The 259961-nt window shown below is 43.1% G+C and overlaps 17 protein-coding genes, 1 long non-coding RNA gene, 5 other non-coding genes and 1 pseudogene across 39 annotated transcripts; 6 read left to right on the top strand and 18 right to left on the bottom strand.

Annotated features, from left to right (window-relative positions):
- Positions 1-28065: 28065 nt before the first annotated feature.
- LOC138214643 (cyclin-dependent kinase 5 activator 1) lies at positions 28066-35438 on the top strand. Of its 2 annotated transcripts, none has more exons than XM_069176406.1 (2): positions 28066-28450; positions 29247-35438. In XM_069176406.1, exon 2 carries the CDS (start codon positions 29400-29402, stop codon positions 30399-30401), a length of 1002 nt encoding a protein of 333 aa, XP_069032507.1. In that variant the 5' UTR covers positions 28066-28450; positions 29247-29399; the 3' UTR covers positions 30402-35438. The 2 variants fall into 2 exon arrangements, with proteins under 2 accessions (XP_069032507.1, XP_069032506.1); XM_069176405.1 differs by having other exon boundaries at positions 28066-28657.
- Positions 35439-44535: 9097 nt separating this feature from the next.
- myo1g (myosin IG) lies at positions 44536-95397 on the bottom strand. The gene is made up of 22 exons (XM_069176766.1): positions 95082-95397; positions 92436-92644; positions 91289-91382; positions 90916-91081; positions 89268-89321; positions 89009-89104; positions 88697-88813; positions 88343-88549; positions 87965-88110; positions 87734-87848; positions 86361-86531; positions 85125-85195; positions 79718-79792; positions 79405-79537; positions 77527-77693; positions 76501-76708; positions 75678-75901; positions 74169-74313; positions 70837-70941; positions 70039-70152; positions 63385-63542; positions 44536-45362 (listed from the first exon to the last, which is right to left on the bottom strand). Exons 1-22 carry the CDS (start codon positions 95174-95176, stop codon positions 45200-45202), a joined length of 3033 nt encoding a protein of 1010 aa, XP_069032867.1. The 5' UTR covers positions 95177-95397; the 3' UTR covers positions 44536-45199.
- Positions 95398-97341: 1944 nt separating this feature from the next.
- rbm43 (RNA binding motif protein 43) lies at positions 97342-101309 on the bottom strand. Its single transcript, XM_069176218.1, has 4 exons — positions 101269-101309; positions 100693-100789; positions 99788-99868; positions 97342-99696 (listed from the first exon to the last, which is right to left on the bottom strand). The coding sequence occupies exon 4, from the start codon at positions 99694-99696 to the stop codon at positions 98470-98472; it is 1227 nt and encodes a 408-aa protein (XP_069032319.1). The 5' UTR covers positions 99788-99868; positions 100693-100789; positions 101269-101309; the 3' UTR covers positions 97342-98469.
- Positions 101310-102087: 778 nt separating this feature from the next.
- Positions 102088-141555, bottom strand: LOC138214843 (uncharacterized). 9 transcript variants are annotated; one of them, XR_011179656.1, is made up of 8 exons: positions 141446-141555; positions 106554-106706; positions 106176-106288; positions 105620-105720; positions 104686-104761; positions 103725-104083; positions 102395-103148; positions 102088-102295 (listed from the first exon to the last, which is right to left on the bottom strand). It is a non-coding gene; the product is annotated as an uncharacterized lncRNA (long non-coding RNA). The 9 variants fall into 9 exon arrangements; XR_011179655.1 differs by lacking the exon at positions 141446-141555 and adding an exon at positions 107239-107509; XR_011179658.1 differs by lacking the exons at positions 106176-106288; positions 141446-141555 and adding an exon at positions 107239-107508.
- LOC138215128 (small nucleolar RNA SNORA9) lies at positions 102910-103045 on the bottom strand. Its single transcript, XR_011179699.1, has one exon. It is a non-coding gene; the product is annotated as a small nucleolar RNA SNORA9 (small nucleolar RNA).
- Positions 103822-103958, bottom strand: LOC138215129 (small nucleolar RNA SNORA9). Its single transcript, XR_011179700.1, has one exon. It is a non-coding gene; the product is annotated as a small nucleolar RNA SNORA9 (small nucleolar RNA).
- Positions 104522-104658, bottom strand: LOC138215131 (small nucleolar RNA SNORA9). Its single transcript, XR_011179701.1, has one exon. It is a non-coding gene; the product is annotated as a small nucleolar RNA SNORA9 (small nucleolar RNA).
- Positions 105457-105592, bottom strand: LOC138215127 (small nucleolar RNA SNORA9). The gene has a single exon (XR_011179698.1). It is a non-coding gene; the product is annotated as a small nucleolar RNA SNORA9 (small nucleolar RNA).
- LOC138215126 (small nucleolar RNA SNORA9) lies at positions 106159-106294 on the bottom strand. Its single transcript, XR_011179697.1, has one exon. It is a non-coding gene; the product is annotated as a small nucleolar RNA SNORA9 (small nucleolar RNA).
- Positions 141556-144440: 2885 nt separating the features above from the next.
- LOC138214841 (serine/threonine-protein kinase Sgk1) lies at positions 144441-156946 on the top strand. Of its 2 annotated transcripts, none has more exons than XM_069176670.1 (13): positions 144441-144617; positions 151639-151714; positions 152477-152555; positions 152648-152688; positions 152788-152845; positions 152957-153040; positions 153159-153290; positions 153417-153529; positions 153667-153790; positions 153900-153995; positions 154098-154253; positions 154364-154453; positions 154844-156946. In XM_069176670.1, the coding sequence occupies exons 1-13, from the start codon at positions 144590-144592 to the stop codon at positions 155006-155008; spliced, it is 1242 nt and encodes a 413-aa protein (XP_069032771.1). In that variant the 5' UTR covers positions 144441-144589; the 3' UTR covers positions 155009-156946. The 2 variants fall into 2 exon arrangements, with proteins under 2 accessions (XP_069032771.1, XP_069032770.1); XM_069176669.1 differs by lacking the exon at positions 144441-144617 and adding an exon at positions 150866-151100.
- Positions 156947-157627: 681 nt separating this feature from the next.
- On the top strand, positions 157628-172704 carry eya3 (EYA transcriptional coactivator and phosphatase 3). Of its 3 annotated transcripts, none has more exons than XM_069176666.1 (19): positions 157628-157806; positions 160883-160987; positions 162053-162102; positions 162276-162370; positions 162470-162550; positions 162653-162704; positions 163214-163323; positions 163572-163709; positions 163907-163992; positions 164560-164737; positions 165191-165360; positions 165688-165771; positions 165898-165987; positions 166991-167049; positions 167171-167331; positions 167681-167795; positions 168231-168352; positions 168455-168555; positions 168846-172704. In XM_069176666.1, exons 2-19 carry the CDS (start codon positions 160931-160933, stop codon positions 168924-168926), a joined length of 1830 nt encoding a protein of 609 aa, XP_069032767.1. In that variant the 5' UTR covers positions 157628-157806; positions 160883-160930; the 3' UTR covers positions 168927-172704. The 3 variants fall into 3 exon arrangements, with proteins under 3 accessions (XP_069032767.1, XP_069032768.1, XP_069032769.1); XM_069176667.1 differs by having other exon boundaries at positions 160880-160987; XM_069176668.1 differs by lacking the exon at positions 163572-163709 and having other exon boundaries at positions 157629-157806.
- A 62-nt stretch (positions 172705-172766) lies between these two features.
- On the bottom strand, positions 172767-175806 carry LOC138214842 (XK-related protein 8-like). Its single transcript, XM_069176671.1, has 3 exons — positions 175414-175806; positions 174636-174826; positions 172767-173980 (listed from the first exon to the last, which is right to left on the bottom strand). Exons 1-3 carry the CDS (start codon positions 175719-175721, stop codon positions 173292-173294), a joined length of 1188 nt encoding a protein of 395 aa, XP_069032772.1. The 5' UTR covers positions 175722-175806; the 3' UTR covers positions 172767-173291.
- Positions 175807-177475: 1669 nt separating this feature from the next.
- On the bottom strand, positions 177476-179472 carry xkr8.3 (XK related 8, tandem duplicate 3). The gene is made up of 3 exons (XM_069176190.1): positions 178883-179472; positions 178310-178497; positions 177476-178213 (listed from the first exon to the last, which is right to left on the bottom strand). The coding sequence occupies exons 1-3, from the start codon at positions 179206-179208 to the stop codon at positions 177516-177518; spliced, it is 1212 nt and encodes a 403-aa protein (XP_069032291.1). The 5' UTR covers positions 179209-179472; the 3' UTR covers positions 177476-177515.
- A 680-nt stretch (positions 179473-180152) lies between these two features.
- On the top strand, positions 180153-185030 carry srsf4 (serine and arginine rich splicing factor 4). 2 transcript variants are annotated; one of them, XM_069175786.1, is made up of 6 exons: positions 180153-180316; positions 181534-181676; positions 183270-183373; positions 183510-183724; positions 183842-183919; positions 184101-185030. In XM_069175786.1, exons 1-6 carry the CDS (start codon positions 180210-180212, stop codon positions 184624-184626), a joined length of 1173 nt encoding a protein of 390 aa, XP_069031887.1. In that variant the 5' UTR covers positions 180153-180209; the 3' UTR covers positions 184627-185030. The 2 variants fall into 2 exon arrangements, with proteins under 2 accessions (XP_069031887.1, XP_069031889.1); XM_069175788.1 differs by lacking the exons at positions 180153-180316; positions 181534-181676 and adding an exon at positions 181724-182805.
- A 464-nt stretch (positions 185031-185494) lies between these two features.
- msto1 (misato mitochondrial distribution and morphology regulator 1) lies at positions 185495-191788 on the bottom strand. Its single transcript, XM_069175785.1, has 14 exons — positions 191632-191788; positions 190667-190796; positions 190450-190519; positions 190140-190215; positions 189538-189595; positions 189278-189428; positions 188240-188354; positions 187962-188096; positions 187732-187884; positions 187470-187601; positions 187183-187367; positions 186442-186546; positions 186255-186349; positions 185495-186109 (listed from the first exon to the last, which is right to left on the bottom strand). Exons 1-14 carry the CDS (start codon positions 191713-191715, stop codon positions 185865-185867), a joined length of 1734 nt encoding a protein of 577 aa, XP_069031886.1. The 5' UTR covers positions 191716-191788; the 3' UTR covers positions 185495-185864.
- Positions 191789-192812: 1024 nt separating this feature from the next.
- apoea (apolipoprotein Ea) lies at positions 192813-195944 on the bottom strand. The gene is made up of 5 exons (XM_069176835.1): positions 195924-195944; positions 195584-195647; positions 194924-195074; positions 193978-194265; positions 192813-193205 (listed from the first exon to the last, which is right to left on the bottom strand). Exons 2-5 carry the CDS (start codon positions 195624-195626, stop codon positions 192899-192901), a joined length of 789 nt encoding a protein of 262 aa, XP_069032936.1. The 5' UTR covers positions 195627-195647; positions 195924-195944; the 3' UTR covers positions 192813-192898.
- A 1982-nt stretch (positions 195945-197926) lies between these two features.
- Positions 197927-199507, bottom strand: LOC138214799 (apolipoprotein A-IV-like). The gene is made up of 4 exons (XM_069176612.1): positions 199418-199507; positions 199273-199320; positions 199005-199158; positions 197927-198709 (listed from the first exon to the last, which is right to left on the bottom strand). Exons 2-4 carry the CDS (start codon positions 199310-199312, stop codon positions 198130-198132), a joined length of 774 nt encoding a protein of 257 aa, XP_069032713.1. The 5' UTR covers positions 199313-199320; positions 199418-199507; the 3' UTR covers positions 197927-198129.
- Positions 199508-202105: 2598 nt separating this feature from the next.
- LOC138214800 (apolipoprotein A-I-like) lies at positions 202106-203380 on the top strand. The gene is made up of 4 exons (XM_069176613.1): positions 202106-202198; positions 202286-202333; positions 202429-202579; positions 202685-203380. Exons 2-4 carry the CDS (start codon positions 202300-202302, stop codon positions 203262-203264), a joined length of 765 nt encoding a protein of 254 aa, XP_069032714.1. The 5' UTR covers positions 202106-202198; positions 202286-202299; the 3' UTR covers positions 203265-203380.
- A 1318-nt stretch (positions 203381-204698) lies between these two features.
- Positions 204699-208746, bottom strand: tomm40l (translocase of outer mitochondrial membrane 40 homolog, like). Its single transcript, XM_069176611.1, has 10 exons — positions 208709-208746; positions 207716-207945; positions 207536-207603; positions 207287-207379; positions 207098-207199; positions 206850-206955; positions 206461-206583; positions 206296-206372; positions 205923-206025; positions 204699-205455 (listed from the first exon to the last, which is right to left on the bottom strand). Exons 2-10 carry the CDS (start codon positions 207942-207944, stop codon positions 205316-205318), a joined length of 1041 nt encoding a protein of 346 aa, XP_069032712.1. The 5' UTR covers position 207945; positions 208709-208746; the 3' UTR covers positions 204699-205315.
- A 3545-nt stretch (positions 208747-212291) lies between these two features.
- LOC138214529 (probable ATP-dependent RNA helicase ddx6) lies at positions 212292-221341 on the bottom strand. Its single transcript, XM_069176229.1, has 13 exons — positions 221168-221341; positions 218692-219874; positions 218497-218601; positions 217944-218073; positions 217599-217745; positions 217025-217119; positions 216757-216879; positions 216210-216338; positions 215810-215926; positions 215504-215567; positions 215300-215401; positions 214426-214646; positions 212292-214332 (listed from the first exon to the last, which is right to left on the bottom strand). Exons 2-12 carry the CDS (start codon positions 218932-218934, stop codon positions 214432-214434), a joined length of 1470 nt encoding a protein of 489 aa, XP_069032330.1. The 5' UTR covers positions 218935-219874; positions 221168-221341; the 3' UTR covers positions 212292-214332; positions 214426-214431.
- A 637-nt stretch (positions 221342-221978) lies between these two features.
- On the bottom strand, positions 221979-223266 carry LOC138214879 (trypsin-2-like; annotated as a pseudogene).
- A 973-nt stretch (positions 223267-224239) lies between these two features.
- Positions 224240-233924, bottom strand: lipea (lipase, hormone-sensitive a). 2 transcript variants are annotated; one of them, XM_069177043.1, is made up of 11 exons: positions 233800-233924; positions 231398-231647; positions 230420-230704; positions 230136-230226; positions 229878-230023; positions 229600-229785; positions 228936-229088; positions 228528-228672; positions 227443-227676; positions 226134-226510; positions 224240-225259 (listed from the first exon to the last, which is right to left on the bottom strand). In XM_069177043.1, exons 2-11 carry the CDS (start codon positions 231635-231637, stop codon positions 224999-225001), a joined length of 2118 nt encoding a protein of 705 aa, XP_069033144.1. In that variant the 5' UTR covers positions 231638-231647; positions 233800-233924; the 3' UTR covers positions 224240-224998. The 2 variants fall into 2 exon arrangements, with proteins under 2 accessions (XP_069033144.1, XP_069033146.1); XM_069177045.1 differs by having other exon boundaries at positions 227449-227676.
- An 8008-nt stretch (positions 233925-241932) lies between these two features.
- Positions 241933-256823, top strand: LOC138215079 (sodium/hydrogen exchanger 3-like). The gene is made up of 16 exons (XM_069177042.1): positions 241933-242394; positions 249450-249752; positions 250731-250891; positions 251578-251656; positions 251859-252036; positions 252113-252333; positions 252477-252679; positions 253108-253197; positions 253287-253357; positions 253439-253568; positions 253682-253827; positions 254213-254339; positions 254531-254704; positions 255493-255547; positions 255641-255730; positions 255816-256823. The coding sequence occupies exons 1-16, from the start codon at positions 242109-242111 to the stop codon at positions 256118-256120; spliced, it is 2619 nt and encodes an 872-aa protein (XP_069033143.1). The 5' UTR covers positions 241933-242108; the 3' UTR covers positions 256121-256823.
- olah (oleoyl-ACP hydrolase) lies at positions 256659-259533 on the bottom strand. 3 transcript variants are annotated; one of them, XM_069177048.1, is made up of 7 exons: positions 259398-259533; positions 259127-259257; positions 258807-258954; positions 258616-258715; positions 257850-258019; positions 257684-257766; positions 256659-257306 (listed from the first exon to the last, which is right to left on the bottom strand). In XM_069177048.1, the coding sequence occupies exons 2-7, from the start codon at positions 259254-259256 to the stop codon at positions 257164-257166; spliced, it is 774 nt and encodes a 257-aa protein (XP_069033149.1). In that variant the 5' UTR covers position 259257; positions 259398-259533; the 3' UTR covers positions 256659-257163. The 3 variants fall into 3 exon arrangements, with proteins under 3 accessions (XP_069033149.1, XP_069033148.1, XP_069033147.1); XM_069177047.1 differs by having other exon boundaries at positions 259127-259532; XM_069177046.1 differs by lacking the exon at positions 259398-259533 and having other exon boundaries at positions 258816-258954.
- Between the last annotated feature and the right edge of the window lie 428 nt (positions 259534-259961).

Raw genomic sequence — 259961 nt, 5'->3', positions numbered from 1 at the left:
CAGAGAAACACAACCCACAAAATCGTACGTCAAATTCTAGTCTCTCAAGATACCAAATATGTCTACCTGAATTTCAGGTGATATGAATGAACTTATACGCCACGATCTTTATGATCTGATGAAATCGTGCAGCCGTGAGTATTTCCCTCAGAAAAAAAACACAAGGAAGTGTCACGCTGAATGTTTTGGGACAGATGTTGCACCCCTAATAAACAACATATAGCTTAAATGATGAACTGGAGAAGATAATATAACAATATTTAAAAGCTATTTAAAGGTAAATAAAAGGGGGGGAAACTGGATTTTAAGGAAAGGACCTTTTTTTTAAGTATCACATGTCAATCTCAACCCTTAAATTAATAGATAAGAAGCTGATCAAACTCCAATCTGCTGATTACACGGTCAGCAGCCACAAACACACCTTGGAGTGAGATTGTTTTGCCGAGTAGCGTAAAGTGTGTCACATTCTAAGTCCAGGTCATAAGATCGTTGTCTGTTTCCTCTCAGTTCTCTCTTAAAACAAACATAAACAGCAACTCATGCAGGTCTATAAAATATTGATGCTTGGAGATGCAGTGTTTTCACCGAACAGCGTCCTCATGTCTGCCTGTTGTTATTGTTGGACGACAGAAAACATTAGCGAATCCCCTCTCACGCCTCCTGACAGAGTTTATAACGCCAGACGACCCCGTTTGGATATTTTTTTATTTGCAATCTTTCTATGCAGGCAGATCTGCGCAAACAGCGTTATCCACATTCTTCATCTGATGCTGGTGTCAACGTCTTAGTGAGGTAGTAACAAGTGCCAGGAAAGCCTGCTTAAGCATGAAATATTTTGGCGAAGCGCTGGTGTCACCGCCCGTTTGTTGAAGGAGCCTAACTCGGTCCTAATTCCTGACCTGTCCCTCAGAGACGCCCGGCAACAGCAGCCCGGATCAAAGCTGGACCCGGAGGTCACAGAGTTCAGGTCCCCAGTGGGCTGATTAAAGCCCTCAAAGACGCTGCCGAAACGACGTAAAACCCGCGCGATATAAGTTTATAGTTTAGATATTTTCTGCTGTTGCCGAGGCAATTAGAGAAGCTAACGGCACGCAGCGTGTCCGCCGACAACGAGGTCACCCAGTCAGCTCAAATACGAGGAAAGAGCCCAAACGCTCCGCTGTCACGCTAATCCCAAAGCCAAGAGCCTGCAGCAGCCCTGCGCCGCCTGACAGATACGCGCCTCCAAACCCTCTTAACAGCTCCATTACCTCGCCGCCACAGGCCACGGGCGTCGACAGACAGCTCCTCGCCGGGATAATCCCGCGGTGGGTTCGGGGGGTAAATGAGTGGACGGGTGCGTCGGGGGAGGGACACGGTGAAAGAAGTCGGAGGCACCTAGTGATGCCCAGAGGGAGCGGGGATGACTGACGACCACGAGCTTCTGACATGTTTCAGTCTTGTACGTGACTTATTTTAATAACGCAATAATATCTTCCATTTATACGTCACACCGAAGAACAGATTTGCATTAATGAAAAAGGAATGAAAACAGCCAAACTTTATATTCAGAAAGAGGAGTTTTCTCCCTCTAAGGAAGCGGTTTCTCAATCACGCATGAATGGAAGTAAACGGTACAATGACAACAACTGTACTACAACTAAATGTGTGCAAGAGGTCGCTGTCAGACAGATAAGGCTGGTGATGTTCTGCAGTTTTGTTCTTGTGAACATACCAAGAGATAAACTTTTTGTATATCCGAAGCCTGTTCGTCTGTCAAATATTATCAAAAACAAATGGATAAGCCTCGAACCTGCCCTGGATGACTTTATCAGCATCCAGCAGCCTCGAACACGGTACGTATTCCCCCACCGCTGAAAATAGTGCAGTTAGAGTAACACTCTCTGAAAACTACAGTGAACAACTGTTATGAGAACCTATAAAAAAAAAAATAATAACAACATATTTGTGACCCATTTAAAAAAACAAAATCAAGCTCAGTAGGAACCAATGGACTTTAGGTTGAGTACGACTGACAGACGTAGGACTGTAGAGACAGTAACGACTTTATCGCTGAATTCAGAGGAGTTAGTGTCTTCAACTTGACTCCTGAGATTTACTCAAGTCTTCACTCTCTAAAGACATGATTAAAAAGGAAAACACTCTAAAAGTCTGACCAGGTAACATCTGATCAATGAAAAAAAAAAGTCATTCAAGAAGATATAAAAAACCTATAAACACATTTCCCGACACTGTTCGACCTGCATGTTGTAATTTTCTGTCCTGCCCTCAAAGACTTTCAAAAACTACAAGGCTGGGTATCAAACATAAACATGGCTTGGTTAGCAACTGAAATGCATCAGTAACAATAAATACCTGCTGAGACTCGTAATCTTGCTTACTTATTCTGTAATAAGATGTTTGCTTATTTTAGACTTTTGTTTTCAGGTTCTCAAGTTCAAGGCTGATTGTGTTTTGCCAAAACTTCATGTTTTAGTTTTTTTTGTAAAAAAAAATCAAATAAAAAGCCAGTTCATGAAACAAAAGAAGTTTTCTTATTCCTGAAAGTGAGTTATCGCTATCAGGTCGTTTACTGAAACATTTTATACATAAAAACTAAAAAAAAGAATGACGAAAAATAGAGGAAGTAAAGGCACAAAGGTGGTTTGAAAAGCCAACTTTTCCATCAAACACCGGGACTTTGTTTGATGGGAAATACGAACAAGAGTTTCAGCCAAAAGTTGAGATCCGCGATCAAGACGGTACTAAAGTCGACCGTTTATAAACCTCTACCTCCCACTTCTCAGCTGGGAAATGTTGACAGAACAGGAGGAAGAGGGAAAAAAAAAAAGGGAGGAGGAGGAGGAGGAGGAGAGAGATGGCATTGAACAACAGGAACCTTGACTGAAATACCCGGTGAAGCCGGCCCTGCAAACTGGAACTCGGTCACATCAACAGGCTGGGAGGACGCGAATGTTGGAAAACAACTCTCGGCTCGACTCCGCGCAGCTCGCGCGGTCCGACCGGCGTTGCGTGAAACACCGCCGAGGATCTCGAACCGGGATCGCTCGCGCGAGTCTTTCAAGTGTCACTTCAAGCATTGCGAACATCGTATCCTTCGAGCTCCGGGGCTCCGGCGGGAACATTTTCCACGTACGCAGCTGCGCGCGATGAGCGATCTTGTTTCCCACATTCTCAGACTCCTCTTCGCTTCACAGGTGGCGTCTGAACATAACACGGAGGCGCACGAGTCGTCCTGTTCGCCCGACCGCGGTTTAATGTTTGACGCGCAGACGAAGAATGAAATGACTAAGAAGTCGCGGAGACTTGCGTGATGTCGGGGCCGCCGGAGTTCCCCTCGGGGAACATTACATGTACAGTAAGCATGCTTGCAGGCACCTGCTAAGGATTTTGGAAAAAAAAAAAAAAATAATAATAATAATAATTGCTCGCATTCATGTTTGGTTTTGCTCCGCGGTGACCCTTCAGTTCACACACCAGCATTCCTGAGGTGCCGGGGGGGGGGGGGCGTGGGGGTAAGGGTGGGGGTAAAGGGATGATCATTTCTTTCCAGCTTCGCTAATGCAACAAGCCGCAGCCTTTGTCCTGCACACATTCCTCTGACACATGGAGCAGATTTGGCTAACGACGGCCTGACAGCTGATCTTTAGCTGATGATGCTTCGGAGCCAGAGGCGAAGCGCTGACGCACTGTCAACATCTGCGGCCCACGAGCAGCCCCGGTTTTAGTGATGACAAGAGATTAAATCGACCGAATCATCGTGTAAAAAAAAACAAAAACGACTTTGATCAGCTCCTTTGTGATATAAGAGACAAACGACCTGCCAGGCGGTGCAGTTTACATCACGGCAGAAAGGCCCCCAGTTTGAACCTGACACAGCTGGCTGCAGCTTGCCTGCGCCGAGTTTGTCAGCAGGTTTACCTCAAACAAGTCCAAAGACTTGAAAGTGCACATGTCAAGTTTTAAAGTTCATGTGACAGCTGACAGTGAAGACAGACGGGTAATATCAAGAGAGAGAGAGAGAGAGAGAGAGAGAGAGAGAGAGAGAGGAGGAGGCTGACAACTGGAATCACATTAGGATTCATGCAGGTACAATATGTGTTGTAGCTGACGGACCCTCAGGCCATTATCCACCTTCTTCATACCCCTTTCGACAGACTGGTCACCTGTCAAGGATGCATCCTGGGACGTACTCGAGCCCCCACCCCCCATGACCCAGTACATAAGCAGGTAGAGATTCCTGATATTACGACAGGCTGTTGTTTTAGGCAACTTAAAATCATTGTGGAACGAATATTTCTTCATTGACGTACCTGGCTGGGAGCGATGCGAGTACGCTCAGTCCATTAAAACGTTTCACTGTGACGTCCCCTTAGATTCAATCTACTTCTGGTTTCAGCATTTTTCCCAGCCAGTATAAAACCTAGTAGCAGCGGCAAACCATTTCTGTCCAGCAGCTAAGCTGAATGACCATAAAAAAAGAAAAAAAAAAACGACGCTCAGAGTTCTCCGGTACTCCAGACAAGACGGCTTGTTTGTAAGCTTTAATGTTTCCAGGCTAGCGGGTCTGTTTACAATGAGTCTTTCAGATTTAATCAGCCCTATAAATGGAGTAATGTGTTTCGCTGCAGCAGAGGAAATCAATCTATGACAAGTGAAAACAGGTTCATGCCTTCTCACAGCGTTTTTACTACGGAAATGACGCCGGGATAAAAATCAGATCAACCAGCCAAGAATTACGGCCGTCACGTATGATGAGCTCAAAGTGTGGAAAATTATTCAGAGAGAGCGAAGAGAGAGCGTCCATCAGCTGGCTGGTGGCTACACCTACTGAGTAAAGTGACCTAGTAGCAAAACGTTGTTTCACTGTCAAATGGCTTCAGGAGTATGAGAAAAGTGAAGTCACATCAAATGTAGAAAACCTCGATTTGATGTAACACACAAGGGAAAGTTCTGGGAAAGTTCCCTTTGCGCTCCGACGGAACGAAAGCACCATGAGGCGAACTGAGCAGGGCGAAGCGATGTCTTTCATCAGCACCCGTTACATGAGTTTTTGTGACAACATGGTTCATGCAAATCTGTGATTTCGCCTGGAGCAGAGAGCGCACAATCAAATTTGGTGGAAATCTCAATGCTTAAAAAACAAAAATCTACGGCAATGAATCAACGATCTGGACGAGGTGTTTTGAGGACCACTCGTGGTAAAACGTCAGACAGGAGAAGGCGCGTCAGGATTTTCTTGGCTCCCTGCACCTTCGCCCTCTGTTCTCCAAAATGAAGGGTTGGATCTTGTTGACGTTTTGGAGAAGATCCGGCACGAATCGCAGTTGCTGTTTGACATGCTTTACAGAAGGGGACTTCCAGGGAGCTATCCAAGCGGGCACGAGTAATCAGACCAATGTATCGCTGCACGGAGGGACGGTGACCGCATTCAAAACAGGGTTTTCTTTGTTGCATGGAAAGTCTGTGGAACTACATCTGCAGACACTTGTATCTGTGAAATAATGACAACCACGCAAAGATAAAGCCGTGACGGTGACGTCGTGCCAACGGGGTCCAACGCCGGTCGAACACGCACTCATGCAAGCGACCTCTATGGTACGATGGTGAAGGAACTATGGTGATATGGAAGGAGTTGATATTTGACTCTGTAGGGGAACCTGAATTACATATCTGCTGTTGTTGAGATAGACTGGTATCATCACGGCAACGATGTCCTGAATCTTATAATAGCAAAGAATACAATCAGATTTTTTTTAAACAGTTACAATCATTTTTTTTACCAAATTGAAGCGGTTTGATTTGGGAACAATCCCCCTCGTCTACCTCGGAGGTTTCGGATTTTTCTGCCGACGCGTTCGGAGGAGATCACGCGACATTTTTGAGCGGTCGGATCAGTGTTTGTTTAGGGTTGGAATATCTGTGTGTAGCTGCAGGAGGTCTCTGCTCGGCGTCGGGGCGAGACCATGAGAGGCCCCACCTGGAAGTACTTCTGCGGGGTCAAAGGTCAATGCTATTGAACGCGAGTGACAACGTCTATGCGCAAACAAAAAAACACAGAGTGTAATGAGAGAAATGCTCACAGGAAGAAAGGAGAAGGTCTTCTCGCGTTACATTATTCCTTCTGACTTTTTTAGCGTTTCTAGAATATGTTTCTGCTTTGTTCAGATGTGGTTTCAAGGTCTAATATCTAATTGGTTAAAAAAAAAAAGAGGACATATTTGACATAAAAATGACCATTTTAATTATTTAAGTAATTTATTAAGTAGTAAGATAATTCACTCGTATCATCTTAAATATTCATATTTGCTGGTTATTCTTTGGGTTTTGGACTGCTGACTTGACAAAATAAGACATTTGAAGATATGACTCGGGACTCGAGGAAATTAGACTGAACGAATAATCAGTTAATCAAAAGATGAACTGGCTGATTGATTTATGATGAAAATAAGTGTTAGTTGCAGCCCCTAATTTAATCCAACAAATACTCAGGCTCGTCGGTCAATTTCATGTGATACAGTTGAGTGAAGTGGGATCTCACTGGACGGTCGGTATCACCTCCGATATAAAGCTTAAAAACTCTCCACACTAGTCAGGTATTACACCGTAAATCAAGCAGAAAAATATTTTTTTTTCCAAGTAACATGAGAATAACCTCGCTATTTAAAGATGGTAACCCAGAAAAGAAAGAGTTCAATGTATCAACTAGAGACCAAACACCTTTGTAGCTTTGACCTCCGTGTGGCCGAATTGTTTCATACAATCATAGGAAGCGTTAAAAATCATTAATATCAGGCGAGGCATCTCTCCTGACATTGTTTATCATGAGTGTAGGAGCACAAACCTGACAGCTACAGGAAGAACTCCACCAGCAGAGAAGAATAGGTGTCACTTTGTTTAGCCGCTGTGCGTGGAGGACATGTTGGGGAGTGGAGGATGCCACTAGAAAGTCCCCGATGAACACATGAGGATGCCAACTAAACAATATGATGCCTGATGAAGCGCAGGAAAGCCCCATCCGACCAGAAACAACAATATCAAGATTTCTTTGACAACAGCAACAACAGAGCTCGCCGCCGCAGACCGGGTTCTTCTTTCTCTCGGCCCGTCGGGGGTGATAAGACGTTTTCCGAGAAGCCGCGCTCTCTTGTTATTCTCTGCAAACAAAGAGAACCCAGGCAGATGAAACACCGGCTTAAAAGAGGTCGTGATGCTCTTTCAGCTCGTTTAGAGAAACTCAAGGCGAGCATCGGCAGCACTTTGACCCGCAAAGAACAAGAGTCCAGATTCGACCGAGGTCACCGAACCATCTCGCCCATCTATTTAGTCTATTCAGCCATCGCTCCTCATAACATCCACGGGTGGTGGTGGTGGTGGTGGTGGTGGTGATGTGGGAGGGTGTGTGTGTGGGGTGGGGGTGGGGGGGTCACAGTGTTCGTGTCCCTGCTTATCGAAGCATGCCAGACATTCCCTCCGCTGTGTGTGAATATATGCGTGGATGTGTTTGTGTTTGCGTGTGCATGCTCTGACCTGAGCACAGACGTGAACATAACATGTGAATTCACCTCCTCAAAATTCCAAACACTTGTAGCGACCACGAGCCAAAACAAGGGGACGGTTTCCTGTTTTGTTCTCGGGCCCTTTTGAAAGGAGAGACTCCCACCTTTCCACCACCCACCGTCCACCTACAACCACCCACACCCACACACACACACACACACACACACACACACACTGCCCCCTTCACTCCTCAGTTTCCTAAGACCAGGATGGAAAGTCTGGAGAGGAAAGCTGAAAAGCTCTCAAAGTCACCGTCTAAGTAGTTTTCCATTTTAGCCGGTTTCTCTTGCGGAGCGAATTAATTCACAGCTTTTGTGTCTTATCTTAATCACAAAAGGTTACGTAACCATCCGTGCGCTACCTGCTCCGCAAACACGCAGCTTGGCTTCCTGTTGTTCGCTCAAGATCGAGATGGTACCGACCAGCACGAGCGCGTTTATGAGGCTTTTCCCCCGTTTCATCATGTTCAGGATATTGTTCAGGATGTGCACAGAAATATGGTTGTGCATACACAATAGATCAGATTAGATTTTATTAATCCCACGGTGGGGAAATTTAGTCATGAAAAGTGCGACTATCCCATAACCTGAGTTTGCATGCCGTTTCTGCCGGCGTCTGTGAGGTTTACAAACACAAATGGGCCGATTTAAATTGGCCAATGTGACATTCCTGTAACAATTCTCCTTAAATTAATTTAACTCTTTCATCGCTGCAAAGTAAAATTCCCTCTCTTCGTCGCTGCAAAAACTTCTTTCAGTGTCTTCCAGCTAACATGTTATGAGATGAGGACTTTTTCTGCTCCGGAAACGATGTTTACGTTGCCAAAACTCAAACAGGATACTTCAAAACCCAAATGATAACCAGGAAACTCATGTCCATGTAAACACACTCGATGACTCAGCTGGTTTTTAGAAGATGCACCACATTGTGAGGTGATGGTCCTGTCATTATATTTTTTTTTAAACAACCACACAGAGAATTTGAATTTGAACATCGTTCAGCCAAGACACAGATGATTCTTTTTTTTAAATTTTGTTCATTTCCATTAATCCTAACTGTTAAAGAAATTGGACTTGTTTAAGAGTCTTCACAACTTTTCTAATGTTAATAACAAAAGTTGGTTAGACGATGACGATGTGGTTTTTCATTTTTTATTATTCTGACAGCACAAAAAGAGCTGATTCAGAGGCGGGAAACTTTCCCATATCCCAGCTGCCTGAGCGCATGACTCGTCTGTGAAATTTCTCCTTAGATAATGATAATTAGCTCGCAAGCGAGAGATAAATCTGCACTGCAGCTGCTGTTAAGTCGGATTTGTTAACCTCCGTTGTCAACCAAAGACTCATCGTTTCAAGAAATACACAATATTTCTTGAAGAAATATTGAAGAGGGAAGAGGAGAGGGAGGCGGTGGTGGGCTCTTTTATTGCAACAGTTGATTGTTCTCAGTCAAAACAACGCACGCTCAGGCCACTGTGGACTGGCATCGCAATAACAAACAATCTTTATTTGCTGCATTGAGGTTTATACAATCTCAATTTTCAGGCGGTGGAGAAAAAAAAAAAAAAAAAAAGCGAGCCAGCGCGCGGCCGCAGCCAGAGTGGATGCAAGTATCTGCCTGCACGCCGGGGGATCGCAATAACAGGAACCGCACGGTGCCTCCTGCAGCGCTGCAGATAAGAGCCGTGCTGGATGGGGGGGGGGGACCTGCGTGAGCCGCCTCGTGGAAAAAAAAAAACTTCCAGTAATGAATAACGCTGATAATATTTAGCGTATTCGCGATAATATACCGCCCGGGATCCGAAAGGGACAAAAGGCCGAACGGCGAGGGCGTCGCCCGACCCCGGTGACGCGCCCTCCCGCCTCTCATTCTTCGACGGGCAACGTCGCCGCGGATGGACGACGCGTCGACGAGACGCGTTTGTCTCGCCAATTGACGGCGGGAGAAAGAAATAAGCGACGGGGACCTCGGGAATGCGGCTCCCTTTAAACCCTTTCCCCGCCAACTCACGACAGCAGGTCGTCACGGACGCGAAGGTGCAATAATTGCGTACGCGACGCAAATTTTGGCCGCATTTTCCCGGCCGCCGTTTTGGACGAGAATCCAGGACGACTTCCAATTAACGTCAAACGTCTCGGCTGTTGATCCCTCCCAATAAAAATATTGTGAAAATACTAACCGGTATTTAAAAAAACAAAACACGCTTATCAGCTTTTATCGTCAGCGAACGGAGGAGCCTCGAGGAAAACACCTTCCACCGGGTTATGTAACTCTAATGGGGGGGAATTTTTTTTTTTTTAAACGGTAAAATGGAGGTCTGGATGAATTTGCTCCGTGTCTTGTTTACTGTATAATGTAACTCTGGGCGTGCTCGTGCTGACGAACTGCAGCCGTGAACGGAGACAACTCGCTCTGTGATTACCAGAAGCAAAATGAATCTGTTGCTTGGAAAGGGGGTATACAGTACTTTGTCACAAACAAACCTGCGGTTTGCACAGGAGTTGCGTTTCAAGGCCTCGTGATCGTCATCAATTTCAGATTAATCGTTTTAAATATAGATATAGCAAGAGCCTCCTCATGGTGGAGGAGCGGAGAAACAACATCAAAGACAAAGAAGACAGACACTAAACGCTAATTAAAACATCATTTTGGCTGAATGTGAGATTTGTGGCTAAAACAGGTAAAACTGGAGGAGACGTGGACTTAAAAAAAAAACCTGTCGCCAATAAATCACATTTATACGCTGCTTAGTGGTTTTGCCAAATACGTGTTAAAAGAAGCATAATTGCTCCCTGGATTATGTTCAGCGGCGTCTTTATGTTCCTGAAATGAACAAAATGGTCCCGTAAAGCCGTGAGGTGTTTCTGAATAAACTCATCGAGAAAACTCCGGTGCAGTCATCACGCTATGGAGTGATCAGCCCAGTGTCACGACAAAGTGCGTAACACACCCGTCAGACCAGTAGAAGGTAGTCAGCAGGAGGAGGTCACGTGACACGGAGGAGGCCATGATCTTTGTCTGGCGTATTTAATGATTCAAATATCACAAATCTGATAAATCACATGTTGTTGTTGTTTTTTAAAAAAAAAAAATTAAATCAGTTAATCCTGTCGTGTGCACCGGGGCGTCGGGACAGTGAGCGTTATATCTTGAAATTAAAAATTTTTAAAAAAGTATCCCTGCTTCCGTTGCAGCACGGTTACCCGAATCAGCGAATCACGGACCTGTGACAGAACAACGCAAATGTGTGACGGCTCTAATTTGAACTGTCCTCCGAGGGATTCCTGAGAAGCATCCAGCTAATCCTCAACGAAGCCACACCATTAAATTGAGAAATCCGCCTCTGTGAACTATGGATGCCCCGAGGACGTTGGCAATGGAGGCCGAGTCACATTCTCACCACTCCCGACAACTCCGGAGAAACTCCTCTTTACAAATGAAAACAAGGAGCATTTCCAGCAGCCTGCTGCTCGCTCACTCCCTCACTCCCTCGGCTTGGCTCACGTTCGCTTGTTATTCAGGTTGAACAGGAACAATCACCCGAAACCCCTTCGTCGTGGACTCCTTGGCAAAAAGTCCACGCCAGGGTTATTATGGCAGCCTTGAAAGGCTTGTTGTGTTTGACATTTTGCTTCGTGCCGACTTTGATCTGAGTGCTACTGTATTTCTAATTTGGATTCCAGTCACGACCAGAAAATGTTGCTATGGGCGAAAAGGGTTTCACAACAAAACACGCCCAGAAAGTGCTGCAGCTCAGTCACTGCAGTTTCAGTACAAGTTCAATCCCAGTCCTCGGTGTTAAAATTGAATGGAGCGCAGGTCAGAGGTGGCAAGTTCAGGTGAGATTCAACAGGTATTTCATCAGTTCAAGTCAAACTCTGAGCGAGAATGACTCTTCAGGGTGCACCCAACACTAACGATTTGGTAATTTTCCACATCTAACTGCAAAACAACATCATTTTCAAGCAAGCAACAGCAGGAACCTTAACCCCAGCTCCATTATGTTTATCAGTACACTCTGCAGGAGAAACATTCACGAGCAACTCTGTAAGAGTAAAAAGTCACTTTAACTCGTTTGGGGAAAAAAAGCTAGAAATGAGGGAGACAAGTTCAAAGACACGACGCAACCCTGACATGTTATATATATTATTATATACATGCTATATATCCTTGAGTGTTGTTTTGTGTCATTGTTTTTTTTTTTATTTTATTATTTTATTTAGTTTTGAATATGAATATTTGCAGTGATTACTAATCATTGGTTATCTGCCCAAGCCTTACAGTAGAACAGTAAATTTCATGATACAGAGTGCGATCGCTGTCTTGAGATTGATTTAAAACATTTCTCTCAAACAGATCTCTAAATCAGATGTATTTCTTATCATTTATCGTTCATCGGCAAAGACCATCATGTAAAACATGCTGGAGGTCATTTTGCTGCATAAATAGTCAATAAGTCATGCCGTGACTTTTTGTATTTTGATTTTTTTTATTCAAAATTACTGAGTGGTATACATAAATAGACTTAAAACAGTAAATATATGTGAGCAAAACTGATTAAATTCCCCTGTGTGTTTGGACCCGAGGCAAAATATGGAGCATCTTTGACCTTTGGCAGAGTTTAGACTTACCGTTCATGTAAAATCCAATTTAAACAAAGCGGAGCCGTTTTCATCAGGCTCATCACATGACGAGCTGATATCATTTCATACTACAGGCAGTGTTCAGTTGTTTATTAGTCAGAGGGCTGTGAAATTTAAAACCTGATAACAGGTGTAGGAATGTCAAAGGTTCCTCCCTGAGATCAAACATTCACGGGAATGTCCAAAATGCAGATCCGGCATGTTCCAGTTCTCTGTTGTTGTTTTTTAATTCAATTCAATTCAACTTTATTTATATAGCGCCAAATCAAAACATAGGTTATTTCATGGCACTTAACACATTAAAGTCCTTACAGCAAGACATTACAATATTATACAGAGAAACCGAACAATTCAACAATTCCCACGTAAGCTAGGAGGGAAAAAAAAAAAAACTCCTCTTTAAGGGAGAAATCTGCTTTAAGTCTTCATTACTTTATCAATCTAACACATCTGAACACATTCAATTATCACTACCTTCATTTAAAGCTGCTTCAATCAGTACTTTGTACGGTCTCTCAGCTCTGCAGTGCGTTTTAATGCCTTTAATCTCACTGTTTTGATTCACTGTCACTGCTCTTACAGAGGCGGTTCATCGGCAGCAGGCAGCTGAATTGTTGGAAATGATGATGGCGACCAAAAACATAAAAAAGGAGTAAATACTTGTCATACATTTGTTGGATTGACAGGAACAGGACAGGAATGATGAACTGCTGATGAACAAAAATCATTCATGCAAGATTTATATATATATTTTTTTAAATCACAGTTTATACATCTGTTGTGTTTTAGATTAAAAAAAAAATTATCCAACAAAACATATTAACCTCTTGAGTACGAGGCTATTTTTCCACCTAAAAAAAACAACAGCTGGCAAAAATCTGAGGCCAAAATGAACAACGTGAGGCTGTAAGGATGTCATTTTTTGTGTGTTAAAGGGTATTTAAAAGCAAACCACCTGTTTTTGGGGAGAAAATATGGTGGTATCTTGAAATCAAGAGCCACTTCCAGCTCTCTGAAGACAACTGAGGACTAATGCATGAGTTCGTACTGTTCTGCATATGACTCTTAATCTGCATTGATCTCTACACACATCTGCACTCCTAATAAATGCCTTCGGGGGCTCTGATTGTCTCCTCCAAACATTTTCCTTGCACACACACACGGTACACGGACAGATGCACATCGCTCTATTAATAACATCGCGTGCCACCGGTTTTCTGCTTCCCAACTCTCATGCCATGACATCACAGGCTTTAACATATTCGTAGTGTTACCGAGCGCCCGGCGTTAAGTCGGACTGACACGCTGTGACATTAAGCAGCATTCCTCACATGCTGCCCTGTTGGGGAAAGCAGTTAGAAAGATCATAACATATCTGAGTGAAGTTTGATGAGCGTGCAGAGCTGAGGGGAAGAGGCTTACAGAGGATTTCGCTGATCGCGTTAGAGCCAATAAACGGTGTCGCTCAGTTCAGCTCAGAATGGATCACATTAGACGAAGAAATCACTGCAACGTCGAAAAACATTCAGAAATTTCATCTGCTTCAACATGTCAAATGTTAAGGTAAACAGACGGGAACTGTGTGTTATGATCTGTGTGTTTTTCTGACATAATCCTGTCTAATGTTAAAGGAGTTTTGAAACTAAAGGCAGGTAAAGTAATGATACTTTTTCTCACTACGATGGAGGTGTGCCAGAAGTTTCCCCGTCAGGACCACTGGGTGTGAAATGGTCGTAAAATGGTCACACATTTTGATTTACGAGTCTAAAAACGTTGGAAAAATGTATAAAGACTCATGTGACTCATCAGTAGAGATGTGTCAAATAGTGATAAAAAAAAGAAAAAAAAAAAAAAAGAAATTTAATAGTTTCTGCAATTATCATATCATCTTATTTCCCTTTTCTTTACTGGCCTGGTGATGCATTACTCCTGCCAGAAGGTGTGGTAGTGCAACTATAAACTGTATGTCAACAACAAAAGAAGGAGAAGAGCCGTCAGTAAAACATGGAAGGTGTTGTGAGAAAAAATGCTACAGTGGAAACAGGAGAAAGAAGTTCATATGACATGTTTTGTAAAAATGAATACGCAGAATGAATATCTAAACACATGAGGCGTAGTCACACCAGGAAGGTATGCAACTTTCATCTATAAAAAAAACTAAATGTTCAGTACCAATGATTACAGCTATATCAGTGACTATAATATTTATAGTTAGGCAGACTTTTATAATATAAAGTATGTTTAGAATAAGAGTAAAATGACTGCACCGTAATCATGTATTCAGACAAACCTAAGACAAGAACTTTACAGTCGTAGTTAACAGGATTGGGATGTCAAAGATATTTCAGCACCATCTAAGATAAGAGATCATTTCCGATGATTGTCTACCTCCATAACTTCATTTGAAACGAGCAAAGGATTCGATAACCGACACATCACGATGACAGTAAACCGAAAAGCTACAAAGGTACTCGAGTGTTTTGGTACCGCATTGCACTGTTGTTTGTGAGTGTTTGGGACTGGTCGTGTAGGGGTTTGTCAGATACCAACCTGATCTCAAGAATACCCGCGCTACGCCCCGGGGCTGAGGCGAACGCATCCGGTACGCCATCCGATACGCCTCATCCAAACGGCGTGAAGACTCGTCAGCGTGAAAAGATGTGGGGTGAATCACGAGGGAAAAGTGTGCAGTCACGAATACCCTCATCGCCGCTTTAACGTTAGCTGACAGCAGCGTTGTGACATTAAGTGGGGGATTCAGCGATGAGTGAGGGACTAAAACATTGAAATGAGCTTTTAAAAAGAGAGTTGTTTTGTTTTTGCTCCTTCTAAACTGGTCCAGTCGCAGCTGAGAATAAATGAGAGTCCTGAACAAATGCACCAAAAGCTGGTGTCAGCCGTCACGTTTCCCGGCAGCAGACGGAGGTGTGGTGTGCAGCCTGCAGGCATACGGGTCGACCTCAGCCAGAGGCGAGGCAGTATCACCCTCCTGACGCATGATGTCATGGATCGCCAGCTCTGTCGCCCATACCGAACGGCTACTCATCCTTAACCCATCAGGGTATGAGGGTTTGTAACATCCCTCCTCTGCTTTCAAAGCCGGCGTCAAGTGGCGCCACATTTGCGGGTGAAGTTCACGTTGAAAAATGTCAAAAACAGAAACTAAATAAGATGAAAAACCACAAATTCTGGAGCACAAAAATATAAAAGAGGATAAAACAGACAAAAAACAAACAAACCAACAAATCCTTTTAACTTGCTAAACATCTCTTTAAATGGGTCTGTTGTCAGCTTGATTTCCTCTTCCTTGTGAACTCTTGGAAAGACACAGCAGTGCAGGAAGCAGAATTGAATGCATCCCTCTGGGGTTAGTATGTACCCAGGAGAGCCTGCTTGCTTTCCCCCTTTTTCTATTTGACAAAGTAGGATGAAAGTTTGGCCAGGACTGCCGTGCTGGAAGCTGACAAATGAACATTGTGCTGGCAGCAGGAATGTGGTTATGAAACAAACCAAACCTATTGCAGCTCTCCCCCAAAATTAAACCCAGTAAACTGTGAGCGGCTCTTATAGGATTCAGAGAAGTGAGCCCCGATTATCCGATTAAGGCTGTTTGGGTCTCGGCATTATGGAAGGAAACAGTCACACATATTTTATAGTTTATCGGACAGCCAAGTGTCGTTCAAACGTTTCTGTAGAGGCACCGATACCTTGACATCAATAATGATCTCTGAACAATACATTTATCGACAACAATTTTATGAAAATCCATTTTGAGAAAAACAAAATGATTGGATTGATGGTTCATGGTTAGATTTCATGCAGTTTAGAGGAGGAGAGCGTCACCCTGCTTCTATTTTCTAGCAATAATTTACATATGTCCTCCAAAATGCCTCACAGGCAAGCTTACTGCTTGATGCTGCAACCTCACCAGTGTCCCATAAACGCCTCACCTGCAGGCTACCAGAAGAGGCTACAGTTTACAGCCTAGACACATAAAATGCTAGATGCTACGACCGACCGGCGTTCCCTGAACGACACATATGAGACCGTGGATGTATCCCAAACGAAGTACTTCCCTTGGTACACTCACATATAGTACTCTTATATGTTAGTACTCTTACTTGTGTGATACTGGAATTCTGACAGAGTAGAGTTGTCTCAAATCACAGACTGCCATTCTGGACTTATTGGAAATAACCGGAGCATCTGAATGCATCACCTGACAACAAATCTGCCAGCTTTACTCATTTTACCCAGAAATAAACGTATTCTCGTCCCCTTTGTTTAATACACACAGTAAACTCACTGATGCCTTCTATCCAACATGCACTGAAAACAGAGTGTTAGTGCGTAAGTCTGCCAATTGGAACACAGCTTATCTGTTGATGCAACAATTTGCAGATGTCTCTTAAACGCCTCACCGGCAGATTACTGGTAGATGCTACAATTTACATATGTTTGCTAAATGCCTTACAGAAAAGAAATAAAAAAAAACCAAGTAGAGCTCTGACTCACATTCATGAAGCCTGAAATTATCATGCAAATATGCACCGTACTTTGACTTGACCACAGCTGGAGGTTTTGAAATTTCACCCATCACGAGGCGACTACAACCTGATGCCAGCATGATCTAAAAGTGAGAATCCTGCCAAGTCTCTCTCCGCTCCGCGATCGTCCCAGCTCTACCTGTTAATGTGCCCGATCAAGCATGAGTGCAGTGTTTTCCAGCGGCCATGGCAACGAGGGGAGCCTGATTGAGCTGCATGAGCAGGAAGTGCTGCAAGGACAACAGGATGTGCCCTGGCTCCGCCGCCGAGGGTCGAAGAATTCAAGGAAGTTATTGTACTTTGTGGAATGGGCTCAGGAATGCAAGATGTCTGCCTTTCTTTTTCTTTTTCTTTTGTTTTTTTTTTGGAGGTCTGAGCCGTATCACATGCTGGAGGCGACAGACTTTGAAGATAGCGTGACCCTGCGTGATGCATGCGTGGCACGCTGCTGGCACACGGATGTTTGCGGTCACCCACCTCCGCATTCTCCTGACGCAGCCGCCCGGAGGATCCACAGACGGGGCAACGAACCCCTCCCTCGGCAGTCACGCGGCCCGACGTGCGTCGGCGAGGTGGATTGGAAACCTGTCACCTGGAAAAAAAAAAAAAAAAAAAAAAAAACAGATGACATATTCACCTTTTAACCTCAGTGGAAGGCAGCTACCAGCAAAAACACTGATAAATTGAGCGAGGTATCAACATGTGATGGATGCGGAGCTCCAGATAAAATAAACACAAAACGTGAAAGCAGGAACACTGGAAGCCCGATGTTCCCCCTACGTTTGCCTTTCAGTAGCTTGAGCTGAACATTCTTTCCACACTGCAAAAACAATGTCCCATATACAGTTTGTTCACCGGCTGCTTGCTCAAAAAGAAATTTTTTTTTGATTTGGACCCGTGTACTGAGCTGAATATAAAACAGTGCATCTAAAACATAATTGTTTTATGTCTGCATCAAGTGAAAACATTTAAACAAGCATGATTTTACACTTTACTACTTTTCTTGTAATCCATCATTAATTACTTATTTGGCATCTTTAAAAAAAAACAAAAAAAAAACGTGGGATATTACAGTAAGAATAAGTCATTTATAAAGCAAAAATGTCCAAAATATCTTCACAGTCGCCTCTCAAACTTGGAAGATTTTCTCTCTCAAGCCCTATTAAGGTTGCTTTATGTTTGTCTTTCAGGTGCATTAATATCAATGATCCTCTCTTCTGATTGGCTGACTTTGGTTTTCTTTGGTCTCATATTTTGCTAGCATATAAGGTAAAACAGCCGTGCTGAGTGTGGACATAGTACGTGAAGGGGAGTTTGTGACATTACAATCACACGTGATTGGACACTTTCACAGTACAGCACCTACTGGTGTTTTATAATCAAAAAAAATAAATGGATATGTGAATTTGTACACAATGGGACCTTTAAAATCCAACTAAGTACGTTAAATGAGGAAAACATACAATAAAACATTTTCCATTAGTGCCTGAGCCTAATAATCATTTATGGATGTGCACATGACTATCAATGACACTTCAAGCTTCATTAGTAACTTAACCCGCTCACTGGACACGCCAGCGGATCTGAGAAACCTTTAACAAAGCCCAGTTCTTAATCCCGAATCCTCTCCGGCCGGTGGCATCTTTCACATCCCTCCTGCAGACAGATTATGTATCCAGAAGCCCCGAAACCCTTAACTAGCCTTTTTGATCCCGTCTTAGCCACGCCGGCTCTAATTGTCCATCCCTCCCCGTCAGCTCTGCCCGTGTTCTGGATGTTTCCGTTGTGACAGCCCTTTTCCCCGACGCGTGGATGGAGCTGTTGTCCCAAAGGTCAGAGGGCAGCGGGGTCGTGGGTTAACACCACAGGCTGCTCTGCAACAACAAACAAGTTGTCTCAAAATCCCCAAAAGGGGGCTGAAAGGCTTCACTTTCAGGTCCTATAAATCCCGTCGCACCCACAGCTAATGTCTCAACTTTTAGTCGCCAGCGTGAATGTCTCCTCTGAATCTGCCCGGTGATGAGTTTGTGTCGGCGTGCATGTCATCCTTGAGGAGACAAATCTTCTTCCCGTGTTGCCATCAGCTCTGCTGCATCTATTCAGTCAGTACACCGTAAAAAAAAAAAAAACAAGCAATGGAGTGAAACACGTCGAGCTAATGGGCGATGAGGGCGAGAGGGCTGATCCGCTTGTCGGACCAAATTGTTTGCTCGGCGATGAAAGCTATGTTGTGCCTGTGGGTGTCAGGGTGTCTGTTTGTGTGCCTGACGGTGTAGCGGAGCTGCACATCGGCCCCCCCACCCCCCTGACGGTGTGATCTTCAATGGAGGGGTTAACAGGTTTGACCCCACAGGCATGACGGTCAACGACAGACAGACAGGTAGACAGACACACAAACATACAGGACGCCAGGACAGAGGATGTATAGAAACTCTAACCACCACGCCCCAATTAACAGTTTACCGGGACGCGCCGAACATGTTTTTCATTGGAAGGACACAACTTACACTGAAATCATCAAATGGCCATTTTCAGAATTGATTATTCCATCAATTGAACGAAAATGTTTCGCTCAGTTTCCCAGAGTTCAAAGAGAAATCTTTACATTGTCTGTTTTATCTGACCAACAGTCCAATAACCAAAAATATTCAGTTTAAAACCATTAAAATAATGGGGAAGTGATAAATCCTCACCTTTTTGGGGCATCTTTACTTGAAAGTAACAGCTGCAGCGAGCAGCCTGTTAGCTTAGCTTAGCACAAAGACGGGAAACAGCTGGCCTGTATAGGCAAAAATCTCAAGTTTACCAAATCAATACTGTATATCTCTAATCCCCAAAATAAAAGTGTAAAAAACTAAACATTGTACCTTTAGAGGGGGGTTACGTTATGTGCTTGACTGTTTTTTGGCCGTGATAAACCAGCACCTTCTGCTACTCAATCAATCGACTAATTGTTTCAGCTTTACGAGCTGCCACCTAATAAAAGAGGAGATTTATGATGAGCAGCCTCACACAACAGATGGAGCAATAACAATGCGGTCAAAAGTGGTTTAGTTCCACTGCATCAGCATACCAGTCGAGCTGCTACAATTATTTAAATGATCAATTGATCTGCTGATCACCGTCTCCATTAAGTGATAAATAATTTGGTCTATAAACCAACTGTCCAAACCCCAAATGTTTTGTATAATATCATTGAAAACCAACATATAGTCCCATTAAAGAACTTGAAACCACTGAATTTTGAGCATTGTCTTAAAAACAAACTTAAATTTGTATTATTTTCTCTTGTTAATCAATCCACGAATAGTTTTAGCTCTAGTAAGAAGCGCTGTCTTATAAAACTTTTGATTCGTTGTGAAAATATATACCAATCCACGTGACACGGAGGGAAAATAATGAAGCAAAAAAAACAACAACACATCGTTCTAATAAGACTTTTTTTTCAATATGGATAAATGTTCATCATTATGAAAATAAACTATTTGTCTTGTAGCTGTGAACGCTCCTCACATCACTCCACGGCCTCTGAGGATCCCTGGACCCTAAGTTTTGTTCCACTGCATGAGCATGCCAGTCAATCATCTTCCAGGATTTTGTGGATCCCAGCTGTAACGTGAACAACCAGCTCGCCCAGTGTTGTTTAAAGTTGTGCAGCAGGTAACAACAAGTCATATGCGAGAGTCAATTACTGAGCCTCACTGCTGTTGCCAAGCTTAGTGATACAGTAAAAAAATAATAATTTTGTAGACTGCCGAAACAGGTTGGGTCCAGACTGAAGAACATAGAGGCAGAAGCAGCTTTCAAGACAACACAACATCACGTGTATCTGCTGCCCTCTACTGGAAAGTACTGTCAATGACATCTAAAATACAACGCAATCAAAACAAAGTATTCCTGACACACTTTTTTTTTTTTTTTTTTTTTTAAACAATTACATAACACACATAAATAGAGCTGCAAGCAACGTGTCGAATTAACTGTCTCTTGGTCATTCAAGTCATTTTTCAAATCAAAAAATGCCCAACATTATCACCTCACCATGAATTAAGTCGTAAATTCATTACAAATCCAGCTCTTCACGTGATTTTAGTCGTTTTAATTCGACTTCCTTTGAGTAATTTTTGAAGTTTAACCGTGTTTACAGTCCGACATGCTCACGGTAACGCCACAGGCCACGCCCACTTACGTCAAGGTAAACAGAAGGTCCGCCCTTTTGAAATTTACTTCTTTAAAATTTGACGGTCTACATCCATAAAGTTGCATTGTTGCCTCCTTCTGGTTTTAACCCCCCATTACAAGCTTGTAGTTGGTGGTTCAGTTGCTTTAAAAAAAACAAAAACATAATTATCAATTTTATACCACACTCAAGATCAGATTTAATCCTGATTTACTGTTTTCTCTGAACACTTGTTTCTCAAGTTTCCTCAAATTTCATTCTAATGGCCCAACATTTGTCAAACAGTTAGGCCAAACAACGTTTTGGACAGGCGCCATATTATTTGATCCCAAATTCAGCAGGCCTTGCCTCACCTGTCATAAAACTGTACAACTTCAACAGGTGCAATTTAATTTATATCATATCTGGCCTCTGGGTGGCGCTGCAGCTACATGATAGCCTACATCTTAAAATGAATACACAATTAAAGCTATCTCAAACAAGAAAAAAAAATCGATTAAAAATACACGCAGTGGACTTTATTCCATTTCATTGGGAAATATTGTACTTGTAATGACATTACACTGATTGTTATGGTGGTAAGTTAATTCAGCTCTCATCAAAATCAGCTATTATAAACATTTTTAACAAAGGCAATAAGAAAACTGTGAAAACAGTGAAAATTAAATATAAGCATAAATATTCCTCACAACTAGACAGTTGTTAAACCAACGTGTCCACTAGAGAGCAGTATCACCACATAACTACACACCATTATTGAGCTGTATTACAGCAGCAGACTGCAAACCCTCTCATTCATTCACACAGAGACATGTGTGTGCTTTGAACCTGTAATCTAGGTTTTGTAACCGTGCATGTGTTGTGTGTGGACACTCAAAAGCAAAGGTATTAAATGCAGGAGAATGACAAACTTTACAGTGCTGTGTTATTTCCAGAACATACAGAATCATAGTTGGTCAAATTGAGGCTAATTTCAACTCTGTTATATACTGTTAGGTAATTTAATTACTATGCAACTTATTGTATATGTTTTAACAATGTAAAACCCCTTCCAACCTGCAGGTGCCTTTATCAGGACCAGGCCGTCTCTCTTCGGCATTTTTAGAAAGTTGGTAAATTCAGAAAAGAGGCCGCCTGGTGTTATGGTGATTTAAAAAGGTTGTAGATGTAGGTTGTGCTTCATTTCTGTTGCATCAACAGATTGAGTGACATCTGTCTTTACTGACTCACAGAAGGCGGGAGTAAAAAAATCAATGTTCTTCATTTAGGCCTCGCAATGGTGGAGCTGTTACTGACTGAAATTGGAGATGTTTTCTGTTAGAAAAATTACTCAGAGGCTGGATTCAAAATCAAACATATCGGACATTTATTCTTGCAAGAAGGAGCAAATACATGTACACTCAAAGAAAAGTGTCCAGCATTGCTCGAAGTCCTTCCTCCATAGTTCAACTTATATACAGTGTGACAAACAGTTGACAGTCACCCCCACTTCCTCTGTATATCTGATTTTGTAGATAGTACTGAGTGAGGCTGTAGGTCACAAGATAAAGGTACAGAGATGTTGTAACTGAGACTAAAGAACCATGTTGTGCAACAGATAAATGAGTACATCTTGTCTGAGACAGTAGGAACATGTTGTGCAATAGATAGACAAACATTTGACAAGTATGATGAGTTCATTATTTTTCCATCATTTTCCCAGGTGGTTACTCTGAAATACATTCAGGTGTTAAACAAGAAATAACAAAAAAAAAAAAAAAAAATCACAAACACTCGGTTTCACCGTTTCGCTCCATCCTGTCGAACCAGGTATCTGACATTTAATAAAAGGGCTGAAACTGGCCTGAAAACGTCACGTAATCCACCGTGTGTTGTCTTGTCCCCCATGGTTCATCTGCTGCTCCATGCAGGTCTTTAAGAGGGAGATTACAGAGTCTGGATGAGTCAGACCGACAGATGTGTCATCAGGTGAACCAGTCTGACTCCAGCAGCAACCACAGCTGAGCTTGTTGTCCGTGTCCCCGTCTGTCTGTCTGTCTGCTGCCCTCATTCTGCAGCCCCGCTTATTGTCTCTTCCTACTCTCGTTCTCCTCTCTTCCTCACCATTTTTCTCCTCGCTCTGTCTGTGTCCTTTTCTGCCCTCGTTTCTCTCGTTTCTGATGTCTTGCATCCCCTTTTCCCCAGGTTTTGGGCGCTGTTTGTTTTGATGTGGCTGGGATCCTTCCCAACCAGAAGTGCTCCCGCAGTCGCTGCCCATAAACCGACTGAACCCAAATTGCCTGAAACTCTGAATGAAAAGATGCCAGTTGAGGCTGCAGCACACTGGGGGGATATTACATTTTAACAATTCAAATCACACAGGCTTCGTTACAACAGCTGTAAACTCGGAAATATGTCTTAGGCAAACAGTGAGACAGAATTACACCCAGAAACACTGAGGACGCCCTGCTGCTGCTGCTGGAAACTCATTCAAGGTTTCATTTTAGTGCTTTCATGCTGTTCTTTTTAAATAAATAAAATAAGATCAGTGGGTGGGTGACAGAGAGGAAGGATGGATCCACTGTGTGTTTGGATGAGGATGAAAGTGTCTGTGATGAGAGCAGAATAATAATTTTAAAAAAAAACTACAGCTGCTGGGCCTCATTTGCAACAACAACAAAAAGCAGGAAACAATTTGTTATATTGACGGCACCAGGCATCTTCTTCTGCTGCTGCAAAATGTGGGACATGATGATACAAATCACAATTACGTAATAGATCTGGGTCAGCCGACAGAAAACGAAAGAAATTCATCCCCTCTTCAGGAAAAGAAGCTCAAAACAAGGAAACTTCATGACCACTTTAAACATGTTTAGGCTCTTTTTGAAAGCTGACAAGAATAGCATGAATATCAGCTGCCTCAGTTTGACAAATGTTTAGATGTTAGTTTCATTCATCCACATTTAATCTCAGGATTTAGAAAATAAAATTTTAAAATGAGGATTAGGATGACACCACAGGTCTGTGCTCATGTTTCCTGCCTCCTGTCTGTTGTCGTAAAGTGATGTAGAGCATGTGTGTGTGTGTGTGTGTGTGTGTGTGTGTAGGGTTGGACAACAACAGCTCTTTTCATAGCCGTCAGTGTATCCGGGTCAGCTGTGCAGGAGAAGCTGAGAATCCTGCAGCTGTTGGAGGGAAGAACAGCAGAGAGAATAAAGACGGAGTGCGAATAAGACTGTGTGTGTGTGTGTGTGTGTGTGTGTGTGTGTGTGTGTGTGTGTGTGTGTGTGTGTGTGTGTGTGTGTGTGTGTGTGTGTGTGTGTGTGTGTGTGTGTGTGTTGAATGGAGGAGATCTCCCCTATACAGCTCGAGCAGCCAATCAGCCAGCTCACTGACTCAAATGCTGGAAAACAACGATGGGTTTATGCTAGAAGAGAACTTTCTCTCCTGGTTTTGTCTGTGTGTTGTCGACTCAGACTAAAACCTGTCCTTCTGTTTTTTATTTAGACATGTAAAACTTTTCAGAACAACCATCATGTTGCAACCAAGCGGCAACCAACAGTGACGTCATCCGTTGGTTTGTGAACGGCCGCTATGAAGCCTCGCTCTCGGATTTTGCTGTCGCCATAAATTTGGAGCCATAAGTGACGATATTTGGATTTGAAATTTTATAGTTTTTCATTATTAATGAGATTTCCAGCACAGCCATTTTATCGTGAATTAAAATCTCTAACAATATGCCAGAATTGCTGCTGATCAAATTCATATTTATTAATGTGCACATTGACTTAGCTCATCACTGATCACAGTAGATGTGTCTGTTCAGTGACGGGCTCAGTGGGTCCGAAAACAAGGACATAATATTTTTGTACACCAGATATGTATCATTCAGTGTTTCATGTTTGCAGTAAATAGATGCAGCGAGTGTACAGTTTTCTTCTATTACGGTGTCAGTCCTCTGGAGGATGACTCAGTAATAAATGCAGAGAAAGGCTGTGGGTGTGACATTTCGTTGGAGAAGCTGCCAAACAAGCTTTTAGACACGTTCTGCAGGGTTGGAAAGTGATTCATGATCAATCAGTTGAGTAGTTTTAACCAAAACTCTCCTGATAACTCCTCAGAGGTCCTTTGTCATCTTCATCACTGCTGCTCCATGTTTGGAAAAGGGTGACTGATTAATCTCTTTTCCTGTTGATGGGGCACCAAAACAAAAGATTTCTGCAGAGAGGAAATAGGAGGGATCGGCTTCTCTGATGATGTCTTTGAGTCTGTCTTCCCCCTCCTGACTCTCTCGGGGGGGTTTCTGTCCTTCACAACTCCTCAGCTGGGGGGAGTTTCAGACCAGAGAGAATAAACTCTTGAGGCGTTTCTGAATGAGACATGAAAGCATCAAAGTGATCTGATTTTTGTTGCATCACTTTCTCTTCTGAAAAGCTTCCTCTGAGATCCTTTTGTCATATGTTTGTGCAGAATTGCAGGTTGACAGAGCTCTTCACACCTTAAAAATAGATGATGCTGTGGTCTGCTGCTAAATTTACTGGATAGTGCTAAGAAAAGACTAAAAGATTAGAAGGGTCCAGATAAAGGGGTTAAGTTTGTAGGCTTGAGTTAACAACGGTGGTTTTTTTTTTTTAAGGACTGGAGGAGGTTTTGAGTTCTGTCCTCTGCTCGAAGTATTATACTGGGGCTTCATTTTGCTGAATTTGTGACAATAACATCCAAAAGCTTTAAAATTCCCCCCTAAAAACATCTTTTATTTTTCTATCCTCACTCGACTCCTCCTGCTAAATCTTCTGCCTGCTCATTTCCATCCTCTGCCAAATCCCGTTTTATCTCATCTTTCCATTATCACTTGTTTAAAACTCTGTTTTCCTGCAGTCCCTCATCTCCAGGGAATCCCTGAGCAGCAAGTTAATTTTGTCTTGTTTCCCCAGAAAAGTCCTGAGCTGTGCATTGATGTCAAAGTGCCAGGGAAGGCCTGGGAGTCTTTGGTGTGCGGGATCAAAAACTGAAGCATTTAGATAATCAAGCAATGATTGGGAAGCCTTTTTTTTTTTTTTTTTAAGTGTATAAATAAATCCTCTGCAGATGCTTTATGGATTTCTTATTAAAAGAAACCTACAGGTTGGACGGGATTTAAATTTCTCAAGCTGATGTTTATCTTTCTGTTTAGTGAAAGAAAATGTACTAATGTATAAATTAATGCCAATAGATACTCATTATGGCTGCCGTTATATATATGCCAATAAGTCATTAAAGTAAGTAACAACCTGGCAACCAAAGAGTGAGAAAAAGAAAAGCATGGCTTTGTGGCCTAATATCTAATTAAGGACGGGATTATTTTCAGATGGACCACCAGAAAACTAATAAGAATGAGTGACTTCAGCTGATAATACCATAAGAATCTTTGGAAAAAAATGTATGGACTTTGTATTTCATGAGAGAATTTGAATGGGAGTCGATGGAGCTGGAGGCTTTTTGGAGCCAAATCCCCAACTGGCCCTAAGTGGTATTGCAGTTTAAGTCACTTCCACATTGGCTCTATCCACTTTTACAAACAGTCTATGATACAGATCCAAAGCTGTGATAGAAGAATTGATCCGCTCATTTGATATTTATTATATTCATACACCCAAACAATGTATCTGATCCTCTTATGCTCGACAGCTCAGGCGGCTACGTGACCCACAATACAGGATGGACTCATGGAGACAGTTACATAATCACACCTGACCTGCCACCACGTGAGGGAGGCTTACTCTCTCTAACCCACCGTGAACCCTCCGAGGTGTAGCTCACTCACTTTCATTTCATCATCATCATCATCACCATCATCATTTAATTTCCAATTTCATTCCGCTTTTCTCTGCGGGGTTATTCAGGTGAGGGACAGTCAGCGCATTGCAGCGTGAAGATCATCGCGACAGAGAGGAATCACTCACACAGCAGCAGAAACATGTTGTTAAAATGAAGCTTCAATTTGACCCCCCCGTGCTTGACGCTTATGTTTTCAGGCTTCTGGGGGACTATAGTACATTATTTATATGTCATTATACTTTTATTGGACAGAATTCACTTTGCACCATTTGCAGTTTAAGTAGCTGAGAGTGTTTATCAGACCATCACATCTGTTATGAGCTGAAGTGAAGAGCTGGTTTGAAGATTTGTGAAAATTGTACTCATTAAACTATTGATACTTCTGCTGCTACTTCTCACCTCCACTGCTACCCACACTAATATCAGACAATGTCACTGCGCTGTGTCGATGGTCCCTTCCAGTTTTATTGTTATTCATGTTAATACAACAATGGCCTTATTTTGAGTTAAGTCTTCGTTCTGGAACCTGAGAAAACAATCTAATTGATTAAGCACCCACTTAATCAATTAGATTTTAAATTCCTAATTCTAACAACTGTAAACTCCATCTGTGCTGATGAAAACTATGTGATACAACTGAAACCTCCGGAACAGCAAGTAAAATGAGCTTTACTTTTTAGTATGTAAAGTTCATTTTTAATAAAGTCAAAAATTAAAAATTATTCAAAATTGTATTGAAAAAAAGTTGTGCTAAGGTTTTTATGTTCTTATTTTAGTTTAATATTAATGATTAGTTAGTTAGGCCATCTAATGTCTTTTTTTTTAGATTATATTAAGATATCATTTACCTGTTAAACATAATTTACTTTATTAGATCATTAAAAAACATGTTTGTATTGCATTTGATATATTTTATCTAATGTTTGTTAATGTTTATCATTTATTTTAATTGGATTTTATTTTATTTTACACTCAGGTTTATTCGACATAATTTTGGGAGGGCCTTTTTTTATTACGTTATTTTGCACTATACAGCCTACTGCTGCTGGACCCATTAACCTTTGTCGTTGTTAACTGTAGTAGCGAGATGTAGCCTCCTGTTTTGCTTGCAGTTTACCGTACTGTTTGTGTGTTTGTTTGTCTGTGCGTGTGTGTGTGTGTGTGTGTGTGTGTGTGTGTGTGTGTGTGTGCGTGCGTGTGTGTGTGTGTGTGTGTGTGTGTGTGTGTGTGCGTGCCAGCAGCAGAGCCCTGTTAGGAGGAGTCAGTGGCGGGGGGGAGGCGGTGTGAAGAGCCGCTCCGCGCGCTCACTGGCTGCTCGTCCAGTGCGTCTTGTGTGTGTGTGTGTGTGTGTGTGTGTGTGTGTGTGTGTGTGTGTGTGTGTGTGTGTGAGAGAGAGAGAGAGAGAGAGAGAGAGAGAGAGAGAGAGACCGTTCACAGGTCGCACTGCCGGGACCGAATAACGGTTATTGGACAAGTGAAGCTCTCGGTGTGCGGACTCCCAGCTGCACCAGGGTGCAGTAGTACCGGGACTGGGAGAAGTCAAGAGGAGACTTTACGCACGGAGGAGATGGAATACATTGAAAGGACTCGGACTCTGTGAAAGTTTGCTTCTGGTTTTCTGTCATGGAGCCGCAAATGACGAGACAATTAATCCCAGTGAGGTCACCCATCACTCTCGCATGGGTCTGAGGTGCAGCGGAGGATGTCACCTGCATCTTTAAAGAGTAGGTCAAAGCTCCTGCAACAGTGACTTTCTGCCCCTAATTCTGCAGACAGACCTCCGTCCTTCTTGCCGTCACCGCCAGTTACCGGCTGTAGCTGCAGAATTGGTGCATTTGTTGCGCTCCTGTAGCCTCATATATCTTTGCACCATCGCGGACTGCGGCAAAAAAAAAAAAACACAATAGCGGCCAACCGTCTCGTAAACACAGGTGAGCTGCTTTGAGGAGGACAGTCCTAGTATACATTTGTTCTGTGATGCGACAGTTTTTATATCTCTGAACTAAAGCGGAGATTTTAAACAGAGCATAATATCTGTTGGTAAATAGCCTGAGGATTGTTCCGTGGCCCCGGTTCAATCTCGGATCATGAATTTGCTAATTAAAAGCAAAAATCCTTGATAGTTTAAAATGCATGAATCTGGAATGAGATTAAATTCGGCTGTTTGTTTTTTTTCCATTTTAAAGGTCTGAACAAATGGTGTTAATCCACCTTGTCTGACTATTTCATGCACTTATTCTGCATCAGCTTGTCGCAGTTTATGATTGAAGCTTTGTAATGTTAACATAATGTTTGAAATATTCAAAGCCCAAATTTAGTACTTTGTTATTGCTGCAATAACAGCAATGGTTTGGTTTGGGAAAGTTGGGTGATTTTTCACTGCACTGGTTGAACCTGAGAAGGTTAAAGTCAACTACAAGGTGCAATTCACAGTTTGTTTTTGTTCGTGGGATTAGATGCCAGTGTGTACATTTATTCTGATTTCCATGAGTTACATTTTTCTCTGTTTATATCGCTCAGATCACCTTGACATGCCTGCACCGCTCGTCTCTGCATGATGTTTCCCTGTTGAGAATTCACATCTTCTGGATATTCAGACATAAAAGAGAAGAAACGCCCTCCTTCCTCTTCAACACTAATAAGGCAGTATAATCTCTGGAGCTCTGACTCACCATGGGCACTGTACTCTCCCTGTCGCCCGGCTCTCGCAAATCAAGCTACTATGACAACCGTCCAGGCTCGCTCAGCCACTACCCGAGCCTCAGCAGCCGCTCTCTCAACACCCAGAAAGACCGCGGGCTGAAGAGGGGCCAGTCCATCTTCCTCCCGGCGCTCACGTGGAAGCGGCTGGTGGCTTCGACGAAGAAGAAGGGCAACTCCAAGAAAGCCTCCGGCGGCCCGGTGGCTCTCGGGGATCCTCTAAACAACAACAATATCAACATCTACCAGAAGGACCCTGTGCTGCACCTCAACCGCGAGAATGTGAAGAAGTCCCTGTCGTGTGCCAACCTGTCCAGCTACGAGGGCCCAGCCGGACTGGGTCTGGGGCTCGGCTACGGAATGGGGATGGGGATGGGGATGGGTCAGGGGTACGGATATGGCTACAACAAACCCCAGCAGCTTTCCTCTGTGAAGAAAGTCCCTCAGGGGACGGTGACCTCGTCTCCGAAGCGCGTCATCGTCCAGGCCTCCACCAGCGAGCTCCTCCGCTGCTTGGGGGAGTTCCTGTGCTGTCGCTGCTACCGCCTGAAGCATCTGTCCCCGGCCGACCCGGTGCTCTGGCTGCGGGCCGTCGATCGCTCGCTGCTGCTGCAGGGCTGGCAGGACCAGGCCTTCGTCACGCCGGCCAACGTCGTCTTCGTCTACATGCTGTGCCGAGACGTAGTGGAGGGTGACGTGGTGGCGTCGGAGCACGAGCTGCAGGCCATCCTGCTCACCTGCCTCTACCTGTCCTACTCCTACATGGGCAACGAGATCTCGTACCCGCTCAAGCCCTTCCTGGTGGAGGCGGGTAAGGAGGCCTTCTGGGACCGCTGCCTCGCCATCATCGACGCCACCAGCGCCAAGATGCTGCGGATCAATGCGGACCCGCACTATTTCACACAAGTATTCGCTGAACTGAAGAGCGAAGGCGGCTGTGGCCCTCAGGACTATAGTCGGGTGCTGGATCGGTGAGAGGAGGTTCGAGCGCCCGTCCTCGCTGACCGCATGCCTTTTTGTACGCCCATGCACACATAAACTTGCACATAGACACACGTTGTCTCAGACAGATTCTTGTACCCCTTTGTCTGCTATGAAGCGACGAAGGCCTATCTCGACTCTCGACAGACTAATTTCAACCCCACCCCCCAGTCTGTGTTTGCTGCCGTCCTCCCTTCCATCCACAGATAGAGTTCCTCTGGTATTTGACTAAAACAGGCTTATAGTTGTTTTTTCACTGTAGTACCCACCTGGGTTTACGTTGGGGAACCATTTGGTCCACCTGTCCCATATCTGACCCCCTGTGTCTGGAGCACCCAGCATCCCAGCAGCCTCATCCACCTCTGTGAATGTGATCAATCAGTGTGCACCGGGCAGGAGTGAAGCAAGACTCAGACAATACTATCCACACAGGCCAAGTTATATTTCTTTGGACAGCCCAAGGAGATGTCCTGATGTCCACCGCTGACTGAGCCTCGTGTGTCAGCTGGGAAAAGTATGACTCAGACTGATGGGAACAGCTGAGAGGTCCGCGACAGGTCCTGCTGGTCCTGCTGTGTCGTCAGAAAAGCAAAACAATGTTTTGTGGAGCCTTTTGAGGGCCGTCTCGCTTGAGGGGACAGTTGCTGTTTTTTTTTTTTTATCTTCACTCACTCAAATCTGACAGTAGCTTCCTCCGTGTCTGATTTAATCTGAGGGGAGTTTCGTGGTGGAAGCAGAACTTGGATTTAAGACGGGCTGGTTCTCTGTGAGCATATGCATGGCCGTGTGTGTGTGTGTGTGTGTGTGTGTGTGTGTGTGTGTGTGTGTGTGTGTGTGTGTGTGTGTGTGTGTGTGTGCGTAAGCATTGTAGGCATTGTGCAGTGGACGGCAGCCAGGGTCATCAGCTGTTTACCCTGTCCTTTGTTCCCTGAGTCTTGTTGACAGGGCACCCACAGCCGTGGTATTAATGAGATTAGCAGATTACTGCAGCCCCTCCCCTCACTCAACCTCTGCCCCCTTCTTGTCCGGTCGGCAGCCCTGCAGAGCTTCAGTGGCTAATCCAGGCCGGGCTGGACCGAGCAGGACTTTAAACGCACACGTGCACAAACACACACACACACACACACACACACACACACACACACACACACACACACACACACACACACACACACACAGTCCTCAGTGCGTGAATAAAATGCTGTGTGTGATGCACGTGTGCGGCTCAGGGTCTGAGGTGGAGGCATCCAAGCTCACCGAAGGCTGTCCAGGCAGGAGCGACAGATTGTTGTGGTTAAAAGGGAGTTTGTTGTTGCCGCTTCTGAATTCGTCCCACTTTCTCACGAGTCACCTGCGCATCCTCATCTGCCATCGAGAAGCTTTCAGGGACGGGGAGTTGATTTCTCTCATGTCCCTCCCTCAACCCATCTCGCTTTCTGAATTATTCCCTTGAATGAACCGTTGGCATTTCTGCCTCAGTGGCTTGAATCTCTATTCCCGGGTGTTTTAATGTGTGTTTGTGCATGCTCTGGCATCACAGATGAGCCAAAGGTTTATCGTTTTACAGATTTTCAGGGAAATTATATGATTTGTTTGTTGTAGCTCATCAATTTCCTAATTTTATCAAGTTGATTTTAGGTCCCTGTGAATCTAAAAGTTTAGATTCCTGCTGCAAGAGGTCACTCCATTTTACAGGAACTGACATCATCTTGTAATGCATACAGTTTAAAGCTTAGAAATTGAGCACAAATTAGCTGCTAATTATACTTTCAGTGGTTAAAAACTTTAAAAAAAAAAAACAACTGTCGTGTCTCGTGGTTGGAAGAGGGAAGCTAACGGCGATCTCTTGTACACAGCCTGTATCGAACTATCCGCCCAACAAAGACTTAATCTTATTGTCGCCAGGCATCTGGAGGCCTCCTCCGCGTGCCAATTGCTTTGCAGTGATGCCACACTATCTGCTCGCCCACAAGGTCGTATGACAAACAAGTATCCTGTCATATGTGACCTTTACACGCATGCGCACACACATACTCTCCTTGGGTAATCCAGTCTTAATCCTCCCGCCCAATCAAATAGAGACAGGGAGCGCAGGATGAAAACGTGGAGGAATGCCGAAAAACGGTTCAGAATCCGATGGGATTTGGTGCGACACTCCCTGAACCGTTTGGCCCCTTCGAGATCAGCCTTCAAGTCCAGCTCTAACAAACTGGAGGCTTCAGAGGCCGAGGGCTCAACCCTGCTGCTTGTTCCAGCTCACCCAGTCTTCCTGCCTCCCCGCCCACCTGAGGGACTCGCATGAGCTTGACACCAGTCGGCCCGGGAGGACCGACAGCGGTGATTCACACTCTCAGAGTCGAGAAGTGAAACATCGCTGTCTCATTTCTCTGGGGCTTTGACTGGCAGCCATTTTGGGCTTGTTGTTGCAGTCACTGGAGCTTTCTCTTTGGCCGGGCTCAGCCTTTGACAAGGACACTTGTGTCTTGACTTTACCCCCCCTCCCTTCTCCCCTCCAACCCCATTTCCACACACACACACACACACACTCAGCTGTTGTTCCCTGCCTGTTTCATTAGATTTGACACCGCACACCCGCCAGCCATTGTCAGGACGAGGAAGGGCAGAATGGGACGGTTTGTTGGCATCGGGTCAGTTGTGTTTGTGAGTGAATGTGGGTCAGAGTTAAGCGCAACATCTGCTTCCACCAATCGCCTCATGCAGACCTGGACGATAATTAGATCAGAAGATACAGTAAAGCCTGGTCAAGTGTTGATGTTAACGAATCAGTGACAAATGAGGAATAACCTGACGCGGCGGTTCCTTGCTCACATTTGGCTCCTTCCTCACGGTCACCAACAGACACAGAGGAACCTCCTTTGTTTAAGTCGAACTGAGCATTGACGCAATTTGTCCAATGTGACGCAATTTGACCGAAAAGGCCTCTGTCCCCTCTCTCAGCACATCTGTCCAATCAGTCGCCGAGCTCCATCGTGTAGCTGTTCCTCCAATCGTTTCACGGAGCCGAGCGGCTTCCAAGCCAATTAACTCGCATCTTAGCTGGAGCACTAATTTTCTTCATCCAATCAAAGCCCCCGGCATGATCCCCGAGCTCTGGTACCTGACCGACGGCAGACAGACACACGATGCCCTAGACATCTCTTCGGATAATTCACAAGGCTTGTTTTGAGGAATGTGACCGGTTCCAGGTATTTAAACAGGATTAAACACTCGGTGCAATCTGGACCTCACTCTGTGGAAGGGACCTTTATCTGGGAGTCACCTGGAACAATAGTTCAGCCTTTGACTGGCTCTGATTTGGAGACTTTTGGGTTTGAGTAAACAATGTGATAAAAGACGTTAAGGAGAACTTTGGTGTTAGTTAGTATTTTTCTTACTGTCAACAACCACCATACATGAGGCTGTATCTTCACACTTAAGGACTTCCCTAGTTTGTCTGCATGTTCATCTGCAAACCCATTTGTTCATACTCAAGACTCTAAATCTCATAAAATGGGTCACGAATTTATAATTCTATTTAAAAAAAAGAAGAAAAAAAAGAGGCTTTCCTAAAAAAGCTGGGCACTGTAGTTTTTAGTTACTCATACAGGAGCAGATTTTGAATATGTTGGGGACTATTTTCAGCTGCGGATGAATACAGCAGCGAGGTGTACTGTATGTGGGATTGACTTAGAAAAACTGCAGTGCCCACATTGATAATAGTTTTTGGAGAAACAGAGATCTCTATGGTGCAAAGGAATAAGCTTTATCAGGTTTTTGGTGTTTCCGGGGGAATTGTTGACAGTAAGAAATTTAAAAAAAAAACTGCGTATCAACACTTATCCTTTGAGTCGCCACAGCTCTGTGAGTTGTGTTATTTCAGTATGCTGCTGTAGGTTCGTGTGACATTTCAATGGCACCCCGTAGATTGATGATGTAAATACGTGGTCGTGTAACAAAAAGACTTGTTAGTAATGAAAAAAAATGAACAAAAAGAAATAGTCTTGCTGTGTAGTAGCATGCATGCCAACCAGGTAGTTTAGACTTTTTTTTTTTTTTTTTTTTACCTCTGCTTTTTTTCTTTTTTTTTTTTTTATATGTGACGTTTGAAATGTTGATTTCTTTGGTAACTTAAAACTGGATCTCACCGGAGTGTTCCTTTAACGGAAACGTGATGTCAGCAGTATTAAAGTCTGTTGCGACTGCAGGAATTAGCTGTCATCATTATGGTGGTCGGTTCATGTTTAGAAACAATAGAGACAAAAAAATGTAAAAAAAAAAAAATCTCATCTTTTCAAGCTTGTTCCTGAAATAGCAAAGCATGTGAATTCATACGAGAAATGCCAGAATTAAAACTTTAACGCCTGTTATTTTAAATTCTCACGACTTTCTCAGACTTCATTCGTCACTTGGTCAGTTTTGAAACCGGAGCTCAGCCTGTTTTGTAGCTAAACCACTGCAACAAGGATGTCACTGCCTCCTCAGAGTCACAGCACACGTACAACATGATCGAGTTAGAGGCTATCAATAGCTTTTCTCATCAGTGCACCAGCTGGTGACACAAAGGCGGACATTGTACATGTAGCGGTGGACGCCGGCAGCTCCGGCTCGGCCTGCGTCCTCACCGACTGTAGCTCCAAACTCTGATGCAAAACAGCACTTCAGATTTCACAACTCCGTCAGCGCTGGACAGATGTTAGCACAGAGATGAATACACAACCGTCTGGCGTCCATCTCCTTCTCCTCTGCCGCCCCTGAGTTTCCATGGTTACGCTCCTCAGCCATCGTTGTGACTGTCACACCAAAATGAAGCAGGGCATCACCTCGAGTGACTTTCGTAAAGCCACTCCAGTGCGGGCGTCTCTCTAAAAAGTAAGAAATACTGTTGATGGGGAAAACTTGAAGAAAAACAAATGTGACTGTTTCATTTTTTTTTTTCATGTTGTTTTTGTTTGTTTATTTCCTTTTTCATAATGACGATGACGTTGTTTACTATATTGATTATTTAATAAAGTATTGAGCTGAAATCCAAAACCTGCCGTTTTCTGTTTTTCACGCGTGCACCTGCGAGGCTCACACACTTAACCAAACTGCCTTTGTCCTCCACACAGCCCACGTGATTCGCTCTCTCTGCCTGCAATCCAGCTAACTTCAGACCGGCAGTAAATTCACGTGGGACATAAAATAGCTTAATACGCAGCCACACAATAGCCCCCGTGCTGCAGATGGCCTTTTGGCTTCCTGTTGGAGGGGGGGGGGGGGGCTGCGCTCTTTATGAGCATGTCTCTGCACTCAATCACCATCCTCCCCGCTCTGACCACAGGTGGAAAAACGCTGCTCTGTGAGAGAGCCTCTACATGTGCTGTAAACATCCAATGAAACATGAAAGCGCAAAATTGGTGTTGCAGAGTACAGAGAAAGCTTCGTGGTGCCGGTTTGAAATGAGAAACGAAGAGAGTTAAAGCAGGTGTGGTGTGCAGATTTAGAAGCGAAGGTCAGCAGAGCGTCGGCCGCAGGCTGCCTTCTTCTGTCGCTGCGTGTTATCATTGATCTGCAGCGCTCACATTCAGACGACACCTCTCTCTCATTTTCACACACTTTCTTTGACACAGCTGTTGCATGAAAATCCAGATTCCAACACTATGAAATGAAAACTGAAACACTTTTTTGTTGCTTTTATATATATATATATATCTATATATATAGATATATATATATTAATATATGTTAATATATATTAATATATATATATTAAGACTCCCCGTCAACCCTCAACCCTCGAGCACACTTCCATCATCTTCCCAGGTCACACGTGTATACAAATCGAACCGATACCGTGTCAATAGAAAACTTTACAAAGGAGTACTACTACCTGAGGCGGACACTAAACAAAGGATTTTTTTTTTAGGGCTTCGATCTAATTGGTTTTGGATGCTTTCATTTAACCTAATATCTGGTGAACATCCAATTTCATCGTGAGAACAAAGCGATCCTTTAACGGGGGCCACGTTTGAAAAAGCGGCTGCCAGTCAAGTAATTTAACCTCGTGAGAAGTGCACTGCTTGATTTTGGTGCAGCCAGCTTTCACACCGGACGTGTGCCGCACCTGACCAGAGGCCTCATTTATAAAACAGTGTTGTTCGATCCATATTAAGCGTTCTCACACACAAAAGACAAACATGACAACCACACCGGCACGCAGCGCTCCTTTTCTAAATCACCCGTGAAAACGTGTGTACGAAGACGAGCCTCGTATCCCACCATCTACACCATCAAACATAAATGGATAACGCAAAGCGCTTCATGACTGCTCGTGCATATTAAATGAGACACGCTGCTCAGCGGTTCTTTGGTCAACCAGCAACAAGCGGACAGGAAGACCAGGAAAAGGAATTTTTATGACACAGGAATGGAAGTGCTTTCGGGTGGAGGATAGAAAACACATGTTGTCAGCCTGTGTTTTGTTCGGGGCACTCTTTCTTGGCCTGAAACCAAGCCAGCAGTTTGCTGTTAAAGAGATAGACCATTTATTTTTCCTTTTCTATTATGACAAATGAGCTTTAACTTCTGAGGTGCTGCTGGTAGAGTTTGTGTCCGTTTGTATGCGGTCAGGTAGTTGTTTTATGCTGAGCTAAGCTAACCGTCTGCTGACTTAAAGTTATTGTGCAGATACGAGCATCATGTTGACGTTGAAAAAGGAGAAAAATGTCTTTCAGCAGAAGATAAAAACTGTAATACATCAACAGTCTTTTTTTTTCTTTTTTTTATCGCAATAGACCTAAAATGTTTCCCTTTTTTCCACACATAGCTTTTATCATGTGACAGATGTCGCCCATAAAACTACGACTGAAATGTGACTTTTCAGCTAAAGAGGCTTACTTGGCGAGGAGGCGATGCAACTGTCTGGTCTCCCTGTCTGACGGTATTGGAAAATGATTATTTAAATGCCATTTATAATCTGTTCACGATGCAAAGGGCAGCGGAGGGGAGAAAAAAAAACATATGGTGCTGGTTGGAGCCGGGGTCAGCGGCTGAGGCCGGGGAGACCTCAGGGGGCAGAGAGGTGAGGGAGGGGGGACAGGGGACAGGGGGGGGAGGGGGACAGGGGGACATGGAGGGGGGTTGTAGCGCTCCGATAAGAAAAAAAAAAGGAAAGAGGACAGATGAGATGAGAAGGAGCTGCATCGCTGCAGATGGCCGCCTCCGCCCGCCTCCGCCCGACTGAGTCCCGTCCAGCTTTCTCCGGTCCTCCTAGGACACAAATCACCGGCTCCCTGCCTCCCAGTGTCACACTGCTGCAGAGCTCCTGTGTTCCCAGCGGCTTTCTGAAAGCCTCGGCCGCTGTTCACTGGCTTTTATCGGCCCTCTGGGATCCGCCGTGCACCAAAAAAACAAAAAAAAAACCCTGCTGTCGTGATTCCTATGCACGGCATCCAGAGACATTACCACTTTCAAGCCGCGCTTGAAATTGAGCTACACTTTTCCAGCACCACATATGACCGCGTGACATCAAAATACATTTGAAAATCGTATTTAGTCATTTTTAATTGGAAATTTGAACAGTTATTGACGAAAACAAGTTAAATCACGCTGCATCTGTTCCGACGTAAGCTCACTTCATTAGCACGGTCAGCTAATTATCTTACGGTAATAAAATATTACTTCAAAGGCAGAGAAGCATACCGTTAAGCGATCATATTGGTTTGTGGTTTAAATGTTAAGTAAAAGAAAAAAGTAAAAGAAACCCACATCCCCAACCAGCACTTCCACTGAGTAGTAGCAGCTGTATGAGGTTGAAGCTGGCATTAGCAGGTCTGTGGGAATGAGAGCACGCCGGTCTGTGAGTATAATCAAGTTTTTAGTGAACAATTTTCCTGCTAGTTGAGAAATGCAGCAGGCATTTGGGTCTCTTTTGTTTTATTGGTGTTAAAACACAAAAGTAAGCCATCGTTAGCCTGCTTCATCCGCGATGTTCCTGCTATAAGTCAAAATGTCTGCCATAAAAAAAAATGTCCGTTGCATTTAGACTTCCGGTTCGACACCGCAACGTAAGAACAGAACCTCTTTATTTTAAGGTCGTCTGAATCGGTAACCAGGGAGCTTCCTTTTTTTTTTTTTTACCAGGGACACGTTCGCTTCAGCCTCAGTCATTCAGCGCAATATCACGAAATAGGTAGCCATCAAATGAAAATTCTATTTTACATTTTACAAGTTTGTTCTTTGAAAACAAATCAGCTCAAAACATTAAAAAGTCAGTCTAGTTCACAAATATATCATTAGCTTAGTTACCAGTTGTCATTTCAGCTGACAAATTCAACAGTGGCTGGAAAACCGGCTTTTAAAATCAAGAAAACATTGCTTCAGAAATGTTGGTCATCTTTCACCATGAGTTTTCCATGTGAAAACAGAGTGAGCCTACTACTTACATATGTACAAATAATTATAATAAATGATGAATATAATAGATAATAGATCAATATAAATCAAACTACTTATTCTTTTTGTCTTTGATTCTGTCATATTTTGTCTGCAGGAATTTTAGTAAATCTTTATTTTAATTTCTGACCCTTATTTTATCAGGATGTCCCATTGAGGTCAAAATCTCTTTTACAAGGGACACACGGCCCAGATACAAATTCACCAAAAAATGTTGTGCTGCTGCTTCAATAGAATGAACAGATCATCCACTGCTGCGAGATCACCACACCCTATAAAATATGCATTATTTTGGCTTAACATTGGTTGTTTGGTCGCTCTGGTCTATCAAATATTTCCTGATTAGTAAGCATTCAGGCTGTTGGCATGTCGGTTCAGAGCGAGCCAAAGTAAAAACCAATCTCCCCCCTCATGTTACTGTAATCTCCGGCATGTGACCTCCCCTCCAGCTGATGACGGAGGGATGCTGGAGAACCTGCAGCGCTCACCAAACCGATGGCCGGTCTGCACTGAGAGGATTTAGGGGGGAAAACACAGCAGCTCTGGGACACATATTATATTCCCACTGGTAAATCCTCTCCAACTCATTACCAAATCCTCACTGCAGGGCTGCTAATCTCTGAAGAGAGACGGACTAGGTGCCAGTCTTTTTCTAATGGAATTGCATGGCGCTTTAAGTGATTGCATCAACAATTGACTGTCCTGATTGATTAGATCAGACGTAGAAGAATCCTGTTTGCACACGACTGCAGTAAGAAACCACAAAAACTTCATCACGATCCAAAAAACAAAGATCAGATGAAAACATATTAGGGCTGATCCACACTCTAACTACACAGCTGATTGCAGTATTGTGTTTATGACTGGAAGTGAGCTTTTGATTCGCAGCGAGGAGGGACGTGACTGGAGCTGTCAGAGAAGAAAATGATTGGAAAAATTAGGTGAAAGAAAAAGCCTGGCAGCAGTAGCAGCAGCAGCAGCTGCGAATGTGACGGGGAAACAATTGGGGAAATAATTGTTGCGCTTGTGCAGATGAAAAAGCTGCCATCAAACTGAACCTATCACGGCCCGTCAAAAAAAAGAAAAAATCAAAACACACGAATAAATCTGAAGTGTGTGAAAAAGATTCTGCTTTGGTGAAGCAAAAAAAATATCCACGTTTGACCTGATGATTAGCAGTTTATGTTTTGAAAATGCATGCATCAAACACACTTAATAATCAGTGACGGGGAGGCTTTGAGGGCTGCACTCACACTTTCAATTAATAAATCTGGGCTTTTACATCAGTGATTAAAGGATTACACAAACAAATGCAGCATATATGCTATAATCTCTTTTTCTGATTGAACACGAGGGGCCAACATACAGTGTCAGTGACTGATTCGTCTGATTGGTGGAGCTGTAACTGGGAGAAGAGCTGTGGTTTCAGCAGCAGATTAACAGAGAGTCTGGAGGCCTTCATTTTGGCTCGGAGTCACGGAGCTTCCACAGAAACAGATATCAGTCCGAGAGCTGAGATGCTGTTCGTGGCATTTCGGTAAAAACAAAATCTCGGCCAGTTGCGCGAGCACGAGTTCTCTGCAGCTGCAGCGAGCAGACTGATTTTCTTATTATCTGAGACGCTGATTCAACTGTGGCAGAAAGATGTGACCAAATTAAATGAAATTCAAATTAGATTCACAATTAACTTTGTTTTGCCAATAAACGCAATTTTCTGTCAAAATGGGTCGAGAGAGTAAAGAGCTGAGGTGTGCAGAGGACGGTTATTTCTGCTGCATGTTTACTTGCACTTTACTCCGACTAATGAGATCTCAAAATAACTAAAACCCACCAAACGGGCTGAAAATGAAAGTTCTTCTGCACAGCTGCTGACTCGGGTCACCTGATTAACAGAACCTGGAGGCACAAACACTCACTGCTATCCTTGTCACGATCAGGTTTTCGGAGCATCCATTTATATCCCTGTTTCTTGGATAAGCTCTTATCCTGGCTTTGAGGAGTCCAGAAATGCAAACTGGATTAGTCTGATACACAACAGGATACTAACATGTCAACACTTAAATCTGCTCCAATCGTGAAGGTGACGGACGCTGTGAGCCATAAAATGACACACGGAGCTGCGTTGGTGGAGGCGTTTTCCTTCAGTGAGACAAAAACATGAAGTCAAGTTCAGTTCTCTTAATTTGACTTTAAGATGCCGAAACATTTTAACATTTCATAACATACCGTGACAGGATTTTATGTCTCTGTGAGGTTATTATCAGAGCCAATATTTTGTCTTTTGTTGTGGAGAACATGACGTAAACAGCAGAAATTCAACATTACAGGTTTGTATTGGACACTTCACAGGAATAAGGCTGTCACGATCAAAAGATTTTAGTAGATGATCACCAGACAGAAACTAAACTGTTGATGCTTAGTCGGTAACAAAGACAATAATCTCAATTATTTTAAAATCTGGAGCTGTATAACCAGGTTTCATGTGAGCAGTGTATCCTAAATATTGTCAAAACACCAGCATTTGTTATTTTATTTCTTATTTTTTTTTATATACACTGTAGAAATGTATGAATTAAACACTCTTTCAGCATTTGTTTGATGAAGAATTGTAATTTGTAAATTGTAATTATACACAACAGGTAGATTCAAGGTTACTTTAAAAAGCAGTAATGCACGCTCAGCCTCAAAACCACAAAATATATCCGAACATTTCAGTCAGATGTTCGTCGTTTCGATCTGACGACACAAAATGACGTGTAGGGTTAAGGTGTTTTAAACTTCCTTTGGCTCGTTCACACCTTGTCATTAAGGTCACATCGCAGTCATGTGAGAGTTGTTAGAGTTACCAGAATAAAGGTGTGAATTGGCGTCAAACTGCCTCAACGGGGATGTCGAGACGCCTTTACTGTCCCACGGCCACTTCAAAGGAGAAAAACCGAGAGACGCTGTGTTTGCATCACTTTTAAGCTGTTTTGAAGTCAGTTAGCTCATATTAAGGAAGCGTGTGGTGTAATCTCACCTTTAACAACTGTAGTTTATTTTTTGCCCCATGATACCGGCGGTGTGCAACGGTTGTCTGATGTTTTCTTAGACCCTTTTTGGGAAATAAACGATGTGCAAACGGCCTGTCGCACCTTAAACACGACCAAAACTGCCGACGAGGGAAAGGAAGACGACCTGCGTCTTCTTGCTGCATTCGAATGGAAGTCGTGAGCTTGTGATTACAACGTGGGGAGTCGTGCCCGTCGTACGCTTGGCGTTGAGGTGGTTAAGTCGTAAAAAACAGCGTTACTAGGAAACGGCGACATGGATGGCACCCGGCAGCGACAGAGGCCAGCAAATTACCAGGCTAACGGGAGGATATCATAATGTGGGAAATGCAAAGGCACGGAGAGGGAAAGGATGAGGCCGTCGGGAAGAGCAACAATTTCCTCGGACGCAGGCTATTATCTAAGTCACGAAGGCAAACTCTACATGACTAAAAAGACAATGTATTGGCCGAACATCCAGCGGAAAACCAACCTCCGTGGCCATTTCTGTAGACGTCAACAAACACGTCACAACTTGCGAAATCAAAGCCGATGCGGACATTTGCGCCGGCGCGTAATCACCGACGACGTCACTAACTAACAGCATTGTTTTTGCAGCTGTCGCTTTAAGCGTTGCGGTGCATTACGGTTCAGGAGTGATAAATCGACTCTCGCAGGTGTAAACACAGCCGTGCGGATTTCTTTACAGTCTCAGAGTTAAACTATTGAGCTGAAGATTGTGCTGAGTTTAGTGTAAATTATACAGCTGCAATACAGTACGTTCTGTTTCCACATTATGCAAATCCTACTCATCAAAAATATATACACAAGTCACACACACACACACACACACACACACACACACACACACACACACACACACACACACACAGGGTATTACGGAGCAGTGAGATTTGGGGGAATCACAGCGTGCAGTGTGTCGGAGGGCAGAAATCACAGCGAGGGCACGCTGTCGCTGAGTCGCGCAAACACTCGCTGCGGAGCGAGAGATGGGACGAAAACTGGCGGCGAGCGACAAAGTTAAGCTCAGACCGAGCTGTGAACTGAGATACGAAGAGTTTCGGCAGAAATATGTCGCTGACTCTCGGCAGGTCAGCAACCGTATTTAACGCTTCCCAAAACAAATGACACCGGATGTTTCGTTGCGTATAAAATGAACCTTTTGCGATAAAAAAAAAAAAAAACCTCTTAATTTAAGCCCGAAAGGGGATTTCCCACAATTTCCAGCGTTATGTATGTGAAAAAAAAAGTTGTATGAAGGCTTTTGTGTCTCCGGCGGGAGCTGAGCAAAATGTGATAAACCGCCGTCAGTCTGATGAAAGCTTTAAAAGTGAAAAATATCTGAGGGTTATTGAGCGCTTGTGCAGCGCGCTGCTCTGCTCTGCTGCAGGCAACGTTCACTGCTGCAAGCGAAACGCACCAGAATCTGCAGCTGAACTGCCGGAGATCACGTTGCATTGTGAGCAATGAAGCAGAGCACAGAAAGAGGAATGAGGAAGAGAAAAAAAAAAACCAACATATGTACTGTATATCTCTGAGTTTGAGAGTGTTACAGAAGTGAACTGCATCCCTCTGATGAACAGTGGCTTCTGTGGCAAATGACATTCATGGGTTACTGCTAAATGCAGTTTATAGCTGAAATGCTAAACTGTATGGCCTATAGATAAAACGCTAAACTCCTGTAAAGGTAGCAATGAATCTTTAAGACAGCGCAGACACACTCAAAAACAAATGTTCTAAAATGTAGTGTATCATTTTTTTGGATTGGTTTTGAGTTTCTCTTTGAAACTACCTCGAGCGTGGAGAGTGAAGAGTTAGCTTGACCAATAGAGCCACGACGGACACGTGAATGGAAAATACAACCGCTTGAAATTAATCAGAAATATCCTTCACAGTTTGCCAATATTTGCCAACTTAAAGTGCAATAAGTACTCTGGTTTTTCACCCGTCAGCGAGCGAGGTGGCGAACGCTAGCTCAGGTCCCAATGAGACAATAAATTCAGTTTATTCAGGGACATATTTGTTCCATCGACTCCTGAAAAAAGTTGATGTAAAAGTAGTTTTATTTACTTCCGTCGTGGTGGCGGCTGACATCTCACAAATGTGGACAAACAATATCAAATGGGCCAAACTGGATGGCACAAAAACGAAGCAAAAATGATTTGAACTTCAGTTCTCGTACGTCCCCGTCATATGACATCTGCAGTGTTTGTTTGTTTGTTTGTTTGTCAGCCCAGCTGATCCGATACAGAGGACACCAAAGGACGAGAGAGGAAGCAGCTCCTGCGTCACACAGTTTTCTCTGAGCAGCTTCTTCGATCGCTGCTGTTCAGAGGAGAGTTTGGACGGATTGTCTTTAAACTCATCACTTCCTTGCAGGGTGAAGAAGTTTCCTTACAAACACCAACATTTAAACCGATGTTGTAAATTGAGTGTATCTGCTCAGGAAATCTTCTCAGTCACTGTAAAACACTGAAAACTGACCTCTTTCTTTCATATTTTCATGTCTTTGCTCTTCCTTCAAAACACATCTGAGTTTGAATCAGTGCATCATATCGTGTTTCTGTAGTCTTCAGCCTCGGTGCAGCCGGCTGTCTGTTCATGTGGCGAAGCATCAGGGAGAAATTAACACACACAGAACTCGCTTAAGTAAACCTTGAATAATTTATTTTCCTCCGCTGTCTTGTTTTTCATTCCCCTTGTTATTACTTCTGACGTGGAATAATTGTCGTATTTTGTAGCCGGCAGCGAGAGATAATACAAAAATAGATCAGGGATGTTTTGTCTTGTTTGCATTTAACTATTGAAATGTACAATTTACCATAAAAAGTGCATTTATTCATTGTTTTGTTTAATCTTTAGTTTGGTCTTTTAAAAAAAACATCCTCAAATATCTAATAATTTTATAAAACAGTAAAAAAACCCTGAAAAAGCACAAACAGTATCATATATATAAGTATTGCTGCTGCGTATTGCGACTCTACAGCAACATAAAACCTCAAAATTTCAGAAACTTGCCTCCGAAATTATTCAGAAGTCTCGTCTTTGTTTGGTGAACTTTGAATTCCTGCAGCTCAGCATTCAGGAAGCAGATTCTGCCAGCAACTCTGCTCGGGGTTAATACTTTAAAACCTTTGTGAAAAATACTTAAAATCCATGAAAGAAAGCTGTTGCTTTTCAAAACAAAGTCCCACGTTTCAACCGCGGAGTCCTCGTCGTCACGTAAACCTGACCGATAAGTTTACCGATTCAGATCTCGATGTCCGCTCCAGTGAGCTGTAACTGGTGACGGTTTGGGTGGATGCGCCGTTAGTTAGCAGGGATCAGCAGGATGAAACCATCTCGAGACTTCTTGAAGTCAGCGCTGGCCTGGCCGGCTCTGGTCTCCACGGTGACGCTCCTGGGTTTGCCTCGCATGTGAACCTGCAGAGCTGAGCAACAAACCTTCACAGGAAACAGGCCTTTTCTCACACTGAAAGACAAAAGCACAAACATGTATGCATTACTATACATGTGAGGTTCTTTATTGACCATAATTATTTCCATACATTTCCAAACATTATGATATCAGCTGAAGAAAAACACGCCACTCGTACCATAACCGTCACCTGACTGATATCATCCTAATACAACACGCACACAAAGAAAACTTTGACCATGTTTCCGGGACTGGGATCCCAAGATACAAGTTGGTGATCAGGTGCCATTGTGGCATTAAAACAGTTCCAATAACTACCATAACGTGAAAAAAAGTCCAACCTCGAATCAACCTCGGAGCAGCAGGATCGCCAAGTGTGTGAGGGGAGCTGTTGTTCAGCTAATTACCAACTGGTTATTTTCAGCAGAGTCAATTCAGGGGAAAAAAAAAAAAAAGTGCTTCGAGTTTGGTATTTTGTCCGTCGCCAATCTTACAATTTTGGAGCCAGAAGTGAGCATATTTGGACGATTCGGGGAGGAGAGAGCGGTGGATCTGGCTCGATCTGATTAGGTACCTGAAGAATACTAAACCTGCCCATATAGTGGAAAGCTGACTGCACCACAGGCCTGTCAATCAAGCAGACATGCCCCCAAACATACTGTTTATTTTTAAATGGACCACCAGAAAACTCATGAGAAGAAGGGACTTTCGCAAATGACACCATAATAACTTAAATGTGTTGACTTGGTATTTCAAGAGAGAAGTTGAATGGGAGTCTTTTTGGAGCCAACCTCAAGTGGCTTTAAGTGGTATTGCAGTTTAAGACACCTCAGCTTTGGCCTTTGCAGCTACAGTATGTCCACTTTTATATATAGTCTATGATGTAAACCATTTTGGTCCCAATTTTTTAAACTCAGTAATATCTACACAAACATTTGCATGTTTGATCAGACGTACCTGTCCGTGAGACAGCTGATTTTGACAGTATACTTGTCTCAGAGATGGACAGCTGTGTTGTGAATTTGTCAAACCCAAATCTACAAAAAAAACAAAAAAAACAAAACATCTCTAACGCTGAAACAGCTCCTCAGTTATAAAAGATAACCTGCAAAATGAGTCTGACTTGCAACTTCTTGGAAAGATATGGTCTCCTCACAAACATCTCCAGAGCAGGTTCAACGCTCAAAAAGAAACGAGCTTGTTATTGAACAGCTCAGTTGATGATGTGGTCTGATCACAGCTCCATCTAGCCGCTCTGCTGACAGCTGGGTCGTGGAAGTGTGGTTCTGCACCGTCAGCTGAAGATGATCCGGTGTGAAGTCGCAGCTTCCTCTCGGGCCCCCCGGGATCCTGCAGCCTCAGCCCGGCCGCATCGACCCCACTGCTCCGCCAAACACAAGCTGGCCTGGCAGCGTGCACACAAAGAGCCTAACACTGTTTCCACCTACGTCACACAGACCCGGGGGACTCTTGAGTTCAAGGCTGATTGTCCTGCTTGTGAGGACATTTCTCATATGAAGGTATTCACATTTCCTTGTTGTTGTTCTATCAGTCGACCTGCATCCTTTGAACTCAAGGTAAAGGCTCTGAAAAAGCAAACGCAGAACCGTATTTGCTGAATGGCTATTTGCGGACGCCTTTGAATGTCGGTAATGTGACGGATAAGCAGGTCCGCCTCGTGCTTATAAGCCAACTTGGCAACTGTGTGCCTACTTTGGCGAGGGTGGAGGATCGTTTCAAAGTGTCGGTGTCCTATTCTCCCCAGACTGACTTTTTATTCTTCAAAAACGTGGCTGGAAGTCATGGCAGGTAAAACCCCACTTTTCTAAGCGGATTACATAATTTTAGTTTAGTTATGCAATAGTTCTGGTTTATCAGGTGAGTGCATCATGGATAAAAAAAGAACACTTAAAATCTGAGATTTATGTATTAAATACAGTGTACAATAAAAGTGCCCACTAATTTATTATGTTTTAATATTGCCACTCACGTGTCTGGTGTGTGTTGTTGCATGTGTTAATGGGACATTTGCATTGAATTTTTCTGAGTGGGTGAAGTGGATTATATGCATAATGAATGTCTTCTATATTTAGTATCACTGTGGTATTTAAAGAAGATGCGTACAATGCAGAAGTTTGTTTGCTACAATATCTGTCTTTTAATCCGTTTTTTTTTTTTTAAGTGTGGACTTCCTGTAATAATACTGTTAATATGAGGTGAAAATATCTCCTGCCTGTGCAATTGTGTAACAGCTTTTCTGAAAGTGACCTTTGCGGTTACTGTGTCATCTTTCTCCTCTGCTTGCGGTGTTTGAATAAAGGCTTATCTGTTCGACAAATAAAGACGAAGCTTTAAATCTCTTCGGGAAGCACGATTCTGGATAAAAAGAGGATCACGAGTTACTTGCTAAGAATTGAGATCACGATTCTCTTTCACGATTTCTTTTCATTATAATATGTTTCTTGCTTTCAGATACCTGACACGGAAGGAAAAATTGGGTGCCTGAACCAGAAGCAGCGGACGGAAATTACGATGCCAAAACTTTTGTGTAGACGAAGCTCATTTCATGGACGAAGCCTGGATAAGAAATGAAAAAGTTCCTTTAGCTCCACCGTAGGTCTCCTGTAACAATTCTCCTACTTGTATTTGCTGAAACATGTAAAACAGAAAGTAAGACTCTTAATTAAGTCAGCTCTCTCCAACACTTTCATCCTGTAACTCTGGATAAAATCCATTCAAAATGCTGTCAAGTTGGCAGAAAATACTTTTAAATGCAGTATTTTCTTTTCACTTGACTTTCTCTGATTCCAGTCTTTGATTTAAGCTAAGCTTAACACGAACTGACAACACACTCCTTATTTTACAGCCCTCACCGACCTAAAACTGAGACCCGAACTAAGCTAAACTCAGAAGGTACGACCGGATTTTTTTAACCCGCACCAAACCTAAGACCCGAGGCTACAATCTGATTTACTGACCATTAGCGTACAAGGCTAATGCAACAAATTGGCTACCGTCTAACTTTTTTCTTGGGTATTGTGTTTCTACGTGCAGAAAAAGAGCCCAATTCCTCATGAAGCACCTTTGAAAATAATAAAAGTAACAAAACATCCAACGGTCGAACTGAAACCCAAGATTTTCTCAGGAAGCATCGGGTTTAGGTCGGATAGCAGAGCTGCCAATCAGTGCTACTAACAGACTACTTTCTTGTTGATTGAGCAGTCTGAGAATCGGAGTTTTTTTTGTGGGGAACTGGTACATCTCAATCTCTAAACTGCCACAATGTTTGTTCTGCTCGTGCTAAAAAAAAAAACCCATCGAACTCTGTCACTGCGTGTTTCCAAAATTGCGCCGCCGATCATCGTGAGTCGCTCCAACAGGTGTGGCCCGGAGAGTCTTTCTCCCCTCGGCCAACTCTGCTGAACCCCGTAAACCAGCTGTCCTGCCGCACACGGAAACCCACTGACCTCCGGATTGTTTTTGATTTGAGCGGGATGCTGATCTCATCGCACCGGCTACCACGAGCGAAATCCGACACTGGCTGAGCGCGTTGAGAAAAGCCTCTGGCGTTGCCTGAGGACGAGGAGGATGATGGGCTTGCGGAGGCCTGCGGTGCAGCGACGTGAAGCTTTCTGCTGCTGCACCAGGAAAGCTGAAGGGTGAGGAGGATGAAGGGCGACGATATGTTCGGCGACTGCAGGAATTAATGTCAGAATTCAGACGATTTATTCCCAACAATTATAACGTTTTGGCTGGGATGGGTTGGACTGTCCTCACCAGAAAAACAACAGCATCTGTCGCTTTTACAGAATACATCAAGACTTAAATTCACGTTTTCCCGGCCGAGCTGCATCTCGTGATGATGCAATGAGTGTCCTCTGTCATAAACAAAGACTGAGGGAACATCACGCTGTTACTGTGCTGCCAAACCTCTCAGGAAGGAGGGCGGGGTTGGCTGTTTGACTGTTGTTCGCATCCCGTCTCCAATCATCACTGGTTTCTTTGAAACCACATCCCGGCCCTAACCTTGAACAGCAGTTTAAGTTTCCTAAACCTACATTAACCCTAGCTTAACGTTAAAAATACGGATCTTTGTTCATTTGGGTTTGCTGTTTGACTCTTTGCCGAAGAAGAGAACATTTCATTTTCAAAGCAGTCAATGTCTCAATGTCTCCTACCATTTTGTAGTCAACCTATTCCAAACTCAGGCTACAAGATTTAAGCTTTTCCTGTCCCGACAAACTCGTAAGACAAAACCCCCCTGAATCTAGCTCTTGTCCACCATTTATCAGCCAGAGACGCATCCTCACCAAGCGGCCAGCCAACAGTTACGTCACCAATTGGTCAGTGAATTGCTGTTCTGAAGCCTCAAGTTCGGTATTTTAGCCGTCGCCATTTTGTTATTATGGAGCCAGAAGTGACCATATTTGGACAAGCTGGGTACGAGTGAGCGAGGATCCGACTTGATCTGATTGGAAACCCAAGAACTGTATGCCCCACCCACCTATAGTGGAAACCTGACTGCATCGAAGACCTGTCAATCAAACAGGTACACCCCCCAAACGTGCAGCTTTTTGAGGCCTAATATCTAATTTATGACGAGATTATTTTCAGATGTATCGCCAGAAAACTAATAAGAAGGAGTGACTTTAGCAAATGACACCAAATTGACTCGGGGAAAATATTTATTGACTTTGTATTTCATGAGAGAAGTTGAATGGGAGTCTGTGGAGCTGGAACCTTTTTGGATCTAACCCCTGGTGGTCCTAGGTGGTATTGCACTTTAAGGCATTTTTCAGACCTGGAAGCTACATTCACTTTTATATACAGTCGATGCTTCTCACCCACCCTGCTGCTCCTGAGTCCCCAACATACCTGAGAGCATCAGTGAGCGGCCGCCAATGAGAGCGAGAGATTAGCGGGAAACTGAAGGTAGCAGGAAATACACAACATCACAGCTTTGATTTGATTTGATTGACTAGAGTTTTCTAGTGTGAGCACCACGATACTAACAAGACATAAGATACAGGAGAGATTAGTGCGGAGTTGGAGTTGTGCAGGGGCACATTGCTGCATCACTCTTTTCTTTTCAAAAGTCCAACAATAAAGTCAGTGACACACACTTATAATTGACTTACATCTGACTTGTCTACTTTTTTTCTGATTTCGGTGCGTGTGCTCTGTGTGTTTCTTTAAGCGCAGCAGGATTGAGTGTACAAACACTGTCCGCGGTCGTCTGTCTGCCAACCAGCCCTCGCGCTGCAGCCGAATAATTCATGGCCGGGGCTGCAGACAGAACTGGGGCGCAGCGGCAGCTCCTGGAGGAGCCTTTGGACCTTTTTCCTCCCACCCTCACCGCCGCCCCCCCTCTTCATCCTTTTTTCTGCCTCCAAAGACTCCTCCTCATCCTCCCCTTCAGTCTTTTTCTCGCATCTCTCCCTGCCACCCCCTCGATGAGGCTGGATGCTGATAATCCGATGTGAATGCACGCCTCTAGTGTCTCCATTATGAAGAATCATGGGCCATTTTGAGCTGTATGTGTGGTGAGGCGTAGCCAGTGAGCCAGACGCTACACCGTGTTACTGATGCAGTTGGTGCCGTTGTGGGAGAATCAGATCAACACCCGGCCTGTGCTGAGACCCTCGCAGGGAATAATGTGCCATCACAGATAAAAGATGTTTCTGCTGCCAAAATAGCTTCTTCCTGCGTTTGTCTTCAGCAGCATTTTGTCCTGATGGAGGAAACAGCTCAGAGTTTACCTCAGTAAAATGAATATTTTATAACATCGGCAGAAGAAACACACAAGCTGCCGCTCAACATGAACAGATATATGTCCACATGATGTGCTGACACAGGGCACCTTTACGGATTAAATAAATCATGACTCTTGCAATTCAAATGTAACCTGCAGAGACTAATGATGATTTGCTCTGATTTAAACATGCATGAATCAGTAAGGTGACAGAAACTGTTGAGCTTATGGTACGTTCATGAGCAACTGGGGATTTATAAGGTTCAGAGTGGGAAAACACACCTGTTGAACAGGAAATATCTCACTATAGGAAAGTGGGACGTTTTTTTGAGAGCTGCGAGAGAAGCAGGTTTGATTTCACTTGACCTGGTGGTGAAAGGAAGAAATCTACTTCTGGTAGAATAGCACTACCGGTTTGGATAGGTTGGTGATATGTAGACACCCCAAATTCGATCTGCTCCCTTTGTCCTAAAGATCTAGTTTGATTTTCCTACAGTCTGAACAAAGACTTTGTCGCACTAATCCGACACCTTCAGTCCTTTGAACTGAAAAAAATGGAGCACAAATGTATCAGGTAAAAAAAAAAAAATCCTTTTATCTTCTACGATCTCCTCCACGGTGCAGTGCAACAACAAAAAAAGAAAACGTCAGGAAGATGCACTCAAACCACAGAGTCACACAACAACACCCAAAATACAAGACTTTCTTAAAAAAACAGTACAACCACAAAATAAAGGAGGAAACGTGTGAGTGAAGTTCCTTATTAATCCTCAGAAGTGAGCGGTTTGTTTCTCAGGGCTGTCAGATTAGTTAACAAGCAGAGAAGTGCTGACATCTGCTCCTAATGATCCCACTAAAGCTGAGACAAGTTCAGACTCAAAACACACAAAATCCCTCATGCAACTCTCACTCTCACTCTCACACACACACACACACACACACACACACACACACACACACAGAAACCAGCAACAGCACCTAAACTCACGCAGCAGCACCTCCCATCAGACGCCGTTAATAAAAATCAAAAGCAGAAATCTGACACGAGGCTCAGAGTTTTGCTCCGTGCAGAAAGGTCAGAAAGGTTTCTTCATCCCTGTGATTCTTCTGCCTCCTTCCCGTCATCTGCCCTCCTTCTCTCCTCTCTCCATCAGTGTCACCGGGCTCGGGTATAATTGGGTCTCCGGAGGCGATCAAACTGCTCAGGTGTCCAAAGACCGACAGAGCAGAAAGAAATCGGAGGCCGGTCAGGATCTGTCAGACCACAGAACGCAGCCAGAGTGACGGACGGGTGTCGAAACAGAGGAATCACTCAGGTTCAGTGTGCTGGATCACAACAGCCCTGTTAACCTGAATGCAAGTAACACTCTGACTGAGTGATAAAGTTACGCTATTGGTCAGCTGCAACTTGCTGTATTTCTATCAAATTAAAAGCCTGGTTTCAAATTAAAAGCTAACTATTGTTCCATACACGGTCCAGCTGTACACAAGGTCTCATCTAGGATCCAGATGGACGTTCACACACAAAGCAAAGCCATGATTTCAGCCGGTTATGTTTTTGCAACCAGACTTCAGATGTAAGTTAGTTTGTCTGTTTTGTTTGTGTTCAGTCTCCATAGAGACTTCACTTTTTTATATAATATTATTTCCTTCAACCCTCCTTTTCCTCTCTGTTTGTTTATGATATAGATCCATGAGTACAGTTTTTGTTGGAAAGTTTTCAATTCACGCAGAAGCATAATTTCATTAGTTCTTGTGAATTAGCAATCGGACTGCGTCCGACTCTAAAATTAACTCTGTTTTAAGTGGATTAAAGGAACAGTTTGACGTTTTGGAGAATACGCCTTCAGGGAGCATCAGATGTGAAGATCAATGCCACTCTCATACTGTCTCTGTTTGGTGGATATAAAGATCTTAGCTTAGCTTAGCACAAAGACTGGAAACGGAGAGAAACAGCTAGCCTGGCTCTGTCCAACAGTAACAGAAATCTGGTACTTTTTAAAAGAGAAAACTGCTTTGTGTTTAATTTAACTTGTAACGGGGTTTTTGTTGTTGTTATTAATTCAGATGTGCTTTGTTTATTTGTGTTTTTATTAGTCCCAAAATATAGTAAACTAAAAGAAAATTGAATTTCCCTGCCAACACCACCAACGCTCACCAGTGAATATTCTATACTTTGGGTATTTAAACTGTATATTTTAAAAAAAAAGTGTAAAAGCATCGAGTTTTGGATTTGCAGGTGGACTGTTTCTCGGCTGGGAGCAGTGACTGAGTTTCTGGTGGGCGATTTACAACTATTGTCATATTAATCCAGTTTTTGTACAGATTATAAAATATGTAACGTGTTAATCAGTGAGCTTCAAAGGTGCTGCTGGCAGGTATTGTGAGTGTTGAACAGAATTAAGATAGCTGTCTTCCTGTTTCCAGTCTGTGTACTGAGCAACTCTAACCTGCTGCTGACTGTAGCTTCATATTGAAAGGGCAGGTATGACAGCCCCCCCCCCCCCCTCGCCTCCCCCCATCCTCTTCACCTAACTTGACACCGCGTCGTCACACACAAGCCTGCAGTTTTCCCCATGCAATCTTAATTAGCACTTCCCCAGCTGCCTGGCAACCATCGCTGGGGCAACAGCAGCATCTGCAGCCCACACAGCGGGGGGGCACCGTGGGCCGAGGCCACTCGAATCCTCCGGTGGAGAGGTGGCCGGGCGACCCATCCCGCAGGGTTCGCTTTGGCGTCACGGCGTTGATTGCCGCCAAACTGATCCATTACAATTACCATCAACGTCATCAGTAACAGTGGGCCTATCTGAACCAGCTGCAGCCGGCGTCCTGAGTCTCATCAGGGGGCATTCTGGGAAAAAAAAATGAGTCATCCTCTAACAGTGAATTCATACCGGGTGATTTTTATAACTGGAGAAAATATTATTTAAGATGCAAAGCCAACGAGCTGCAGTCTTCAATATGCACATGGCTTCGACCGTCAAGTGTGAATAGCTTCAAGAATTTCCTTGACCACCGACATGTTTCTGAGAGAGTCGGTGAGGCAGCGTCTCATCAAATCGATTTTCAGACAGGAAAGACGGTCGGACGTGATCAGAGGTCGTTGAACAGACGGCTGAGTTACAAAAAAAAAAAAAAAACAGCACCAAAACTACTTCCTCATTGATGAATTGCTCCGAGTAGTCGAGGCTGCTGCGAAGAATAAAAACGTTGCTGAGGAATCCATTTGTTGCACCGTGAGGTTGATTTGGAGGCAGCACTTGCGGCGTTTTAAATCCACAAAGAGACCTTTTGATGCCGTTTCAAGGTCAGTCGCCGACTCGCCGAGATGCTCCGGCAGAAAGTCCCCGAGATCTAATAAACCGGACGGGAGCCGCAGTCATGACGTCTTTATAAACCCGCTCCTCGGCGGTCTTTGATGTAACCGTGTGGGAATGAGCTCATCGTGATGCGTTCACTGTCTCTGAGTCTTTCGCTGCACACTCGTTGTTTGAAATTCATCTCATCGTCCTGGTAAATCTCCTTCCCTGTTGAAATTCTACCATCGTATCACGTCTCCCGCATCGTTCACGTCTGCTTCGAAATTACTTCTTTTTCAAGGGCAACCACTAAATTAATACGAACAGCAGACATGGACACATCCAAACTATTTACATACACACTATCAAGGTTGTTATTTTTGCCCACATATGAAAGTTTGTTTTACAAAAAACTGACAAATTCAATTGTGTGTATACAGAAAACCTTGATGACCAATTAGATCCATGAAATGTTAAAGACCTTATTGCGCCATATTACCTTAATAAAGTGCTTTGATCTCAAGAGAGGGTTCCCGTCTTAAGTGCCCTAAGATGTCTCAGGTTGTGATTCGGCACCACATAAATACAAAAATTGTGATTGTAAAGTGCATCGGGACCTTGTTGCAGGGTGACTTTACATTTAAAAATGAAATTGATCTGAATTATGACCGTATTTTGAGCACATAATCAGGCTGTGACCAGAAATATAAGCCTTTTGTAAGCTTCACTATAAAAGTCTCCAACATACAGTTTGTGACAACATAACTTGTAATAACAGCCGACACACACACACACACATCTTAAGTAATACATAAACTTTTAGCTGCCTACTGTAGAATTATTACTTTATTTAAGTCTTCATCTGGATGATATTTATTTCTCTAAGAGAGGCATAATGATTTCAGTTATTTCCTGATTTCAATCTTGTTTTTCACTTTAACAGACCTACAGGTCCTTCTGTAATTTAAGGCCAGTTCAAAGAAAGACTTTGCATTTTCAATGTGTTTTTATGAAAGAAGCTGCCTTTACTGTTACTTTATTAGTGCTCAGTGTGACAACAGAAGAAAAACAAAAGGATTCGGTAAACCTGAGTTGTGAAAGCAATTTTTTTTTGTGCAGTGAGTTGTGATTTTTAAAACTGCTGTTGGCATCTTTGCAATTACGTTCAGAAAGAGACATTTAAGTATTTTCTAACAGTCGTGTTGATGATGAAATTACAGCTGAGTGATTAAGATGATATCTAATACATTACTGTCTGTCTGTCTGTCTGTCTGTCTGTCTGTCTGTCTGTGGTGAAATTCACATGGTTTACGGCGCTTGTAATCTGCCAAAGGCTGAAGAGGTCACCCGGAAGGATGACTTTTATTAGGAGGAAGGAGGAGAAATATTTTATTACTAACATCCCGTTACATTAATCCTGTCTGAAAGGGTCTTTTGTGAGACACGTCTTCTTAAAATGAACATGAAAATGGATGAATGGAGCCTCGCAGGAGCCTCGCGGAGCCAACGAGTCATTTTATAGTCGTTACATCCAATCTCCGACACCAGTGGGTCCAAATAAACATTAGCGGCTCAGTGTATCACGCACCACCGCCTGCTCTCAGTGATTTATCGTTCCCCACTTCACCAATAATCCTCCTGTATCATTATTAAAAGGTTTTAAACGTGTTCCTTAAAAGTCCTTTTGTCTGTCAGGTTCTGACTTTGTGAACTCAGCTTGTATGAAAAAAAAAAAATCAACTAAATTTGTTGTTGAGCATCACATGAGCAGAGCAACGCCACCAAACTAAATTATGTGTAGTTATAATATTACCGATTTAAAACCTCCGACCTCGAATCCAACTGCCCAAAATAGATTGTACAATTTGTTTGATGGGTCGTGTGGCCTTCAGAGTCTGGCACCGAGTTACTTTAGTCATGAAGGACCCTTCGAGTTTTGTCCTGAAAGGAGCGCTGTGTTCACAGTGAGAGACGGTTTTCCTTTAACGCTGAGGTTGACAGTTTTTCTGGATGAAGTCAAAACACAGAACGTCATAAATCCAGCCCTCCTCCTCCTCCTCCTCCTCCTCCTCTCCCTCCTCCACTCTCTGGACTGAACCTCCATCCCCAGATGAGCACGGACACACGCACATGCAACACTACCGGCAGTATGTAGGAGTTGAATAATCTTGATTTATTTGCATTTTTACTTTTATTCCATCAAACGTATTTATCATGTATGTACAGGGAGCAGCCGTGTACATGCAAGCTGTGTTGCAACATCCAGAAGTTACGGATACGTGTGTGACGGTTATTTATGTTAAAGGTTAAGGGTCGTGTAAATCATGTTGAGATTCTCGAGAAACAAAACAGAAAGGTAACGGGAGACGGTCCTAAAAGCCGGAAGAGTTGGCCTTTCATCACCGCTAGTGGAGGACTCTGCGTCTCTAACATGACCTGCGATTGGCCTAAAAGTCTCCATCACGGGTTCCATTTTTCTAAAGCCTGAGCTTACAGAGCCAAGAGGAGGTCTGGTGTTCCTGTAGGCCGCGCCAGAAAAAAACACCCCAAAAAAACCCATCCATTCATCCGTTATCTATACTTGCTTTATCCTGAACAAGGTCACGAACAAACAAAAAAATGATCTTCTAAATGACCTTCTGATCCCCAAATTTTCTGCAAGTAGAAAAACAAAAACATTGTTCACGCGTTTTATATTTGCTGGAGTTCATTTATCTTATCTGTAATTAGCTGAGCTACTCATAACAACACTAAGATCACACACATTTGATCTTGCGTGAACCCGATCTCACACCAACATGACCGATTTTCAGATCAAATTGATTTAAATATCATAAATTCAGGGCTGAAATCTGTGAATCTGCGAGTTTGGTCCCAACATGAAAGACGGACACAGAAAACCAGCGATGCGGAATTGCTGCCAGCTCTTTTAATAGATAGAGAAATATAACACGCTCCTATGACCTATATGATTTCTCGCACCGAGGCTGAATTATTCCCGCCCGCTGCGGACCATGTTTGACACAGACCAGCTGTAATTAACGTTCAGATTCAGGCCGGACTTTGTGGCTAAATGGGGAAAAAAAAAAAAAAAAAATCACTGAAGCACATGACCTGCCGGCTCTCCGGGAACGGCCGGGGAAATAGGTCAGTGCACTGTTTACGTCCACCTGGGTTAAAAGCCGTTACCATAGTTACTCTCTCCATCCGATCAGAACTGCGGAGGCGGAGCGCCGAACCCAAAAAAAACTAGAAGCAGACCAGCAGCTGCAGGGGTTTGGACAAACCGCAAAAGAGACGCAAAGCGAGGGGACGAGGGGGACGTGGAGAGCGCAGGGCTCCAGCTCCGGTTGCTCCCGTTGCTCCGGCCGGCCGTGAGACGAACACATTGAGGACAGCCACAGAGGGAGGGAAAAAAAAAAAAAGAGAGAGCGAGAGGAGGCTATTTCAGGCGCAGGATGACGCCTTTTACGACCTAAAAAGCGAATTTAGAAACGGGAGGGACGGTTTCGCTCACACCTACACAAGCAACAAACTGTTGATGTCCGACGAGGTCGAGCAAGAAAGTCAACAAGTCCTTCGATATCAGAAGCAGGTCAGTGTGTGTGTGTGTGTGTGTGTGTGCCTCTCTTTGATCATTAAAGCCACATCACAAGACTTCTCACAGATGCTTTGGGGTTAATGAAATCACAAATTTTCCTCTTGGGTTTCTGGCGAGGCGGCGAAGGGGAGGGGTGACCCAGAAGATTGCTATTAATGCAACACCGTTCCAGGTCTTTCCATATTCATAAATGAAACTGAGCAGAGGAGGAAGAGAAATACAAAAAAAAAAAAAATAAGAGGCAGATGAGAAGAAAAACAACTGAGGACGAAGTTAGAAAATAGAAAGATTCAAGGTGATAAGATGAGGACATGATTGTGAACTTGGAACAAGTCCAGAAAAGATTTCTAAGATCATTTCAGGCTGAAAACAGCACTTTGACCAAACTACTGGAGGGTTGCTGCAGGAGCGAGTTGTTGTGTGATCTTCACTTTAACCTTTGCTTTTTCTGAAACTTTACCGCTATTGCTGGCTCAGGTGGCCCTGCTGTTATTGGCCTTCGCTGCCGCGGGACCTCCCATGATGCACCGAGCTCCCCTCCTCTTTCGTCATGCATATGCTATATATACCCTCATTGCATGTCATTAACTTTGTCTTTTTCTGCAGGTGTCTGTGGCTCCGGAGCTGCTTGTTTGGTGTTTATTGTTTCTCAATGCTGTTCTTTTCTCTCTCTGCTCTCCCTTCATACCCAACCAGTGGAGCTCCATTAGACCACAACCAAACCTGTTTGACACCCCTGGTCTAGAGGTTCATATACGTTTTATCCAACTGGCAAAATGTCTTCCAATCGTCTTTGGATAAAACTTAGATTGACCAGGACCTGGATGTCTGAGAACCTTCAAAGACATATTTAAATTGGTTCAATCAGGAGGTTTGGATTATGAAATATTTTAATGAATTAGACAATTAAGTCAAAGAGCACTTTCATATGATGGTAGAGGCCCAAACTCCAGTTTAGTAGAATGATTCAGAAATATTTGAATGTCTTAAAAGGAAAAGATTGTATGAATCCTCAAAAAAAATTGTGATTTATTGACATTTATTGGACCAATACCAAGACATATTACAACAATTGTGTCCAAAAAAAAAGAAACTGCACTTTCTATTAAGCATCACAGCTGGTATGGAAACTTTATTTTTATTCGGAAAAGAGTCTCTGCTGGTGATCAATAAGATAATAAAATCCCCCAAATTGCCTTTTAAGTAAAGAATCCTCCTCAGTCTTTTAAGGCAGGGGAAGAGCATACCCTAAATCCTGCCTTTAGCCCCACTCATACTCCCCCAGCTGTCCCAGCAGATGGTCCAACCCCCCAAACACACACACACACACACACACACACACACACACACACACACACACACACACACTTTTAGTAAACAGACGCACTCACATACCGACACACACACACACACACGCGCGCGTGCGCGCTCACGAGCGGCTCATTCATGCCGACAGCCCTGACTAAGGTGACAGGAAGAGAAAGCCGGGGAGAGACGGGGGATGAGGTTGTGCGCAGGAAAGTTTGACGGATGAAGAGGAGCGAGCAGGAGGAACGTGCCCAGCCGAGGGAGCGCGAGACGGAAGTGACATGACAGCGAACCAGACAGCTTGTCTTCGCCGTCCTCGCCGACAACGCGAAGCGGCTTTGAAGTCAATTTTTTTTTGTTTTTACCTTGTGTGCCTCCTCTGACCCAGTTTTTGTACGACTCACTGTGTCACCGCACGCGCGCTCTCTCTATCTCAACTGTAAACATTCACGCGCCCTTCCCAAGATCGGCTCTCCCCGGTCTGAAGTGAGGAGATGAGGAGGAGCAGCAGGAGTCACAATCACTCCATTGACCGTTTCCTCCCCTGACCGTCCTAACTTTACCTCGCAACAGACCCAGATGACGCGCGCGTGACTCTCAGACTCCGGCATCTCACTTCATGCAGAAGTAAGCGGGAAAAAAAAGGAGCGTGTTTGTGTTGTCATCCTCCCTCCCCCCCGCACACACACACACACACACACACACACACACACACACACACAACCTGACTTTGTCTCATGAGTCTCCTTTTAATGAGTCGCCGAGCAGAGGTCACGACCCCCCTCCATTCACCGCAGATGGTGGCACAATAACAGGCGGGGAGCTGAAACCGATGTTCGGCTCTCCTCGGAGACGCCTGCCGCACCCCGACCAGAGCCGCACAGCTGCTGCAGGGACCCAGGCGAAGCAGAAACCCTGCCACCACCCCACCACCCCCCAGAAAAATACCCCAAACCCAGACCAAAAGTCTAAGACTCGCTAAACCCACCAAAGCCTCACCGGGGATCTAGGATCACCAAGCTGAACACACACACACACACACACACACACACACACACACACACACACACACACAGGGAGACTCATAAAAGTGGGAGCACACACTCCCCTGGTGCGGCTGCCGTCTGCCCTGCCTCCGAGCTGGAAGCAAAAACAAACCAAGAGACTGGAAGGAAAACAGAAATATGAGTCTTTCTGAAGTTAGACAGATTGTGTGAGCGTCTATTGCACTGCATTATTTTCACTAGACACACATTGGCAACCCACTTTATGTCACCTATTGCAACTCATGTAGCCTGTATCTTATTCAACTGCTGATTATTTGGGGCATTCATAAATGTTTTTTTTGGGGTTTTTTTAACACAAAGTGCCATAAAGTTGCAAAAAAAACACAAAGGTCAACTGACTCAATGTTACTACCCACCAATCAAACGCCTCGCTAACCCTACTTTCATAAGACTACCCACGGTGCTCATACTATGAGGTGAGACCTCAGCACCAAGGTGAGCGTGTGCAGTATCTTCCTTCAATGTATCTATAAAATATCATGTAATTTTGGCCATGGGGACGTCTTAAAACACAAAATAAAAGTTGAAGATGAAGAAGTGTTTTAAACACGTATTTGAGGATCAAAGCAGCTGGAAGGTCATTTCCTGTGATATTGACCAGCTGACTATCTGACCGATGGCTTCAGCTCCGGTCGCCACGTATCCAGGAGTCGGACTAAAGCGACCACTGCAGTTTCCAGTTAACGAGATCCTCTAAAAATATCAGAAAATACCTCCAGGAAATAAGAAAAATGGGGGGAAAGGAAAATGAACTGTACATTATGAGGAAGAAGGGAAAAGGAACGGAAATAAAAACGTGTTTAAAGCCTTGAAGGGACACTAAAGGGCGAAGTGAACCCCGTCAGACCCCATTTCACCTCCAACTACTGCTCCATTGATCTAAGATTTCTCCAAAACACACTGCTCTTTTAGTTTCGCCTCTTATCTGAAAGGCTTCTTCAGTTCTGAACAGAGAAACTGTTGAATGTTTCCTTTAAAATCAAAAAAATTTTGGTGGAAAATCCTTTGTGTTATTTATTTTTCTCCACATTTTAAATAATCAAAATAAACATATAAATTCACTTTGGTCAACATTATTATTATTATTATTATTAACACTTATTAGTTTGGAAAACATCAAGAACATTTTTGATCAAGAATGAAGCTGCAAGGCCACTGATTAATTTTGCATTCATTTTTTTTTTTTTTTTAATAAAAACTCAAAATAATGAGTCTTAACTATGAAACAGCCAAAGTCTGCGTTGGATTTCGACATAAACACCACGGGGTCTCTGTGGATGTATATGTTTGCGTCACTGTGTGTGGACCCGGCAGGATCTGGGGGATGAAGCACGTCGGTGAGTCCAGCCACTGCAGACGGCCTCAGCGGGCAGAACTTACGACAACACGCCCACACACACACACACACACACACACACACACACACACACACACACACACACCCTTACACAACCAAAACAGTCTGCTGGGTGTGAGCACTTGCGGGTTGTGTCATTCAAGCCGAGTCTGGCGGAGATGAACGTGGGTGGATGTGAATCAGGTTTATAAACAGCGACGACAAATCAGATTCGGAGTGATGAATGTGACAAATGTCAGCGCGGCTGATTCATTTCACGGCAGTTATTCAGAGCGCCGCTCGGACAGCGACAACTATGACAGTGATAAATGCCAAGAGCATGATTTGCGTAATTGTTGTGCCGCGTTAATGGACTCGGTCGTAGCCGAGGTCTTCGGTCGGTAACAATGAGTCTAACTCTGCCTCGTTTATTCATGTGACACGGAGCCCTGAAAGGCGGCAGCTCTTCACCCCAAACAATCACTTCACCAACTGATCTCACTTATTAATGTCTCGTCTCTACTGAAAGATCCGGTGAAATCAGCCGCTCCAGTGTTTTGTTCTAACGGAAACCTGGCAATATTGTAGTAAACAAACAAATTAATGTTCAGCATGTTTGTAGCTGTCAGCAGCATTTCTGAATTTGTTGGTTTGGCTTTGATTGAATTCAACAACAGCTGAAAAACAGCTTCTTCAACAGTATCTCATGGACCAGAGGGAGATTCAGGACCTCTGCTCCGACAGTGGTGACCAAACCTTTGGCTTTTTGATCCCATCAGTGAATGATTATCGACAATTGTTCATTAATCTTCAAGAAAAAAAAATTGTTCAACAAGTCTTCTTTTTCTCTGCTTTGTTAATTGTTTAAACATCCTAAAAATCTGTTCCACAAATCTTTCTCTCGTGACTCCTTCAGGATCTGACTGATTGGAAATCACTGCTCTAAGAGAAAAAAAAACCTCTTTAAATTGAATTGTACCTGCTGTTGAATAAATACACGCTGATGTAATATATCTGTACTTCCCTTAAAAGCACAAAGAATCACTCGCCTGGCTCCGCCCACCTGTCGCTCACAGCTTCAGTCTTTACTGTGATTACAGTCTGGAAACCCAGTTTGCATTAAGGTTTGTTCAGCCACTCTTAAGGACGGACCAATCGGAGATCAGTGGGTGTGGCTAAATGCGATGAAGTCAAGGGTTTGTTTCTAGTTGTAGCTCCGACGGTGGTGGAGCTCGATGAAGCGATACGAACAGTTGTAGCAGCGCAAGCTAATATGGAGGAAATGAAGCGACAACAACGTGTTTTAAAAAGACAAAACGCAGCCTGCAGTGGACATTTACCGACATGACGTTACACCCTGCTCGCACCGAGGGAGGGTTTCTGCTGTTTACAGCTCCATGACTGCTGCTGCAGCATACGTGACGTGGAGGTCAATGCTGACTGGTTAACATCTGCTCCAACAGTTTTAAAATCACTCAGAGGTCTGTGGATGCAATGACTGGAACCAATCTCATACGGAGCCAACGGCCGCACCTTATTTGTAAAGGCCTTCAAACAGCCGCATATAACGACCACTTCTACCCTGAAACTCGTGAGTGTCGCAAAGACCGCCGCGCAAACATACGAGGACAGAATCAGCGAGGTTTTCGGCCCGGTGAGAAATCAGCGGGGGGGGGGGGGGGGGGGGGGGGGGTTTCCCGTGTCACTGACCGTGTGAAGTGGTCCACCAGCGCTCCCACCAGTTCGCCCACTCGGTCCTGGTTGGGGCAGAGCCCACCTCGCTGCAGACACAGCAGCACGTCGTCCTGGGAGGTCGTGTGTAGCGCCACCATCTGGTCGACCCCGGAGGTCACGCTCAGCCCTGTGAACTAGAGAGAGAGAGAGAGAGACGAAGTGAGACACCGAAGAGGAACATCTGAGGACATCAGCTGCAGTGAAGGTTGGCCTCAGGAGAATTCAAAGCAGCTGTGGTCATCATAAACATCATGAAAGTGAGGAAATGCATTTGTTTTGGTTGAGTGTTGACCGATTAATGGCCTCCAGCTGTCAAGCAGATAATGATAGACTACAACAATAACAGTCATGTAAGAGGACTTATTACAGTAAATGTCTGCCAATTTAAATTCACTGGGAAACTGCTTCCATCAGCATCACCTGGATATTGTCAGGAAAATAAACACCTTCGTAGGAAACACTGCCGAGTTATCTGGACAGTGGGGATCAACGGATTGAATTGAACTTCGGACTGAACATTGAATATGATAAATGAGTACCACTGCTCATTATGTGTTATTAGATCAGAGGTCTCCCCAGAGGAAAGCGGTACTGAAGTCTGCAGGGTGCTGCCTGCTTCGTTCGAGATCAGTTACCGTTCTTAAGTTTTGCAATACTTCTCTTTGCTTTTGCGCCGCTGTGATAAGACTCCAGCTCTGATAATGACTGCGGCCTTCAGATGGCTCGGCTGGCCGTCGTCACGTCTGTACTGTGGCTGTGACGAGACGGGACACATTCGGTTTTTTTAATGGTTGAAACACAAACTGTCACAGGAGCACGGCGGATTCAAACAGCAGCAGCTGGACAGATCCACAAGACGACGGGCTGAACCTCAGCAGCGGCAAATTACCGAACAGTAAACGCATCCGGCCGCAGCTTCACCGGTCACGGCCGGCAGCGGCTGCAGCTCCGCTCGCAAGCAGAAGCTGAATACTGTCGGACGTCGGCCTTTAAAAATGAACGAGCGCTGAATGCATCAGATGAAGCGTCGCGTTATTTCTCCCTCCTGAAGAATCGGCAAATTGTTTCCTTTAGCTGGTGGTGTGTTATAGCTGAACTAGACCAACTGTTCGTGTGGCCGAGCAGCTGGGCGGAAAAGAATGGAGGGGAGAAAAAAAAAAAAAAGTGTTAAATATCCCTTTCAAAATGTTCCCGCCAGGATTTTGCAGTGTTTTTTTTTTGCTGCGATCAGAAACTTTGGTTCTGCTTTGGCTTTTCTCCAAAATTGTGATGTAATTTGCGAAGTTTTAAATGAGTCTTCTGCGGTAAAATGGCGGGAAATTAACAAAAGTCAAGTCAAGGGACATTTTTTTTTTTTTTTAATTCTTTAACAACTCCTAATAAAGAGTAATATGTAATCACTTATGATAGTAAGCATTCAGCATATCACGACAAATATTTCACTTATAATCTGTTTTTTAAGGGCCTTAAATGTTTTATGAATAACATTAATTCAACTTATAAGCCCAAACAAAAACAAACCGCAGTCTCTTACAACCGGAAGTGTCGGGAAACTAATTTAACCTATTCCTCATTCACGAACCCCATCACTCTAAGCTTTTGCGGTTCTGACGGTCAGCTAGCACTCGGGATGTTTTAATAGTGAGAAGGAGCAGGTGCCCTACTGGTTGTAAAAGAAGAGATATTTTGGTTGATAAAGCGAGTTTTGTTTGAAGAGTGTACTTTATATGCTGTGATTTATTCCGCGGAGCTCCTTTTGAGCAAATCATTTTGCGGAAAAATTGCGATCGCGAGATCACAACTGACTGATAATATTTCTGCACTTTCCACTGAATTCTGATTGCAGGAGTATTTTAATAAATGTTGCATTAATACTTTTATTTTTTTTTATAACAGACCTGACCCCTTTTTCCAGCACAGCCGTACGCAGCCCTGACTATAGGCAGAGTGACCTGTGATGTTCTGCCGCACAGATTTGCAGCGCTGGAAAATCATTTGTACAAAAGTGTCGGGGATTATCACGTCAACGCATAATACCTGTGAGTTTAACAGAGTGTACGGCGCAGTATATGCCGGATCAAAAACCACGCCGTGAACGAAGTCAGCGGGATTATTTGTGCTCAGAGGATGCAGGCTGGGAGGAACTCTGCCGGCGGTGCACGTGTGGAGGTGCAGTGAAGGGAAAGTCATTAGCTGTGACCCAGTTGGAGCAATGTACAGATTTACTGTGACTGGAAGAGCGAGAGAGAGAGTCAGAGAGGAATCAGCTCCATGCGAGGTGGAAGACGAAACCAGAGGACCAGTGAGATTTGCTGCTGTAGGAGATGCAGAGAAAGTGAGGCGCGTGACAGGTTTTTAGAAAGAGGACGGGGAGACCGAGTGGACTAAGCCTCTTACACCCTCCAGCGCACACGCACAGGTTAATCCGGCGGGGACGACAGTGTGCGGGACGTCCCGGCGTCGTCAAGGCCAAAGTCCTGTACGACCTGTCCCCCTCCTCACTGGACCACTGAGTCAGCACAGTGCACTCATTTAGAGTGTTCCCCAAAAAATGCCATATTTCTTCATCTACATCATTACTTTACTTTATTATCACTTGATTGATGTTATGTTAATTATTAGGAGCATTTCTTTTTGTTCAAAGCTATTTACAAAAGGCCATTTGATCTAAGTGAGACAGAGAATTAAAGGCGCAATTGATTATCTTTTTTCAATTTATGTTTAGTTCATGGATAAAAAATGTCAGAAATTGGAAAAAAAAAAAATGTAAAAAATTCTGTGGAAGATTTATTTCAGGTGCTCAGTTAAAAAAAACCCTGCAAAAAAACAAAAGAAAAAAAAACCCATTATTATGAAGGGAATATTCATAATGATGAACCACAGAACTCTCCTGGATAATTAATAACAATACGTTTGGGATGATTCCTTATTGCAGTTGAGAACAAAAATAAAGCTGCCACAGCTGCTAAATTCAACCAAAGTCAGTTCTCTTAGCAGCGTAATTACAGTTCGGAGAATAGCAACTTCTGTTGAATTTTTATTGAACAGAAATTTGTATTCTTTATTCCGCTGAATCATTAAGTTCAGTTGTTTTGCGTGACTTTGTTTTGGAGCTTGTGTTAAAGATGAGCTCCGGTTGACACCAGCCCAATCGATTTTTCGTAAAAAAAAAACACAACGAGACCTTTCGCAGCTTCTGTTTCTGTGACCTGTGACACTTCAGCCTTAATGAGTCTCAGTCTGGAGACACAATGAGCTGCTCTGCTTCTTCAGCGCCGTATTCTGTGTTTATGACCTGGATAAGACTCATGTTTCCTCGGTCTGAGCAGCAGGGCTTAATGGCATCAGCTATCTTTAGCTGCTCCGCTGCTGCATAATGATGGTTTTTAACCCTGTGGCATGTTGTGAACTCTCTCTCTCCTTCTCCCTGTCTCGCTTTCTCTCTCTGTGTGTAAAACCACTGCTGGACGTCCAGCTGTGCTGACTCATTATGTCCCATTTAAGTTATTGGTCTCAATTATATTGTGCTTTCAGTTCGTTTAATTGCAGCTGCGAACTCTGTTCATCTCAGACCTTTCTTTCTTTCTTTCTTTCTTTTTTTCTCTGCCCTCAAATTCAAGTGACTTTCATTTTCAAGGATTGACATAGAAGCTAAACGAGAGGAACGAGAAATGACCGATCGCGACGCAGAAATGTCAAAATGACAGAAATTACGACAAATTACATGTAAATGTCATGAAATAAGACATTCAAACTAACATGTATTTTATATATTGATATATATTTCATGGTGGAGTAACGCAATGATAGTTTTACTGTCACTTGTCTGAGTTGTCTGACTGAATAACATCTTCATGACATTTTAATTTATAACACTGTCTCCCTAAAGCCTTAAAAGTGCTGAAGGACGTCGCGCCATCACATCTTCCAGACCTCATAGTAATATATTGTCCAGGTGTTCCCGACCATTATAACACTGAGGTGGAGCATATAGATATTGTCATGATAATAATCCTACATTCTTGGTGAAAATGCAGAGTTTTTAGTGAAATAACTTCCCAGCGTGTCGGCCGGTTTTAGCGCATGCTGATTGGTTAAAATTAAACTGAGGTCTACGCCCAGTAGGATGGAACGACTGCAGATGAATCAGCGTAGACAGGTCCATATTCATGGTCTGGTTCACACCTGGCTAGATTAAAACCTTCTTATATGATTTAACGGTTAGTGTCTCAGGTCTTGGTTTGGCAGACCTCCCATGATGCACTCTGTCTAAAAATGTGCATTTTTACGTCACAACTGCACTGTTCTTCAACATTTTTGTTTCATGTGGTTGTTTATTATCTGTATTCTTTGTAAGTGTGAAGTGCATTGGGATGATGCTGTATTGTGATCCTACATTTAAAATACAATCGAATGGATGAAACTGAGTTGAAGACCAACTGTCAATCAAGTCCACACTTTCCATCAGCCCGCCCACTTTCCATCATGCTACAGTGCATCAAAGCATGATGTCCGTGTTATTTGAAGAGACCTTGAAACATCACATTAGATAACGCTCTCGTCTCCTTCAGCCTCTCTGTGAGATCCTCCATCCAGTTTCTCAGATCGCTCCATGAAACGAGTCTCGTTCACCTCGCGCGGCAGATGAACCTAAAGCCTGACCACCGCTGTCGAAGCGTGACCGTGACCTCGCATAGTCACCACAACATAAACACACACACACACACACACACACACACACACACACACACACACACACACACACACACACACACACACACACACACACACACACACACACAGAGCGTCGTGGCCTCATGAGTCTCACAGATCATATGCCCTCTGAGCCAGAAGGAGAGAGTGCTGTCTCAGTGTGGGGCCTTTTATTGCTCCTGTACTTTGCTCACTTACTGATGGATGACCCGGGTCAGACATGATGGAGGATGAGTGTGTGTGAAGTGTGAGGAGTGTGTGTACAGCTGAGAGGACAGAGTGAGAAATAAAGGACAGCTGGGATAAAGTACAAAGACTCTGACCCACATTCGCAGAAGCTGTTTGGAAGTGAGTTTGCTTCTTAGTACAGTGCCGTGTGTTTCTTATTTATGTCCCACTGTGAGGACAAAAACCTCCCAACACAGACTGGGTCACACTTTTTGGAATATTTTTCACTTTTTGAGTGAATGGTTCTTTATTAAAGAAATGTGAATTTAAATGTGACGGTTAAAAGGTGATTTTAGGGTTACAGTAAGGGGAAATATAAGTTTACTGAGTAATATACAATCAGTAAAAAGAGGTCTAAGTAAATGAGATGGTTATTTTCTAATAGAAAACCTGTGGTAAAAAGATGTGACCATCAACACGCCTGTGATTTAAACTCTGAATCAGTGTTAAAAGGGGGGATTTGCCTACATTAGGAACCGAATATAAAAATATCTCAGCTTCCTGCAGATCCCTCAACTTTGTAAAAGTGGAAAATCAAATCACTAGAGTGTTTTTTTTTTTGTTTTTTTTAAGAACAGAGACCCTTGAACGATTATCCTCTTAAGAGCACCAAACCAACAATGAACTAATCCTGCTGCTGTTCCACATTTCATTATTGTCTAAAACTGCACAACAGGAACAGACAGAATAGTAATGCTGTTGCATCTGGGTGACTTAACAATATCTGAGGGCAAAAGTGCCAGAATTAAATGAAAAGATCAGAGTCATAAAGAAGGAACATGACGCAAATATCATTTAAATGTTTACCTGAAGGCATTCATAGCACTGCACTCATTTGTAGATACATAATAGGGTTTTCTTCCGTCTGTCTGGAGGACTACGCTGCTGTTATAGCGGTGGGGGGTAGTGTGCTAGTATATGACTAAATGCTATGCAGTCTCGTGTAATTTTGGACCATTATTACAATATTTATTTAAAAATGAACTGTCTGCTTAAAAATAATGATCACTAAAACAAAGATTGTAATGAAGAGCCATAGGTGCAGTGAAAAAACACTCGTGTGCTGCACATTAATTGTCAGGAAAACCCTGCATAAAGTGACAGAAGTCGACTTTCTCTGTGGGCCACTGATGCATCTGTAACCGGGTGATTCGCTCGGTAAATGAGCGAATTTTCTAAAAAAACTTCCTCTAAAAACAAGTCTGTTCGCTAAATTTAAAGCTCCTCCTTTATAGGTTATTTTTACGTGGTAGCCTGCCCGATATAAATCCTACCGCTCCCCTTTTTCAATGATCTTCTTGTTTTTGGGTGTATTTGTGCTACAATTACTGTATTTTCATTTGTCCCTACCTGGATGGTTTCAGGATTTGAGGACACCGTATTGCCTAAAAAGCGATTATCGACAAAACGGGTGTTTCTATCTTAAAAAAAAGTTCCGGCACATTAAGTTGCGGCTGCACAGACAGTAGCTGTTGGTATAAACTCATCTTTTCATGGGATTCGTTGATAAAAAAACAAAAAAACAACAACACAACAAAAGCAGCTCAATCCCTGAAGATAACACGTGCAGTTCTGAGCGTGAGTGAGTCGAATCGCTGGAGAGTCCCTACAAGGGTAGGAAAGGCGTCTGTGTGTCATCGTGTTTGTGTCTGCGCCTCCCGCTGAGCGCTCTCCCAGGTGAGTACTTACGGCGTCTAAAGGAAGTCGCTTCAGAACTTTGTACTGCTTCTTCGGCTCTAATTTGTAGACGAACTTCTCTGTGACGAGCAGGCCTCGGTCTGTGCTTTTGTTGAATCTATTCACCTGAGAGAGAGAGAAAAGGATAAGGCTTAACACATTTGTTCATTTTCTATTTTCTGTTTCGGGCTTTTTTTTTTTATGCAACTCCGAAGGATCTTTTGGGGTTATCGCTGTTCTCGAGTCAAAAACAGGTTTTTGAAGAAGCACAAAACAAGGAATAAAAAAAAACGACTGGTAGGCCTGTCAGAGTGGGAGGTTGTTTTAATTCGCTCTATCGAAGCCGACATATCTTCACAATATAATAAAGCTGCTGCCCTAATTTAGTTGAAGCCCTCTCTCCAGTCGCTGATAAGGAAAATGTGGGCATTATTATCCACAGGAAGATGATAAGAGGAAGTTCAGCATGAGGTAAAATAATAAGCCTGACTCAATTCAGGCACTGCAGACTTAAAAAAAAAAAAAAAATTAAAGGTTGAGGAAACTTTAGGGCTGGATTCATAGTTCAGTCCCTTTCATGATTAATCCTCTGATTATTTTCTAAGAGGGTTATAGTCACTGCTGGAACATGAAATGTTGAAAGACGAGCTGATACGAGGGAGAGAAAGCATGCAGAGGCGGTTTATGTGTGGAACACGGCGAGTGAGAAAAACATCCCAAAGCTGAAACGAAGCAACAAAAGAAAGAAACTCCTCGTGGCTACAAAACAGACATTTCCATTTCACCGTGTTCCTTTCCTTTGCACCGTACCTTCCTGCAGAAGCCCGAGAAGAGGACCTGACTGTACTCGTCTTTGTTCTTGAGCTCCTTGGAAACCCGGACGAAGCCCGAGCTGGTCTGAGGGCTGTCTCGCACCTGCAGAATATAAAAGAGCAGCATTATTACGGGAGGCCGCGCTGACGCTGCCGGCTACAGGGCGGACGGTACGGGAACGTATCTCGTCGTTAGTCGTTAAAACTCCGGGTGACCTCTCTGTGCCTTTTTTTTATCACTTTAATTCCCTCAGATCAAAGCTGGAGGCCCCGGGGCGGCTGTTACCAGACACGGCGTTTGACGTGCCGTTAAGAGAGCGGGCAGGGAGCCTGACACTGCAGCCGGATGGGAAATAAACGTGATGGGAGCTCAGAAGGAAATGTAAAACCACTTTGTAGTCTCCCTCCTCCAGAGTTGAGCCGTGTCTTCATGTACTGCTTATATACTGAATATACAGTATATGGCTAAAGGTCTGCGGTGTTACCTGTCTAATCTCTAGTCCGGTGGCTGTTTCTCATGTTTTGGCCCAAGTCTCTTAGCGCCAGGGAGGGAAAATCCTTTCCTGTTTTAATAATGTGACAATGCCTCCATAAAGAAATGGTTCTCGGTCTTTGCTGTGGAAGAACTTCACCTCCAGAGAGTCCTGAACTCAAATCCATCCAACAGCTTTGGCCAACCCGGTCTTATCACCTCACGTTAGTGCACAAACTCACTTAACCCACATTCTCTTCATATCAAAATTGAAAGCTTCAGTGTAGTTTTATCTGTTTATTTCAGGGTTTTAACTTTATAGGGGGAATTGATAGTATTTTACATACTGACATCATTCAACTGCTGCTTGAGCTGTTTGAAACACTCGCAGGTTGTAAAACTTTGCCATCTGCATCATCCGTCTCACATGACTTGATGATGTCATAATGCTCTTTTTGCTGAATGGGGGCAAACCAAAATCCCTTGGACAGTCCCGCCAGAGGAGCAGATTAAACGGACATTATTTCCAAATGACGTCTACAATAATGACATGTGGGTGTAAAGTACACGACTATTTCTGGTAACTAAAAGCAACCTCTGTAGGTTAAACAACGACCACGGTCTTAAGCTCCTTTTACACCGCCTGTACTGGAGATTTTCAATTAGTTACACAGGGTGGATAAAACCTGGTCCTACTTTTGGTATGACCTCCATCGACATTCTAAGCTGATACTAACAGATGATGTAAAAACAAGAGTCGACTGGAGTCGAGTGGAGTCGAGTGGACCAGTGGAACCGGCAGTGGAAAAGGGGCTTTAGTTCAATTTGAAGGGAAGCAATGCTGCGCTGATGCTTGCCGCTGGACGTGAACCCCAGTCCACAGTGTCAAAGCGGAGCCCTTTGTACACTTATCTGTTGATCTCAGCATCCACCCTGCTGGCTCAGATTACTCCCCGCAAGGCAACCAAACGTTCCCAGTGGATGCACGTGATAAACAACAAAGCTAGACGTCGTATAAACAAGATGTACTGTTGATCCCAAACACCACAATGAGAAGTGTAATTTTATTTTGTTTGTGTTCATGTCTCGTCCCTCCCACGCGATCCGATTACTCCCAGACAACAGGAACAGCCCGGCCTCCATTTATAAGATCGCCTCCAATTCCAAATAACGAGGTAAACTTGTTGAATCTTGTGATCTTGTTGATGGTTTCTGAGAAAACACAACAAATCCTATTTGCTGTCCCGCTTTCACACAGTTGGACGCCTGATCTTAAACAGCTTCAGCTAAATACAAGTCACGATTGACGCTGACTGCACGGTGCATTACACACACTCATCTATAGGTCTTTGTGGCATTAGATCCGATCACGGGTACCTGGAGCCTCGAAGGAGGCCAGCAAGTCACGGTCCGGCTGACTGACTAACGAGGGGAGTGACTCAGGACTCTGCGGCAGTCATGCTCACGATCCCTGGAGGGGTCTTTAAAGGCAGCAAATAACCTCAGATTAGCTGGTAAATGAGGCAACTGTGGGATTCATTAAAGGAGGGCTGTGTTCACAAGCACCATCCTCCTTTGGTCATGCTCAATAAACCTGAGGCGTGTCACATGCACCGTATACATTCACAACAACAGATGACTTTCAGTGGTCACCAGTCACCGCCGGTCATTTACATCCCCTTTAATGCGACGAATTCAAATGAGACATTTTCCCCATTTGTCACACAGCTATAAGTGTTTCTAGCAAATGACGTTCACTTGTGGTGACGAATGCCCATAAAATTATTCTGAAGAGGAAAAACTAGTAGAAAACAAACAACTAATAAAAATAGAAGGTTAAATGGCCGAGTGTTGTTGTTTTGTTATGCATATTATTTATTCAGATTTTAACCCGCTTTTGAAGAGTATAACTCATTGCTGGTGTCCTATAAAAAGTAAAAACCCACTTTACTTCATTATTCACCTTAAAACTGGGTGAAGTACAGAAACATGATAGTTAACTAAACAACAGAAAATAAACATGTTTCATTTTGAGAAAATATAATTTTTTTAAACACAAATTTAATTTTAAAGCTTTTGTTCCACATGTTTTTGGTATTTTTCAGAAAAGGGAACTTGTTCAGGTGTCAACATGAGACCCAATTAAGGAACTACAATGAAGTGAATACAAGCAGTCATGTATCAAAGAGATCATCGTGTCTGTCGACTGTTTAGGACACATGATGAAACTAGATTATATTTAATTTACTGAAATAATATGCAATGCAAAAGAAAGCATCAGATCCGATAATACGATTTGTTTGTTTAGATTTGTTTTAGTTGGGTCCTTTAGCGGTTCCTCTTTCTATATAGGCGGCCATGTGGTACCACTATGTTTCTACAGTAGCCCACGAGGGACAAACCAAGCAGTGGCTTTTAATGTTTGTCAAGAATGAATTAATAATAAAAAAAATATATAATTGTTTGTTCATAATTACTTGTTCATTTACATGTTGAAGCAAAAATGTGAAAAAAAAAATCTGATCGTTTGCCGGATTTCTTAGTCTTTTCTGATTATAAACTCTACTTTTGAACAATTGTCAGTCAAAATAATCTGTTTTGTATGTCAACTTGGGTTTTAGGAAATTATGATAACAATTATACAAAGTTTTTCTGATATTTCATAGACCAACATGTTAATTGCGTAAGAAAGACAAATAATTTGTAACAGAAGAAAAATCTTCACTGCAGCCCCCAAAGAAATACATTTTTAAAAAGACTGATAACGTCGTCCTGATTGAATCTCAAAGCAAATACCAGACAGAAGAACGGTACACAGGGTTTCATCTGGTGTTTTGTTGTTTATCTGTGATTCTTACATTTGCCAGGTAGTCCCTCTCCCAGGCTCTGCTGAATCCCCAGTCTTTCCTCTCTCCGCTCAGAGCAGTCAGTGCGGCCACTTTGGCCCGAACCTCCAGCATGTCAGAGGGAGGGATGTTCTTCACGATCTGCCTCGCCCACCACCTGACAACAAGGGATGAGAGCGAGACGGCATGCCATGTGGGTGGAGTATTACTTCAAAGGGGCTAAACAAGAAAAGTACAGTAGGAGGAACGCTTCAAGTCAGCGAGGGATAAAAATACATTTTCTACCGCAGTGCCAAAACACGTCCTCATGGATCTAAAAGTCATTGACTCACACACCCAAAGACTCATTCAAGTTACTCTACAGAGAATTTACTGACCTGTAAAAAAAATTTGCCAGGAAGAAAAAAAAAAAAAAGAGAGTTTTGAATATAAATTACAGAGTTAAACGAAACAGTTTGACATTTTAGGAGATTTTCATGTTCTTGCCAAGAGTTGCAGTAAATGAGAAGATTGAAACCGCTCACACATCTGATCACTTGCAACGACGGTAACCAGGAGCCAGTTAACTTAGATTAGCATAAAGACTGGAAACAAGGGGGAAGAACTGATTCTATCCAAAGGGAACAAAATCCACCTGCAGCGCATCTAAAGCTTGTTAAAAAAAAAAAAAAAACCTCTAAAATTCAGTAATTAACATCTCATTTGTTTAATCTGTAATAAAACCAAAGTGTAGAAACAACTCAACGTCTCAGGAGTTATCTTGGAACAAGCCCGGCTAGCTGTTTACCCCTGTGTGTATAGTTTATGCTGAGCTAAGCTTAGCTGTAGTTTCATATTTACTCAAGTCATCTGCATACTCAAATCAAGCATTTTGTAATGTTATTTCTATCAAAACTAATATTTTTTTCCTTTTCAGTGCAAATGGATTTATCTGCTGTAACTTTACTGACAGTGTCTGTCAAGTAAAATATACTTAAAGGTCCCAAACTGTTTAAAGTCAGAATTTTCAGTTCTTTTTTGATGATAAAGCAGGTTTATGTGCTGTATTGATACCGTGAAAGATTCAAAATGCTCAGTCCACAGACAAATGCAGACAGTCTGTATTCAGCAACTGTGACATTTGGATTTCTGTAAGTTTGTGATGTCACAAACTCACATGCGTGTCGTATGTCCCCTCTTAGCGCCGCCCACTGTCCAACCTTTTATGTGGAAGAAAACCCCGAGCGGTTTCTAGTAGAGTTAGTAATCCAACCTGTGGTTGGTCTGAACATGTGTCAGTCAAAAAAGAATCAGCCAATCAGAAGAGAGTAGCATTGATATCAATTAGCTCAGACACCAGAGAGAATCTTAAAAGAGGAGATGTAAAACTATACTGAGATTAGTTTGGTACTTGAAACCTAAAAAATATGGATATCAAAACCGCAAAGAAGACACCAGAAAAGTGTACGACATTGGACCTTTAAAGACCAAAAAATTCCGTCATTTTTTATGGAGGAAGAATTTCAATTTGTGAGCTCTGACCTGCGATGCAGCATGACTGTGATGTTGTGAAACTGGGACAGAGCTGCAGGCGGCGTCGGCCACTCCACAGTCTTTCCGTAGTCGGCCATCGTTCTCACATTAGAAAACCTTCGCTCCACCTCCCAGAAATGGGCCTTGACTTTGTAGCGCTTGTAGCAGCCCATGATGGCGTAGATGGCTCTCATCCGCCGGCACCTCGTACGAGCCAACGCCCCACGCCACACCTATGGGGTCGAGATGGACGCGTTAGAAAGACGAAAAGAAAGATGTCTCCTCAGTCCCACAGAGCTGAAGACAAGCTTGTGCTCCAGTTAGAGATCCAGACTTCTCTGCAGTCATCAAAGTAGGTCAGCGAGAAGAGAAAAGAGAAGGATGTTTCATTGAGCAAGCCAAGTAATTGACTTTAATGTAACTGAGCTCTGGATCTCATTAATTATCCCAATTATTGTTACAGGAAATTAGGATTCAAGCTGGCAGATGAATTTCAGTGAAACATAACCAGGAGCCACGTATTCATGAGAATGAGACAAACTGAAATCTCCACTCTGAAACCCAGAAGTTGGAAACTGGCGGAGATAAAGTTGTGGGTGATTAACAGGAAGACACCATCCGAGCTGCCCGTGACATTAAATTAGTTCACTGTGTCAATTAATTGGACTGTCAGATCCATACATCCTCATTAAACGCATTGGCTTAAAAAAAAACCCAAAAAAACAGAGATCCAACAAAATCAGGCTGTGATTGAATACGGATGAAGAAGATGATAATGATGATGATGATGATGGCAGCAAAATAGTAAAGAAGACTGATACTCTCTGCTGACCTTCTGCAGGAAAAGCACCAGGATGGGGATGAGGGCGGCTCTCTCCTGCTCCAAGGTGAAGAGAGACCGCGGCGTTCGCACAAACAGCTTCGTCTGTCCGTACGCCACGTCGACCTGGAAACCGTGCTGGTTGACGATGGCCTCCACAGCCTCCCTGTCTGAGGCCATCAGGTGGTTGGGCCAGGTGTACTCACACGTCATCTTGTACCTGAAACAACATTCAAAAGTAAGATCAGCCATTATGATGAGAAACATTTATCCACGAGGGTGGAAGTAACAGATATTGTTGTCACTGTAAACCTGCAGTGTGGAGCTTTTGTCTCCCCCTTCAGTCAGTGAGAGGAATCACAACAACCTACCGTCCAAGTACTGCTTTCTGGCGGCGTTATGTTCAATCAGCATTGTGTGAACCCATTTGTAAAGCACTTGACATTTATTTATATTTCAAAGTCCCACATTATCAGTTAAAGATTTTTAGTTTTGTTTTATGTTATTTAAAGGGTCTTTAGGGTCAACATAAATTTGACAGTGTCTTTTTTGGGTCTGGAAGAGCTTCGCATTGCATCATGGGAAGTGTAGGATCATATCCTTAGTCATCGTCTACATACCTGTGGTACTTTTTAGTACGAGTATTTTAAAATAAAAGATTTTTCTTCAGCTGTGCATGAATGTTCTGCTCAACAGGAAACAAGAACAAAGTCTGTTTTTATGTATTTTTTTTGTATTTTGTGTTCTCCCAATTAAATTAGAAAGGTTGTATGTTTTTTGTTTAATGCAACATGTTAAGTTCACTCTCAACTGCATTTTTGGTTAAGAAAAACAAACAGCAACTCTTCTGCCGGCAAAGGAACCTTTGGTACATTTTCTACTGTAGGTGTTACACTGAGCCGCTGCAGAGACAAAAAAAAAAAAGAGACGGGACTCTTTCTGAATTCCCTCACAGAGGAGTTTGCCAAAGGGAGACCTGAAACACCGAACAAGTCTCGCTTCACAGAGCACCGCTGCACAGCCAACATGTTCCCTTACCGCTGCAGGAAGCGAGCGTAGGGCTGCCTGTAGGCGAAGCCGGCCCTGCGGACCATCACGTTCTCCAGCAGGCCGAGGTAAGCCACCTGGTGCTCGCAGCGGGCGTCGTCAAACAACACCGGCGACTTCATCTCGTTGGGTTTTATACATCGCACGTAGTACGGCTCCTGAAAAAACAGAACAGAAGTTGTATATAACTCCTCAGCTGACCGTGCACGTCCTCTTTTAACAAGTCTGTTTTTATCTACTGTAAAATGTTTTATGGGACGTCCCAGCCGGGATCAATGAAGCGTCACAACATCACATCATTGTAACCGCTTTCTGCGTCAGTTTACAGCCTAACATTGACTGATTCGGGCAGTATTTTTTTCACAGCTCTCTTGTTTTTTCACCTGCAGACTCTTGCATTTGTCTCTTTTCCCCTTTGTTTTCCTCACCGCAGCGTTCGTCGCTCTCTGAGTAAATAAACTCCACTCAGCTTGTAAACTGTCGGCGAGCCACAGACGAGCAGCAAAAACTAGCAAACTGAGTTCAGTGACCTTAATCAGACTTGCTGAATATTTGTGCAGTGAGCAGCTGAGCCTCACAGCGCGGCCACTTATTAACAGCACGTTGAACTGCGCATTAACACCGCGAAGTCGATAAAGCCTCCAGTGCAGAGTTATGACAGGTATCTCAGTGGGAGACGATCCCCTGTAAAAGATCAGAGACTGCTGTGTTTTGATTGTCTTACACTCTGCGTCCATGAAAGATGATCAAGGCGGAACAAAATGAGAACTATATGACATTGAACGCCGTCATCCATCATATCAATGATGCATGTGTGCACTGAGTTTCAGCTCAGCTCAGCAGCTAATGGGGGCTGGGAGCAAATGAGGTGCAGAGACTGGGCGCAGGTGCAGCTAAAGAAAACTGGCTGCTCTTTCAATGTGACCCTGCAGAAGAAAAAAAAAATAAAAACCTTTTGCCAGGGGAGTTTCCTTTCATTTTACCTCAGCCACACCAAGACGAGCCGCTACAACAGCCCGGCAGCAGGCCGTCCGAAAATAACAGCTGGAAATGTCAGACTTCACTCAGTGAGATGAGGCCAGGAGAGGTGAGCAGCACATTTTGTGATCCACCTCCGCTTCCCTCTCACCACCCTCGCAGCTCCACACACAGTCAGACACGCTCACAAAAAGGTCTCTGACACCACATACAGCACATTTCTGTGTGTACGTTCAAACGTCGGACGGATGCACGCTTCCTTTCGCCCCGTAGTTTGTCGCGCACGGTGATAAACCGTCCTCCACCAAAGAGACATCGCACAGACACATTGGCAGCCTCAGGATAGCGTGTGACTCATTTAGGCTTTACAGGGACCAGAACAGGCTGAATTGGTGCAGAGCGTCTTCTGGATGTTGACAGCAGAGTAAACTGGAGGGGATGATCTACGTTGGCACTAAACACTCACTGTGAGACAAAAATAACAGCGGAGGAGCGAGCCGGCGGTGCATTTGATTCGACACCCAGTCAGCAAGTCAAAACACAAGCAGCTACATCTCTGGTCAAAACGTGAGCACCAGACTGGACGGGATTTCTTAGGTATTATGTACATTCATATGGCAATTATTTATTTTGGGGAAGTGGGTAAAATAATTACTTTCGACAGACAGCATTAAAGGCTGTCGTGAAATTTGCTAACTCAAAACTCTTTTTTCTCAACTTCACTGTCTACTTCTCTTTGCCTCTCCATGTTTGGCTTTAAACATTACTAAGAATTACTGTAGATGGTGAGAAGATATGTTTATTGCAAATGACATCCACGGCCGCCCCCCCCCCCCCCCCCGGGGTTAAGGGAAGTGAACTGGAAGTTGATCTTAAGTGGAAACTACTGACCTTGCAGGCCAGTTTATCAACCAAGGCCACAATGGAGTTCTTGAACAGGGTAGCCGCGGTCAAAGGTCGCTTGGTGACCTCTGTGATGCTCAGCTGACCATCTGGCCACATCTCCTTCAGGACTGGGTTGGCACTGCGACAGAGACCGTCGGAGGCAAGAAATGGGAGAAAAGAGCAAAGGACACACATTAACTAGGCCAGTGGAGGAGTGATGTGCAGAAGAAACTCATTTATACACTTAACCCAGTTATTGAACTGTCAAGAGCATCAGGGTGATGTACAAAAAATGGTCAGAGACAACTGTAGTTGGCACCTGTTGTACATAAGACGCTTGAAATCTTGGAAAAGCAGGTCCTTGTTTTTGTCCAAAAAGCCCTCGACGGAATATCTGCAAAAGACGTAGAGGGAGGGAGTGAGAGTAATCGAGAGTAATTGACCAAAAGTAGTTCAAAAGAAGGAGGGAGGCCTCACTGAAGAGCACTTGGAGTGAAGTGGTGTGTGACAAGAAGAATCAAGATGCTAAAATTACGAGCAAGTCAGACAGAAAAGTAACACAGCTTAACCAGTACGTATCAGTCCCTAAAAAAAGGTCGCTATTGTTAACGGGCTCTGCTCTCTGCACCAAATGATTCACAGTCCTCCGGCAAAAGATTACAACAAAAGTCATGCCGCTTAGTCGATTTCCAAATAGCACACGGTCAAAGGACCTGTCTACAAAACTAATCTGCCCATTTTACAAGTGCTCAGTTGTTTTTGATAAGGCATCAGTGGGAGGTCACGGGCGCACTGTAAAGCACAGTTACATAACCGGTCCAGCGCCGCGGTACGAGCCTGCTGTAGTGTGAGCGTCAGATAAAACTCCCCTTCTGTTTCCTCATTCACAGTGGAACAGTGACGTGAACGGTGTGTAACGCTGCTGTGCACCGTTTCTATCTAATGCAGAAAAACTGCGCGTACGTAAACAGCAGTGGAGGAGGTACACAGATCTGTAACTGCATTCAGGATACATTAAATATACAAAAACAAGATAGAAAGAGATGCTTATCCTGACCGTGTATGCCTGAAGGGCTTAATTGTACAATGATACTACTATAATATTTGAATATTTTTTTTTGTATACGGGTAGGACTGTAAGAGCACTGTATTTCATTGGCTTTTCTATTGAAGGAGCTCATTGACCCCAATTTGGATGCACATTGGGAGCGAGTAATGGCATCCCATGATAGGAAGGATTCTCCCCAGTGAAATATGAATGACCTTTCTGTGTTTGGTGTCATTCGTTTGTATGTACTTTGTGTGCTAAAAGTCTGAGGGCCCAAACTCTGTATTATTAAAGTGAGTTCAAGTGATGGACGTTCTTTTTTGGGTCTCAAAGAAATCATGTGAGAAGCTCAGACCACGTGGAAATTTGATTTAGCCAGAAGTGACCATATTTGGACGTGCTGGGGAGGAACTGAGACCCAGAGGACGTTATGCCCCGTCCACCTGTACTGGCCACCTGACTGCACCCCAGGCATGTCAGTAATACCAGGAACACACCCAAACATACAGCTTTTTGAGGCCTAATATCTAATTAATGATGGATTTATTTTCAGAGGAACCACCGTAAAATTAATAAGAAGGAGTGACTTTAGTGAATGGCACCATTATAACTCGTAAAAAACATTCATTGACTTTGTATTTCATGAGAGAATTTGATGCTTTTCAATTGGAGCAACAGGTTTTTTGAAGGATGACCCTAGTGGCCCTCAGTGGTACTGCACTTTGAGGAACTTTTCAGACACCGAGGCTACGTCCATTTTTCTATACAGTGTATCTGGAAGATGTCATGTAGACACTGTTTTTCTGCGAACGGGCTCACAAGTTAAAGACACTGAAGATCACAGATTTTTAGTAATACATTCCATCTTATAACCGTTTGTCATAGTGAAGGAATTTTACGATGCAAAGTAAAAAAAAAAGTAACTAACTGTTGTGATAAAAGTAGAGGAGTAAAAAAATACTTCCAATATTTTCCTCAAAAATAGGTTGAATTACAAGTAAAATGGAAATACCCAAAGTACAGTAAAAAAACAAAGCTGTTACATTCTCTCCTCACCCTCCCTCTTTAACAAACAAAACAAAAAAAACACATCGTGTCACATGTCGTCTGCATGGCCCTGTCTGTGTCTGTGTCCTAGGCTGTCACATCTGGAGGCAAAGGAGCGGAGGCTGGCTGTGACAGATGTGTCCCCTTGGCTCACGGACACTGAAACCACCTGACCAGATTCTGGGAAGCTCGCCGAAGAGTCACAGAGTGTGAAAGGAAAATAGAGAGCAGTCAGAACACACAGCAACAAGCTACAACGAGGACAGGACAGGACAGGACAGGACAGGACAGGACAGGACAGGACAGGACAGGACAGGACAGGACAGGACAGGACGGGACAGGACAGGACAGGACAGGACGGGATGGGACGGGATGGGATGGGATGGGACGCTGGGACAGGATAGACAGGAAGAGGACGCGCACAGATAGAGGCAGCGGCTCTCCAGAGACGTAGAGGATGATTTAGAGGGAAGTATATTTTAGCATGAAGGTCAAGGGTGGTGCAAGGAGAGGGCCGGGTTGTATAAAGTGAAAGGGAACACATTGAGAGAGCCGCGTCACGAGATGTGAGATGTCTCGCAATACGAAAGTTTGTGGAGTAAGGTTGTATCATATATCTTTACTCAAAGTGCTGCATGCGCAGTTTTAAATACTGCCGGGAATTAGAAGAGTGGAGGGCGAGGTACAGAAGAAGAAAGGGGGTGGGGGGGGGGGGGGGAGCGAAGTAGGTCAAAGCTTGTGATAGTGGTGGTGGCGGTGGGGGGAGGAGGAAGGGGGGGAGGAAGGGGGGGGAGGGCAGCGGGTGATGAGGGGGTATATTTAGCCGGAGTAAGGATAGACTCAGACGGGATGGGATGGGACAGGGGACGGTACCACTAGGACGCGATATACGAAGTGACAGCTCAGCTGGAGAGACCCCCCGACGCGGCCCTGAGTGGAGCCGAGGCCGGGTGACGGCGACGCACAGCGACAGCGACGACGGCCATCTGCCATTACCGCTGCAGGTCTGTCATATGTTGAGCCCGTCACGTTAGGCGCTCGCTAAGGTGGGAGGCCAATGCATTCACGGCCCCTGAAGACTTGGTTTTAAAATATTCGCATTTCTGCGTAACATAAAATAACCACAACTAAATAAGAAACAATCAGAGAAAAAAAATACAAAATAATGGTGAGTATTATTCAAGAGTTTAATCTTCCCAAACTCAGATAATCGACTTCAGCAAGACTAGCTGCTAACTTGCTAACAAGAGCTGCCAGAATTGTTTTCTCTTTACTGTTTTATTTAGTCTCCCCGGCATTTTTTTTTTTTTATTATACATCAATTTCTCCCACAAATAAAAGGTAATAACTGACATGTGAAATTAAAGCAAACACAACGCACTTCACTTTAGTATTTCTATTTCATGCCAGTTAAAACTTCCACTGTACTCCATCTCAGAGAAATATATTATACTTTTTACTGAACTACATTTATCTATGAGCCATATATATAAATTATAAATACATTTTTGCATGCAAAACATATGTAGAGCTCAAATATGATGCATTGAAAAAAACTAATAAATATTATGTTATATAACATATATATTATATTACATATATTATTTCATGGTTTCAGTTTAATGTGTTGCAATGCAATGTTTTGACTTTGAGGTCATTTTGCGGTTTGGCCCATTTCATGGGTATTTCGCAATTGTTTTGATTGTGTTGGTGTTTTAGAAACTAAAAAAAAAAAAATAAAATCAATGGACTGAAAATAGATTCATCCACAAAGAAAACACTGAAAATAAAACAAGCTCCATCTCAACCAAACGCCAAAAGGTTCCATTCTTCTTCATTACTTCTGATACTTCGAGTACACTTTCCCCTTAATAGCAGGAAAGGAAAACGGTCTGGAGCTTCACAGATGGATGAAATTGCATCGGTGTTTCGGTGTGTGTTCGACATCCTGTTAGCCCGAGTCAAAGAACCTCGATAAACCCTACTCCACTTCTCCTTGATTAATGCTGCTGCTCGGTTTCACAGAGACAACATTGTCTCATCAGCTGGCTCCGTCCATCCCTCCCCGTTCTCCTCCTCCTCCTCTTCCTCCTCCTCCCCTCCTTTCGTGTTCCCTTGACATATTAATATCCTTCCCCTCTCTAGATTGAGGCCAGTACACGTGAGCAGCGGGGATCTTCAGAAACCGAAGCCAAGGCGGGTGACCGCTGGCCAGTGGCCTCATCTGGCCCCCGCGATGTTTAAACCCAGTGATCAAATTAAGGAAGTGGAGCAGTGACGGAGAAGGAAACCAAGCAAAGTGTTTCATCTCTAGTCTGTGAATCACACAGCTCACAACCACTAAGATCCACTGGAAACACATTTTACTTTCCGAAGAGGCTAAAAGCTTAAAAAAAAAAAAAAAAAAAAAAAAAAAAGCCCCGACAAGCATATATCAGTTTTATATTGATACATCTGATTTTTTTTTTTCCACATAATTTATCCTATGGATTCTGTTTAAGTTTAATTTATTTTGCAACCTGCCTCCCAAATCTTGCTCCTCTCTGACTCTCACAAAGAAAAAATATCCCACTTATTATATCAGCCGGAGGAGTTTCATTGTCGATAAAGATTTCAAATAGAAACGTTCACATGTTCCTCTAAATCACATGTTCTTCAGGGGCTTTCACTCAACAAAAATGACTTTGGCGTATGTGTTGCAAAACACGCATGTAACATATCTTGATCTAAAAGACCTGATACTTGCGACACGTGTTGGAAAACACTGAAACCAAGAGATTCGAGGTGTCGCCGGCCAATCAGCTGGAAGTAAAACAGGTAAACAAGAATCGTAGGAGACACAAAGTGGAACAAATCAAAGCTGCCATGTCTGATGAGGTTAAACATCAACTCGTGTGTGAATATTCTGGAGTGTAAAAACGATTAACTGAACTATGAAGTGTAAAAAACAACTTGGTGAAGCAACCTTCAGTTTTTATGCACTAAACTAAAAGATCAATTTCTGTTGATAGCTTTAAGAAACAGCTCAATTATTACTTTTATGATCTTGCTTTTAAGTAATTTTAGAATTTAAAAAAAAAATTTTTTACCATTACTGTTTTTATTTAATACTTCTTCTGTCTACTTTAATGAAAGTTTTATGTTTTTATCCGACGATCGTGTTTTTATTGCGAACTTGTCTCACTAACTTCGTTATCCTATTTTTATGTCTTGGGAGCTGCATTTTATGCATGAAAGGTGCTGTACAAATAAACTTTACTATTATCGTTATTATTATTGTTATTATTATTGTCCTCCTGCCTTCACAATGCCACATATAAATAAAATAAAATGTGCATTAAATACGTGTCTGGCAACATTCAGGAACAGATGCAGCTGCATAAGGTTATACATCACTTTGGGAAATGGTGAATATTAATTTTTTTTTCAGGACACCACAGATTTTTGTGAATATTAAAATATTAAAACTGTCACTCTGGACCACGGGAACATCTCTGTGATGCTGATGTCATAAACTGACCTCTTGTTAATGGGTTTATAAGGCTTACACTTTTGAACTCTGCAGTATAATGCACCTTTCAGCCGCAGACACACGAGCGTAACAGAGTGTGTGAATGTGCGAGCGACTCACGTGACGTCTCCGGCATAGTGGCGGATACGGAAGTGTTTCTGAAAGTCCATGGTTTTGTCAGTGGGGCTGAGCTGGAAAGGAGAAGACAGCGTGAGCGCAGAGCGTACGGGGATATATAATTATCTCATTGCATGTATATTACAGATACGACAGGTGTTTACTTTAGCAGGAGGGAATGATGGCTTTGGAGATCCTGCTGTTTAAAAAGCTATCCTAACATGTCTGAAGCAACTCAAGGAAGGAAACATATTGGAGAAACTCTGCTCTCTACTGGCAAAAACGCAGTACTGCACTTGTGTTTTTAAAGGAACTCCCAAGTATTTGTGCTTCCATATTTTAAGTCAAAATCAAATATAAACACACAAATATTTACACCAAAATTAAATGAAAAAAAAATACCAGTAACATCTTTTAAATATGACACGAGGCAACATCCTGAATGTGTGTTTTTAGTTGTTCAGCTCTGAATAATGACTTTCATTTATCACTTTTGAGTCCCAGAACACTTCAGATTATTTATTGATTTTGATTGATTAAGTTATGAATTGCATTATGAATACAGCTTTTCACGGTGAATTGCTTCACCCGCTTTACTGCTTTTGTGTTTGCATATTTACAATCCAACCTGCCCCCAATTAAATGTGCAAAATATAATCCCGATAATTCGCACAGAATTGTTTTATTTTGTAAAATCTTGTTTTTAATTTGTGCAAAATAAATCAAATCTAATCTAATCAGAATCTCCGATTGTGCCCAAAAATTATATTAATTGGTTTCTGTCTTTCAGAGTTACTGTAAATCAGAGGAGGATATGTTAGCAACAAATCATCACTTCCTACTCAGTCGAGTGTGCAAGGATCCCTTTTTTATCTTTCAGTTTCATGCTGAGCTGTTAAAGGTGTTCTGCTTTAATCGAGTAGCTTTAAGCTTTTCTTCAATATGAAATCCATTCTCAGTGCTCCATGTTTACAAATCACACTTGTGTAAGTTAAATATTGGGCCAGGATTGGCTCGCAAACTATTTGTGATGTCACAAGACAGAGAAACTTTGCACTTTTCAGCTGATGATAGTGAAAACAGTTTTAAAACCTGCACGTACTTCGTTCTGCACAGTGACGAAACTCCTACAAAGTGATTTCTATTCATTAGAAAGCCTTCAAGCTATGGTAAAGCTCCTATGGGATGTCTTATAAGGAAAAGAGCTGAGGCCTGACAGACGTGGTGACTTGCTCTCACCTTGCGGGAGGTGTAGTGGGGGTGTTGGGCCAGTTTGGTGTTCATGCTCTCCAGGCAGACTGTGTCCGTGACTTTACCAACAGAGAGGCAAGCTTCATCCAGGATGGAGGTGATGCCTTTGTGGGGCTGCTCCACGAGGTCCACGATGATCTGGTTGTTGAAGTAATCAATCTGCATGAAAAGAGAACCATTTTTTTTTTTATCAATCCAACAGTTACTCCGGCTACTGCATGAGAGAGTTTGTGCTTTTGCGTGCTCTGACTGTATGTGTGTTGTTTTGTTCTGGTTTGATGGGTGTGTAATCACAATGTGTGTGTGAGTTAATGCCTGCGTGGTGCTTCTCTTATCAACTCACGAGTGTGCCCGATGTCAATAGCCACCATAGCTCACAAATATTGCACTCATGCAGCTATTTTGCATTAAAAGGAGCATGAGGGAGGAAATAATGCTGCTCGGATCATGTTTTTCTTTCAAGCAGCAAATATTTGTGTAAAAGAAATAGTTTTATTTTGTGGCAATTTACACCAAAAACAACTACTCCTTGTGTTAAACAAGCGTCGCCGATTGGTTGGTGAACAACAGCTCTGTAGCCTTAAGTTTGCATTTCAGTTGTCGCCATGTTGCTGTTTTGGAGCTAGAAGTGATCATATTTGGACGAGCTGGATAGGAGCTGAACGGTGGATCTGACTCGATCTGATTGGGAACCCGAAGACAATACGCCGTGTCCACCTATAGTGTAAACCCGACTGCACCACAGGCCTGTCAATCAAACAGACACGTCCTCAAACATACCACTTTTGAGGTGTAATATCTAATAAATTATGGGATTATTTTCAGATGGACCTCCAGAAAAATGGTAATGAGAGACTTCAGCCAATGACACCATTACGACTTGTGGAAAAAATGCCTTGTCTTTGTATTTCATTATATAATGTGAATGGGAGTCTATGGAGCCGGAGACTTTTTGGAACCAACCCCAAGTGGCCCTCGGTAGTATTGCACTTCATGGCACTTCTGCGTTGGCCTCACTTTTCAGACTCAGAGGCTACGTCCACTCTGTATATACGGTCTGCAGTTTCTTTAAAACATCTGCAAATAATTCATAACGTACGTCATCTTCTGATCTCTAAGAGTTCGGTTTATGTTGGAGAAATACTGTTGATGCGATTTCAATCCAGGAGGCTGGTCTTGAAGTGAAACCACGCCGTCCGTCCACCTCCCTGACCTCTACACACACACCAATACACACAACACATGTGTCCTGCGGTGTCTTTGGATGTTGAACAGACTGTAAATTGCAGAATCAGCTGTGAATCAGTGCGAGTTGATGTGAGCATGTTGCGTTCACGTGTCGCTGTTTGTGTTTTCCTCACATGTTGCCAGGGGATGCCCTCTCTCTGGTATTCGCCCTGTTCCTGTCGCAGGATCAGCTCGATGAACAGCTGCTGCAGCTTCTCGTTGCAGTAGTTGATGCAGAACTGTTCAAAACTGTCCACAACAACAGCAGAGGAACGAAACCCTTCAGCAACATCATCAAACACGGCAGATAAATGTAGTAGATGTTAAAAAAAAAAGAAAAAAAAAAGCAGGAAATAAAACGGAACCTGTTGTTGTCGAAGATCTCGAAGCCGTAGATATCCAGCACACCGATGACGGTGTTTTTCCCGTGCAGCATTGGGTTGTAGTCTTTCACTTCAATGATGCCGTTGATGCGGCTTACGATCCAGCCGAAGAGCCTCTCGTAGAGGGCCTGCAGCACGGAGAGAGGAGGGTGTGTTTAACAGAGCAGGAGATGTAAATAATGTGACAACTGTGAAAATGAGATAAAAGGAGAGCACGTCACAGCGATGATGTTAACATCATTTCTACACCTTCAGGAGCTGTAAAACGATTATTCTCAATAAACCGTAAGTCTCGTCCCGACAAGCTATTTTGCCAGAAGAAATGCCGGCCTGCGTGATTTGTAAATGTGTGAACAGCACCTTGGCGAAAGCGTCGCGTCCGAAGCAGGCGTCCTGCTCCGTGTGTCCCTTTTCGATGACCTCGCCGCCGCCAGTGGCCACCGTGCGGAACAGCAGGCTCTTCCAGACGCTCTCCGGGTCCGTGGCCGTCAGCTCCGAGATGTGGTTCACGGTTTCGAGTCCCAGGATCTGGACGTTCTCGCCGTCACTCTCAAACTGCAGCTCGCCCTGGAATGTAAAACCATTACCTTCTCGTTGATGCTCGAAGACTCTTCACCTTATATCTATTTAACATGTGTGTCGTGTTAATCCTTTGATATGATAGGATGCGCATCGCCCTGCCTTTATCTTTTAAGAAACCACGCTGTAACTTACCAAAAGCAGAATGGAGGCGAGGATCTGGTAAACGGAGGAAATCTCCTCCTTGGAGAAGCCGATTACTTCCAGTGCGCTCATCACCGCTTTGTGGCTCGAGCGATCGTTGTTGGAGCTCTGGAAAAATAAAAAGGACTTTGTATATTAAGAAAAAGAAAAAAAAAAAAACGGTTTTGCAAAAACATTGTTTCTCAAAGGCAGAAGGAGTTTTTCAAACTATTCTTAAGAAAATACAACAAATTCATTACATTTTTTCAAATAGCTCATCTTGTGTTTCCTCTTCAACTAAAACTCTAAAAATGATAAACTCACAGTGGTTGCAGCTCCCTCTTTGGTGTACGCATAAACAGCAGCATCATTCTGCAGGTGAAAAGACTCCAGCATTTCATCAGAGCCTCCACGCAGGAGCTGTGAAAACACCGCAAACATGACAGGGTTTTTTTTTTGGGGGGGGGGGGAGTGGGGGAGGTTTGATTTTTCATTTTGTCACAGCGGTGGTTGGTTTGTACAGCTCACCGAGCTGTGAATGTGTTCGTGTTGTAATGATGATGTTTTTGCAGCAGCAGTTCACCTGGTAGAACGAGTGGAAGTTCCTCTCGCCGTCGTGCTGCTGGACCACCCTGGACTTGAACAGGAAAAAAAACAGATTACGGAAAACAGACCGAACATCCATCCGCGGACGCTCTTAACACTGTTGCGCAACGATTCTGTGGTGGCCAAGATGTTCCAGGAGTTGTTGTTTTCTTCAAAGTGAAGTGCTGTTTGTTGTGTCAGTCGTCCAAGCCTGTTCTGACTTTAGCTTTTCTCAAAATCGCCTTTCAACAAACCCGATAGGATGAACGTCAGCTTGTCTCAAAGCTCAATGGGTTCCCGACAGGAGGAAAGACTAATAATCTACTGACTGAAAGTGAGTGACTTTCTTAGAACTCCAACAATTAGTCACTATTTTGATACTTGATCATTTTGTCAGTAAAAATCACAAACTAACAATGGTTTCAGCTGCTCAAATATGAGAATTTGTTTCTTTTAACGCGCTGAAAGGAAAGTAAATAAAATATTTTGTGGTTTTGGAATGTCAGTCAGACAAAATAATACATCAGCCAGTACAAACATATTAACTGGCATCTTTTTATATTATATAGATATATTTTTTTAACATCACAGTTCCCGCACTTTAAATGTCAGCAGTCAGACCAGCAGTGGTTCTTCTACTTATAATTGTCTTTTTTTTGTTTGTTTTTGTTATTTCTTTTACTTTTATTTTAATTTTTTTTATCTTGTTTGGTGGTACTTTTCGTCAGTGAGGAACAACATTTTGTTCAACTGTGTACTTCTATGTTCATAAATGACAATACACGAATTTGACCACGGACCCGATTTCATCATGTAACCTTCGACTCTGAGGTAAAATGATGTTTTGTGACAAGTTGGCAGAATTTCCCAAAGGGCGGACGTTGGTTGTGCGAGTTTTGGAGGCAACACAAGACAAACAACGCATCTCCAAAAAGGGTCGGCGCAGGTTTTTGAGGCCAAAAAAAGAAAATGTGAAAGCAACCAGGGAACACGTCAAGTGTCACTTTCATTCATCAAACATTGTTATTTTCCTGGGAGGTTGCTGAACTCTGTTGACACGTGTTATGTCTAAAACAAAGGTGCTCGCTCTCTGGTTTGGAGGGATTGATACTAAAAGGCCGGACCACTTAGTTTTGTAGCAATAAAACAAAACCCCTCGTCGTTAACGATGTTAAAGCGTTTCAGTTTGGGATTTTTTTTTTTTTTTTTCCCTTTAAGACAAACACTTCAAACCAACCGGGAGGGAGCGCGTCTACAGCTGCACTACTCCGACTGCACCCCGACGGCTTGGAGACAGCGTGGCTATTTCTGCCCTCTGAGAATAAATCACGGCACCATCATTCACACCGGTTCTGAGTGCCAGACGGTTCTTTAACAGCGCAGATAAATACAGCGGCATCGAGAACCCCCAGGTGAGCCATTCATTAACGCGCGGCAGCGGCAGCACGCCGACTTCACAGACACATCTATTCACGGATGTTCCCTCGCACCTCTTTGTCATCACCTCATGAAACATTCATGTTCGGCAGTCATTTAAAACCTAAATGAGCAGAACTTTTCAGTACTTTTCTGCAGAGGTTCAGTGTGAAGGTCTCGTGTCTGCAGTTAAAGCCCCTCCATCATCCCTCCCGCCTCCTTCCTCTCACCTTCTCCAGCAGGTAGTTGTTGATGTGTCCTCCGGTGGGATCGCCGTTGAAGTTGAAGTTGATGTCCATGTACTTGCCGAAGCGGCTGGAGTTGTCGTTGCGATTCGTCTTGGCGTTCCCGAAGGCCTCCAGCACACAGTTGGACTTGAGCAGCACATTCTTCACGCTGATTTATCGCACCGCGGCGACCATTGATAGAAATGTGTGAGGAACAGCCACGAGGGAGGAGAAGGGGAGTCAGAGGAACAGAAGAAAGTGACATGATCTATCCTCACATCCGGTTGTAGATACAGATGTTTATTAAAGTTTACAGCGCTGCCTCGGTGAATCCCATCACGTGACTCTCAACCCTAACGACCACGCCAGGACTCACCTCTCCACCTCCGCCCTCTGGCTCGGGTTTGTGATGGCTGCAATGTACTGCATGATGTATTTGCTGGCTTCTGTTTTTCCCGCTCCACTTTCACCTAAAAACACAAAAAAAGATTTCACATCGTAGAAGAATCTCCAAATGACACCATTCACACAACTTCTCTTTACTCTTTTCATTTCCCCGTCCGCAGCAAGTAGAGGAAGCTTCACATTCACACGTTGGCCTATGGCAAGATTTTTTTTTTCATCGTTTTCAACCTGTGTTACGACCACTGAAAAGAAAAGTTTCAAATTTTAGGGTTGGCAACTGCTCACAGGGAGATAAGTGACACTGACTGGTGACGTCCAATATTTAATAAGGAGTTAATAATAGTGACCCAATCTTCAGTGCAAAGCAAAGTAACGAACCAGAAAGCAGCTGGCTAGTTTATTTGGTACAGTTACAAACAGCCACGCTTCCCGATGAGTAATTAATAACTTCCACTAATGTCACCATCAAGTAGAAAGTCCACTTGTCCACTTCAGCTCTTAAACAACAGAACTGCCTGTGAGCACGTTTAACTCAGCTAAGTTTTTCTGTTTCCTTATACATGACTGAAAATGTTTAACACCTGCGGACTCTGTTGATAAGAGACGGGCTAACATCTAACTGCACCGAAACCTCATCAAAAATGGTAAAAGATTTTGTTTTTGCATTTTAAAAAGCTGAAAGGAGAATTCATATTGACACACACAAAAAAAAAAAAAAAAAAAAAGAGGAAATAAACCTTCTAAAATACCTAAAAGTTCAGTGGAGTCGAGCTCTCTGACAAAATCCCAAAAGAAGAAGTTCAAACAGACGACACCCTGAAAGCACTACGAGACTGATCATCTATTTACAGACAATTCCTAAATTGTAGCCTGTACAATGATTTTCTTTGTCTTCTGTTAGAGTAAACTGAAAATTGGGGGTTTTATCTGTTGGTTGGACAATAAAATCTTATGAAGGCAACCTGAAAGAACCAACTTGTTCCAACTATTCATCAAATCTGTACAACGATGACAGAGAGAAACCAAAGAAGAGCAGCAAAAGTTTGCGATGACGGAACCGTGGACTTTATTGCAAACCATAGACCGTAGAGAAGTTGCAGAGCACGAAAGAGACGGACCTGATATGACGATGCAGGTGTCTTTGGCCCGCCTCTTCATGGCCTTGTAGGCGGCGTCGGACACCGCGTACAGGTGAGGAGGGTTTTCGTACAGCTCCCGGCCCCGGTACGCATCGATGGTGTCTTTGCCGTAGATGTCCAGCTGTCTGTACGGGTTCACGGACACGACCACTTCTCCGATGAAGGTGTAGATTCGGCCCTTCTCAAACCTAACCAGACGAAAGACAGTCAGCGGTGTCACGGACGCCGTTATTCACACGTTATTTCTCACGCGGTGGGCACACAGATATTCTGGGCTGCATTTATTGTGAATACACGTAAGCATGTATGAACCGCGACTTTTTCACAACGCCCATGAAAAAAAAAAAGATTTCTGAGAACACCATGCACCTTTATGTCATCGATAGCTGACAGGAAATGACACGCGAGTGTATGAAAGCAGGAAATAAATCTTCCGCCACAGCCCTGCCTAAACCTTTGTGGGTTTCTTGAGCTCGGTGGGGTAAAAACTGACATGCCGCAAAAGGTTACATGTGTTTCTCAATTTAAGTACCACCTGACATTTCGCTGCATGTACGCTTGCAGGTCTGACCGTCGGTGAGTTGGTGACTGAGCACGACGTGAACGTGTCACGCTCAGCGACACACGAGCTGCATCTCAAGTCCAAGGCCCAGGTTTGTAGACCGAATACGTTTTGGAGAATAGTTGTCAACGTGAATGGGACTTTTGACTGTGGGTCATGCTGACTTTGCAGTTTACACCTGTGTTGTAAAGATTCAGGGAAACAAGGAGGCACACAAACGCAGCAAGCGAACAGTGTGTGACGGAGTGACCGGCACGAGCTCCCAACAACTTCCCCCCCCCCCAAAAAAAAACCCTGATTTTTACATTAATCATTTTACATGTTTGTTTTTTTTCAAGTCTGACTGAAAGTAAAAACAGAAATTAGCCACTCTGAACAGCCACGCTGCTCACCGTATCAGCGATCTCCATCCAGGACACCAATCTAATCACCGAAATCGCGCCATTTCGTTCTTGGAATTAAAACTGTTTTCTGATTTGTCAGTTTAATTTTTATACGGTTTGTTTATTGCTAACCAAGCCGGTCATCATGCGGCTCGCGTAAACCAAACTCGCTGTCTGAGGCTAACAAACCAATGAACCCATTAAGCCTAATTTATCACACGGCAAACCTTTCTCCATGTTATTCTTTGCATGGTTGCATTTGTGGACTGTGTGTGTAATGCAGCAACATTTAAGTGAAGTTTAAAAGCTATTTTCTTGTGGTTTAGTTGTTCCGACTTGGACGTGTTCAGGCATGTTTAGCGCTACTGTTGGCATTTTTTTTTTAAATAGTGTAAATAAGCTACTTTTGTGGCATTATAGGTGTTGCAGTTTGTTCATTTAAACCAGACACAAACCAACAAAGCACCATTTTAAATTAGCATTAGTTTAATATTGCATTTTATTCAGATGCAATAATGTCTTTGCAGCTGCTTCACCTATGTAGAAATAATACATCCACAGGTTTGGACCAGGAGGCCCGATTTTTAAGTCTCCTCAAAATACGTCCTCAGAAATCCGGCCTCGCTATTCCTGAATTTGGAGAATGCAACGAGCGTAGCCCGAGCAGAAATAAACACCCGGCTTGTTTACAATAACGTTATTAAGTTCATTAAGGTTGTAAAATACTGTGTATTGTAGAAACAAGCCCTCAAACACCCACCGAGTGCAGTGGGTCAGAAAAAGTAGAGCAAATCACTGAAGTTGGCACAAACTTTAGCTCATGCTTCACCACCAGGCAAGTCTGATCAAGTGTGTGTGTTTGATGAAACTGTCAAACATGAATGGTGGCAAACAGACTATTGTGAGAAATGTTCATTCACAGCCATCTGCCGCGCGCACGTCAACTGAGAACTTCTCTTATCTAGAGCTTATTTCATATTGTTTGACATTTTGGTGTTGGCCTGCCTCCGCTCATCTCTCGGGATGATGTCAGACGTGCCAAACCACTGTGCGATTTGTCACACGGTTTGAACCGAGGACATGACGACCCAGAGACGCTGGAAGAAGTGAGAATGGTTTCTGGCAGCAGAGGCGAGCGGAAAGGGTGAAATCCCAAAGCGTTTACACCTCTCAAACATCACGACACAAGACAGAACAATAAAGGATGATATTTGTATATTTAGCTGGACAGGTTTGGTGGGACTAGTTGGATTATAGTTCTTGTGTCATGTGTTTCATTTGGTTCACACGAGTGGAGTTGTGATGATCGGATCGACCACGAGCGATTATTTGAACCCCGAGGCTGAGCGGGAAAGTGGAGTCAGAAGTGACTCATGCGTGCGCTGTGTAGTTTTTTTCTCTTTATGTTTGATGTTTTACGACCTTTCTTAGCTTCTTGCTTTTGAAGACATCAGGATGTCAACTTGGGAAGTCAGAGTTTTTATATGAAGTAAACTGTTATCGCGACAGTATTCACCTTCATCTGTCTCATTTTCCTTTCATTTAACTTATCCAAATACTGACTTCACACAGACGAGTAAAAAATGTGCAGTTTGAATGGAAGCGTAACCTTTTGCATCTCCAGCTGCTTCCACCTCCCGCCCCTCCCTTCCTCCTCTCTAACAGTATCTCAGGCCTTACCTCAACTTCAGATTTTCCATGAACTGCTCCATCGCCACCTCATCCAGGAGCACAAAGTCGGACTTCCCAAACTCCAGGCCCTCCAGCTCCGCCATCCTTGTCGGCCGTCGCTGAGCACAGACACACAAAATAAAAGACAGGGGAACAGAAAGCAGCTCAAGGAAGAAGAAAGAGAAGTATGGTTGGTTTCTGGGGCCCCGGTAGTGCCGACAGTGTGCGCGCGCTGTAGGCGTGTCGTGATCTGTGGTGGAGGTTCGGCTGTGGTCTACAAGCTGCAGCACGTCATCCTGTCACTCAGCCTATGGCCTCACACAGATCTGTATAAATAACAGGAGGCTATCTTTAAAAGCTCACGCCACTTCTGCATCCTCTTCTGCCTCTCTCTTCCTGCCACAAGACCTTCAAATTTCTAAACCGTCACTGAACCAGGGGTTTTGCGTCGATCGTCCTTTCTGCCTTGTTTCTTGTGTGGTTTTTTTGGGTTTTTTTTTTTTTACTTCCCAGAAACAGGGAACCACATTTGACCTTCTGCCAAACAAGAGAAGTTAACCTTACTAATTTGAGGGTAGAAAATGGCCTTCGCCCTCTGGGAACGATCGTGGCATTTCCTTTCTTAACTCGGCATCGGCAGTGAAACACGTCCCTGAGGGTTTCCCCTCAACCAGCAGAGCCAAGCTGGGAGTCCGTTTTTAGATGGTGGAGACAAGGTTTTTTGGGGTTTTTTTCAGCAGCACAGTGTTTCCTGTAAGACACATGTATGTTTGTAGGTGTGTGGGATTAAATGCTGACTAAGGCAGGTGGTTTCCAAATCCCTTTTCACACCACTTCACCTTTTTTGTTGAACTCGGAAACGTTTCGGATCACAGGAGAGCCGCTGGGCTAAATACTGTTTCTCACTTTTTCTGACCGGTTGTCCCCGATTGAACTCCCAAGAGTTTTATATTGTGAGTTTCAACCGTCTGAGCCATCTTTACGTTAAAGAGGGAACAGGAAGAAAGAGGAACCCGAACGGTGATTAACAAAGAACAAAATGATCTTTCCTCATGTTTCCTGTGCTGTTGTTTACTTAACTACAAATAAAAAAAAATCTACCCAGATAAAAAAAAATGTTCCGTAACTTCCTCCTAATTTGCGGTTCATGGTTGTTGAGGTCTCGTTGAGAAAAAAAAAAAAGTGCTAAACATGTCACGCTTGAACTAGAAGCTCCTTCAGTCCAATGGATCATCACATCTGCAACAGGATGGACTCGTGTTGAACTTCACTTTAGTCCTTCATCTCCAACATGTCTGTGCAGTTTGCAGTTTATCTTTTCGAGCAGAGACAAGTGACACAGCTCTCTGCATGACTCAGATGTTGGTTTTTTTTTTTTCCATGACAAGCTAAATCCACGCCTGCATTGTCTGTTTAATGAATAGAGCCTGTGATAAGCATAAGCAGCTGCTTTGTGTAGAAACCCTAAAGCTGTTGCTCAAATTCAAGAAGGTGCTTTAGAGTGCAGTCCTCACAGGTGACATTTCTCTTACTTAAGATTTAAAGTCAGTTCACCCAAACTGCACAAACGTCCAATTTTCTTTTAAATGTTTTGTAGTGATGTTGAGGCAATTTTGTAGTGTGACAAAAACATGGAAACTGAAGATTTCCTGAGCTTTCGTAGGATTTGGATATGGTTGAATACTCATGAGTGCTGATTGTTTCTCCAAATCTTAAAATGTCCAATGTTACTTGTAAATCTTCAAATCAACAGGGATGAAAATGTCTTGACAACTGAGCAAAAGTTCATCCTCCGACTGGCGTAATTTGGGTGAAATAAGTCTTCAAGATAAACTGTAAACTCCACCCTCCTCACGGATCCTCGGTCTTCAGGTTTGTTCATCAGGTTTCCTGTTGAGTTTGTGAAACGGCTAACTAACAAATTAACAGGGGAAAACCGGAGCAGTGGGCTGGGAGGTGGAGGGGCGATGTCTCACCATCCCGCTATGAGTTTTAGTTATTACTGTCAGAGGAAGGTCTTCTGAGTCACAGCGTAGTCATCAGTGCCGCGCTGTTCAAGTGATCAAGTCCTTGATACCAACTTGATACCAACACCAAACTACATGAGTAAAGGGACTTTAAAAAAAAAAAAAAAAAAAAAAAATGTATACTGTTCATCTGCTTCCTGACATCCTGCACGGTTCTTCAAGTGTCTAATTTAAAAAAAGATATTTACTTTTACTGTGGAATGACAACAAGATCCATTCAAACCTCACTAAATCCTCTCCAGCGCTTCCTCTCCCGTCGTGAGCTCAGACCGTCGTCACAGAGGTTCCCGCTTCCTCCTCGGGCTTCCTCTCGTCTGTTTCCGTCTAGATGTTTAATTCAGATGTTACAGAAACAACACAAACGCAAACGCACAGAAGCTCCGCATCCGCGGCGATGGAAGAGCACAAGCGCCGAGATACGAGGCGTACGTGTCGTTTTCACATTTAAATAACGGGCAAACATCCTTCAAGTCAACCACGTAGTTCATTGTTAATGTTGGTCGTTTCAAAAGCCATTTGTGTCATTTAATTACGCTTTGCATTTTTGTTTTTACATTTTTAAGTGCAGGTAACTAATAATAAGTAAATAACTGACTGTTGAACGAAATACATAATATACTGTAATATTAGACTCTATGATCATCAGTAAGTCACGTGCACATAATGTTATTGTTTGCATATAATAAAATATTTTAAAATGAAAAGAGTACAATGTGAGAGTCAAAACATCCTGTCATCAGTTCATCTAATTACCTATGAAGGTGATTTATTTCCTTCAACGACTGATTTATAAAAGGTAGGATAACGTTAGCTCAAGACATTTTAAGACTATCACCGCAAAACATGTGAATAATGTTTTTAAAGCACTTTGTCCTGCTCTGAAATAACTTCTGGGAACATGTAAAAAAATAAAATAAAATAAAATAAAAAACTGGCTACTGAAAACGCATTTCAGCATGACAGTACTGAAAATGTTATGATCATCATTATAAGATCGTGCTGATTTTACAGTTTGGTGGATTAAACAAACAACAACGTGTGTTTATTTCTAAGCTTTAAAGTTGCTTCTGATTTTGTCCCTCTTGGACAGAAGCAGACTCGCTGGTTCGCCCCTCGTCTCCAGTCTTTAGTCTTAGCTCGGCTAACCATCTCCGTGTTCAGCATGTATCAGCGTTTTCATTTCGGAAAAGAAGTGACTATGGCTTTTTTTTTTTTTTTTTTACTCTTTCTTCAAAGCTTAAAATCTGGTTTCAGTATCGTCCTCAACATCCAGCGTCAATTGGACTCTAAAACAAAACATCAAACCTCCCGAATAAGAACGAGCAAAAACATAAATTCATTCATTTCTGTCGTTCTCAGAGCTTTTCTGCTCATCTTTTCCAGTTTCTAATTTTCTGATTTATATTTTTTAGATTGAAAAGGCTTTTTTTGAATTGCGGGACTTTTTTTCCAGCCGCTTGAGGAGGCGGACGTGTGTTCTCTCTCTCTTGTGCGCGTCCACTAACTCTTTCTGCTTCCGTCGTCCTCCGGGACTCAGAGTGGCTCCTCCTCCTCAGAGCTGGGCCGTGCCGGTCGGCGGCTCCCTGCTGGGGCTCCACACCTCCCCGTTTACCGCCCTGCCGCTCGGATGGACCCGGAGGCGTCCCAGCAGGAGGCGGACGAGCGACGTCCCTGCTTTCTCCGTCCGCGTTCTTCCGACCGGTCGCCGGCAGAGAGCTGGTCCTCCTCCTACTGGAGTTCCTGTCGACGCTCCTTCCCGCGCGTCCTCCCGGCGTTCCCAGCAGCCTCTGCTTCAACTCGTAGCTCTCGCTCGACGGGCCGACGAGGTGAAGCCCGTCGCTCAGCTCGCACACCAGCACGGACGAGTAGACGTTTCGGTTTTTCCGGATTGTCTCCAGAAGTGCCCGGCCTTCGCGATTCATGTCCTCCAGAGGAACTTCCTGCGTGCGCAGTGACTTGCTGAGGTTATCCAGGACGCTCTGCAGTTTACCGGCCGCCGCCCACGAGCTCCTGCCCAGTAAAGTGACGTCGGATCTGCCGTCGCCGTCCCGCACGTCCATCCTGACGTCGTGGGCGTTCACGATGTCTTCGATGTCTCTCGCCCGGAGCCGCTGGGCGTACCTGAACACGTCCGAATCCACGACGAAGGACAACCTCGCAGCGCTGCGTGAGGCGCGCCGGTCCGAAGAGAAGGAAGCTCCGTACTCCTGAGAGGTTGGACGGCTGCGCGAGGAGGCCGACGCATAAGAAGAAGAACAAGAAGAAGAAGAAGAAGCGGCGGGTGAAGATGGAGAAGCACGCGGAGGCTCGTCTCTGGACGGCGACCTGCCTCGGTCAGTACTGCAGTAGTATTTGGAGACGGCTCCGGAGGTCGGGAGGGGCGAGGACGACCGCAGCGTTGTTTTGCTCGGTGGCTCAACCAGCTGCTCCAAAAGGGCCTTCGCAGCTTTGAGGTTCGAAAAACAACCCCGAACGCGCACCTGACCGCCGCCGAGGTCGTCGATCTTCTGAAAGTGGTGCAACCTGAGGATTCTCAGCGCTTCGGCCTCATCTGGAAATTTGTTCAAATGCACCGTCGCCTCGACTTGGAGATCCATCTGAGAATAACGGAGAGACGGACAGAATGAGTCACGACCAAATATATAAGACGGAGAACCATGAATGCGTTTGTTGGTGGGGCTCAGTTACCTCGGGCGCTTTCGCCGTTAAACGATACCGTTGACGGTTCAACTCCGACGCGACAGCTCTCCTGCAAAACTCGAGCAGCAACTGTGAGACGAAATGCCAGATTAAACTTCCTGACCAGATAAACAAATGATTTCATAACCTCAACTCTGGAATGTAAGAGAGAAAAAAAAAAATCTTTGTAGAAATTTGTAGACTTTAGTGTAAATTCGCAGAAGGAGAAAAAGCCATAAATATCAGTGCCACTACTTTTTGAAAGCTGAGATTCTTTGCTGTTGAGAAAGTCATCTGTCTCGGAGAAATAAATGTGCATACTTTCTCAGTGAAGCCCCGATTAGGACAAAACTGGTCTGAGTTTTAAAAAAAAAAAAAGCAAAATAATCCTCTGAATATTTTTGCATAAACACTATTCATACTGGCAGTGATGTGAATTTGCCAAAAATAACGAGTTAAATATGATTTATGCCTTGAATGGAAATTAATCTGCATCAAAATTGATGATCCACTCATTATTTTAGACATTTTTTGAGTAAATAGGCTCGAGAGCTGCAGGTTTTGGTCTCGCGTGACATTAAATGACACATGGTTGAGTTAAGGACTGATGGCTGGACAAAATGAAACAAGCACAGCAGGTTGAGACATTTAGACATTTGATTCGAGACTTTTAAAAACCCCTTCAGGTGCTTTTTGTTTTATATTGTTGCATGTCATACTAATGGTCAGTAGAGGGAGATAAAAGGTCACAGATGAGTTAATGCATTTTGAAAGACGAAAATAATGTTGTCCTATTTTCCAAGAAAACCTCCCGACTCGAGTTTGATTTGATTTTGTCTTCAGTCTGTCCAGTTTCCGCGGCTTCACCTTCACCTGTCTCGTTTCACGAGCAGCTGCTGAGCTGCAGGACTCACCGTCTGCCTCCTGCAACACGACGAAGGCCCCGTCCGGGCTGATCACAGGGGGGAGGTAGCGCACCTCCAGCACCTCCTCCTCCTCCTCCGTGCTTCGCTGTGAGGAAATAAATCTGCAGTTTTATCAGCCGTCCAAACATCTGGCACCCCCCCGAGCACCTCCACCGCGCTTCCCCGAGTCTGCATCCTCACGTCAGGAGCCGGAAACACGAGCTGTCTACTTTGTGAGGCACGTTTTGCAGGAGGCCGACAAGACAACGTGAGATCCTCGAGGACTCCCGACTTGCATGAGATTTAGAGACGTTTGACCGAAAGTGAAAGCGATGGTTTCAGGAAAGTGTTGCTCTGGCAAACATCTGGGAATAATGATTGCAAGTGAGAAATAAGACGTGCAGAAAAGATGCGGCGTTTACAAAGCGCAAAAACGTCTTGTTTTCTAAAAGTAAATATCTCCCAAATTGCTTCAAATGTTTCCCAACTTTTTAAAATGCCGCCGGAGAGGAAGTTGATTTATGAGACTTCCGGTTGATGTTTTGTTCCTGCTGACCGCGGTGTCAAGACATGCTGCTTACTTACTTTAGAACTTCTCTTTACTTCAAGTACTTCCAACTCCAAAGCAGCGTTCACAACACGGCGGGACGAAACCGAAAGTAATGACGTCACGTCCGGTCCAGAGTGACAAATCCATTCCACAATAAAACCAAACTTTTGACATAATTAAAATTATATAAAATATCCTTTTATTATGAATAATATATACAGTATACCGCTTTTTTAAAAAAAAAAAAAGACCCGATAGAAAAATTCTAAATACAGATTTGAATTTAGTGTAAAAAGTACCATAATAATATTATAGTTTGAGGGATGAAACAAAAAGTGATAAATCCCAATTCACGCCATCTTCACTGCTGAAGACTGTTAGAAGGTAAATCAATGTGATTTTATTACATTTTAGATCAACAATTACTTGTCCTGAAAGATTGAGGAAGGATTGTGGTGAACCATCGCCCTCCTGTGGATGTCAGTCAATATAACATTAACTTTAAAGCAGAGTAAATAAATGTCTACTGTTCAATATTCGAAGCATTTTCTTTCTGTGTGAAGACGTGTCAGGATGTTAGTTACGTTTTTTATCAAACACTGATACTGGATTCGTTCAGTGTTTTTAAATCAGGAAACGGATGAAAGCACATTTAATGAATTCTGCTGAAACGCAACATCAGAATCCAGATTTGTGGATTTTAATTTAAAAATCATGTCGTGTAGTTTACCGCTGGCCAAAGTCCAAGAAAATCCTGTTCCACAGCAGCAGATCACCTCGATCTAATGTGTAATATGTAACCGAGCCGTGGCTTTTTCTAAAATATCTGGTGGAAATAATGGCGCAAGACGATGTTTTACTCTTTCAGATATTTTATTAATCCCCACAAATCCGTCAGTAATTTAAATGAAATGCTTTAAATGACTCGGTAAACATGTATTCCACATGAAAATCCCTCAAAAAAACACATTTCAGTCTTCTTTTTGATGGTGCTTCATTCAGACAGCCAAATGAATTGTGTTCTCTTTCGGCAGATGAATGTCCAGCTCTCAGGGATGAAATCTGCAGACAACAAACAATGAAGACAAAGTTTATGAAAGTTAAATTTACAACAACGCGAGGAAATGGGAGGTTGTCGTCACCTGCCATCAAAAGTCTTACCGGTGAAACATCGATCCACACGACCACATGTGACGTTTTCTCGTCAGCGCGGTCGGGGAGCTCCGGTTCCCTGAAGACAATAAAAGAGAATTTCTCAGATGCTTTTTTTTTTTTTTACAAATGTTCCTGCGTATTTATCTTCACTATGCGACACATCTCCTGATAACATGACTGACTGCAGTACACACACCAGGTTATGACCAAATTATAACCGAGCGCAACGACATTTAAAACAAATAAAAAAACCATCAACAGTGTTGAATAAAATAAAAACTACAACCGTTTCAGTCGTCTGCCATATAAAACACGGAGCCTGAAAGTCCAGGTTTGACTGACATTCAAAGACTCATTTGTTGTCATATTTGACGTCTTGACCCGAATTAAAAAAAAAAATTTAAAAAAAGTTTTAACTCGACTTCCTCCAGTTCAAGGAAATAAAAAAAGACACGTTTCGGTGGATAAACTAACAAACAACAACTGAGCTGGACAACACGCGTCTCAAAACCCGAGTGAGATGATGTCGGAGGTCTACCTATAACCCCGCCGCGAGGAGCCGCGGCAGGGCCTCAAACGACCCCCTCGTCTCTCTAGCAGACACAACAGGAAAGACCAGAACCACCGCAGGCTGAGTCTCGCTGGAAAGGTCTGCAGGACAAACTACACGAAGGGAAACGTCACCATGGTTACGTCCTCTTCACGTCACCGGGCGGCAGCAGCTGACGGCTCATCAACGGAGGTTCCAGCTGTTTTAGATCTATAAAACGCAAACAAAACAAAAATAAGACAAAAAAAAGATTATGGTCGGCTGTGACGACAAATTTAAAAAAAAAATAGAAAAGTTATTGTTATAATTATTGAACTATCAAAATTGTTGCAGATCAATTTTCGGTTGATAACCGACTTTCAGTTCAGCCTCAATATTTTACAAGTGTGAACGTGTACATATTCCAACAACTGTTGAAAACTTGAAAACAGAGTAGACAGGCTTTAGCTTTTCTTTTTTTACATGCAAATAAATAAATATTCACATGTTAATCAATATTCAAAAGTTATATATATATACAAGTATCCCAAAGTGTTTACAGTAGTGACATTTCAATTTGTTTAACATGATTTTGGATAGGATATATCCATATACAGTATATATAAATACTTGTGCGCTGTACATACAGTACATGAAGCATGAAATAAAACTGGTCTTTGTCCAACTGTACAAATATCATCTCAAACTTTCCTAATTTCTCAAATTCAAATACTTAAAGCAGCAAAAACCATCAATATCACCGAGGCCACTGTATTAATATACATGAACACAGGATATTACACTCACATTGTTCAAGGAGTTTTCTCTTAAGATCAGTCAACAGTGCGCTTGAATTAAACCAGGCTCTCGTTTTTGTTTTATTACTTATAACAACTTCTACTAAGTTTGTCGGAGGTCTACCTATAACCCCGCCACGAGGAGCCGCAGCAGGGCCTCAAACGACCCCCTCGTCTCTCTAGCAGACACAACAGGAAAGAACAGAACCACCGCAGGCTGAGTCTCGCTGGAAAAGGTCTGCAGGACAAACTACAGGAAGGGAAACGTCACCATGGTTACGTCTGGCGGTCGTGTTCACGTCGGGAGACGGCAGCTGCCCGTCTTCGCGCGCCGCCGTCGTCGTCGCTGGAGATTCCAGCTGGTTTCATCTGGACGAAACAAAACAGAAAGACCAGCGAAATATTCAGATTTCAGTCAGGCGACAACAAAAAGCATCAAATCCTGATATCAGCGAGTCAGAAAAAGAAAACATTTGACAATTTTGCTTGAAGAAATGACTAAAATTATTGAATTATCAAAAATCTTTGCAGATCAACTTTCTGACCTCCAGTTCAGTCTTAATATTTTACAAACGTGAACATGTGCATATCCCAACAAACCATACAATACTTGCACAATCATAGAAACTGCAGACCAAAACAAAAAAAATAAAAGTGTAGACTGGCTTTAACTTTTTATTATTATTATTATTTTCTACATGTAAATGGTGCAGGTTCAAAGAGTTTTCCCTTAAGATCAGTCAACAGTGCGCTTGAATTAAACCAGGCTGTTTTTTTTGTTTTATTACTTATAACAACTTCTACTAAGTTTGTCGGAGGTCTACCTATAACCCCGCCACGAGGAGCCGCGGCAGGGCCTCAAACGACCCCCTCGTCTCTCTAGCAGACACAACAGGAAAGACCAGAACCACCGCAGGCTGAGTCTCGCTGGAAAAGGTCTGCAGGACAAACTACAGGAAGGGAAACGTCACCATGGTTACGTCCTCTTCACGTCACCGGGCGGCAGCAGCTGACGGCTCATCAACGGAGGTTCCAGCTGTTTTAGATCTATAAAACGCAAACAAAACAAAAATAAGACAAAAAAAAGATTACGGTCAGTTGTGACGACAAAAAAAAGTCAGAAACGGAAAAAATTTGACATTTTTTGCTCGAAATGACAAATGATTATTGAACTATCAAAATGGTTGCAGATCAATTTTCGGTTGATAACCGACTTTCAGTTCAGCCTCAATATTTTACAAGTGTGAACGTGTACATATTCCAACAACTGTTGAAAACTTGAAAACAGAGTAGACAGGCTTTAGCTTTTCTTTTTTTTACATGCAAATAAATAAATATTCACATGTTAATCAATATTCAAAAGTTATATATATACATATACGTATCCCAAAGTGTTTACAGTAGTGACATTTCAATTTGTTTAACATGATTTTGGATAGGATATATCCATATACAGTATATATAAATACTTGTGCGCTGTACATACAGTACATGAAGCATGAAATAAAACTGGTCTTTGTCCAACTGTACAAATATCATCTCAAACTTCCTAATTTCTCAAATTCAAATACTTAAAGCAGCAAAAACCATCAATATCACCGAGGCCACTGTATTAATATACATGAACACAGGATATTACACTCACATTGTTCAAGGAGTTTTCTCTTAAGATCAGTCAACAGTGCGCTTGAATTAAACCAGGCTCTCGTTTTTGTTTTATTACTTATAACAACTTCTACTAAGTTTGTCGGAGGTCTACCTATAACCCCGCCACGAGGAGCCGCAGCAGGGCCTCAAACGACCCCCTCGTCTCTCTAGCAGACACAACAGGAAAGAACAGAACCACCGCAGGCTGAGTCTCGCTGGAAAGGTCTGCAGGACAAACTACAGGAAGGGAAACGTCACCATGGTTACGTCTGGCGGCCGTGTTCACGTCGGGAGACGGCAGCTGCCCGTCTTCGCGCGCCGCCGTCGTCGTCGTCGCTGGAGATTCCAGCTGGTTTCATCTGGACGAAACAAAACAGAAAGACCAGCGAAATATTCAGATTTCAGTCAGGCGACAACAAAAAGCATCAAATCCTGATATCAGCGAGTCAGAAAAAGAAAACATTTGACAATTTTGCTTGAAGAAATGACTAAAATTATTGAATTATCAAAAATCTTTGCAGATCAACTTTCTGACCTCCAGTTCAGTCTTAATATTTTACAAACGTGAACATGTGCATATCCCAACAAACCATACAATACTTGCACAATCATAGAAACTGCAGACCAAAACAAAAAAAATAAAAGTGTAGACTGGCTTTAACTTTTTATTATTATTATTATTTTCTACATGTAAATGGTGCAGGTTCAAAGAGTTTTCCCTTAAGATCAGTCAACAGTGCGCTTGAATTAAACCAGGCTGTTTTTTTTGTTTTATTACTTATAACAACTTCTACTAAGTTTGTCGGAGGTCTACCTATAACCCCGCCGCGAGGAGCCGCGGCAGGGCCTCAAACGACCCCCTCGTCTCTCTAGCAGACACAACAGGAAAGACCAGAACCACCGCAGGCTGAGTCTCGCTGGAAAGGTCTGCAGGACCAACAAACACAACGCAGCCTGTAAGTAAGCCCCCCCTTAGAAATAAGAAATACAAACTCACGTGACCATGTTTGTGTTACAGCTGGGGAAGAAACACGTTTCACCGACTTTAAATTTTTTTTTTTTTTTTATACTAAATTTTCCAACAAAACTACGATTTTAAAACAGCTTAATAGTTTTAAAAGCATTTCGCGACGTCAGAAACTCTAAATCGTTTGTAATTTCAGGTAGATGGAAGCGGATTCGTCAAACTCACCTTCCACGTTCGTCCGTCGACTTCAACTGAACGAGTTCGCCGGACGTGACGTCAGTAGACGGTTTAGTACGGGGGTTTCCCGGCAGGGGGCAGTAAAACACCAAAGATGGCTGCCGGATGTTTCGCGGAAAATCTTAAAAATTTAACTTTGATCTGTGAATAAATAAAGAAGAAATAACAACAGGGAAACGGTAAGACAAATTATTTAAAGGGTATAAATTTGAATTAGAAGCAACCGTGACAGCGCATTTTACAAAAGGTTACAGAGGTCACACTGTGGTTTACTAGCACTGAAAGGAAGGGTCAAAAGAAACATTAAAAACAAGAAAGTAAAGTTTACAAAACGGAGTCAGTTATAAATACAAGAAAAATCAAAAAAATATATATACAGGTTGGTGAATACATATAGGAATCTATCATGCTAAATAAAGTTGTCTGACAAATTTCACAATTGATTGGAATTAGTCCAAAATAAGAATCAGGAAGGAAATTTCCTTTATTATAGTCACACCATATAAAAATAACTTACTAATTTGCTTTAACTGGCATTAAAGTTGAGCACATGATGCCGTTGCACTGAAGATTGCTTTCCTTATTTGCTCATGAAATATTCAGTGTTTTTCATATATATTTTGTTAGAGGGATACTGTGTATGCCACTTTTCAATTAAAATGTTCCTACTTACAATTAAGAATTTTGAAAAGTGCTTTTTCACCACCGCCGTGGACTATTTCTCTGTAGGAGGGCTTCGGACAGCCGTTGCTGGTGGGTGGTGGCAGCAGCTCTGGACCATCTACGAGGAGAACGCTCGCGGTCGATGACTCACGCTGCTCTGCCGTACAACAATACGAGCCATAGATAAGCGGCCGTCTGTCGGGGCCCCGCACCATCAGCAGACACCCGGCATGAATTTCAGCTTTGTTTGCCTTCAGTGACGCTGACCACTCATCCAGCTGACACAGCCTGCATACGAATGAGAATCCAAAACTGACAATATGAATGTTGTTTCGACTAAAACACAGGCTGCTTTATCTGCTTCTCTTTTCTGCATCAGTCCGAGCCTTAAATAAAGTTTGAGTAATTTGCACAAAAAAAACAAAACAGGAACCTCAGAGCGCCTTCTGTTGAAGCTATAAATAAGAAATCACTGCGTTTATCTTTCACCCGCCGTCTCTGAAGCGTCCACAGAATAATAAATATCATGGTTTGATCTCTTTGAATAATCATATCTCAGCTATGTCCCAAGATAATTTATGATGGGGTCTGTTTTGCTGCATGAACCCGTCTGCACAATACCAACAACATAACGAGCTCAGATCAGACAAAGCTTGAAATGATTTGGTAGCCTCGACCAATCAGATAATCACATCTCAAGCCTCTGAGCAGAGATCTTAAAATAACTCTAAGCCACAAATGCTTTTCCAAAATTAGTTTTATTTTCATGCGTCACAATAAGGAAGGGAAGTCGCTACCACTGACATGTTCAGTATTTTTACTGGGAACTTTGAGATTTTTAGAAAGAGATGGCAGAAATTCAAAGTTACACACAGTAGAATTTTTTTTCACTCTTTACTGTTACGTATAAATCTGAACTAATCAATAGTTTTATACTAACAATGGATTAAGTGGTTACATATAATATTGAAGTTGCCACTTGATGAACCCACGGAGGATCATCAACAAACTCTGAGTTCTCCTGGGCTCTGAGAGTTTTAGTGTCATTCAGCGCTTTGTTTTGGTGTTAATTAATTTATTTCGGAACTTGGAAACAGTATTTCGACAAAAACAACTGCAACCAAGCTCCACTTTTCGGGAGCTTTCAACTGTATGATGGAAAAAAGCTCCAGAAAAAACTGGAAATTGGACCTTGAGATGAGGTTGTTTAACCCAACTTTAACAAGACATAATCTCTGACTAACATTTAGTGGTATCTAACCAGGCAGGTGTTTTGGGTTGGTATTTGCCCATATTTCTAGATTTTCTCTGACTTCTTTATTATCATGACTTAACCATGGAGCTTTACTATATTTGTTTTAAGATTATCATAAAATGTAGTATTTCTGTACATAAATCTTTTTCCTGGAAAAGTTGAGAATGCTTTTAAACAACTTCAAAACCTGAAATAGAAAAATACTGAGTTTCTAATGTGTTTTTCTAAAACCCAAGTGGCGGCTGCGATGGGTCTAATCTGGAATAAAAGTCTTATGGACTGCTAATGGGAAACAAAGACCTTGTGAATGAATTAATCGAGATGAATGGCCAGAGAGGTTAAGACTGCTGAATCAAACTTCAAGCACTCATTGGCCTGATCACAGAAACCACTCCCATCACTAAACTAGATCTGTAATCTTCCTAAAGGCCTTTCGGCAAGCAGATAGTTCAGAGATTGCTGCTCCAAATGTCGTCACTGCTCTCTGATTTGTTAAAGGTGGCGCTCTGAGGACGCACCGGAGTATCACATAACAACTCCACCCTCTGAGCGTTTTCTCAGAATCACTTTGTCACATGTTTTAATTCCAGCAGAGTGCGTTTATATCCTGCATTTGTGTGGCGTCTACACAGAAGTATATACGCAGTGTATAATAAGTGGGTGAAGACTTGAGAGAGAGTTACGTAAGTGACATTAAACCATACAGGGTCGGCATGTGAATAATGCCTTTGTGTCAGTCAGCTGACCACCATCTCCACGTTCCAGGAGACGCCAACTTGTCTGAGACAGGGCTGTAGTTAACGATTAAGAAATAATTAATAGCTCGACGATTGTGAGAAAACTGAAAAAGATCATCACAAGCTCCCGGACCAAAGACATTCACTTTACAGGGGCATAAAACAGCTAAAAAGCAGCAAATGATCACATTTGAGAATTTAAAACCAGCATTGTTGGCATTGTTGTTTGATAAATAACTTGTGATTATCAAACATGTATAAAATGTGAGTTTTTATTTCATTAAAATGTGTTTGGTCAGGTTTTGATTGATTCGAGAAGCAGAAATGTGAATGTAAATGTCCGATCAAGCCATAAATTATTGTCAAATGGTCTGCAAAGTCTGCCTCTACTTTAACTTTACTGACTTTAATTTGAACTGGCAGGGCCCCTTCTGTCTGTCTGAGTCGGTGTGTCGGGGGCAGTTTCTCGAGGACCCTCAGTTCAGTCCGATCTGGATGCTCCGTCAGAGAAACCAGGAGAGCTGAGGGGCAGCTGAGGCTCCGCTTGGTTTCAGCGGCTTTCAGCTGCGCTTATGAAACTACACCGAGATTTGAGAAGCTTTGCGAGGCCGCAGTTTGAGGGTGATTGAGGTTTGATTCAGACTTCGAGTTTAATGAGCACGCAATCCTTTTCACCTGATCTTCATGGTGGAGGGAGAAAGGTGGTATATTTTTTTTTATGCTGTTCAAGTAGAGGATCAAAACTTGAATCTGCTGTTACAACATCTGTATGGGATGTGACTGAAAGAACCGGAAACAAATCGGATATCATGTTTCAGTCTCTGGTCTTACAAAAAAATATGTTTACTTTCATATCTGTTATTATTTCACAATTAGACAAGGCAGTGTCCCTCGCTGATGTTATGTTTTCAGGATTTTTGAATGGAACTGGGGATTGTTCACAAAACTAGGTCAACAGCTGGCGGAGTTACAACGTTAGATTTAAAGTTAACGTGGTGGGAATTTTTAACAGCTAATTTCACATTTTTACATCTTTAAAATTAAAGATGCACAAATCCATATTTGTACATTAGAAGTGGGTCAAGTGCAAGCAGCTGCTCATAATGAATCCACAGAGAACCATCATCAGACCTCTTTTCCCTCAGTTCTGGGAATATTTTGGTATCTTTCAGCTCTTTGTTTTGACAAATACGACCCACAACTTCACTGTTTTGTTTTACTGTTCTGGTTTTGTTTTTGGCAGCAACAGGCAGCAGTTTGGAGCCCAAAAAAAAAAAGCTTTATTTGCCCACAACCAAACAGTAGGCAGATAAAATTAGCAACTAAAGCTGTTGAACATGTTGGAACATAACAGCAAGAGAAACCAATATTTCCTTCAGGGATTCATTATCCAGGTGGCCAAAAACACAACTTCAAATGAATGCTAATGCTTTCTATCTGAGACACCTTGCTAACACAGACTGTATATAAAAGTGGACGGAGTTTCTGGGTCTGAAAAAGTAGGCCGATGCGGAAGTGCCACAAACTGCAATACCACCGAGAGCCACTAGAGGTTGGCTCCAAAAAGCCTCCAGCTCCATTGACTCCCATTCAACTTCTCTCATGAAATACAAAATCCAGAATTTTTTTTAAGTTCTCAGCTAAATTTGTTAGCTAAAGTCCCTTTTTCTTATTAGTTTTCTGGTGGTTCATCTGAAAATAATCCCGTCATTAATTAAAACCAAGGCCTCAAAAAGCCTTGTTTCTTGTTTGTTTGACTGACAGGCTTGTGGTGCAGTCAGGTTTCCGCTATCTGTGTGGTCGGGTTTCCAATCAGCTATAGTCAGATCCGACGGTCAGTCCTCCCCAGCTCGTCCACATTTTCTCACCTTTGGCTCCAAACGGCTCTGAACGAGCAAGATGGCGACGGCCAAAATCCAATTTCGAGGCTACATAACGGCATTTCACAAGCCAACGGGGAACGTCGCAGTTGTTTGCCGCTTGCTTGCAACCACAAAAGAAACTTATGCAACATTAAGCCGGTGAAAATTCAACTCCAAGAAATCATTTTTTTTATGGCTTCAGCATTATAACAGATGGAAATATTTAAGCCGTCTTTATTAAACGTTGACATCACCACGGTAATGTTCTTGTCTGCAAACATGAATCCACCAGAGCATCCAGCTGAGTTTTAGAGGTTAAAAAAAAAAAGACTTTTCAGGCACCTTAGTTTTCTGTTGTACACAACGCGAAGAAACAAATTCCACACATGGACCCCCGGCCGATTTAAACACAAGAGCATCCAGTGGGTTTGCGTGCATGGTCATAAATGGAGAGCTGGATCACACACTAAGAAGTTTTTCCAGGACACGATCTCCCCACCGTGGACGGTGACTCAGCCTCTTAACACTGCACGGCACTCAATGCAGGATGTTCTCTCCCAGTGACTCTGAGTCAGCCTCTCCGCTTTTCACTTCATCTCCCACCCTCCCCCTCCTACTTCTCCTCACCCTCCTCCTCCTCCTCCTCCTGCGTGCCACCACATCGCCCCCTCCACTCTACCCACCTCTCACACCACCTAACCAGCTTCTCCTGCCTTCTTTTTTTTTTCTCTCCATGGCACCAGGGAAGACTTCAATCCAGGTTATTTAAGGAGACCAGATCCTTCTCTAATGGTCTTATCGCATGACAAGGTGTCCCGGCTTCATGACTGGGCAGATAGTCTCACCCCGGCTCACCTTCCGGCGTCACATCTGCCCCATTCGTTCTGGAAAATTCACATCTTGAGTTAACAATCTTGAGTGCAGCTAGTGTCCTTTTCCTCTGGAGTCAGGACGCTGGACTAACTCCCGTCTGAGACGAACACGTCATGCACATGACAGTCTTTGTGTCCTGAGCGGCATTACTCAGCAGGACGCCTCAAGCTGGCTCCTGCACGCTGTGTTTGGATTTCTCAGCCTACGGTGCAGGAAAAATGTGTTACTCATGAGTGATTTCAGGACAAGTGGATCAAAACGTTTTGTTCCCGAGCAAACAAAACAAGAACACGTTGCACACCAAATGGTATTTCTCAAGCATTAGTGATAAGAGCATTTTTATTCCCAGAAATTTAAGTTAAATTGCTGCCTGCTCAAACATCCTTCGCAACAGATTGCTCCACTTAAATGGGAGGTGATGATTTTTTTTGCGGCTGCGTTTTATTGCAATTCCGGAAGAGTCAATAAAAAAAAAATACCAGGAACACGTCAAGTACTTACAATGAGGTTTGTTTTTTTCCACTTTCCTAATCAACTTATAATGCAAAGGCTGCGGTGAGTTTCAACCAGCAGGATAAACAAGAAATACGGGTTTTTGTTCCGTCACGTGCGGTGAACATGGGGTGATGCCGACTGAAGAGACTGATACGTCTGAGCGTGCGGAAATATCCTCAGGTGACAGCGAGGGCTTTTATCCACGTGCATTTGACACACTTCATCTGATCCATCTCGTGTTCTCACATTTGAGTTCAGCTGATGGAAAAACACTCAGGTACAAACCTGAAAATGGATTTTTCCTCCACTTGACATAAAATTTTACTCAGGGGTTTTATTACACTTAATCATGAAAATGATCAACAATGCAAGTCTGCGCAAGTTTCCTGTTTGGAGCCAGTTTGAAATGGAAGGGAAAAAGTCGTATATACTAATTTTACACTCAAATATAAAAGAAACAGTCACACAATGTCCTCCAAATTGCCACCTTGCATGCTTGCTAAAGTTCAGCCTGGGGAGGTGTCCAAATCTCATCGTGTTTTTCATTATTTGAAAATACCAAAGTTATAAATAACCAAGTCAGAGATTTTATTTGGATGTGTGGATCGTTTATATCCACAGATTAAAAGATGAATCAACATTAACATGCATATTTGTAGACTAATTCATTCTAGCAACCTGCACCTCCAGACAGAAAATGGGATTTGCAGCAACTGATATGAAATATCGATTATTAATTGTTCTGAAATAACAGTTGTAAGATACTGACTGTGACACCTGATTGTTTTTATAAACTACTTGGTCGAATAAAAAAGCAAAGTTTAATGAGAAGTTGAACCGTGACTCTTGTATTTAAGATGCTGCAGTCAGCTGAAATGTATTTTCTCTGTTGAACTATAAAACAGTTTGCTGACAGTTGTTACGTGATGCCTCAGTTTTTATCAGAGTACAATCAGCAGTTTGGAAAAAAAAAAACTAACATCTAACTTTCAGAGGAACTGTGACAGAATTAATCGTCATTACGGATGTATACCACAATAAATTTCACGATTCTCAACGACACATTTTAAAAAGAAAATAATAAATTCCACGAGTTGTAATAGACCTTGTTGTCACTTGTTGTTATTCCACATGTTGTTACTGTTCAGTAATGGAAATATTAAATAAACATTTCAATAAAGATACATGAAGGTGGCATATGACTTGGGAGCATTTGTGCCACTGACCAGCACTGGCGCATCTTCAGCTGTTCCAGTACCGACAACATCGGTGGCACCATAAAGAACGTACTGTCTTGTTTTGAGAATTTTAACATCAACTTGGTATCAAAGTTTGGGTTCTCGTGAAATCCCCGCAAACTGCAGATGATATTCTACGTCCGGTGGCATCGTCCATTTTTAGCAGGAAAAACAGCGGTCAGCGGCGGCTTTACGTGAGAACCTGCTCACGATAACTGCATGACTGCAAACAACTAACAATGAGCAATAAAAGATGTGATAAAAGATTTGTTTGAGTCGACTAGAAACCCGATGCAAAATCTTTAAAAAAAAAGACTTTCAAAATCCGATCCCGGAGATTTGAACTGAACCTTTCCAGTGTTTTTTTTTTTAAATTTTTTTATTCAGTGAATCCTGGTGCAGCAGCAGAGGCAGGGAGAGACCGACGGTAACACTGAACGAGGCCCTCGATGGTTTGGCTTCTCCTTCTTGTTTTGATCACATGCCCCTCATCAGAGCAGCAGCACTCTGGCACAAACTGCAGCGCCGCAGCAGAAACACGGGAGCGCGTCGGAAGCCTGATTTGATTGCGGCAGTGATTATCACTCCATCAGACAGGCAGTAATTGTGAAGTAGATGCGAGGAGGCAGAGAACAAGCAGCTTGACAGCGGGCCAGGTGAGAGGGAGGAGGTCCGGGAAGGAACGCGTTGATCTGCTGCTCATAATTGGTCGTCTGTTTCTCGGCCTACCTGTGGGTGTTGTTCAAACCGGGGCCGCGGTGTCACTGCGCCTCCCGTCAGGAGTCAAGCTGCCCGGGCTTTAATGGTGCTGCAAGATTCTTTTCTTTTTTTTTTTTGGGGGGGGGGGGGTATAATCTACACAGGGGCTCCACCGGGAAAATCAATTAACAGAGGCTAATGGCAGCACAGATCTTTTTTTTTTTCTCTGATGGATTTAATCCATTTACACGTGCTTTTAGGGACAGTTGTAGGCAGGAAGATTGGATGTTTTCACCAGCTCTCCACAGCACTCCACATATCTGTGTGCATCAGTGAGTTTATCAGATTATCCCACTTCGCGCCTCTCCCATCTCCTTCGGCAGAGAAGAGTTACAAAAAGTGGACGTTACGACACAGACACAGATGTTGGTTCCCTGAGTGCTGCGCCTTCAAGTATATCTCTGCACACAAGATGCAGGGCTTTAGATGCTTACGGTGCGTTCAAAAGCAACTGGGAAGTGGGAAAGTTCAGAGCTTCGAGTGGGGAAAAATGATTTCTGTCGCCTGTCAAACTGGGAACATCTGACGAGAAAAGTCGGAGGTTTTTGTGAGCTCGGAGGAAAAAGGTCGGACGTCACTCGGCACGTCAACGTTTGTGGTAAAAGGAAGAGATGTACTTGATGAGTGCAAAAAGTGCCACAGTGATTAGAGCCGGGCGTCGTGACGTTAAACGATACTTTGCAATTACTTTCAAGAATTTGTCTCCGTCACGTAGATTTTTCACGTGTCAGCCTTCTGGCTCGCTGCTCACCGTTACTGTAACCGGCAGAAATCATAACACTTATATCAGAAAGCATTTAACCTGCTGCTACTTTGCTGTGGGAGACGCCTGATTGGCCACAGATTCATTCTTCGTAAGACATAAAGAATCATGAAGAAACCCATCTTCAGCCGAGAGAAGAGCAAGGAGTCCTGAAACAGATGATCTGACCCCCGACGGAGCTCTAATCTCCACGTCACCGAGTCGGTCTGGGACTTCACGAAGAGAAGGACGATACTGAGACAGACTGAATCCACAGAGGACAACAAGCATCTTAAAAAAAACATTTACACCGAGGACTAAGCTGGTTGTTTTTCCGCCTCATTTGAACCTTAAGGCGTTTAATTTCACAACATCTTTGACCTCAGTGACCTCTAACTCTGACTGACGGCCAACTCTCCCCTCGTGTCTCTGTTGTAGTCACCGAGTCTATCCTATTAGCCAATTTGCTAACGCACAGGCTATTCTTGACGTCTTACAAAAGGGCGGAAAGGTGGCGTGAGGCCGGATCGGATCGCCGTATCCATGGCAACAGGCTGTCAAGACCCGACATTTCGCGACCTCCCTCCCAACTGTGAGCCCAGCACCCACACACAAGAGCAGCATGTTTCAATTAGCGCGACGGGGCTTGAATATACCACTTCATACCAACCTGAATTAGTGAAGTCATCCCGTCACTATTTTACAGTTATGCAAGTTTTTTTTTTTTCACTTAAATCTTTATTTTATTTTTCAAAGCAGAACTATGCAACGTTTTTAGTGTGATATAATTCGTATAATAAAAGCATGACTGTGCTCTAATTGGAGGAATTATATTTTTAGTTCATTAGAGGGTAATATATTGGTCATCATGACGCTCACATGACTGAGAGGCTGCTCAGGTTATATTTCAAACTGCGCTGCACAAACCCGGCTGGTATCTTCCGGCACAGTGTGATCAGCTGAATGCAGTCGATCAATGGGTCCATCACGGTCGAGCGCGTCCAGACACACCGCGATCCTCCTGGCAGGTTTCCACATCAGTGGGCTCGGTGATTATAGCTCTCATTGAGAAGAGAAGGACGGAGCTGCAGGGATCCTTCTTTAAGTCTATTATCTGCAGCTCAAATCCCTCAGGATCCTCCGTTGGCCCGACCTGGACCGGATCCGTCTCAAACCAACAAACCTCCCTAATAATCATAGTTCTTGTGTTTTTCATCTTCTTTCCTTGGAGCTTTTGTTCATCCACATTTGACTTCATTATCTTTCAGACTCTGACTGAACTCCCACCTCCTGGTTCTCCGCATTCACAACTGCTTTGAGTATGGAAATTAATGCTTATTCTGCTGTTTGGTTTGTTGTAATTTGTTCCAGATCATAAGCCTGTGTCAGCTATTTCCTGTAGTCATAAATGCAAAACATCTTCTGTACTTTCTGTTCTTTTTTTTTTCTTTTTTTTAAACCTTTAATCACATTAAACCTCAAGACTAGTTTCATTGCTGATTAACCCTTTCCGTTCAGACTGAAACATCTCAGTTATGACTAAATGGATTTTCATAAAAAGCTCTACAGACATCGACGGTCTTCAGAGGATGAATCCTGCTGACTTTGGTGATGAAATGATGATGCGCGGTCATATTTTCTAATGTTAAAACGATGGATTTATTGAAAAAAAATAAGAAGAGGAAGGAAGAACAAATGCCTTCGCCCAAACGTCCTGGAGTCTAATCGTCCAAAATACAAGGATATTAAATGTTGAATCAAAAGCGCAGCAAGTTCTCACATCAGAAGCTGAAAAAAAAAAACCCTCTCGTTTCTGAAAAATATGACTTCAAAATAACCCAATGATCAAAATACTTTGTCAATATTCTATTAACGACTAAATGAGTAATAAACTATCTGCATTAAAGGCCACGCCCGACACTTGCAAAAGCGTTGACAACTCAAAGTTCTGATGTTTTTTCCGTCCGACAGCGTGAGAGCGAGAGCGAGGGAGCGCCGCGTGACCTCGTGCCGAGTTATGAGCAGAAAACAGCAGAGAGCTCAGATTGAATAACAAAAACAAGGTGATGTCTTCGCGGTGAACTCCGTTCAGCGGGAGCCGTCAGAAACGGAGGAGTAAACGAACGCGCATGGCAGCAGATGTGCGCGGCCGTGGCGGGCGGCGGCGGCGGCGAGCGGCTAAAATTAGCCAGACGCGCTTTGAGTCGGAGCCGAGGAGAGAGAGCGCATCTGCGGGAGACCCGAGTCCAAAGCGTCCGCGGCGCTGCCGGGAAACGCTCACGACATGAAAACAACCGTCCGAGCCGCGAGGGACCGTCGCACGTCGTTCGAACCACGCGGGGCCCCGGAGTCACCGAACGCAGCGGCTTCGATTTCTGCGGCCTCGGTTGGCTGAGCGCAGCCGGTACATTTGAGTTTCGTCGGCGTGGCTGCCGTCTTCTGGACGCGTCGGGAGTCTCATCGTCGCGAGAGATGTTTCCGCGGATAACCTGCTGTGAAACCACAAGGTGGCGTTTCGCTCGTTTGTGAACTTGACGTCGGGTGTCGAACGTCAACAGCAGGACGAAATGCAAAATAAGGCGTGGCAGTTGATCATTTTGATCCCACGTGATGCAACTATTTATGACGACCGATGCTGCGGCGGCGGCGGCTGTCTTTTTCTTTTTTGAGCTCTTTTCTCGCCTCGGAGACATTATGTGAAATCACAATGACACACAGACACTCACGACCATGGGAATAAACCCCTGTCCGTCCCCCCCTCTCCATCCATTCATCCGCTCTTTCACTCGCGCAGTCAAGATTAAAGAGCGGCCCGTTAAATCCCGCCGCGAGCGATTCCCACCAATCCCCGTCATGTATCCGCGCTTCATCTGAAACCTCGGCTCAGTGCTGGGACGAAGGGGGGAGGGGAATGGGGGGGGGGTTTGCAGATATTATTCTGCTGAATGAATTTTTTTGTTTCCAGATTATTGCACGCAATCATGCACGAAGGCTCAGATAATCCCAATTACGCAAAGAGAAGATAATCCAGCCGACACCTACACCCAGCTGCCGAGAGAGACGCAGAATATCAATCGGACAAACTGGATTCACCGCAGAAACATTATAGCTCATAAAAATGAGAGACTTTATTCGTCCCATTTGATTTACATCTTTTTTAGTAAACGCTTCCTTACGGAGCTGCTTTTACCACATAAATGTCATGATTTTACCGTTTATGTCACAGAATGATCGTCTCGTGACGACGACGACGGCATCGTTTTTGAACGTATCGCACGATTGTTTGCGTTTATTCTTCTTATTAGAGACACAAACTCCTGTAAGCGAAGGAACTGCTCTGAGAAAGTCGAGAGAAAATGACAAAAACAGGGGAACTCCTGCCTCAAGTTCACAGCATCAATTTTACATAACACCCCTGGGTTTCCGTTGACGCACCATTTATTTCATGTTTTCGCAGTTTCGCCAGCAGCAACAGCGAAGGTGTTGCACAGAACTATACCGTCACAATTACAAAATATATCCAGCTGGAAAAAAAAAAAGCCGTCAGAGAGTTGTTGCCGTGGAGATGTTACACCGTCGGGTCTAGTTGCCTTGCTGTAAACGATCAGGTTTCAGGATGTCGCAGACTGCAGGACTGCAAACGGTAGAAACGTTCAAATCATCTCGTCTGTCTTTGGTCTAAACTGAGTTTAACAGACGGAATCGGTCAGCAGTGTTTCAGAATGCATGAATGAGAGTTCGCTCGTTTGACTCTGAATGTGCCTTTAAACATTCCTATTTAATATATTTCAAGCCCGTCGTACTCTATTTAATGACATAATGATGTGATTCTGCAGGGGCCATCTTTCAAAGGTCAAATGTCTGAACTCGGCTCCTCCGATGAACAGAGGCCTCCTGTGTCCAAAATTCACGTCACAAATCCCATTACTGCGTGTCATGTAATATAAACTGCATGAAAACCTGTCAGTGAAACTACGCGAGTGCCACCTTAAAAAAAAAAAAAGGTTTTCTACACTCCAACTCGACGTTTCAACTGCAGACGGAGATTCGCTTTTTTTTTTTTTTTTTTTGCCCTGCTCCAACATTAATGTAAAGAAAAGTGATCCTCCTGCTTGTTAAGACGGATTTCGTTTCCGTCGTCTTCGTGTCCCTGTTGGGGGGGGGACATTACCGTAAATAAACATTATATAACTCACTCGTGAGATTTTAGCCTAATTCCACTCATGTGGCTCCGGGCAGGAACGCTCTCCCTCGTGAGCGGGAACATTCGCAGAAAAATGCGTGGACGCAGCCTGCAGATACACAGATGATTTCAAGAGCGAGGTCGGGATGGCCGATGGCCGATGGCCGCAGGCCTCTGCTGCGCGTTGACCTCTGTCATATGATTCTGTAACACAAGGGGCCGAGGCGGTTCAGTCTGATCAGACTCACTGGTTCCCATGATCCGGCTCAGCGACCCTCCGCTCTCATGATCTCACCGGTGAAAGGGCCCTTGTAGTCACGTGTGGGGCTCCGTGATCGTTCACTCGTGAGATGCTTTTATTCTAAAAGCTTCTCTGGACATGATGTTTATGTAAGAAAACACGCGTCCGCGAGAGCTCAGAGATTCAGTCTGGTGACATGTTGTACGTCATGTCGAATGTGCACGCTGTAAACAGAAGCGAGCAGGTGGGGGAAAGCATTCATGTCAGCCTCCTGAGATTAATTCAGTGGAGATGATAGACTAACCGGCACGGAGCTTCCAGGTCTGAAAAAAAGCAAAACAAAATTTCTACAAGTTCTTACAGTGTTGTTAGCTGAATTCGCTCCTTAAATAAATAAATAAATAATCACGTCATTAATTAGAAAATAAGGCAGTGTTTTTGGGGGGCGTGTCTGTTTGATTGACAGGCCCTGTGGTGCAGCCAGGTTACGGCTATCGGTGGGCGGGATGTAGGATTGTTGGGTTTCCAATCTGATCGAGTCAGATACACCACTCGCTTCCTCCCAGCTCGCCCAAATATGGTCACTTCTGGCTCCAAACCGCTCCGAAGTAGCAAGATGGCATAAATGTTCCAATTGAAGGATTTCTTTAAACCTAATTTAAATGTATTAAGCTGCACGTTCTGTGGCAGTTTTGGAGCCGAAGCTCGAAAGGACGATACCAGGGATGACATTACATTTATCATTCCTGCTGGTGAACCAACCAGACCTGTCAGGCCATCATCTGCATCTGCTTTGAGTCAAAACTATGGAGAAGCAATGTTCATCTTTTATTCACTGCAGCCATACTTACGGTAGCATGTCCCCGAACACAGTATAAAAACTAGAGCGCATTAGCATCATGGTAAATCTTGCCTTTTTTTTTTATTTTTATTTTTTTTATTTGAAACCGAATTTTATACGCTTGATTATTTTTGTGATAAATCAAATTTAGTTGAGTGATTGAAAATGTTTCTGTCGTGTGACAAACCCAGAACACATATTACACATTTACACGGACTTTAATGTGTCTGTAAATGACAAATCTGCACCTCTGACACACACAGTGACTCACTGCAGACTTGAACCTGCACTAATTAGTTAATCTCTTTCTCCAAGTGTCTCACTAAACATTTCACACGCGCTCACACTCTCAGGAATAATTTACTATGTTTACACTTTGAAGTTGGGCAGCACGGTGCCCAGACTGTGCTATTTCACACCGTTCACGCCGCTGGGTAATTTGTGGCCTGGAGAAGTGGAGCTATGTTTGGAGTGTCCTTGGATGTAGGACAGTTACATGAGCCTATGAACTCGTCTCTCTTTTTACATAAACACACTCGAGCCGTGCAGCCATTTTTAAACGGATGAATCAGGAAGATATGAGGTTTGCGGAGAGAGATGTTAAAAGGTACCTGAAGAGGAGGCGAGGTGCTCTTTTTTTTAATCTGAAACTGAGGCTGCACAGAGCAAACTTCAAAGGCAGCGGAGCATCCGGCAGAGAAAGCAGAGGCCTCGGCTGCTTTCTTTGATCTGTGATCTGGTTAAATGAACCAGCTGCTTTCTGCGGAGTCACATGAAGAAGCCGCCTGCATCTCTTTTCCTGGTTGAATTAAGCTGCTATCGTCGGGGTCAGAGAGGACGGATGCAAGACACCCAGTTTTTAAAAGTATATTAAAGTCCAGCTCTGTTTTCCTACCGATTAAGTTTCCACACAACTCTATTCCGTTTCTAATTATGATCAATTAAGTGTAACGTAATCGCTGACTTGCATCTGATTCATTTCACAATGGACCTGAAACTTGAGCGGAGAGCGCACATTCAATTTTGTGGGAAATGTTTGGGGAACAGAAAGAAGCAGCACAGTGGCGAAAAACAGTGAGTAGGGTCCGTGGAGAGCGACGATTGTGCTGCGGGCTTCTGCATTTTCAACGCACTTCGAGTGGGCACTTTCATGCTGGTGAACCGAAGAGTCATTCTCCCACAGTTTAGGTCATTCGCATCGAATGTTTCTTCTAGAAGCCTCTGAACGTCACAGTCGGACTCAGTGTTGAGGCACGAATGTGAAAGAGAAGCCACCTGGTTGCTCTCCTGACCTGACAGGTGAGTGGCGTTCTGCCCCTCTTGAAATGTGAATGTCACTCAAAAAGGGGTAGTTTTGGCCAACTATTTGCATTTTGTTTTGATATGATAACGTCGCAAGGATGCTTTAATGTGCTCCTTCCCTTTATTTTTTTATTGTCTGCACTTGTCAAAGCAGCAAAGTTCGTCCTGCTTCAGTTTGGTCTTTTCATTGTTTTCAAGTTTGCTCCTATTTCATCTCCTTCAAAATCGTTTTAAATATATTAGGTCAGTGTTCATTTCACACGCAGAATGAATCCTTTTTCCATGATCTCTTTTGAAGTCTAACTTTAATGAGTTTGTCATGTTCAGAACGAGCTGTCCCGCCTGCGTCTGGACACTTTATTCTCCATGTCTACAAAAATGACATTTGATATTGCTATTGTTGCCAGTGCAGGATTTCGCCAACGTGGGTCGAGTTCCAGCTGGGAGACAGATTACAGTGGAGTCATTCATTCAGCTCAGGTCAGGCCGGCAGATAAACTTAGACCGGCCGAGCATATGTTCAAGAGGATTAAGCCAGTGGCGTGATTCCGCCGCGATTTACTTTCACTTGCGATATTAATTTACTCATGATGTATTTGATGACACGCCCAATACTTTCACTTGTCTGTTGTTTGTTTTGTCTGTGAAGCGGTAACAGAGCCGGCTGAGCGAGGACTGCGATTGATTGGGTTGCTGCCTTATGAAAGTGACGCCACGGTGCTATTTTTAAAAGGCATTGACAGGCCGCGATTACGCTAAATGAGAGGGTGGAGGAATGGCCGGTTAAATTAAGCATGACTTCTTTTTTTTTTTTTAAACCACAGCATGCTATGGTAATGCCCTGATGTCAAGGAGAAGCAGCGGCCTCCCCCTGTTTATGTAAAACTACGCCTTTGTGTCAAACACACAAATTAGATGCACATAGTCAAATCGGTCCACCATCTTGGCCTAAATAAAAACCGGTTGCACTTGCTGAAGTCACCGTGCACTCATGCAGCGCGTGAGAAAAGCAACCCACCAAGTGCAGATTAAAATATTCTCTGGCAGATGCATCAATATTTTCTCTACAAAAACACTGTCACACGCACCGCGGTGACCCACTTCCACCTGTGTCTATAAAACAAGACGAGAAGAAAGCTGCTCTCTCCGGGGAAGACGCGGAGCGGAAAATTCCTCCTTCAGTGGCCAAACAAACAGCGTGGGGCCCTCGGAAGATGCCTGGACAAACTGGGCATTGTTCAGAAGAATAAACCACCTTTCTGAGGAATCCCTGGGACTTTAGGGGAAACCGGAGAGTTGCAAAAGCTCCTCCCGGCATAAAAACAATGACATTCCTCTGAGACATACGTGGAGAAGATATGAGAAGAGATTTGGTGGCACTCTGTCTGAGTAATCAATAAAAACATCGTCCCTGAACTATTGCTGTCAATCTTTCCTGCACTGTAATGCCAGTGTCCCCTGTGACTGTTTAACAAAGATTGAAGGACAATCAGGAGGCACTTGCATAATCCTGTTTGCATGATAGCGCTATGATTAACTCCCCAACCACTTTGTATTCACACAAAGCTGCTGCCATTTTTATTCCCCGTCATATTTGACCTTGTAATTGAATCTCCAAAACAGTTCACCTCATTCTGCGAACAATGTGAAGGTCAAGTCCTGTCCATACAGGCAAAGCAGTGTGGGGCTGTAACTGCTTCACAAACAGACCATATAACATTTAATTGAAATTTTCGGCCTTGAACTTTTACGTTTTACAGACAGAGGGAGCATCACCTTGTAAACAACATGATGGCTGCACAATTTGTTTTTTGCCCCGGTGGCCAACAACAGAACTGCAACAAGCATTCCCAATCAGAACAAATTAAACTGCAAAAAAAAGGCATCTTTTAGTCTTTTAAAGCATGACGGTGATAGTAGCTACAGTGGCCGGGCGACGGCACTATGACTGGCTGCTTGTGTTTTACCATAAACCACGCTGAAGAACAGCTCGGTTATCTTTTTCAGTCAGTAGAACTACAAATATTAAATATTGCTATTGTTTCCTTGATTGTTTGATAAATAAACTTTCAGAAACCAACAGTACAGAACCGAAAAATATGACGTGAACAGTCACATAAGATGACGAAAAGCAGCAAATCCTGCGAGCTGAGAAACCAAAGAATGACTCAAGCATTTTTATTTATCAAAAATCGAAATACTCTTTTTGAGTTTGATTAGTAAAACACATCTAGGAAAGTCATGTCTGCTAATGAAACAAAGCAGAGAGAGTAAATGACAGAGTGTAAACACAGTTACTGTGAGGAATATACATAATTTAAAGACCGGCCTGACCATGCGATGCATCAGGTCTAACGTTGCAGGGGAGCTGAAATCTGATGCTTACATATAAAACAAAAGCCACACTGTAGATGTCCAAAGTGGGATTCACTTTCACGTATGCATCCTGCTCAATGGGGATGTGCAGTGGACCAAACAATGTAAAACGGAGAAAGGAAGAAACATATTGGGAATGAATTGGGGCCATTTTAGAGCCCGGTTTTCGTGACGGGTGACAACAAAGCAGCAACTTCAAGATAAATGTGTAACTTCAAAATATATTGTAGCCATCTACAACAGACCTGGGCATTGTACGACCCGCGGGCCACATCCGGCCCTTTGGCTGTCCCTGACTGGCCCGCGTGAGTTCAATGGTAAATTAGGAATCAAACGTAAATAAGTGTACATCAGGCATGTGTAATCCAGGTAAAGTTCAGTAGCCCAATTTACAGACATTCCCTAAACGTCTCACCACGCGAGCCAGTGGTCTGAACGTCCTGGCGGTTGCACATAGCAGAGCCCTTAGCCACGCCGCCTCCTCTCTGAACCACCACTCACCTACCGGAGACCCTGCAGCTAAAACAGGTGCAGGAAGCAGATCTGGAGCAAAGTACGGCATTTTGAGATTCCCAAGAGATATCGAGTGAATTTATCAGTTTTTCCAGTTTTACCTGCTGAGCCGCAGCAGAGCTGTGGAGGGAGAAGTTCTCACCGGGACCAACTCCGTCGGGCGTTTCTTCCCCATTAAGTTGCTACCTGAGGTTAACTTGTTCACGAAGTTGTGTCAGAGACTTGTGAGTAATTTACCTTGAGGAACATGGCAAAGTAAAAACCAGTCTTTAATTCAGTAAGTCAGTAATTATAAACCCTTTTTAAGACTTGAATCATTGGTTGTGTGCTTTGTGGGCTGGAGGTGTCATTACTCTTGTACTTATACTTATTACTAACCCTTCTCTCACTGAACAAAAACAAATAACTGAAAAACACAAATGAGGTAATTACACTTCAAACAAAATATCAATAGCACTTACTACATTTTTGTATAAAGTTAATTTAATGCTGTTCTTTGAAATACTGCAAAAATATGCTCATTTTCAAAATCTTTTTTGTGAATGTTGATTGAATTGTGATATAATGTTGACGTTTTTAAAATGCTTGCACCACATTTTAATAGCCTAATTGTAACATCTACTACTACCAGTAGCAGCTAATAAAAAAAACATACAATTTACTGCTTTTTATAAAGACATAAATAATATTGAGCAGAATGGAGTTCAGCCTATTGGGCCGGCCCTCTACAACAGTCCCAGTTTCTCATGAGGCCCCTTGGGAAAATTAATTACCCACCTTTGATCTACAACCTAACTTGCAATGGAAAACAAGTTGGCATCGACTTCTGTTTCGTTTTTGGAGCGAACACCTGAACTAGCATCGATAAGGTAAACTGTATTATTACTCGTGTATTAAATGCTTTCTTTAAACCCCTTAAACACACACAAGACTTCACCTTCCACCGTGACCTTCTGAGGGGAATATCCACGACTTCCCGGTGGCCCTTCACCACACATTGTAGAGTCATTGCGATTGACTTGGCGTTTCGTTGGAGCACCACACGAGGAATAATCGGCCGCACGTTAATAAGACACAGGTTGTTACAGAGCGACGACCCGACACTTCGCAGGCACTTAGCGTTGGAAATCAAGTCGGAGCTTTTGGCCTGCGATGTCGTACAGTACGAGGATGATTCAATTACTCTGGAACTGTTACATAAGACAGAACATGAGCGGCACAGGAGACGCAGGGCGAGACACCTGGCAGTCCTTCGCTCTGCAGCCTTCACTCAGGACCAATTGAAGCCCGAATTGGCAAAGAGGATCTAATCAAATAATTCTGCAACACGTGTGGTGGATGAGTCTCTGCATCTGGAGTGTGTCAAACAGAGGAGCGGGGCATCAAACATGGCCGGGAATCAGAAAATACAATTAAGATTACAGGATCTGCGAGTGATCTGAAGAGGACTGATCTCAACCCTTTTCATTTTATACTTCTAACGGCTGTAAAGCATAAAGCTGTTTTGAAAATGTATTTTCTGACATCATATTTTGTTACATTTTTACACAAAGATGGCCCCCTACAGCCGCTTCAAGAAAGTCGGTCGGGGCGTGCCGTTCGTCCGGGGTCGGGTCTCACTGGCAGGACGGGGGTTTGGTTGTGTAATGATAAAGTGGGAGGGGGATCTGACACAGAATGGCCGTCTTGGCCTGAGGATAATGTTCCCTCTTTCATAACAACTTTATTTGTTCTTAATCCTCTGTGAGACCGAGCCCTCCCCGGCTGGGGTTTTACCTCCCGTACACCTGCCCCCATCTCGCTCTGTATCTTGGTCTGAACATGACACTGCCGGCTGAAATGCTTAAGGACAGAAGTAATTTAAAAGAGCCACAGTGGCCGTCTTTATTCCTCTCTCTGTGTCTCTGTTACGCCTTCCCGAGGCACTGTGCACTTTAAATAAGCATTTTATGTCATGTCACTCTTATTCTGCAAGAGAACTAAAGCAGATGCCGCCTCAGTCTCGACCATTTTGAACGAAGCCATCTGTGACTATAAGTCATGAGCAAAACAGCAGAAAGATCACAAAACAACAAAGCAATTTAGCAGACATGAGCTGCGTCCATAAAACGTGCTAACTCTTTACAGACGACAGAGTCATTTGAACCCAGACAACCATGTTAACCGAGACGTATCGAGCTGTTTTGTGCCTCAACCGGAGCAAACTTAGTGTCGGTTGTGTCATAAACCATCCTGTCACATCAGGGAATGTTTTTGTGTGATGTTCTAGGTGGCAAACAAACAACAAAAGCACGTCATCAATGAGAGAAAAGGGAGCCATGGTTTGGATATTATAAATCCTAAGCTAATGAAACAATAAGGACCCCTCACTCTGCACAAAGCTTTAAAGCATGAAAGATATTTTGGCCTGATTTGCTTCTAAAAATGAATTTGGACAGGCCTCCGGTTCTCTGTCTCCACGTCTCTCTGTCTGCAGAGCCTTCAACAAGCAGCCAGTTGTAACCATGACACAGCCACAAGTGAGTGTCAAACATTTATGACGGGTTCAAAAGCTGAATAATATGATTTTTTTTTAGCGAGTTTATCTCCCATTTCATGGCTGAACTGTGGGCGCCACTGAGAATCAGCTCAAACGGGTCCTTCAGCCCACTCCGAGTGGTCCCGACTGTCTCGGTACATCACGCTCACTGACGGAGAATTTTAGAGTCAAGAGCAAAATGCTGAGCTCTCATCCACCAAGTGTCCGGCGGATGTGAATCACATCTCTCGCCTCTCGGTACCAAACTGAAGTTGACAGTCCTCCCATGAGAGGCCGGATCCATCAGCTCGTCATCACACGTTCAGTTTCCTGAGCATAATTTTCTGGGCAGTTCGAGTTCACAACTGGAGAAGATCAGCCCTGATTCATTTAAGTTTTATTTCAGCCTATAACATGAGTTGCAGTTCAATCACCTATCCTTCTGCACCTGTCATCACATCATGTTTCCTCCAAGGACTCGAAGAGGTGTTGACAGCTACATTATGTCACAACTCGTCACAACAAAAAGTGGACGTTGCTTCTGGGTCTGAAAAATTAGGTCAATGAGGAATTGCTTTAAATTGCAATACCACCGAGGGCCATTAGGGGCTGGCTACAAAAAGCCTCCAGCTCCATAGACTCTAATTCAACTTCTCTCGTGAAATATTAAGTCAGTAAACTTTTGCCGGCAATTATTATGGTGTCGTTCGCTAATGTCTCTCCTTCTTATTAGTTTTCTGGTGGTCGATCTGAAAATAATCCCGCCATTAAATAGATATTAGGCCTCAAAAAGTGGTACATTTGGGGGGCGTGCCTGCTTGATTGATAGGCCTGTGGCGCATTGAGGTTTCCAACAGGATTACTGTACTTTAAATTAGATATTATATTTATTATTTTTGTGTGTAACAGTATTTAATTCTGTTAAATAAATACAGAAGAGTGTGACACCAAACATATAGACTATAGTTGATGTAGTTTATAAAAGAAACATGTACTGCACAATCGGAAAAAGACCTATCATCCTGTTTTGATTAGTCAATAAATAGAAACTGAACTGGCAACAATTATCATCATTAATTAATGATTTAAGTAAATTTTTAAGTAAAATATTTTTGGATTTGGACAAAACAATAACTTTTAAGATGTCAGCAGACCCTGTGAATCTGTAAAAAGAATTATCCATTATTTTCTGATATTGCATAGACCAAACAATTAAATGATTCATTGACAAAAACAAATAATTGTTAATTGCAGTCCTCATTCAAATTCTTTTATTGATTCACGAAAATCAAAATAAAATATAAAAATATATTTTTGCTGCTACCTGTATGTGATAAAAAAAAAAAAAAGTGCAGGTGGAGTCTGGGAGAAACACCATCTGTACCTGACCTCAACGGCTTTAGTATTTTTTTATTTCAATTTTCCATCTGGCATTTTATGATATTGCAAAAAAAAAAAAAAAGTTCAGATAATAAAAATCCAGCATCATGCAGCAAAGACGCTTTAATCTCCTGTTAAAAGCGTCCATTAATCGACTCCCTTTCGCATTAAGACAAGCAGAGTGATGCATGGAGAGGACCGAGGCCGTGATTTATAAAGAGGAAGTCAAAGTAACATCCATCATATTCATCCATAACCATGTCCGATAACAAGATATAGAGGCATTGTGCCTGTTTACTGTATTAAGATGCTGGTTTCTATTTAGTTTGCTTATCTTTTGTCGTCTATTCTATTTGTGGCTGACCTTCACTTCGCACAAAGAAACCCTCACCGCCTTCTTTTGGAGCCTCACAGTGAGCCAATTATACGCTGTCAATATGTGCATCGGCCCACATCAGTGTTTTGAGCCAATTACAAAGGCAGCGGGCTCTCGCATCCACTGACCTTGATGATTACCATGAGCCACATCAAATTATTAGGAAAAATCAGCCACTTTAAGAGAAAATACATATCTGAAAACACGATGGGAGAATACATCAAAATACACTAACGTTAAAATAACCTGTTGCAGTTGGTAACTGGTGCTTAATTTCATTACTAGTTCAAATGTTGGCAAGTTTTTGAGATTCATCATTTTCACTCGATTCGATCCTTGTCAGCACTTTTAAAGGCTGTTATCAGTTGTCATGGTGACCACAGATATGGCTAGCAGGGCCCTCCTCCGCCTCCCAGTCATCTTAGTAGGCTGTTATAAACGACATTCAGTGTATGACTGTTGGCGAGTGAAGGCCTTTACACACCGGGGGCGTTTTTTTCACGTGATTAATTCTCTAAATATATTTTTTTAAACTGCTGTTTTTGTCACGAGTAACACGTGTCATTTTTTCAGAAGGAGGTCCATTTTTCTGAGATTTTGCACTGTCTATAGAGCCAGAGTCTTTTGGGGGCCAACCGCTGGCGGCCGTCGATGGTATTCACGTCCACTTTTATATGCAGTCTATGGGCAGAACATGTATTGTCTAACCATCCTAAACCCAAAGATATTTAACTAACACCAATATTAAAAAAGAGAATAGCTGAACAATTACAAACACTTGACCCTCTGGAAGCAAGAGACTTTCTCTTTATGATCCACTGATTCACTAAATGACTCAAAGCTAAACCTGTGTATTAAAAGTGATGGTTTCAAGGTAACATCAAGACTTTTCAGGGAACAAACATTTGTTATTGTGAGGTCAGATCTGTGATTTGTTCCCTGTAAGAACATCTCCTCCCTTCTTATCTGTGTATGACTTAGTGCTGTGCCCTCTGTCAAGCTGCAGCAGCATTAACCCAGATACAGACCCGCATAGTTTTGCTGAGAAAGAAAAAAAAAAAAAAACTTGCTTCTTATGCAACCCCGATCCGAGTAGGGCACGCAGCATCACCCGAGGTCTGATCCTTCCTGTGCAACCAGAGTCAGGGGAGAATAAAGAAACAAAATAGCACAGGGATGTAAAAGAAAGCAAAATCACTAGAGGACATGTAGAAGTATCAAAGCCGGCGCATTCATTGACCGCGGCTCCTCTGACGGCAGCGTCGGAGGTCGAGGTGCGCAGGCAGCGGTGCACCAATTCGACTGAAAGGAGCTAAAGAGCTTTCGGGAGGATTTGTGTTACTCCGCTGCAGCCTTGTGGTTTATGTAATAGAACGACTGGCAATCAAGGCGAACGACGTCAGCGGTAGATGAAGAGTGAGTTTAACAGAAGACGGAGGGGCGACTTAAAGAACAAAAAGTAATCAGGAGAAGTGCGGCTTAACGGATCAAGATGAGCGAACTGCATATAACATATAAATACACGCACTTTAGCATTTTATTACTGTTAGAGTCTTGCTTCGTTTCGTTCCCACTTCGTGTTTGAACATTATATCATCTATAAAAAAATTAAAAAAAATAGATTAAGAGTTAAATTGCACTTTTACATAATTCAATGAGTCTAATCTTGTTTAGGTCCTTTTTCATAACACCCAGCTGTTCAGTAAAATTTAAAAAAAAACTTTTTTTTTTTCTTTTTTTTTAAACATATGGTAAGTATTCAAACAGATTCGCAGGCTTGTGTAAACTCCTCCACCGCTGCAGCGGAAAGTTTACTGAGCTCAGCAGCAGCAACATTTCTTCCACTGAGACAGCAGATTCTCCAGTCGAGTCAGTTAATCGTAAACAGAGAGCGGTGGAGCAGAATGCATTAGACTAAACATCTCCGTGTTTTGGAGACGAGTTATGTATAAATACGTTCGCTAGAGGGTCTTACGGAAAATGCCAGCGCAGATTTTCTGACACGGTAAATGTACAAAAGTAATCAGCCGTGCTGCTTTTTTTTTTTATTTTTTTTTTTTTGGGGGGGGGGGGGGGGGGGGGGCGCTTCACATGACGGCATTTTCAATCACCAGTTAACATCTCCGGGTTACATATCCACCACCGCAGCTGGCCGGTCCACACCCGCCGGCAGAGAGCCCACCTCGGGGTTGCATAACTCGGTTCTCACTCCGGTGCTCGGTGACGTCACACAGAAGGACACAGACTGTAAAATGAAACGTGAACAGAACGGCCTGGTTTGACACATCGCATCTTATAAAACTAGGTTTAGTAATTATGATATCAGGATTTTCTTTCACCGTCTGTGTTGTGTTAAAGATTACATGAAGATCAGAGCATAAAATGAGAGTAACCAGCCATGTTATTTCTAATTTGTACAGGTTCATTTTATAAGAACTTAAACTTAAATGACCAAAAAAAATCCCAGATGAGGTAATCGTTTTTTTTTGTTTTTTTTCTTGAAGACGGAAGTAAAGGAACTTGGCAATTATTTGTCAAGGCCTCAAGAGTTTCTGCTGAGTCACTCTGACTGAGGTCGAAGAGTTGATCGTTGATGAAACATTTGCGCTCTGAGCTATCAAGAACTATTCTGATATTCTCTTATCTGTTTCATATTTTTCCAAATAAAAAAAAATAAAAAAAACATTTGCTTGTTCCAGCTTCTCAAAAGTGAGGATTTGCCGCTTTTAGTTGAAACTAAAATATTTGGGTATCTGGTCCGGTAGTTGGATCCATCAAGACATTATAGACTGAATTTCTCATTATTTTCTCACATTTTGTGGACAAATCACAACAGCGGCCCTGAAAACAAAGCGCGCTGCAAAATGAGATACACATTAAAAAGAAAATTAAGAAAACGCCTTCTCGAATTTGACAACAGACGTTTTCTCAATTCACTGATGGAAGATTCATTGATGAGTTCATCAATTCATTAATCAGTCCAATGATTGATACAAGAAAATGATTTACGACAATAAAAAGTTAGAAGTGAAGTTAAAAGTAGTGTTTGAGTTACGAGCAGCCGGATCCGCGGTCCGTTTAATTTAACATGTCCAGGACAAAAATATAAAGTAGGTCAAGACTGACATGGAGAGTTCACACAGCACTGAGCTGACCTGTAGGTTTTTCAGACACACATTTTCTGCGCGTTTCCTCCAAACATGCTCGTTCCTGCTGCTGAGTGAGTCACTCTATTTGTTTCTGGGTTGCTGCTTTGCATACTGTGACTAGTTTACCTGGTTTGTTAGTTGATACTACAACTGGAGCTTGAAGCCGCGAGCTATTTTAACACCGCCACTTTTTTTCAGAGTGATTTTTCCTGGATTAATATTTGAATATTTCCTTGACCAAGCAGGTTTCTTGTGTACTTTTAAAACAGCAGTGTGCAGTTTTTTTTTGTTTGTTTTGTTTGCGGGCTGATTTTCCCCAGATGATTTATGCATGGAGTCGTGGGCTTTACATGATGATGGATAGCAAACAAAAGGCCTTTTCTGCAGCCACAACCTACGACAGAAAAAGCCTTTTGTGCATTGTGTTGGCGGCGGTAACATGCAAGACAGGTTCGCGCGCACACCACACGGGCACAAACGCCATCAGCAGTGAGTCTCGGGTTCAATTCTCTACATTTACTGTCTGTCTCTATGGCTTTTATCTCGTAAGATAAAATACCAAGACAAATAATCATCTTTAAAAAAAAAAAAGAAAACCTCCCGCATCATCTTGACTGTGGAGCGGCAATGTGACTGCACATGCTACCTTTGAAGCAGCACATGAGCCGAGCCGTGCACGTTCACGTGCACTCAGAGGACCATCTGATTGTTTGTGTTTACAACGAGAGGAACGAGTGAGGTCAGAAAGACACCGATACGGTCAGCGACAGATCCAGGCCGCTGAGCAGTTTTCCCCTTGTGAATAATGGAGGAGCGCTCCATCTGGTTCATCCTGAGAGATCGTTGTCACACCAAACCAGTTTTCATTAACACACACACACAAACAAACAAACCCTGTCGCTTTTATCGTGGTCCTTAATAACAGTGTTGAAGGAAGTGTCTTATACTTTAAATGAATGCAGCCATAACACAATGTAGAAATAGAGTATTCTGCAAGTAAAAGCCCTCCATTCAAAATCTGGAATTTTTGTTTAGTATTTCTTCTCCAGAATGGCACATTTCATGATTTAAAACTTTTAGCTGGTAAAGTCGGGGTTAATTTTCAAATCTAATAAAGCCTCGTCATAACCTGATTAGATATATTCTCATTTGTTTGTTGATTTGATTTTGCATTAAAATTACAATCTGAAAGAACCTTTGTTTCCTTCTCTTTTGCGGCACCTGTAAGCAGAAATTTCAGCTTTTGGACTTCACTTGCCATCCGTGATTCAAACAGTGTCGTAATGCTAATTTTGTTAGCATCAGCTTGTCAGCAAAAGGGCTTCATCCTGCTACAAGAGTTAAGTCAGCAGGATGCAGTACAGTAGACAGGTCATTAGTGTCTACAGCATATGAATGATTAACATGCGCACATCCATTTAAGACAGCTGAATGATTAAACAGATTGTGATATTCATTGATGTAATCAGTTATTGTATATTTTGGACCGGTCTGATAACCTTTTACAGCATTTCATCGGTTCTGGTACTCCACACTCATTCACCGCCTTTTGATTAAAAGCACTTCTCTCACATGTACGTTGAAGGGCGATGATGGAAGGGACTATTTCATGAGCCCACACTTCTTTATTGTTGCAGCTCTTGAACATCCTTTCAAAAGCAAATTATGCCCTTGTTTATGTAAGCCTTTTAAAATGTCAAGTGCTCTCAAATCTTTGATCAGCTCATGCAGAGTCGACTGCTTTAATCAGTTCTTATACAGAGAGGGCAGTTAACCAGGTGGAGCAGATTGAAGTTTCAATCATACATTATTTTTAATAGGGTAGAGCTACTCTCGAAGGAAGAAATTATTCACTCGCTGAATTAAACGTAGGAAAAGATTGGCATTTTGGGAAATACTCGCTTTCTAACCGAGGAGTAAGATGTTTGCTAATAAGAAGCCTTTTAGCTTATCATAATATAAAGACGTAACACGGGGAAATGTCTGGCCTGGCTCCGGCAAAAGGAAACCGAATTAATTGTCAAACCCAAAATCTCGACAGTTCACCAATGAAGTGGTTTTATTCTCGCAAAATGTCAAACTGTTCATTTAATGATCATAAATGACATGAAACTTCATTTTGAGTTGGCTTCGGTGACTGAATAATTTATCTACATCATAAGCAGCAGTGTCCCACCGGTGGGTCGGTCCTTACAAACTTCTGCTGTGTTTGATTAAAAAAAGAAAAAAAAAAGAAAAAGAGTTGGACCAAAGCCGATGTTGTCTGACAAACAGGGAAAAGATGGCTTTAATAACCTTAAAGCCACTTCAGGGAAACCAAAAGGGAGAAATTTAATGTGTGCTGAGGGAGTTAGCTCATTAAAGTATTACATTAAAACATTACTTGGTAGTGAACAGATCCTTTTTTTCAAACAGCTATGTGGTTTTTGTCTAAACCGCCTTTTCTTTTCTTTTGTGACTGCGTTTGTGTTGACGTCATTGCCGACTGGCTCCAAACAATCAACTGCAGTCACAACAAACGGCTTCTTTTATTCAGTCTCTCCTACTTCATGGACTAATCGCTGTATAATCATTCAAGGTTTGCGTTGATGTTTGCGACACAGTAAACACGTCAAAGAATTGGTCCCGATGGTGGATTAAAGTCAGACCTTTCCTTCACTTTTTTATTGATTTGACAGATTTCTGGTCAAACTTACCATCACTTTTTCTTTAGCAGCGGTTTCCCGCCTGGACGCGAGTGTCCAAATATTTCTGGAGGGGCTGAGAGATTATTTGGTCCGAGTTCAGACTGAATGAACGGGAGAAGCAGCCCTCGCATTCATTTGAACCGAGTCAGTATGCAGGCTGAGGTTTTGGCAGCGCAACGTGATATCGTTCAGAGAGGTGCTACGTCGGCCAGTGAAATACATGCGATCCTGGTAGATTGCTTTGAAATGTGAACGCGGTATTTCTGCTGTTTACAGTGTGGTCACCATGACGACGCGTGATTTGTTACTCCACCTGGACTTCCCTGGACCCGACTTCATTGCCCAATCAATATCTTGAACAATCCTGACGCAGTGCAGTCGACCGTGTTGTTTTGTTTTGGTCGAAATTGCCAAAAACTAAAACTACTTTTACACAAAATGTATCTTTCTGTCATTTCTGACAAATCACTGGATACTTTCTCTTTTTCTTTGCGCTACTAAAATCCATTTCACAACCCGTAGTGAGAGGTCAAAATGTCCGACAGCCATTTCCCTATTTCACACCATTAATAATGTTGATTCTAAAGATTGTATATTTACAATTATTCAGCTCCAAGATCATTCACACACAGCCGTGGGAGAGATAATTCCAGTTAAAAGATTCAGCCTTTACACGACCTCACACCCAGTAATAGTGGCACCACCCACTGAGATTCAGCTGCTAAGCTGTCTGAGAAGTATGCGTCGGACTAAACTCTGCACAAACAGATCCGACACGCTCTCGGAGCAACGGGTGGCGCTGGAGGTCGTGCTCCTTTACCGATTCCTGTTCTTTCCGCCCGTCTCTGCACGAGCTGTATGGATTTTAATGCGTGTTTGGGTACGCTGCTAAACTCACATGCAGGCTGAGGCAGCCCAAGAACAGGCCGTCCTCCCACGGCGGCTGCACCTGCAGGTCAGAGCCCAGCTACCCCCTCGCGGGCTCCTTTCCTCGGAGCCCCTCCTCCCCTGGGCATTACATAACCGACTCCTCCACCGGACGAGGGAGAGACGAGCAGTCAAAACACACGAGCTCCACAACCAGGATCCACATCGGTCCGTTTACCACGAGTTCGAACTAAACCCAACGAAATCTTCTCATACACCACCACTTTGACTCATAGGCCCGGAGATATACTTGTTTTTGATCACATACTCGCCAATGTAGTGTGCGTGTTACTGGAGGACTCCACCACGAGGCTCACCAGAGAAACAGGGATTTTTGTTAGAACATCCTGATTTGCCCGACGTAAAACAATAAACACGACAACAACTGAAAATCACTACTTTTCTCATTCGGAGATCGCAGAAGGACAAACACGCCACGGCACTTTGCATTTTTCCGCCGTGCACGGACATGTCAGTCTTTGCATTTAGTTTTGCATTTGGTCTCTGACTCTGTCACACCTCCATACTTACCGCTCATCTTTACATTGCATGTTGCATAAGCGCTTCAATTTCTGAAGAGGAGCACAACCAACGCTTCAAACAAACGCAGGACACACAAGGCCGCCACCGTGTTCACGCGAGCGCGTCTTTTAAAGCGAGTAGACCTGCGGCCTATAGTTTGGCATAAAACTCTGTAGCTCCAAAGATATAAACAAACTCACTCCCAAAAGTACTTTTGTCCAAACCGTAAGATATTCAGTTTAAAAATATATAAAACAGAGAAAAACAGCAAGTTGTCACACTGAAGAAGCTGCAACCATAAAGTATTTGGATTTTTTTTTTTGCGCCATAAATTAGACAAATTGATGAATGGACTGATATTTTCCTCTTTCCATCAAAATAAAGAAAAAATACAAAGAGAGCTCAGAAAAGTGAAAAGGTCAGATTTTGGTTTCTACATTGTAATTCTTGTATCATCACACCAAACGTCTTATTTGAGGTTTGGACTTTTCCAGTCTAAAAATAATGTAAAGGATTTCCCCAAATATTCTGTGAGAACCGAGAGAGTGAAACTGAAACAAAATCTGTAGCTGGCTCACCAAGGACCGAGAGAAACGCTGCACTTCATCGCTTCCTCTAAATCTCTGTACCGTCGGCCATCACTGTGTAATCTGAGTATTTGTACTCGTACACATTATGTAAATGTTCCAGTCATGTTCTTCAGACAATGTGCAGTGACTCGTCATCACCACTTGCTGCTTCGGGCCTGCACCTGCTCCCCCGTTCCTCGTCCCCGGAGCTTTTCAGCACGGGCGAAACTCGTTAATATCAAACATCCGTCCTCGTCCTCTGCTGAACTCTGGCCAGCTCTCTAACGACCAGCGGCCGTGATGTCATCTAATCTATCGTCCGCCCTGGCGGACATGTAACTGTACATCTGGATTAGAAAGCTCCGCAGGGTGACGCAGCGCTCCTTTGTTTGACATTCAACTCGAGCTATGAAAGCAACTTCAGATTGCGGGCCAGCAGCAGGTCAATTTTACTTCCTGTTGGCAGGCAGCGTGCGATAAATCCATCAAATTAAAGGCGGAAGAACAAGCACACTCGTTCAGCACTGTTACGTATATATAACATGAAGGTTTGCAGCTCGGCATCAACTGGGGGGGGGGGGATTCAAGAAATATTTTGAAGACACCCTTTAAATAACTGTCCAGTTCAGACCCGCCATTGCTTCATTATAGATACAATGATTGATTTTTAATTGAAACAGCCTAAGGTGGAGTCACATGCACCTGTAAATCCTTATATTATTGTTGCATTAATATCAATAAGTAATAAGTAAATCACTGCACATTTACTGACTTTTTTTGAGAGCGTTAAGCTGCCCCTAAAACACCTCAACCACCACCACAACACAGCTCTGTTATCTCACGCATGCAGCAGCAGCAGCTCCGCTCAGTCTTTTTCTGGTGCTGTTGTAAATACATAAACTGGCTCGGCGGTGTTTGGCAGCGCTCAGGATGGCAGCTTACGGTATGTGCGGCCTCGCCTGGAGCGGATCAGAGGAGCGAGCGCTGATGATGAAGAACAACGTCCTACAAACACAGCAGAGCAAACTACAGACTGAAGTGAAGAATTACCAACAGAAGAGTCTGTAAAACAACAGCAGCTCGGGAGGAGGTTCAATTTAGCCGTATTAAATGACTTTGACAGGTGAGAGCGCGCACACGCACACGCACACACACACACACACACACACTGTGTACATGCCCAAATTCATACTTCCCCATTGCAGAGTTTCTCTTATATAACTACCAATATTTGAACTGATAAACGTGTATTAAAGCTGTTAATATCTCCTTTTTTTTGTTGATATTATTTTTCCTTATTCATTTATGTTTAATTTGATCTCAAATAAATCAAAGTTCTCCTGCGCTCAAGCTGCACGGCGGGAAATTGCTTTTTTTTTTTACAGTGCGCTGATGGACCTGTAACTTCTTTGCATTTCTGCCAAATAAATGTCTAATTAATAAATTATAGCCAATAAATCTGTTGATTGACCGATGGATTAAGTATTCAGTATTCGTCCCCAGAAGCCTCTTAAACAGGATTTAATCACAATCCAAAAATAGGGATTTTAACTGATATTGGACGTATCTGGGGCACCGAACTGATAAGTGGTGAGACATCTCTAAGATGAATCACAGCAGATCCACTTCCCTTCGACTTCATCCGGATAATGTTTTAGAAACGTAATCATCTTTAAGTTATCGGCGCTAAAACAACAACAACAACACAGGTTTTTCGAACCAGTTGTTCACTTGTGTTAGGAGTGTTCAGGCAGGCGAGGCTCTGAAGATATCCGTGTTAGATGGTTCGCCACTTTGATCCAGACTGAAATAACTCAGCATCTGTTCAGTGGATTGTCATGAAGTTTCGTCCAGACATTCATAGTCCTGAGAGGATGAATCCCACCGAATTCGACGAGCCTTTGACTTTTCCTCAAGAGCCATCAGTAGGTTGGCAGTTTTGATTGTCATCGACATATCTCAAAAAAAAATTAGATGAAGTGCAGTGAAATTTAGTACGAACATTCATGGTCCCCAGAGGATGATTTGTAATCATGTTGCTTCAATGACTTCACATTAAGCACCATCAATTAGGTAGAAAATTTCAATTTTGGTCTATAATTAAAGAGCTGCTAATCCTAAACCTTGCCGGAGATCAATTTGACGTTCGCTAATTAGAAAATGCTAACACGTTAAAGATGAACACGGTAAATACACGTGTTAAACATAGAAGCACGCTCATCATTTAGCATCATTGTGTGCAAGTACACCCACAAAGCACTGCTAGCGTGACTTAGCCGAGCATTACTAGACCCAAATTCAGGGGGGACAGGATTAAACATGAATGCATCTGAACATAAACTGTAGCAACTGTTCTTTCTCATTCAGCTCAACTGTTGCACAATATATATATATATATATAAGTATATGTATATATAGTTTTATATATATATATATATAGTTATATATATATATATATATATATATAGTTATATATATATATACATATATCAAGGAAATTTGGTAATCTAAATGATTCTGTGAAAAGCCTTCATTTACTGATTAATAACATTCAGAGGACAATATTTGACAGATGCATGAGTCAGAACTCTGCCCCTTAAAAACAAACACACACACACACACACACACATCCCTGTAATCCTCCTCAGTAGTTCAGCCGTTAGGTAAGACTATAAGATGTGTTGTGTAACTTTCACAGCACAAAAGGGTTCATGACTGACATTTAAACTCATCCGGCTCATTGGCCTGCACGACTGCACACATGCAATATACACACCAAGAAATGAATGCATGGATACGCACTTGTACAATAAGTTGTCATCAAGATTTAGGATGATGATGACACTTTTAGCAGAAAGATTACCGCCGCAGGAGACGACGGCATTAATGATCTGACCTTTCCGTGTGATGTAATGCGTGTCATTACCACTTTTTGACCTGTAAAAAAAAAAAAAAAAAAAAAAAAAAAAGACTTCTGAGAATCATATGCAAGTGAGAGGGGATCAGTGAGCTATTTTTGTACGTTACATTTTCCATCCTGCTCTGTCCTTCGGGGTAGACTGGCCAAACGCCCTACTACAAGCAAAGTGCGCTGTCCTCATTAATGACAGAAATTAAGCCGTCACATTTTTTTTATGGTGCAGCGGTACAGTCAGTTTAAACTTTCCCTCCTCTCGTCCTTCGGTACATCCGCTGTAACTTTGCAGGGTTCAAAGTGGGTCAGTTTCTTGGCTATAAATCCGAACTTAATTGATTTGGTCAAACGTCACTTCCAGGACACGCACATGGTCGGAGCCTCAAAAAGTTTGACTGGATGCGTGATTGCACTTATCTTCTCCGGCTCCTTTTAACATGCATCTGTGGAGGTGCCTGGGAGGGTGTGAAACAGTGTTGACAGCTGAAAGTGACATGACGAGAAAGCATAAAGTGTCTGCTGGGAAATATACCGCCTCCTCTCACAACGTTAAAATTACCAGCACGAGCATCTCACATCTCGCCATGTATGAACGTGCAGCATCGAGAATAACAAAATAAGGGCGTCACCATACCTGGGGCTTATTTAATCAATTAAATTACTGGGTTTTTTTAGAAATATTTAGACCACTTTTTGTTACTAATTTAAAGGGGCTGTGGTGCATGAAGAGCAGTTTGCCTCCAATTTGTCCTCATTCTTCCCTTCATATTCAATTACTCCGTTTTTTGGGGGTTTTTTTTAGACTTTCGAGAACAATAGTGGTCAGTGTCTTTTTGCAACAGGAAACCTCATTTTGGGTGGACGAGGACGTGAACTGTAAGGAAAATCTGTTTGAACCGTTTAAACTGATTTACTACAGTCACGCGCCGTAATACTGTACTTGAGCTACAGGCTATTTTTAGCATGCTAACATGCCCACAATGTCATTGCTAGCACGGTGATATGAAGCAGACAAGCTTAGCATGTTCACAACATTTGCTAATTACCTGCATTAAATAAAAGAGCAGTTGAGGCCCATGAGAGCGGATATATTTTTTTCAGTTTTCCATGATCTAAAGTTTTAGTCAAATGAAAAGTTTGACCTGAATTTATCAGTCTAAATTTTGTCCTAATTTCATTAAAATATAACACAAAGTTGTCCAGAATTTTCGTCCTTCAGAAAAACAGTTGATTCACCGCAGCAGGACTGATTTCATTGTAATTCATCCACAATTGAAAGATTTAGTGGTGATTACAGCGGATGGTAAAGTCGGTCTGGTTTGAAGATGATGTGGACAGATTGTGGACAGTCTGTGATTCCGGTCTGTTCCACGGCAAGTGTGACTCAACGCTTCGCATGCAGGATCACACGGTTCTTAGGCCGGCTAAAGTAGCCCGGCCTGTTTCTATTTATACGGCCTGCGAGCGATAAGCTCTTCCATGTCTCGAGAGCATCTCTCTAAATCCACCCAGCGGGTGACACACGAACAGAGACCGACCTCAGGTCCCTTTGACGGTGAAACGGTCCGAATTCTGTTCTCCACGGCTCCGGGGAGGGGCGCTTGCATCAGATTGAAATGTCACGGGACCCACACTTCCTTGACTTTTACAGTGACAGCGCTCGAACACACACACACAGATCTTTCGTCGAAACGACCTGCTGCTAATCAGGTTAAAGATAGCAGCAGGTGAGCCGGGGCTGTTCGCAGAATGACCTACTGTACAGACGGCGCGATCTCAATCCCTCAGCTCCTCTGGGCTTCTGCTCACAGGTCTCTTGTCCTTCCCACTCAGCTGACTCGGTGCTGATTAATGCTGACGCAGGAAAACGGAGGTCAACCACGGGAGCGGGTCTGAAGGGATACAATGAAATATTAGATCCGTTATTGGCAAACGCAAACGAAACTTCACATTTTGCTGTTTGAAACCAACCAAACTAATTAAGGCAAATGCATTTACTGTATTTAATTTGGGTTTTCCTTCATATCCATATTGTATTGCAAATTAGGGCTGAAACAAACCACTTTTTTTCATTGCATATTTAATGTGTTGAAAACTGAACCTGCAAAATAAATTAAAAAAAAAAGGTCTTCACAAATTTTTGGAGCACGAGGCGACACTGTGTTCTTACTTGTTTTGTGTGACAAACAGCGCAGACCAGAAAGATATTTAATTTACTTTGATATAAAACAGTAAAAAAAGAGAAAACCACTGAACGCTTGATATTTTGGTCCAATAGAGGACAAGTTGTGGTCTTCCACTTGACGGCTCACACTAACCACAGGAAGTCACAGTAACACACCAGGAAGTAGTCCATAAAACAACAACATACGTTTTCAGAGGGCTGAAAATGGGAATTTTTAAAAAAAAAAAAAAAAAAAAAAAAATTTTTTACTTTCTTACCAAGCCAAACACAATGTTTCCCAATCTTTCCCGTCTTTATGGTACGCTAAACTAAGCTAACTTTATCCGGGCTTGACAGATATTTCCCTCGTTTGTGTGTTGATGAGAATCCTCAACAATAAAGGCCGGCTGTCACGGAAAAACAATCACATGTCTGAACAGGCATCAACATATCAGCCTGTTTCCACATCACTCTATCTCATGTCGTATCTGCCACACACTTCCTGTGCTCACACTAAGGCCCTAATTTAAATTACATGCAAATCTGTCCAGTCAAACGCGCTCTGTCAGAGATCCTTCCTCTTCTTCAGCCTCATCGTGAAGCTTTCAGGCTGAACTTCTGCTGTTAAAAAAAAAAAAAAAAAAAAAACACCTCCGCGTTACATGACACCAATCTGTATTTATTTCCCTCTGGACTTAGTTATGCAGGTGAAGAGCAGGCTGAGAAAATATGTTTGTTGGCAAAGTCGCTTCATTTCAACACCGGGCTGCAGATACAAGGTGACTCAGTGGACGCTTTGAAGTGGAGGCGCGGCTCTCTTTTAACGGGTCATTCGAATGAATACATTTGTAAACTTTCCTTGAGCTCTCGCGGTTTTGAAATGAAACCGTGTTGTGTTTGCTGTAATGGTGAGGTTCAGCAGCGGGACAGCAATCTGTGCGTCACTCGCTTTTCATTCAGTATCAATAAAGGCAGAAGCTGCGTAACGTCTCACATTATGAATATGCGAATCGCCATTGGACGGGAGCCATTATGTGGAGATCATACTTCTGTTGAACAGATATGCAGATATGTTTTCACACAGACAATCACTACACACCCACCTCCTGACTCAGAGGGTCGTACTCGCTTCTCTGGTGTATGAAAATGAAAAAGTGGCGATTAGATAAAGGAAACTTCAGAAAAGAAACCGGTGCTCCTGTCAGTCCACTTAATAACAATCTCCCCTTTTCTTCCTTTGTATAACTGAAAGGGGAACAGTCAAGGATCTGCTTGTATTGTCCAACTTCAGCCAACTTCCAAGTTGTTGTAGTCAAATCTGTTTACTTGAAATTCACCTCAGTAGAAATCACAGACTGTGACATTTCCTGTTATTCTTGAAAGTCTGAGAAATAGAATTTTGGAGATACTGAAAGTATAAATAAATGGCTGTTAAATATTCATGCAAGGCCTGAATGTTGCAGGTGTCTTACAATGGCTGAGTCCAATCTCAAGGCTCGGTATTTGTGACAGTCTGACTCATCTGCAAATCTCCGATCTGCAGCTCCTTCCCTTTCTCTCAAAGCGCTCTCCAGAAACAAGTGACACACCAACCCTCTGGAGCTGGTACTTTTGTTTGTTACCCAAGTCCTAAATTCAAACTAAGTTTGACTTTTTAACCATCTAATATAGCAAGTGGCAATCAATAATGATAACAAATAATCACCTTAAGACACAACCCAAGAGCGGTGCAAAAAAAATACCCTTATTGATATTTTAATGTTTGATCTTGTTGAGGTTGTCGCGTGTTGGACTCGTCCAACTCTGTCTTGTCAAATTGTGTCGTCTCTGTAAATTAAATAACAGCGTGATTGTTGTTCACTTGTCCAGCTCCCGAAGCAAAAAATCCTAATTGGACGCTGCACCCGTGTGAAAAAAAACAGTGTGAATGATGCTGTCGTTGCTCCTGTGGATCAACTCCCACAGACTCCTCGTCACACAGCTCTCATTGTATCTGATGACCTACAGCCCAAAGCTAACAAAGCAATCAGGGCTGTCAGTGTGACTAACCAGATAATTCTGTCCCCCAAAACTCTGGAGACGCAGTCAGTGAAGGAGGCAGAGGAGGCTGGTGTAGCAGCGAGCAACATCCCCGCTGCAGCGGTGGCCAATTAAAAAGCAGCTTTAAAAAAAACCTCTGCGTCTGTTCTCGTGTGTTCCTCAGGTGGTTCCCGTGTCATGGAGACTGGTTTCCCCTCTGGCGGGACTCCCACGCTCACGGGAGCCGTAACCAGACACCGGCTTTTGTTTTGTTCGAAGGCTCTCCAGGTAGATAAAAAGAGAAGATGAGGGTGGAGGTGTGTGGGGGGGGGGGGGGAGGGTATAGTGGAGGAAAAGCAGGTGCGTCACAGATCTTTGGTTTCAGTTGTTTGGTCTCAGCGCAGGCTGGGGCGATAAGAGGAAGAGGCGGCGGAGGAGGCACAGAGGAAGAGGGAAGTGCAGCGGGGAAACTTATTTGCCTGTGAATCGAAGACTTTTTTTCTGAGCACAGCTGCAGCGAGAGCCATTGAAAAAAAAAAAAAAAAAAAAAAAAAAAGGAGCTAGAGGAGGAGGAGGAGGAGGAGGAGAGTGAGGCGTATTTAGAGGAGGGCTACATCTCTTTCAGGCTCTCAATCACCTGGATGCGCCGCAGCAGACAGACGTTCACTCATCAGAGACGCTGTGCCTGAGAGCAAATACAATCACACACTTAGGAGGACATGAAGACCGGAAAGAAATCCTTCATAGGTAGGCACGCCTTTAATTCACTGTCTGTGCTATAGGAAAGAATCTGCAGCCTCTCAGCAGCGCAGCAGAGAGTGATGCACCTCCAGGCATGCAACTTTTACACCTCAGTCCTCTAAATATTGTCCTCTCGGCTTTATAATCATCTTTTGTATCTTCATGACTGTTTATTATTCGATCACCCCGTCTTCTTGCGTTACCTCCGCGTGCTTTGACGTCACTGCCTCCGGTTAAATGGAAAATTTGGTTAGACAAGAAATAAGAGATGCCAAATTCAAATGTGTCGTCCAGCACTGCTCTGTATGTTTTTACATAGTTCATTTTCATTGTCCACAGCAGAGCCGGCTCACCTCCTCCCTGCAGCACCCTCCTCGTCTCATTTATCACCTGAGATGATAAAAGCTGCTGATGGGCCTCGGCTTTTGTGTTGTATGTTTTGAATGTCAGCGAGAGCCCGAAAAAACAGTTTTGGTCCCACATTGTTCCTAAATATGAAAAAAAAAAAAAATTATCCCAAGAGCATGATGAGAAGATGAATATCACGGTCTTTGCTAAATAAGAACCAGCAGCCAGTTAGCGTAGCTTTGCACAAAGACTGGAAATACGAGGAGACGGCAATTCTGACTCTCTTCAACGGCAATAAAAATCTGTCCTGCGACGCCTCTAAAATGTAAACACGTCATATTTGTTTGTTTGATCCAGACGAAAGCACAAGTGTAAAAACGACGAGTTGTGGTTTTACAGAGGTCCTGGAGGCTCCACCTGTTACCTCTCAATCTGAAGAGGGACGACGAGACACGAGGAAGTCACTGCCCCCCGGCTGAAAAAAAATTGTCCCGACCAGAAACCCCTGTAAAACAGTTTTTACCGTTTTGTGGCCTTAATTCAGAGCCAAGCTACCGGTCCCCCCCCCCCCCCCCCGGTTACACGCTTTGTGCTAAGCTAACCAAACCTGCTACTTGCCCCGGCTTCAACTTCACATATCAGTGTTCAAATCTTCTCGTGTAAACTGTTCCCACAAGAGTTTCACCAAACTGTTATATCTACATTGTATTTTTGTTTTGTTGTTAGCCTTTCAGCTCTGTAGCGAAGCCACAGACTCGAGCTGACTCACTGCGGTCTGGAAAGACACGAACAGTATTAGTTTCATTTCGGGGTTTCGTCGGTGGAGAGATGGTGATTGGATCCGTCTTAAAGCGATTTGACAGACGATGCACTTGACTTAATGAAAGAAATCACTCGCTGAGTTTTCTACGCCTGTTGACAAACTGGAGAAAAGCTGCCCAACTGTTTGGGAAAGTCCAAAATATCTGGAGGGGAAGGAGCTGCTGAATAAATGTGAAGTGAGAGTTTTGCCCTGCAGCCACGCAAACATGCCTTTGTTTACAATCATCTAAACAGTTGTTGACCAGGTTCCAGAGACGCGAGACCAAAACATTGGCACCTATTCAATCGCGTAATACAACGAACGCTTAGTGTTTAGATCGCTCCTCGAACTGAATGAATTGGTTTCCAGCTTCCACATTCGATCGATTCTCTGCGGATGTTTTCCAGACGTGTATCTCATAGCGATAACTGACCTCATGAGGTTTCCACCGCGAGACCATTGAACACTCAGCAGACGACAAACTGGATCAAAGGAATAACATGGTGGCGAGTTGGCTTTATTTGGGCCAGCCTGCGTGTTTCTAGGGTAACAGTGGCTTCATGGGCCGCGGCGAGCCGAGAGATTTTCTAGGCGTCTGACCGCATGTTGCTTTCATGTATGTTTCATATTATGGAGAGGGAAAAAAAAAAGGAACTGCATGTGTGAAAAAAAAAAAACTGATTCATCGCGTTTGACCGTCATGAGAGCTGTAGTTTATGAATGAGCGTTTGGTGCTGTGGATGGAAACGGTTCCGTTCTACTGGACTGTGAGTTTCTGTATAGAGTCGCATATAACACGGGAATCACCTCGAACAGAGCGAACACATATTCGACTGGAGATAATACCGGAGTACAGACTTGAAAAAAAAAAAGCCGTCCTACCATCATAATAGCAATTAAAGTAGTTAGAGCAGCCACATTAATATAATTAAAAGGGGCTTTGCGGTTCTAAATAGTCAGGATCATCCCACTTGCTTGGCAGCAAATTAAAGTCATACATTATGGAGTGATTTGGAAGCAGTGTGCATCTGAGTCATCGCATAGGAAAGCAAATATTTCTTTCCTCTGTTTTATCTGATGAAGCAGGCACATGAGCAGCCGTTTAATCCTCCACGGAGAATAGAAAAAAAAACAAAAAAAAAATACATCACATCTACTGCCTGGGAATCCAGGAGGGACACAAAGACGGTGCAATTCTAACTGGGGTTTCGTCAGCCAAAATGTGCTCCCACTCACTGGGCCCCCCCGAGACTGCACTGCGACGCAGGCGGACTCGAACGCCACCTCCGGTCCGCGTCTCCGCAGGCAATTCTCTGTACGACGACTGCGGAGTCTCAGATTCATGCAGATGACGAGCTCGAAACAGAAAAGAGGAACCGGAGAGAGAGAGAGAGAGAGAGTGAGAGGAGATTTTTAGTAGAGAGCTGAGGCTGATGGAGCCGACATGACTGCGTGGGTGTGAAACACAGAAGGCCGTGATGGCTCTTCAGAGCTGGTCAACCAGAGCCACGTTGTAATCAGAGATCCTCCATCCTCATTAGCCAAAAGCCTTCCCTGCCAGCCCTGCAGTTGGTCACCAAGGACCTGTTTGGCTGTATGACTCATTCGTCCACCTTCTGCTGCCTCCTTACCCTCCACACTGGAAGCAGGTACAGGTTCTGGTGTCTGCCACGCACCGTCCTCTCGTGTATTACTATGACATTCGAGTCACAGAGCTCTGAAACATAAAAACACTCAACCGCTGAGGCTGCAGTTAACAGTTGTTTTCATTGCTGATTTCTGTGGATGACATTTCACCAAATCCAAAAGGCAGCATCTTCAAACTGCTTGTTTAACTCATCCAGCAGCTCAAACCCCAGAAATATTACATCTTTGGTCGATGATGACTAAAAACAAAACAGCAAATAAAAGATTACTTACACTAAATTCTTTTTTTTTTTTTTGCATTTTATGTCAGTCAAGTAATTGATTAATCCTTCCTGCTTGTTCTTAAAAACCTTTCTAAATATCCCAAATACTGCACAATGATAAAGATTTCAAAACCTCCTTATTCTCAATTTAAACAAAGATGGCACCTGGAAACACATCTCTTTGATCAACGTGTACCACATGAACCCAACTGTTATTTCATACAAAATATGTCTGTCATTTTACTCATTTACAAGATAAACATTGGCCTTAATTAGGAAATACAGTTGTGAGAAATGGGTTTAAAACATTTTTTTTAAATCTGCATTAGATTGACTTTTTTCTCATCTACGTGGTTGAAATAGTCAATAAGTATTGTGGAAATACTGAGAAACAACCTTCAAGCATTACAAAGATTTATTTAGATTTGTTTAAATAATAGTGAACCAAAGTCTTGACATGATGTCCAGATATTCCAGCTGCTTCTGTGACTAATTTTTAAATCGTCATAACATGGTTTCACGACCATAAAATTCTCCAAAGCTCTCTTTTAATGTCACATTTCCAACTTTGTAGTTGTAATCTCTGCTGTCTAACATCACACTGTTCAGTCTCCATCGTGCTGACTCGGCTGAGCTAACTGCAGCCAATCAACTGGGATGTTTGACTCACACACGTCTGCAGCTTATGGGATGTTCTGTTTGATACTTGCCAAAGTAATGGCACCTATTCATTTTATAAATGAACCTCCTTGACTAGTTGGAAACCACACAGCATGCGGTTTGAAGTTCCAAGGTCAGATTTATAGTTGCAGTCTTTTAAATATTACTTTGAATGGGTTTGTCTTCGTTCTGGAGTTATTTCGGCTCGCGGGAGTCACAAAACTGGGGCAACTTTTTTGTTGCAACTCGAAGCGCCAACTTGCAACCCGCAGTGAAGTAAAACCACACGGAGGCTGGGGAGTTATGATCGATGGCACCCTGTCATGCCGGAAAAGGCTTTTTACGGTGACTGCTGGTAGGCGACTCTCACTACTACTTGTCCGCGAGCGGAAACGCTGCCCGTCTGCTGAATCTATAAAATTGGACAGAGTGACGGAAAGCAGGGCAGCTTGTGTGAAGGTGCTAAATAAATGTGGCACATGACGGCGCGGGTGCCAGAGAGAGAAACTCGGTCATATCTATCCCTGCAGGTGTTACCACAGACGGCGACACGATACGCTTGAATAATTCACAGAAAGACTACTTGAGGTGTGCAAAAAGCCTCGAACAAAGCCTGGGAGAGGTTTCGGTGTCGTGCAATCGGATCCGGTGTGCTCCCGCGTAAACGGAGACGGAGCCGAGCCGGGAGGGTTTGCTCTGGTAGCCTTCCAGGGTGTGACATGATATACAGACGGCTGTGGCTCTGCACCAAGGGGCTTTCTGTTGGGGCCTGCACCACCGATAAGGCAGCGAACTTCCTCTTTCGCTGATACAAAAACTACCGGTCCTGTGCAGTCTCACTTCCTGTAAAACGGTGCATGACTGTCACATGTCATAAAAAAAAAAAAAAAAAAGGGGGGCAAGCTTCAGGAGTTCCCCCTCTGATACAGTAAATGAATCCTGAACTGACTGAAGCGGCTGTTGGTAACACCGGCGGTGGAAGAAGTATTCACATCTTATACTTCAGTAAAAGTAGCTGAGCAGCAATCCTTAACTTTGACTAGTAAGTTGGACGAGAATGAATCAATTTTAGTCTTTTTTCTTTTTGAGCACAATGCTAAACATGACGTGCTCAAACAATCTGGTGGCTCACTTTGTCACATTTGAAAGTAAATTAAACATCTCGGGGTTTCGTAGCGTCAGCCGGACAAAACAAGACGTGTGAAAATGTCAACTGGAGCTGCAGGAAATCACATTTTATATTGATTCAAGAACATCTGCAGATTAATTGATTATGAAAATAATTGTTAGTTACACACCTAAAAGTGAGTAAAATACTCCGACTTGCCTTGAAAATGTTCCTCAAGTAAAAGTATTTAAGAATTATTGGAAAAATGTACTTTAAGTGAGGAGCAAAAGTAATTACAATGTAAAAACAAAATAAAAAAAGGCGATCGGTACATTTAAGAAAGCTGGAAGCTGTGGATGTTTGGCATTTATTCATTAAAAACGTGACTGAAATGATTAATCGATTATCAGAATAGTTTGAATATCAGTGATTAATCAGCCAATTGCAATGTATTATACTTCACTATGAGCGATTAAACAACACTTTGACATCCAACCGGCCTCATCTGAAAAACCACTAACGCTCAATGGAAAGATTTGGATGCGGCTCCCTCTCCTCCTCGGGCAGTACAGCCATCTGCATTATGGCACCGTTATGTAACTGACGGGGTTAGTGGACCACAATATCTAACAGCTGGACTGATCACTGCTTAAGCTTAGATGAGCATGACGTCATTTGTAATTTCTCTGAATTTATATAACGCTGTCGTTGCCAAGTCACCTTCGTAAACCTTGACCTCATCAGCCACAGAAGTCCACCGATTATTCAGAATGAAAAGCACGTGGAGATTTCTCGGAAATTAAAATAGCAGATTGTCTCTGGAGTATTTATTTATTTTTTTTCACGATGCACTTCGCACTTTTACAACCATCGATGATGTGGAGTATTGGGATTGGATTGAGGCTGCAGCTGCTTCAGGCGGGGGAGCGGGAATGCAGCAGTCGTGACACACATTTCTCCACATCCTTTAAAAGACGAAGTGCTTGCAGGGAGGTAACCGAGAGGTGCCACGCTGAAGCCCGTTGGTGGGCCCGCTCGCTGTGGTACCACGGTCCTCGACTGTAATGCCTTTATATGCACGGTGATTAGTCAGTTGGAGATTTTCCATTGAGAGAAAATGAGGAGGAGGCTGCAAAGATGTGTGTGGGAGGGGGGGGGGGGGGCTTCCTCCCACCTCCTCCTCCTCCTCTTCCTCCCACCTCCTCTGCGGTGCGCTCTCATCGTCATCTTCCCGCCTCCTGCAACCAGAATATGGCTGCGGCGGAATCCCGTGACGTCACGCCCCCCCCCCCCCTTCTCTCTCTCTCCTCCCTCCCTCCCTCCCTCTCCCCCGAGTTGTTGCCGTGGTTACGCGCGTGACGGACGATGGGCGTCGCCTCCGGTACCACGTGCTCGGTATATATACGCCGGCTGGTTCGCTCCGCGGCAGTTCAGAGCGGAGCGCGGTCGCAAAGCAGGTCGGACGGTCACACGACGAGGGAAGTCAGAGCCGGAGAGAGTTTTTGAAGAGGAGGACCGCGGAGGAACTATTACTGTGGAATTTTGTTTCCCCGCGTTTTGTTTTATATTGGATATTTGTTTATCGTTCAACATGGCCGTGACAGAAGCTGGATGCGATCTGACGTACTGCAAAATGAGGGGGATTGTAGCCGTCCTCACCGGTGAGCGACACAATGACAGCAATTTATATTCATCACTGAAGCTTTGACTGTAATTAAATAACAGGTATTGATGAGGGAGCGGAACAGCTGCAAAGAAATCAATTTCCCTGAATTGCAAAGTGCATCTTTCTTCTATATTTACATAAATATTGTAGAAAATTCAAACTTGGACATGAGCAATAAAATGACCAGAAATCTCTCTAAAAAAAAATATATATATATATATCTATATATCCAAAACTGGTTTATCCGTGTTGTAACACGGATCTCGGCTGGAAAATGCTTTGTTGACTACCACTGCTGGTATCTGAAAGTGTGACCCAGGTGGTTGCATAACCTATAAACCCGCATCATAAGAGGTCTCTGCAAATCTAAACTATAGCAGGATATTTGGCGCGCACAAACTGCGGATTACAGCTCCAAACCATAAACAGATTTTTTTTTTTTTTGTATCGCCTCATAGGGGAGACGAAAATCTTTGCGCCATGTATGTGTGTGATGCTTCCTCCACTGACACGAAGGCTCTCTCTCTCTGCAGCTTTCATCAAGGAGAGGAAAATGGGGCTGAACGACTTCATCCAGAAGCTGGTGTCCACCCCACATATCTGCCAACAGTGAGTATTTCCATTTAGAAGAATTGTTCCATCTGTCGATGGATAATTGGCCTTGATATGGAGGCACAAAGCACAGCTGTGGGCTTCAGTTACTTCCTGGGATCTTATTTCTGATCAGTAGCCTGCTCATGATCAGTGTTGATAATCCAATCAGCCACCTGAGTTTGGCAGGACATTCTGCTGAAAGCGTAATCCAGTTCCATGATTCGGGGGTAAGAATAGTCCTTTCATGGAGAGCCCGCTAACAATCTCCCAACTTCGTAATCCCCTCCGTCCCCCAGACCAGGCTAAACCTGTAATTCAATTATTACATGATATGTGGCTCGCTCCGTCGCACGGGGCCGGGCGACCTGGGTCGAGGTCTGGCGCTGTGGAATAACACCCAGACGCTACACCTGTCCCCTCCAGATGGGAGGAGGGCGTCTGTACTGAACCTTCTTGTTGTGGGTCAGCGGCTTAAGCTTTTTTTTTTTAACAGAGGATTCGGACAGTTGACCGTTTGGCGAGCACTTGTAAACTTGACCTGTCTGAACGCTTCAGACGGTCATTCACACCCCAGCAGGGAGCGTCGATTCAGCTTCTCAGCCTCACGGAGCGCCTGAGACCCGGTCAATTAAACCCACAGCCAATCATCCACACTGAATAACTAAATGTTGGGAAAAAAAAACCTAAAAAACACGTTCAAACTGAGCCGTACGGTGAAAGTTGGAATACTTGATGTTACAAACCAGCTCTTAACCGACTCTTTGGTTTTTGTTTCAGTGCTGAAGTCAACAACTTCCTGAAGATTGATGAGAATCAAAACGAGGAGGTTGAAGATGACCAACTTCCTGAAAGACCGGTAAGCAGAAACTGCTTACTTAACGACCGTCTGACTCATTTTCTTTTCAAAACATGGCAGTGGATTCATCCATTTTTCCCCATATCTTTCAGATGTGCCTAAATTCACGAACATCACTGGCTGAGGAAACTCAGTAAGTATATAATCTCTTTATTTTACTAATCGGAGACATATATCCAACTTCACCGTGTGTCAGTAAAAACTAACTAACTTCTCCGTTTCTCTTCATCAGGATCAAACCCTGTGATTTTGACTACCTCAAAATCATCGGCAAAGGCAGCTTTGGAAAGGTGAGTCTTCATCTTTGGTGCCAGACTCTTTATGCAACATCTCTCTGCTCACGTCTGGTCATCATCTGGTCCGTGACATCATTACTGATGCAAATGTTTACTCGGATACAGGTTTTGCTGGCTCGACATAAGGAGACCACTAAATACTACGCCGTTAAAGTGCTACAGAAGAAAATCATCATGAAGAAGAAAGAGGTAAAACTCTCGTCCTAAACAGTCGAATAATTCCAGAAATGAACTTAAATCCCCTCAATGTACAACGTCAAATGCCGTGAAAATAAAGAGTCTAATATATCTTCTAACTCCTCTCCAGCAAAAGCATATCATGGCTGAGCGCAGTGTGCTGATGAAGAACATCAAGCATCCCTTCCTGGTGGGGCTCCACTACTCCTTCCAGACTACTGACAAGTTATACTTTGTGCTGGACTACGTCAACGGCGGAGAGGTGAGCCGCAGTCTCGCAGCGCTTCGACATCACCCTCAGACACAGAACCAGGCCACAATATGTATATATACATATATAACACGTGAGAGAGAGACAGATTTGTTGACAGATGTTTGTGTTTTCCAGCTGTTCTACCACCTCCAGAGAGAGAGGATCTTCCTGGAGCCCAGAGCCCGGTTCTACGCAGCTGAGATTGCAAGTGCACTTGGCTACCTCCACTCTCTGCACATCGTGTACAGGTAATGCGTGATCCTACGGCGCCCCCTGGTGGGGATCTGTAGACATGATCTGGAAGGGGCATATTAGTTCTAATGCACTGCGACTAATCCCGTTTTTACCTTCTTCTTCTTCTTCTTCTTCTTCTTCTTCTTCACAGGGACCTGAAGCCCGAGAACATCCTGTTAGACTCACAGGGCCACATTGTCCTGACAGACTTCGGCCTCTGCAAAGAAGGCCTAGAAGACAACAGTACCACAACAACCTTCTGCGGGACGCCTGAGGTACAAGACTAATCTTTACACATTTATACAGCGTCAGTATCAACACAGATACAAATTCTAAAAAAGTTGGACTTCCGCTGACGTTATTTTTTTCTTGCTTTCCTCACAGTACTTGGCCCCCGAGGTCCTTCAGAAGCAGGCGTACGACCGCACCGTGGACTGGTGGTGCCTGGGATCGGTGCTCTACGAGATGCTCTACGGACTGGTGAGTGAACTCTGTGACACCGTGCCTTCAAGCTCCGGCTCTCCCGTTCGTCCGTATGAGACTTAACTCTTTACTTTTTTCTTTTTTTTTTTCCTTTTGCAGCCTCCTTTCTACAGTCGCAACACTGCCGAGATGTACAACAACATCCTGCACAAGTCGCCCGTGCTCAAGCCCAACGTGTCGAACTCGGGCAGGGAGCTGCTGGAGGGGCTCCTGCAGAAGGACCGCACCAAGAGGCTGGGAGTGAAGGACGACTTTGTAAGTGTTGACCGTTAAGCACACGTGACATCCAGAGCTGTGGGAGGTCTGTGACCTTGGTTTGCTATCAGTCTGCTCATCTTGTTCCTTTTTTTTTTTTTTACCTTCAGCTCGAACTCAAGCACCACTCCTTCTTCTCTCCAATCAACTGGGACGACCTGATGTCCAAGAAGATCACGCCTCCGTTCATTCCCTCAGTGGTATGTTAAAGGACTAATTCTCAATTCATCATTTTGTCTGTATGATGCCAGAAAATGGTGAAAAACGCCAACGTTTTCCCAGAACAGTAGATGGAAAGTTTACTATCTTATATCTTAATGAAACAAATATTAATTATTCAAGAACCTGAAAACAATTAATAATTGCAATTTAATAAATAAATAAAAATCGACTGCCAAAATGATTGCCAAGTATTCTTCTGTTGATCTACTGGGACTAAATCTTTTAGCTCTACAATCATGTGTCAAAACCTCACGTTTAAGAAGCTGGTACCAGCAGACGATGAACATTTTTTTGCACCATATATGACTTAAACAACGAATCTTACCATTACGGCACACGTGTGATGACGTTCCCTCTTTGTTTTGCAGAGCGGTCCCACAGACCTGCAACACTTTGACCCCGAGTTCACCCACATGCCGGTGTCCTCCTCCCTGTGCACCGACTCGCTGTCCGTGACCAGCAGCGTCAAGGAAGCAGCCGGAGCCTTTCCAGGCTTCTCCTACGGGCCGCCGGCGGGCCACTCCTTCATGTGAGCGCCGACATCGCCGACCCCTCCGTCCTGAGAAGGAACGAGAAAACGGGACTGAAGCTCTGGATCAGAGTGTCGTTTTGGACACGTGGACCGCGCCGGAGCAGCCTGTCGGGGGAGACGCGACGCTGAGGGGGGGGGGGGAACTAACCGACGTGAATTACCGTGGGAGGGCAGATCTCGAGGGATCTTGTGCATGATTGGTGTACAGATGGGGGGTTGGGGGGACTCTGGTGTTACGACACCGCCGGGCCCTACGCGTCTGCCTCGACCATCCAAAAATGTGTGCCAAGTACGGATGCACTTTGGGTCATAAAACATCACTCTGATGGGTCTGGAACTCGCGGCTCTACTGGTGGAGCGACGTGAAGAGAAGTGCCTGCAGCTCAAAAGGCAGTTCGGGCGGAGCAGCAATGTTGGCGAGAGCCAGTTTTATCAAAAAAAAAAAAACACAAAACTGTTTCACTTGTCTGGACGTTTTGACCTGGGCGCTAGCCGTTAGAGGTGATGCCTTCGTTGCGTGTCCACGTTCGAGCTTTTTATTTGAATTTTTTTTCTTAAAAGTTCACAATGCATTTTTGTTTATATGTAAATGCTCAATTGCACTCGAGGAAACGAGGGTCAAGAAAAGTGAGACAGTCTGCTTTAAGCATCAGCAACTTTGGATTAGACAGCAGCATATCTTTCTTTTTAGATTTCATATCACTATTTTGCAACAAGAAATAATGGCATTTCAATATTATAGGCTACCGGTGACAGCTGGACCAAACAGATACAACAATATGCTTTAACACAAACACTTTTCTTTGACCCGTTTGTCCCTCCAAACTGAAAATTAACCTTTTACTGTACTGTGTAGAAAGAAAGTTGCATATATTTTATTGTAAAACTTGAAGGTTTTCCATGTTTTAATAACCACAGACATCCAGTTTATTTTTAAGAAAGTTTTGCATATATTATAAAATGAGTTCTGAATGTTTCCTAGAGTATATCACATATAAATAGATTTATGAAAATTATATTTCATCTATGGCAATATATTTTATTTTTGGTTTTTCAATTCCTTTTCATCTCCAGCTAGTGACTGTGTTTATCTATATCAGCTGTTAGCAAACTTTATGAAGGACTTCTCTTATTGATCAGGAGAGGGCGATACAGCGTTCAACCAGCAATAACAGGCCCACATCAACAATAGCACATACAGTACTCGCTGTAAATCAGTCTTATTTCTAATTAAAGTGATTGCTGTTTTATTGCAAACACTTCCGACAAACGGTCGACCGTACGATTACAAATGTCTTTGCATTTAAGCGTCATGTAAAGAACTGTGAATGTCTTGTGCCTGTCCAAGGCGGCCTGATCCGTGTTTATTGTATGTACATATCTCTTTCCCGAAACCTCTCGGTCCTTTTTCTAGAAAGTAATCTATAAAAAAAAAAAAAAGTGTTTCATTAACTTGAAGAAGAACCACTCGGTGGAGCAGGCGCTGGCATCGTTTAACCACCGGCCTGCTGCGTAATACGGTTCTGGAAAGTGCAATAAAATATCATTAACGTGAAAAGAATTACGAAGCATTTTATCTCTTCTAGCAGAAGTGTAAGTTATAATATCTGCTCTGATATTCAATAAATTATTAAGAGAAGACTCGTGCAAACAGGGATTATTGATGACTTTGTTTCGCTGCATTGGATCTCGACATTTTAGTTTTTCGCATACAGAAAATAAATCTTCGAGCCTGCTGAAAATAATGATAAAAGAAAATAAGGCAACACAGTTCTAGATCATTTTCTTCCATATTTGGAAGCATTACTTTTCTGGGTTTTTTTATTTTTTGTGTATTTATTTTCATGCTACTGTATAAACAAGATAATTTACTTGATCAACTGAAAATACTCAATTGTAATCTGTGTCCAAAATGAAAAATAAAATCGAGTGAATTCGAGTTGAGTGCACCGTTTTGTTGGCACGCTACAGGAACAGTTCCTGGACATTTTTATATTGGCTCTTGTAAAAGAAATAAAACTGACTTAAACAGTTTTTAACGTGTTTTGCCGACTGTCTCCTGTTGTGTTTTAGGATCAACCTCCTTCCTTACAAGTTTGTTTTAACTCCTTCGATGCACCGCTGTAGACTTTAGGTTTTTGTCGTGGATCGTTTGTGTCTTTTTATGAATTAAACATCAAGTTTAGTGTTATTTCGTTCTGAAGAAACTTTACTGTATTTTAACATCATTTTCAAGCATTAAAAATTGCAAATTGGACCCAACTTGAAACTTCCCACATTGTATACATCCAGAGAAAAACTTTAACCAGAGGAGATGCAAAACTAGAGGATGGTTCTTGGTACTTAAAATGACACACAAAAACAAAAATCTTCTGATAAGATATTAAGACTGCAATTAAAACACTAAAAAAAAAAAAAAAAAAAAAAAAGTATAAAAGTTTGCCAAACAATACCGTAAAGAACTGTTTTCGACTAATTTCAAACCCGCTTGTTTGACGTCAACATAAAATTAATTGGAAGCAACAAACCCAAAGAGAAAACAGATAGAAATTTTAAAAAGTGGGGGAGGCTCACCTGTTCACATAACAAATGTTTTGGCATTTTTCTTTCTCCAACACCTGTCGTCTCCCGTGGCGCCAACGAAACGGCTTCTGAGAAACAACGGTTCGCACATGCGCCGTAGGGCCCGCAACGCAAACTTCCTGCTAAATAGTGCTCCCTAACAACAGACAAAGCTTGACACTGTGGATTCAATTGAAGACGCTTAAATAAAAGCGATCCTCCTCCGCGCCTTCAATGGTAAGACCGGGTTTGATCATTTCGGCGTGTCGGGATTGTTTGTTTCGCGATCGGCTTTGCAGTCGTGAGATGCTCTCACACGCTGCCATTTCAGCACCCAACTCCAATGGCTGCCGGTGCCGACTAATCTCTGGAGCGGAAAAGTTTCGAGCCCGGGCCAAACTTAAGTACACATCGTGACGAGTCAACCGTCAATTATTCCTTGACCAGATATAAAGCAGCGCGCATGCACGACCGACCGGGGGACGACGCGGATTACGCTGTAAAATTAGTTGGTGAAAAAAAATATAATCGAGGCAGTAACCGATCCGCCCGCTAACGTTGGGAAGCTATCGGTTCCGCCGGAAGCTGGCCCGGGTGTTGTCTAAACGCTGGTTCGGGTCGCTGTAACTTGCGTCTCTTTAATAAGTCCAGCCAGCGAGTAAACCCGTATGTTGTGGACATTTTAATGTCTCGGGCTTGTTGGTTGTTGTTTTGTTTTTTTAAAAAGGAAAAGAGCTTTTCAGGAAGTAGTCGGACGCCTGACTTCACCTTCACAAGCGAGCTGTCCTCGGCTGGGGTACCTGTCCTCTGGGGTACCTGTCCTCTTGGTTACCTGTCCTCTGGGGTACCTGTCCTCTGGGGTACCTGTCCTCTGGGGTACCTGTCCTCTTGGTTACCTGTCCTCGGCTGGGTTAGGGTTACCTGTCCTCGGCCGGGTTTACCTGTCCTCTGGGGTTACCTGTCCTCTGGGTTTACCTGTCCTCTTGGTTACCTGTCCTCTGGGGTTACCTGTCCTCTGGGGTTACCTGTCCTCTGGGGTTACCTGTCCTCTGGGTTTATCTGTCCGGTTCTGTCCAGGCTCAGTTATATCAAACATACAATGAACTGTGTCTTCATAATAAAAGACAGATTCATCTGTCTGCATCAGGGATTTACTCCTAATCTGCAAATCTAATCTAATTTTTAATCTAATCTGGTTGTTATTTTATTCATCCCAGAAAGTTCAAAAGACCACTTTTTTTTTTTTTTTTTTTTTTAAAGCCTCCTTTTATATGTTTATCTACAATCAATCAATAAAATCACAAGTTGACATGTTAGATATCGTCACAGGTTACATGAATATTAACGTCAAACGTTGTCAACAATGATTATTTTCTCAATTATTTGTTTTGTCCGTAGCATGAATCTACTTTTTTTTATTTATTTATTTTTTATAAATACACATTAGAATTTCTCACAGTCGCTTCAAACGTCTTGTTTTGTCCAATCGACAGTCCAAAACCCGAAGAAGTTCAGGTTTAACATCGCGCGTGACGACGACAAGTATTCACAAAACGTTCCTAACTTTTTATAGGCAAAAACATTTCCATCAAAGAATCTGAGCTTTTGAAATGTGATTCCATCATCTCGGACCCGGGGCAGATCGGTTGATTAAAAACATAAAATAAATAAATAAAAATCCACAGTGACATCCAGTGGAAATGAAATTAACTGTATCCCAATGTGACGGGTGGTTGCGACAGACCCGAGTCATCGCTGCAGCGCCGTTGTATTTTTCCAGTTGCAACATATCTTAAGCGCCGCGGTCGCTTTTAATGTCGTTATTGCGTCGGGTGGGAAATGAGATGGATCACAAACACCGTCCCCCCCCCCGTCCCCCGTCCCCCCCAGCATGATCTAATCTGCAGCGTTTCATTAACTCGCTCAGCGTTCGAAGAGTGTTTCGCCGTAATTCTACGAGAAAGCTTTCACGAGTACGACCCCTGAAATTCTTCTGAAAATCAACAAGATCTTGTGAACTTGCGAAACTGATTCCCGTTATTGACCGATTTCCGTCGGATCAGTGACAAAATATCGTCGTTGTTTTTAGAAAACATTTGAGGGACTTGGTGGAAATATACACCACCCGTGAAAGAAGACGTTTCAGACTTTCTGTGTCAAATAAAAGAGAATCTCAAGGTCACAGCTGATCGGATTTTCCCTCCTCTTTGATGACCTTGCGTCTCCTTTCTCCACGCTTTAAGAAAAGAAAGGAATAGCTTGAAGCAGACACCCCCCCCCCCCCACACCACCACCACCACCACCACCTCCCCTCCCCCGAAGGATCCTGTAACAGGGCGATGGTGTTTCTCGGGTGGTGCGATTCAACCCGGGTGTTGTTGTTGGCGGAGAAGAGGTGATCGCGATCAGCCTGGTTACCGTCGGCAACAGCTGGAGAGATGACGGTTTTGATTCATTCAGGCCTGTCAGATGAGCCAGAAATAATCTGATCATCTCTGATTAACAATATTATTAAAAAAGCAGCAGTTTGAGAGTGGAAAACGTTTTGGAGTCGGTGTAGCAGGGAAAGTTTTAATTATCGCGGTGACTTCATCATCTTTTAAAGTTTAGCATCTTACGACTGCGTACAGTAAGCTGTGGTCTTAATATCTAGAACATATCTTTTTAATTTGTTGTCGGGAATCCATCCGGTAGCCTCATTTTTTCGAGTTCACTTACATAAATCTTGCATAAGATCACTTCGGTGGCCCCAACAGTTCAGGTGGCACGTGTTGGATCCTGAACACGCACCCTTAACGACTACCTGACACACTGGGGGACAAAACGAGGTTAGATCTTATCCACCCCCTCCTCCCCCTTCACCCCCCCCCTCCTCCCCCTTCACCCCCCCTTCCCTCCTCCGGGGCATCTATTGATATGACAGCTTGCACCTGAGCAGTTAAAGCTTCTGGAGAATATGTTTTCCTTGAATATAGGTTGGGACACATGTAAAGTGGCACGCATCCTTAATCCCACAGTAAACACAAAGAGTGGCGGGGACATTGGGTAACGTCAGCGCCGCACGTGCCTCACCTGCGGGTCCCGTGCTGGAGATTAAAACCCGGGCGCCACATTTCCTTTATGGCCTCTACCTCTACCGCTGATCGGCCCCTGATAGTGGCGTGGAGGGGAGGGGGAGGGATCCATCGATGAGCGTTTCTTTATGGCACAGGGGGAGGGGAGAGTCACGCATCGGAAAACTACATAAGGCTTTTACTCCTGCCATTTATTCCGTGCCTCCTTGTGTTTTGGGTCCTCCGGTTGTGTGAAGCAGGGTCCCGACAGGCTCTCCGGGCGCAGAGAGTAGGCTGAGCGTGCAGACATGTCGGGTCGCTCCGCTGCAGAGATGGATGACCCGCAGGAGCTGCCCGAGCTGCCGGTGAGTCCACGCACAGCAACACACAGCTTAAACAAACATTACGCAGCAGTTTTCAGAATCAGAGTCGGCTTTGTTGGACAGGTATGTTTACACATGCAAGGAATTTGACTCCGGTTGTAGCTTCTCTCTCTGTGTGCAAAAAAAAAAAGAAGCAAAAAATTAGACATAAATAGACATATAAAACATAAATAGACATGTATATATATTGTAAGATGAATCTGTGCATTGTTTTCTGTGACACACAAGAAACATGTATTTCTGTTGCATCGTGAAGTTCATGCAGATATTTCAGATATCATTTTATCTCATTTCTTCTTTAGCCAATCAAAGTTGGCAGTGAATTTCACTGGATTTTAAAATGTGACTTTCACTGTACTGAGTAGCTAATAAATAAATGATTATAAGTTCATCGTGATTTTAAGTTCAAATTAAAAAATAGTTGCCAGTTATTGTTTCTCAAATGTGGGAATTTGTGATTTTTTTCATAAGCACATAATTATAAATGGATTATTCTGGTGGTTTTTGTGTGTTAATTGGCCAAAATAAGGCCAAATTGTAAAAGCAATGTGTCACCTTCTGTCGAATAAACAAGGTAAAATACCCGAAACAATAAATTATAAAAGGGTGTAAAATTGGTATTGATGGCTCACTGTTTGTTTTCGCTTTATAATTTGGAAAATAAAGCAGTAAAGGTGCAAAACAGATGTTTCATTGTAATATTATTGCACAGAAAACTGTGCAGGTCTTTGATATTTGCGTGCCACCTTTTCACAGCACACTACTCGTATTATAGTATTATGATACTGTGCGTAAACACAATATATAGTTACGGTTCTGATGTCATTTCTTTTCACCGTAGAGCAAATAGCCTCCAGACAGAAACCACAAAAGAACTCCATGAAAGAAAGAATCATTTAGCGCGATAGATATCAGACCCATTATTTTTATTTGATTTCATTTGTTTAAATATTGAGGTAAAAAATTATGCCACATATAATAGTTGTTAAGCAGCAGAGAAAATAGAACTAAAACCTTTTCTCAGAAGTTTTCTTTGTGTGTGCGCAGACGAAGAAGGCCAAGATTGAGCTCGACGGTAGACTGGAGAAAGAGCCACGGTTGGTATTCACTTTTTACATCTTTTCAGCTGCTGCTTATTTAAACCACGCAAGAAAAACCACTGAAAGGAAAAAAAAAAAAAAAAACCTTGTTGGACTTTCTTGGTTTTTAGCCGATTTGCAGGTTCGGGGCAGAAATTCAATTTTAACGTGTATTCTTGATGCCGTTTCAGTAATTTGGGTGGCGACAGGAGCCCAGCGGCTGTTTTAGGTCCGTCGGAGCAGGACGGCTCCTATTCTGCTCTGTCCGCGGCTCGGCTCGATCCGGGTAAGCAGGAAATATGTTCAAGGCTCACAGTCCACACAAAGGTTGCTGTGGTATACCAAGTTTTTTTTGTTTTTTTTAAATGTATATCTCTGGCTGCAGGTGAGCAGGAGCAGTCGAACGCAGACAGAGGAGCAGCACCCGAAGCGTGTGGTGACTCCATTAACTCGTATGCACATTCTGGTAGGAACAAGAGATCCTGTCTCAGATTTAAATGATGTACGATGCAGTAATAAAGACAGGAAAGCTGATCTTGTAGCTAAAACTGAGGCTTCTGTTTTACAGCCACCGACACAGCCACGTCTGAATACACCCAACAGGTTTATCAGGGAAGCAAGTGAGTACACTGCATACATCCCATCATTTATCACGTTGTGATGTTAAAAACATTTAAGAATAAGCACAAACATGACACAAGGTTTTTAGCTGCACCAGTACAGATGTAATCGGTTTTCCTGCTCCACTGTGCGGGTTTATTCCTTAAACACTTCATAGTTATTACTCTTGTTTTTATTCTTATGGTGTAATCATTTTTTTGAGAAATCCCTAGCAAAAGAAAAACTTCAGGATTTAATCAAGTTTTTTTTTTCTGAAGAAATCTCTGTAAAGCTCAGTAATCTTAAAAGGATCAGCCTTTCTTTACCGCCTTTGAATACCGACATTTTGTTCTCGCAACGGAACATTCACCGCAACCTTGAATCGACAGTTTTATTCCTTAATTTCTCATTTCATGCTTCCTTTACATATTCAGTTGCCACACGACGGTATCGGGCGCTGACGTAGTCGTTTTGGTGCAGGTACATCCAGGTGTGTTGCGGGTTCTAGTTGTCGCGCTCTCTCTTTCAGCCCAGCAGTGACGTCGTACCCCAGCCAGGTGGCTTTCCCTCCTCTGGCCCAGTCCACTGTGTACTCGGGCTTCCCCCAGACAGGCCAGACCTACGGCCTCCCACCGTTTGGTTAGTGTCCGCTCCTTCTCTCAGCGCATTTTAAGACTCTGCTCACTAAAAACTCAGCATCACACCTTCGTTACTTTGCTTCAAAGGTCTTACTGTGCTTTGGCGCTGTGGAATCAATCTGCTTTTGGTCTCTTGCTTTTACACACAAAGCCCCGAATCTTGACCGGAGGAGCCGGTCTCTTAACCTCGACCCACTTCTCCCGCTGCCTCTTTCATTTTCTGCTCCCGTTGCTCTCTCTGATCTTCAGGTGCTATGTGGCCAGGCATAAAAACAGAGACAGGGCTGCCTGAGGCGCCCTCTGGTGGCCAGCCTGGGTTTCTCAGCTTCAGCACCGCATATACCTCAACCCCGCCAGGCCAACTGCACTACTCATACCCCAGCCAAGGCAAGCTGCAACCTCACTCTGTCTCACCAGATAACGCTGTCACACTGTCTGCAAAGAACACAGAAATAAAGGAGAACTTGCAGTGGCACAGCTCTGTTTCCCTCTCTTCCTCTCACTTCAACCATCATGAAAAACACTTTTTTGTTGTTGTTGTTATTATACTCAACTCTGTTTTAAAGAGCTCTTTCTGTGTCCAGGCTCAAGCTTCACCACATCCAGTGTGTACTCCAACATCCCCTCAGCTACATCCGTCACCACCGCCTCCACGGCAGCGGGCCACCAGGTGAGGAGGACGGTGGTGTTCCTCAGTGGAACAAAATGTGTTCTCCTATTGATCAGGACTCCACAGGAGAGGAAAATCCACGTGTCATATCTTGTTTTTATGCTTAATTATCAGAACAAATGAAACATCAAAGATTCGTACGTGTGTTTTATCTTTAAAATAACAAAAATACTCACAATTCAGGTTATGAATTTATCCAGATAAACATGCCACAAATCAAATAAAAATTCTGGAGAACATTCTGTCAAGATTCTTATTCTGTGTCATCCTTTTAGACTATCAGACAACTATACACAGTGATGCATAAAATACGATTTGATAAACAGTGGCTAAGCATATGCAAGAGTTTTAAAGCAACAGGACAGATCCAGTTCCATATTTAAGTTGTTGAGTATGCAGGTGGAGGTTTTTCTGGATGATTTTATCAGGACTAAACTAACCTGCTCTGTGACACGCAACCAGTTATGTTGAACAATGAGATTATCGCTGCATTGTGTTTGTCAGTCTTTTCCCATCATCATCATCATCATCATCATCATCTTTTTTTTCTTTCTTCACCTTCTCCAGGAGTTCAGCAGCTATAACTCTCTAGGACAGAGTCAGTTCTCTCAGTACTACACTCTGCCTCCCAGCTACGTGCCCGCCGGGCTGCCCAGCAGCGACGAGCACAGCGCCGGTGTCGGCGTGGCCGGATATTCAGCTGTGAAGTCGGAGGAAGCCGCTTCAGCCGGACTGCCTCCCCGAGGTCTTTTTCATACCCCGATTTCTATATATATTTTTTTTAATAATTTTATTATTATTTTTATTTCCTTCGTCCTTTCCATTACGAAAGCTGCTTTTAAAACCACGGAGCGCGTTGTTCTGAGTGTGTGTTTATCTGTATATACACACAATACTGTGCAAAAGTTTAAGGTGCTAAAAGTAAAGTGAGGATGCTTTTTACGATGATGCCATTCATATTCTTTATTTATCCATGAACTTCATACAAAGTGCAGCAGCGGGTCCTCGTGAGTCTGATGTCACTGCATGATCGATGAGAACCCAAACAACTGAAGGGCCTAAAACTTTTGTACTGCTGTGTTTATATGAAATATGTGTTGATAGTCTTTCTCACACACATTTCATTTCAAAGACAACAGAAGTCAGTGAATTGATCGGGGACTAATGTCCCACTCGTGTCCTCCCGTCTTGTATTCAGATGCGTCCCCACCAGAGAACCTCCCGGCAGGTGCGTCCCTCCCCACCGGCGTTGCCCTCCCTGCTGGAGCCCGAGATCACGACGAGGTCGGCCGCAGGAACTCGGTTGGCAAAGCCAAAGGGAAGGGCAGGAAGTCTGATAGCTCCCCACCTGCTGACACTGACCTGGAGGTAGACGTGCGCTCGACTTGTAGGGGGTTGATTAAACTGTAGCGCGTAATCTTATCAACCGAGTTTGAGCTTGTTTTGACCATTAAATCAAATGTTTTCGCTCACCATTGCCCATTTATTAAGTGGACTAAAGCACCGCCGTGTCGGTCAAGTCCAAAGTCTATATAGAACAGCACATTCATGTAGTTTAATGTTTTTCAAAGGTAATGGCAAAGCTAGTGATGCAACGATGAACAGCTGAAAGGATCAATTTGCAAATTAAAAAGAAAAGACATAGTTAAATGTGTTTTACATCGTAATTAATATTCTTCTTTTTGTGTGTTTTAGCGCATTTTTCTGTGGGATCTGGATGAGACCATCATAATATTCCACTCACTGCTCACCGGCTCCTACGCTCAGAAGTTTGGGAAGGTTAGTTTCTGTGGAGAAAAAAAGCACCAAAAAAAAAAAGTTTGAGCATCCAATATATAAACTGCAAAAGTGTGACTCAGTTTTATTGCGTGACATCTGTTGCGGGTCTGTGTTTCGTGTGTTCAGGACCCGGCCACAGTGCTGAACCTGGGCCTGCAGATGGAGGAGCTGATCTTTGAGCTGGCCGACACTCATCTGTTCTTCAATGACCTGGAGGTAAAGTGGAAAACAGCCAGACCGGTCTGAGAAAAGCAGCTTTCTTTTTTTTTTTTTTTTTTTTAAACTTCTGGTTACAGCAGCTGGTACAAGCTAAATTATTATTATTAGTGAGAAACCTCCTGATCCTGATCTCTTATCGAGGTCGTTGAGTTCTGGAGAAATTCTAATACACGGCTGTTGGATAATTTTATTTATTTTTTTTTAATTAAAAAAGGGGCGGGGTTTAATCAAATCCCAGTAAAACTGCATTAAAACTAAACATAAACCAGCCAAAGGTGCGGTTTCCACACACCAGTGTTGTCAAACTGACGGTCAGTAAAAAGACGTCTTCCGAGGCCGTTGCAAAGGTTCCTTATTATCAGGTTGGGGGTGAGACTTCCTACAGACTTCCTTGAGTTTGACACGATGAAGGTGTGCATGAAATATTTATTATTATTATTATTATCATTTTGGGCTCTATGCACTTGGCATAAAGTGGCACCGAGCGCAACTTTAAGTATCCCCGCTGGTTTCAGACCAGGCGCAGCAGTTCAACCAAGCTGTTTGAATAGCAAATGTACCTGCGCCCGTCTGAGTGCCCGTCCGAGCGCCCGTGGGTGTGTCGGTCGGTCAGGGACATTGTTGGCACGTTTCCGTCTTCAGGCAGCTGAAAGTTGACCAACAAAACCACATTTGACCGTTCTACATTTTTTTCTGCCCAACAAACTCTGTTTGTGTTCCTACTACTTGGAAAATCCGCCGCGATAATAGCAAACTGCCAAAGTGCAAGTGCGCTTGGCCACGACTTATCAAGAGTCAAAGTACAACCCCTTCGACCCGCCTGCTTCAGCACTCGCATTCTCTGTCGTTAAACTGGACGCGCTCAGCGTGCACCTGTACCACGCGCTTCAGACCGTCTGCCCCCCCGCCCCCCACCCTCCCGCCCCCCTCCCCAACCCCGATGTTTGCAGTTCTGAACGAAACGAACAAAATAAACCTCCCACTCGTTGTGTTCTTCCAGGAGTGTGACCAGGTCCACGTGGAGGACGTGGCCTCTGATGACAACGGACAGGACCTGAGGTGTGTGACGTGCTGTCCTGCAGCCGACCGGCCCGGCACATGCCGACTTCTCTTCTTTTTACATCACTAGTTTCACCTCAGACTTTCATTCAGGCTAATAAGTGTCTCGCCTGCACTTTAGTAACTACAACTTCCTGGCTGACGGCTTTAACGGCCCCAGTGGGGGAGGAGCGTCGGGGGCCGCCGCGGGAGTGCAGGGGGGGGTGGAGTGGATGCGCAAACTGGCCTTCCGCTACCGCCGGCTAAAAGAGATCTACAACAGCTACAAAGGGAACGTCGGGGGTGAGTTTGTATCACACACAGCTATATCAAAGTAAATGACGAGAAGTAAAAGGTACAGGCACCTCCAGTCTTGTGTTTCACGCTTTAAAAGGCCGGTTTAGGCGTGAATTTAACATGTTTTCAAGGTTCAACCTAGTGGCCAAAAGGAAACAGAAAACTGGAGATCTGCGTGTGCGCTCCCTTCTGCGTTTTTGATTTTGAATATTTAGCTGTGACATTACGTGTTTGTCGTTGCACCACCAACCAATGGGAGGTGCGTCATTTCAGACACCGGAAACATTAAAACAGGAAGCACTTAAATGTTGTTTCTTGTAGGATTTACACCTCGTGTTATGTTGTTGTCCTCCAGGCCTGCTGAGTCCCATGAAGAGGGAGCTGCTGTTAAGACTTCAGTCTGAGATCGAGAACGTGACGGACGCCTGGCTCAGCACGGCGCTCAAGTCTCTGCTGCTCATCCAGTCCAGGTTTGAGGTTTTATTTCTTTAAGCGCCCCCGTGCACCTCAGCGTGCCTCCGATCCAATAAAAAAAAACCTCCAATCATTGTGAACACTTAAACCAGGCTGACAGTTTAATTTGAACTCCACCTCATCAGAAAAATGTTCTGCTCGGATGTTTCCACCTTCAATACGTACCATCAAGCAGGTTTTTGTAGCACGTGCTGCGGTGAACATCAACTTTTTTAAATGAAATTCCTTTAGTTAGATTTGGGTAAATGAATCCCTCAGAATAGTTGTGTAAATGCCAAAAATGCATCACTGACCTGGTCTTTATAATTTATTTCAATTAGTACAACCGTGGGCATCAAAAGACTCTCCTTATGTCTGTGTTATTGTTTGAACTGCGGTTTTGTTGCTGCTAAGTCATGCTATTCATTAAACCTTTGTGTTTCTACCGACAGGGGGAAGTGTATGAATGTGTTGGTCACCACCACTCAGCTGGTTCCAGCTCTGGCCAAAGTGCTGCTCTACGGCCTGGGAGACGTGTTCCCCATCGAGAACATCTACAGCGCCACAAAAATAGGTACGCGTGAAAACACCGAAGTACAGTTCGATCTGCTGCGGAGAAACGTACTGCAGGTCCGAGGTGGTGAGTTAATCCGCTTGTGGTTTCCTTTTCCTGCAGGGAAAGAGAGCTGCTTCGAGAGGATCGTCTCTCGCTTCGGGAAAAAAGTGACGTACGTGGTGATCGGCGACGGTCGAGATGAGGAGTTCGCAGCAAAACAGGTAAACCTGAAAGTTCCCGTGACTCCCGTGTGTTCATCCGGTTCGGTCCAGATTCGATCATTTAACAAGGCGTCTGCGCCAGAAAAGCTGAGATGTGAGTACAAAGCTTAAACGAAATCGTGGATACGAAAACAAGTCAAATGAGATCATGGCGATATTTGATGCGTTGACGGTTCCAGACTTGTAAATCACTGCATTCGTCTCGTGTCGGTCCATTTTAGAGAAATGAAATACAGATCCAGTGTGATTATGCCAGTCAGAGCTCAGTTGTGTTCTCCCTCCCCGTGCAGCACAACATGCCTTTCTGGCGGATCTCTGCTCACGGCGACCTCGTGTCCCTTCACCAAGCGCTGGAGCTGGACTTCTTGTAAAGGAGACGCCGTCCTTGAATGTCGCACGCTAAAAAAAGGGAAAATGTTGTCGTCGCGCCCGGCGACTCGTGGAGTGACGTTGTGTGAAAAAAGAAAAGAAAAGAAAAAAAAAACTACTCCACGACCCCGACGATACACACTCGGCCCGCTAGAATTAGAAACGGCTATCTGCTCCCGCTGACGACTCGTGTGATGATATGTATACGTATGGAGGCGGACTTTGGGTCGGAGCTGACTGTGAGAAACAAACCGGACGCATCGGGTCGGCTGAATTTTAAGTTTCCTCTCGCCCAGCACTCCCCCCCCCGCCCCGTCCCCGTCCCCTCTCCACCCTCACCTTCACCCTCTACGGCAGCTAACCTCCAAACGGCTGAAACTGGCACTGATCTGGACCCAGAAGGGATGACATCCATTTTTATTTTATCGTCTTTCTCTTCAGCATCAAATATCCTGCGTTGAACATTATCCCTCAATCTCGGTTCTCTTTCCGGATTTTCACAATCAAAGGGAAGTTGTTGTTGTTGTTGTTGTTTTTTACTGTTTTTTTTGTTTTTTTTAATCTTTTAGGGTTGTAGCTTTTTTTTTTCATTTTGACTCTATAATTCAAAGAACAACATCAAAGCAGATTTGTTTGTGTTTTTGCATTGAAAAGACTTGAAAGCATCATTGTTGGTTGCAAATCATGAATTAGCTAACAGTCATCAAGAATCAAAATCCTCATTTCCTTCTTTTTTTTTTTCTTTTCTTTTTTTCTTTGCCTCTCATGTAGCTCGTCTACTATTTAACAAACGGTACTAACATTGATCCCGACCTTCCCTCTTGACCTCACCACCGGTCGGTCAGCTGCTCCCGCCTCTCCGCTGTGTTGCAACACCAGACATGTGGTCCTTTTCACACGTGGTGTGCGTGATCCGTGGTCGCCCGAGTCATCCTTTCTGAACGCCACCGGGGCGTAAAGTGAGGAAAGCAGGGCGGGAATAATGCGTCGAACATAAACCTGATCAGTTTCAGCAGCGACCGGGGAGATCGACAGGTGACTTACACAGTGAGGTCGTTAGTATTATCGGCAGGTTGTTGAAAATAGCGTCACGCTCCAGTGAAAACCACGTATCAAAACAAAAAAAGGGAAAGAAAGCAGGAAAGCTGAAGGATTAAAGTCCAATGATTTCATATTGTTCTCTTCTCATATTCTGCTTTCTCCTCACGCCTGTATTATCCACGATGCAACTCGGCCACACTCGGGTAAAAAAAAAAAAAAAAAAAGAATTGGACGTGTTTTTCTCATAGCAGCCAGTTTCATGCAGAGATGACTGCGGCGATCTAATAAGCACTACTTCGTATTTTTCGTTTAAAATGTCCAAACTTGTAGTCTTCAGCTCATTCGATGTCACTTGAGGACATCGTCGGACTTCACCGAGCCCCTCTGGGGTCACGACATTTACACTCGTCCTCGCCAGCAGACTGTGATGTGGAAAAATGGTGGAATTCTCCTTTTAAGTGTTACATTTTTTTATTATTTTTTTTGAAAATCATATAGAAACATGTTTATTACCTGAAAGCACGGTCACGCAGCTGTTAAAAGTTTACCGTGGTTTGTGACGTTACGGGGACGCGTGGTTTTCACAGGACGCCGGCGATGATCAACCCTATTTGTCTTATTGACGCCGCCTGTCCTTTGGGGTCCTCAGAGCACAGTCCTAAGTGGCCTTGAAATCCCAGACAGAGTTTAACTTCCATCAAAAGAAACATCTCCTTCAGATGAAAGAGGCACAATTTGCATTTAAAACAGCCGATTTCTGCTGTTTTTTTTGTCGTTGTTTAGCGGTGTGAATAAGGACAAACGTGGTGGGCCCAGACGCTCTGTCCGACTTGGTGTTAACATTTGTTGTTGTTGTTGTTGCTTTTGTTTGCTTTTTATTTTTTTTAGCTCCTGATCCTTTCAGATTCTTCTTTTTTTTTCTTTCTTTTTTTTTCTTAGGACCTAGATGTAAAATGATTTTGTAATTTTTCAAGCAAAAATAGCAAAAACAAATCTGGTTATGTGGAAGTAAAGTAAAATATCTTTGAGTTTTGGAGTGCCGATGAGTCAAAACAAGCATTTAGTAGGTTTGGAAATTATGTTGTTTTTGTACCCAAAAAAATGATCAAGAAAATAATCAGATTAATAGAAAATAATCATTTTGTTTTTTCTTGAAGGAAAAAGTGAACAAAATGCTCTGTGGCATCTTTGTAATTGACCAACAGTCCACAACCCAAAATACATTCAAAAAAAGATGAAAAACAGCAACTGAGAATAATTTTTTTAAAAATAAGCTCTTGATTTTTCATAAAAAAAATAAAAACAGCACTCAAACTATTATTTAAAAGTTGCTGACGAATCCATTAATCACTTGATGTTTTAATTCTAATCAATCAGCTGCATGACAACCTTTAATGAGTCATATTCAAAAGGGGAAAACGAAACAAAAGATGACGACTGTGCAATACTCCTCTGCTCTGTCACGAACCTTACTTTGAGGAATTTCTCGTCGGTGAGGGAAGCAGGAGTCGACTCTCTCTGGTCTGAATGAGATTACGACTGAACAATACTGAGCCTGAAGACGATTTTTACACACACATGCAGCTCGACCGCTACGAATGTGTATTTCTGTGTAATTTGTTTGTGTGTCTTGCGTGCATATTTATATTGTGCCTTTGACCCTCATCTGTATGCATAATCTCAAAAGGGAAATATGTAACTTTGTTTTTGGTTTGATACACGTATCACTGCATCGTTATATTATCCAAAGTGTTATTTTACTTCTTTCTTCTTTTTTTTGTTTAACTCGATACTTAAAAAAAAAAAAAAAAAGTGCTGACAAGATTTTCTTTTGTTACAAAGATTTTGAGTTGATTATTCTGTCTGCACTGTTATTGAAACTATACATCCATCACGGCGGGGAGTGTGTGAAGAAGCCTGCTTTAGGAAACGGGCTCACGATGGTTTATTGCTACTTTTGCTGGGGAACGTTCTTGTTTTTCATACTTTCGTTTGAGGAAAATCTCTCAAAAATAATGTCCGCTTTGTTTTCGGATGTTTGCCTCCCTTTCGAAGAAGAAGAAGAAAAAAAAAAAAAGGAGATCGCATTTATTTTGCTGCTGTGAAACGCTTCGCGCCGCTTCGAGACAATCACAATCTGTTATAAAATGGTATTTTTTAATGCAGGTCCCATGACGAGGTGAAACGCAGCTTTAACAACGTGAGCTCTGCGGTCGTTGGGTGTCGTACTACCTACGTGAATTCAGGAGAATTGAGCAGTCCTCACTTTTTTTGACAAAGATTTGTCAAAACTGAGACCATTGCATCTTTTCAGCTTTATTGAATGTTTATTTCTTTACCGTGTCTGCATGTCATGTCTGTTTTGAAGTGTACATACCATGGCTGTAAAAAAAAAAAAAAAAAAAAAAGTCCATGCAATGTTTAAAGGATTATACTTTTCGATGTCCTTTTTTTAATTTTTTTTTTTCGATGCCAAATACTGTTATTTTTAAAAAGCTGTTTGTTTTTTTTATTTTATTTTATTTTTCTAATGTGTTTCATCTCATCTGCAAGGACATGTGAGGGTCATGTAGAGAGCCTGGATGTGATCCTGTAAACTGAACACTTATCATAATAATCAATAGTAATTTAATTACAGTAATCAATACCCCCCCCCCCTCCGCCCCATCAGTCCTGTAGGGTTTTCCTGTGTACCTGAGACACTCAATACAATGTAAATACATTTTAAAATGTTTCAGACTCAAGTTTGTGTTTATTGCTTGTTGTGGTAAAAAGCTACAAAAAAATACAAATAATTAACAACAGATATATAAATATAATGTTTTTTTTTTTTTTTAAATTAACTTACAAATAAGGCATTCTGGAAAAACTGGAAGACCATTGAGAAAACCTGGTAAACACTTGGATGCTCCAGTACAGTACTTATAAAACAGTGGTTGGTCGTTCCTGCCCCGGTCAAAGACATAATTTAACACAACTAATAAATAATGCTGTTTTCTGTGTGAGTGACCACTTGTAATCAGGTCTCACTTCCTCGCTTTGTATTCAATTGATGATTTAAGCTGGACCTTTACAGATAAAATAATTATTTTCATAGTTTTGAAACGGTGCTGAAAGTGCGTCCGAGAAAACATCTCAACAACTTGGACCTTCATTAAAGCCGGATGACCTCGTGTCTGCTCGGTCGGGGGCGGTTCGGGGAGGAGCGTTTTGCTGCTCATCTTTCCCACACAACCCTGTGATCTCTCGCGAAAACCGCCGGTTGACTGACATCTGCATGACTCCCGTCCTGACCTCAGCTTCCCGTGGCCGCCGAGGGATGCAGGTCAGGAGTAGAAGCTCTCGGCCTGCTTCCTCATTCTCTGGTTCAAGCGTGTTGACGGAGCGGGCAGACTGCGAAATGCGACGCCATAGTCCACCACGTCTTCGTCGGGGGAGTCCCCCTTCAGCTCCTCCTTACTGAGGTTCGGATGGTAACACTTATAGTACAAAAGTTTCAACAAGAGACCGACGATGTAAAGTGCAACAACGCAGACGGCTGTCATTATAACGTTCAAGTGTGGCACGACGGGTGGACCCGAGGTCATCTTCCAGCACCACAGGCTGCAGAGAACGGAGACGTCGACCAGTATCCAGGCGTGATAGAGCAGGGTCCTGTTCCTCGTCTTCCCTTCCACCACGTTGAACCAGTCGACGTACCAGATGAGGCCCACGGTGGCCCGGTACAGCCACTCTCCGCACTTGCACTCCATAAACTCCGTCTTGGCTCGCCAGGCGCAGAAGAAGAAGACCAGCCACGAGCACAAGAAGTGGGCGAAGATGAAGCAGGGCAGCACGGAGGCGAAGAGGGCGAGGGCGGTGAGGCGGGACAAGATGAGGAGCAGGTTCCAGAAGAAGTACATGATCGACGACTTCACCGACTGGTTCTCCTTGTCGGGCAGGAAGGAGCGCAGCGAGCGGTGGTACATGGTCACGCAGAAGGCGATGGTGGAGACCGAGAAGACGGTCTTCAGCACTGAGGAGGATGAGAACGGTCTTCATTACCGACTGTATTGCTCTAGTTAATGAGTTTCTGGATTTAAAAAAAAAAGGTATTCCTCTTTCATTAAAGGTGATTTTTTTTTTTTTTTTTTTTTTTTTTTTTTTGTAGTAATGAACAAAACAACTTTCAAAAAGACAAACATGCAGTTGAGGTTCAAATCGTCACAAGTTTTTGGTCTGAACTGGCTCTGATACAACAGTCTCAGTAAATCCTACATTCATGAAGGTTATAATATATGTAATATAATATATACTAGTCATTTTGGAGGCTGAAGTTTGTGGTGCCGTTGAACTGTCGCATTTTACAGAGAAGCAGTTCAGTTACTTTTTTTTTTTAGGTATTTATAGTAAATGGGACAAAATAATGTAGAAATACTCACATAAAATACTTCTAAATGTGTACTGACACTACCTGACTAAATATACTTCTTAACACTCAGCAGTTTTCAGTAGATCATCATCTGTAGCTCGTTTCTATTCCAGGACTTGTAATGTAAAAAATAAATACTTGCAAGTCTGATTCATTCATGCCTTGAAATTGTCACTGAAGTCACAGTGACTCATGGTTCTTCCCCCCCCCCCCCCCCCCCCAAACACACACACACACGACACGCTGTTGAGGAACCGACCTTCAATGTGGTCAAGCCGGCTTTCCCGCAGGATGACGGAGAGCATGAGGACGAGCTGAGGGGCGCTCTCCGAGAACGTCTCGAGGATCCGCAGCATGCTGAGGTCGTGGTTCATGTACACGGCGAAGCCCTCGGGCTCGCCCCGCTTCGAGCGGAAGTTCTCCCAGCCGGTTAAAAAGACACCCGCATGCCTGAGGACGGAGAAGTATGAGTCATAACCAGTTTACACCAAGTCAAGTAAAACACTGACGATATTGAGACAGCAGGTATTCAGGCATTGGAAAAAGAAAATATCCAATTGCAAGCATTGTATTCTTAATATGTTGGCAGAGGAGAGCTCTGAAATCCGATCAGCTAGAAAACAATGATGTGTTTTGGGATTCTTGAGCAAATGTCGACACACAAACAATGCAAAACTTTTCCAAGACGCTGCTGGCAGGAGGAAATTATTTGCGTATCACAAGCTGAATTCAGAGGTGATGTAATGTGTGGAGGATTAAATGCTCTGTTTTTTTTTGTTTTTTTTTAATACTTAATCCAGCTAGACCGTTTGCTGAAGGCTGAAGTTACACATTATGTTCTCTGCTGCACAGATCTGGTGTTTAGCCAGGATTTCCCAGAAACCGGAATGTTTTCAGGAAGAGGCTCTGAGATAAGAGAAACTTGATCGAAACCAAAAGAAGCCGAATTGAAACAGTCCGGTTGTCATTCCTGTTCTCTCTGTTCAAACAATCCGAAGCACTTAAAAAAAAAAACATAATTAAACAGTTTACACAACCTGAAATAGATTCCCAGCTGGAACACATGCAGGAGCTTCAAATGGCTGGGGCTCAGCTTGCTCCCAAACTTGGTCTTCATCTCGAAGTTGTCGTAGCTGTACCACAGCCAGCTGTAGACCTGCACCAGCACAGAGGAGCCCACGAGCAGCAGCAGCAGGACGCCGAGGCACACGTAGGCCTCGTCCTGGTAGAAGGACACAGCAATCAGGATATCCAGGACAATGTCTGCCAGGAACATCGGCAGGCCCACACAACTGAAGAGGAAATCCAGAAGGGGATACTTGAACACGGCGCCGGTGACTTCCATACCGCTACCGTCCACACCTTTCCTCTCTGAACAGCTGTTTACACGATACTCGGCTGGGTTCAAATACAGCAAAGAGGCAAAGTTCAGCGTTTGAAAACCTCTCCTCCTACAATGTGACACGCCTTCATTTGGAGTCACATCTTAAAGGCATACTGAACCACTTCCAACACGACCTACTTAAAAGCCGTCACTGTCAATCAGACTAGTCGCACTATGACTGAGTTTCCTGTTAAAACCTTGAGTTTTAAATCATCATTCACCATCTGCAACGAGTGTCTCTGAAACAGAAAGAGAAGCAGATACCAGGAGGGATTGAACATGTTTGCCACTTTAATAATTGCACATGGCAAATGAGGTAAAAAGTGAGCACCCGGTCGTGGCCTTGACCTTTGATTTCTGCAGAGACAGTTTGTGTGAACATTCGCGGAGATGCACAGGCTAAACTGAAAGATATTCAACGTGTGAAAATAACACAGAAAACAACAAGTTAGGAGATTTAAATAAACACAGAATAATGCAATTTTTTTTTTTTTTAACATGGAGACGAAGTAGCGTCGAGTCCCTGAACGCACTCAAAACGGGCGTTTAGAAAAGTAGCGAGCGGTTAAATTTACATTCAAAAGATTGGAGGAGCAGCAGCCGACAAACACGTCATTTATAAAACGCCGTCACGTATTCAACTTCAGAAATACAACCTTTCCTGCAAAAATCAGTTAAAGTCAAACAAACCTTTAACAATTGACGTCCAAAATATTCTGATTATTGATATTAATACTCAGTACAATATTTATCAAACCGCTTTGGATTTCACTGGAATAAACAAACGCTGTTCATTTCTTACTTCTTGCTAATTTTGTATTTTTAAAATACAAAATACACAACAGCAACAACAACAAACCATTGACCAGGAGAATATATAAAAACTTATTAAATACAATTTCTTTAGTAGAAAATGTATCAGTTTAGTTTAAGAAATTAGCTTATTAAACTATCCAGGCTTAATACGGAGTTCACAGATTTTTTTTTTTTTTTTTTCCGAACCCTTTTATTCTGCGTTACCCGTCGCTTTGATAAATATGAGGGTGGATGAGGACGTTCAGAGCGACGAGCACAAAGGAGCTATAGACTTCTTGAGGAGCGACTCGAAGATATGTTGCTCGATCTCGTGCAAATGCGCCTCGACCAGCGGTACAAAAAAAACACAAAAAAAACACGTGTACAGTTTACTTCCTCATAAAAGTTGCAGCTTCCTCCTGCTCTCTGTTGGCAGAACTGCTTTGTGGATTTTTATGTACGCATGTAAAATGACATATACTGCGAAGGTGATTTCATCCATTGATCCCAAGTCATGTTGTACCGTTTGTTGCTGAACCTGTATTATGGCCTGGAAGTGTCCGAAGCATCTGGCAAAGTGTGCAGCACACAGCGGAGACGGCCCGCAGCGAAGCACCGCTGCATCGCGTCGTGGCATTTATCGGTCTAAATTTACTTTATTTAAATTTATTTATTTAAATTTATGTACTTTAAATTTATTTTAGTAAATTTAATAAATTTATAAATGTATTTATTTATTAAATTTATTTATTTAATAAATAAATAAATTTATTTTAAATAAATTTACTTTATTTAAATTTATTTACTTTAAATTTATTTATTTATTAAATTCATTTATTTAATAAATAAATAAATTTATTTTAAATAAATGTATTAATTTATCTAAATTGATTTACTTTATCTAAATTTATTTTCTCGGCTCTATTCGTGCCATCTAAATGGCTTCTAATGATTCATTGTCTATGTGTAGAAATGAGCGGCGTGGCAGGCCATCCGTTTGTTGAGAACGCGGGAGGACGCGGCGGCGCCGTCCTGGATGGAGAAGTCCCTGAAGGACACGTCTGCGTCGGGCAGATCGTCGGGCGGTCCGGGGTCCCTCACCGGGGGCCGCCACAGTTTGGGGTGGAAGCAGCAGTAGTAGAGGGCTTTGAAGAGCAGTCCCAGGAGGTAGGCGAGAGGCAGGGCGACGAGCAGGGCGAGGGCGTACGGCTCCGACCGGACCGGGTCTCTGTAGCACCACCAGGTCGCCAGCAGGATCCCTCCGTCCGCGGTGATGAAGGAGTGGTAGATGAAGCCCCGCCCCCGCGTCCGACCCTCCGCCACGTTGAACCAGCTGAAGTACCAGATGAGCCCGACGGTGGCCCGGTAGAGCCTCTCGCCGCCCGCGCTGTCCATGAAGTCCGTCCCCTGCCGCCACGCCCACGCCACGAAGACGGGCCACAGGAGGAGGAAGTGGGCGGCGACGCACCCGGGCAGGACGGAGCAGAAGAGGGCGAGGGCCGCCACCCGCGGGGCGATGAGCAGCAGGTTCCACAGGAAGTAGATCAGGGAGGAACCCCAGCCCTGCTCGGCTTTGCCCGGGAGGAAGGAGCGCAGGGAGCGGTGGTAGTCCACCACCATCCAGGCGATGGAGGTGGTGGAGGCGGCGACGCTCACGACTGCAAAACAAAAACACAGAAACACAAGTTCGATCGAGACGAAGTGAAGTGAAGCAAACGAAGCCGGAGAGAGAGAGAGAGAGAGAGAGGACGCACACTGGACCGTCCGGGCCTTGTTGGTGGACAACATGACGTAGATCATCAGGGTGAGCTGAGGGGCGCTCTCGCAGAACGTCTCGATGAGGCGCAGCATGCTGAGGTCGTGGGACAGGTACACGGCGTACTCGGACCCTCCCTCCTTCCGCCACCAGACCCGGAAGCCTCGGCGTATGGCGGAGATCTGCCTGGGGAGGGAAGACCGTGAGAAATGAGAGAAACCCAAACCAATGGAAGCAATCTGGCGTGAAGAATCAGGATCACTTTGAACTCGTCATCATCTCATTATCTCATTATTTGTGCATTTGATGCTTCAGTCCCCACCCCCCACTGAGATACTGGATTTACTGGTTGCCACACCTGAAATGTGACGTTTCCTTCAGTTATCCTGCAGAAATACGGTTTGATTTTTCTTCATAAAACTAGAGAAATATCCTAAAGTGTGCCAGCTGGTTGTTGAAACTCTTGAGGAACCGCGCATCACTGCAGTTACATCCAAAAAAACAAAAAAAAACAGGTCTAAGTCGGTCCATCGTGGAGGAGTTTCGGTGGTACCGACCCAAACACGTATACCTGCAGAGAAAGCCCAGCTGGAGCACATGCAACAGGCAGAAGAGCTTCACTCGGCCCCCGCAGAGCACCGCTCCGGCCCCGGTGTGCGCGGGGAAGCCCGGCAGCTCTCGGTCGTACTTGAACCAGAACCAGCTGAACATCTGGACCACGAGCGACGAGAGGACCATGAGGCCGACCAGCACCGCGAACCAGAGGACGTCCCCGCGGCGGTAGAACTCGGCGGCCACCCAAACGTCGGAGCCCAAGTCCACGAGGAAAGTGCACAACCCGACCAGGGAGAAGGCGAAGTCGACCCAGGAGTACTTCGAAAAAGTTCCGCGCTCCATCGCCGCAAGCGGGCGAAACAAAAGCCGAACCCGACCGAGCGACCTGTTGCCGGGGTGCTAACGTCGTGTCCCGTTATCTCCCCCCCGGAGCGGGTCCATGTTCTCCACCGCGGCGAAGACGAAAAAGTCCCCTGGACTGTAACATCTCGGTGTTGAACTCAACCCCCGGCCCGGAGTGACCGCTAACCAACCTGAAGAGTGAAGTTGTGAAGAGAACAGCTGGTGTTACTTTCTCTACCAAAACACTCGGCTCTTAACCCCGCCCCCCCCGCATCACGTGTCCGGGGTGAGCCGGTGTGAACTTCAAACAGCGCTTTAAAAAAAAAACACACAAGGTTTAAAAGCGCCTGAAAACGATCCGTCGATCTACAGAACATTTATCTTCAACAATTGTGATAATCTACTTCTCGTTTGAGACATTTTTGTGAGTAGAATAAAAAAATAAATAGTTCAACTCAAATGTGATTATTTTTACTGAAGACGTTCAAATTCACTGTTTCTGGGATTTTGTGTCACGTGATCCTGTAAATATCACTTAACGCTAAAGAAATAAAAGTCAATATTAAATGGTATGAACTGATAAAAAAAAATAAAAAAAATGAGTCAACTACCTGTCTGCTAAATTTAGTTTATTGACAGAAAATATCAACCTTTTTAACTCGTTAGTTTAGACGATCGACAGAAAATATATCTTTAATATTTTGATCACGGTGAATGTGTTTAAACAAGCCACACACCCCCTCTGCGGAAAGCGACCAATAAGAATGAGAGGAGCGTGTGACGTAGTCTTTCCCCCCCCCCAGCCTCGCGCCTCCTCCGTGTGCTCTCGTTCGGTAAGCACGCAAAATAAGCCACACCCCCCCTTCTGCGGAAAGCGACCAATAAGAATGAGAGGAGCGTGTGACGTAGTCTCCCCCCCCCCCCCCCCCAGCCTCGCGCCTCCTCCCGTGTGCTCTCGTTCTCTCCGGTAGCACATTTCGGTAGCACACGAAGCTAACAATATGTCGCGGGTGTACATCGGACGGTTGAGCTACAGAGCCCGGGAAAAGGACGTGGAGAGGTTCTTCAAAGGCTACGGGAAGATACTCGAAGTCGACCTGAAAAACGGGTACGCTTCGAGGCTCGCGGGTTTGGCCGCGTTTGTTTGAAGGCTTTAAAAAAAAAAAAAAAAAAAACCCGTCGGGACCAGGCCGCGCCGCGCCGAGACGAGCCTGCGGGCTTTGAGGCCTTGTTGACCGGACTAGCCTGCTGACGTTAGCGCGCTCGTGTGTGCGACATTTCTCCGCGACTTTACACGAACGTATTAGTCGGATATCTCCCTCTATATAAATATATATAAATATACAAAAGAAAGTTAAGGGTTGGAGATTTGCGATATTCTGCTTAATGTTTGCGCTTCGTCGACGCCTGTTAGCTCGGGCTAACTCATGTTGGACGTGGCAATGTCACCGCCGGGTGTTTGTGTTTAAAGCGAACTGTTCACTACAACTACGAAACTGCATTTCAAAACACTTTATAAACGCATGCACAGCCTTCCCCGTAAGTTAAGTCCTATCAACGTGCCGGTACATCAGCTGGTGTCCTCCACCTAAACGTGCATTCACTTTCACCATCGGTATATTTTGGATTATATATATTTATTTATTTTTGGGGTCTGTAAATTGTCAAGAATCTCAGAAGTGCAGATTTAAACAGCTTGTTTTTTTTAATAATTTTATCAGTACAAAACAAATGCACTCACTTTACTGAATAATGCTCCATTTATTTTTTACAAATATCTATATTTATGTCGTTTTTTTGATGTGCCTCCAATCCAACATGTTTTTTTTGTTTTATTATTGGCCTTAGATGATACAGCTGCTCAGTGCACACTTTAAATGCATGAAATGAAAAGAAAGAAAAAAATGCATCCAAGCTGCTCCATAACTTTTTTTTTTTTTTTTAATGTAAATATTGGTTGTTTATCTCAATTCCACTTGCAGGTTTTCAAGTTCACATCATAAAGGATTTTCTGTGTTATTTTTCCCCCCCAGCTGTGAATGAATTAATCTTTGCTCTCTGTTTGAGAGACAATTGATGTGAAACAAAGGATTTGGTTAAATATAGCAGTTATAACCAATACTGATCAGTTAAAAAAAAAATTGTTTTAAAATGCATTGATCTGCCTCAATACCGATCAGTTTAACTAAATCAGTAATTAAGCCGGTGTCTTGTATGAATGATGTTTTACCAGTTGGTGTAAACTTGATCCGTTGTCACCCGGTGCTTAAACGTGTCCCGGTGTCCCGGTCCTCCTCCCCCCCCCTCTCCCACCTCTCCCTGCAGGTATGGGTTTGTTGAATTCGATGACCCTCGCGACGCAGACGATGCCGTCTATGACCTGAACGGCAAAGAGCTGTGCGGGGAGAGGGTCATTGTGGAGCACACCAAGGGACCTCGCCGGGACGGGGGCTACGGTGGCGGGAGGAGTAAGTATCTAGCGGGGCGTGTTGTCCTTATTTCACATGAATGATGTCATTTGATGAGGGGTTTCATTCGTTACAGGGAGTCGCTAAGTATCAAAGGGGCGAAAAAAAATACAATTGTTGAGCTTGTCCTTGGTGGCTGATGTGCATTCAATTTATATCATAGTGATCATGATCCGTTTGATTCTGTGGATGGGACTTGAGAGTGGGGCGAAGTGGGTCGAGGCTAAAACGAGGGCCTAAATATTGTCATCTTGGTGTTTGGCCACGAAGTAGAAAATCATATCTCCACCCATGACTCGTAACAGGAAGTTAACTGTTGCAGATAACGCGGTTTTCAACTTTTTTTTTAGTTCTTTTTTTTAGTTTTTTAAAGTCATTGAGCCACACACACATCCACACACATCCACATCCCCTGATGTGATAGCATCAGTATTTCCTCTTGTTCTGAGCTCAATAAGCCCCCCCAACCTCCCCCCCCCCTGTGTGTTAATGGTCTTTTTAACATACAGGCGTGTCTCAATTTCTGGATTGAACACGGTAGAGAAGCATCGAGCGCCACTCAACTAAGCACTGAACGCTTTTTTTTTTTTTTCTTCTTCTTCTCTCTCTGAAACAACAACAACAACAGCGGGCGTGGGGAGCAGGTTTCCTTATCGGCATGATTAAATTTGTGTGCACCGGAGCCACCAATGACCTGAAAACGATCTTTGGGTTTAAAACTTTGTTATGGTAAAACTAATAATGCAGCTACATGTGAATATTGTGATGGGGGAAATGGCTTACTGGTAGGATTATCAATGTATTCATTTGAACACTGTAAAAAATATCTATTTGATTGTCAAATATCATGTAATCTATTGATGTCTTAGTCCGTTTATATTTTTATTTAAAAATGATTGTCAATTTAAAGGTAAAGATTTAACAAAGAACCTCAATGTTTTAATTGAAAGAGTCCTTTGCTGACTGCCTGCCCCTATTGCTGGCCATGGTGTCCCCCCTTTCCAAGAGTGTGGTTTGACCATTCTGGGCCCCTGGGCAGACCAAAAAAGGGAGCCATTGTGAATGAAGACCGCTTTTCCCATTAGGCCCAGGCCGGGTGGTGAGGATGCCATGGGGGTTAGGAACAGATGTGGGTTCAGCTCTTATAGGTGCCTGAAAAAAAAGAACATGTTTTGTAACAGTGAAATGTTTTTAGATAGGATAGCTTAGAAACTTGCTTTAGTTCACCGTAAGTACTTCCTCGATCAGTTATGATTTTGGATTTGATTATTATTTTTTTTGTCTATTTTGTTAAAAAACTGATTGAACTTTTACCAAAACTGATATTTACAGTTGTTGTTTTGGCTTAAGCTTTTTAAATGAATAAATAATTAGGATCTTTTAGGATTTTATAAAAAAAATTGTATTGTTTTTTTTGTTTTTTTTTTAAGGCTTTTTTTTTTAACTTTGCTTTTTCCCTTCATTGTTTCCTTTTCCCAAGTGAATATTGCTATATTTTTTTTGTAGTGTGTAGCTTGGAGTTTAGTATAATTGCACCACCACAGTTACTCTCCGGTCCTCATTATTTCCTCTGTTTCCTTGTTACCTTCGAAGGTGGATATGGGCGCTGGAGAGACAGATACGGTCCACCTATAAGGACAGATTATCGACTTATTGTTGAGAATCTTTCTAGCCGCTGCAGCTGGCAGGACTTGAAGGTAAGACATCGGAAATACACCGAGGTTTGTCGTTTTAATCTTGAATGTTGTCTTGTTTTTTTTGTGTTTGTTTGTTTTGACGTCAAGCTCGTCAATAACATCTGATCACTGTGCGCGCGCTTCCATTTCTCCGCAGGACTATATGAGGCAGGCGGGGGAGGTGACTTACGCCGACACCCACAAGGGTCGCAGGAACGAGGGAGTGATCGAGTTCAGGCTCTACTCCGATATGAAGAGGGCTCTGGAGAAGCTCGACGGCACCGAGGTGAACGGCCGAAAGATCCGGCTCATCGAGGACCGTCCCGGCGCCAAACGCCGCCGCTCGTACTCTCGCAGCCGCAGCCGGTCCAGGTGAGACGCGACGCCTTTTTGCGATCGCAGCGGTCACGAGCGAAAAAAATAATGGGAAGCGGAGACGGGAGGTGACGCGTCGCTAACGGTTACCGTGTGTCCCCCCCCCCCCCTCAGGTCCCGCTCCAGGAGCCGCAGGTCTCGCAAGAGCCGCAGCCGCAGTGAGAGCAGCAGTCGCAGCCGCTCCCACTCCAGGTGAGAAAGCAAATATATTATGGATCGGAAAACATTTTTGGTCTCCAATATCTTTAATGAATTAATTTGTACTCCTGTGTTCAGGTCTCGAGTTTAAGAAGTCCACCAAAAGTCCTTTCTCGGTTGGTTTTGTCAAGGAAATAAACCAGTTCTGATGTTTGTTTTTGTTTTTTGTCCACAGAGCTGCTTCCCGCTCTCGCAGCCGATCTCATAGCAAGAAGAATAAGAACAAGATCAAGAAGGAGGAAGAGGAGCGCAGCAACGGCGCTCAGAAGAGCAAAGACCGCAGCAGGAGCCGGAGCCCCAAGAGCCGCAGCCCCAAAAGCCGGAGCCCCAAGAGCCGCAGCCCCAAGAGCAAAAAGATCAAGAAAGACGGCAAGAAGGGCAAGAAGGAGGAGTCCAGGTCCAGATCTCGCTCTCGCTCCAGGTCCCGTTCTCGATCGGGAATTAAGGATCGCTCGAGGAAATCCGGCTCCAAGGGCCGCGAGGAGCCCAAGAGCGACGACGAGGGAGGCGACGGGCCCGAGATGGGCTCCCGCTCCCGCTCCCGTTCTCCCGTGGAGTCCAAATCCAGAGCCAGGTCTCAATCCAAGTCCAAATCCCGTTCCCCCTCACCCGCCAAAGCCCACTCCCGATCCGCCTCCCGGTCAGAGTCCCGCTCCAAATCCCGCTCCCAGTCTCGTTCTCGCTCCCGCTCCCGTTCCTAGTTCCGATTTTGGACTGTTTGTCATGAGCCCCGATCCCAGTGTCTCCCGCCGTCCTGTATTTACATTCCCCGAACCCCCCCGACGCGACCCCCCCCCCCCTGTTTTTTGATAAATAGCTGTAGAACACCAGGCACACATGCTCGATGTCTTTTATGCACAGGCGACCCCATTTCATTTGACTTTTACTCCACATATTTTTTCATTAGAGGTGTCTGTAAAATAACAGGGTGCAATCTGAGTTTTATAAGTTTAAATGATGGTATGATATGTGTCTTAGCCTTTTTTAAACAAATGTAGAAGCATACTGTTTTTGTCGATATGCTGGGTGGGAGTATGTTCCTACATCTCACATTTGTGGAACCCTTGTATCATTTTGTTTTCAGATTAAAAATGCCTGTTCTGGACACATTGTTTGATTTTTTTTATTTTTTTTTATATTGGTAACAGATCAAATGTAAATTGATAAAAATGTTGATTGAAGTTTTTGGGCATAATATTGTGTTTGAATTGCTTTTTTTTTTTTTCTTTACCTATCTTGAGCACCAGTTTTCTATCAGCTGATGAAAGTGGAATAGAGCATCGCATACCTGTATCTGATGTCAGCCCGTCTTACAAAGAAAGGTCGGGTGATATTGTGAATTAATTCATCAACAAATCCCATAAAAAGTCTCATATCATTAACACGGCGCTCGATTATTGTACAGAACTTGTTGCCCCCCCCCAGACCCCCCCCCTGAGCTGATCAGGTCATATAAAGTCGGACTACGGCTCTGCGGGGTTTGTTGACCGTAAACAAAGCAGCGCTAAATCACAGGCTGGTGTTGTTCCACTTTCAATAGTCAAGTAAAACAAAAAACAAAAAAAAGCATTTGTAGTTTAAATAGTTTAATACAAAAATTGGCATTTTACGGGTCACTTCAGACTTCAGCAACAAAGTTAGGTAAACAGTTTCTCGGCCAATGAGAACTCAAGTAAGCGTCAACATCTGTGCACACCAGTCGTTTCAATTTATGGTCGGAGCTTTACGCAACCTGCGCCCAAATACATACAGAGGTGAGACAACTACAGTCTTTGCGGAAATACAGTCGTTATTTATAATGTAGTCCGGAAACACACTTAATTACATAAACAGTCGTTTTGAGAGGGTGCGACCACAGTCCGTACGTGTACACGATGCTACGTCGCCCAGCGTCCGTACGAGCGCACGCAGGCTGGTAAGCGAAGACTCTCGAGTCCCGTCAGTCGTCCTCGGAGGAGGAGGGGGAGGAGCACGCCGCCACGCCGCCGCTGTCGTCGCGGTAACACCGCGCGAGAAGGCGCAGCTGCTCCAAGGCTTCCTGGTAGTCGCCCATTTCGGGCCCGTGGGAGAGGAAGCTGGGGGCCACGCGGCGGATGTCGAAAGCGCTGACGACCCGATGCATCTCCGACAGCCAGGGGCCGAGGGCGGGGCCCGACTGGAGGGACGTCATGACGGGGAGCGGAGCTGCAGGAGACAGATTACTACTTGTGACGCCCGGGAACAATCTTTTGACCGAACAATTAAACGAGGCACGCGGAGAAAACGGAGCCCGACGGATAATAATAATAAAAAAAAAAAAAAAAAAAAAAAAAAAAGCGAAAACACTCACAGCCGGCCGTCTCGTTCTGAGCGCACATCGACCTGCTGAGTATCTGAGGGAACGGCGGCGTCAGCTTGCTGGACGTCGACACCAGCTGCAGATCCCTGGACAAGAGTGACGACGAGGGGAGAGAAGAGCGGCTGTTTAATCTCGAGGCGCGCGGGAGAAAGCGATCGGTGTCGGCGTGGAGACTCACAGGGCGGCCGTGGGGTAGAAGGAGCTGATGTAGGAGGCCAGGACTTCCTCCCCGCTGCGGAGGCTGTGCAGCGGCGTGGGCGGGGCGGTCCCGGGAGGCAGAGAGCTGATGGAGAGACGCATTTATTCTTTTATGAACACATTACGGGGAAAAAACTTTTTTTTTTTTTTTTTTTGGGGGGGTTTTAATATCTTTGTGTTTCAACACCTATTTTTTTTTTGAAAACTTGGTGACCTTATCGAACGCTGACGAATACGGTACGTTTTTGTATTTGTTCGGGCGCCTTCGTGTTTTTTTTTTTCCAGCACGTGTTCAGCTGTAAGACGGCGGGATCAAAAGGTTTCAACACAGCTCCTGTTTGGTTTGAACGTCGCATCGCAGTCTCTCAACCTACTTTGTCAATTTAACACAGTATAAAACTGCACAAAATGTATAGAAGGAAATGTACGTAGGAGACAATAAAATGTTTCACGCGTGGGTAAAAAAATCACTTATAATATAGTTCAGGTTATGAAAAAATATAGTTTCTGTTTCACACACACATACAACAGAAACATGTCACGAATACGCCTATAAACCCATCTATTTAAATTATTAGAAGTTTTAAATCTTCTCTACGTCGTATTTAAATCAATATACGTCACCATAAACAACAGAAATTTTGATATATTTCCTTCTTTTGTCTAAAATATGTAAAAAAGCGTAATTCATACATTTAGAATTTCTTGATAAAAGTCTGACCTGATCAGTTTCTGGCCTTCGAAGCCTTTGAGCGTCGCCCACTGGCTGTAGCATCGGCCGTCGCCGGCTTCGGCACAGGCCGAAAGGGGTTTCCAGGGCAACGCATCAGCGCAGGCACTCAGGGCGTCAGGCAGGGAGCCGCCTTGCATCATGGGAAAGGGGACGGCGCCGTAAGCAGCCACCACCTTCGGATTTAAATCGCAGCGGTTACTCTCGGCTCAGAGCCTTCTCTACAGAGAGGTAAAAAAATAAATAAAAAATAAATAAAAAAAAGAGCTGCAAAGTACCTTCCTCCCCGATACGGCCAGCGCATCCGCCACCTGCCACATGGGGACGCTGTTGTTCCTCAGCCTGTAAGGCACGGTGAGGGCGTCCAGGGCCAGAGCCAGGACGGCACTGGTGTGGTACCAGAGCGAGGGCTGCAAACAGGAGGGGGAACAGATTTGAATTCAGTCCAAACGAAGACATTGAAAAGTGAAAACAAGGCAATGAATGCGTTTTCAAATCGAGTCTGAAGCAGAAGAAACGAACAACGGTTTGAGGACTCACGTCGTAACTGAGGTGGGGGAACGCCGTGGGAGAGGACGGTCGTCTGCCCAGTCCACCGCGCAGCGTCAACGGGCAGAAGAAGGAGCTGTGACCGGCCATGTTGACTGTCCCTAAAGTGCAGTTTAACAGGTGGTAGAGGTCCTTCACTGGAGTCTGAACAGAGAGGACGGCGTTCACAAAACAGCTGACTTCACATGATCGAAGGGTGAGACGGCCGGAGAGACACTCACCGAATCCGGGTGACTGACGGGCGCCAAACCCCAGGTGAGGATGCCTCTGCCGCCGTAAGAGTCCTGCAGCATCTCCGTGACCTTTGACCCCAGGCCCGCGAAGCCGTCGGCCAAGTCGCACAGCACCTGGAAACCCTGAGAGGGGAAACGGGACGCGGGGGGGGGGCGATGACGATTTATGTCAAGGAAGAAGTCGAGGCGACGGCGGGGAAGTCACCGAGGTGCAGATAAAAAATAAATAAATAAAGAGTCGAGCGCAGCGGGAGCAGCAGAGTTACCTGAAGGTAATCGCACTCCTCCACAAAGAAGTGCAGTTTGTCCTCCAGGTCTTCGAGCACCGAGCCCTGCAGCAGAGACTCTCCCTGACCGAACGCCTCCAGACGGTGAGCCTCCCTGCGCACGCCAACAAACAGAAAGCTCAAAAATCCTGCACGCCGCTTTTCTTCAAATAAAAATTTGACGAATAAAATCTGGAGTTTCAGGGTTGTGTCCGAGGGCGGATGTCACTTTTACCATAAATATTTGAGGGCTGAACAGAGTTACAGCAGCGCATGTTAATATTTCTATATATATTTGATGGAAGAAAAAAAAAAAAAAGATTTGCCTCTTCCTCTTGTTTGCATTGTGGCTCCGGAAAGTCTCTTCTATTGTCTCTCTTATTTGCAAGCGATTCCTTTTTGTTTAACATTCTGCATCTAATTGACGACTCCCCTGTGTCCCTTTCTTGTGACCAACTCTGTATTACCATACGAAAGCAGATACAAAGGGAACGGTAGGGAGCATGTAGTTGCTCCTTCTCGCAAAGAATAAATGTCCGATATGTTTGATTTTGAACCAAGCCTCTCGAGTAATTTTCCTAACAATATTCTAGAAAGTAGGAAGTTCCTCTTAGTCTCTTTATGCAATATTAACGAACTCATATCCTAAAACTAACATCAGATTGGACGTTACAAAGATCGTGTTTCGTGGAATTTAAATGAGGCTTGTTTTTATGTTTCTCTGTGTTTTATGTAAACATGAAGTTGAAACTTAAGTTCCAGTCGGGAGCTTTTTTTTTTTTTTTGCCCGAGGGTCGCATTTAAACCTCATCACTGCTGTGTGATGATTAAATAATAACAATTCAGACTGATGATGACATTTCGAGCCTGCTGAATAAAACACTGCTGAACACGACGAAGTTAAAAGCGACTCATTCCGGGTTTTTAAAATGCATTCAGTCGATAACTTTCCATGAAAACCTTACTTTAGAATAAAACTACAAATCAAATAACTCTCTTGAAAAGTGTTTTCTTTTTCTTTCTTTTTTTTGGATTTACCCGTCGTGGTTGTACTGGTGGATGACGGAGATGGTGCGAGGGTGCAGGTGGATCCTGAGGAAGTCGGACCACACCTTCACGCTGCCCTCCAGCCGGTAGCGCTTCTGCGCCTGAGCCAGGCGGCTGTTCACCGTGTCCACGCTCAGCGAGCCTGCGGGTGGGAGAGTTTTCATGCTGATGCAGAAGCTTTTCATTATTTCACAGTTTAAAGGAGGTTTGTTTTCCTGGGGGGGTTTTTTGGGTTTTGTTTTTTTTTGTACCCGAGTATTGAGGCTGGAAGCTGGAGGGAAAATTGACCTCGGCGAGGACCTCCCCATTCTGGAAAACAAAGACCGCTGTCAGGACGAGGGACTCGACTGTACCGTGATGTTTTTGACAGATGTGCGATTACATATTTGGAAAAGCAGCTCGTTTCCTGACCAATCAAAGATTAACTGACAGTAAACTGCAGAGAAAGAATTAAGAGTGAAGATATTCTGCATTTTTAAAATGTCTTTGGCTGGTAAAAAAAAAAAAAAAAAAAAAAAGCTAAGATGCCTTTCTAATGATAAAGAGTGTGCACTGTTTGTAGACTCTTAACAATAATAATACAGCATAGGAAGCTTCTTCTAATGGTCTTCTATCCTCTTATTAACATTTTATGTATTTTATTGAATTTGTTAAATCCGGTTTTATTCCATCTTCATTGATTTTATTCTTCTGGTTCTTTTTTTTTTTTTTTTTTAACATCACTGTAATGCATTTTCTTTTTCTACTGTATATAAAGTATTTTTTTAGTTGCAAAGTGTTTTAAACAACGTTCTCTATAAATGAAGCCGCTTTGCCTCATTTTCACGCCACTTTTCCAACTTTAAATACTCACATCCAGTTTGTCCAGATCTTGAAGAAAGCTGTTCTTCACTGGAGGACTTTCTCTGTGCATCATGAGGCTTCCCTCCCTGCCACAGGGAGCACACAGTTACATCAAACGTACAGAGACCTGGGTAGAAGGTAAACCGTGGTCGGTCCGATACGGACGGGTACTTTAATGGTCACAGGTCTGTATGTCCGTCAGCCAAAAAGGTTTTTGCTTCCTGTACTGCACAAATTGTTTTTGACCATATTTGATGTAAAACAAACGTGTGGGAAGGTGTTAAAAAACGCATAAAAGCTTGCGAGACGCTCTGAATTACCACGTGACCGCTGGGGTTTCTCTGGCTGTGTCATACAGACGTCCCTCCCGCCGCAGAGTACGAAGACTTCCTGTTACAGACAGAGAGCGGAGCAGTTTACTTCAGGAATTTAAATTACAAAAAAAAAAAAAAAAGCAACCTGCCAGATAAAAGCATCACCACCCGCACGGACGGTCGTGTTCACAGTTTATTAAAAGTGCGTGATGGGAGGAGTTACCTTTGAGATCCATGGCGATGAGCCGCGGTGTGTACGTGACGTGTCCGCCCAGAGTCTCTCCCTGACGGAACACCACGTCGCTCTGGATCTCGCCGAGCGCCGCCTCCGGATCGTACGACAAAGACGCATCCTGCACACACAGAGAGGGAGATCATCGGTTCATCGGAGCCCGAGTGAAGCCGAAGAGTTGAAGTGAGATGACAATATTAAATATTGTGTTTTGTATAAATTTATAGGGTAAGAATGCAGTGGGTTTTTTTTGTTGTTGTTTTTTTTTTACTGGCAATGAATATTCGTAAACGTCCCACACAACATTACAATAATTTTAGAATTAATATTTATTTCATTATGACTTTTAATCATTTTTCTATCCATTTAAGAAAAGGCAGTTGTGATTTTTGCAGCTCCTCGTCAGGTTTTGGATCAACAATAAAGACAACAGTCAATAAACCCTAACCCTAATCCAGAGAGTCGTGACGAGCATTTTAACTTGTTATTGAAGCTATTCTCTGATTAATCAAAACAAAAACAAACAACAACAACAAAATCATAATAAATCAGCAGAATAACAAGACTATATAAATAATTGTTATTTGCACCCCGGTGTGCTGCTTTTACTAAATAAACAAAATGCTGTATTTAACAGCTTGTGTTGTTTTCTGATCAATGTTTATGTATCTTTACCTCCATGTGGGCACAATATGAATGACACAATAACAAAAATAAAAAATAAAAATTTAAAAAAAAAAAAGTACGAGAACATCTATTTACACACCTGTCTGTTAGGAAATAGTGAATTGTTTTAATTAATATAATTTAAACGCTGTTTGCTGCTCACTTTAAAATAACAGCGTCAGAAGTTGTTTTTTTTTTGGGGCTGCACGCGCAGCGCTAACGTTAGCTTAGCATTAGCTTCCTACGGTGTCCTGTCCTCCTCCTCCTCCTCCCTCCTCCTCCTCCTTCACCTGTAAGTTCCACCAGTGAGTCCCCACGAAGTTTGAATAGTGTCCGAGCTGAAGAGTGACGACTTCCCGACAAGGGTTGCTCATGTCGGCGGAGGTTAACGGACGGGATGAAGTGTGAAGTCCGCCGCTTTGAGCATGATGGGAGATGTTTGGAGGTAGATGACGACGATGACGCTGCGCGGGGGTGACGAAGCTACTTCCGCGCACGGCTGCGCTCCATTGGCTGAGAGAAACGAACGACGCGTTATGATTGGACGGAGAAATGACGGAACGTTTTTGTAGTTTGGTTTCACCGTGCCGTCGCTTCACACGCTTAAACACGAGATTACGTGTATATATAATAATATATATATTATTATATATACACGAGATTAAAAAAAATAAAAATAAAAAAAAAGCTTCAGCATGTTTTGAAAAGATTTTGAAGGATTTGTTTTTGGAAATACTGCTTTTATATACAAGCGATAAAAATCACCAGTAAATACAAAGCTACTTCTTCTATATAAGGTAAAGTGTATTTAGTGTGTATAAATACTTTTTTTTTTTTTTTTTTTTTTTTTGGTTTTGGTTTTATGGTACACTCGCGAAAAATTTCGTATTTTAGTGGAGTCGCGAGTGGGCGTGGCCAAATGGCTCGCTAGCGCCCCCTTAAGGAGATGCCCCTGCCTGCATGCACAAAATCCGGTGGACATGTGTAATACTTTTAGCATGTCGTCCAAAAAGTGACCCAAAATCGAGTTTTCGGTCACTTTTTGCTGTAGTATGACTTTTTTTTTGTTTGTTTGTTATAATTTGGACAACGTGCAATAGGATGATATTTTTTAAAGTCTCGACAAAGCGGGGAGGATTCAAACTCCCAACCTCTGAGAGTCCACCGTCCATAAATATTCATTCAAATGCGACCAAAATCGCCGCAGACATCCTTTGGATAGTAGATATACGTGTTTTCAAGGGGGTCTGCAGTGATATTGAATATCTTCCTGTAATGTGTAGTGGATGCAAAACATTTCTCCGAACGTTTCAACTTCACTAAAAGTTGAATCACCATCAACAGGTGAAGTCTTGAACTTTTAATATCAACCTTGGTGAAGTAGGAGACGCCCGGGAGATTTTTTTAATATTTCAACAAACACATTTTTCTGCGTGGCTGTAAAGCGTTTTGTATTGATGAACTCAAACCCTTTTACACGAACCAGCTTTATTACAGGCGGTGGATGTAAAAAAAAAAAAAAAACAACAACCCAGCAGTCCAGACTGATGTAACGGTTTACATGTTGTCACTGAACATAGAGACCCAAGGTTTAAACCAGTCACGCAGCTCCTCCATCTTGTCCTCCAGGGTGGAGCGCAGGTCGCCGGCCGTCTCCTCGAAGCGGTCCCTGACGTCCTCGGCCGTGGTCTGAATCTTGCTCTTCACGTTCTCCACCTGCGACATCAGCATGTCGTTCAGGGTGCTGATCTTCGCCTGAGCGTTGTCTCGCACCTGAGAGAAGTACGGGTCGACCCGGGCCCTCACGGTCTCCACGTTGCTCGAGGCGCGAGAGTGAAACTCCTCCAAGTAGTCGGTGATGTGTCTGAGACAAAAAAAACAAAACAGCAGCTTTAATGGGAGTCGCCAACATCTCCATCGATCGCTTTCCTCCGGCATCAAAGTGTTGTAAACAAAGTGTTATTATTGATTGTGTAACCAGGATTTCACAGTTCTCTAAAATTGCATCGCAGCTCGTGGAGTTGTGACGTTTTTCGATAAAATCGAGAGAATTAGCAAAAATTGCAAGTTATGTTTTTTCTTTTTTAACAGCTACCTGATAAAGAGTCATATTTAATCACTTTAATCAAATTACAGAAAAACTTACTCGTTTTTTTTTATTTGTATTTTTTTAACGTGGAGAGCCGCGGGGCTTAAAGTTACAAACAAATCATAAAAGTGACGTAGCTTTAAAATAAGAGTTTTAAATGTTTTATGAATAATATTAATTAAAAAACTAATAAAACCAACTTTAAGATGTTCGTTTCTTTCTGAGCAAAAGTCAAAAAAAACAAAACAAAACAAAAAAATACTCATTTTACAACGATATAAACCAACTAGATGTTCAATTTCCAATTCCTGAAGGAGATTCCACTCAATTTAAATTCTGCTTTCTGGGCACATATTTTAGAATAAAAGAATAATGCAGTTAAAAAGTCAAATTATTATGAAGTATAATAAAACTGTTCTCCGAGGAGAACTCAATAAAAGTGCTTCTGAATTCAGTTCGTAAAGTTAGTAAAACTATCAGAGCGTCTTCCTGGGCAGAGTTTGCCATCAGCCTCCCGAGCCCAGCTGCCCGCCTCCGTCCGCCTCACCTCTTGATCTCCTGGGAGTCCTTGTTCAGGCGTTTCTTCATCTTGCGGGTGTAGGTGGAGACCCGGAGCCTGACGTCGTCGGCGTTCTGCTCCATCATGGTCTGCAGCTCCAGGACGTACTTGTCCATCTGCTCGCGGGCCTCGCTCATGTGATCGCGGAGCTTGTCGGACAGCAGCTGCAGGTCTTTGCCCAGACGCTCGGCGGCCTCCTGAGTGGAGGGAGCCAGCTTGGTCTGCAGGTCGTCCCGGTACATGGCCAGCTCGGACATGCTGTCCTGGATCAGGGTGCTGTTCGGGGGAGGTGAGGAGATGGGTGAGTTTAAGAGGTTTGGTTTGGTGTTTTTGTGAAGCATGCATTGTTCAAAGGGGGTCGAGATGAAGACAGAGCAAATCAAAGCCGCATTCAAAACACTGAAGCCTGTTTTTTGTTTTTTTTTTGCTTTACGAAGGCTCCTGTACCCATGAACCCTGTACTGACCCACAAATATGAACAGATTTTAGAGACTTAAAAGACCCATCAAGACTAAACCAGTCGAAGTCAGGACAGTGGACTTTAATCGAGTGTACGCTGCAGGTCTGAGAGTTCAGTCGGCAGCTCTCGACGTGCCTCAGATTAAAGTCTCAACACTGAGCTGAGTGAAGAACACGGTGCTGCAGTCAAAATGGAGTCAAAGAACAGACAGAAATCTTAAACGCTTCAAGTATCAAAAGGTTTTTGTATATTAAAGCACTGAAGGAACATTATTTTTTTTTTTTTAATCTAACTGTGATTACTGAGTGTTGTTTAAGGCCAGAAATATAATAAACTTGGGGGAGGAAATGTGTACATTAAAGAATAAGATACACTGATGTGGAACCAGTTCAGGTCCAGTACCTGATTTCACTACAGTGCATTGATCCGTCACTATATTGGACTGAATTTAAAAATAGTTGATCGTGAACTCACTCCAGTTCGCTGCTGATCTGGGAGGTCCTGATGTTCTTCACCGCCTCGTCGGCCCTCGTGTTCAGGTCGGTGAGGTAATCCTTGAACTTGTCCAGTGAAACCTCCCAGCTGGTGCTCCAGTCCTCCGTGACAATACTTCTGGCCTGGCAGCCTGGTTTGGAAAAAGAAAAAGAAACATCTCTGAAATTGTGAAGAATAAAACAAAGATGGAAGAAGAGTCTCTGGCTGCACATTGAAAGGTGGTCAAACTTCTCTTATTTTGTCAACTCTGGGACTCGTATTCAGACTCCCGGCGCACAGAAGGTTAATTTTCAGGGATATTCTCCTATTTCTACCAAGAGCTTGTGTTGTTCAATATATAGAGCTGACAAGAAGATCCAGTTTGCTTCCTTCATGATACTTTTTTCACCAGAGGGGCCCGGAGAAGGTTGTACTTTTCAAAATAAAAGCCCCACATGTCTGTCTTACTTCTATCTACGTTTTTGTTTTCCTTCTTTTCATGGAGACACTTTACAACCGTCAGCAACTTGCCAGCTCTCTCACACTCATCTAATCCAATTCACTGTTTTTGGTTTCTTATCTTAATAAATTTGACTCTACACAGTAAAATTCTTCTTCTTTTTTTGTTTTTACGTGTATCTAAGCAGAAATTGAACTCACCTGAGAGGACTGCCAGTGCAAAGATTACTGCAAACACCCTCATGATGACCGGCAACAAGGACACCTGCAATATGATATTATATATATTATATAATATTTATAAAAATGAAATACAGGTTTTAGTGAAATTTCTTTACAAAATTCTCACTTGTTAAACTTTAATATAAAGACCTTTTCTAACTGATTTAACATTTTAGTCATTTAAATGTTCTACTTTTTTTTATGTTGTACAGTGTTTTTAAATCAAACATCATCAATACAAACAATTATTCTACACAGTTTAAAACAAATTTAATGATTCAACCAGCTGTTACGGGTTCATGATTTCTCTGTATCTTACCTCAGTGATCAGTGATGTCTGAGACCGACTGAACTCGTCACTCGGTATTTATACACTTTAGCTCGCATTGATTTGATCCAATAAATGTGGGGAGGATCACTGACCCGCGTCCGAAGTTCCCAGCGTGAACTGCGCTGTTGTCACCTTTTATGGCACAGTGTTATTTTGGCTCCACGTCGCACTGAGTACACAAGCACACAAGCACACACACACACACACACACACACACACACACACACACACACACACACACACACACACACACACACACACACGGGTCAGCAGTTAGGACCACCTGACTCCTCCACTCGGTGTAATAATCCCTTAAATAAAAAATTAAAAAAAAAAAAAGGGATTCTTCTTTTTTTTTTTTTAATCCACTCAAGTGTAAAATCAATGCGATAGCCTTGGTGCTGTTTGATAGCACAGCAGGAAAATAGATCAAAGGTCACTGTAGATTAATGTCATTGTCCCGCTGATCTGGTTCATAGTCTGCTTTAACGACTGCTGCCTTCATTTATACGATTTTTATAAGATGGGAAACCTTCCAGCGAACGGACTTTGACACCGATCAGACTATTCAATGAATAACTTTATCGTGTGTAGATGTGGAGGTGAACATGGAGCCTCACTGTTAATAGATAATATAAGCAGGGGGCATTAAAGACATGAAAAATATTGGAAAAGTCATCGATAATATCAAGGAAACGGTTTTCTTGTGTTGGTGGCAGGGTTGAGGTTCCCAGTCTGGTTTTGCGGGAACCTAATAAAGACTTTAACATTAAGCATCATTGACAAGGCAGGAAAGAAAAGAAAAAAACAGTTACGTCATGTTTGTTTTTTTAATTATGTGTATTGTTTTATTTTGACGGGTTGAAAACGACTAGAATAAGACCACATGATTGTTATTTTTTCAGTGTTGTATTTAATTAGCACTTTGACAATTTTGGATATTTGATTTACTGATATGTTCTTTGAAATTTAAGATGTAAAGATTTCAAGATGTTTCGGACAAATAAAACTGTCCTTAGTTCTGTGTTTTAGTGGGGTTTTTTGCAAAGAAGCAGCGGAAATAGACAATAAAAATGTGATTTCAAAACAATAAACATCAATATTAGATTATCCTTCGTGAGGCTGAGTCATGAAAATGCACTTTTTACTTTCTTTTGTGTTGCAGCTCTGCCTTTCTGTTTCGGCTGATTAACTTTCAGCAGAGGAGATGTTCATGTGAATTATAATGAATTCACATGAACATCTCTGCGCGCAGCTGTTGGCAAAGTTTCAGTGAAACTCTGCAACTTTTGCTGAACAGCTGCAGGTCTGGCCAAAAATAAAAAAAAATAAAAAAAAGCAATGAGAGATGACAGTAAATACTAAAACGGGGCCATCAAACAGAACAAGATGAGCCGAGTTAAAGTTAACAACTGGACTCGCTGTCAGGATGATTCCTCTCACTGTGGAGTGAAATCTGTCGAAAGTTTGCTGACCTGACAATAAACAACTGGCCACAACAGACCAAATGAGGCTGTTCCGACATTACGTCACACAGTGGTGCATTTTTCTGCCCATCGGTCCAAGTTTTCATTTGTAAATGGTAGAAATATGGTTTGCACTTATATAGCTCTCAATGCACTTTACCACTAATTCCTATTCATACATCCACGCAAGGTGCACGCTCGCCATCGGTAGAAACTTGGGGTTCAGCGTCTCGGACACTTTGGCGGGTGAACAGGAGGAACCAGGAATTGAACCACCACCTTTAAGATCAGCGGGCAACCAGCTCCACCATCGGAGCCACACGTTGTAACACAGCAATTATTATTTCTTTGATCACAACGTCCGAGATTGTATTTGACGCATTGAAGTCTTAAGAGTTTAAAAACATTCATTCATTAAAGTACAGCCACAAATATTTAGAATTTGTTTTGGCGAACCCGACTGTGTATTTTCCATTTCAAACACCAAGAAAAGCCCAAAATAAGTTGAACATGTTTATTGTTGTTTTATAGATAACACTTTTTACTGGTAAACAGCAACACAAAAGACAAATCACTGACGGTTCAGACGCTTTCACAGACAGAAAAACAGAGAAAATGAGGTATTGCACTTCTTTTTATCTCGCCCATAAATATCACCCTGACTTAGCAGCAGTTATTGATACAGACAGTGGACCAATATTTAAAATCTAGTTTTCATCGCAGTCCATTTACTGGATGAGTTTAGAGAAGGACCTCCGCAGAGCTTCCAGCTGCTCCTTCAGGTTCTGGGTGTTGGTGTCCAGCTTGGCCTTCAGCGCCGCTGTGTACGGAGCCACTCTCTGCTGGACCTCCTGGATCTTCTGGGCCAGCTGGGTCTCGAAGCTGTGGGTCAGAGGGATCATGCTCCTCCGAAACTCCTCCAGGCTCTGGTCCATCTTCTCCTTAATTTCCTCGGTGTAGGGACCCATCTGGGTCTGCAGCTGGTTCACGCTCTCGTCCAGCTGCACCTTCAGCTCCTGGCTCTTCTGCAGCAGGACGGCCTTCAGGGCCTCGGGGTCCACGGCCTCGGCGTAGGGGGCCGCCTCCTTCTTCAGCTCCTCCACCCTCCTCTGGAGGTCGGCCACCAGCTCGTCGGCGTAGGGCTGCAGGCGGGTGCCCACGGCGGTCAGGACCTTCTCCAGGCGGGCCTTCAGCTGCTCGGCCTCCTGGGAGAACTTGAACATGAGGTCCTGGGTCAGAGGAGCCACCTGAGCGCGCAGGGTGTCGGAGAACCTGTTGACGGCGTCGGTGCTCGATGCGATGAGGGCGCTGCAGAGACACAAGCAGAACTTAGAGTACGACATGACAAATGTTTGAGCTGAAACTTGCAACACAAATGTACAACATTAAAAGTAGTGCTTTTACTCTGAAAAGACTCGCCTGCTGCGGCCAGAAAATGACAAACTGAGGCAAACCAGTCGATTCACACACCTCAAACTCACTATGAAGCTCCACAACAATGACCATGAGGATCCGCTGTCATATTGTCAGGCTGTTCTCACGTCGTCATTTTGAAAAGGTAAACTATAGCCATTTTCTTCGTTTCATATTTCAAGACTCTTACTTCATTTCCTTTCCCAGCTCGTACTGTCTGATCTGCTTCAGGGAGTCCTCGGCGGTCACGGTTGCCTTGGCAACGTAGTCCCAGAAAGCATCCTTCACCATGTCGACCTGCTGTTTGGGCTGGTTTTGCCACACGATGTTGGCATTGCACCCTGCTGAGGGAATACAAAGCATTTATTTTACATTGAAAACTTAAAGGAAGTTGAAGAATTACATGTGAAATTCCTTTTTTTTTTCTTTTTTTTTACACCGAGGGGAAACTTTCTCACCAGTGAAAACAGCGAGAACGAGCACCACGAGGACCTTCATATCTGCAGCTGGAAAGAAACGTGCAAAATTAGCTCTTACTGGTCATTTTTTTTTCTTAGATATCATAGAAGTCAGAGACGTTGCATTGTCCCACTTCTGTCTTACCGGTGTGGATGAGCTTTGTTCAGTCAGTCAGCTGTTGGACTGTGCGTTTCCTCCCGACCGAGTATATATAGGCTGCTGAGTCATATGGAGGAACCAGAGGAGTAAAGTCCAGCCCTGAGTGCCGCGCTGTCACGGCTGCTTCCACATCACAGCAGCGGTGAGTCAAAAACGCCCCCCCCCCCCCCCCCCCCCCCGCCACCTCAGCTGTCTGATAAAAGCTCATTTTAACGTCACTACATCTTCACTACAAGAGGAAAGAGACATCAGAAGTGTCTTTTAACACAAAAATAAAGAAAAAAATGGCTTCGAATGTAAGAAAAGTCGAGAAAAGACACTTAAGTACAAAGATATATAAAGTGGGCTCAGGATGGCGTAGCTGTAGACGGAGAATATGGATGAGTAGAAAGTATCTGAACGCGGACAGCAAATATTAACAAAAGAAAAGAAGAAAATTGGTTGTCTCCCCTCATATGAGCTCTCCGACAACCTTAAAGTCACTTTTTTACTTTTATTTGGTACTTGTTTAGGGACCAGTGGCTGTTGTTGATGGTCTCAGTGTAGTTTGGCAAGAAGTGACACTTTCTAGATTACAAAAACTAAAATTTTAAGTTTCAAATTCCATTATCTTATATGTTATAAGTGCACATTTCACTTATTCAACACCAAGAATTTCATTTCAACTTCATGTTTATAAGTTTTGGCTGGTATTAAATTTTAATACACCTGCTTAAGAGAGACCTGTGACCCTGTTCAGGATAAAGCGGGTATCGATAACGGATTGAGAGAGAAACATTTCACTCAGCTTCATGTTTGATGTGAAAAATTAACTTCAAATGTTTTATGATGGCCTGGTTTTCAGGACAGGAGGGAAACATTCGAGACTCAAATAAACACTCAGTACTCTGGTAAAACACCCACGGGAACCCAGAACATTTTAAAAATCATTCAAAACATTAGAGTTTAAATGAATGCAAAATAACTGAGGCTAAAGGACAGATACAGATTCTGTTGTTATTTGGCCATAAATCCAATAATTGGACAACTTGATATGTATATATATATATATATTTTTTTTTATACAATTCATCCTGATGGGAATATGAATGTCTGTAGGCCTGATTACAAAACAACAGTAGGACCTTTAAAAAAAAAAAAAAAAAAATTATATACTACTGTTGGTTGGTTAATAACCAACAAGCTTATGTAATCAAACTGAAGAGAAACTAAAAATGTACTTCTATACAACATCACACAATCTGTATTAAAGCTATAAGAAAGATTCGACATTAAATAGGATTCAAGTTTAAATAAAAGAGTGAAAAACAGGTGAGGTAATGTCAGGTCAGCTCTGACACTGTTGTGACCTACAAATACATACTGGTTTTTATTTACTTCAGCCTGTGACTGCGCAAGTAAGTAAACATGCATATCGATTCACCAAAGGTTCTTAACTTCAAACTATTGTTGTCAGAGCTTTTAAGAGGTCAGTGAGGCGCGAGTCGGACTTTGATCCAATTGAGCCACCTGCCTGAAAGTTATCTTCACCGAGGAACGTTTCGTCTCCTTTATACAGCTGTTCCCGCTCAACAGACTGATAAGACAGAGGAGCTAAAGTCTTCTTCTCAAGAGAAACTACTGATAAACAACCCCGCTGTTTTTTTTTTTAAATAACACACTAAGAACAAAGAACGAGAAGAATTTTTTTTTTTTTAAAAAAGGGGGACTTGGAGGTTGTTAAGATGGTGCACATAAGTTAAAACAGATTTACAGTTACCATCACGCCGTGTTATGTTATGCCAACAAATTGGACGTCCACTCAGAGGCCCCACACACACACACACACACACACACACACAGATGAGGACATTTCCATCTCACGGACTCTAATGGACCAACCACGGGACGTACCGGCTGTGGGTCGCCGAGGAGACAAACACCCAACAAATCTCAAACATGCTCGTCAGAAAATGGAGATGAAACCAACTTGTACACAATTCAAATCTGCCGTCTAAAAGTCCCCGAGTGACCCCCCCCCCCCCCGTGTCACAGTCGCCTACGCACATCGAGGAGAAGTAATATCCCGTCGGGAATGTCGGGATAGCTTGTCCGACTTCAGAAAAGTGTCGTGAAGGCGGAGAAGCTTTCTGAAATTACCCGACATGAGATACACCCGCTCTGTAATGCTTCTTCAAGGCAACTCTACTCTCCAACAGACGGCTCGTCATGTCGGAGATAACCAGAGGGATTCTGGGAGATTGGACTCCGAAGAAAAACGAAGAAAAACAGCATCTGTCCAATTTAAATGCCTGATATCACGTATTTTTCAGTTTCCCCGGAGGAGAACCCCCACAGAGGTCATGCGAGTGATGAGTCGGGATACCGTTAACAATCTGTTTGACTTCAGTCTGATTTAGTTTTTGGTCAAACCTCAACTACAGCAGTAAGGGATCGGAAAACGTTTTTGTAACCTTTGTAAAATGATAGTTTCACTTCATTGAAGGATTTGAATACCGTTTTGGCCCTCAAGCCACTGACTCGGTGTAAGCTGCGGCGTGTGACGCTGTTAAAGGCGTATAAATGATTATAAAAGCCACTCGGATGACAGATCATCACACCACGAACACGTAATGACACAGATTATGACGTGGAGTTACAGGAGTGTGTCCAGCAGGGCACTCGGAGGAGGACTTTACCCTTCAACACGGATATAAAAGGCGCGAACAGTCGTCTGCACGGCACTAGTCATCGGACAGCCACAAAGAGACGAGCTGCATCTGCAAGGTAAAATACTTTCTCATTATAAACTGATATTTCTTAAACCGGCGACGAGAAACGAGTCTAAGCTGTTCATCGTCTTTCGTCCAACAGCATCAGATTCCATCATGAAGGCTATCGTGGTTCTCGCTCTTTTCTCTGGTGAGTCAATATTCTCTTTTTAAAGAATTCAACTTGGATCCATTTAAAAAATAAATAAATAAGCTGGTGAAATAAATCCGCTGCTTCATCCACAGTTTGTAACGCCAACATCCTGTGGCAGGAGCCGCCCAAGACCAACCTGGACCTGGTGAAAGATGCCTTCTGGGACTACGTTTCCAAGGCGACGCTCACCGCCGAAGACTCCCTGAAGCAGATCAGGGAGTCCGAGATCGGACAGGAAGTGAAGTAAGAGGAAAAACAAAACAAAAACAAAAAAGATGAAATCAGAGATACAAGGTTATGTTTCAGTGTTATAACGGAGTTGTTGGTTTTTTTTTCTGTGTCCGTCAGCACCAAGATCTCCGAGAGCGCCGACACCGTGAGCCAGTACGTCGTGGCTCTGCGATCTCAGGTGGCTCCTCTGACCCAGGAATTCATGACCCAGTTCTCCCAGGAGGCCGAGCAGCTGAAGGCCCGTCTGGAGAAGGACCTGGCCGCCGTGAGCGCCAACATGCGGCCCTACGCCGACGAGATGGTGGCGCACCTCCAGACCAGGGTGGAGGAGCTGAAGAAGGAGGCGGCCCCCTACGCCGAGGCCATGGACCCCGAGGCCCTGAAGGCCGTCCTGCTGCAGAAGAGCCAGGAGCTGAAGGTGCAGCTGGACAAGAGCGTGAACCAGCTGCAGACCCAGATGGGTCCCTTCACCGAGGAGATGAAGCAGAAGATGGACCAGAGCCTGGAGGAGTTTCAGAGGAACATGATCCCTCTGACCCACAGCTTCGAGACCCAGCTGGCCCAGAAGACCCAGGAGCTCCAGCAGAGAGTGGCTCCGTACACAGCGGAGCTGAAGGCCAAGCTGGACGCCAGCGCTCAGGACGTGCAGGCTCAGCTGGCCACTCTGTGGGAGTCCTTCACCAAGATGACGCAGTAAACCGAGTCCACCGCTCCTCCAACCGCCACCTATTTATTCATCGAAGGTTTATTTGACCAAATAAAAAGCTCACGTTCTACATTTTTAGCGTCTTCATTACTTTTACAAGAGGTCTGTCAGTTTCTCTCAGTGCGTCCGAAGAGTTTTACTCGAAGGCTGCAATGTTAAAGCTTCAGTAAAAATTACACACACACACACAAAAAAAAAAAAAAAAAGTGTACAACTCGGCATATATTGTCACCTGTCGAGGATCAGCTCACACATTGTTATTAACAGCCTTGAAGAGAAAACAATGTGTATGTATTCATACTAGTTCATCCTTTAACGTGCTGCAGAGTTTCATCTTGGTGTTTGTACAAAAATTCAACTCAGCAGATCAAATCAGTTCAGTGCAGCAGCAGAAGTCACGTCTTGCAATGTGGTTGTTTTTTTAATATACGATGGTGCCAAGAAACCAGGCGGCGTACAGATGAGCAGTCCATCACAAGGTCAGAACGGAAAGACAAGAGACTCGCTCGCATTCACAGCTGCGGCCAATTTAAAAATCACCAATTAACGTCACACCAGAACGGGAAGAAACATGAAACCGCCACGCAGAAAGACCTCAGCAGGGTTTTGAACCCGAAAACAAAGAAAAGAACCGTACAAGGTTCCTAATAATCTGTTCTCATGTTACATTTCCAAAGCTTTTCCTGACTTTCTCCGGGTTTCTGGATAATTCACGTGTTTCATAATGTCCAGTTCCTACGAAGGACATCGGAGATTCTTTAAAAAGGCAGTTCAACACATCCGCGGAGACAAACCTTTGGGTAAATCGCATTCACGAGTCGGCACTTTGGGGGATTTTTTTTAATGTATTTATATTGTGTCAAAAAACATTTCTTATCTTTATTTTGGGTATTTGAAGCCGTTTTTTTTTTTTTTTTTAATGTCGTTTTATTGACTTTTAACAGAGAGAAGTGCCATACAAATGCATTTACTACTTGGTCTACTTTAAGACACATATTTAAAAGTAAACCCTGTTTGGTCAATTGCCCACTTGGCTGCTTCTCTATTTTTTTTAATTGTTTTGGGGGGGATGTGACCGGTTCTCATTGATCAACGGTTTTCTTCACTCACCTCCGTGGTGACGAGAACAGACCTTTTCCATTTCCGGGTGCGCTGATCACAAACATCAGCACGCCTGGACAGCATCAACCGCAATTCACCGAGCTGAGCCTCATTTCTGACGGAGGGGAGACATCAATATTTAAATGAGGATTGTTGCGGGAGAGATGAAGGGCCTGTGTTGCTAGAAAAGATTCCCGCCTATCTTTCACCAATTATCCACTTTTGCATTAATTAAAGGTCCTTTGAGACAGCAAGTTAAAAAAATTTTTTTTTTTTTTTTTTTAAATCACACTATCGACTGAAGGATTTGAGCAGGACGTGAAGTTTTTGTAAGAAATGTTATTTATCAGTTTCCAAGAGGTATATACAGGTCATATATACTGTTCCATATGTACGCAACATAAAAAAAAAAAAAAAAAAAAAAGGCAACAAAAGTGATGGATTGTGAACATGGCAAACAGTACAGTTCGGTACACTTCTTCCCAACAGCTGATCGACCAGTCTGTAAATCACTGTTCAACAAGGAAATGATTTCATTCACTGCACACGAAGAAAGACTTTTTAGTAAAAAACAAAAAACAAAAAAAAAAAACAGGAATAAAATTCAGACAAACCGTGACAGAAACAAGGAGCTCCATTATACTGCAGTACCTGTACGAGTCCACATATCCTGACCAATCACATTCGTCTTTAAGCTATCGCTCATTCGGGGGGGATTCATCTTTTAGGGTTAAAGTCGAATGTAGATGTACGTCGTTAGCTTCTGTTCCCCACGCGTGATGAGAGTTGATCTTGGGAAACCGATAACATGAGAATCTGCCGCACGGGGGTCGGAGACGGGCCGAGACGATGGGACACAGCGGTAAGCGTACGTGGCACAGTCCGTTTTGTCTGTACTGAGCGTGTCCGTGTGCGGGCCGGCGACCCGCCGCCGGGCCGCTCTAACCGATGGTGACGCCGAAGCCGCACTGGAACTTGTTCTTGCGGTGGTTGAGGAAGGAGCAGAGGACCAGAGAGAGCGGCAGCGGCAGCAGCTTCTTTTCTAACGTCGCCCCGACGACCCAGTTACTGTCTACTGAACCTGAGAGGAGAACATCACAGGGGCTCGGTGAAAAAACACAGGAAGGGAATTTATTTTTTTATTTAAAAAGCTGCCAATTAACATAAAAAAAATATCTGCAGATAAAAATGCATTGAATTCAAAAGTAATTCATATGTAATTATTTAATAATCGAGCAAATTACTCCGTTCAAATATGTATAAGTTGCATAATATTTAACATAAAAAGCCAAATCAGTGGAAGGATTCTTAAAGGAATAGTCCAACAATTTAAGAAACCTCTTAAACCAGAAGATCAACACCACGTTCATGTCTTTTCTCGTCATGAAACCAAGTTAGCAGCCGAAAAACAGGTAAACTGGAAGGAAACTCCACAGCCATTTAGATTTTTCTCTGTAATCAATAATAACCACTAATAAACTCCCGTAACTGATGAAGGTGCGAGTGCTCTCTCTCGAAATGCTCATAATACACAAACGAGCGTCGTACCTTTAAACTGTAAATTGGCTTTAGGCACATCGAGCAGGTAGCCGAACGACACGCTGGTGTCCTGCATGCGGGCGCTCGCCTCGAACTCCACACCGACCTGCAGCTGTAGGAGAGAGGAGGCCGTCGCAGCTCAGAGGAGACAGAACCACCACCACCACCACCACCACCACCACCGACTCGGGATGCAACCTCTGATCCGAGAGCTGCACCGGCGGGGTTTAAATCGAAAAGGCAACTCGGGACAAGAAAATATATTTTAAAGCTAAATTAGCAAACGTCATTCTGTCTTCTCAAATCTGCTTTTCCAAAAGGCTCACGGACAAACCGTTATCGGACGAAGGCAAAAAAAAAAAAAAAAAAAAAAAGGACCAACCTGATCGTTGGCTTTGTGGTAGTACGACGCGTGAGCTCCCGCCGCGCCGAGCGTCAGCGTGGCGATGTAGTTGCTGCCTGCACGGTGGGAGGTCGAGGCCGTCAGGACGCAACAGTGGGTATTTTAAATTCGAAGTACAAACTGACTCTTGAAAGCGAGTCTCACCTGTGTACCTGCCGACCAGAGACATCACCGTGCCCTCCTCTCCGGGCTTGCGGTGGTACACCAGCTCCCCTCCCAGAGCCAGAGCCGGCGTTATGGACTGGAGGTAGTGTGAGATGACGATACCTGACAGCAGAGGACGACAACCAGAGGAGTCGGATCACATCTTTGGTTTCTGATGCATTACAGCACTACTTAAAAAAAAACAAAAAACATATGGTCTCTGGTAATTTATCTTGAAGATTAAAAAAAACAAAAACAACAGACTGTAGTGAAGTTAAACTTTTTTTTTTTTAGCTGTAATTACTGCTTATCCCCACAGGTGCCGACAAAGAGAACAAAACGGAGATCTTTGAGGTTGTGACTTCAACATTTACTGACTGATGACCTACCAGAGCCGACGAGGACATCTGGGTTTCCGAGTGTGACGGTTGCAGTGAAATCTTCTCCTCTGAACTCAGCATCGCCTTGCCAGTTCATAAACTTGTGTTGTTGCGTCTGAGGACATTTGGACAAAGTTGTCATCGCGCGCAGTGGCAGAAACGAGGAACAATGAAATAAACTATAGAACCATCGAATGTCAGGTTGTGAAGACATTGAAGTTATGTAAACTAAGTAAATAACTAAATAAGGGGTTTACCTGGAAGGCCACTTTGGATCGTATTCTGCTACTGATCTGGTGGATGATCTGGGCGTTAAGGCTGCCGCCGTTGTCCATGTCTCCCACCATGACTGGAAAAAACTGAACAACAGGAGCCTTTGGATTACAATTTAAAACCAAAAGAAAGCCTCTTACAGAGGGATTTACTGCGATTTCACCGCTGCATACCTCGGCTGGACCGGTCTGCTTCGGTCCAACATATGTGGCACCAAACCTGTAGCTGGAGTCACCGGTGGTGCTCAGCAGCACGCTGTGATTCACCTGCAGGGACGCAGTTTAAAAATAAAATGCTCATTTAAATTGAATTCATTCAGACTTTAGCGGATGTTTTCAAGACTAAAATCGCAAAGCAAAAGTCTGAGCTTCAGAGATGTTGTTTAGCTTTGCGAGTTGATGCGTTGAAGAGGCTGAACTGACCTGGAAGTGGTTGCTAAGGCCCTTGTTAACGACGAGCCTGACGCCTTCCATCTGCATCGGAAAAACCTCTGAGGAGGAAAAAAAAAAAAAAACCCACATATATTCAGGTAAAATAAGACAATGTTGCTCCAAGAATAATGTTTTTGAATCACGTAATTTTGCTCAGTTATCTCCGCATACCTTTGCACTTGCGATGGCACTCGTCAAACGCGCCTGGGTTGGGCAAAGGGTTCTCCACCTCCTCCTGCTGCTGCTGCCCCGGCCCAGACACCGCCCCGGGCGGGGATAGTACCGAGGAAACTGGAGGCATCCCGAAGCCCGGCGGCACCGTCAGCCCGGGGACGGCAGCACCCCCGGGGGCTGGAGGCGGAGGTGGGTTCGGGGAGCTGGCAGCCAGAACACTGCCCATGCTGAGCAGCCGGGGGGGAGGGGAGGGGGGGTAAAAGTAAGAGAGAGGTTGACTGGAGGTCCCAACTGAGGATTTGTGACAACACCAGCACAGGTGGGGATATTAAACTGGGCGTTCTTATAGCTATTAATTAAGTCAGAAAGTGATTAATTATGGCAAAATATACATATACACACACACACATATATATATATATATATATACATATATATATATATATATATATATATATAACAAGATGATATTCTCCAGTTATATAAAGCATTCTCCAGATCACTTAAAGCAGGCCACGTGCCGGGTCGCACCACCCACGGAGAGTAAAGATGGGTGGAGAGTAAAGATGGGTGGAGAGTAAAGATGGGTGGAGTGGCCCTTTAACCTTTCACTCAGCTCATTCATATGGAGCTGGAGCAGCAGAGCAAAACCAACCGCTTCAAAAATAACGACGCTTGCGTGACTGGAAAATGTGACAAATCAAATCAAACCCACTGGAGGTCACCCACAACGTGTGTCTGTGTTTATGGGATGGCGGTTGGAGGTTTTGAACGGGACGTATAAGTCGGTATTAAACCGCTAGCCGCTAGCCTGCCCCGTTAGCTTTCCGAACCGGCAGCTTGACAGCTTTGAAACGAGCAGCCGCCGCTAACGGAGCAAAAACAAACGCCGTTTTCCGGCGTCGACAGCTGCCGACAAAAAGCCCGACGCGCAAAAAGTCGTTTCCAGCGACGCGTTGTGTGATATAAAAGCGAACGAGCGGTACTCACGTTGTAATATCCAGAGGACGACTCAGCCGGAAGTAGAATCCAGTCACACCACAGAAGAAGACGCGTGACGCGAAGGAGGGGGGGGAGGGCCCGCCTATTTCCTCAAAACATGATGTGATTGGACGGCGGGCCGTGACCCTCGAATAGGATTGGCAGGAGCTCCCGTCAAGTAGCGTCGTGCGCGTTGACGGTTGAAGGCGTAGCTTCGTGTTGACGTCATGCCGACACTCGTTTACCATTGGCTAAATCGAAGTGAGGTCAGCTGAAAGGGGGGAGGGGCGGGGCCCGCGGCTCCGAGGTTACCCATTGGAGGAGACATTTGACGCCGGTTGGCTGCCGTTTGGAGGGCGGGAGCAGGACCATATAAGGAAGAATTACCTTCAAGGTCAAATGGCCGCTTCAGGGTCTCCAAGGCAGAGTTAAAATGCTCAACAAATACAGTTTATTTTACCGTGTCTGCGCTCCACAGCAGCAGCAGCTTTATAATGGAGCAGCAGAGGGTCGATAACAGTTATTTTAGTTGTCTCATTACAGTTAATTAGGTGCAGCTGGACACTTGAGGTTTCACTGTGAAGATAAATAATTTGTGAAGAAAATTAAAGCCGAGTTCGTAGTTGAAGCGTTTTACTTTATAAGATATAAGTCAGATATTTATACAGCAGACACAAATATGGTTTAAATTACTTATGTTTGTCTCAGTCCATTAGGTTAATGAATATTTAAAAAGGTCAAGTGTGTAAACCATCAGTGGGGAAATAAACAGCCAACAATGGACAAAAGTAAAGTTGAAGTCAATTTATTGAATTTTACGGCCCTTGCATGTATTTCCACGTTACAACAGCAGAGAACAGAGTGATTAAACACAACTTGCTGGAATACCTTGTGCCTTTTAAATGCGTTTTGTAGGGAAAAACAAAAGCATTAAAACATGAACAATGCAGGGATTACATATTTTTGCAGTCACCCAAACTAAATCATCGCTGAGTTTTTAAATTGAATGGCATTTTAAAAAAAAAGGGAGAAACACGGGGCAATGAGGGAGGAGAATAAACACAGTCGGGTTTTACAGTGTAATTCAAGCCCAAAATGAAGAAACTATGATAATTGTTTTGGGAGGGGAAAAAAAAAGAAAAAAGAAAAGGGGACCATCAAGGTGCCAATAAGTACGGAGAAGACTGAACAACTCAAATTAAAAAGATCGACAGCAGAAGGGTGGTTTGTAAACAGAACTGTTAAGTACAAGGGATCAATTCAACCAAGATCTTTTTTGTTTTACCTGCCAATTCACAGTATTACCACTCACTTCTGTCAGGGTTGTAGAGAAAACACTGCTGCAACTTTATCCTCAGCTACTTTTAAAAAAAAATTTAAAAAAAAAAGAACATTTTGAGTGAATTAAGAACCTTGACACTGCTGTTTTCTAGACGTGTTGCAGGGGAAATACCGCAGTAACTTTATCTTCAGCTTGCTGCAACGAATCCATCATGAGATTTGGCAGAAATCTCCTGCAGCGCGGGTGAGTCTACATTAGTGCAGCACATTGACAGATCCAATCCAATTCAGCTATGCACAGTAGAAATATTAGCGGCAGTTCAGCCATTAATACTAGTTTACGTCGAGTTGTTAACTTTTTTTTGTTTTGTTTGTATGTTTGTTTTCCACCCGAGAAGAACTTGCAGAATCACAAATGATCCTCATTTTGTACCCGAAGCCACGCCCCTTTTCTGGCTTTATTTTTTTTTCCTTCAACAAATATCCCGCCCACCCCCCTCCCTCCCCCTCCCACCCTCCCCCCCCCCCGTCGGCACTCCAGGTCAGAGTGCAGACACACAAGACGACGACGTCATCGACGACACCAGATGACAAAAAAAAAAAAAAAAAAAAAAAAAAAATCAACCAAGTTGCTTCATAACATTCATAACGACATTCATCGCAACCTCCTCTGTGACGATTCTGAGTTTACGCCGACTAAAACCTAAAAATTATACGTTCGCGTCTCCAGCAATCGTTTGTCAGATGTGAGAATATTTTTCACAACAATCAGAGCCGTGATCGCCGTTAAAACTTGTTTACACGACGTGACGGAACATACAGCCGGATCTGTGGAAACAAACCAAAGTTGTAATGATCTGTTTTCCTTTAAAAAAAAGAAAAAGAAAGGAGATTTGGGAGTCAATCCGATAATAATAATAATAAAAAACATAAGCCGAGAGATATCTTAAATATTACTCCGTTCCAATTTTGAACATCTGAAAAAAAAAAAAAAAAAAATCCACCATAACTCCCTTTTTGATAAACTGTCTGTAATTTGGGGGTCACAGAGGAGATGATTGAACGACTGTCAGGGACGTGATCAGGAACACAAAACAAGAGAAAAATGGAACATTTCTCATTTAGAAATGAATTTTGTTGTTGTTGTCCGCAAACGCGAACTCTCGAAGGAAAAAAGGGGGAGGCGGAAAAAAGGAGAAAGAAACAAAAAACAAACAAACAAAATCACATCCCTGACAACTGCGAACACCCACACTGATATTCAAGACGTCGTACTTCACCGACTAAAAACAAAAACAAAAAAAATACAAAACAGGTCCGCGCGCGAAAGCGCGGCTTCGCTTACATGCGGCTTCAAACTGAGAACGCGACCGTTTTCATCCTCCTAAAATCAGAACCGTCGTCCACGCGAGGGGCAAAAAGTCGGATCCGATTGAAGCGAAACTGTCCCGATTTCTTCCTCCCCGAGGACGAGGACGAAGCCGCTCAAGACGTCGGCGGTTACGGCTCGGTCGAAGCTGCGTGTAAACGTAACGATGCCTAACGAGACAAAACTCGGCCTGTTACGGCTGCAAACACACACACACACACACACACACACACACACACACACACACACACACACACACACACACACACACACACGACATTCCACTTTTTTGGTTTTGCTTCAATGTGAATCCTGAAAATGTATTTCAAGGACAAACAAAGGGAAACAAAAAAAAAAATACTACTTCCTCCTTCCATGAAGCAAAGTATTTTCTTTTTTCTTTTTTTTCTCTCTCTCTCTCTCTCTCTCGCTCTCTCTCGTAATTGTAAACGACTAGTGTAAACAATGAATCATTTACAATTTTGTTTCCTCTTAAATGATTCATAACACCTCGTATATAAAGATTGCCCTAGTGGAATAAAAAAAAAAAAAAAAAAAAAAAAAAAAAATGGATCGAGTCGCTGAAAACAAATCACAGCACTTTGATCAAACGTGGAGGTTTCGAGAAGATCACAGTGCTTTCAACGCTTTCCACAAACTCTCTCCGGTACAACTTCTAACGCTCGTCTCTGGCGCCTGAAACGAGAAGCCGACAAGGTGTCTTGTGTGCGAAAACCACGTTAAAACCGAGCTTTCCTTTACGCTTCAAGTCCCAGAGAGAAGAAAAAGATGCCAGACGCCCCGAGAGCTTCTGATAAAACACTTGGCTTCTGCAAAAAAACAAATAAACCCCCCCAAAAAAACACCCGAAGAACCTCCAGAAATCACCCAGTGCTAAAGCCTCATTGTGCCCCGCCTCCACCCCCCCCCCCCCCAAAAAAAACCTGCTTTAAGCAACAACAAAAATAAATCTTAAAAAGCAAAAATACTTTCTTTTTATGTCTTTTTTTTGTTATCATTAGTGATGCTCTGTAAGGGGAGGACAACAACAAAACAAAAAATTAGATATATAAAAAAAAAAAAAAAAAAAAAAAAAAGAGTCACAGCTGCCTGTTCAAATATGCTACAATTTTGCTTTCAAAAACAGAGCTCACCCCTCACATTTTGTATAATTATAAAACACAACTGTGCCAGGAAACAACAACAACAACAAAAAATATTGTTATTGTTGCTGCTGCTGCAGGAAAAACAACCGAATCTTTCGGATTATATTTAAGTGTAACTTCTGTAGTTTGTGGTCCTTTGTGGTCCGAGCAGGTTTCGTCAGTCTGTGGTCCAATGAAACCATTTTCACATCCAGTTTTTGTCTTTCTTTTTTCTCCCATTCAAGCGAAGCCTGCGGAGGAGTTTCTGATGCAACAGCAGCAACATACATGACGACGTGCTTTAAGGGCTCGACGTTCAACCACTGGGAGTTAATATTGGCAACGAATACATTCACCAACTTCAATTTTTGTCATGACAGGGCTTCAAAAGGGTTGGTTTTTTTTTTGTTTTTTTTTACCACCTTCACACAATAAGAAATGAAAAACCTGAAGATGTGGTGGGAGGAAGGAGGGGAGAAGGAGGAGGAGGAGGAGGAGGGGGGGCAGTAGCAGAAAAATTCAAAGTATTGTTTTGCACCAACCTCGGACCTGTTGTCGTATGTACCGGCTGAGTGATGGCAAATCCTAGCCGTCAGAACCGGTTCGAGCCGCTCTCTAATGCGTCGGAGAGGAAACCGGATTCTCCTCCAACCAGCTGCAGCGATCGCTAGATTTACATTGTTCAACAGCCAAATAGGGTTTTTTGTGTTTTTTTTTTAATGTCAAAGAACAGCGGCCGTCTGCAGGCGGACTCACGGAATAAACGCAACACCATGAAGCTGTCATCTTATTTCCCACGCGGTGTGTGTGTGTGTGTGTGTGTGTGTGTGTGTGTGTGTGTGTGTGTGTGTGCGTGCGTGCGTGGTTGCGGGCCAACATCCATGAATCAGTACACGGGGGCTCGTGTTTTCTCACATTAGGTCTGCTCGTATATTATTCATGTCGAAAAAAAGGAAAAACAGTCACGCAGTACTAAAACAAAGCTGCCCTTTTTTTCCTTCTGTGTTTTAATTTTTTTTCTATTTTAACTTATTGCAACGTTCGCATTAAAAAATAAACGTTCACATTCAGGATATTGTTGGGTTGTTTTTTTTTCCCTTCCAAGAAGCCGTGTTTCAACACACCTCTCGGCAGGAGAACGTCGGTCGGTGTGTGTGTGTGTGTGTGTGTGTGTGTGTGTGTGTGTGTTGTCTTTTTCCCCTTGCATAACAGATGTTTAAATAAACTCGGGTTACCATTAAATTCCTCTTTGTGCTCGTACTCTGCTGCGTGACAGGAGACAGCAGGCTCTGAATGGATGAGTGCACATGGGAGTAAGTAAGGCACTTAAGTGACAACAGCAGTGTGAGCGGACAGAACGACGGCTGGTGTTAAGTGCACCATTGTTAACATTAAAAACAGACCGACCTTGCTAACGGCGATGGATACAACCCCCCCCCCCCCCCTGCCCTCCCTCCGTCTCCAAGGACGACGGGGCTCGAAACGGCTCCGACGCTCGTTTTTTTTTTTTTTTGCGCCTCCGCTTCGCCCGGCGACCGATTAAATTCCGGGGAGCGCCGTACGCAACGCGCGGTCCAGTTTGGTGCAAAAACGATACGCTTGAATTTTCTCAAGTTGGTAAAAAATAAATTGGAGGCAGCTCTCGTTGAGGAAAAGACGAGGAAATGCTCCCCCAAAAAAACAAAAAAAAAACAGCCTTCTTTTTTTTTTCTTTTTCTTTTTTACATCCGTTCGACAGGCTTTTGGAAACAAGTGAGAAATGAGGAAATGAAGAGTTGCCTGAAGCCTGTGTGCAAGCGCTGATGTCTGTGCAAAAGCCCGATGTGTGTCTGAATGTTCTGAGAGGGGGGGAAGAGACAAAACTCAACATTAGGACGACAAGCTCTTTCATTGGGTTTTGTCTTCACGTCAGCAGCGAAAGACCGAGTTACCTGTCTCTAGGCGCTGTCCTGCTGGCGGCCGGGTTTCTCCTCGACCTCCTCCACGTCGCAGTCGGCGCTGCCTGAGTGGCACTCGGCCACGTAGAGGCTCTTGTCGATGCTGCTGGGGATGGGCTTGATGTCGGTCACCAGCTGGTCTTCGATGGCCTTCAGGTTGAAGCGGTCCTCGGACGTGATCAGGTTTATGGCCAGGCCCAGGTGACCGAACCTCCCTGAGAGACCCAACAGATACAGTTTACATACAAACATTACCGCGTGTTGGCCTCGACCCGTTTCAATAAGTCTATCCGTTCGTCTTAACTTTTAGCAGAACGAACAACAACTTAGATCCTGTATTCTGTAAAATATCCCAAGATTCCCACAGATGGAGATGATTTCACGTTGAGAAGAACTAGCACACATAAAAACACTACTTTAGAAATCAGACGGAAAACTGAGAAACTTGTGTTGAATTAGAAGAAACTGTGTTTCTGTTCTGATTTCTTATGAGTATATTTTGTATTTCTATTTAAACCTGAAGTGTAGAACTTTTTCATGTAAATAAACGTATATTGACGCCTTTGCTGAGTGAGTTCACTGCCAGATAAATTCATCTGAATTTCACAGTATACAGAGTTTTTAAATCTGGTGTCTGGTGAGACACTCCCACGCGCTCTGAGCATGCTCTGTGGGCGGAGCCAGGCCAGCTCACCTTTGATTTAGCATCTCTTCCAGACTTTTGTTTTGTACTTATTGTCATTGGCAGAAGGCGGAAACAGAAGTTCTGCACTGCGGGTTTTAATTCTTGCTCGATCGCTATTTTCCACAAATTGAAAGTGGAACACAACGAGCGGGCGTCACGTCGTTAACGAGAGGAACATCGCACCTGATCTTCCGATACGATGCAGGTACGTCTCAGCGTTCTTGGGGAAGTCGAAGTTGATGACCACGTTGACCGCCTGGATGTCGATTCCTCTGGTGAAGAGATCTGTTGGAAGACGGCAGCAGAAGATCAGAGCGGCGTTGACGGACTTCCTGGATAATATCTGCGGCTCGGTGTCGACCCGTGAGGAGACGGTTAAAAACTCACCGGTGCAGACCAAGTTTCTGCACAGTCCGTTTCTGAAGTCGTGGAACACGCGGTTTCTGTATTCCTGCAAACAAACAACACGTGTAAACAAAAACACTGAACAAAACAAGTCTTTTCCTTCATATCTTGTGCCGAGATTCAAAACTTGACTTGAAGCTTTTTGAAATGATATGAAGTTCATTTTTATTGCAGCCAACGTCTTGAAAACAGTTAAAACGTTCTCTGCACAATTCATGCAGGCTGGAAATATCTTCTTATTTTGCTCTGGTCGTTTTAAATAAACGACGGTATTTTCCTCGCACTCACCTGCATCATCTTGGCGTGGATGTAGAAGCAGGAGTAGCCCAGCTGAGTGATCTTCTTGGCCAACAGCTCCACCCGCTGAGTGGAGTTACAGAAGATGATTGACTGGTTGATCTGGAGCTGTGACGAGAGAAAAGGAGGGGAAATAAAAAGAATCGCGTTATCGCCACAAGTCGTAACCCAAACGTTGTGCTGACAGAGCGAACAGGGGCAGAGGGCGTTAACGGAGATGTTAGAACAAAAACATGCAAGATTCTCCAACCACAGTAAATAAAAGAAATGCCAACAGGCGTTTTTCTACAACTGAAGCCAGAACATCTTTGTTTACATTTCAAGAAACACACGGAGACGATGAATCCTGCTTCGTTATTAAAAGGCACTGAATGCAGATTTTGTCAGTTACCCTGGAGAACAGCGTGTTGAGGCAGTGGACTTTCTGCCTCTCGGTGACGTAGGCGTAGTACTGAGTAATGCCCTTCAGAGTCAGCTCCTCCATCAGGTTTATCTCGTAGGGTTTCTGAAGGTGCTTCGCCTGCAGCACGGACACACGGAGAACAAAGAGTTTAGAGTTAAAGTTACATGAACATTTTTCTGGAAACAACAAACTTGATTCGTTTCACATCTGGCGAGTCAGTTCTTGTCGGTTTGTTTTTGACGCACTGCAGGACTGAAGCAACAAGTATTCACGCTCGTCAAGTCACTTCCCGGGACAAACATCCGTTTGCATTACACAAAACAAATCGTTTTATAAAAACAGCCTATTCAAAGCAATCCCTTCCTGTCACTGTTGGCTGGATTTGCTTTCAGATGCAGAGAGCCCCGGATGAGTCCACAGCAGACAAACAGATCTGGGAGGGAGCAGCTCGGTCTGCAGTGCGAGCCAAGTGGTGCCAAGTGGCCCGGAGCCATCGCGCTACACGAGCGGCTCCGGCGGCTAGCCAACGACTCACCATGAACTTCTGCACGCTGATGGGGAAGGTTGCAGAGTAGAGCAGGATCTGCCTGTTCTTGGCCAGGAAGCTGATGATATCCTCGATGAGCACCACGAAGTCCTGAGACAGCAGCTTATCCGCCTGAGGGGAGACGAGACGACACGAGACGGTTGGACGCGGAGCACTTGACGCGCTCTGAAGCGACAAGAGACTACAGCTCCGACGACGGACGTCGTATGTACGACTCGGACCGTTTACATTTCAAAATGGCTTTCTCGGCGCTTACCTCGTCCATCACCATCATCTGGACCCGGTCCACCTTTGCCACTCCCTTCTTTATTAAGTCCAGGATCCGACCGGGCGTGGCGATGACCACGTGCACTGATGGGAAAAGCACAAAGTACAATTTAACCGACGCACTTTCACGACACAAAAGACGACTTGAACATTTGAATCCAGAGATCCTGCAGATCAGACCTACTCGTGTGCGATACTGTAATATTTGTCCGCACATGTTACCGTCTGTTCAGTCGTCCCTTGTGTATAAAATACCATAAAATAACGTTGGACTGTTCATTTCATAGCACCTGACATTTTTGATTCATGCCAAGCAGTATTTATTTATTTTTATTTTATTTGTTTTTGTGTACACAGTGCGTGTGTGTGTATATTTATTCAATGCTTATTTTTTTCTTCTAAAATAATTATTTTGATCTATCTCACTTTATGTATACGTATTTGTACATTTGTTCTTCTTGTGTGCACCTCCTTTGCGTTTCTATGCTGCTGTGACGACGACATTTTTTTTTTTTTTCCGTCCAAGTGTAAATACCATAAAGTAGGTCAGTGAAACTCTTTACCGGTCTCATCCAGGCGCATGATGTCATCTCGCAGGTTGGTGCCCCCCGTGGTGGCCATGACTTTGACCCCTCCCAGGTGTTTGCTGATCTGGATGCTGATCTGGCTCACCTGCAGCGCCAGCTCACGAGTGGGCACCATGACCATCGCTGGGAAATAAAAAAAATTTAAAAAATGGACACGTTTTCACAGAGGGTGAAGATACAAAGACAAAACAGCTGACTAAGGAGAAGGACCACTACAGTATGAGGGACAGTGAGGGAGGAGCAGAAAGGAGAGGAAGCACGACGACTGTGGAGGATGTGATCGGAGAGCCTCCGTTAGGAAAGTAACCGGCAGCGTCTCACCCTGTATGTGGTCCTTTTTCAGGTCTATCCTCTCCAGCAGTGGGATGAGATAGGCTCCACTTTTCCCCGTTCCATTCTTAGCCCGGGCCAGGATGTCCCGTCCAGACAGGGCGATGGGAATACTCTCCTCCTGCAAGGACGCCACAATCTCAGCCTCCCCCGTCTCATGTCTCTGACTACACCGAGGTATCATGCTGAGACTTCAATGTTGCAACACTACTGCTCTCATTTACATGGCAGCGTTGCACTGACATTACATCATACTGTGGAAAAATAAGCCCTGTGTTTTAACGTGACTGATTTGTTCCACTTTTGTGTTTGGACAAAATCTTAGAAAAGGCAAGATGGCAAAAAAAAAAAAAAAAAAAAAAAAAAAAAAAAATTCTAGTTGAAGATGCTTTAGTATTTAAATCTATTTATATTGGATTGTTTTTTTTTAAGACTTGATATTTGAGGGGGGTAAAAAAAAAGCAAAAAGCTACAATAAAGCAACATCGAGGCAGGAGAAGATCACATTGGACAGAAAAATAAAAAGGGATATTATTTACTGTACCTGGATAGGGGAAGGTTTCTCCCAACCCATCTCAAAGATGCCCATCAGCAGTTCTCTTTTGAGACAGTAATCTTCAAACTCATTCCCCTTAGTGGACGTCACATCCTACAGGGGACACAGAGCGGTTAGGACGACAGCAGAAGGACAAGTTTTGAAGCCGAAACATGACGACGGACGTTATGGAGTGTGACTCACTGAGGTTTTGACCCTGTTGTCTTTGGGAGGGAGCTTCAGGCTCTTTTTCCAGTCATCTCCAAACTTGATCCCTCCTCCGTCCTGAGGGGCGCCGCCGGCTTTCTGCAGAGCACCCAAAGTCTTTCCTTGAGTTGTGGGTGCTGGCTGGACTGAAGCTGGTTTGGTCTGTCCTCTGAGCTGCCCGTTCTGCTTGTTCAGTCCCATGACGACCGGGCCAACGTTTTCCGTTCTGGCGGTTGCCATTTTTTCCTGTTATCCTTGTTGTTGTTGTTTTTTTAGTCGTTTATGTCCTTTTCACTTCAGAGTGTCAGATTTTTGCCTCTTAGGTTTTTACTTTTAAAAATTCTCTTCAAAAGTAAAAAAAGTTTAATAAAGCATTAACAAACAATATTCTCTATTCTTCTTTTTTTTTTTTTTTTAAGTCCAAAGCTTTGACGACAGAAGTGGATTCGTAGTATTTACATATACACACGTACGTGCAGTTCGGTCCCCTTCAACAACAGAGTGACTGACGTACAAGAACAACAAAAAAAACAAGTTTTTACACAAGAGCTCTTCAAAACGAAGAGAAATTTGCATTCATATGCATGAATATACTTGCCCACAATATAGAAAAATTATATGTGAACAAGTATCAAAGCGCTTCAAGTCCTGAAATAGAACAACTAAGGCAATCTGAACTTGGGGAATAGCTTCTTCAATATAATCTTAGTTCAATACTTAAAGTCTGTTTCTAAATTGGACAAAATTTCTTGTTTCCACTTTGAGTCCATAAGTGTTGCTCAATATCTCTGTTCTTGAAAAAAAAAGGATGTCCAACTTCGTACAAGTTTTTCCCCAAAATCATATAGTCTGTAATGCTCTCCGTTTATTTCCACTGTGGGGGTAAGTGCTCCACGTGTGAAAAAAAAAGATCCTGAAATCGCAATTCATACAAGGGGTTATCGAGTCCAAAGCCAAAAAAAGCTTTCCACCCTTGTTGAGTCTTCAGTGTGTGTGTGTGTGTGTGTGTGTGTGTGTGTGTGTGTGTGTGTGTGTGTGTGTGTTTGTTTTCTCCTCCAGGTGTTTGACCTTCTCTCCCTTGACACCACAGGTCTTCAGCTCGGTCTGTGGAGTGTGCGAGTGTGGCCGTGATCGACCCGCTGCCTCCTCAAAGTCAAAGCCAACTGCTCAAACTTGTCACCTGAAAGAAACGCAAGCGAAACATTTCAAAATAAGACGAAATTTAAAAAAAAAAAAAAAAAAAATCAACCGATTAATCCCCTAGGTTAAAAGTGATAACAATGCTGTTCATTTTTGAGCTGTGAAATATCAGACGACTGTGAAATGCATTTTCAAAAGCACAAGATGGTGGGAGAAGTTTTTTTTTTTTTGCTTGATTAAAAAGATTGACTAAATATTAAAATAACCGCAAAATTGATATCAATCATCTAATTGTCACAGCTCTACATGTTAGTCAGGCGTTCAAGACTTATGATGAACATATTTATGTAAATGAGGTGTTGAACCTACACAAACATTTGTCTGAACATAATAATAAAATTCTGATAAATCTGTATTCCTATTTTCTCCAATACTTTACATTTAACGTGCCACAAAGCTTCTTTTTTTTTTTTTAATATACATATATCTGTGATTTATTTAAATCAACTTCAGAATAAATTTATACGTAAATAAAAATAAAAATACATGTTAGTTGCAGGAAACGTTGCTGAACTGTAGTGGAGAAGCTTTAAAAGGTAGTCGATGATCTCAGGGCAGATTAACGGAAGCACAAATTTTCGGGATTTAAAAAAAAAAAAAAAAAAAAAAATCCGTCTAACCAGCAGTGAAGGTTTATATCGACCAAAAACAAACAAAAAAACAAAACAAACAACAACAACAACAAAACCTTCAGTCGGGTCAGAGCTGATGTTAAATTACGGTGACGTCACGTCAGAGTTTCTTCTTCGTGCTTCGACCGTTTGGATTTGTGCATTTCTATTAAACGTCAACTTACTTTAAATGCTGATTTCGTTTTTTTTCTCCATAAACACTTAAAATTAATTCACTTTAAAAAAATAAATAAAAAAAAACAACAACATTCTAGCTGTATTTGTAAATGAATTATTTTACTGCTGCGTCTCCGGAGAGACGTCAAGCTACGTACGTAGCTAACCGAGTTAGCTTCGCGCTAGTTAGCCGCTAAGCCGCAATAATCGCTCTCGACTTTTTGTGGAACCTTTTTTAAATTTTTGCAAACTACGACAACATTTGTCCAAAAAAAAATAAAATAAATAAATAAAAAGTAACCGGCAACAACAGTAACTAACGTCTTCCGCCCGTCGTGACTGTATTTAGCGCGACGTGGGACACAACTAGCCTCGAGGCTAATTTGGCACAAATAACTCCACTCGGTAACGTTAGCTTCGTGCTAGCCTGTCAACTCCGGTGTTTTTAACACAAAGCGGACGCTTTTAAGTCTCCGCAAACGTACCTTAGTTTCTTTGTTATTTTACAAGGGATGCTCGGTGTGCGGTCGATCAGCTGCTTCGTTTACGATTCGCTTTTAATAACCGATTTTCTCTTGATTTTAATCGCCTCTATTGTGTTTCTTCCTTTAAATCAACATGGTCGCCTTCTTCTTCGTCTCCTCTTCCTCGGCGTCTCTTTCTCCTTGTTTATCACTCGAGGCCCCGCGGCGACTACCGCCACCTGCGGTCGGAGCCGGGTACTGCGACATACGTCGATTTCTACAGCGTTTGCGCTGGTTTATTTTATTTATTTATGTTTTTTATGACAAGTTGTATTCATTGGAAATAAAAGTACAGCGTGCTTACCCAGTTAAATTACAGAATGATCATTTAAATTAAAAATCATTTAAGTGTCCCTGCACAATACCAGTGTGTTTGCAAGGTCCAACTACTAATCATGTATAATTTATATTTTTCCTGGTAAAATTATAAGTACATACTTTGAACATTTTAGATTTCTGGATAAGCTTTCGGTGACCTCAATATAAAGCAAATGACACAGTTTTAGTAGAAAACAAATTAAAAACACAATAAAGACTGCTACACACACAAGCTTCACTGGAGCAGTTGGGGGTCCTAAAGGGCACTTTAGCACCGATAATGATGGATGGTATTGTCTTTTTACTTTTCTCATGCAGGGGGTTGAACCAGGCAGTCTCAAGGTCAATAGTCAGCAAAAGAAATATTCATTAAAAATGTTACCATTGATAAAAAAATATTCATAAAGGATGCATGAAATTAATCAAAAAGTGGAGAGAGTGTAAGTTTGTTCGGCAGGGTGATATTTTAATGTTAAAACTTGACTTACAAACAGTGAAAGAAGTCATGAACTGGTCAGAAAAAACAGCATGTTTCTCAATAAAGTGTGTTGACAGCGGCAGATAGAATTTCCTCAGTGAGCGGCCATAGTGGAGCGGATCCAGTCGGTGAACTGACAAACCTGTGGAGGATAAACAAATGTCATTTCAAGAGAGGAAGGATAAGGGAGATAGGAGGAGTGTGAGGGTGTTGCATGCACATAATAAGAGGCGAGTCATTTAAAACAGCTCCTTCTGCAGAGGAGGATTTTTCTCAAAGGTTTAGCTCCTGTTTTAATAATGGCAGGATTTCTTCTTAGCAGAAGCTACTAATATAGATAACAACAAATACACGCTTCCTCTCAGAAAAACGCCCACACCATCCCAAAAAAACAAATAAATCCCTGATGACACCAGTGATGGAACACTTTAGTTAGAGGTTGGTTTTTTTGCCCAGAAAACTTCAGTCAGAGGTGAGAGTGCGCGAACCTTGGCGTAAACCCCGGGACGGTTTTCCTCAGCACAGCCCCATCCCCAAGACACCACGCCTTGGAGTTCCCCGTCACACACCAGAGGGCCACCAGAATCGCCCTGATGAAGACATTATGGAAAAATAACATTCAATTATAACAATAAATATAACAAAATAAAAGCACAGCAAAACTCTGATATACGAATAATAGAAAAGAAGCACAAAAACATGATGCCGGCTGCAGAAAAAAGGCATTTAAAAGGTAAAATCAGGAACAAAAAGAACGATGTATTTAAGATGGTTACATGTTCATCATCTGAATTCATGGCCTCATGTACCTGACAGGAGTCCTTGCCTCCTTCGGGGAAGCCGGCGCAGAACATAGAGGAGGTGATCCTGTTGGGGTAGGAGTTCTCACAGTCCTGCTGGGACAGGACGGGCAGATCCAGGCAGTGCAGGCGCTTCAAACACCCGACTGGGACAAAAAGAGAGAGACAGAGAGAGAATCACATTTTCAGAGGCACACTGGTCTCATCTCATGTTGAAATCACACACCTGCTCTCTCCCAGACTTACAGGGACTCTTGGTGGCTCCCCAGCCGGACACCAGACACCGGGGTCCCCGCTGCAGCGCAGCTGCCGGGCAGAGCGACGGGCCGGACGTACTCATCGAACTTTGCCGGCTCAGCAAGTTTGATCAGCATGATGTCGTTGTTGATGGTGTACCGGTCGTACTCCGGGTGGCGGATGACGGCAGCGGGAGCGATGAACTGCTCGGGCCCGTCCTTGTAGCTGATGTGGTCCTCCCCCCCCCTTGATGGCACAAACACCAACGGGGAAATGGGAAGAAAAAGAGCAGGTGAAGTCCTCTTGCAGTAGAGCTGCAAGGTTTAAATCCGCGCTGACTTACTTATAGCAGTGTGCAGCACTGACAACCCAGCAGTCGTTGATCAGGGTTCCTCCGCAGTAGTGCCAGCCGTTGTTGAGCGACACCTGCCAGGGGACGGAGTGAGGCCTGCACTCGTAGCCGCCGACGATCTTATCATCGAAGCCGAGGGCAGCTGTGCAGGAGGCGGCGAGAGAGAGAGGGAGAATAAAAAGGACGCGGAACCAGTTCAGGAAAAAAAAAAAGCAATATAAATCTGACACTTCCTTTAAAAGCTATCACTGTACAAAAATGTTAAGATTTTTTTTATTCTTAACTTAAAAGGTCAATTTCACCCACACTCGCCGTTCGTAGCCACCAACATAAAAAAAAATACCAGGAACCACATTGTGACTTTGGTTATGCAGAGTGGGACGAATCTCATCAGACTCTTTTAAATTTAAAGCGAGTCCCTCCCCACCCCCATCCGAGATCTCTGACCTACAACCACCCGGTGAGGTGTAAAAAAAAACACCAGGGTGGGAAATATCCAGGTGTGCTAAATAGACTCAAATCCAGAGGTTAGTTTGATTAAGCTTCATAATGTTTTTAGTTCACAATGTGTTACATTTTTCTCGGTATAAACCTGCAAAACAAGCTTGTATACAGCAATAACAGCCATTACCCACCATTTAAACTCAACTATGAAAAGGCTCATAAAATCAGGGAGCTCCCGAGGTATGCATGTATACATGTGTGAGACCTGAGAGTCACAGGGTCGGGAGGTTATCCTAACAGAGCAGGCAAACACTCAGATTAGCTGCTCAGACGCGTCCTTGTTAACATCGAGTACCTTTTCCGATTTCCTCCTCGATGCAAAAAGTTTCAAACAAGCACAAACAATCCTTGAGGTTTTCATTTAATACAAGCTTTAAATATAACAACATGAAGAAATACTGGAAATTATTGTACAGTATAACAAGTTACTTCCCCACTCGCGTCCAGACACGTCTGGTAAATACAATATGAAGGCCTTTTTATCAGTTTGTTGTAAACATGTGACAAACTGGCAAAACCAGATCATACACCGAACGAACCCAACTATAGTAATAATTATAATACAGTACACCTGGAATGTGCTTCCAATACAAGTAGACCTTTTATCCTGGTAAGTTGAATTATAATAATAATGAAGGCAAAGTGAAACAAAGCTTTTTCTTCTTCAGTGTGTTCAGCATAACTTTAAATTCAAGGCACAACAGCCGCCCCTCCCTGAAACATCTCACATCAGGTGATAAATTACTGCAGGAGCTGGTTATGGTGATTTTCTGAAGTGAGTTTTTGTCAGTAATATTGCCACTGAGCTGAATGTAAATGTAAAGCTTGGTAGAAAAATACTTGTTGCAATCATTTATGATCATGTCAGTGCTGGTTGTAGATCGCTGAAGTTTTTTTTTAGCGGCTCTCTTGAGCATTATTGCCGACAGAATATGCTGTGGAGTGTAAGTTTAAAGTGCAGCGTAAGTACTTCCGCTTCCTCCGTTGCACGCTCATAATTCGTTTCACCACATCACTCTCACCACATGATGTCATATCTCTTTTTTTTTTCTTCTTCTTCTCTTAAATCTCAAAACCACAAAGTCCCCAGAACGCCCGGTGAATCAGCCCGATGGATTGGTGCTCTGAAATGTCTCTTCCAGCTTCTGTCGCTTGCGAAGACCGTGGGTCGGTTTCTCGAAAATCTCCCTCAGTTGTGCCACACAGATTTCTGCGGCGACCTCCGTGTCCTTGGCGAGCTGATACAGGCTGAGGAAGCCGTGCGGGAGGTCCTCCACCACCGTCAGGCTCACCGGCTGGCCCATGGCTCGCAGCTTCTTGGCAAACATCACGGAGTCATCCAGCAAGGCGTCCAGAGCAGAGGCCTGCGCGGACGCACAAAACAGTCAGCTGCTGGGAAACTGAACAATCTGCTGAGAATAACAGACTATAGTCTAACAGATACTGGACCTTTGAGCATGTGGAAAAAAAACAACCAGTAAACACAAAAGTGTTCGATTGTATTTTTTCTTCTTAATACAGATCATGTAGATTTGTTTAAAAAAAAAAAAAAAAAAAAAAAAAAAAAAAAAAAATCCACTTGTCAAGTCTCTGGTGCAGCAGTGATGTTTCCAAAGGACTTCATCTTTATGTTGTGTTTGGATTGTCCATGTTTCCACTATATGAGCTATCCAGTGGACAATCCAAACACAGCATCTGTTTACTGCAATTTCCTGCATCTATCAGCGGACATATTCACCCTGTTCTAATATATATATGCAAAAATGTATTCATATATGACTCTAACATACAACGGGAATGATGTCTGAGACCACATATTTTAACATAAATCTGGAAATAATCAGAAAAAAATGATTGCATAAGAGAGCCACTGAGTCATTTTTGTTGATCTGGCTGACCAACCATTGAACCAGGTGAAATGTAGCATGACCATTGTGAACACATTTTGCAGCCTGGTTATTGATCACCAAATTACTGACCACATCTCAGATTTATCAGGCTGAAAAATCTTACTTATTGCCCTGATAACTTCAGCAAAGTTTGGGACTAAAGGTGCAAAAAGATGCCCCCCGGAGCAGCTAAGAAAAGCCCATCTTAAAATATTTAACTGTGTTTCGGCTGAAATGACACTTTGTTGAAAATAGCTGAGGCTAAGTGGATAAATTGTCCTGAGGTTTTGTAATAAACGATGTGATTTTGAGAAAGTCTTAACACCTCGTTGCCTCCCCCCTCTCTTACCACTATGTGTACAGGTGGCAGGCCTCTCAGCAGGTTGTTCGGAGCCAACAGGGGCGACACAAACGGGTTCCTGATAATGGGGCAGGACGTCTGGTGAACAAACGCCAGGCACTCGGAGCGAAGAGGCGCAAAACCCTCCGGGTAATCGAGGTGCCCGTCAGAGTTCGGTGCGGCGCTGAGAGTGAACGCCCTGCGGGCTTCGTTCTGCCTCTGCGACTGGGGGCGTGCGCCGCCTGAAGGCCGCATCGGGTCCAGAAAGGACTGGATCCAGTTGGAGGCGCCGTACGTGAGGTCACTGAGCAGCATGGCCGTGTCCCGGCTCAGACTGCTCAGACTGCTGCTTTCCACCGCGGGCTGCAACGTCCGAGAGTCGACACCTGGGAGGAAGACGAAAGCGAGGTCAGCAGGGGAAACTAAAACGCTGCAGAAAATACAGGAGAACACGGGTGAAATACAACATGGATGTGGCACTCGAGTTATCAGTGAAGGTATCAAGTCAGTAGATTTGTCCATCAGATATACTTTTACGTGGCTTTTTGTTATTAGTCTGAATAGCAGAGGTTAGTTGAACGGCACGAATGGGAGAAGATGATAAAGTAAATTGTCTTTTTTTTTTTTTTTTTTTTTTTTTTTTTTAATCCTTAAAGTGTCTGATAAAGAAAGCAGACCATCTTCATATACGTTTGTGTGAACGTTTACTTTAATGTGCGTGATGGGAAACAAGACTTTCTATCTTTCACAGAGAGCAGCTCTCTGGCTTATGATCTCCAGCAGCCGGATATCGGTTCAAAAATCATTGACAAGCCTGGTTGAAAAGTTGAGGTTGTCGCCCTCGCTGTCTGTTAAGGGATCTAAGGTGCTCAGCAACCAAATCCAGATATAAATGTGATGAGGTATAATCTCCTGAATCTTCCAATTGAGTGTTTGTATTCCAGGAGGTCTGAGAATTCTAATGTTGATCTTTTAGTCAGTGTGGATATATCGTATGCCGTCCTTACGTATAATGGCCTGTTGGAGGTTGAGAGCTTTCCGCTGTGGAAGTTAATAATATCTAGCTGGCCAGTCAAACCTTTAAAGTGACGAGGTGATGCCACAGTGCTAAAAATTAAACCAAGTCAGTTGACACAGACGGAAGCGATCAGAAAGTAGTTCATTATTCTCACCTTTCTTTCCGAACATAAATTCTGATATTCTGTATCTATATACTTGTGTGTTAAATGAGATGTGAAAACAGCACACACCTAACCCTGTGCACACGCACACACACGCACACGCACACACACACACACACACATATACACACACATACCTATACCTGCATAGGCATTAATGCATTTTGCAAGGACACCAAGAGGCAACAGCGGGTCGATGAGCGTGAGCAGGCGGGAGGGCGAGGCGTCAGTGGTGAGCAAGGTGGCGGGGTAGGCGGCCATGATGCCGTCGGGGACTCGGATGCCGGAGGCTATGGCCTTCATGGACACGGTGATGCAGAGGTTCCCTCCGGCGCTGTCTCCGGCCAGACAAACCCGCTCAGCAGTGGAGCCTGGGACACACAGATGGAGCTATTAGTATCTAGATAACGGTAATAACAATTGCAACAGTATTAATAAACAACAGGAACTCCATAGCAGACTGTTTGGTAAATGTTTTTGTCTGAAACATTTTACACTACCACTACGAGATGAAACTATGAAATGGATCATTTTTTTCAAGTGTTTTATCAATGCACAGTAGGTTTAACAAAATGAATTTGAAGATATCACTTGGGGCTTCGTGATGAGCACTTTCCAAATTTTTTTGTCAAAACAAAAAGGTGAAAAACATAATAGACAACCAAATATATGATATATACAAATAATAACCCCCGAGCAAAGGACAACCAGTATTACGACATACACTACTAGTGTACCGTGTACATTTGCTATCTACAGCTGTTAAGTGAACATCGATACATTTTTAAGTTGTACAGAGACTTTTATACATAGTTAGAATTTATATATGTATTTAGTCAAGTGAATCTATCAGTAGAAATATATGGAATAACTATAAGTAGCTGCTTACACTTACAAATGCTTTGAACTCAATGTGTCGTGTTGACATTGCTTCTAGTGCAAACCAACATAGTAACACTATTTATATTGCTCTACTTTCGGTGTTTATTTTACCGTCTCGCTATTCTGCTGACTTTGTTTTTCCCGCTGAGTCATATCCCTTCTGGTGTTGCGTGTGCAATGACCTAATTTACTTCTTATCTTCACGGTTCGCAAAAGTCACTTACATCTATAAAATCTACGATAAGAAAAGCGATTCCTGCGACAAAGACACCCTGAAATGTTCAAGGCATGAATTCTCCCAGATGTTTTCACTGTAATGTCGTGTGACTCGTGCACGAACCCAGCAGGTGGCAGTTATTCAGTGCCCAGCAGTAGGCGTAGAAACATTCCTCCAGGGCTCTGGGAAAGGGCGCCTCGGGTGACAGGGAGTAGTCGACGGACAGCACAGGCACATTCAGCTCCTTCGACCAGCTCCGAAGATAATTCTGATGCGCGAGGAGGGTGGACAGAGAAGAGATGGATCGCAAACAAGAGCTGCTTGTTGTCAGTACATTCAACAAACAATGTGTTTCTTTTGCAGACAGTTCGTAGGACTGAAAGATCTCGAACAAAATAATTACATTAGCTGTTATAATGGGATTAAGAGATCAAGTCGTAAAATTAACCTTACGATGACTTTAACAAACAGCTACAGCAGATGAAGACACTGTTAACGGCTGCGGTCCTCCACCAGCGTGCTCTGCTGTACCTCGTGGGATTTGGACGTCTGGGCCACAAAGCCTCCTCCGTGGAAGTGGATGAGCAGCCAGGGGGAGCGAGGCTGCTTCTGCACCCAGGGGAGGTGGGACACGGAGATGGGGGGAGGATCTGTACGAGAAAAAGCCTGAAGCTCTTCACTGTCCTATAAAGTAAGAGGACAAGTCACATAGTAATTCATAATGAAGGAAACAAAGCGATAATGCAGATCATACACGATGAACAGTGAAGTTATTTAGCTAAAATATAAACTTCAAGTCCCCTTTTAATATCTAGAGATCATTACAATGAATACCAAAACTGTCTTTACAACATTCATCTTTTACTTTTACTTCCTGTGCCTTTTATTAGCACCTTGAATATTTTGGTCTCCCTCACGTACTGAATACCTCATTGGTTAACATTTTGTAATGTTTCTTCTAATAATGTCAAACCTTAAAATCATCACATGCCGTGTCGTGGGGACATTTTACTAAACATATATATCCATATGTAAGGACTAACCCTTTCTCTCTCTCTGTGACCTCTGTTGCCACATAAATAAAGTTCGCTCACACTTTTTATTTCCTTTTACCACCTCCTCTTGTTTTATGTTTCCTCACTGGTAGTAGTAATTAATTTTTTTAATTCCCGGTATTACACCTGCAGGTCCTCACCTGTCCCTGTCGGAGCTCGCAGGAGATCAGCCGCATGTGGACGGGCCCGGGGCCCGAGTGGGCGATTGGAGGTGACACGGTGGCAGAAAGCCTGGGGTCGGAGGCCAGAGGGAGGCGTAGAGGGACTGGAGGCAAAGTCAGGGTTAAATTGACCTGCACTGGGTTCGAGGATATTCTGTTGAAGCCCTGCATACAGAAGGACAAGCAGGTGAGTGAGTAGTTCAAACACTGGAGAGCACTTCAGGTAGTGAAAGGGAAGACTACTTGACCCTGCCTACTGTTATAAAGCCGGACTCTGTGAGGTTCCAGAAGGACTTCCAGAACTGCATGTCCAGATTCTGGGTGATGCGCTCGAACTCGGCGCCCCGCAGCTCCGGATCGATGACGTACTTCCCTGATGTGAGGAGAGAAAGAGCTGCCATACCTGGAGGGGGAGGAAAACGTATTTTAAAGAGGATCACATCTGAAAATGTCAAAGCAAGACCGGAGAGTTGAATTTGAATCTACACCACTGCATTTAAGGCAAAAATACTCACCTAACCCAGACTGCTGTTTCCCATATGTTTCTCCGTATGAAACCATGCTTATGACAACAGTCTGGAGGAACGGGCGAAGGGTAGGAGAGAACTGTGAAAACAAACCAGAACGGCATTTAATAAGTAACGTCAACAATTAAAGCAGTAACAATTAGTGTACGCCAAAGAGTAGCGCGAGTGGAAGAAACGGGTGATTAAACCAGCATCTAGCGAAACATCTGAACTCCGACACGCCAAAAAAAAGAAAAAAGAAAAGTGGTTTAGAAAATAAGTCACGGGCTGACCTGGAAGCCCAGACAGCGGCCGTAGAAACAGGCTTTGTGCATGGAGCTGTACTCCTGCACGAACCTGCGGCTCAGCTCCACGTCGTGCTGGGCGTACAGCTGGCCGTACTCGTTGTCGTTGAGGAGCCGCTGGGCGAGGTGGAGCAGGGCGCGCAGCTGGCACAAGGCACTGCAGTACGCCTCCATCTCACAGGTGTTGTGATCCGCCCGGAAGAAGGCGCCGTTATAATTACCGGTGATGTAACGGCCCTTGTGAATAATGTGCAAAAGGCAAGAGAGCAAAACCTGAAAAAAAGAAACGAGGAGAATTTCACGTACGAGGTAGGGAGGCCGCGTTGATCGGTTTAATTACAGGATACAGTAAAATATAACAAACTGTTTACAAGCTGCTGTGTAGCTTATGTTCTGCCTGATGAGGGTATTTAGTGAAATATAATCATATCAACAGGGGTCCTGCTTTAATGTCTAACTGTGTGAACATACTGGTGATTCCTCACATGATAAACAGGTAAATTAACTTTAAAACCTTTTTCATGTGAAGTTTCCTCATAGTTTATATATCATTGATCATAATTAAGACAAAACTGTATTTTGTACTGCAGTATGAGCAAACAAATGACGTCGTCTAAATTAAATCATTTAGCAGAGATAAGGATGAGGAACACAATCACAGTCACGTTGTCACTTTGTGGTGAAATCAAGGTTCAATCTGAAAACTCCCCTTTTAGCCCTCTTTTGAAATCTGAGCGACCAATTATCTCAACCAACATTTGCCGTTTTAAACACAATTGTATTATTTGTGTTGTAAATGATCATAAAAATGTGACATTTTGTGTCTGCTGCTAATAACTTCAGTCTACAATCAAACAGGGAATAAACTGGGTTTTTTTTGTTTGTTTCGCTTACTAACACAAAGGATTTGTGAGAAGAAATCCAAGCTCAGAAAAATATCCTTCAGGTCGGCGGGATGTGTCGTACCTTGACCAGGGTACGGTAGCCATTCCCGGGCGTCTCTTCATCAAAGTCGTAGTGGTGATAGACGGCGGTGAAGCTGGCGACCACCGGCTCCAGGGCTCGTCCGTGCTCCTGGATCTCCCTCATGCACGTGACCAGGCGCTCGGCTACGGCGCCGTACGGCAAATCGGAAGCCCCACAAAGGAGAGAAATGTTGTTTCGGCATACCGTCTCTAAGGCGTCAAACACAGCCTGGGAATCCATATCTGGACGGCTGGGAGACAGAGAGAGACAGAGAGAGACAGAGAGAGAGAGAGAGAGAGACTGAGACTCAGCACTTCAAACCTCCTTTCTATCTGCCCGTGTAGCGATCGACGCGGCAGACATGTGATGTCCACTGCACATCTTGAAGGAAAGCCCCGGCGGGCAAACACACAGATGACCTCACAGTGCAACAAAACTCGGTGCTTTGGTGATTATCCTCTTATCTATTTAATCATGGGTTGAACTTCCAGTGCAGCCGGAGGGGAGACCTTTGAAACGAGTCTGTCTGCCATCGACCCCGTGAGTCTCTCTCACTTTGATGTCATTAAGCAACACGGATGATTTCAATTCTAACGGTCATCCACCTCCATACTTACTATGAGTAAATCCTCTTGAACACAAACACATGCGTTAGCGGGAGTAAGTGGTCGTATTACAACATGACGTGTGCATCTGTTGTTGGATAGATTGACAATATCAATAACTTGTGCCTGCTATCTTTCTGGATGACTGGAAAATACTTAAGACACGTTTTCAAATGTTTTTGGCTCGCAGTGCGATAAACTTTTTTTACAAACAATGTGGGGCTCCAACATTATCTTTATCTAAAGCTATTGATTATCAATAATCACAAAAAAAACCAAAAAAACATTGCGGGTTCCTAGAACGAAGCTGCGACCATCGGTATCAGAAAATACTGAATGTCAAGCAAAACATAACAAAACTAATTGCAGTACAGAGTGACATACCAATGACAATATGTTTGGGATCATGTTTGGATAAAAATCTGTTTAGACTGGTTCCCTCATATGTAAATTAAATTCATCTGAATTCATTTTCCAGTAAAAGAGTTAATCTCTACTACAATATAAAATTACATAAGATCAAACATATTTTGCACCACAGCAGCTGTGAGGAGGGCCTGAGGCGGGCAGTGTAATCCGGACACTGTCACATTTCTCGTAATGTTCGGAAACACTGACGGCTTTATTGTAGTTCTGACACAAGATTGATTGTGAGTTTTTCTATTTCTGGTCTGTTTCTGCTTAGACTTTTAGGTTTCTAACAACAACAACAACAACAAATATTCCTGTCCAGCATTATTATTTGCATACAGACAGGGAAATAGCCACCAGGGATAGACACTAGACTGCAACAAAAAACACAAACAAAAACACGTATTCATTTCACTTTGCAGTTATGCACCTATATTTATATATATATACAACTTGAACTTAAATGTTATTTCAAGTTATATTGAAGAAATTTTATCAAAATGTATCACGTTATCAGTGTTGAGTACTGCTGTGAAGTTTACACTGCCTAGTTCACATACAGTTTTGAAATGTCAAGCTTTATTGCCAGTATAATCATACATTACTTTATTAAAGTGATTAAATAACTGCATACATATTTGAGGTTTTTTTTTGCTTTAAAATGAGTTGCTGATTTAACTTTCTGTGGATTGATAAATGGTTTCAGCTCCAAATTAGATGGAAATGATTTACAACAGCTTAAATAAAACAAAATCATTCACGTCCAGTTTTGATGTGAGCCTCTGGGTGCATTCCTCACTACGACCTTTTGTTTTCCAGCTGAATCTCACCATTTTTTTTTCTTTTTTTCCCCCCAAACAAAAAAAAAAAAGCCTTGCTTGTTCCAGCAGCCCTTTCAACCCAAACAGCTGATCGATGACGTACAGCTGTCAACAGGCTCCTCCGTCGCTGCCCAACACTGTCCCATATCAGCTTTCCTCACCGACACCAGCTTTTTATTTTATTATTTTTACTGTTAAAACGGCTCGCAGTTTCTTTTTTTTTTTTTTTTTGAGGCGGTGTTTTTCCGCTAGCTTAACCTCCAAAACCGGGAGAAAAATCCTCACCGACAAAATGCGAAAACAACCTCCGTCACTCACAGCAAAGCAAACACTTCACAAACCGTTGACAACTTTGTGTACTTCCAACTGCCGATCGACTTCCTGTTTAAGTGCCATTAGAAACGCTAACACGCGCGGTGACAGTTGTCACTAAACGTTCCCGCGCGGGGTTAAAAAACGCCACAAATGTGCCAGTCACGAAAGATATGTGTTACGATTATGTGCCGTGGTGGTGTGTGTTTTTTGTTGTTGTTGTTTTTTTTGTTTGTTGTTTTTTTTTAACTACCTTCACTCGCCCACGCGCATCGTCCTCCTGGATGTTCCTCGGCCGGTTTCTGTCAGCGCGCCCGCGGGATGACGGGTGACGTCACGTGAGCCGAGCGCGAGCGAGGAGGCTTCTGCGCGCGCAACAGGTAGCAACAGGTAGGCTAACCAAAAAAAAAAAAAAAAAAAAAAATCCCCATTACCTCCAAAGTGCGCCACATTTTATGGTAAAAATATGCCATTGTGGATGACATGGTAGTAAGTAGTACCGCTTAAAAAAAAGGTTTCTATTCTGTAAGATGGATTTACATCCCTCTCAATGCTTCACTGAGCCTTTATAAGCCATTAATAGGCTTGGATCTCTGTTTAGCTTGGTGTGTAATTCATTAAAGGTGCAATAAATAAGATTGAAGTCCTTGTAGTACCATTTTGTACTTTAAGAGGTGATAGTGAGTCACTGCAGTCCATCTTTTTGGTCAAATTTGCTGTTAGTTGTAGTTCACTTTTTAGGGCCCGAGCACCAATGGCGTGAAAGCCCTATTGTTATCCAAGCGATTATTATGATTCTCTGTAAACAACTGCATTTTTGGAGGTTTTATCATATTCAAAAACTCATGAAAGTTGGTACACCCATTTCTCCCGGCGAAAAATTTGGTATTTTAGTGGAATCGCGAGTGGGCGTGGCCAAATGGCTCGCCAGCCCGCCCCAAACAGATGTCCCGGCCGCTCCATTTACCTACATGCATGAAATTCGGTGGTAATGTATATCACACTTAGATGTACAAAAAAGTTACGTTGCACCACCATTACGTCAACTCAACAGGAAGTCCGCCATTTTGAATTTAGTCGCCATTTTTGGCGATTCACACATGTTGTACTTTAACGAACTCCTCCTTCAGATTTTGTCACACTGACTTGAAATTGAGTCTGTGCCCTCTTAACATGTTTGGAATTAAAAGTTATCAAAATAATTTGTTTTCTTCGATCGGTGTGCCCGTGGCGTGGCGGGCAAAAAGTGACCCAAAAGTCATGCTATGGCATGTTGTTCAAAAAATGACCGGCATTTTCAAAGTCAAAAATGACTTGTGACAAAGGGGGGAATCGAACCCCAAACCTTTTACGAAAAGGCAGCAGTGCTAACCACTGTGCCACCAATCTTCCCGGGTGATGGGCTGCATTGTGACAAATCTTTGGCTCACTGCAACCTATAACTCCACCGTCCACAAATATTCATTCAAATGCGACCAAAATTGCCGCAGACATTCTTTAGATAGTAGATATACGTGTTTTCAAGGGGGTCTGCAGTGATATTAAATATCTTCCTGTAATGTGTAGTGATGCAAAACTTTTTCAATTTTTCCAAACGTTTCAACTTCACTAAAAGTTGAATCACCATCAACAGGTGAAATCTGAACCATTAATATCAACCTTGGTGAAGTAGAATCTTTTACCTGTTGAGTTAACCAGACTGTCGGTTGAGTCACTGGAAGCTCTGAGTGAACTCCGTGAAACACTTTCTCCTGCCGCGATTTATCCTCCGCCACCGAAGATAGTCCAGCGGTCTACGACGCCGACTCCAAGCTGAAAACGACCTCATGAAGACACGGGTTCGAGCCCCGCCGAGGTAACACACAAGGTTCACGGTTTACCCGCCGAGGTAACACGCAAGGTTCACGGGTTACCCGCCGAGGTAACATTCACAGTTTACCCGCCGAGGTAACACACACAGTTCACGGGTTACCCGCCGAGGTAACATTCACAGTTTACCCGCCGAGGTAACACGCAAGTTTCACGGTTACCCGCCGAGGTAACACACACGGTTCACGGGTTACCCGCCGAGGTAACATTCACAGTTTACCCGCCGAGGTAACACGCAAGGTTCACGGTTTAGTGTGGGCGAGTCCCCTTAATAAACAGAGAGCAAATCCCTCTAAGGGTAAGCCACACAGGTTCGGGTTTGTACGTGCAGTCATACTAATACCAAACCAAAGGTCAACAACAATACAAAACAAAAAAATACAAGTCCAAAAGTGACTTTTTTTTTTTTTTTTTTTCATATTTCAGACATGATAGAGTATGACACAGAGGTGTTAGAGCAGTTGCTGCATAGTGAGAAGTAACTTGAGGCATGCATGTCAGCTCAGGAAAAGGTCATACTCCAAAAAGTCATGAAAAGTCATCCAAAATATCCAAAGTATGTCGTCCAAAATATTCAAAGAAAAGTCATAGCATGTTGTCCAAAAAGTGACCCAAAATTAATTTTAGTATAGAGTATATTGTATATAGTATACAGTATATAGTATAGCCAGGGCGATGCGGCTAAGTTTGATGTTTCGCCGTGACACACACAGGAAGTTGATGTTTAATTGTTACTATAACTGATGATTGTGAGGTGTGATTAATTGAAAAATGGTGATTGGTTAAGCCTATAGGTTATGTTATAGCTTTCTTACAGCCACAGCAAACCCATACACTCTGTAAAGTTATACAAATAGCCACTTTTACAAGCAATATTTTACAACTACATATCCAGTCTACAAGAACTGTCGCGAGTGCAGAATGAAACTTCTTTCTTTCTTTACTCACCATCTGCTGTCTCTAGAAGTGGGAAGCAACACCACCGTTAGCTCTGCTTCTGTTTGGTCAAACGTTTCAGCCGTTTGTTTTTGTTTACTGTTCCAGTTATCCTGTCATGTGTCCATCGTTGGACTGAGAGCAGACCGGCCACTACAGTGACTCACTATCAGGTGCGGGCTGTGCAACACAGTACCCTGATGTCTTTGACTTAAAATCAGGACTGTTATTTGTTCACATTTTGTTAATAGTTTTAGTTAACATGAATGTTTTAGATTAAAAATCTTACATATTGCACTTTCAAAATTGCTTAAACAGTACAAACAGTTGTTAAAGTACTGTAGTAGTAGTTCTTTTTCATTCTCGTTGTGTATGTGTGAGATGGTGGGAGTCTCTAGTGGCCATAAGATTATTTGCAGCTTCAATGAGATATACAGAACTTTTTAATGAAAATACACAATATGGATATCTTTGGGCTTAAGATATCACCTTAGTCTTGAATTTGGCTGTGAATAATTGAATAAAACAATCCACATAACCAATTTATTAAGGATAATGAATAATGGCACCTTAAGAACTGGAATATATCTTACAGCTCGATAGAAATAATTCATAAAAATGCTAAATATCCTCCAAAGAAACTGTTCAGCAGTTATGATTGGTGTCATTTGTCCTAAATCCAAAATGTAGATTGAGCTGCAACCCCATTTTTTTCTTAAACACAGGAACACATCTAAACAAGTGAAAAGATGCAGTACATCTCCTATTTCAACAATAAACGTTTAAATAAGTATAGTAAATATATAAAAGATAAAACACAGGCATCGACGGCTTTAAAGTACAAGGCAGTGCATTGTCAAAGTGTGGTTTTATTTCCTATTGTGGTGGCGGGGTGTGGTTAGCTCAGCTGCAGGGGGTAGAGAGTCTGTCTCCAAGGAACCCCCACAGTAGCTCAGACCTGCTACACTGGTGCCCAAAGTGGGGGGGGGGGGGACATGAAGACAGACTCAGACAGATAGCTCAGTCAGACGTTCGGGTGTAAAATGCCTTTATTTGCCCGGCCCACACAACAATGTCTCTGTGCAACCGCGCTCCTCGCCTCCTTCTCACTGCTCCCCTTTATAGGGGAGAGCTCATCAGTTCGTATTCGGCTCAGCTGCGCTCATCACACCTTCCCGGCACCGTTCCCCGAACCACTCCTCCCACTCTCTGCTCCCTGCAGCCGAGCTCACCACACCCCGCCACCACACTCATTATTACTCCTCAGCAGCAGAAGACGTCATGCATGATTGACTGTAGTGCAGTTAAATTTACAGAGATAAGCGACTAATCTTACAGTCTGATAGTATGAGGCGATTTATTGGGGGGAGGGGAGGGGGAGGGCAACGTACTGTACATAATAAGTCACCGTTACTGTCACCCGTGTCTGACGTACCATTACAGTATTGATGTGACACCGTGTTGAAACATTTACATTGTAGAGAATCACCTGTTCTTTTACTAACCCACAGGTTGCTGATAAGTATCACACTTGTTCCACATATCAAGGTCACCTTACCGATTGTATGTTTATTCAACATTTCTGTGTCACTTCCCCGAACTGTCAACCCGAAACAAGCTCCATCCGACTGATGTCCATGCGGGTGCGTTTATTTAACACCCTCTTCTGTCTGCAGGTTGACACTGTAAACACACCGTATGGCGGATGAACGGGTTTGTGGTAACTTTTTTTTATGTTTCAGTCTAAGACCTCCTTGTCCTGTTATCAACGATAATTATAGTAATTTTGATTTGTTGTTTCATACTGAGCTCCCTCCGTTTTGGCAGAAATAGAAACTAAAGAGGATTAAAAACAAATTACATGTGTGTAGTGCTTGTTCACGTGATTTTGTCCAATTTAAAAAAAAAAAAAAAGGCAGAGTCAGAGTGATTCTTCACATTTATTAACAGACACAAGCTTGTCTTATCAATCAATTATAACAAGTGCTAAACTAAATATAGTAGAAAACCTGAAAATGATCACAGTCATAGGAACGAGGAAAATCTCCCCCAGGTTTTATTGTCTTTGTGTCTGACTTTTCTGGTTTCTCTTCCTCTCCGTGACTCTGCACTGTCCTCCGGGAACTTTCCCATCCCTTTACCAACAAGTCAGTACTCACGACGATGAGTTGTGTTTTTACAGTATGCTGTTGCTGTATATTTAGAATTGAAGAGTGACAAAGTCAGTGTTGTATTGTGTGTTTCTACTCTATCTAATCTATATTTAGAGCAGAGTTGATCAAAATATTATGTGGATTATTTTAGACTTCAGACTGTTTCATAACAATTTTGTTTGCATTCAATAATTTTAATGCAATATAATATTGCTTGATTCCTTCGTCCCTAAAAAAGAAAAGCAGTAAATTCTCATATTTAAGGAGCTGGAACCAGTGAATTTTGAGATTCTCTTGGTGTTTGAAGGAGGTTACTGACTTTGATGAAGCTGTACTTTTACATATAGCACCGTAATAAGGGGGATTTTTGTTTTTTATGTCTCTGTCCCAACAAACAGTCACGGCTGTGGATGCTTTAAGTTTTCGGGTTGTCCGTCTATCCGTCCGTACGTCTGCCCGTCCCATTCTCGTAAACAGGATATCTCAACAATGCCTTGAGGGAATTCTTTGAAGTCGGTCCGAATGCTCACTTGGTCCCAAGAATGAACTGGGTCAAAGGTCAATGTAACTTCACGTCCATCCATTATTGTGAAAGTAATATTTCTGGAACACGTGAGAATTTCTTCAAATTTGGCACAACAAATTAACTTACTCAATGACTGACTGACTCGATTCAGTTGGTCAAGGTTCTCTGTGGCCTAAAAATGTTTCGCAAGAAACACTTTTTTGGCCATGATTGAACGCCATAACTCAGGGACAGATGGGGAGATTGTGGCCACATTTCAACTTTAGTTGGATACTGAATCGGTGACATCATCTCGGGTGGCCGCTGTTAAACTTTGGTGATTGAATAGATCTTCTGTGCTGTTGAGTTGAAGCCAAGTTTTAGAATTTGTAGCTTGCAAACTGCAACTTGACTGGTTTACAGAGACATACAACTGTGATAATTCTAGTTTTTCAACATATCTGAACAGCTTTGGAGTGGATTGCCCTGGAATTTGGTGGAGATATTCATAGTGCCGAGAGTATGAATCCAAATGACTTTGATGATCCTCTGATTTTCTTATATAGCGCCACCAACAATCAACGTATCCAGGGAAATATCTCAAAATGGACTATATGGAAGGGCACAACAGATTGTACATGGCTTAGATAATCCCTCACTTTGTCTCTGTCACCATTATGAGCTTGACATTTTTACGTGAAATGTCTGCACTACTTCAAGACATATTTTTCGGTACAGATATTTGTGACCTTTTCAGGATCTTTTGTAATTACTGCAGAAATCGTCTGACTTTTCATTTAGTGCTATCATCACGTCACAGTTTTAATTTGTCCAATACATTTTATTCATTGCTAATTAGCTAACGTTAGAATACTTATATACTAACCTACTACGAAGAGCATGGCATATCAGCAGGTTAGCATGTTAGCATTGTCACTGCAAGCATGTTAGCGTGCAGATATTGGCAATTAGTTCAAATTTAACACTTTGACCACTGAGCCACATAGCTGTGGAATTATGTCTTAATAAGTAATCAATTGATTATCAGATTTTTAATGATTTATTTGTGGAATTTGAAGGAACTTGCCGAATAATAACAGTTCCTTTGCACTTCCTAATTCATTTAGACTTATTGCATTTTTGACTGTTAACAGGGACAGCCTGGTGTTGATCAGGTTACTTTAGCTAATTTCCTTTTTAATGCCGAACCTCAAAGGTCTAAGGGACGCCTCCCCTTACAGAGACCTCTCTAATTACCCTTAACCTTAGATACACGTTTCGGACCTACCTTGAGTCAAGGCAACAATTGATGTGGCCAGTTTACTCATTAACTGTCAACAGAGCTGTCACGCGAACAGCTTGGATTTCCCTGTAGTTTATGCTGGTGTCCTGAAAGAGAACATCAGCACGAAAGTGACTCTGCAGGTTTCAGAGTGGTTAAATGAGTTAAAAGGAGTCTTATTTCAAAGGACACAGGGTTCAAGGAGATGGAGGAATGATAACTTAACTTGTTCAATTTGATGTATTACTTTCTGAAGATGTCCTATCATTGGTCCTTTTTTTTTTTTGAAGTTGGCATGATACCAGTTACAGAAGCCAGAAGGAAGAAGTGATACGATTTTGGTGCAATTGCAGGAACATTATTTTGATTTGTCCTAATCATATTCCCTGAGCTTTCTTGTTTTTTTTAACATCTAAAACACAGGACAATTTTAATATTTTTTTCTATTTCAATTTGAAATACTTTTGTCTCCTAAATGAAATTTTCACAGATCTGGATTCACAAACTTTTGACATTGTCTTATGAATCCAGAGGCTATGTCAGACTGAAGGCCATCAATTTAATTTCAGTTTGTTTTGACTTGAAGGCTAATACACCAAAGATTTCATTTCTGAATTAAAAGTAGTTAAGTTTTTTGTAAACTGCTGGATTTATGGTTTCTATATGCCCTTATTTACCCACAGTGAGAGAATGAATGAAGTATTCAGAGGTTTAGCCTATAAGAATATGGCTGTTTAGATTGGCTTATATAGCTGTTTAAATTGTAACTAAAGGAATTTTATTTGACCAGGAGGTAAAACTTGAGTAACGACTCGTGGAAAAGAAACCGCACGTCCAATAAGGGCTCATTTCCCGGTTTCTATCACCTAAACACACATGTATAGTGGCAATGAAGGCTCAACACTGCACTGTTGTGCAGCGTGTCGGGGAGGGGGAGGATGGGAGTGCGGGTGCTCCTTTCTGATAAATGAGACGAACGGGTCAAACCACCTTCAAACTCATCGTTACATGCAGACAATGATACAAGAAAGGGCTCTTCAACTGAATGAAGACACCTTACTTCATTTTTTTAAGCCAGGAAAAAAAATTAAAATAGTTTCCCTAAAAATCAATGGGCTGAAGGAATCTTTTAGTTCCTGAAAAAGTAGTTCCATGAAAGTGCAGTTTCAGATTTAACTCCTCTGTGGTTCGGCTGACATCCACTCTTTTACATAATACCCATCTAGTTGTTTGCATAATATGAATGATGGCCAAATTACTGCCAGTAAAAAGTTTAATTATCCTTTAAGTGGATAAACCATTCCAGCATGAACCATGCTCATATCAACCTGTGTAATTTATAATCGCATCAAAAAAAATCTTTTGATACAAGGTTACAATAGGACTTATAGGGTATGCGAAGAAGGAAGTTTTTGAAAATATTTTTATTGACTCCATCTGAGATGTTTAAGATTAGTGAAAAGAAACTCAGAGCATTCGCAGCGTTAATAAATGACAAGAGCATAAAATCTTTCATTGAGTAAAGTGGGAGAACTCGCTGGTCCGGGTACGAAGTGGGAGGCGACAGAAGAGCATCAGGATGGGCTGAGTTTCACCTGCTTTAAAATGCTGCATCCTAGAGAGACCAGAGAGCAGAGAGGATGCCAGCATGCTCTGGACAGATAAAGATGTGGACGCATGTAGGAACAAAGTAAAGGAGACCTGAGTGGGAAGGAAAGAAATGAGAGATGAGGCTTCAGTCTGAGGCTGACCCGAGCACTTGAGCTGATGGCCTAACTAACAGCTGCCTGAGAGTTTGTGAAACATTTTTCTAAAACATGGCAACTACTTGGCAATTTGCACTTTTTCTCTGCGTGTTGCTGATGGTGTCCAGAGGCCCGAGTCTGGCTCAGGACACACATCCCGAAACTTCAACTGACACTGGTCATGAGGACACCTCGAGCTCGGATTCGGGCACCGGGAACGGGGCGGGTGGTCATGCCGATGGTGGTCATGGAGGGGAGCCCATCACCACCTTGCCTATTGTGACTTGGAAGTGGGACCATGTCTCCACTCCGTACCTGGTTGCCCTGTGGATCCTGGTCTGCTGGATCTGCAAACTCAGTGAGTCCCAAGTCCATGGAGGGCTGAACTGTCCTGACTGTCGGGTATCAAAAGCAGCTCAGTGCTTTAGAGAGAGATTTCTAATAGTATATTTAAGGGCTGCAGATAACATTTATTTTTGTTGTTTAATAATATCGTAAAACAAATCTCTCAGCCCAAGCTGACATCGTTAATACTCTTATTTATCTCTGTCAGTAAGTGGAGTACAGAACTAACACTTCTGATTTAAGTGCTTACAGTATTTCAATTCAATTCAATTTTATTTATTGCACCAAATCATAACACACATCATCTCAGGGCCTTTTACATAGTAATGTCAAGACCTGATAGTGTTATAGAAAAACCCAACAATTCTCCTTTGAGCAGAATTTATTCAAATCATTTATCCAAAGAAAATTATAAGTGTTATCTTATCATACTTTATGATTGGCCTACCACATTAACCTGAAAGCAGCATTTTGAAGTTGTACTGGTGACTATGGTGATACTCATTCCTACTTTGGGTAGATTAATCTCTAAAATACGTTGTACATCATATTTTAAAAGCTGATTATACAGTTAGTTACGACTTTGTTAGGTACACCAAACTAAATTTTGTCTAATTACCACATTATATATTTTGTTTGTTTAATCTGTTCAAAAACCGTCAAAGCAACAAGTTTCAAGGCTGGTGTGGTTGCCAGGCAACCAGCAGAGAAGTTAATGTGTTTTAAATTAAACAAACAATATATAATGTTAATTTGTGAGCTACATATTTATCGAGCAGAAATTAGAGCTGTATTGATCTTCTTATCAAATGCTTTGCAAAAAAAGTGAAATACTCCTTTAACAAAATATCAAATTAAGTATTTTATTATACATTACTGCAAAAGTCTTGTAAATACAATACAGTTAAGATTGTTTATTGATTATTTCCACAGCTTGGAGTAGTCTGGTACAACAGAAACGTCAGACTGATACTCTGAGCTTCTTGTAGCAAAATCTCCACAAAATCTCCACAGGTAGACAAATCTCTGTCATCTCATGGTATATACAAAGATTAAAGTAATAAAACCCCTCAGCCGCTGTCAGCCTACATGGTGTCTAAGATGCCTGTATTTGGGGTTTAAATGCTTGGATTGAACCTGGACTAAATACACGTAAAACAGGAGCTTAAAGAGAGCCTGACCTCTGCTGAATATCACACCTGATGAAGTAGCCTACTTGTCTTGTCCTGTTGCGATCACAAAACATTGTCATTAGCAATTCTTGTATACATAACAAATGCAAATAGGCTGCAGCAGTGTGGACAATGTAAATGAATGACCACGAATGAGTCAATGTGTGTGTATGTGTGTGTGTGTGTGTGTGTGTGTGTGCGTGTGCGTGTTTGTGTGCACCTCCGCTGACATAAATATGGGACTGTGGCTGTCTGTATATTATGATGCAGAAAGTGACTCTGTGGATGAAACAGTGAAATTGGACACAATCCGATGACTCATGTTGGTTATTATAGCTGTAGTGCTGGGGAGAGGTCACTTTTAGGTCACTTTAGGCGAGGTTATTATTTAAAATAGAAATAAATGGTATTAATGTTTTGAAATCTTTGTTTCGCAGTCTTGCAGAAAGAAATATCCCCAAATTTTGTGAGTTGGCGAGCTTAAACACTTTAAAGTTAACTCAACCCAATTTATTTAAATCTAAAAAATGTTTTTGAAAGTACAACGCTGTATATACTTTTTTATAAAAGTTTCTTGAGTTAAAAAAAATCAACAATAACCCGTAATTTTTCAAAATTCCCACACTGCCGCGAGGCAATTTGGAGAGTTTACACTTTAAATCCCTTGAACATTCTTTACATGAGAATTAGGGGACATCCCTGAAGTGTTACAGTTAAGCCCGCTGCATTAAACTGATTAATTATTACTGGCTTGTAACAAATGTGTGCTGCGGCAGGAAACTATGAGCATGTGTGTAACTTTAAATATGTTTCCACATAACTTTAATTACCTAACCTGTAATGTAATAACCGTACTATTACTACTAATAATAACTTAACTATATATAAATATGTCTATTTATGTATAAATATACTTCTCAATATGTTTGTTAAATATGTTTCTATAATGTATATATACACTTCTTATGAATTGATTGAAACAATTGAAGTTCAGCAGAGAAATCTTACGTGAACCAAACACCAAAAATATAAACGCTGATGACGTTATACTTTACTCATTTCGGTTCTCTCAAGTGCTCACAATGGCCTCAATTTTCTTCAGATCATGTTTCCTCTTTACAGATTTACAATGTGTGCTTTCTTTCATCCGTCTCACTTCTCAAAGTCCCTGTGCTTGGTGCTGATTGAAGGACAATGGACAATAAATGCAGGTTGACTGTGATTGGCTGGAAAACTTCCTTATACTTGAATATCTGGAAGCATTTTATGTAAACAAAGTGGAATTATTCCACTTCTCAACAGATTAATATCAGTTATTTCAACTTTTTCTGTTGAACATTTACTGTCGCTCTGTGTTGATCTTCTCTGCCTACTTGCCTATGATGCTGCTGATGTTGAAATTCAGGTTTGTTTTACTGTTTAACTCATTTGACCTCAGATTTTCGATTGATCACAGACAAAGACAAAAAAAACACCAGGTGAGTACTGAGTGCAAAGTTTTATGACTTTTGAAAATGACACATTCGATTGAGCGAAGATAGATTTGCCTCAGCAGCTTCACATGACACGCAACATCATTGTGAAGCTGGAGCTTTTCTACCTCCCTGTGTGACAATAGCTTTTATCTGACCTCCTGTTTTCACCGTGAAGTTGACCTCTCTCCACGGTGTACACAGAGCTGTGGCCGTTTCACAATGATTGAAAGGTTTAAGTTAAAGCCCAGCCACCGTTCAGCAGGATTTATTAGTTAATTTGTTAATAAGGCTTCATGCTTGACTGTGCAGACTTGGCAGTTCTTATGAAGAAGATTTATAGCGTTAAAAAGCACAACGAACTTGAAATTATCTTCAAATTATGTAACTGGTCGAACATTCGTAATTAAGTAACATTTGATTAACTCCACACTAAAATAACTAGCTGCCTTTCCCGAATAATATATCTGATGTTTTTGTTGCTGGTGCAAACAGGGGTGTCTCACACCTGTCTGAGTGCTATCACATCATCAAACCAGTCCATCTCACCAATGAGGCTATTGTCCCTTGTCCTACTCAAACAAGACGGGACTGTTGGCTAAAGAAAACATCCAGTCATAACGTAACATGTTCAGTGAATCACTGCTCAGGGGAGTAAAATACAGCTTGGTGTAATTGTCTTTTAAAAGATGAGGCTTTGAGGATTTTTATACCGGCAATGAATCAAATAAAAAAAACCAAACAGCAAGATGTTAAGGCAAAGTGGCAACCTGCCTTAAATCTGGCATTTTGGCCGTGGCCATCTTGTTTTGTTTTTTTGGAGCCAACCCCTAGCAGCTCTCAAACACAACAAAACAAAGCAGCTCCTCTTCCAGCTGTTGGGAGATCATTATCATGTTTTCTAGTGCGTACGTATAGAAGTACGTGTCTGAGGCTTTCAGCCCCAAGACATTTAGTTCTTACCGGAGAATCAATGACTCAGAAATATCGATTTTCAAAGGCTTTAATCTCCTGAAACAGAAAGCTGCTGTTTTTCAGGTCAAAAATCAGTAAATAATGTATTTTTTATTAACTATTTTCATCCATGGATTTATACACTTTGAGTGCAGTACTCTAGTGAAAATTAATGACAACAGGATGGTGTAAGTGTGATTGACTGAAAATAAACTGAAGTGCCACTCAGTGCAGATTAGAGGCTCATTAATGTGGTTTTATGCCTCGGGTCGTCCATCTGTCCATCCGTTTGTCCATCCCAGGCTTGTGAACGCGATATCTCAGGAACACCTTGGGGAAATGTCCTCGAATTTGGCACAAACCTTTGCTTGGACTCCAGGATGATCTGAAGTGAACAGGTCAAAGGTCAAGGTTACTATGACTTTATATCCGTCACCTCCGTCTCTCTCATTCTTGTGAACACAATATCTCTTGAACTCCTTAAGGATTTTTTTTTTAAAAGATTTGTCATAATAAGTAGACTCAAAGAGAATCTTAGACTTTGGTGGTCTAAGGTCAAAGGTCACTGTAGCCTCACCAGACAGGTTTTTGTGGCCTCACCAAACAGGACATTTTCAAAGGTCAAAGGTCTTCAGAAAGTCCGGACAGATGTGGATGTGAACTGCAACTTGACTGGTTGGCGGAGGCATAAAACCACGAGTCTGTGATTCTAGTTTAAGTTTTTGGGACAATAGAGCTCTGTGGCACAGACAGATATATATACTTTACAAACTGTTAACATTTCTCCGAACATGTATAAACGTGTCATTTTTTTCTTATACAAACAAAACTTTTGACAAATATATGAATATCACCAGACAGTGACACTTTTTATAAATGCTAGATATTTAATCATGTAACTAATGTCCAAAATTTAAAATCAAAACAAAGCAATAAGCTTGTTAACGGAGTCATCGCTCCATGTTTGAATAGTAGCAGTTTATATGGTAAACGGTAGAAGACAGCTTTCTCATTTCTCACATCTCAAGAGAGTCTTTAACCAAGATTGAGAAACATCAGTGTCAATCATTACTGAGGTATGAAGCCAGTGGCAATGTTTACACACACACACACACACACACACACACACACACACACACACACACACACACACACACACACACACACACACACACACACGTACAAATTGTGTTGAATGGATGCGTTAAGGACCAGAGATCACCAACAAAGCAGTGACTGATGAATGTTTCAAGCGTGACTGGATAACCACGTTTTTTGTTTTTTTTTTGCAGTCACTTCCCCCTTTTTTTTAGTTCTCCACCCTAATTCACACAGTCACACACAACCTTGACCACAAAGGAGATGTCGTACATATAAAAGGCCGAGTCCAGGATTTTGTGCACTTCTGAATTCACCGCTGACCACAAACTGTGGGAGGATACAAAAGTCAGAGACGGGGAAGGAAAGATGGAACACTAGAGGAGACTGAGTCGTGAAAAGATAGTGATAGTAAACAGAAGTGAGTAAGACAGAGGAAATTCAACAAAAAAATTAAGGGATAAGAAGTGCAACACACTGTCCAGCAGCAGAGTCTGGCCTTGGTACAGACCGTTTTACCTCCTTGACATCTGATGTTGTTCGGGCACAAGACGAAGGACGTTTCTCTCTTTTGGAGTGTGGCTTCTCTTTTTCTATTTGTTTTTATATATTCGACCAAATGCAACGCTGTGGATACATGCGCCTCTGGCTGTTGGGGTCAGTGCTTCTGATCTGCTTCGTCTCCTCTGTGATGGGTGAAGCAGCGCTGACGCATCAGGAGTCCCACGTGAAGTCGTCACAGCCGAGATCGAACTTCAGTCAGCCTGAACACGGCCACGAGTCCGGCATCTCAGGAATACCCGTGGTGACCTTTAAGTGGCACCATGTGGAGACCCCTTATCAAGTTGCATTATGGATATTGGTGGCTTTTTTGGGTAAATTAGGTACGTAACACAAATTGCCGGGTGTGAATGCGCTGGAAAAAGTGTTATGTTTGTTTGTAAGATGATAGATATGGATTACAATTGACTAGTGATGATATGAGGTGAGACGAGAAGTCAGGAAGTGTCAGTATGTTAAAGTTATATCAGTTTGTTTGTCAATGTTGCAGTCTAACAAATTCTTTTGTCGAAGAAGATAATAATGAGCTATTTTTAACTTGAGGTAAGTTAAATACAGCTTTGCCCTCTTGTCAAACACTGGGGAACTCTTATCACATGTAAGCATACGCATGATTGACTTTCAATGCAAGGCTTTCTCAAAATGTCTTTTATGAAACGTTCTGTGAAAGAAGGGAGAACTTTAACATATTTTTACCTTTATTTTTTTTTTCAAGACATGGAAAACTTTAGTTCTTTTAAATCTTTTAAGTGTTTTTTCATAAAATTAAATATTCATGTCTAACTACTATTTTAGACTAATGTTTAATGCTCAAGTCGTCATGCAGCTGATCTGCTTCATCAGGACTGTGCACATGTGGTTTGATCAGCTGGTGACATAAACGATTGACTTAACTACTGCCGTCATGTTTTGATTCAAAAATATCACATACACTGGAAATTGCACAGAAATTGCGCCAATTTCAATCCAGTGAGAAGCAACGCAAAAAAATAAAAAGCACAAATACAGAAATTTGACTGCGATATGACTCCAACATGTAACAAATCGTGGCAGCCTGTTATCAAAGTGGCATGCTGTTCCAGAGGACAGAGGAGTTTCTTCTGTTCTTAGCTTTTTTTTTTGCACATTTGCACTGTGATTGGCAAGAAGTTTACACTTTCTAGAATCATTTCAATGTATAACATTTGATCTTAAAACTTTGTGCACTCAAAAGAACAAAACTCCCGCTAAATGTAAGCAGGTGGTAATTCATTATATTGAATTCTGAAGTTATCTAAGGTGCTGAAAGGATCATCTCGGATTAAAATGAATTCTTTGGGCTCCACACACTTAAACATATATAAACAGAGCAAAAAAAAAAAATACTGCACACTAATTCCTTTAACTTTATGTTCAACTATTTTTAAATGGAAAATGTTAGCATAACAAAAGTGTAGCCCCATGTTGTGGAAAAAGAAATAAAAATTTCTGAGGTGTGTGTAATGTCAAGAATACATTTAATTGACACTTTGTCAGTCCATTAAGTCCAGTCACCCCAAGCAAAGTCTTTCAAATTTCACATGTCCCCACATGCCAGTTAATGATATGCCCAGAACAAAACGTTTCTTAAACCAGTGTGACAATTGATCATTACACATCAAAGGAGTTTTAGATTTATGGTTTAGTTACAATGCAATGTGAGTTTAAAATGTTGCCGATGCCAACTGGAAAGCAGGCAGAGAATTTAGTTGTATGGGTTATTATAAATCTACAAGTTCAGGAACCCGCTGGAGAAACCCGTTACATAATTTTTTTTTCTCTTCTCTTCTCAGTCATCGAGGCCAACCACCATGTGACCAATATCATCCCCGAGAGCGCCCTGCTCATCTGCTTCGGTTTCATTTTGGGTGGGATTATCTGGGGTGCAGACGGGAAGCAGACCTTCACGCTGACCCCGACAGTGTTCTTCTTCTTCCTGTTGCCTCAAGTCATCCTGGACGCCGGCTACGCCATGCCAAACAAGCTCTTCTTCAGCAACATGGGGGCCATCCTGGTCTACGCCGTCATCGGGACCTGCTGGAACGCCGCCAGCTTGGGGCTTTCGCTGTGGGGGTGTCACAAGGGAGGAGCCATGGGTAAAAGAGGCTTTCCAGTTCATTTCCTTTCACTTCCTGCCACTTAAGCACCCACAGAGAAAAAGGTCAATCACACTCTGGGATATTCAGACCAAGGAAGTACTTTCTGCTTTTAAGAGGATATGTGTGGTGGGCTGTAAAACAGAGAAAGGAATTACTGAAAATGACAATGTAAACTACCTGTGTACAGGAGTGTCCATGAGGGGAGGGACGAGTGAGATGCCCTTTGACCTTTGGCCACCAAACTCTTACTGGTCCGTCCCCGAGTCCCAGTGAACGTCTTTGCCAAATTTGAAGAAATTCCCTTAAAGTATTCCTTAGATATCATGTTCACAAGAATAGGATGAATGGAACAAACGTGAAGTCACAGTGACCTTTGACCTCCAAAACTTAATAAGTTCCTTATTTCGTCCAAGTGAACATTTGTGCCAAGTGCAAAGAAATTAACTTGAGGAATTCCTCACGAGAATGGGACTTAACCTTTGACCTTTGACCCCCAAAATCTAATCAGTTCATTCTCGGGACGGAGTGAAAATTTGTTGCCAAATTTAATGAAATTCCCTCGAAGCATTAAGACTCACTGAGGCATAAAAATCGTAGAACGAAAGGCACTCCACAGAACTCCAGAACTTCACTGGGAATCATCAAGTTTTAAAGTTTTCTTCAATATCAAAGTGCTGCAGTCACAGTTTTATAGATAGATCACAGACAGGTTTTAAATGGTGTTAAATTGTAAATAAATAAAACAAAAAACAACCACAACAAAAAAACAATGACCATTGTCAGACTTTAAAACCACCTAATAAGGGTGAGAAACTTCTTATTTGATGAGAGAGACCGGAGAGAGGTTTGAGGTGGTGATACAACTAATAATAATGAATGCTGGTACCAAATTTAACGGCAGTTCATCCAAATATTTGAGTGTGACCCAAAGAGATAGATAAATAAAAGCCAGATTTCATGTATCTCCTGCTGTAGGTGACCTGGACATCGGTCTGCTGCAATATCTTCTTTTCGGCAGTCTGATCGCGGCCGTAGACCCCGTAGCTGTCATTGCCGTGTTCGAGCAAGTCCACGTCAATGAAGTCCTCTTCATCATGGTGTTTGGAGAGTCGCTGCTCAACGACGGCGTGACAGTGGTTCGTATGCTACAACGGCACACAGTTTCCGGGTTTTCTGAGACATCCGTCCGAGGAAAAAAAGCGTTCGAACCATATGAGGTGTAGAGAATTCAAATATTCTGCACTTCAAAGTAAGAACCTGTAGACTGAGGTCTCGTCTCCTTGCCTGAACTAAACCATCTCCGGTCATTTGATGTGCTTTTTGAGGTGGTTGATCTCAACAGAGGTTTTTCTTTGAATCACAAAATTCCACTTTATTCACTGCTGAAAGTGCATTGAGGAGTGGATGGGAATAAAAAGGAATTACCTTTAGTTTTTAAAAACCTTTCTAATAATGTGTTAAAGACTCAAAGAACGGTGCTGGGTAATAATGAGCCCCAAAATATGAAAAAAATATCTGCACAGTACTGTCTTGTTGGCAGTCCTTCTTTCATTCTACATGGAAATTATAATGTTTTTACCCTAATTGGTCTCATGTAACGGTAAAGGTGTGATCCCCAGCTGTATGTCTGAGCTCTGTGAACTAAGGGAAATAAATGCTGTTCTAAGGCAATTTAAAAACAGGATAGTTTTTATTTTTCTTTGTAAACAGAAAGGCCCAAAAAAAAATAAATCTGAAATTGTATTCCCAAAACAAAACGAAAGTATCTAGCGAACAAACAAGAAGAAAGCATTTCTTATTTATTTTCTCCGTCTTCTCTCAGGTGCTCTTCAATGTGTTTGATTCTTTTGTGTCGCTGGGAGGATCCCAAATTGATGCCGTGGAGATCATTAAAGGAATAAGTAAGATGTGACATTTGTTTACTCATTATTATAACAAGGAAGAATGTAAATATGCGTGTAGTGTAACAGCTCCTGGACACGGCTTGGGTTTGATTTTAGAGCTGCAGTATGGATGCAGGTATTTTTACATCAGGCTTCAAAAATAACATTAACCAGAGTAATGTTGGATTACTTTTTGTTGCCTTTCTCTCTCTCTCGACAGTTTCCTTCTTTGTGGTGGCATTCGGCGGTTCTCTTGTGGGCTTTGTGTTCGGCCTGCTGATCTCTCTTATAACCAGATGCACCAAAAAAATCCAGATCATTGAGCCCGGCTTCGTGTTCGTCCTGGGATACCTCGCCTACCTGACCGCCGAGATGCTCTCCCTGTCTGCCATCCTGTCGTCAGTAATCCGTGAAAGACATCTCGTTTGTTTCTGTGTCCGTGTCCGAGCTTATTGGTGTGTTTCTGCTCTGTAGGATCCTCTTCTGCGGGATGTGCTGCCAGAAGTACATCAACGCCAACATGGACGAGAACTCCGTCAGCACGGTCAGATACGTCATGAAGGTTTTTGCCAACGGATCGGAAACCATTATCTTTGTTTTCCTCGGCATCTCCGCCATCGATAAGACAATCTGGGTCTGGAACACTGGCTTCATCCTCCTCACGCTCTTCTTCATCTTCATATATAGATTCATTGGTGAGATTTTGTCATCTGCTGTCAGCTTTGAGCGAAACTCAATCTGATGTCAAAGGTCACGATGCAGACTGTGTGTGTAAGTGCGTGTGTGTGTGTGTGTGTGTGTGTGTGTGTGTTATAAACAGTATGTGTGTGTGTTGCAGGAGTCTTTTTCCTCACCTGGATCCTGAACAGGTTCCGGTTGGTCCCCGTGGAATTGATAGATCAAGTGATCATGAGCTACGGTGGCCTGCGAGGGGCTGTTGCCTACGGCCTCGCTACGATGCTGGATGACAACAAGATAAAGGAGAAGAACCTGATGGTCTGCACGAGTCTCATTGTTGTGTACTTCACTGTCATTATCCAGGTAACCTCTTATCTGCCTTGTTAATTACGATACGATACGAAACAAAACAAAACGAAATGAAACGATACTTTATTGTCCTCGAGGAGAAATTTTTCTTGGGCAAGCATTGCTGCATTCGATATAATTCTGTATTTTGGACGTAAAATAACATTATTCCTAAGAAACATACATGCATGTGCCATAAATAGCGAAGTTTAAGTTAAAAGAGACTGCACATAAAAATACACAATACGTTCCAACACTTAAGACACATTGCACAAATGGGAATACATTTCAAAGCTTGAAAAAAAACAGCAGTGTATACAAACTTAAAAACGAAATATTATATATATAAGCTAATATAGTATGCAGGTACATTTATGTGTTGCTGCTTAATCACACAGTAGCTTCATTTTGCTAATTTTTGATCGACGCTCTTTCTGCCGCAGGGAATAACGATGAAACCTCTGGTCAATTGGCTAAAAGTGAAGAGAGCTGCGGTGTCGGAGCTCACAATCATAGAAAAAGTGCAAAACAAGGTAAACTTTGTCAAGTTTTTGCAGAAACAACCAGCAGGAGCTGCTTTGCTGTCCAGTTATTACGGAGTCTTTCTCTTCTTGTGCTTCAGGTGTTTGATCACATGCTGGTTGCCATAGAAGACATCTCGGGACAGATTGGACATAACTACATGAGAGACAAGTATGTGAAGACATTTGAAGTGATTTGAAATTTCTCGGCCGTTTGAATAAAGCGGCACTGATCTGTTTTCTTGCTGCGAAGGTGGAATCATTTTGAGGAGAAATGGATGTCGAGAATTTTGATGAAGCCGTCGGTGAGGAAGAGCCGCGACCACCTCTTCAAAGTCTTCCATAAACTGAACCTCCAGGATGCCATGAGCTATGTGAAAGAGGTGACGATCACACTGCATGTTGGCAACATTTTGCTGCTGGATTTGATTATATTTTGTATCACATACGTGATTGCAGCTGCTAAAAGAAGTTCTCCCGTCTTGCTTTGTTGCAGGGAGAGCGAAGAGGCTCTCTGGAGTTTATCCGCAATGAAAATACCTTGATTGACTTCAAGAAAAAGTTCGAGGTCGACTACTCGGAGGTCATGCCTGACATCATGGCCGACATGTCAGAGGATAGCGGTGCAATGTCCGCTGCGAGGTGAGCTTCTGCCCGATTCACAACACAATCCCAGCAGAGCTGAAGTGTACAAGCCTGAATGTGATCAGTTGATGTTGAATTATTATTCACTGAAAAACACTCCGGGTCATTTCATCATTTTAATTTGACATCTAAATTTGAACGTTGAGATATATAAACCATACTAACTATCCAGAGCTGGAAGAGAAGTGCTGATGTACAACCATCAATTCAACAGGTCTGTTCAGACACTGCACCCTGCTGGCCCCAGCGACTCACAGCATTTCAAAGTAGTAGAAATGATCTTACCCTGTTCTCTACCCTGTTTATCACAGAAGCCTAAACTGGTCGTGTAATTTAACAGTGTGGTATCGCATCAATTAGCTGACGTGCTTGGTTTTCCCAGCCAAAGAGACCCTGTGCCGTCGGTGAGCTTAGAAATGCACGAGCAGACCATGAAGGGTACGAGAGAAAGAGAGGACATCAACACTCACCACCTCCTGCAGCAGCATCTCTACAAGGGCAGGAAACAGGTAAACAAGTTCAGTCACATCACTGTACCCTCAAAAAAGATGCAGCATAGGAAGCAGCGTTGCCCTCCTCGTGTAAAACTGCTTATAGCGGTTCATCAAAAAGAAATAAAAGAAAAAATGATAATAAAGTTTCTGAATGAGTAACAAATTGTTGTCTCTTCCATTTCTGCATCTCATGTTTTGGTCTGTAGCATCGGCACCGGTACAGCCGCAGCCATTTCGATGTCAACAAAGACGAGAATGAAGTGCAAGAGATCTTCCAGAGAACCATGAGGACCCGTCTGGAGTCCTTCAAGTCGGCAAAGATGGGCTTCGCTCCGCTGAAGACGATTTCCAAGCACTCAAAGAAAGAGCAGCAGCAAAAGGTCAGAGCGTCAGAATTTATTTCTGTATCTTGCTGTCCTTGTGTGAGATGGGATGAAAAAAACCAAATGATTTATTTTCTGCAGTTTGTAGATGTGTTTGGCACAGACAATGCAAAACCTCCTCAGACATTTCTACATTCATTTCTGATTTCTATTTCACTTCAATGCACAGAGAACGAATGTGTTTTAGGATGCAGTTCTTGAAATTTGTCTTTTCATGAACATCCACCCAGAACGCCAGTCCCTGCTGGGCCAATGTTGGATGAATAGTTTTATATTTGCTTTATAACATATTTTGTAAATATCTAAATAAATCCTCATCTACATTTTTTTTTTTCATTTTTTTCATTTTTTTAAAAGTCTTAAATTCTCTGTCCTGGATTAATATTCATAGGACGGTTAATGCTTTGTTTTTCTCTCTGAAGTTCTCGGTTTAAAGTTAACTTGTTTTTTCTATTATAAAGTACTTCATAATATCTTTTAGCATTTTTTCTTTTTTTGATTTTTTTTTTTTTTTTTTTTTTACCACTTTATTGATACAATGTTTTGTATCGTGGTTTGTGGTGAAACATCATTTGATATTTAAGAACTTAGATTTAGCTTTTTGAATTTTGCAGGAAAACAAAATGTTATTTATTAAAGTAATGTATCAAAAGAAATAATTTTGCCATCATCACTAATATCCAAAAATTCCAAGTGTTAGCCAGCCCTAACGGTCAGGACGTGTGAGTTACGACTTTGATGTCCACTTTTTGTTTCAGACTAAATGACTCCTCTTCCTGTTACAGATGCCAAATGGAAAGTCGATGGACAGGAGTAAAAGCTCCCATTCTGGTGATGAAGGTTTGTGTCTGTCTGTCAGCTTTAAAAAAAAAAAAAAAAACTGTAAACACTCAGGGGACACTGAGCACTTCATGAAAGCTTTTTCTTTTCTAGATTTTGAGTTCTCAGAAGGAAACAACGCGTCCGGCTTCAACCCGTACTACAGTTCAATCATCCCCATGAGAGTCTCCTACACAGCGGGAGGTAAAATAAACCCACCACCTGGTCCTCTCATCATAAAACCCTCCAACTCTGTCATCTCTAATTAGTTTTTTTTTCTTTCATCCAGCTGGAATAGAGAACCCGGCCTTCATGCCGGACCTGGAACCGGTGGCACCGGTGCAGATCCCTCCCTGGCTGGCGGAGGCCGAGCTCGACAGCAGCATGGTGGCTCCGTCGCAGCGGGCCCAGCTGAGGCTGCCGTGGACGCCCAGCAACCTGCGCCGCCTGGCTCCTCTCCGCATCAGCACGCGCTCCACCGACTCCTTCATGCTGGCCGACGCTCCTGCAGCTCAGCAGGGGGTTGACCAGCCGCCGCCCCAACCGCCACCACCTCCTCCTTCTTCTTTCCACCGAGACGGTGACCACATGTAGCAAGATTCCCCCCCCCCGCCACCCTCTCCACTCTCTCCAGCTGCCTTCAACCTGGCTGCCAAAGACACAGAATCTAACCTCAGACTTTGCACCGTCGACTCTCCGAATATTGACTAGGGAATGTTTTCTTTTCCATTGTTTCCAGACAAAACGTTGATAGTCTCACAACCTTTGTGCTACTGGTGGAGCCTCTGTTGTTGCTCTTCGCTGCAGGCCGTGTGTGCACATTGGCGTGTTATTCACCAGAACATGTTGAACATTGGCACGCTGTTTATTCTCCTCTGGTTCATAGTAAACCTGAAATTAAATATCAGTCCTGAAGGAGTTTCTTATCCCTGAATATGATGTAAAAAAAAAAAAAAAAACTTTCTCCAGCTGTGTAGATATTGTGTAGATAAAGTTAATAAAAAGGGCAATTTAATTATAGTGATTTAAAATCAGTTCCAAATCTGTAATCTGAATGTGTGTTTTCTCAGAGCTGTATTTGAGGTTGAATATTAAACTAGAAGAGTAAAAAACATTGTAAAAATATCACATGTATGATAAAGAAATATTATATTTATTCACAAATGAAGTTTGTAACGTATGTATATGTCCACCATCTCAAATTTGCAAACAGTTCCTCCGGCAACTGTCCAGGCATTGTGTTTTTTTGACTTTATGCATTTAAAACGAGAATTTAGAAATAAAAGTCAGGAATGTTTTTGTTTCTGTGGAATCAATTTTCAAACCTGAACTACATGACCAAAAACAAAACAGAGCAGGAGAAACAACACATTTTATAGTGTTTGTTTACATGTAAATTTGGACCATTATCATACATTTTAATAATGATTTTTTAATTATAAACTCTGAAGAGGTGCCTTTCAGAAGAGAACAAGATGATGACTTTATCTAAAAGAAGTCAAAAACAGGAACCAGTTTATGTTTCAGTACAAAAAACAGGGCTGTACTTATTCAATTAGGAGGCAGATAGTTTAAACACAGTTAAATCACCATGCTAAATTAGTAAAACACAGATACTGTGCAGCAATTGTACATCATTATAAATAGTCCATTTCTGCTGTTTCCAAGTGCTTTGTGACGTAGTCCAAAATAATTTTTTCATTCTCGGAGTCCTTCAGGTAGAAATGAGAGCCATCGAACATCCTGACGGTGAAATCTCCCGATGTGATGTCGTTCCAAGCTGTTCACAAAATACAAGGAGGGCATTGATTAGGACAATGAACACTGAGTCATTCTTCCCTTCGCTGTTTGAGCACGTACAGCCTCCGCTTGTTGTCTTGGAGCAAGATTCGTTTTTTTGCAGGATAGTTTGTAGGATAGATGGAGGTCGTGTGATCTTGACTCTGAGGCACTCTGCGATGTGCACCGTTTCTATCTGGCACTAAATCAGTACTTTTTTTTTTTTTTTTTTTTTCTTCCAGGCCGTCCACCTCCCAACTTGTTTAATTAAAACGAATTTGCAGGGTCAAAAACCTCCGTGATTTCTGCTACCGAGCATCATGACAACCACATCAGCCCTGTCCATCACGGGGTCCTGCAGGACACTAAAGCACTGACCTTGTAAGTCATGAGGAATGTCGTCCTTTCCATCAAAACATGTGACGGGGCAGGAGAGAAACGGACCGTCCGGCTTGTCGTACCTGCAGGAGAGGCCGCGGGTCCAATCACCGAAAACACTCACTCGGTTTCAAATGTGACTTCGGGAACATGGTTTCCAGCCCACCTGTAGTTCTCCACGACGTGCAGGTCAGCTTTCAGGGCAGGCAGGAAGAGCTTCAGGACTTCAGGGTTCGCCAGCAGCTCAGGAGGAGTTCCTCCAATCGAAGTCATCCACTTGAGAAAATCGTCGTCCGACAGCTCGCTTCTCTTTGGAGCTTTGATGCGAATCTCTGACTGAAAGACAAAGAAAAACACAACGTGTCGTTTACACGGTTACACATCATCAACGCCCAACCCATGTCTTGTGTTAAAGGGGCCAAACTTACAGGTGTTTAACTTTTCTTCATTAATGTTATCAAAGGTGTTTATGGAGGAAGATGTTTAAATGACCTCTGGATTTTAACAATATTTACAGTTGTATTATATCAATATATATTGTAATATTCACAGATGTATGTATATTGAAACTGGATGTTGTTTGAGGCATTGAATTGATAAAAATAAAATAAATAATTAAAAAAAAATTTTTTTTTTTGATTAGGCTGTATTATAATAAAGGCAATCCTCATCTAAGGGCAGGCAATTTGTGGTATAAATGCAGCGTGTGGGTGTTCGGTTTTGTTAAATCGTACAATGATTTAATACTTAAAAAGAAAACAAAATCCAATATTTAAACTCAGCCTCAGAGAACAGGTTTACCTCCTTATCGAAGTAGCCATAGCAACTAAAAATGATTTGTTCAGCAAATACTTAAATGTCAGAGAAATTGAATCCAATAAGAGGCCTATGTAAGATAGTTTTGTCGAGTGATACTGTGTGTGTTTACGTACATAAGGTGCAGAAGCACCGGACAGAAAGATGTGAACCGGTTCGATGCTGTGAAGTTTCTTCAGAGCGTCTGCAACTGCGAAGCTTGTGAAGGCACCAAAACTAAAAAAAAAAGAAAAAAAAAGATCAGAAACGGATTTTGAACACAAATGCAAAAGAGAAAACTGCAGAGCTGGTGCTATTCGGTTCTCACCATACATACCTGTGGCCAAAGAGAGCAAAGGGCTTCTCCTTCAGCACCGGCAACAACACGTCAACAACTTCATCCACGATCTGCTGCATGCTCTGAAAGAATGACTCCTTGGCTCGACTCTCTCTGCCTGGAAGTTTGACAGCGAACACTGAAAGTGACAGAAAACATGTTTCAAAAAAAGGAAAAACATTTCCAGCAACAAGGCTGCACAGAAGATTAATGGGTGCATCTAAAATATAGTGAATACTGGAGTAAACAATTTGGGATTAACAGTGCAAAATGCCCCCCCCCCTCCCCACCAGGTGTTCCAGGTGTGTCACCTTCGATAGAGCTGTTGAGTATGTTTCCCCAGCGAGCATAGTGTATGGAGCCTCCACCTGCCCAGGAGAAGCAGACCAGCCTGGCCACAGCCTCCGGCCTTTTCTTGAAACAGTTGATCACCTTCTCCATCCTGATTAACAGAATAAGAAAGATTTACACCCAATAATTACTCACAGCATCTGTGTCCTAATCCTCCATAAAATGAAACAAAGCTATGTTAAAAATTTAAAAAAAAAATCCATCTGTTTGTTTCTGGCAGCTCCAACAAACCCAGTGGCAGTTCCTCATGGAAGTGCAACGTTTCCTGGTTATTTTTCTTCTATGGTTTATGGTCGAGGAAGCTGTATAATCAATTGTAGCGACATCTACAGTATGGAGTGAGTAATGCCATTCATAAAATACGGGTAATTTCCCATTATGTTGGCTCTGTTTTAATTCATTTGCATACGGCCGATAGGACGAGCCATGTAAAAATCACCACAGCTAAAATAAAAACTTTATTTTGTCTAATTTAAAAATATGATATTAGTAGTTCAGAAAAAGTTTCCCGGAAGTGACGTTGTTTTCTACAGTTGGTATTTCCTGTCGGATTTCCCTCGGTGGGGGAGGAGAGGAGGGAGTAATGGCTTCGTCAAGTTGGAAAGTATAACACAGAAAATCCCAGTGGGAGGAAATAATTTGAACAATAATATTTAAAAAAAAAAAAAAAATAGACAAACAGTGATGGTAGTATTCGCACGTATGACCCCTTGAAAGAATCGTGACTATTCTTCACGAGCTCATTTAATCAATAATACTACAAACTAATCATTATGTTACTATTTAAAATATTTC

The sequence above is a fragment of the Embiotoca jacksoni genome, unplaced genomic scaffold (assembly GCF_022577435.1).
Source record: "Embiotoca jacksoni isolate LCO1_2020_lvr unplaced genomic scaffold, fEmbJac1.0.p SCAF_7, whole genome shotgun sequence".
In the NCBI taxonomy this organism is placed as follows: domain Eukaryota; kingdom Metazoa; phylum Chordata; class Actinopteri; family Embiotocidae; genus Embiotoca; species Embiotoca jacksoni.
Note: the sequence above shows the minus strand (reverse complement) of the source record. Positions and strands in the feature narration are given on the sequence as shown.

What these genes read in the sequence shown, in the direction of transcription:
- lipea (XM_069177043.1), bottom strand. Translation starts at nt 231,637, where the DNA reads ATGGATTCCCAGGCTGTGTTTGACGCCTTAGAGACGGTATGCCGAAAC. An exon ending in AGACGTCCAAATCCCACGAG is followed by an intron (nt 228,673 to 228,935) that starts GTACAGCAGAGC and finishes CTCGCGCATCAG; the next exon opens with AATTATCTTCGGAGCTGGTC. An exon ending in TGCCACCTGTACACATAGTG is followed by an intron (nt 225,260 to 226,133) that starts GTAAGAGAGGGG and finishes GCGTCCGCGCAG; the next exon opens with GCCTCTGCTCTGGACGCCTT.
- myo1g (XM_069176766.1), bottom strand. Translation starts at nt 95,176, where the DNA reads ATGGCGGAGCTGGAGGGCCTGGAGTTTGGGAAGTCCGACTTTGTGCTC. An exon ending in ATGGAAAATCTGAAGTTGAG is followed by an intron (nt 92,645 to 95,081) that starts GTAAGGCCTGAG and finishes TCGTCTGGTTAG; the next exon opens with GTTTGAGAAGGGCCGAATCT. An exon ending in CACCTGCATCGTCATATCAG is followed by an intron (nt 91,383 to 92,435) that starts GTCCGTCTCTTT and finishes TTGTGTTTTTAG; the next exon opens with GTGAAAGTGGAGCGGGAAAA.
- xkr8.3 (XM_069176190.1), bottom strand. Translation starts at nt 179,208, where the DNA reads ATGGAGCGCGGAACTTTTTCGAAGTACTCCTGGGTCGACTTCGCCTTC. An exon ending in CAGCTGGGCTTTCTCTGCAG is followed by an intron (nt 178,498 to 178,882) that starts GTATACGTGTTT and finishes TTCCCTCCCCAG; the next exon opens with GCAGATCTCCGCCATACGCC. An exon ending in CAAGGCCCGGACGGTCCAGT is followed by an intron (nt 178,214 to 178,309) that starts GTGCGTCCTCTC and finishes TTTGTTTTGCAG; the next exon opens with TCGTGAGCGTCGCCGCCTCC.
- eya3 (XM_069176666.1), top strand. Translation starts at nt 160,931, where the DNA reads ATGTCGGGTCGCTCCGCTGCAGAGATGGATGACCCGCAGGAGCTGCCC. An exon ending in CTACGGCCTCCCACCGTTTG is followed by an intron (nt 163,324 to 163,571) that starts GTTAGTGTCCGC and finishes TCTGATCTTCAG; the next exon opens with GTGCTATGTGGCCAGGCATA. An exon ending in GACAACGGACAGGACCTGAG is followed by an intron (nt 167,050 to 167,170) that starts GTGTGTGACGTG and finishes CCTGCACTTTAG; the next exon opens with TAACTACAACTTCCTGGCTG.
- msto1 (XM_069175785.1), bottom strand. Translation starts at nt 191,715, where the DNA reads ATGAGCAACCCTTGTCGGGAAGTCGTCACTCTTCAGCTCGGACACTAT. An exon ending in GAAACCCCAGCGGTCACGTG is followed by an intron (nt 190,216 to 190,449) that starts GTAATTCAGAGC and finishes TCCCTGTGGCAG; the next exon opens with GGAGGGAAGCCTCATGATGC. An exon ending in TCAGAACGAGACGGCCGGCT is followed by an intron (nt 186,110 to 186,254) that starts GTGAGTGTTTTC and finishes TGTCTCCTGCAG; the next exon opens with CTCCGCTCCCCGTCATGACG.
- LOC138214529 (XM_069176229.1), bottom strand. Translation starts at nt 218,934, where the DNA reads ATGGCAACCGCCAGAACGGAAAACGTTGGCCCGGTCGTCATGGGACTG. An exon ending in AGAAACCTTCCCCTATCCAG is followed by an intron (nt 218,074 to 218,496) that starts GTACAGTAAATA and finishes GCGTCCTTGCAG; the next exon opens with GAGGAGAGTATTCCCATCGC. An exon ending in GCATCGTATCGGAAGATCAG is followed by an intron (nt 214,647 to 215,299) that starts GTGCGATGTTCC and finishes TGGGTCTCTCAG; the next exon opens with GGAGGTTCGGTCACCTGGGC.
- tomm40l (XM_069176611.1), bottom strand. Translation starts at nt 207,944, where the DNA reads ATGGGCAGTGTTCTGGCTGCCAGCTCCCCGAACCCACCTCCGCCTCCA. An exon ending in GATCCAAAGTGGCCTTCCAG is followed by an intron (nt 206,956 to 207,097) that starts GTAAACCCCTTA and finishes AAATGTCCTCAG; the next exon opens with ACGCAACAACACAAGTTTAT. An exon ending in ACCACAAAGCCAACGATCAG is followed by an intron (nt 206,026 to 206,295) that starts GTTGGTCCTTTT and finishes TCTCTCCTACAG; the next exon opens with CTGCAGGTCGGTGTGGAGTT.
- rbm43 (XM_069176218.1), bottom strand. Translation starts at nt 99,696, where the DNA reads ATGGATCTCCAAGTCGAGGCGACGGTGCATTTGAACAAATTTCCAGAT.
- srsf4 (XM_069175786.1), top strand. Translation starts at nt 180,210, where the DNA reads ATGTCGCGGGTGTACATCGGACGGTTGAGCTACAGAGCCCGGGAAAAG. An exon ending in GGGCTACGGTGGCGGGAGGA is followed by an intron (nt 181,677 to 183,269) that starts GTAAGTATCTAG and finishes TTACCTTCGAAG; the next exon opens with GTGGATATGGGCGCTGGAGA. An exon ending in CGCAGCCGCTCCCACTCCAG is followed by an intron (nt 183,920 to 184,100) that starts GTGAGAAAGCAA and finishes TTTTGTCCACAG; the next exon opens with AGCTGCTTCCCGCTCTCGCA.
- LOC138214842 (XM_069176671.1), bottom strand. Translation starts at nt 175,721, where the DNA reads ATGGAAGTCACCGGCGCCGTGTTCAAGTATCCCCTTCTGGATTTCCTC. An exon ending in CAGCTGGGAATCTATTTCAG is followed by an intron (nt 174,827 to 175,413) that starts GTTGTGTAAACT and finishes CTCCGTCCTCAG; the next exon opens with GCATGCGGGTGTCTTTTTAA. An exon ending in CCGGCTTGACCACATTGAAG is followed by an intron (nt 173,981 to 174,635) that starts GTCGGTTCCTCA and finishes CATCCTCCTCAG; the next exon opens with TGCTGAAGACCGTCTTCTCG.
- olah (XM_069177048.1), bottom strand. Translation starts at nt 259,256, where the DNA reads ATGGAGAAGGTGATCAACTGTTTCAAGAAAAGGCCGGAGGCTGTGGCC. An exon ending in TTTGGCCACAGGTATGTATG is followed by an intron (nt 258,716 to 258,806) that starts GTGAGAACCGAA and finishes TTTTTTTTTTAG; the next exon opens with TTTTGGTGCCTTCACAAGCT. An exon ending in CATTCCTCATGACTTACAAG is followed by an intron (nt 257,307 to 257,683) that starts GTCAGTGCTTTA and finishes TTTTGTGAACAG; the next exon opens with CTTGGAACGACATCACATCG.
- LOC138215079 (XM_069177042.1), top strand. Translation starts at nt 242,109, where the DNA reads ATGGCAACTACTTGGCAATTTGCACTTTTTCTCTGCGTGTTGCTGATG. An exon ending in TCACAAGGGAGGAGCCATGG is followed by an intron (nt 249,753 to 250,730) that starts GTAAAAGAGGCT and finishes CTCCTGCTGTAG; the next exon opens with GTGACCTGGACATCGGTCTG. An exon ending in TCTACAAGGGCAGGAAACAG is followed by an intron (nt 254,340 to 254,530) that starts GTAAACAAGTTC and finishes TTTGGTCTGTAG; the next exon opens with CATCGGCACCGGTACAGCCG.
- LOC138214643 (XM_069176406.1), top strand. Translation starts at nt 29,400, where the DNA reads ATGGGCACTGTACTCTCCCTGTCGCCCGGCTCTCGCAAATCAAGCTAC.
- LOC138214799 (XM_069176612.1), bottom strand. Translation starts at nt 199,312, where the DNA reads ATGAAGGTCCTCGTGGTGCTCGTTCTCGCTGTTTTCACTG. An exon ending in CGTTCTCGCTGTTTTCACTG is followed by an intron (nt 199,159 to 199,272) that starts GTGAGAAAGTTT and finishes GTATTCCCTCAG; the next exon opens with CAGGGTGCAATGCCAACATC. An exon ending in GAGCTGGGAAAGGAAATGAA is followed by an intron (nt 198,710 to 199,004) that starts GTAAGAGTCTTG and finishes GTGTCTCTGCAG; the next exon opens with CGCCCTCATCGCATCGAGCA.
- LOC138214800 (XM_069176613.1), top strand. Translation starts at nt 202,300, where the DNA reads ATGAAGGCTATCGTGGTTCTCGCTCTTTTCTCTG. An exon ending in GGTTCTCGCTCTTTTCTCTG is followed by an intron (nt 202,334 to 202,428) that starts GTGAGTCAATAT and finishes CTTCATCCACAG; the next exon opens with TTTGTAACGCCAACATCCTG. An exon ending in GAGATCGGACAGGAAGTGAA is followed by an intron (nt 202,580 to 202,684) that starts GTAAGAGGAAAA and finishes TGTGTCCGTCAG; the next exon opens with CACCAAGATCTCCGAGAGCG.
- LOC138214841 (XM_069176669.1), top strand. Translation starts at nt 151,031, where the DNA reads ATGGCCGTGACAGAAGCTGGATGCGATCTGACGTACTGCAAAATGAGG. An exon ending in ACCCCACATATCTGCCAACA is followed by an intron (nt 151,715 to 152,476) that starts GTGAGTATTTCC and finishes TTTTTGTTTCAG; the next exon opens with TGCTGAAGTCAACAACTTCC. An exon ending in TCATCATGAAGAAGAAAGAG is followed by an intron (nt 153,041 to 153,158) that starts GTAAAACTCTCG and finishes ACTCCTCTCCAG; the next exon opens with CAAAAGCATATCATGGCTGA.
- apoea (XM_069176835.1), bottom strand. Translation starts at nt 195,626, where the DNA reads ATGAGGGTGTTTGCAGTAATCTTTGCACTGGCAGTCCTCTCAG. An exon ending in TGCACTGGCAGTCCTCTCAG is followed by an intron (nt 195,075 to 195,583) that starts GTGAGTTCAATT and finishes TTTCCAAACCAG; the next exon opens with GCTGCCAGGCCAGAAGTATT. An exon ending in GACTCCCAGGAGATCAAGAG is followed by an intron (nt 193,206 to 193,977) that starts GTGAGGCGGACG and finishes TTTTTGTCTCAG; the next exon opens with ACACATCACCGACTACTTGG.